The sequence below is a fragment of the Neopsephotus bourkii genome, unplaced genomic scaffold (assembly GCF_033783945.1).
Source record: "Neopsephotus bourkii isolate Nb327-2 ecotype Australia unplaced genomic scaffold, CSIRO-AGI_Nbou_v1 NB_1652, whole genome shotgun sequence".
NCBI lineage: Eukaryota > Metazoa > Chordata > Aves > Psittaciformes > Psittacidae > Neopsephotus > Neopsephotus bourkii.
The window spans coordinates 385,291-590,270 of NW_026902126.1; the positions used below are offsets into that span (position 1 = coordinate 385,291).

Consider the following 204,980-nt stretch of genomic DNA (forward strand, 5'->3'; position numbering starts at 1 on the left):
GGGGCAAGGGAGGCACAGGCAGCACCTGAGACCCTTTCTGCACACCAGGACCTGTTAAGACAACTAAATTACATTACCTCATCACTTCCTGACAGCACTCTGGCAGCCAGAGCCTTCCCTTCTGTAACCAAGGTTAATGGTTCCAAGTATCATGTCATGTCTTCTGATACACAAATGAGGAATGTGTCAGAGTAATCAATAATTATAGCAAATACCACTGTATCTAAATGCCTTGTTACTCTTAGACTGCCCCACAGGGCTGTGTTGTTACTACAACCTCCCTGTTCCTGGAGAAGGGATGACTGAAGCACTAGCACCTCTTACCTGTTCTCTTAAGACTGCAACTGTGTGACCCCAGCTTGGTTTGCTACAATTTAGATCAAGATGCTTACTTGCCTGTTTTGGACTTCTCTTAAGTGTTTCCATATACAACTTCTACTAAAGTGAGCTTTCTAAGCATATTGGGTTAAGATCTTTCTTTGGTATAATCAGTAAATGTATCTTGGTCCTGGCAGCGAGGTGCACACAACACTTGTGTATCTTCTTAAGAGCTGATTTATGTAAACAGGCAGTCCCACCACTGCAGTAAAAGCTGATGTCAACTAAAGACACCTCTGACTATAACATTATCCATATTCAGCACACAATGTGTCTCATCACAGTCATAGTTCCAGTGACAAGGAAGAAAGAACACTCTCCTGGAGAAAATATCTCACAGAGAGCCACAGGACACTTGCATCCAGCCCACAGGCCCAGAGCACTGCGCCAAGCAGAGCTTGCTCCCTGGCTCCCTCTGCTGAACCCCACTAACATTTAATGTTACCAAGAGGAAGATGGTGGAAGAGTGACCAGTGTTGAACACTTCTGTAGTCTGCACTGCCAGCCAGCATCACCTCTGAAGATGACTGTAGCCCCTTGGTGCAGAAATCCACTGAGCTCAGTATTCTGCAGGGATAGGAGATTCTTCAGCAGCTCTGGATCACTTCAGTTCTGGTTCCTCCTCTCCACCCAGTGTGGCTGGTTTATGACATCGAGACACCCACCTCAGCAAGGTTCTATTACTCCCTTTTCTTGAAGCTGGCATGAATTTGATGAAATCTTTACTCCCTGTCAAGTCTGACCCCACTGGCTACTTTCAGCTAAAAATTAATAGGAAGACAGATGGTGCCATTACATAAGCCTCGGTTCCTGTCTAAGTCTGGCTGAGGAAGAGCCTGAGTGTGCCAGGTTTGTTAGTCTGTACATCCTCAGTCCTTCTAAGAGAGAGCTACTGCTGCCCCAGTATCTGGTAACTGACCTCAACAGATAAGGAAACCAGACAGGACCTTCTCATCTCACTTTCTGCCAGGTTTTGAGGTAGAAAAATTGTTGAGACTCTGTAAACAGTTACCCAGGTAGGAAAATACCTTCACAGAAACAACTGCTGGAGTTTAACTCATTTCTGAACCTATGGAATAGGGAATGATGCTTTTACTTTTCAATCACAGCAGATAGTGTTTTTCCTGACTGTAAGTGCTACATCCCACATGGATAAAAAAAATAGGAAATAAAGATTGGATCTGGGAAGGGACATGCATCAATTTTGTTTTGGTTCTGGGGATAAGTTACTCTGCATGGAGTATTCCCAGTGTTTCCACTTTAAACTGCAAGGCCTAGCTCTAAGAAGTTGCTATATTTCCTGAGCTTTATGTAGTGATTGATGGATCAAAGCTGTTCCTCCCAACCCCGCTGTACACCCCCCTTTAGGATGCTCAGGAGTTACCACCTAGCAGTGGTTTGTTACAGAGATCTGGTTCTTCACAAGATACCCAAAGCACTGGTTTTGGCACAGAAAGGGTGCAGAGAAACCCACCAGCACAGACACTGGGCTAGATTTTATTCTACAATGGGATGGGGGTCAAACCAGTATTTATATCCACTATCCAAGACAAAATCTATTGTTTTTCCTTTGCCCATTTCTACCTTCCCAGTTCATTCAGTTTAGAAAGCTGAATTCCTGTTTCTACTAAATAGTTTTAAATAGCCCCAACAACTACAAACCAAAACCAACCAACCAAAACCTTCACCACTGCAAATTCTAGTATACTCCATCTAGCCCCTCAGAATTCTACACCACAAGCAGTTTTCCTACCCATTAAACATGCATTGCAGGACCTGTGCAACACATTCTATCACAGATTGCAATGAAGACAGCAGAGATCCTGGTTTTTCCTTCGAATTTAATGTGGTGCTTTCAGGACAGTTAGAACACCAATTTGTGAGGATAGACTCCATTGGAGAGACAGAATGTAGAACGCAGGTACCCACGGAGCTGAGGCACCTTCTTGATTCGCGCCAGGATCTGGGAATCCACCGCCTTCTGGTCCAACTTGCGCTGTTCTGTTATCTCGTATTTCTAGGAAGTACAAAGAACAAGGTTAAAATCCTGCAGACCCTTCCAAGGAAGGAGAAAATTCAGGGCAAATCCCCAGTTCTGGCATTTTCGAGGAACCTGGTCTCCATTTGTTCTAAATAAGGCAGTAGGAGACCGGAGGTGGCAGGGAGAACTGCAGCCACTCTCTGGCTCACACTGCTGATATTGGAGCCAACAACACACTGCTCACAAACAGTGAAGTTGTTTCTCAGTCAGGAAAGATCTTTACCTGGAGTTACCACTGCTGCTGGTCTGCTCAGGTACACGCAGGAAAGAATCTCCAAGTTTAAAAAGGGTTTACCTCAATGCTGCCAGATTAATTCATTTTAATGGCATTATCCCACTTACTGAGGGCCACATAAAACCCACTATGGGTTTAATGGGATTTTCCCCTTCCAGCCTGCCTTTATGTAACAAGGGTACTTGGAAAGAAAAAACAATCATGGTCCTTACTTCCTTCTCGGTGTCAAAGATCTCGCCTTCCTGGTGCTTGGGCTTCCGCAGCCTCTTCTTCTTGAAGTATGCATCAGTGAGATGCTTGGGAATTTTCACTCCAGAGATATCCACCTTTGTAGATGTAGCAATAACAAATTTCTGATGGGCCCTACGCAGAGGGACACGATTGACAACCAAGGGTCCTAAAGCAAAGGAACAACAGCAGAGAGACCAAGGTCAGCTTTCCTGGCAACAGCCACTGCTTCTATGCTGAATTTCATGACTGGTTTCTTCAGAGATGCCTACAGCTAGTATCAATCAACAAAGCCCATCCCCACAGCCTCTGGAGAAGTGGGAAAACTTCCTGATCTCTTCCAGAAGCTTCATTATCTGCTCTCCACCCCCTGGAAGGTCACAAAACATCATTCCACAGTTAAGCGAACACATGATAAGCCAGACAACCTGCATGCTACTGACGCAAGAGACAAACTGGAGCTTTTAACAACCTAACGCCCCAAAAACCCCAAATGCACAAAAGTCCCCCCAGAAAAACTCATCATCACACTCATATGTCTTTTTTTTACCTGTAACAAGCAAAAGGCCAGTATCAAGCTGCTTCAAGAAGACGACACGCTGCAAAGAGAAGAGATGCAACATCAGGCCCCAGCTCTGAAGTACTGCAGCCAAATGGGGACTGTGCCCACACCCGGCCCTGTCACTAGTACAAGCATCAACAGAGATGCAACCACTGCGCAGGCTGAGCTATCAACACTTCCCAGAGCACAGTGGTGCCACAGGTACTTCATCTACAACAGATCCTGACTCTTCACCATCTTCATCAGTCAATGCTGAGCAAAGCCAGTTACTTGGCCTACTCTGCAGGACACCAGACATCTCACAGCCCAATCCCTGGTACAAATTAAAAGCCAGGCACTAGGTAAAAGCCAGAAGGGCACCACAACATATACCATGGTCAGTGCCATCCCTCAGCTGCATTTTATTCTTTCTGGTCAAGTCTGCAATCTCCAAACAGCATTCTTTTCAGTAACAGGACATCAAAGCCAAAGAATTTCAGAAAATAAAGGATGCCAGTTTATGGTGCCATGAACCTGCATGCTTCTCTGCTGCAGCACAACTTCTGTCATTTGTCTAATCCACTGACTTAGCCTGTTTTACTTCTAGCTCTGTGTGGAACACCATCAGTTTAACAACAGTCTCCCCTAAAGGCAGGATGAGAAAAAGCATCTAGACAGAATTCATGACAGATCTGCAGGTCCGTATCTAGTGGCTGTGCAGCATCCCATGAAATCAGCTGGTGAATTCAGGATGCCTTTGCTCAGCCAGAACGGGTTCAGCACAGAAATGATGCTAAAGCCACTGAGCAGGATGAAGCTCCAGCTTACCTTGCCTCTGTGACGACCAGTCAGCAGGATCAGAACAGTCCCTGGAGTGATGGAGGCCCTCAGCCGCCTCTTGTGCTGGCTGAAGGGCTTCTTGCCATGACTCAAAAGCTTGCGAGGAACATCCTCAGTGGGATAGTACCTGGGCTGGGGAGAGGAACAAAGTGTTGTACCACCCTGCATGCCATAGGACAGAAAGTTTTTGGAGCAGTTTAGATTACTCCTAAGAGGCAGAATTCCTTTTGGAAAGGTTTTTTTCTGCTGTAGCTGGCAATTCAGGAACACACACTGAATATTTTCTGTACAATTACGCAACAGTGAAATGGAATCATATCATAGAATCACAGCATGCTTTAGGTTGGAAGTGACCTTAAAGCTCATCCAGTTCCAAACTCCTGCCACGGGCAGGGACACCTTCCATTGGAGCAGCTTGCTCCAAGCCCGTGTCCAACCAGGCCTTGAACACTGGGGCAGCCACAGCTTCTCTGGGCACCCTGTGCCAGCGCCTCAGCACCCTCACAGGGAAGAGCTTCTGCCTAAGAGCTCAGCTCAGTCTCCCCTCTGGCAGGTTAAAGCCATTCCCTTGGCCTGTCCCTACAGGCCCCTGTCCAAAGCCCCTCTCCGGGTTTCTTGTAGCCCCTTTAGGCACTGGAGCTGCTCTAAGGTCTCCCCTTAAGGAGCCTTCTCTTCTCCCGGCTGAACCAGCCCAGCTCTCTCAACTCTCTCCAGAGCAGAGCTGCTCCAGCCGTCACAGCATCTCTGTGGCCTCCCCAGACTCTGTACATGTGTCCAGTCCAGCACAGCAACACAAATGGCAAAGGACTCACTCCTGCCTACCAACCATCCTCCAAACTCCCCTACACTGTCCCAGCCCAGAGCTGCATCACACCAAAACCACACAGGACAGTGCTGTCCCAGGAGCTTTTCCTTACCAGTTTGCGGATTTTCACCACGCGGCTGCCTCCGTTCTTATCCCCCCCCACTGGCTTGGTGATGGTCGTGCGGGGCCTCTTTCTCTTTTTCCTTTCTATCTGTAGGTGAAGAAAAGGGAAAATGTGACATTTCAAACCAAAACCACCCTGAAGAACCTGACAGTTTACATACAGTGTTTATCGTCCTACCCTTGTTACTGGAGCAGTGTACTTGCGCTTGTACAGTGCTTTCCTGGCATACATAGCTGACCGGGAATACCTCCCGATGCCCCGGGCCAGGACAGGGTTCCGGCTGGCATGATGCTTCTTGACCTTCTTCTTCTTCTCTCCTCCTTCCTTCTGGATTGGTTTCTGCTCCAGTGGCTTCTTCTCACCCGGCTTCTTCTTGGCCGGCTTTTTCTCGCCTGGCTTTTTCTCAGCGGCCGCCTTCTCACCCGCCATCTGTGGATCCAAATCAAACCCAAACTGGGACTTGTCACAGGGTGTGCAGAAACAGAATAAACGAATTTAACTCAATCCTCTGCACGGCTCTGGCAGCCAGCAGCCACTCACAGCCGTGTTGGTCAGGACAAAACCCGTTCTGCTTGCATCCATAACGCAAAGCGCTCCTCCACACTAGTTACAGCGGATCCATGTTCACAGAATGCAACTCATTAAGGAGCCCGTGGAAGCATCCGCCGCGCTGGGGCACAACCACCCGGGGCTCAGGACCCCCGGCCGCGCTGGAGCTGCCGGGCCCCGCCGGCCTTCCCCGGGCAGGTAACTGCCGAGGGCCCCAGCTCCCAAGTCTCGCCTGGGCCCCGCCGACTCCCCAGACGGCTCCGGCCCAGCGCGGCCTCCGCTGCCACCGGCGGCTGGGCCTATCTGCAGTCGGCTTAAACTCCCGGTCCACCCCGACCCCATATCGGTCCCCGAGCTTCACTGCCGCCCTCCCGAGGGCGCCGGGCCGGGCCCGCGAGCCCTGTGCAGCCGCTCGAGAGCAGATGGCGACGGATAACACCCGCCGGGTCCCAACCCTGACCGCCGCAGCTCCGCCATCCTTACCTTCCGGGGAGGGAAAGGGGCCTATATCCGGGTACGAGTGGCCTAAAGAGAGCGCTGCGTCTGACGTCACCGCGCCGGCCGCGAAGCACTCTGGGACTTGTAGTTCCTGCAGGTGCTGGCAGCCGGGACAGCCCCGGTTCACCGGAGCCCCCGCCGCGCTCCGACGGGGCCGTGCAGCGGGACAGGGGCTTCAGGGCTGGCGGCCCTACTGCCTCTAGCTCCGGGCGAGGTCCAGATAAAGCTCCGCGTCAACCCCTGCCCTGCCCGGTTACACAGGTTACGCTACTCCTGTGGCCGGTACCGCCGAGACCCTCTCCAGCTCACCGGACCGGACCGCACCGGGCCGAGGGAGGGGCCCGGCACCTCCCGCCCCGCCCGTTTTGACGCGAGGGGCGGAGCGTGGTCGCAGACCGATGACGTTACGGGCGGGTGACGCAGGGCGGGCCGCGCCGCGCGCCTCCGGGGCCTGAGGCGGCCGTTGTTCACGTTCCCTGCAGGGCGCCCGTAGGCCGCGGCCCGCGCCGGGGACCGGAACCCCCATGTGAGAGGTGGCCGGTGAGGCGGGGGCGGCCGGGGGACCCGCCGCTGCCACCGGAGACAATGACATCGCGGAGGTGAGGCGGGAGCGAGCGGCGCCGGAACCGGCCGAGGGTAGGGGGGGGCGGGCAGGGGCTGACTGCCCCCGGGGTGTGTGGGGACCGGGCTCCTCCTCGCTCCCCCCCGAGGGGCCTCTGGGCCGGGCCTTTACCGCGCTGGGCCAGGCAGGGCCTCCCGCGCCCTGGGGCTGCGGTGCGGGGGCAGCCGCCACCTCGCTCCCCGTAACCGCGTCCCTGCCCCGCACCCGCGGCGCGGTGTCTCCGCTGCCTCCGCCCGGCTCAGCCCGGGGCCTGGCTCGCTCCGTTCCTGAGCAGCGCGGCTCGATGGAGGGTGCCTCGCCGGGGTGGTTGCGGGCCTGGCGGGGTAGGGGGACCGGATGGCTTTGGGCTCCGCCGACCCAATAACGTTGGTTCCTGGCGGGGTTCAGGCCGGGCTCATTGCGCCCGCGTGTGCGCTTGAACCGGAGCCCGGAGGTGAGTTTTATCCAGCGGCAGCCCACCCGGCTCGCAGCCCCCCCTCCGGAGCCGGGCCGAGGCGCTGTGCTCCCCCCAGCCCGGGTGACATGAAGCTAAACCGTGAGCAAGCTTTGCAGTGAGTGTTTGTGAGCTGACCTGAGCCAGGTGCTTGATTCAGCAGCAGCCTTTGGTCCAGCTCAAGAACCTTGTGGTGCTGCAAAGTCTGGGTGGTAAAGAGTTGAATCTGCTTCTTTGTTTTGGGTTCTCCTTGTCCTTAACACCTTCTGATTGTTTGTGTGGTGTCAGCAGTGCTTTTTGAGCTGAAAGGTTAAGGTAAATGTTAGGCTTAAGAGGAAATGGTGTCACAGAAAGGAAGAAAATGTTTATATTCTCATTTAACATACCAGTCAGAAACTTCATAGAACCATAGAATGGTTTGTATTGAAGGGACCTTAAAGCTCCTCCAGCTCCAACCCCTGCCACAGGCAGAGACCCCTTCCACTGGAGCAGCTTGCTCCAAGCCCCTGTGTCCAACCTGGCCTTGAGCACTGCCAGGGATGGGGCAGCCACGGCTTCTCTGGGCACCCTGTGCCAGCGCCTCAGCACCCACATTTGATGCATCTCTTTAATATGTATTCAAGCAGAACTTCTTTGACATTGGATTGTCCTTATTCTTGTTCTGCTTATGATGGTGATGCTGTCTGGGTTCGTTTTTAGTCTGTGGCCGTTTATAGTTTAGCTGAATTTGGGGTCTCCTGAAGCGTGTGGAGAATGTGTTGGATCTTCACATATGGGAGCAAGCTGGACATTACCTTTTGGAAACAGTCGTGACATCCTCGTTGTTGGGAGTTATCCTCATATTCTGCTCCAAGCTTTAGATTGTATCTTGTGAGGGAGGCTGCAAGAGATGAGAAATAGAAATTGATGAGCCTATAAATAGAGGTAATTAAACTACCAGTCACCGCCTCCCTTTATGCTATGGTTGTGACAGCTGAGACTCAGAACTGGTTTAATCTGAGGCTCAGAACTGATTTAATGTCTACTGCTCTTGAAAGGTGGTTAGGAAAGCCCAAGTGCAGCATGGAAAAATGTATTGATTTTGGCTTTTCTCTTTTTGGTTTGGGAAGAGAGAAATGCTGGCTATGTGTGACTTATAAACGCAGATCCTCATCTTTCCTGGTCTGTGCTACCCAAACAGAGGTCATTGTAGCACACCTCTGTTTCCTACCAGGTATTAACTTTCATCCAAAGGTTTCTTGCTTTGCTGATATCCGTTTCATTTTGTAAATGAGAGCCCTGCTATGTCGCTGCTTGCTTTTCTGCCAGCCTTTTCATCTTACCCTTCCAAGTCCCTGATTAGTTTACAGTAAGCTGCTGACCTCCCAAAACCAGAATATTCCTCACATAGTGAGGACAGTCAGTTGAATCAGAGCGTGGGCTTGTGTCTGCCTTGTGTTACTTTCTTCATTATCTTTATTGGCTGCGATGCCCTTTGCTTGGGACACCCTCTGCACCTGCTCACAACAGAGAGGGCAGAAGGAAAGGAGGAAAAAGAAGCCTAAAATGCATTCCATCCCTATAAAAGGAAGCAGAAGCAAAAGTCCTCCCTGGGGTTATGTTACGTGTGTCTGTGCCTGCAGTCCCTGTGCTCTGTGCTCCGGTTTTGGAAGAGATGGAGGCCCCGAGGTTCAAACGAGCACTTGTGGTGGCAGCACTTCAAATGGAGGGATGTTCATCACCAGGCCGGAACCATTTCACAGAGATCACCAACACCCCCATTTTTCTATTTGGGGTGCCTGACAAATGCATCTTCCTACTCAAAGCCAAAAATACAGAGATGAGAGAGCAGGAGTGCAAGTTACCGCCAGAACAGAAGTTACATAAAGCGCAGTGAACTCCATCAGTCTCCCAGGTGTAGCTTTGCTTTTGCTGCGCTTGCTTTCTGCCACCTTCAGAGGGAACGTTTTTAAACAACTTCTCACCTTTCTAATCTCTCCTTTAAGCACAAGTTATTTCTGGTCTCTTCTGTTCATTAAATTGGTATTTTTACACTTTAACAATTCATATACGGTTACATCTAGATGCATGAGGGTTTAGGGTAAGGTACAGAAGATATTGTATTAATTAAAGCTTCTGGAATGTCTCCATGTGATAAATCTGCAGAGCTGATTCCAATAACAACTTCTTTGTATGTTGATTTTAGGATCAAAACCATGTAAAGGTGTCTCTTGAATCCTGTGTGTGTTTAAAAAGCTTATAAACGGTTCAAAATGCTGCTGTGCTTTATGTTTGAGTGGGGTTTATTTTCTCCTTAGTGGAAGTGCAGTTTTAAGGGTGGAAGCGTGGTGAGTGTATTACCAGTTTCTGCAGACCAAGCTGCTGTGTTCTGAAATGCAGTATTTCATGTTCAGTTAATCCTGGGTACTGATGCTTGTGCAGTGTCTTTTGTGAGACTGCATCAAAACAGAACTTCTCTTGACCTTTGAATAGTCATTAAATAAATGTAGCATCTTTTACTAATCCATTTCCCATTTGCTCTAATAACTTGGAAGGGTATTTTTACTAGTTTTTTCCATGACCCATGCTGCCCAGGTTTGGTTGGTTTTTGTTGTTTTGCAGCTAAAGGTATGGTTGCACTCACTAGACTCTCTTGGTGTAAGCAAAATATCCTTAGCTAGGAAAAAAGCAAGATTAACCAGAAGAATTACTTACTTCTAGAATGGAATTGGTACAGAAGTAATCCTAATTCCCATTTGAATGACTTGCTGGAGGTTTGGATAGAGTCCCTCAAGCTCTCCAGAATGTTTCCAGGAGCATCTCTGTCTGAAGAGGACAGGTTGGATAAAGCCTTGCTGGGAGGATTGTCAGCTCCTCAGTACAGAAGGAATTGCTGAACAATCAAAGTGATGACCCTCAATTTAGACATGCACTTGCATATTTTGCTGATGTAGCAGTTTAGCATGAAGTGCAGAAGTGTTGGGAATGACCAGGAATGATATTCCTTTTCTCCTTTTTTCTTTTTTTAGCTATAGCACCCCTGTATCCACAATGAGTTGTGGAGTCTTTTGCCATAATGTTTTGCTTTACTTCAGAGAAACTAAGAACTTTGTGTACAGAGAGGAGCACCCTCTGTTCTTGCTGCAGATACAAATGTGCATTTCCACTTGTGTCCTGCACAATGTCTGATTTATGGCAACTTGGGAGAATAAAGATGTTCCTTTACTTGCCAGACACAAGTCTGACAAAGCCACTAAAGCGGTGTTTAGTTGCTGTGTTCACCTCTCTGTCCCTGGCTGGTGGTTTGGGTTTTGCTGGCTTTCTTGTCTCCTAATACCGTGCCTTATTAAAAGCTCCTTTCACCCAGAACACACAGATGTAGTTTAGCACTGCAAGAGTGCACTAAAAATCCTTGGTCACAGATAAGAGGAAACGCAGATGTGTCAACTGAATGGCTAAGAATAAGTCTCAAAAGTGAATGCCATAGGTGGGGACATGGAGCTTCTTGGCTATAGCCCATATAGAGCTCTCCCTTGGCAGGACACTATATTAGTCATTCTGAAGGCTCTTTGTGGGTGGTGAATATCAATATGAGATTCCTGGGTGCTTGTATTTAAGTGGGATATATTCAGACCAGAGAAATCGCCATGGTAGTTGAGAGGCGAAGTCTGGCAGTCACCAGCACCATGCTCTGCTGAGGAAGGTGGGAGAAGACTGGGCAGAGCTGAGCAGCTTGTCCCCAAGTGAAGTTCCTTCCTGACCACTCTCAGCTGGTGGTCACCCCGTGCCCTAAAACATGAGGTTTTGTTACCTTTTTAACCTTTAAAATGCTGTCAAGTGTCACTTTGGATGTCTTGTCTTATTTTTAAGTGTTTTGCCTGGTCGTCTTCCAGTTTCTTTGTGTGTCTTGTCTTCCTGGAGTAAGGAAAATGTAGGATTGTGGTCTCTACATTGTATACCTCTGATACCATTTTAATCCAAGCAGTCTGAGTATGTCTAGATATAGCTCTTACAAAGCATCTCTTACCAGTGCATCAGATTGCAATGCAATATGAAATTAATAATTTATACTTTCTTATTAATTTAGGAATAAAATTCAGTGCTTCCTGGTTTTGAAGCTGTTGGATCGTTCTGTTGAGTCTTGTCATGGAATTCGAACTCTGAGGACCAGAAGATCTCCTGTTTATTAACACTCCTTATTCTTAACCTCTAATAGATGGTTTCATCCAAACATTACTGGGGTGGAGGCAGAAAACCTGCTGTTAACAAGAGGCGTGGATGGCAGCTTTTTGGCCCGGCCCAGCAAAAGTAACCCAGGAGACTTCACACTCTCTGTTAGGTAAGTTTAAATGGGCTTTCTCCCCACATTGGGAAGGGTCTTTAATGCTGTTCTTTGGAAAAGAGTTGTAAGTGAACTGCTTGTAAGAGATGAAGGCATGCATGGATCACTTGTTAGTCCATTGTTCCCTTTTCTCCTCTTTTTCTCCCGTTTTCCCTGCAGAGGTGCTCAAATACTTTTACCCAACTTGGGTAGTCAGTTCCGAGTCTCCAGACAAGCAGAAAAGCAAAGGGGATTCATAGTAACATTCATAATAGCATTGCTTTTAGCCCTTTAAAAATCTATTTGATATCTGAAAGTAGCACATGCAAGGAAATGCTGTCCAAGGCTCTCTTCTTAAAATCAGCAGGGTTTTAAGGACAACTGCAGTGCTATTTCAGCTTCCAAAATAGGCCTCTTGGAACTCTTGTCCCCTGAGACTGTCTGTATAGTGATGGGGATGGCAAGAGGAAGTAGATAAAGCACAAGGGAAAAGTGGGATTGGTGATAAGAATGGTGCTGCTTGGATACCTCTGAGATAATGGGCCTGGTTGAACAGAAGGGGCTGTTCTTCATTAATATTAGACTGGGAGCAAATGACTTGCATCAGGCAAAGGCAAGTGCTTACTGAAGGAGAGATCTTAGTGTGGAGCTCTAGGGAAAGGAGCAAACAAGCCGTGATGGGTGTCAGAGAATGCTGAATTCTCCTTACCCCTCCACCCCATGTACCTGTGTGTGCAGCTCCTGGGGGCTGAGGGCTTTCTATTGGAGATGGTGAAGCTGTAGAGCTTACCCTGGCTTTGAGGAGCCCTTTGTTACAGAGTGTTTTCCCTGTTCTTCCCAACTGTTGGACAGGTGCTTCCCCTTCTTGCAAGCCACTGGAATGAGGCTGAAGCACCCTTCAGAAACGCATTAGTTTAGCTACTCTGCAATGTTTCAATTGGGAAGTGATGCAAATATAAGTATGGATTTCTGTAACTCGGACAACAGAACACTAAATACAAAGTGATTGATTGGAAATCAGCTGACTTGTGGGGGTGTTTTCCTCTGTTTCAAATATTAGACGAACTGGAGCTGTCACCCACATCAAGATCCAGAACACGGGAGACTACTATGACCTCTATGGAGGAGAGAAGTTTGCTACATTGGCTGAGTTAGTCCAGTATTACATGGAACATCATGGGCAGCTCAAGGAAAAGAATGGAGATGTGATAGAGCTGAAATACCCACTGAACTGTGCTGATCCTACATCTGAAAGGTCAGGGAAATGCTGGTGAAAACCTCAGTGCCCATTTACTTAACAAATGCATGTTTATCCCTGTTAATGCTACAGTCAGCTTCATTTGATGAAAGGGTGGCTTCTCTCTGCTGTCCTGTACTAAAAGTGGTCCCACTGATTTTATTGAGGTTACTTGCAAAGTAGCCTAATAAACATGACTAAAGGTAAAGCGATCTAAGCCTCAGAACATGTTTTCTTCAGGATTCTTCCTGGTGTGATACTAAAAGAAGAGGGCATAGTTCCCTTCATTCTTAATGGGAGAATATTTTCTTATGGGATTGATGTGATTATCCTGTCCACTTCCTGATGTGATGCATGGGTAAGGTCTCAAAGATGCTAAAGTCCCACAGGTTTATCAGGAAAGTGTGTCTTCATGAAGGAAGTTAGAGGAATTAATGCTCTGGTGGAGGAAAAGGTTGCAGAGTAAGCTCATGCTTATTGGACACCAGGGAATCATTTGGATTGTTGTAAAGGATCCAAATCAAAGCTTCATTTGAAGCTTGCGTGAAATGCAAATTTCAGTGCCTATGGAAGTGTTTGCTTTGAAGTGCTTCTGTAATCACTGGTGTGTATGTACATTTCTGAGGCTTATTTTACTTCTTATTTTTAGAAACTGAGGCTTTCTGCAGACCTGGCCACTGTTGTTCAGTGTACATAAGCATTTCCTTTAAATATGTAGAACAAGCAGATTCAGCCGTGGCTGGAATGACAAGTAGGGTACCTGTCTATATCTTTATTTAAAGGTGGTTTCATGGGCATCTCTCTGGAAGAGAAGCTGAAAAACTATTAACAGAAAAAGGAAAACATGGAAGCTTTCTTGTGCGTGAGAGTCAAAGCCACCCTGGGGACTTTGTTCTTTCTGTCCGGACAGGAGATGATAAAGGAGAGAGTAATGATGGGAAATCTAAAGTGACACATGTCATGATTCACTGCCAGGTATGATGAAGCACGAGCTTCTTGAACAGGGCTGCTTCCACGGGCAGTGGGTTTATTCTAAGAGGAGGGCCATGTTGCACTTCACCACAGAGAGCTCTGTACATCCCCCTTTCCCCGTGGTACCGTGTGTGTTCTGTATCATCTCTGTGATCAAATTGACTCATTTGATAGCATCAGAATTATATTAGTGTTTTATTTCTTCTGACGGCTTGTCTGGCTGAATCATGTCACAATATACTGTGCTGTCAAGTACCTTCTAATAGAGCTGGTTTTGATTGCATCAGTAGTCTGTCTAAAATCCTCTGCTGATGGAGCCTTTCATGTTTGTGGATCTTAAACAAGTTAAAGTCTACTGGATGAATTACAGGGAAATAGAAGTAATTGGACAAATAGAGATCCATCCAAATATACGTCTTTCTCCTGTCAGTTTTTATAGGCGCACCTGATGATGACAGACAAATTTTGAGTATGGGATCCAAGGAATGCTTTCCAACCTGTAAATCTTCAGTTTAATGGAGGGTAGCTCTTTGCTGAAGTATTATTAAATTATAGTATTTTGATGTTTTAATACATGCTCATGGGTTTAAAAGAATAATAAATCACAGATTTTGTCATTTTCTTTTTCTTCTGTTGTCCTAAAAGAGTGTGCAACTACTTCATTGATTAGAAACAACTAAAATGCAGTAGCAGAAATAGTTTGGGGGTAGAAATTGTCTCCCAGCACTGTAAGAGCTCACCTGCCAGAATATCTTATTTCCCCAGGAAACCTCTTTGGTTTGCAGTTAACTACAAGTAGCATGTATGACAATGAGGAAAATAACAGCATTGCTTCCTTGAAATAGGGATGGTGCCAATCAATAGCAGCCTTTCAGGACCCAAGGATAGGAATGTGAGTTGATATCCAAGGCTGTCTCCTGGATTCTAGTCGTGTAGCTCGGGGAGCCTGGTGGAGCTGAGTGAAGCTCGGGTCAGAAGGAATCATGTCTCCTGGAAAGGCAGATGAAATGATTGTCAGTTAGATGACAAAAAGGCTAATGTCCCCCCTAGTGCAATTGGGTTTCTTTTTAGTAAGGTTCTACCATCCCTCAGCAGAAGGATTTTACTAGGTTCTCCTTCAAAGATAATTTCTCATACATTGCATAGCCTGAAGGTGATGTTAGTGTAGATGTCCCTGTGGGAAGTGCATTTATTTTGATGAGCATCTCTTTTTCAAGGATCTAAAATACGATGTTGGTGGAGGGGAGAAATTTGACTCTCTGACAGATCTGGTGGAACATTACAAGAAGAACCCTATGGTAGAAACTTTGGGCACAGTGTTGCAACTCAAGCAGGTGAGTGAACCGAGAAGACACCACTCAACTTGTTACCTTCATAATGTACTGAAGTGCAGAGGTTTCCCCCTGTTCTGTGAGACATCATTTTGTTTCTTTCCTAACACAAAAATGAAGAACTAAACTTCATGAAACCGGATGACAAAGTCAGTCATTTAAATGGGGATAATTTCTTACCTTCCTCTGAAGGGATAGTCTTGTGTGTGTGGTGTATGCAGAGCTTGTCTTGGTTGCACTGTGGTCCACAGGGACAGCAGGATGAGTTCAGAAATGAGATGACTTAATGGACTGAAGAACAGCCATGAGACTGTCTAAAAGCAGTTGTTCCCTGCTCCCTTCCTCTCTACTCTCAACTGCCCTTCATTGAACTGTGATGTTCTGAAGTCCAAATAGATGCCTGCATCCCAGAATTGCCTATACAAAATACGCTTGGTGTAGGGGATTTGTGTTTTAACTGTTTTCTCCCAGTTGCCATTTGTCATACCTGTTTGTATCCCTCTCAGCCACTGAATACCACCCGTATTAACGCTGCAGAGATCGAGAGCAGAGTGCGAGAGCTAAGCAAGCTGGCAGAGACTACAGATAAAGTCAAGCAGGGCTTCTGGGAAGAATTTGAGGTACTGCACCACATTCCAAGTCTTATAATATTAAATCTTTATTGCTAATAAAAGTTGTGTTTGTTACTGTTTTCCTGGCACTTCCTCATCTTCCCCCGCATCCATTCAGATCCCTGTTCCTGCTTCTTTCCTGTGTCAGGTACAGTGTGTGTTAAAATTTTGCCAGTTCCACTTTTGTGGATTAAGTATTTGCCTTTTTTTCCTCATTCTGAGAGCTAATTGTGTTCTTCAGTGTACTTTGTTCTCTACCTTGCACAATCCCTCCTGAATATGTTCCCCATCATGAGGGAATCTTGTGTATATCTGTCCCACCAGGACAATTAGTCCTGAACATAAGTTCATTCCTGTGTTCCTGTTCTTCGTGTGGACAGGAGGAAGTCTGTATGCTGGATTAATGTTTCTGGAGGCAAAGGAGTAATTCTGAGCCTACTTTACTCTTGGTAACCCAGGTATCAGTACAGTAGCAGTGTCTATGCAGTTGGAATACGTTGGGTGTATTATGTCAGGTGCATATGAAGGGAATTGCACTGTGGTTTCTTTTGCATGTCTTGGTGCAGAGGACGTTTCTGTTTGCACTCTGTTCAGGAGGTTGAGTACCTGCTTTCAGGAAATTTCACTGTGATTTCTCAGTCAATATATGCTCTTGCCCTTGAGTTTGTGGCTTTTGGATAGCCATTTTGGGGGATCTTAACACTCTTGTGAAGGGGTAGCAAGCTCTGAGATGAAGCCCCACTGATTATATGTATTCCTTGGACTCCTGGAGATTAATTTATGTTTTGTTCTGGTGCTTCATTTCTGTCTGCAGCCAAAATTCCACTTCCCTCCCAGAAAGTCTCATTGCCTTTCCCTCTGCCTTATCCGTGCATCTCTCGTGTCTAACACAGCTGTGCTGGCCCAGCTCTCCCCTTCTTTGAAGTCCTAATGATTTCAGGGAGCTACTTATGTTTGAAAGAAAATACAGCTGAAATGGTTAGTTTCTTCAGTAGACCCAAGTTATGAGCATCAGCTGTCATATTCCAAACTACTTGAGTCTAGCCTGGGTCCCAACTCTCCTCTGACAACTGGAGTCCCTTTACAGCTGCTTTCACTTGATGGTCATAGCCAAAACCTTAGAATTGTCTTAATGGGCTGAGTTATACCTCATACACCTGAGAACAGCACCGTGGAGTCTGGAACTCCACCAGCAGATGGCAACAGGAAACTGGCAAGCCCTGATCTTTGTTAGAGAGGCTGGTTCTGCCTGGGGAATGCTATTTTGAGAAACTTCTTGAATAATGACAGATTTTCAAAGCAACCATTATTGAAGACACTCTCTTTATGATCAGACATACTCATTAGCTGAAGGCACTGTTCAGTCTGATCTGAGATTGTCAAGAGGAGAAACATAAACCCAGGAAAAGCAAAAGATTACCAAGGAGGTAATAACACATTTCACTAGGAATGTGGCTGGAATATAAGAAGGTAGGGTTGTGGTGGTGGGAAGATGATAGAATGGATTGAGGATTGAGCTTGCTCCTCTCTCTTCCCTGTGTCCAGTTGCGGGGTGGATAGTCCTCGAGTCAGGACTGTGGAATGGTCAGAATCCCACCTTGGAGGGGGAAGCAACCCAGCAGAGGCTGCTCAGGGCACTGCTGAGGACTTAGGGCTCTGTTTTACCCAGCAGCAGAGTGGTGGATCCCCTGGTGAGCAGTTCTCACCTATGGCGTGTGAATATCCCCTGGAGGTAAACTGCCCTCAGCCTTTGAATTGCTTCTCTTGCAGAGTTCAAACCAAGAACCATAAACCTACTGGTTTAAACTAAACATACAAGTTAGCCAAGCAGAGGTCTCTGGCTTCCCTGGAGTCTGTAAGCACACCATACTCTTATTCAGAGGGCACAAAAAGGGAAAGGGTGCCCTGTTGGCTTGTCCTTCTTGTCATTGGTGCTGCCTGACTGAATTCATGTTCGTGGTTGGTTTGGTTTTTATTTTTCCTTGAGGGAAGCACTCTGGTGTGGTGCACTTAGGAAGGGATTGTTGATTTGTCACAGGATGACAGGACTATTACTTGACATTTACAGCTTCTTTCCTGACCTCCGCTCTTTGTTGGATAAATTTGTCTTGTAATGGATTTATTGGTTGGTCTTTAGAAAGTGTTCTCCTGCCTTGTGACTTTCCTGAAGAACAGTATTTGCCAGCAAGCCAGAAGCCTTACAGGGAAAGTAATGTAAGGAATGAAAAGTTTTATCCATGAAACATTCTACTTCTCTTTCCTTTCGCTGCGGGCAGCACTAAACTTTCTTCTTTCCCACTGTGTTTCTGGAGATGAAGCAAACTCTGGCGGTTTGTGTCATGCTTTCCTTCAGGTAGGTGATAGCTGTCAGCCTTGGTGGCAGGAGGCAGGATCCAACATTCAGGTTGTCTGTGGACCTCCATCTATGCTGTTTGAGTTGGCAGTCCAGATGGTACTTGTCTTCAGGCATACTTAAGTACCTCTTGTCCCTTGAACCACTAGACAGAAATGCTGACAGCCCTTGTGAGGTTTTTGCTTCTGAAAACTGGCTGTTTGGTGAGCTTAAAACTTGGATGGTGGAGTGAAATCGAGGGCTGTGTTTCAGATTTATTGTTGCATTGTGTACATCTCTTCATGGGCTTGTTAGAAGTCGCTGCTGCTCATGGATCTCTCCTCAGGGATGCTCAAAGCAATAACAATTAACTGTATGAAGTGGTGATGTGTTTGAAGCTGTCTTTTCCACTCACTTCATTGTTTCCATGTTTCAACCTGCAGGCAAAGTTCAGCTTTTGGTTCTTTCTGTTGGTGTTTCACTTGCCCAAGACTCAAAAGTGTAATATTAGGTCAGGGTGCTCTGTGATAATAGCACTTAAAGACTCTTGCAGAGGGCAAGAGGTGAGCTTAGTGCAAAGTGTTGTTTCATCCATCACTAGTATGAGCAAGTAGTGCTTTATGGGGATATGTTTTCTGTCCTTTGCTTCACAGCTCTCCTATATTGCTTTTGTTCTTTGGTTTCCATGTCTTTAGGATGAGCCTGATTGTCCAAGGTCACTAAGTGGGGTGGTAACAACAACAGAGCCTGAAATAGAAGTGAGCAAATATGCCTGACATGCCCGAGCTTTAAAGTAAAAGCAATTTCTCTAAGAGTATTAAGGATGGTAACAAGAGGAGCAGCTTCCAAAGCCTGAGTGTTCCTTTTAGTCAAGCCAGTACTGCTTTGGGGATTAAAACTTGGAACAAAGACACAGATTCTGGTCCCTCCAGCTTCAATTACAAGGGGGGAGATTTGCTACTAAGCAGCATGGCTGTGAAGTGTGGAATTGCTGTTGTCCCTGTCACACTGATTGTGAACCAGACACTGAGGAATTAGCTCTCTGCCAACAAGAGCCATCCCCATATGGGTTTATTGTGTCTGCACTAGGCTGATTTGTGGATAACCCTGTTTGTAGTTACCTGCTGCTTACCCCTCTTTCCCCAATGGGGTAATATGAGAAAGTCTGCAGAGTTCTGTACTGGTTCAGTGAAATGGCTTTGTATTGGTGGGAGAGGATAATGAGAACAGTTAAAGCGGTACATGGCTGTGGTGATGGGCTGTACATTAGCATTTTACCTGTCTCAAAACACTATCGCATACCCATGTGGACTTTTGTTTGGGGGGAATAGACAACATCTTCCTAATATTCTCCTTCTAACTGCTGAAGGACTCTTCACTGTGCTTGGTATTTAAATGCAGTTCATTGTGTTGGTGTGCTTTGGGCTTTCTGTATGCTGCTTCCTCCTCTTGGCTGGCTGCAGTGTGTCTGGCTGCAGCTGGTGAGGATCTGCTCTTGTGGTGTTGATGTAATACAGCTTTTGAAATCTCAGGGACTTGTTTTGGGGGCTTCCTAGCAGTGTTACTGCAGACTTGCTGTAGCTGAAGGAGATGAAGAAGGCTGCTAAGGCCTAAAGGAATCCAGCACAGGTCAGATAGAGAAGCACTGGATCACAAAGTGCCTTACTCCCTTGGGATCTGGCCATATTTTGAATGTTTTAGGTTCTAAACTTTACTGTTACTGAGGCTAATGCCAGTTCAATGGAAATATTTTGCCTCCATACCTGGCTGATTCAGCAAAAAGGAGAAATGCAGTGGTACTCCTAACTTTTATGCTTGGTGAGGAAGACCTAGAGGTAAATATGTTGGACCTGCTCTGTAGAATGCTGCTTGTGTTGTCTGTTTTATCTGGAGTGCCTTGAAGATGGCCACAGCATCATGAGGACTTGCTGGTTATAGTTTGATTGAAAGCAGCTTTGAATTCGTAGGTGTTTGTAATTATTAGATGGAAAACAACTTCCTTGTCGCTCTCACTCCTTGTTTCTTATAAGCATTAGAAGCAATTGTGTACTAAGTCTGAAATGCAGCACCTTTCCCTCTTTCTCTGGCATTATAAGTCTCATCCTTTTTGTGCTAAAGCACTGCTGTAATGATGCTGAAACAGTCCCTACTGTTGTTATTAAACCCAGTTATTTGTGCTGTTTTCCTTTAGACCCTGCAGCAGCAAGAATGCAAACTTCTCTATAGTCGTAAAGAAGGTCAGCGCCAGGAGAACAAGAACAAAAATAGATACAAAAACATTTTACCCTGTAAGTATTGATTTCTTTGGTTCCCATGTACGCCTGCTCTGCTTCTATGCTTTATTTTCTTAGCTCATAAATACAGGGTTAATTAAACACTACTGTGCTTTTTCTTCTTGTCAGTGATAATTCCCCCTCTGATGTTGTCGGTATCAGCCCTTGCAGTTTGTGTTCAGACACTTGCACTTGTAGATATTGGCATTTCCCAAATATTATTCTTATCTTCAGCTTTCAGTTAAAAGCATCACATCCCTAAACTGTTTCTCAGCTAACTGGAATGCTTAAATCTAAGAGGATTAATTTATGGTGCAAAACTGCATGTTGCAAACCAGGGGCCATTTGCCTTGACTTAGTGCTTGACTGTCCATGGACTTGTGAGTTACCAGGGGGGATATACACCTATTTTGAGCTGTTATGGCCACTTGTATTAAGAAATGGCAAAGGAGGAAAGGTTGAATATTCCCGCCAGTAATGTACTGAGTTTGATAACTTAATAGTCTGTCTGTGGGATATTCGAAAGTAGCTGTGTATTCACAGCTGTAGGATGCAAGTCCTTAACGTTCACATATATTCTTCCAGTTGATCATACCAGAGTTGTTCTACATGATGGTGATCCGAATGAGCCTGTTTCAGACTATATCAATGCTAATATTATTATGGTAAGTATAATCCTATCTACAGGAGCCTTGTTGGCACAGCCCATGTCTACTCCTTAATGTATTCGCCTAAATCCAAGTTAGTTTTGTAACCATTTGTTAAATGATTCTTTTCCTTTAGCCTGAGTTTGAAACCAAGTGCAACAACTCGAAGCCAAAAAAAAGCTACATTGCTACTCAAGGTTGCCTACAGAATACAGTGAATGACTTCTGGAGGATGGTGTTCCAGGAGAATTCTCGAGTTATTGTTATGACAACAAAAGAAGTTGAAAGAGGAAAGGTAAAAGCTGACTCTCAAACTGGCCTTGGGTAAAGTCATGACATTTGAACACGGTAGGGACTAAACTGTCCTGGTTATATTGATATATTGCTGAAACCTGGTGTGCTGGGAAAGTGCTGAGCATCCCTTTTATTGGTGCCTGTGGGAACTGAGGGTATGCTCCTAGCAGATCATCAGACCTCCCTTCTGTAAGGGTTGACTGATTCAATTTTAGCTTTGTATATTTTAAAATCACTCAGGGAGGTGTCTGTGGTTTTCTACAAACCATATTGCTGCTCTGCCCCTTGGAAGAAGAGCAATAAATTACGGTGGTGTTTTAGAAGAGTTGACTTGAATAAACCTTATGTAGTTCTGTTTAATAGCCCACGGATGGCCTGTGCTCCTCTGCAGCCTCTCCATGCTTCTTTCCAAGTTTTGCAATGCCACTTGTTTGGGCTCTGCAGACATTTTGATGTCTGATTATGGGATCAGTGCTGCATGCACTGATTTGGTTTTCTCTTACTCTTTTTTGTTTTTTTGATGCTTATTTTGCTTCTTCAAGAATTGCAAATAAGAGTCCTGATATAAAACAAAAGCTTTTTTATCTTGAGCCAAGATGCTTTCAGATCTGCAGGAAGGGGACAAACCTCTGCATCAGAAATGACTTCAAGAGCACATTGCCTAAGGAAGTGAGGAACCATGAAAGCTGTCAGATCTGCAGAGAGTTCTGAATATGCCTTAAAATGCACTGTAGGAGCAGCAAATACTTACAAATGAAAATGGTGGTGTTCTGGATGCAGTCCATAGAGCCAATAATACACACATCCCTCCATCAGGCTAAAGCTTATTTTAACACTGTGTATTGCTGTTCAGACTTGCTTCTCCAGCTGCTCTTGTGTTCAGAGGTCTGTATTGAGACTGCAAGTTATGCTGGCATATGCCAAGATCAGCGTCTTTTTAGCTTCTACCCTTTGGGAGATGACAGGGAAAGAAGGGCAAAAGTAACAGAAGAGCATCTTGTTGCCTAAGCAGGCTGGAAAGCATGTGTTCAGTCATCTCTTGCTCTGTCTTGTGTTGGCAGAAGGAACTTGTTGCCGTGTTTTCTTATCAATATGCAGTAGTAGCTGCAAATAGGAAATGTTTCTCTGTAGTACTCGGTGTTTGGTCTGCATTTGCTGGAAGCTGCATCTGTGTATGCACTATAATACCTGATTTGATCCCGTGTAGACTGGTATTGCATTCACAGGCTAACAGGAGTTGTTCTTTCCTCAGCTGTCCCAGGAATCAAATCAAAGTAGCAATAGGTGAATCCATTCCTTGGTGGATAAAATCTATCCCTGTCCAAAGATAATCTTGACACCAAAAGCTCTACATTTCAGAAGCTACAGACTCATGAGGTTTCAGCCTCCTGCCACAGAGCGCAAGTCTTTGTTGCTTTGGTGATTGGTAATAGAATTAGAGAGCTATGTTAGCTCTTTCTGCTCTAAATGATGGAAAAGCAAGCATCCAAGTTTCATTTCTGCTAAAAAACGGCTTATATCTTTGACTTGAATTTATTTCACAGCCTGTTGGCTTTGGATTGTAGACTAGCCTGTAAAACTACAGCATTGCATTGGAAACTCAGTAGTTGAAACCTGTAGTTGGGTGGAGATACAAATAACAGGGTTTTAATCTCCAGGCTTTGAAACTGTCACGGCAAAGCAGGTATTTAAGATGATAAGAAAAGCTCTAAATGGGGACATTGCCTGTACCTGTTTGTCTGAAATCATCTGGTGTTTGTTTGTGGGGAAGAGAAACGTTCACCTAAAATGTACCTTGTCATCTAGCTGTCCAGCTGGTGCTAGGAACTGTCCTCTCTGCATTCAGAAATGAAAGCTTCTGGAATGTTCTGTGTTGTCCAGTTTATGAACCAGCCCTTCTTCTTACCAATTCCTTCTTTAATCTTGCAGAGTAAGTGCGTCAAGTACTGGCCTGATGAATATTCCCTAAAGGAGTACGGAGTTATGCGTGTCAGGAATGTTAAGGAGAGTGCAGCACACGATTACACGCTAAGAGAACTTAAGCTTTCTAAAGTTGGACAAGTAAGTATGTCAGTAACTCTGTCCTGTGAACTGAGGTTGAAGAGCACCAGAAAGATTGCAGAAACAGACTGCTTCTTTGGAATCAATAAAAGCACTGAGAGATTAATGAATTGACCCCTGTCTTTCTTTGAAGCTCCAGGTTTAGTTGTATCTCTTTGTCCTTGGGATAACTGAAGATTCTTAAACCTAAGCACTTCTTGGCAGAAGATGCATGGCTGCAGAGCTTTGAGGAAATCTGGAGAGAGAGAGACGGTGCTTTAAAGTAGTTGCATCTAAGTCTAGCTAAACATCTGCTGCCTTTCAAGGAGGTGATTGTGCTAGAAGAAGATGGTTCTGTGTGGGTCCAGTATGTAGAAAGAAGACTTAAGGAATACAAAAGATGAGGAAGGAGACAGTTAACTAGTGTGGAAATATCACTTCCTTGTTAAGGAACAGTTTGGTTCAGGGTGCAAAGCAAATTGTGTAGGAAGAAAATTAGCAGGATGTACTAGATTGGAGTGTCCATGGGATGGAGCTGAGTGTGGAGAAGTACGTAAGGTTGGTGTCACTAGGTATGAATGAGGAGTATGACAGATGAAGGTTCCTCACTGTTGGTCACCCTCAGACAGACCTTTATCGTGGCCTTTAAAGGTGAAGATGGAAATGTTCTTGGAAACAAGTGCATGAGAAGGAGGGAGCTCAGGAAGCAGGTGACGTGATTGACTTGTTAGGCCAGGAAGAACTCTGGCTTGTTCTCTCCTTTAAGACAGTTGTGATGCTGTGGATACCAAGCAGCAGGTTGGATATGCCACCATCTGATCAGGCTCAGCTTTGCCACAGAAATGCTTTTAGCTGGATTTTGATGTGAAGGGTTTTGTTTTCATGTGTTGGCATCTTCCTTCCAGGGGAACACAGAGAGAACAGTCTGGCAATATCACTTCAGGACTTGGCCTGATCATGGAGTCCCAAGTGACCCTGGTGGTGTACTAGACTTTCTAGAGGAGGTGCACCATAAGCAGGAGAGCATTTCTGATGCAGGACCAGTTGTGGTCCACTGCAGGTATGGTGATGCACTGTGCCTCTCCTACTACTACTCTCTACCTTGTGGAGCTGGATCCTTTTTTTCCCCCCCCTCTTTTCTTTCTGCTTCGTGTTTTGCAAAACACAAAGTCTGTATGAATAAGGATTTCTGATCTCGTATGAGAAGGTGGTTCCAGTCTTGGCTCCATACAGTTCAGGTGCAGGACTGTGGAAATATTCCATTATCCCATCCCACCTGCTGCGAGTGCTTTTTCCTTAGTCTTGGCTTATAAATTAAATACTTCTTACAAGGCAAGAAAATGTTAGATCTGACCCTGTAGGTTTTTTTCTGATTCAAGGATGTTAATAAAGGCTGAGGTACAGAAGTGCTCTCTCAGTCAAGTTGCTTAGGTCTCTAGTTACTTTTAGCTCTGTTGCTAAGTTTGATTCTGGCTATAATTCGGAAGTATAATGTCTATTAGTATTAGTCTCTGAGTTGCACTGGTGTTTTGTTGTCTGTTCAGAAAGAGCAAAACAGTTAACTTCTTTTCTTCCTTTTTCCAGTGCTGGGATTGGGCGAACAGGAACGTTCATTGTGATTGATATTCTTATTGATATAATCAGAGAAAAAGGTACGTTCTGCTGGAAGAGGAGACCAATCTCTCCTCCAAAGACAAAGTTTGTCTTGCTTTTCTTAACCTTATGGTGATTTTCCCTAGGTGTGGACTGTGATATTGATGTTCCAAAGACCATTCAGATGGTGAGATCACAGCGGTCAGGAATGGTTCAGACAGAAGCACAGTACAGGTTTATTTACATGGCAGTACAGCACTACATTGAAACGCTACAGCGCAGAATCGAGGAGGAGCAGGTACGTTTGTCCTGAGTCTAAAACATTCCATAGGAACATGTTAGCATTTGAACAGGGAGCAGAGTTGCTCATTTGCTGCCTGTGACTTTTGGAGGCATGACTGCTGTCTGTGGGTAACCAGTGCATCGTGACAAAGTTGGGCCTGTAACCTGTTAACCCTGTTCAGAGAAGTTAACCTTTATTTCAGTTCATTATGCCTAAGAATTACCTAAACTGTTAAGTGGAATTAGGAAACGATAAAATGAAACCAGTGTGTTTGGCAGAGGAAGAAAATCAGGACCTTCCATGAAAATGCTAGCATGTGTGGGATCCTGTCCTCCAGGCCGTTCACTCCAGCTCTCAGATTCCCTCAAGAACAACAAAAGATAAGGCTCTATTACTCAGTACAAAAGCTTGTGTTCTGTTGTGTTTTGAAGAGGTTTTGAATATTGCCTGTATTTCTAAAATATGATAATCAAATTCAGCTGCTAGACATTCTAATACCAATTTGAGTCTTCAAGCACATGTTTTTTTAGGAAGGCGTAAGTATATTGGACTGAAATGTTAAAGAATGAGCGTGGTGATCTTGCAGTAGTACAGTGTCCAACAAAAAGCAGAGGAGTGATTTGGTGTGGTAAGGTGAGAAAAGCTTTGCAATATGTGGTGACAGCCCCAAGCCCTTCGGGTCACTCTTCCTGTTTGAAGTACGTCACTGCACTCAAATCCTACAGTCTCACAGAAGTGACTTCATGTTGTAATAAAAACCTGGCATTCTGCTTGCTGTTGCTTTTCATTCTCTGGTCATCTGGGACTTTTATCTTTGTTTCACAATTTCAGTGTCTTTCCTTCTGCAGCTGGCTTGCTGCTTGGGAGATAAAGACGCACAACTGAAGAGGCAGATGTGGGGAGCTGCGTGGTTAGCACAGTGCCGGATGTGAGATACAGTCCCTCTTTAGAGATGGAGTGTGCCAGCTCGGGTTTGGCACTTTCCAAGAGAAGCCACTCTCTTGTGTGGCTTCTGCCTGCTTTGGAGTGTGGCAGAGCTGATTTGATATTTGCCTACATGATGTGGCTGCTCTGTTCAGCAGAGAGGATAGAGGCTTTATTCCTCTCCTCAGGACAGCTGTTGTGTGCTCTGATGGTGATTAGACACAAAGTGAAGAACAAGTAATCCCTCAGGTGTACTTTTTTTCCTGCCTTTGTTGTCTCCTTTTGCTCTAAGGAGCTGGCTCATATCTGTGTATAATGATGCAAGTATCCTCAGCTCGTTGAATAGGGTCTCTTTCTGCTGCTGCCATTTGCAGAGTAGATCTGGAACTCTTGATCATTGTAATAGGTTTTGAGTAGTATTTTGATACTAAGTGGAGCACTGTATTTCTCCTGTAGTGATGAGACTCAGTTGTGTTTCATCCTCTATTCCATTACTAGCTCAGAAGGCACAGGTATAAAAAGAAACTGGAAGTGGACTGTTGCTTTACTTCAGGAGGTCTTGACCTATAGCTGGGGCTAGTGGCAGCTGTAGGGATAAAACCGTATAGAACTTCTGAGGCAAAAGCAAAGCTCTGTGGTCACTATAGGAGCTAATGCCCTGAAAAAATCATGGTGAACTGGGGATGCTCCAAGGCATGTCTTAATAGAGCAGAAAAAACCCTGGCTGAGTGGTAGGATGCTTGAATTTCATCCCAGTAAGATGGTTTGGAAATGAAACGGTGTGTTTAGAGAAACTTTAACTTCTGGAACCTTCTCTATGCTTGCTTTAATTGCAGTTGCAAACGGGAAGTTGGGAATAAAAACTGGTGAAGTGATTAGGACCTTTATAGGAAACCATATGAGGTCATGTTCCTGTCTGCTCTTCTGTCTGGATGAACACAAGCCAACTCTGATAAGGAATTAGGTGGTCACATTAGCTAGCCCGTTGTCAGGCAGGACTTACAACCAGCTGGACTGAAGAAGTGGATTTGTGAGCAGCTGCATCTGTTCACATAGATCTGCCTGCTTCTTGTTTGTATTCAGGAGAAAAATGTCCCTCCTCTGCAAGCATTCCTTCCTGCTTTGCCATGCTGAGAGTGTCAGGGTTTCACAGTTAGGTGTTGTGTTAAATGCTGCCTGCCTTCTTACGAGTGGGGAAGAAAAGCAAAGTGAATTTGGTTTATTTATGACTTTTTCCTCCCCTGGAGAAATGTTATATTCTCTTGCATCTCAGAAACAAGTAGTTCTTACCACATTGCAGCGATTGAGTTAGAAAGGATCATTACAGGTGAATTAGAAGGAAGAAAAGCCAGATATCTACTTTTTCTTGGCTTGTTTTATCTGTTTAGATCAGCTTAAGTAATAGACCCAGATAGATCTTTTTAATTGTTTTTCCTGTACAGTACAGCTGTAACTTGAATTGCATTCAGCAGTTTAGTGTGGTGGATGGCAATCAAGCCCTAGTTTTGGGCTTCAGAATATAGGGGTTTGGTATGCCGTAACATTGGAATGCAGCAGAGTTTGAACCTTTCCATTTGCTTTAATCTTTCTTTTTAGCATTAACCTTCCAGGCAATTGATGTGTCCTGGCAGTAGGTAGAAAAGTGATTTGTCAGGAGTAAGCAGGAGCCTGAGAGGGGGGAAGTTCAGTAAGAGAACGGAACAAGCTGAGCAAGTTTTGAGCAATCTCAGAAGGGTGCCTTGGAAAAAAACATCAACCTACATTGCTGCATGGAGCATTCTTAGTGAAGCTGAGCAGCCAGGACTCCCCAGAGGCTCTGACAGCCTCTGCTGTGAGGTTGATCCAGGCCAGTTATTTAGTACTTGTTCAAGCATTTAAAAACCCAAACCAACCCCCCCAAACAACAAACTCCACAAGAAAACCCCTGAAATCCAATACCCTGTGAAACTTTAAAGTGAGGTTTTCATTTCCATGCAGGTTTCAATATCTGCATGTGCTGTGGATGTTTGTCTTGAAAAGGAACAAGCCATATCCCCTTCCTTTCCTAATGTAGCTTTGCTTGCTGGAGCCTCCAGTATCTTTAGCTGCATGCCAGCACGATTGGCTGCAGCTTGGAGCATATGCTGCAGAATACAAATAACAGCTTGGGTTCTTTTTATATCGAACCTAATGGGCTAAGATGTTATTTTATTAGAGATCTTGCAAACAATGTTGTTACTCATTTGGACACATCTCCAAGCTGGAAATAAGGTCAGCGGGAAGCCCACTGCCTGGTACTGTCTATTAAAGAATGAAGTGTGGTTTCTTCTGCCAAGTAAGATGAAGATTGCATATGAGTTCATAGGGTTGGTGTAAACTGCTGGAGATGGTGGAAAGCATAATAGTGAGAAATGAGGCTTTTCAGGTCTTGTAACCAATAGCTAAATCCAGCCCTTATGTCTTACCCATTTGTGTATGTTATCTACAGATCTGAGCTCTCTCATCCTCATAGACAAACCTTTCTTCTAAACCCATACATGTTTAGTTACACATGTAATTTCTGCACTGCTTTCATGACTGTTTTCTATCAGTAATCCAAAACCTGCCTTTTTGTTGTGTTTTGTTTCACAGAAGAGCAAGAGGAAAGGTCATGAATACACAAACATTAAATATTCTTTATCGGACCAGACAAGTGGGGATCAGAGCCCTCTTCTACCCTGTACCCCAACCCCAGCGTGTCCAGAGTAAGTTCACTTCTCTTGTTAGTACAGTTCAGAGCTTAGGCACTAATCATCTGGGACTTCAGATGTGAATGAGTCACCACAAAATCTTCCCTATTCAGTTGTCCTGTGCTTTGCTCTTAAATTGAGAGAGCCAAATTGTCACTGACTTAAATTGTGTGTCTAAATATGGTTTTCTCACACTAGATCCTTTGGACTGTAAATACTTATTTTGTTTCAGAATGAGAGAAGATAGTGCTAGAGTATATGAAAATGTGGGGCTGATGCAACAGCAGAAGAGTTTCAGATGAGAAGATGTACAGAGACTTCCATGCAAAGGCAGGTATGGGTGGATGTTCAGGAGCGAGTAGAATCCAGCCTGGGCTTGTGGTGCTTGGAGAAAATGTACCCAAAACCAAACTATGAGAACTATAGAAAGGACTCCCTAATTCCCAAAATGCATGTAATCCAATAGGGCATTTAAATCCCAGAAGCTCATTTTAATTGAGTTGCATCTATGTCTACCCTTTCAAAACAATGTGCAATTTGGCTTCTGTTCTTGTGTCTTGGCTCACCAGTGAAATGAGTTGGAAGTCTTTATTGTTCAGGAGACTGAAGTTCTGCACACTGGCAAAAGACGAGTAGCAACTACAGTCTGAAGTTTCCATATCTTTTAACAGTGATGTGTGTTTAAAGTGATCCAGAGAACACTTAATCTCATGCTCAGCCTCATAAAAGATGTGATGAGCAGTTACTGCTGTGCCTGTGTGGTGTGAGCATTTGCTCTAGTAGTGTTGTCATACTAGTAAAAATGAAATCCTTTTGCTGGGAGAGAAATCTAGATTCTCTTTATTACATTTTAAATATCTTGTATAATTTGGTTCTTGCAATTAGACAACGGAGTATTATGTGTAGGTTATTAGCTAATAAGTTTATCTGATACTTCAGTTAATGGGCTGTGAATACAGCGAAGGAAAACCTTTAAATTTAAAGAGGCTTTAGTAATTAATTTCATTTAGATTCTAATCTAAAGACTTTTTATCATCTTTTCCCTGTATTTTTAAAGCCTTATTTTCCCTTTTCCATTTGGTAACTGTGTGATTCACCCATTTAGTCCAGGGACCTTCTCCAAGTTTATACACAGCCTCATCTTCTACTGCCAAAGTATCGCACACTTCATAAGCACAGTTTGAGACTTTCAGCTGAGTTTAAGTTTGTCTTGAGCACTTCTGTGTCATGTCAAACTAAGAAATACCTGCTGGTTTCTTTTCCTAAATAATCCTTTTCTTCTCCCTTCCTTTCCCAGAAATGAATATGGTTTTTAAAAAGGTCAAGAAAGAGATGGAAGAAGCTTCACATGAACGGTGAACTCTGAGGGCTTGGTACCTTTTCATTTACGGTTTTAATCCTTCAACAGTAGGCAAAACTTCAGACCATCTAAAGATTGTTGATCTCTCTTCTCTCCAATACCTGATTTACAATTGCTCGTTTTCCAAATAAAAGGAAATCCTTCTACAATGTAGACACCTACTTTGTAGAGTCAGTTTTGAATCCCACAAACTGTTGGACTGGCATCCATTTGTTTTTTAACTAGTGTCTTTGTTTCACTGTATGGCTGTTAGTTGGGTTTTTTTCCTTATTTGAGCAGTTGTGGGATGTATTTTGATTTCTCTTCTGTTTTTTGGGGGGGTGGGGTGGTGGGAGAGCAGTGGTATGGATAAATCCGTTACAATAATGTAAAATACTGATGGGAACAATACTTGATTGTTTGAAAACAGTGGATCACCAGCATGACTAGAATCAGCTACATGATAAAATTAGTCCTAATACATTTCAAACTCAGACTGAGTTTCATGGGAGTGAGCAGTTACTGATATGAAGGTGCTTTTTGTGATGACTGATGGTTTCGATTGCGACTTAGCTGAGTGGCTGGATGGGCTGGTTTTGAGTAATGCAAGGTAGCCTTTACATCAAACAAGATTTCTTTTCCATGATCTCTATCCAAAGTAGACGTTGACTGTGTCTCTCAAAAGACACCGTGGCCTGGCAGTTTGGGAAGACACTGTCTGTGTTCATTTGTCTGTGTTCATCTGTTAAGCAAGAGATTGAACTTGTTGTTGATGCCTTCACAGCATATTTAAAACAGTGAAACAAGTAACCCACTGTGCAGGCTGTTACCTTAGTGTGAGGTAACCCTCTTCCCCTTCTTCTGGGGAGGTGAAAGCTCTTGAGCCTTCTGGTTTTTAGTAAGGCCTTATGCTTGTTTGAATGGCTCAATTAAAGCTGGGGCGGGGGGGGGAAGTATTGTATAGAAGCAAGGGACTCACTGAAATTGCCTTAGTTGGAAAGGGCAGCCCGGGCAGCAGGGCCAGCAGGCTTGTTCTGGATCCTTCCATCAGGCAGGAGTTGGTTACTGCTCTATCTGAAGTGCGTTTCAAAGCTGCATTGACTTTGCTGTCCCTATTTGGCTAAAACTCACATGCATCTGAAACCACTTCTGATTGTTGTCAGTGAGGCACAGTCCTCTTCTGGAGCCTCTAGAACTGGGAACTGCTGTTAAGCTGCCATTTAATTGGGTTCCTTTGTTTGCTCTGCCCAATTATCTGGACCAGAAGCTCCCCTCAAAGCCATGAGCAGCCACGTGTGTGTGTTAATGGCAGGATCGGTCCCTGGGAGCAGGTACCGGTGATGTCTTACCAACACCTCTTCCCCACGTTTCTGGGGAAGTTCTGTGACTTAAGTGGTGTTAAGCAATTATTGCCATTTTCATACAGCAGATGCAGATGGTGAACACTGCATTCAGCTGCTGTGTGCAGGGCCAATGGAACTGCGTGATTGGCCTTACTAATGAAATGATGCTGAAGCCTGGAATGTAATTCATGCAGCTTTGTGAAAGGTGAAGTGGGAGATTACATTGCCTGTTCCTGAAAGTGCTTTGCAAAATCAAATATTGGAACACTTTGAACTGAATGAAGGTGCTTCTTTAACGTTAAGCAGAATTTTGTTACTTTGCCTATTGTCCTTTTTGTCTTTGAGGCTTTGGGTTTTCTTTGGAACTCTTGTCACCAGCATACCATAATACGTGTTTTAATGCCATAGCCTTATACTCTAGCCATAAATACTTGAGCCCTTGCTAGATCTACAATTTCCAATCATGATGAGAGAGAAATCTGTTCATTAGGTAGTGAGATGCCTGTTGTACATCACCTGCTTTCTCTTCTGTCCCTCAGCATCCTCCTGCTGAACCAGCCATCAGTTGTAACTGTTGGTGTTTCTATAGAGCAATTGACAGCAACTAAGTATTTGTCTAAAACTTTGTGCAGGTAGACAAATGCTGCCCTTCATATGTTACAGCTAGGTGGAAGGGGTTCATGTTTGGAGGTGGTGTGCACCAAACTGAAGAGTCAGGGGGAAAGTCAAGAGAAATGAGAGAAGGATCTGGAATGAATCTGAACTGTTATGAACTCAGTTAATGTCATGTGTCTTAAAAGGTTGACCTGTAGAAGCAGCAATCACTTATCTGGCCAACATAAAGTTGCCTCTAAAAACCTCATTTCAGCTGTTTAGGACCTGCCTCTGTAGGGTTTTTGTTGTTTTCTTCTTTTCTTTTCTTGGAACCAGGGAATTCTTACTGCAGAATGTGTATTAATCCTGGGGTGCTTATGGTGGGAGAATGTCAATGAGGAGGGAACAGAATCTGAGAGCCTGTAAATAACTTCTCCTCTCCTAACTGGTGTGTTGGGCCCTGCTGCATACCAAAGGGGAGACCTTGCAAAATGGAACCTTTCGTGCACCAGCAGGAGAGGGGTGATTCTTAAAGTGTTTTTGTAAATTATTTTAAGCAGTGGTTGGGGTTTGTGGCAGATGAAGCAAGAGAGAGCAATGGCCTTTGGTTCAGGGGAGATGAGTGAATGTGGGTTTCGTGTATTTCTAGTGAGTTTTTAGGGAATACATTTTTAAGCATTGATTTCAAGCTTTTGCTGTGTCAGTGGAAAAGGGATGCAGTTCTGAAGTGTTCTGCTGGAGACTTTATACCACAAGGGAAACTTTAACCCAACTCCTACGGCACAATAATTTATGCCAGCATGAATTTGCTGCAGACTTCATTTACTGAATGTTTTATAGCATACACTTTAATTTCAGCTAACTGTTGTTCGGACTGATTGGTTCTCCTATTAATCCTGACCAAACTCTACTTTTTTCCTCTTAAGACCTGTGTTTGAAACACGATTAACTCGGCTACAGCTAACGAAGTTATAAAACCTGTCTCCTTTTTTGTTGTAGGGATGAGAGCAAAATCACAGCTGGTACTAGGATGTGTTGTCAGGTTTTGATTTCCTACCCATAACTTCATTATTTCAAATTAATTTTTTAATTTCTCCCTTTCAAATAGTGAAATCTAATGAATAATTTCCAGCCTCTTTATTTATGACATTATTGTGATTTTTGGTTTTATTACAGTACTAAAGACTAATGAAAAAGGATCCTCTTTTTAGGTGGAGTAGACCTTGCATTTATTTTTTTTCCTGCAGTGTATGAAGTATTGTACCAGAGTATTAAATGAAATGTAATATTTTATTGAGAAAATTTTTATCCTTTAAAAGGAATACGTTTAGGATGTCATCAATTTGATGTGAATCATGTAAATGTTGACGATGCGCTGTTTATTATACATCTAGTGTTTCAAAAGACTCACTTATTGCCTTTTGCCCACGTACATTCTGTAGACCATTTACAATTGTCAAAATGTGACATTAAAATAATAGTTCCTGTATAGAAATATTGGTGGTTGTCCATTGTTTTCTGTGCTGGTATTTATGGCTCTTGGCTCAGCTGCTCTGCTAGCTGCATTGTGATTTTTATTGCCGCGAAGCTCTCTTATCAGAAACAAAAGCATATCTGTAAACTTCAGAAAGACAAAAAGAAAAGGGAAAAAAAAAAGAATTAAAAAGGAAATAAAATGGTTTTCTTAAGATGGTTTGTCATTACTGTGTTCTCCAGCTCGCCCTCGGAGGAGATGGTGTTGAATCTCATCTTCCACTCTAGAGCAGAGTGTTTCCGTGCTGTTCTGCAGAGCCCCCCGTGGGATGCGATGCTGTTGGAGAGAGCAGCTGTCCTTCCTGAGAGCCAGTGGAGCAAAACTCCTACTAAATAGGATGTACACGAGCTTTTATCTCTGTGTTGCTACCATTTGCTGCCAGCTGGCTGCCCTGTGGGAGGTTCTCTGTCCTGTCCAGGTACTGCTTCTCTCTCAGTGGCCCTTGGCCTGGGAGCCCGGTGCCTGTGCTCCTGCAGTGCCCAGGTGTCCCGGCTGCCTCTGCTTTCTCTTCCCTACTCCACCTTCAGATAATTTACCTTCATTCTTTCCTTACTGATTTTCCAGCTTGGTGTGAAACATGCTCAAAACTGGCCTGGGGAGAATTAGCCTCTTTTTTTGCTATTAGTGTATAATCAGTCATTTTTAATTGGGGGAAAAAAAGGACAATCCTGTTCTGTCTCTGTCCACATCACACTTGGCTGCAACCCGCTCTTCTGGAGCGAGGGGTAAAGAAGCTGTTGCTCCTGCTGCTCCTTCCTTCCACATCTTTCATCTCTTGTGCCATTTGTCTTTGGGGCCCTGCTATTTCTTGAGATCCTCTTATGCCAGCACCACGCAGTGACTCAGAAGTGGGGCTGGTGCTTTGAAAGGAGCTGTATTGCACCCCAGGCTCCTTTCTGCCAGCTGCTGCCACCCTTCTTCAAAAGCTATTGAAATCTCTGGCTCTCTGTAGCATTTGGAACTAGACACTTCCAAAAATGAGATGTCCTACCTGTTCCGTAGCCTGGAGCACAGGAGATGTGTGCCCATCCATTTTGTGTATCAGTCTGATTTTTTTTTGGTCTACTAATACTGCTTTTTCTTCCTTAGAACTATTGGGAAGGTTCCCATTAGACACATCATCACTGTCACCCATTCCCAGAGCTGAGCCAGCCTGAGTGGCCTCACTAAAACATGAAGGGGTTTCAATTCAAGGGAAGGTTCCTCCAAGCATTAGCTCCCCTTTGATGCTGTTTGGACCTGAGGGGTAAAAATGCACCCGAGCCACCCTGGAACACACAAGGGGATAAGTGCTGTAGGTTGTAACACAGCCAGCTGAACGCAGAGCAAATACCAGCTGAATGTGTAGTAAAACAAGCTTAATCTCAAGGCAATGGCAAAGCACAGAGATAATCTTCTGAAATGCCAGGAAGGAGGCAAAGCCCCGTGGTTGAGGGCTCTGCGGCTCCGCATCCGAGCTGAATCCCAATGAGGGCAGGAGCTGTGTAGAGCGGCTCGGGGTTAAGGCGATTACCCTGCAGAGTATGCTCTTCCTGTTTATGAATGCGTTCACAGCCTGCATGTACCAGTGCTTTTATGATCCATTCCAGCGGTGGGAAGGGAGGGACTGGGCCAAACCAAGAACTTTGACACAGATTAAAGTGAGGTGGTGGCAGCTACAGCCCTTCCTGTTTCCTCCCAGGCTGCTGTGATGTGCATCTGCTTGCCCTGTGTAGGTGAGTATGATCAGGATTTGTTCTCACAGCACCCATTCAAACCTATTGCTCAAAGACACGTTTGGTATCTCCAGAACCCCTTGAAACCTCGCTTGGCTTTCATCAGGACGAACTCCTGAGGAGTTAGGTGAATTCTGAACGCCTTCTGTTACACTGGAAGGTGTGAATCTTGTAGGGCTCTTCTGATCCTGTAACAAGAAGAGCTGAATAGGTCAGAAAAAATGGAATAGTTTTCATGTTCAAGGTAGCAGCTCTTGTTTTGTGTCCCTGTGAATTACACCTGCTTGTGCTTTCTGGGCCTTCCCATGCTCATCCTTTCCCTTGGGATCATCCTTGAGCCCATCACTTGGCGCTTGTGCTTCAATCCTCTGAACTCTTCCTTTGCCTTGAACTGGGGCAGGAGGCTCAAATGTGCATCTATTCCCCTCCTCCTCCCCCTTTTCCTTCTGTAATGGTTGGGAAAGATACCTTCAAAGGATTCTAACTATGCTGATTCCTTCCCTTTTTCCCCATGGACTAAGACAGCAAAACAATTCATAGATCAAAACGTCTGATTTAAGAACCCAGCTCTTCCAACAAATGCCTCCGAGTGTCGGAGGAGCTGCTACATTTTTAGTGTGCATCATCTTTGACAGCTCCCTGTTTTTTCTTGCCTATTTGCAGGTTTGCTCCTGATGGAAGCAAGATCTTTGGATTCTCATGCCGACGCTTTTCTCAGGTTTCTTATTTATGTCACTTAGATGTGAAAAGGGAGGGGGAGGAACTCCCCAGTCTCTTGTGCTGGGAGATGCTGTGATTCCTCCTGGTCCCTTTATTTTACAGTCTGATGTCTGAGCTTAGTTTATGATTGTTTTTCCTGGCCCCAATCTTTAATTTTATAGGTCTGTGGAAGTCCTTTGTATATTTACAGCCGTGAGTGATCACTAAAGGGGTGTAAAGTGCTGCGTGAGAAATGGGAGAGAAAAATAACATGTAAGAGGTGCCTTCCTCAAACTGCTTGGTCTCACTTTATCTTGTGCACTGAAGGGTTTTGTGTTTGTGGAGCGGGTGAGTGTCCTCTTGAAGGAGGGGAATGGCTCTGTCCTTCCTGCTGTGGGTATGCAGAGCAGGTCGAAGGCTGGCGAGTTGACATCGATCACGCTTGCTGCTTCCGGTAAGTCTGACCTCAGCTCCTGCCCGACTGCAGCAATCCTGGTTTGCTCTGTATGTATTTGGCCACCCTGGTCTTCCCATGGGATTGGTGTCCCTTGGGAGCCTGTGCTTTGGGTACAGCCCCGCAAATGGACACGCTGCTGGCATCCTTTGACAGCAGCTGATTGTGCTTGTAGCACTGTCCTGATGCAGTGCAGCAGAAAGCTGCTGTAATTGGGGTATTTTGGGGTAGGTTTTTGTGCAACAGCAAACAGCCCTGGGACCTCCGAGACCTGCAAGCCCCGTGCTCCCCAACAGAAATGACCCGGGTTCTGATATCACCCATCTCAGCTGCAGTAGTCGGTGTGTTGTGTCGGTGTGTGACCCGCTGCCCTTCCTTCGGTCTCCTGGACTCCTCTTGCTCATCACAGATGCTTGCAGTGACTTGCATTATTGTAATTAATGGCCTTTCTACACGTTGCAGTCAATTCACATTCCTCATGGCTCATGAGCTCAGGGAAATGCAGCACTTCCAGAGCATCTACGCTGGATCGCTTCATGCTGCTGTCCCTGCCGGTGTCCTGTGCTAACCCCTGTGAAGCCTTCAGCTTCAGAGACTGCTGCTGAGATAAAGAAAGAGATTTAACTAAATACTGTGTGAAACCTGAAATCAATCCCTGAGGGTTCTCCCATAGGGAGTTGCCTGAAAGTTACCCATAGCAGCTCATAACTGTGCCACTCATCAGTGCTGTGCTCATTTCCCAGGCCTAGATCTGCATAGTAATATCAGCATCTGGACAATCTGCTCCTAAAATTCACCTGAATCAATCAAAAGGCTTTGAATGTGACTTCCATTGCAGAGATGCGTTCCTGCATAACAAGGAAGAGCAGTGGGCTATTCAAATTGCTCTTCCCAGGCATAGGTCACTGGATGGATTCGGTCAGGATCATGAGGCTTATATCAGAGACAGGAGAAAAATCTGGTGCTGCTCTCCCTAATATCCAGCGCCTGCCATCAATGAAAGTCAAAGGATGGAGCCAGCATGTTGCTGTCACCCTGAAGAACAAGTAAGTGTGTCCTTAGGGTGGTCAGCTGTGGCAGGCTGTGCCTCCATCCTTCCCAAAGGAGCACTTGGGGTCCCGCTCGCCCTTCAAGCATGAAGCTCTTCAGGATTACACAGTCTTAATGTTAACGCAGCTGGGAAGTGAAACTGGGGCTGGAGCCCTTGTCTTACCACTACCTGGGCTTGCTTCTTGTTTGCTGTCCTTCCTCCTGGCCATCACCACTGTGCCCTAAACTGTAGGACAGGAGGATCACAGGAAGGCTGGTGTTGGGAAAGGAGCCTTTTATCCCTGTGGTTTATGATGGGTGAAGGAAGAAGGGTCGTGGTGGCAGTGGGCTCCATCCTGCAAGGCTTGTCCCCTTGGTTGCTGTGTGTTCCTGAGGCTCTGGCATGGGATCAGAAACCAGGAGGAGGTTTTGTTCCAGCCTGTGCTGCAAAGGGGCCGATTGCTGGTGCGTAAGAGCCTGGAGGCTCTCGCGTGTGAGTGCTTGTCACTCAACTCAGCTGCGGAGCCGCTTTGTGCTTAACACGTTCAGCTCCTGTGTGCTCCAGGGCAGTGGCTGCGTTAAACAGTCCACGAGCTCCTTCTCTGCTTTGACTCTGGGAGATGTGGGGAATAACAAACAGACGGTGCTGAGCTGTCAGGTACAGCGTGAAAACAAGCGCTGGGCAGGTCTCAGGCCTCTCCAGTACTACCCCAGCAGGCACCAGAAGCACCAAGCATGAGGTGTTTATGCACGGTTCACCTGCCTGGATTGTTGACTCCACTCCCCTGGAAGTCCCTTGGCTGGGGTGAGGAGGTAATGCTGTCCTCTGGATCCGTGAGACCTGGCTGTGAGCCCCCAGCATCACAAAGCATACCTGCGCCACCACCGCAGCGCAGTCGTTGCATCACAAAGTCTCACTCTTCTCCTCTCTCCTGTTAATTGTTTGCACATTAAACGTGCAGGAGCACATTGTGAGTGTTTGCTTTCCATTCCTGAGCCTTGCTGACCCCTTCCTGCCTTCCCTTTCGCTGGAGGATGCGTTTTGCTCACGTTACCTTCATTGTTTAGCGGTGCACAGGCACAAAACACCCCCTGTGTCCCATCAGCCTGGGCCCAACACGCGCTGTAGCTGGTTTCTCTCTATTAATAGTGATTTCCTCACCGAGGGTTTTTTATGCTTCCGTGCACTTAGGGGAAGGTTGCTTTCCAATTCCCTTCCTATCACTCGCGCTAAACGGTGTGTCAGCTCCAGGAGAAACGGGCAGGATGGGGAAGGCGTTGCCATGGCGACGGAGGGATTTCAGTGATCGGTATCCATGGCGATTGTTGCTAAATTCTGAGAGATTTAAAAACTGCTTTTATTTCAAGCAGGACGAGCGGAGCGCGCTGCTGCCTCCGGGGCCAGCGCAACGGGGAGCGTGTGCGGGTGCACACGTGCATGCACGGGCACGCGCGCTGGCGGCGAAGCTTGGCCATGCATAGGGAAGGAGGGGGGGGGTTATTTTAAGGCCATTGGGATGCTGTGTCATGTGGCAGTGGGGACGGCGGCAGCGGGTCTGAGCAGAGCTGCCTGTGCAAGGGCCGGGATGCTCCCGTGTGGTGTCTGCGGGTGCCCCTGGCAGCCAGCCGGCCACTGAAAGGGGTGGATGCAAGTTTGGGAGGGTGTGAAATAGACCCAGGTCCATCTCTTCAGGGTCCTGGTGATGGGAGCAGCTCTGGGGGTAGCCAAAGGCTGTGGTACTGGGCTTGTCCAGCCTGGAGAAGAGAAGGATTCGGGGAGACCTTAGAGCAGCTCCTAGTGCTGAAAGGGGCTACAAGCAACCTGGAGAGGGGCTTTGGAAAAGGGCCTGTAGGGACAGGCCAAGGGAATGGCTTGAACCTGCCCGAGGGGAGACTGAGATGAGCTCTTAGGCAGAAGCTCTTCCCTGTGAGGGTGCTGAGGCGCTGGCACAGGGTGCCCAGAGAAGCTGTGGCTGCCCCATCCCTGGCAGTGCTCAAGGCCAGGTTGGACACAGGGGCTTGGAGCAAGCTGCTCCAGTGGAAGGGGTCCCTGCCCGTGGCAGGGGTTGGAGCTGGGTGAGCTTTAGGGTCCCTTCTAACACAAACCAGGCTGGGATTCTAAATCCTGCTGAGCAGACCTGTTTGTGCCATGTAGGTACCTGTTGGTGCAGGGTTTGTGAGCACAGCCCCCTTGCCCCTGTTTTGTCACTTTGCGTTTGCCTTCCCTAGGAGCAGTCCAGTGGAAGTCTCCCAGTGAGGCGGGAGGGATGCTCCCAGCCCCATCACATGGAGCTGCAGTGGGAATGGCAGCCTGTCACCATCTGGGCTCTGTTTCTGCTCCAGATGGATTGGGAGCAGACACCGTGGGCTCCAGCGGATGCGGCTTCACCATCCTCCGTGGGCTCAGAGAGGGAACTGCTGCTGTATTTGGGAACAGGCAGAGAAATCCCTTTGCCATAAGACCTGTGGCTGTATGGGAGCGGTGGGGAGCGGGGTCGGTGTCTGTGTGTGCCACTGAGCCCATGGCTTGGTGCTGCCTCTTGCAACCCTGTTGTTACTGCAGGTGGAGCAGGAGCAGCTGCTGCCGCTCCATTGACTGTCCCATGCTGGCAGGGGGCTGGCAAGCTACGGCAGCAAGTGCCAATTAAACACCTCTCCAACACGATCCCGCACCAGCCAGGAATTCTGTTCTATCTGCAGGGACAGAAAGAGCCGGATCTCAGGGACTCAATGCTCCTTTTGTACCTCCAGGATGCTCGCTTGGAAAAGGTCCATGTAACACAGGCTGGGGCCAGGTAAAGATCCCCCACAGGCAGGCAGAGCTCCTGGGTGCAGGTTTAATAGGTGGGATTCATGTTTCCCCTGTTGGTCCAAGCACTCTGAGCCAGAAAACCTCTTGTTTCTCACCCGTTTCTGTCGCAGAGAGGCAGGGCTGGGGTTCTGTTGATCCGCTTTGGTTTAGGCAGCAATTGCTCATGTAGATGCCTCCACTTTTGCTGGCAGAGATGCCACTGCCTCCTCCCTTTCTGCACTTGAGGCCACTGCCGTTGGGAGCATTCTGTAGGTCCTACAACGCAACCAGTTGATGTGATTACACTGCAAGCAGTGATCTTACAAACGCTTCCATGCCAGGATATTGATGCCAATGTGGGAAGCTCTCGACCTGCCTGAGATTTTCCCTTTGCTTTTCAGTGTGGTTGTGCAAGGGATTTAAAATAATGCTGATGCTTTGTTGGGTTTGGATGGTTCTTTTGCACCATGTTTTGTACATCAAACCTCACTATTAGGAGGGGGTTTGGGGGCATCCTGCATTGCATCAATACCTGGTGGCTGCATGGGCTTTCTGCTGCCATCTCCGGGGTCAGTCTCAGTGTGGTGGCTTCCCATCAGGCTGATGTCTCCTGCCACGGTCCTCCCAGCACGCTCTGCTTGCTGCTGAGCCACCGAGGGTAAACACCATGTTTAACACCGCACATTTGGGCTCCATAGATCGAATTAGAATCGCTTCAGCAGCCGCTGTGCTGACCCTCGCGCCTGGCTGAGCACCCCCCCGCATCGCATCGGCTGATGTGATGTGGGGAGCAGCGTCACCAAGGGCAGTGTGTCATACCTGGCTGAGGGATCCAATTACCCCCTGTTTCTGATGGAAATGAAACCTTGTTCTCGTGTCTCGCTGCCCGGAGCAAGCAGCGCTGGAGCGTGGACAGGTCCGTGGTGTGTTTGAGATGGATGGCTGCGCCCTGCCTGTGCTGCTGGGGGAAAGGGGAGATCTCAAGCACTGGAGTGGCTTTTTCTTGGAAATAGAATCCCAGAATCCCAGCCTGGTTTGCATTGAAGGGACCTTAAAGCCCATCCAGCCCCAACCCCTGCCATGGGCAGGGACCTCTTCCACTGGAGCAGCTTGCTCCAAGCCCCTGTGTCCAACCTGGCCTTGAGCACTGCCAGGGATGGGGCAGCCACAGCTTCTCTGGGCACCCTGTGCCAGCTTCTCAGCACCCTCACAGGGAAGAGCTTCTGCCTAAGAGCTCAGCTCAGTCTCCCCTCGGGCAGGTTAAAGCCATTCCCTTTGTCCTGTCCCTACAGGCCCTTGTCCCAAGCCCCTCTCCAGGTTTCTTGCAGGCATACACGCTGAGTGCCAGGGGTTCTTATGTTTGTCATTTGGGGCTGAAAAATGCAGTCTGTGCTGGTGATCATTACAGCGTCCACCGGGTTGCTTAAAGGATCTTTTTATGATCTGATTTGCACAACTCCCTTTCCAGGCTGCTGGGCATGATAAAATACTGCCGCCCGGGCTGTCACCGGCATAATTGGTTGGCATTATGAATCATAAAAGTATGTTTCCCCCTGGAATTTCATCCTGACGTTTGATTTAATTTTCCTTGACATCACATCCATTATATTGCATCGCTTTGCCCTCACGAGCCGCGTTTGCATGCTGGGAGTGAGGACCAACAGGTTACCTACAGAGCAGAGCTGCTGTTAGTGAGAGCATTTGCTCTCTGCGGAGGAACCCTTCCCAAATGAGCTCAGAGCTGTAAAAGAGCTGGTGAGGAAGCAGGATCCTCCCTTCTGCTTAAACCTGAGCCTTCCTGATGGGGATGTGATGGGGCTGTGTGAGCTGAGCTCGTAGGGAAGGAAGGAAAAGGGGTTGGGTTGTTTTGTCCAGCTTTGCTTGGTGTTCCTGTGCTTTCAGTGCTCTCAAAACAAGATGGGGTGACTCTGGTGCTGGCCACCAGACATGTAGAGTGAATGTGGTGCTCTCCATGCACCACGCTTTCCCCAGGACCCTCCTGGCACTGAATGAAACCCTTGGCATGGTCACAGTGTGCTCTGCACGGAGCCAGGGAGGGTTGTGCCGGGAGTGACCCTGGTGACAGCATCAGCTCCTATGGGGACATTCAGCAGTGCCACCACAAGCTGGAGGTTTAGCAAGCTTTATGCACCCTGGTGTAGCTCTGAAGGGAGGAGACCCCCTTAAACCCTGCAGCCACCCCTACCCCTTCCCTTTTGGCACATGGGAGCACCCTGCAGCATCCCCAGTGGAAGCTGGGATCTGCTGCTCCAGTGGATTCACAGGCTCCATCCCTTGCTCCTCCCTGGCGCAGCCGCCTCTGGCAGCCTGGCAATTAGTGCCAGTGCAGGGTCCTATTGATTGCAGCAATTGTAATGTTTGGATTTCTGGGTTAATTGGTAATATCTGGTGTAATGGTTCCCCTCTGGATGTGTCTGATCACAGCCATTCCCCTCCCCTGTGCAGGGGAGCATCGTTCATTGCTGCAGCCCACAGCAAGAGTCCGGGTGGGATCCCTCTGTACGGGTGCTGTGGTGGGCTCTGGGCTTTGGGATAGACACTCACTGCAGGGCATCCCCTCCATGCCCTTATCAGATGTACCCTTAGGAGAGCAGAGGCTGCTTTGCCTCTGACTTGGCAGCAATGAAGCTGCTGCCAACAGTGCGTGTTTTTAGGCTGGATCGTTCCAGCCGGCTTTGCTTCCTTATTGCTGCTGCAGTGACAAATGGGAAGTGGAGATGGGACCATGGGTGCCAAGCACAGCGACCTGATCACAGCACCCTTCCTCTTCCTGCTCCCCTCCTGCAGTCCTGGTGGTAAATGATGATGAATGGCTCTCTCTTGCTGTGGCCAGGACTGGAGATGGGGGAAGAATCAGGTTTGTAAAGGTCAGATGGTGTTCCAGCTCCCTATTGTGCTGTAATGGGATCTGCAAAGGTGGGTTTGCTCTTACCACGTTCTGCTGAGCCTTTCTGTGTGGGTGATGGCTCTGCAATGATGCTGGTTGGACTCTTGTAGGGCTGGCACTGGATGTGGGGTTTCATTCACAACCCTTTTTCTGCACAAATGGAGCTGGGTTGAGTCACATCTCATCTCACTCTTCTCCAGCTCGTGGTGTGAAGATGCTGCTGAGAGCAGCTTTGAGCTTTACCCGTCAGTCGTATACGAGGTTCCTATTGAGAATGGTCTTTAATGAGAAAGGTGGAAAGATGCTGTCAGCAGCGTGCTGTGGTTGGTGTCTATAACTGAGCACATCTGGAGGGCTTGGCAGTGACACATCCTAAGTAGTTAGCAACCTTTCAGGAATACCTGTTCTCTGATCCCATCTCCAGCCCTTATCCCTAAATTCATTCCTTCTCCCAAGCCTCAAGCAGCACAGTATCAGTGGCCAGAGAGCCAACTCTTTGGCCATCAGGTCTACCCGTCTGCTTTATCCTAATGGGTTTCGCCCATTGAGCACAAACCAGGAGCTGTAACCTCAGCAGGGGCATGGGCAAGCCAGGACACTGCCCTGGCAGCACGTGTGGCCCTGTCTGAGCAGGCAGCACAGCAAGGGGATAAAACCATCCCTTGGCATTCCTCGCGCTTTCAGCTCAAACCTGGGTAAAGGGTTGATTTTCAAAGGCATTGAACACTGCAGAGCTGCCTTGCTCTGGTTTCCAGCGTTCTGGGGTGGTGTCCTTTGAAACCCAGCTCATCCCAAGGCAAAGCACAGCTTCATTTCATTATTTTTAATAGGTGCTTTATTCATTTTCTATTTAAAACGGGAGGAAAAGTGAAATCCAAGGTGCAGCTGCCATGGGGTGGGCTGGGTGAGAAGGGGAGGCGAATGGAGAGCAGGTTTAGTGGGAATCCAGCACTTAGTTCTGCAGAGGATTATCCTCCGTAATTCCCTTTTAGAGTGATTTGGGTGAAAGCAATGCTGCTTTGGGATTCACTTGTTTGTTTAAAGCTTCCCCGTTCCTGGAAAACAGCAAAAGGTGCCCATCTTCCCTGGGCAGGTGATGTTAATTCATTGTCTTTAACGTCATCTGGAGAGCTTTTGGTGAGAGACTAAGTGTGAATATGAGGGAGATGGGTTTGATCTGTGGCTGCCATTGGGTTGTCTTTGGGTACTTGCCTGGATTTCAGATGAGCTTTGTCCTCTGTGGCTGGTCCTCCACCATGGCAGTGACCCATCCTGGGTGGTGAGTATGCCAGTTGCTTCTTTGCATGGATTTAGCAGCTTGGGGGAAACAGAAAAGGGAAGATGGGACCATCCTGGCACCCTGCACCCTCGGGTCCATCCCACTGGTGATGGGGAAATGGGATGAGTTCTGTGCTGCCACAAGGCTGTCTCCATGAAGAGCTGGAGGGCTTGAGTACAATGCATTTAGCTGGGGATGAAAGCTCCCACCGGTCACGGGTACCCAAGATCTCATCTGGTTGGGAAAGCAATTGCTCAGCACCCGAACAGCAGCAGTCTCCTGCAGGCACGTCAGGTCCCTCCCCTGCAGGAAAGACAAGGACAGAATGCCTTTTGTTCGGCTGGAGAACGCTCTCCCCTTGCTTTCGGTGGGGATAAGTGATGGGGAAGCAAAGTGGAAGCAATTCTCTGCTGTCCTCACGTTATTGACTTTGCAATGGTGCTGGGAGGACGATGGGGTTTTAGTTAGGGATGAGAGAGGTGTGATTAGAGCTGACTGCAGAGCCGTGTCTTCCAGGGACCTGTTTGCCAGCCTGTCTTTAATCATTCCCATCATTAGGGCTTTACTTGCTTTCCCGTTTCTCTTTCTCTTATTTACAAGAAATCTTCTCCCCCACCTTCACCTAGATTAAAATGAGGGTTCAACATTCATTGGCAAAGGCCTAATTGATTGCACAAGTTAACACAGGAGCCAGAGGAAGCTTTATGTATAGAAGACAACCTGGAATAACTTACATTGAAGGAGACTGTTGGTGGGAGTTCATTGTTGAGGGTCTGTTATAAACCTGCAACAGGAGAGAAGGGAATGGAGAGGTCACTGGGAAGAACTGGAAGTTCCCCAAATGGATCAGGGGGTGGAGATGTGGCTCAGCTGGTCTCTGCCTTGTGTCCCACCAGGGCTAAATCTGTAGGGATGAGGACTAATGGAAAGGATGCTCCTGCTTTGGGAATTGAGACCCTCCTCTTCTTGGGGTGGTCCAGCACTGAGTGCATCTCCTGTACTGCTGCTCCATCCCCTCGAGGAGCTGGTTTCAGGCCAGTCTCACTTGGTTTTCTGCTCCAGTGCCACATCCTCTGCTTGGACTCGCTGTATTGCAGCGTTCAGGTCAGCTTCTCCTCGGGAGCATCCCTCTGGTGAAAGCAGAGCACGTAAATGCAGCAGTGGTGGAGCATATTTATGGGTCACTGCAGCAAGAGCGCTTGGATGGAGACCTGCAATGTGCATCCTTCAGTGTCCTCCCTCGGCTCTGAGTCATCTCTGGAGGCCTCATCGGGTTCTTCTCACACCCTTGCTGTGGAGCCTCGGTGTCTCTGAGCATCAGACCGGTACCTGATGTGTTCGTGTTCCTCTCTCCTGTTCTTCCTTGTAGGAGGAGGAGAGGGAAGTGGGGGAGGACCATTGGTGGCTGCAGCCTGGAGATGAACCACAAGATCATGTCTGAGCGTTAAACTCTCCAAGGAGGTGTGATGAGAGCGTTTGGGTTCCACAGGCAGGCCGGCTGTGGCCGCAGCGGTTTGGGAGCACTGAGATGGAGTCATCAGCAGGTACCAGCCTCAGGCTGTCACTGGCAGGCTTGTTGATGGGCAGGAATCAACCCGCTTTGTGAGAGGCCCCTGGGACAGGAATCAGTGCCTGGTCAGACCCGAGGAGGGGTGATGAGAGGACAGGGATGCTGAGCGGTCCCCGCTGCTCCCCAGACCTTGCACAGCGCAGGGGGTGACGGATGCTCCAGGGCCCCGAAATCAAAGGCACCGGTTGAGCATCAGGATTAGCTCCTCCTCCTGCCACAGCTCCTTCCAGACAGGAGCCCAGCACAGCAGCCACCCCCTGTCCCCCCCTCCAAAGCGGTGCCATTCACAGCAGCGCCTGGCTCAGGCTCTCCCATTATCCCTGCCCAAAGGTGGGAGCGTGTGGGCTGGGGACAGAAGGGCTCATCAGCATCAGGAGAGTGTTTGCCTCTCCGCCTGCGCCTGGCCGGAGACGTGAGGGTTTTGCAGAGGAGCACAGGCTGGGGGGAAGGTGTCTCTGCATGCCCAGCAGCACGGACCCGATGGGGCTTTGCTCCCTGTGATGCTGCTCGCAAGGGTAAACGTGCAGCAGGGGCTGGCTGCTCAAGCGTGCCATTGCCTTAAGGGTAAAACCTTCCCCCTGGGTTGTATGAAGGCACCAGAACGGGCACTGGGGCTCAGGTGGGTGCTCACTCCTCTGCACTGACACTGGTGCTGCCTGAGTGCTCCCTGCAGCCCCTGTCCTTCCTTTGCCACCCCCAAGCCTCCCTGTCACCTTCATCCACCATGAAGCCAAGCAGGACAATGGCCTTTCTGTCCAGCTGCTGCCCCCAGGTCCTCCTGGCAACCCCTGCACATGGCTTGTGTGGCTGTTACCCTGCAGCTGATGTGAAAGCCTCCTGCTTCCCCCCCAGCTCTGGGGCTTTGGCTGTGCTTGTGTCCCTATCCTGCTGTTTTTCACCCCAAAAACATCCCCAGGGCAGCCCGACAGCCACCACACTCCTCCTGCTCCAAAGGCAGGGCAGCATCCAGAGCCTTTCATGCACTGACTGCACTGATCAGAGCAGTGACAGCCCCTCACCAGGGCTGGTGCTGGTGTGGAGTGGGGCTCTGTGCCTTTTCCAGGAGGGGAAAACACATTTGGACCAAAAGCAGCAGTGGCCAGATACAGGCAGAATGGCTCTGCTCCATCCTGCCTTGCTCCTGCTGCCGCAGGGTGAGGAATGCCCCATTCCCAATGTGTCCCAATGTCCAACCCCATGCGGTGACTACCAAAAAGAGCCCTAAAACCACCTGGGTCTGTTGGTAACCTCCTGCTTTGCTGCTGTACAGCCTCTGTTTCCTGCACCAGGAGGCCCTGGCAGCATCCCTGCCACCCCGTGTCCCTACTGCCCTCACTCATAGCCTTAGGTAGGTTTGGCTTTCAGAGCCCAGTTTCCAGGACTTCCCTTTCCTGATGGTCCTAAGAAGTGATTTTTCTGCTGTTGCCTGTTGCAGAGCTTGCTGCTGATTTCCCAGGAGAGGAATAAGAGCTGGGACACGAATCCAGCATGGAAAATAACCATCAGCGGGCATATTCACTGCGCTGAGGACGGAGCCCTGTTTGAAGCCGCAGCAGCGCAGTGACTGTGTGTGCACCCACATAGAGTGGGAGAGGAGAGAACCCCCCTGTGCTGTTTTAACCACGTTTCCCTGGGTATTAATGTTTTGTAAGGCCAGAAGGAACGTTTCAGCCCGAGCTTTGCTATCACCCCAGCCAGAAAACCGCTTTCCCTGCATTCATTTTTAGCCCTCATTATTTAGAGGCTTGTCAGCCAGCAGAGCATCCCTGTCAGTGGCAATCGCTTCCCTCGCCTGGCATTAGGGCAGCTGTATGTTAACCAGCTGCTGGGAGATTTAACACAGCCTCTGCTGTTGACTTTTGTCTTGTTCCAGCTTCTTCATCAAGGTGTCACCTGCTGGTGACTCAAAGACCCCATCGTGTTGGTAAACTTGCTCCGGAGCCTCACACGAACGCTCAGGTGTGTTTAATGGAATCTGCTCCTCATAAACGGGCCCCGATTGACTCTAATTAGATTTCACTTCTTCATTAAGCAGCTCCTGTTTCAGATCTTCCTTTGGTTTGCCCGGCTTCAATGTCAGCCCAGCGATTTGGAAGGTGATGTGGGTAGTTTTAACGTACGAGGGAATAAATAACACCACTGTGATTTAAAGAAGCCTTTTGAAAAGGACCTAAAAAGCATTAAAAAAAGGGAGACAAATCCAGAAATAACTCCTTGGCCAGCTCTGTAAAACCTCTTTGATTTTAATTGCTCCAGATCTCGCTGGTTTTTAATAAGTTTGGCATTAATAATCTCTGCTTATTGGTTTATTTTAGCTCGTGTTGCGATACAGAATGGCTCATCACGCTACGGCAGGAATGCATCATCTCATTCTTCCTCTTCCATATGAAACAAACCCAATTTCTCTGCATTACCATCAGCGTTTCCAGCCTGGCTGTTGATTACAGGGCTGACACCTCTGCTTGGCTCTCTCCATCCTTCACCTGATCAGGCTTGACAGGGCTGAGCGCGATTCCTCCTGAGCACTGCTTGCTCTCGTTACCTTCCCTCACTTTCCAGTTCAGCTGCGAGCAGGGATCTGGCTCTATGGATTGTATCCCTGTGGAAAAAAAAAACCCTCTTTTAAGGCCATTTGGAGCAAGGCTTTGATGCGCTTCTTTCTCTGCAGCTTTTAAGATAATGAAGTGATTGTCCCCAAGCAGTGGCCAAGCTCTCTCTTTTAAATGAGGTTCTTTCTCCTACCTGTCTGGGCTCACCAGCATCTGCAGCTCTGGGGTTATTGGCCCTTCTAAAGCAGAAAGAATTGGGGATGTGTGTGTGAGACTTTGCCACTTCAGACTCTATCGCACAGCTTGAAAAGCTGATGCACAAAGCAGCATCCTTTGAGTACCTGTCTGCTGCTTTATCTGCCCTGACTGGGAAAGCCAAGCGATTGTAACTTCATCTTAGAACACAAAGGATGCCTCTTTGCTGCTCCTCGAGTCTCTCTTTGCTTTCCTCAGTTTTAATCTGCTTTTGGCATCTATTTGGATTTCCATAGGGTGTGTTTGTGGGGAGATGTGGGGGCTCACAGTGCTGGACCGAGGGCTGGATCTTGTCCCTTTGGACCCTTTGGAAAGACACCGGGAGGGGGAACAGCACGAGAACCCAATCTCACATCCAGAGGTTTTGGGGGGTACCTGCATCTGCATCTCCATCCTGTACTCCTGGGGGTGGCTTCCCAAGTCACAGAGCAGAGTGTGAGCCCCCGGGGGTGCGGGCGCAGCAGGGGAGCTGTTGACAAATCCCTCCTCCAGACTCCTCCTCTGGCAAGTGGTTTTATGCCGTTGGATGATTCCCATGCGGTGCGTTTGGAAAGCCGTTAGAGGATCATTTTATGGGTGGAAAAAACCCATCTCCTTCGAGAGGACGCTTTAAACTGCGCCGCCAGAGCTGTAAGGGCAGTTCTGAAGTGATTTGCTCTGAAATACGCACTGGGTTTATTCCCCTCTTATTTTTGCTTTTAAGTGCTGCACCAGGATTTATTCCTCTCTGCCACCTCTCAGCATGGGGTGGTTGGTTCCCATCGCGGCACAAGAAGCGTGCCCATGCTGCTGTGTCCCTGTTCCTATCCCAGGACCCTGGGAGCATCCTGTTGAGCTCAGCTCCAAGCACAGCAGCTTGGCTGGCTGTAGGGAAGGTCCATCCCTGCTCCCACAGCTTCACCCCATAGCGCAGCGCTGCCCGAGGGATGCTCTAGCAGACAAGTGCCTTTAATAGGAACAGCCTCCACCCCTGCCAGCCTGGAGCTGTGGCTCTACCTCAATGGGAACACCAGGAAGAAGTGCAGGGATCCATGGCTCCTGGATCCATGTCTGTGCTGGCAGGAGGTGGCTGCCGATGCTGTCTGTAGCAGGGATCTCTGCATCACCCCGTCTTGATTTACTACATCCCTGCTCCCGCTGCACTGCAGAGCAGATGGAGCCATTCAGTCCTCCCGGCCTCGGGGCTTTGCAGAATTCCACAGACGTGCTGGGTTTAGGTTGTTTCTTTTGGATCTCAAATCCTTGTGAGCGAGGAAGCTTCAATGAATGTTAAATGAGCTCTCAAAGTTGTGCATTAAAAGCTACCGAGGCAGGGTATCAATTGTGCTGATGTAAATGAGGAGCAGCTCCAGGGAAGTCAGCGGTGGCTTTGGGTTGATGTTGGTGTCGAGATAGCAGGACCCAGCTGAGTGGTGGGGGCTGGATTAAACCCACTTCTTCTTCCAGCCATTGGCTGTTCAGAGGGAGCTTTAGCAGTTAAACCCTGGAGGTGAAAGGAGCGAGGATCTCAGAGTTCAGAGGAGGCTTCAAAGACCGAACGAGCTGGAGATGCAGGAGGTCTCTGGTCTCCTGGGCTGGGGAAGCTGAGGATGTCTCACACTGAGCATCATCCTGCTCTGGAGCACAGCAAAACCCCATCTGCTCAGGCCTTGGTTGCTCAGTCTTTGCTGGCACCTCTGTGCTCTCCAGCCACCTTCATCTGTGCCAGTCCCTCTAGCGAAGAGAACTGGATCTGACTGGGTCTCCATCCTGCAGGATAATGCACCACATCCTCCGTGCAAAGTCCCTGACCCCTCTGGCTCATCCCCATCAATGCTGATGGGGAAAAAAGAGCCACCAACGTCCCTTGCCAGAATCCTGCCTCTTGCCAGCTCGACGCAGGTTATTGATGTTATATTTGTCCTGGCCATTTAGGAATTGAAGAGCATTCAGCCCATCTAAATTCATCTTTACTGTTTGCACTTGAGCTCGATTTTCTCTCTTTTAACTGTAACAGCACTTGTTGTCTTCATTCCTGCAGCAATGAAACCTCTAAATGCAAACAGAGGTGCAGGTTGGGCAATAGCTACACCCAGCACCGCTGGCTCCAGTGTTTGCAGGCTCTGCCCCAAGCAAACCTCTGGTTTGGAGGTTGCTGGTCACTGCTTTAATGCATTTTTGATGGTTCATAAAGGGAAACCTCTTTCATGATCCAGCTTTGATAGCACAGAATGAAATCACTGCAAGAGATGGAGTCTGGGAGGGTGATGAGCTTGTGTATAACCTCTTGGCCCAGCACAGCCATCGTGGGGAGGGTTCCATGGGTCCAGAGGCAGCCTGGGGCTGCTGAACACCACGGGATGGTGCCAAGATCCCCCCGGTTCTTTTGTGCTTCTCAGTCCTCCTTTGGTGCCGGATCCCTCTGCGATGTGCGCAGGGTGTGAAGCAGGAGTCATCACCAGGAATGATGCTGATGTCTGGCAGGAGCGATGGCTCCGATCCCATCCCTGCTTTCTGCCGGGTTGAGGAGTGGAGCAGAGTGTCCCTGTCATGGGGAAAGCCCTTGGGAGCAGCTCTAGCACTTCCCAGCACTGCTTGCCCTGGTGCCATCACACTTTTAGCTTTACACTTGCTAAGAGGGCTGGAGGAGCATCCTTCAGAGCTGCCCTCAGGGGAGATGTCCCAGCAGGGCCCTGCCACTCTCTCCATGGGAATGCCAGGGATGGGGAGCCACGTGTGCCAACACCTTCCACCCAGGTCTTGCTGCACCCAGAGCCTGCAGTGTCATAGGCTGCATCCCACTGCAAATCTGGAAGTGAGGAAGCCACCCAGGCACATGAGCAGCATCAGCCAGGGAGAGCCCTCTGGGAATGAGCAGAGAGAACAAATCCCATGGAGAAAACTTGGGAGGAGGGGAGATGCTCTAAACCACAGTGTTCACCCTGAGGATGACAAACAGCATTAGAGAGGATCGGGCTGCACACAGGGAGGAGATGGGAGCTTCTATCTTCTCCATGTAACCTTCTCCTTCACTCTCAAAGGGGGAGCCCAGTCTGGTGAGGGCAGGACTGCATCTTGATGAAACCCTGAGGAACCCAGAAAAAACCCTTTTTCGATTGAAATCTGCTGCGTATTGGCATTGGGCAGATGGTGACTGTGCATCACCCTTGTCTGCTCCTCGGTGCGCAGGCTGGGAATGCTGCTGGGGAATGATGGCCAAAATATGTTGGCAATGGGCTGTGCCCCAGGGAGAGAGCTGGGTTGTGGTGGCAGTGAAAAGCAGGGCTGGGAGTCCTTGGGATGCTCCTGGGATAGTGGGATGTGGGTGAGCCAGCACTGCTTGCCATGGATGTAGTCTCTGGCTTCAGCTTCACTCCCATATCAGGGTGAGCTGATACCTGGAAACAGAAAGTGTGTCCCTTAGGGATTCCCTGTGGTCTGGCAGGGCTGGGGTTGGTTAACTTGAGCCATCAATGTCTGCAGCCCTGGTGTGGCATCACTATGGGAATAACCCCTGAGATGCTTATCCCTAATGAGCATCAGCCCTGAGCATCTGCAGAGCATCTTCCTTGAGCCTGCTCTCAGGGCTGGTGTGACAGCCCCCCTGCCTTGTCCCCATCCTCCAGCATGGTGCAAACTCCTGGGCCACTTGATAGAGCACACAATGGTTCAAAGGTGATTAAGCTCCTACAGGCTACAGATTAAGTTCCTTCCTTGCTTAAACAGCAAGAGATGTCTGCTGGAGAGAGGTCAGGGTAGGTGCTCAGCCTTTGTTAGACACTAGAGAATCTACTCGGGACCCCCCCCCCCCACAGTGGTCTCCCAGGGGAACCCCAAGTTTAGGAGGGCTGTGGGGGGCTCTGGCCTGTGTGAGAAGGAGGGAAGAAAAGCAAAATGTGCATTTAATGCATTACAGCTGAGGGATGCTGGAAGGAAGAATGAACCCAGGCAGGAGGAGCGGGATGGGGGTGGGAAAGGGCTGGTCTGCACCTCGGGGGTTAGAAATGTGCTGTTTCCAAAACCATCCCAAACATTTGTGCTTGTTAATTTAGGACCGACTCCGCGGCAGATAAATCCAGGGCAGGTTTGTTGGTGCTGCATTGCTGGCAGCCAACACACAAACACAACCTGAGCGGCTGCCAAACAGGGGGAACCAGGGAGAACAGCTCCATGTCAGGATTTACAGCCTGGAAAAGGCTGCAGCACCCGGCTCGGGCAGGCTGCAGCCCAGGGCAGAGAGTGGGAAGGGAGGAAGAGAAGCTCTTTTCAGGCTGCCTGAAGCACAGGAGGCTCCTAGGAAGGGATGTGGGCATCTTGGGGTCCCTGCGATGCTGCTGGTTCAGTGAAAGCCATGTTAGGAAGGTGAATGGGTCCTAAACGTGGAGCAATCCATCCATGGTGGCTCCCATCCCATCACTGCTGCTTCTGCCCGGCTTAAACGCATCCAGAGCCAGGGTTTCTTATGCTTGGAATCTGCCCTAAGGTCTCCCCTTAAGGAGCCTTCCCTTCTCCAGACCTGACCTGCACCTCGGGGGCAGCCAGGGCACAGGACCAGGCGCTGGGGATGCTATTGCCAAAGCCCCCCCAAAGCTCTGTGGGATGTGACTGTCCCCAAGTGGGTCACCTACTGCCCACGGCCAGGGATGTTCCAGAGCCAGGGCAGGATGTGGATGGGAATTTAGGCCACCCATCAGGATGCACCATCGGTGTCGGAGGTGTCCCTGAGATGTCATTGAGACACCGGGGCCATGTATTTACAGCAGCTCTGTTTGGCTGAAGGCAAATGATGGAGGATGTTTAACTCTCTTTGTTCCCTAAACAGGGAAGAGGGTGCTCAGCTCTTGCTCCAGTGCTTGCAGGTAAGAGGTGGCTGCATCCAGCCCTAACCAGGAATCCCATTCTTCCTTCTGCTAACACTTCCAGGCTCCCTGTGGGAACAAGCAGAGGGGAAGAAGGGGCTGCAGGGCAGTGGGATGTGGCTGTGCAGACCACGTGGATGGGAGCCCAGGAAATAGTGACTGGAGCCTGTTCAATGGGTGCAGGTGCATTTGAGCTCTCTTGGAAATGAGGTCACTTCAACTGTTCCTGGAGGAAACAATAGTCACACCGAGTGGTGCTGAGGTTGGCAGCTGTGAGGGCGTGCGGGGCAGGCAGAGGCAGCTCCTGGCTGGTGCCTGAGCGAGCTGCAGGTGTCAAAGGACCGTATTTCGGGTGGGCTGTGCAGGAGGATGGGGCAGGTGATGGAGAGCTTTGCAACGTGCTCATTTGCCTCTGCTGATGCGAGGAGAAGCCAGTCCTGACTGTCACTTCTCCAGTACCAGCATGGGAAGGAGCCTTGGAAATCATTCCTAGCTGTGGCAATGTCATCTTTTAATGGTGCCAACCTTTGGTGGCACTGAGGGTCTCAGTGGAAGTGCTGTTTGCTAAACCCCATCCAGCTCCTCAGGGCTGAATTCCTTCCTGCCATACCTCCCCCTTTGCAGGGATGGGGCAGCTTCTCAGCTGGAATTGTGACTCTCCACTGGCCTCTGTGATGCGCAGAGATTTACAGCCTGGGCTCTGGGCTGTCACTCATCCATCAGCACGGTGCTGGCACTAGCAGGGTGCTTCTCCCAGCTCCAGGGACCTGGTGCTGCTCCAGCCGAATCTCCCTGGCTGGGTGTGGGATGCAGCTACTGCTTCTCCTTAGTTACCTCTTGATCCCAATGGAATGCAGTTATTATATCTTGTGTTTTCCCAGTGCAGCAGTTGAAGGGGAGCATCTGTCTCTGACCTTGGCTGAGGCTGCTGAAGCAAAGATCAAACTCCTTGAAACACCCAGATCTGATCCTGGGAAAGAGCTGCTCATCGGGGTCAGGGTTTGCAGGTGTGTTTGTGGTCCTGTTGGAGCACAGGGTGGGAATGTGCTGCCCATGAACCCGTAGCTGACGGCCAGCCCAGCGCAGGTGGTGTTGTGCTGGAGCATCCTTTGGGGAGTGGGATCTGTCAAACCAAGCATTGACCTCATGGTGTTTGTGTCCCACATTCACTCCCTGGCCTGTGTTAGCACTGTTATAGCAGGAGCAGCCGCTCAGCTGAGTAGATACTGCCCAGAGCCAGGGCAAAGCCACACAAAGGGGTGGCTCTTGGGCAGCAACACAAAAGTGAATCACTTGCTGTTGTGTCCGGAGGGGACATTGGCTGAATGTGTCTGTCTGACCAGTGAGCACCCAGCAATGCATTTTAATACGTGGCTTCTACGCTGTGCTCCTTTCCTGGGTCACGAGTCCGGTAACAGCGTTTTCTGTTCAGCATGAAACCTCAGAGCCATAGATCTCAACCAACCCGGCTGCAGCTCGCCCAGCGATGGGGATCTTGTATTGATGGGTCTGATCTGGGTGACTTTCTCTGACCTTCTGCACGTTCCCTGCATGAGGAATGGTACCAGCACCCTCCTGGGAGGATGCTGAGGTTGAACCTGGGAGTTTCAGTAGGGCCTTCCTTATCCAGGTGAAGAGAACAGTGTGAATGCACATTAACTGCTGTTTTCTCTGAGTGTTTGTGTATTCAGGAACATCAAAGCTCCCAGAGGTTGTTTTTCCTTTAAGCAGCAGCAATAACTCTCCACAGCACTCAGGATCAAAGCAGTAGTACTGGCATATCTCAGGAACTCTTTTCTCCCTTCCCTGTGGATGAGATGCAGGTGTTGGTAAGAATATTCGTGCAATGATGCTCCAGGTTTAACCCTTCCCAGGTGATGGGGGACTTGTTAAGGGGCTGCTCACCCTCACTGGGTGAGTGGAGCATCTCAGCAAGCTCTTAGCATGGTTTTCTGTGTGTCTTGTGCATGGATGAGGGCTGTCTTCCCAAAGCAGGACCTGTGGGATGTGCGGGCAGCTCTAGATGCCCCATCCACACGTCCTGGGAGCTCCAAGCAGCCTGTTTTGAGGTCCCCGGTTAAAGCCTTGTGCTATGGGCTGAGCATCCTTCCTGCCTGCAGCCCCGTCTCTGCGCCGTGTAAGCAACTCTGCTGCTGCTGCTTTGATTTCTCAACGCAAGTCATTCCCTGAAGGAGCAGCCTGAGCCGCGATCGATATCCTGCAGCTTTGCTGGGAAATGAACCGCGCTGGAAACCAGCCCTTCGTGCAAGGCAAAGGGCTTCGGTCCCACGGGTGTGAGGGGATGCTGAGCTGCTGCTCCCCCACATCACAGCCCCTGGTCCCTCTGCCTCCCCTGGGGCTCCTCATCCGGGCTGGGTTTGCCCCTGGGATCATTGCTCTGTGCAGTCACTGCTCGCGCTGGCGGTTGGGTAGGACTTGACGACGGGATCGATCTCTGAGCTTGTTAAACAAGCTCGCTGCTGGAAAAGGTCCCCTCTCGCTCAGTCCCATGTGAGCAGAGCCTGTGCTGAGTTAACCTCTCGAGCAGAACAGAGATTTGGGGCTGTTCGAGCTTGTTAAGAGTTGTGAGTGGATTCACACGGGGAAAGGAGCAATGTACGGCATGGAGATGGGCCCCACAAACCTGCTGTCCCCCTGAGTGCCAGTGCTCATAAGGGAAAATCAAAGAGAAGAGAAATAATAACAAATGAACCCTAAAGAAGCCCCCAGTGTACCCTGCTTTGGACGTGGTCACCATGACTTGAAAAGACCAAGAACTGGTTTATTGCATTGATCCAGCTCAGGGACGGATGTGGTGCCTTGGTGAGCAGTGCCATTCCCATCGCCCCAGCAGCCTTTCTGCATCCCTGCTGCATGGGATTCTCCACCTGAAAAGGGATGTGGGAGCCACCGGCTGGGATCTGCTGGCGTGTTTTGGCAGAATGGGAAGGTATTCTTGGAATAGGGCTGGGGATCAAGCAGCCACCAGTGAGCGGCCTCTTGCTGCTGGGCTGGGCTTTTCTTTCCCAGTGTAGGACTTCCACTTGGAAGCTGCTGGGGAGTGAGGTAAGAGCAGGGTGATGGTTTTCTGCTTCAAAGTGGAGCAGCCCACCTCTCCATGGGAGAGTGTTTCAGGTTCCTGGGCATGGATGGGAATGTGGCCACCTGCCTGAGCATCGCTATTTGCTAGAAGTTAATTACTGAGGATAGAACAGAAATCACTGCTGGAGGCTGAGCTGGGGGCTGGTATCCATTATCCCTATACAAAGCCCAGCGTGGGGTGGTTATCCTTGTCATCAGCTGGGCACAGAGGTGAGACCCTGAACCACGGGGATGAGGGCAGCATCACCTCCAAGAGCGGGACTGGGTACCACATCCCTCTGGTTCCTTTTCAGGCTCCCCTGCTTTGGCGACGTCCCCATGGATGGGCACATCTTGTTACACCCACCCCAAATGCCCTTGGAGCTGCTTATTCTGTGGGTGCAGCATTGCCTCCCCAGTGTGGAGGAGTGAGAATGGGGCACACACAGACCCCGGGTTTGCAGCCACCCTCTCGCACCCCTTCCCCTTTGGCTGGCGGCTGTGACAGCCCCAGCATCCCAGCCTACGGCCGTGGGAAATGGGAAGTGGAGAGACTCTATTTTAATGCACCGCTGTGGGTTGGTGACCTAGAAAAGCAGCTCGGAGAGCAAGAGTGTGAAGTCCAACCTCCCCCGCCGCAAGCGAGGCTGCTGAGCACAGGGTGACCTATATAAAGCAATGGAAGAGGTGCTGGGGGGGTGCCGGTCCCCCAGCCCTGGGGATGGAGCTCAAGATCCTTCCATGGACACCCTGAGCATCATTGCCCTGGGCTTCAGAGAAGGTGAGAGATGGATGAATGAATAAACCCCGTTGTTTGGATAGGATGCAGGCACACAGGGATGCAGCAGTGGGATGCAGGCATCTCCTTCTTGAATGGAGCAGGTCCATCCCAGTGCTGGAGGGTGTCACCAGCAGTGACAACTGTTGTTGTTGAATACATATTGGTAATGGTGTACTACAGCCAGTGCTCCCCATTCAGGGGTGGAAGGGAAAACAAAACCCCTTCCTCCCCTCTTTTTAATGCGCCCTATTGGAAGTAATTTATATCATTTCAAGCTTACAGGTACCTGCTCTTTGCAGCCTCTCGACTGAAACGAAGCCTGGTTATTCTCAGCCCAAACCCGTGAGTTTCTGAAGCACTGCATTCAGCTGAGGAGGAGACATGCCGATTAATTAGATCAGTAAATAAGTTACACTAATCCCATTAACAGAAGAGGAGCTGGAGATTGAATCTTTTATGGCACTTACTGAAAAATTAATGCAGGCGGTCTTTTAGGAAATATATTCTTCCCCTCACCTCGCCAAGGATAATAGTGCAGTTATATAGGACAGAATGTTATCAGAAACGAGAAATGAATGTAAAACTAGCACATATCTTATTAAAGGAGTGTAATGAGCTGCCTACATGATTGAGCTTGGGGCTGTGCAGCGCTGCTGGGAGCATGGGCCGAGCCCTGGGGCTGGGCTGGGGGGCCTGGTCCTGTCTGTGCCACCATGGGGGATGTGGGGAGGGGAGATGGGGGTGCTGGTGAGGGATTTGGGGTCGCTGAGGGTGCCTCAGGATGTGATGGGGAAGGGGTGAGGTGGGAAATGGGATGGGGAGGGGGTGGGATGCTGAAGTCCCCTCTGACAGGGATGGGGCTGGTGAGGACTGATGCTATGGAAAGGGCTTTCCTTTTTAATGGCTTTATTTAGTCATTGTTATTCCAGCATTTACTGGAGGGGGTTAGTCAAGGAATTCTCCACCTTGTGCCTTGCTTGGTGTTTTCTGAGCGGGGCAGAGGGTGGGCTGGGGGGGGACAAGGTGTTCATTAAATAGTGTGAATCCGGCTGCATCCCACACAGGTCCCAAGGTGCGGGGGTGTTGGTTCTCCCATCCTGGTGTTTTCTCTTCTTGCAAAAGTAGGTGCAGACTCTGTGGTGCCCAAAGCTCTGAGCGCAACCCCCCTGGTTTGAGCTGCCTGGGCCTGTCCTGCTGCTCAGGGAGCTCAGCTTGGGGCCCATCACCCCCTTCTCCATCCTCCTCTCCCTCTTTTCACTTCCACCTCTTTCCCCCAAGCTGATTTTACCAGTGAGGAGCTGGTTATGGGCAGTGGGAGCTTTCCCATCTCTCCCACATCTCCAGCACTAAGTCATCACTAAAGCACTTGGGTTGAGTGGTGGATGGAGAGCATGTGAGGGTAAGCAGGCAGGAGTTATGCTGGTGCATGCTTCCTTCTGTCACATCCCTGGAGCTCCTCGGAGCATCCACTGGGATCTGTGGCCGATTGGGTTGGGGGGGGGATGACGACAGCTTTATTGATTTATAGAAGCAAAAAATGCTCTTTCTGGAGCCTGAGCTGCCATCAACCATATTAATTCAACTCATACAACAGCTTGGAGCTATGGCTGTGAGGAGAGGGCTTGGTGTCCTCCTGGTTTACCTTCCCCTGTATCAGAGCCACTGACAGCTCTGTTATTCAGAGCTTTGGTGTGCTCAAGCTCCAGGAGTTTATAGATTTCCACTGGAACACTCCTAATGAAAGGTATTGAAGGAAAAGCATTTTATAAAGCTCAGGTTCCATTGGACTGCTCCCACTCTGCAGGCACCAGAGGAACAACCCGGGCCTGGTGCTGGCTCATTGCTCCCAATCTCCTGTCCAGCACTTCAATTAGATGCGACTAATTGAGCTATAAAACAGAGGGAGAAGTTTCCTGTGGGAGCATCCAAGCAAGGGTGGCAAGAGCTGAGTCAGCAGCACGGCACGTGCCATGGTTTTGATGCTTTCATTTGCCGTTTCCAGCACCCTGCTCCATCCCTAGCTCCATCCCAGGCACTGACTGATGCCAAGGATGGGAGATGCCTGCAGATGAAGCAGAACCTGGCTCTGCTGCCTCCAGGTCTGGTTCTGGTGCTGATTTACTGCCTGGGGCTGTCTGTAGCGATGAACTTGGGTTTATTCCTCATTTATTCCTACAGAAATCGATGGGAATGTGCCAGGCTCTGTCTGATCCTCCGGGCAGGATGGCTTTGGGGTTGAACTGGGCATTTTGCTGTGTGCTGAGCCTGATCGCAAGGGGAAATATAAGAAATCCTTGAGAATTCGAGGGCTGGTGAATGTAAAAATAAACCTGGGAGGAAATAAATAACTGAGGCTCCCTTGCTTTGATCTGCTGCAGGAGATGCCAGACTGCCAACGTGTGTTGATCGTTCCACAAGAATCAAACCAGCTCTTTTCTCTCAGGAGATGGGTTAAAACAGGGGAGAGGGGAAGTGCTGGTACCCAGCATGGGGAACTGAAGGGGTTGCTTTTTTCCCTTTCTGGGCAGTGAGTTTTAGATCTGCTTTTCAAATTCCTGCCTCTTGTTGTGAATCTCCAAGGAAGGTGTCAAGATTCCAGCTTGAAAGGACTGTGCTTGTCTCTGCAGCTGCTTTGCATAAGGAAGGCATCCTTTCACTCAGCACAAACACATAGGTGAGCCTGGGAGAGGAGAAGATGCCCATCAAGCATCCAGAGGAATGCCAGTCAACATTCAAGCTGCAGCAGTGGCATGTTTTCCTTGCTGAAGGCAGGAACATGCTCCATCCTTCAGGGATTTCTGTCTCCTCAGGGATTTCTTCTTAAATCCAAAAGAAAAGAGCAGGATTTTCATGAAGGGTTTACTTGCAACTGGTGAAAAAGCATTTCTGTCAAAGTGGGGACATTCAGCTGTAGGAATGAGAAGCTTTTATTCCCCCCCGACTCAGGCATCACATCATTGGTGGTGGCTGAGTGTTGCTCAAAGCTTGTTGGTCTCTGCTTGCAGAGCAGCTCAGATCACATCTCCCCCCCATCATCTTGCACCATCCTTTATCAACTTCTATTCACTTTGTTAACTCAGCGGCTCCTGCTGAGCTGTCAGGCCAGCTCCATCCCATTCTTCTCACTTTGCTTCACCTGGTGAGAGATGGGGCTTGGAGCAAGCTGCTCTAGTGGAAGGTGTCCCTGCCCCTGGCAGGGGTTGGAACTGGATGGGCTTTAAGGTCCTTTCAAACCCAAACCACTCTGGCTCTACGTGGGAGCAACTGGCATGAGAGCTTCTGGAAAGCTGTGGAACCCCGAGGGTGCTGTGATTCCCCACTGGAATACCAAGAGCAGGTAAAATGAGGCTGCTGGAGGTCAGAGCCTCCTGGCTGGGAAGTGCAAGGTGGTGCCTGGGGTGTGTTCAGGCTGCTGCCTCTTTTGGGTTATGAAGCCATGGGGGCTTCAGCTCGGGGACTGGGTCCCAATCGCCTGTTTTCCCTGTTCCCTGCAGTAACCATCCTGCAGGCAGGATCAGTGTGCTCCTGGAGGGCTGAGAACTGCTAAAGTCACCGCAGAGCTTGGTCAACACTTGAGTGTGGGGCTCAGGCTGGTCTAGACTTAATCTGAGCAAGGGTCGCCAGGTTCTGGGGTCCCGTGTGCTGCTTAAACCCGAGTGCGGGTCCCCAGAGCCCAGCGGTGAGAGCCCGACTGGGCTCTCGGCTTGCGCCGCAGGCAGTGCAAGGGGATGGACCGGCCCCGCTTCGAGCCCCGATGTAGAGGAGAGATGAGGGGATGCAGGGCTGGGGAGATGCCCGAGGATGGGGAGGGATGGAACAGGGTGGGGAGGAGGGAGAACGGGAGGCACGGATGGATGGATGGATCCAGGGTGGACACGGATGGATGGATCGAGGGTGGATAAGGGAGAGGCGCCTCCGCCTCCCCCCCCCGCAGCTCGCTGCAGGAGCCGGGGGGGGTCCTCCCCGCCTTGCAAAGGGGCTGCTCCCGGGGCGGGCACGGAGCGGGGCCGCCCCGGCTCTGTCCCCTCCCCTCCCCGCGCCGCTCCTCTCCGCTCCGCTCCGCAGTGCTGCCGGCGGAGCCGCGCTGCGCCCAGCCCGGCCCGGGGCGAACCCGGCGGGACCCCGGCCCAGGTAAAGGGGGAGCAGGGAGGGGGTCCTGGTTCCGCGATGGAGCCGGGGTTGGGGTGCGGATGCGGGGATGCTCGGGCAGAGGCAGTCATCGCGGAGCCGCCGGCCGGGGCAGGGCGGGCGCTGTGTGAGCTCCCCACGGCCGCGGGTGCTGGAGCTCGGGTATGGGGCTGGCATCGCCCCCTCGGCGCGTCCTTGCAGGCGGAGGGATGATGTGGTCCCTGCTTTTGGACTTGGCTGTGCGCGGGCAACTTCAGAGCGTGTTGGACGTTTGGGGGTTTAAGCCCCTGATGCTCTTGTCCTTGGCCCTGGAGCGTGGGCAGTGCTGGGAGCTGAGCCCCTTCCCTCGGTACCTTGCAGGGATGGGATGCAGAGACCACCCCGGCCCGAGCTGTGAGGGCACATTGGGTTTTCTCCTCCCTATTTGGACTCTAAGAGAGCATCACCACCCCGCTCAGGGCCTTTAGCAGGTGCCTTCTCTGCTCCTTTCCCAGGGTGGACAACGTGATGCAAACAGCATTAAATCTTACTTGGAATCGTAGCCTGAAACCTCCCAGAGGCAAACCCAGCCACCTTGGAAAATAGGCTGAGGCTGCTCACTGCTGACAGGTTGTTTCAGGGAGGGGACCCCATTATCTCTCTTGCTGGTGTCTTTCTGTTAATTCTGGTTTCAGGTATAAAGTGGAGCAGCAATTTGTCTTTGAGCATTAACGCTCTTCATCTCACTGCTAAAAGGCTTTGAGTGAGGTGGCTGCCCTGACTGTGGCTCTGTTTTGGCCTTGGACCATGTTCCACCACTGCTGGGATATAAAAGTGTGTCTGGATCAGCCTGATCCCCTCCCCCCCCCCTCTTCCCTGGAGGCTGCAATAAAGAAAAGATAATACAGGGCTTCAAATCACGGACAGTTGGCCCCAGGGATGCAAAGATGATAACAGATGAACCATTTGCTTTAATTACTGGTATCAAAAGCCCAGGCTGCAGCTTAGCCTGAAAATAAATATTGTTAATGTTGTGATACTGGGCTTTATTTGATGATGCATCATTCATCTGGTAGGGCTTTAGCGAGCTGCCTGCTTCTGCTGTAGGGGTTGACTCAGGAGATCCTTGTGCATCCTTTCCATGGGGATCAGCCACATGGGGTACATGGAGCCAGGGGTCGGAGCCCCAGGTGCTGAATTGGGGGTTGCTGTAGCATCCTGTGGGCTCTTTGCTGGGCAGCCCCCAGCAGAGCAGCATTAGTGGGTGAGTCTGGTCCATGATGCTGGTCCGCAGCAGCCCCGCAAGGCTCTGCCGTACCGGGTGATGTGGTGGGAGCTGTTTGCCGTCTCCTGTGTGCCTCGTCCTGCAGGATGAGCTTCCAATACAGCCCCTCTGCATCAGACCCATTAAGAGCATCCCACCGGGGTGCAAAGAGCATCCCCTGCTTGGTGCTGGCTCCAGCCTGCTGGTCTGCTTTCTCCTCCTTGCCAGTCCTGCTTTTGCACTGGGGAGAGCCAAAAAAGCACCTTGAATACGGAGAAAGCATGGGTTTTGTGCGGACAACCCTTGCAGCGAGGGTGAAACCCAGGAGCCTGTTGCAGGCTCTGCTGTGCCCCTGTGTGTGTGCTGGTCTTAAATGTTCCCTAGGTTGGGAAAGGACAATGGGAGGAGAAGTGCCAAGAGGAGCAAGGACACTCACAGCTCCTGAGTCTCTTTTGGTGCTTAAGTTTTGAGGGACTTTCTATGGGACTCCGTCTATGGGATGGAGATGATCTGTGTGTGCTGCAGGCCCTGGGGGCTGTGCTGGCAGCGGTGACCCCCTGCAGCCAAGTGAGGGTGTCACTGCAGTCACTGCCAATTAGCGGTGATAGGTAATGAATCACCCCGGGTGTCCCAGCTGAGCACTCGGGGCTGGGCAGGGAGCAGTGCCCCCAGGGGCAGCCTGATTCATTCCCCCATCCTCGTTAAGCTGGAGGCTGAGGCTAATAATGGTTTATAGCGCTGGGAGATGCTCTGTCTCCATCGCTGTCTGTACCTGCACGGGTCCGAGCAGCACCACTCCCCTCCAGCACCAGGAGGTGGGTACGGGCTTTCCTGTTTGGGGCTGATATGTTGGTGATGGGGGGACAGGTCTGTGTGAAAGCAGGTACTTAACAAGTGTGTGGGGAGGGACAGGAGCTGCCTTTAGCTGGAAGTTGGGAGCCCAGCATCACCCAGGGTGGTGCAGATGCTGAGCTGGGTGGCTGCATGCTCCTCTCCGATGGTGGCTGGGCTCCTCATGGCTCTCAGGATGCAGTGCTGGGAGCACATTCTCTGCTCAGACCTGTCTTGGGGTGCCTGGCCTTGGTTGGGCACCCCTGTTACCCCCAGTGAGGGCAGGCTTGCACCACTGGGCATCCTTTACCCTGGTCTGGGGACACAGCATGTGCTCTTGTGTGATGCCGCGGTCCTCAACCACTGCTGGGGCATCCTGCAGGCACTGTCACTGCCTTTGGGAAATGACCCTGCAGCGAGCAGGAGCTGCCACCTCTGAGCACGCTTTGCTTCTTCAGGCTGGCAGCTACTTCCCAGCCTTTTCCCATCACCGAACTTACTCCTGCTGCTGCTGCTGTCATCGTGCGGGGGTCCCTGTGCCAGCATCCCTGATGGGGCTGGTGCATCCCGGCGGCTCCTGCCATGCACCCCATTCCTGGCAGTGCCCGAATGGAGGGCGTTGTGCCGGAGCCGTGTAGGGATCTGTTGCTAAGCAGCCTTTGGAGCAGCTCTGCCGCGGCGAAAGGAGTGATGGCAGAACCATCACCGCGTTTCATAGCACTGGGATGCACTTGGGCATCACCTGGATGGGGACCCCCAGCCCCAGGTAAGTCCCATAAACCCCAAAGTGATGTTTCCCCCCCCCACCATTGTCTTTCCTGCAGTTAAACAGCGGGAGTAAATCCTCCTGACAGCATCATAACAGTGTTTGGTTTGGGAAGGAGCTGCTGGAGGAAATGTCAACGTGCTGCTTAGATAAAACTGACTGTGCGCTACTGCTCAGCTGCCTTGGGATGGAGCTTTGTCTGGAGGATGACAGGGAGCTGGGAATTAAGGGGGAGGGAGGGAAAAAAAGCTTCTCTCAGCACCTTATGTGAATTTAAAGGCAGTGGAGGCATTGGCCAAACCGAAGGCGTTGGCATTTGGGAGGGCTCCCAGCTCTGTTGCTGGATTTAGCTGGAGGATAGCGGAGGCAGGAGCATCCCCGTGGGCTCCAGCGTGGGTGAATGCACTGTGCCATCAAGCAGCATGCCAGGTCCTGATGGTCCCATCCTGGTGTGCCGTGGGGATGGGTGGCTGTGGGATCAGGACCAGGATAATGGCCATGACTTGCATTGCTTTGCATTTCTTGCCTGTGGATCACCCTCATCTATGGCCTGTGGCCATCACCATCGTTACCTGCAGGGTCATGTTTGGTTTCCATTAACCAGCTGGTGCCAAGCTGTGGGGCCTCTGCTCCCTGCAAGGCTCTGGTGTGGGGCCGAAGGACACAGTGACCCCAGGTTTGCAGCCCTCTGCTGCTGGCTCTTTCCCAAAGGCTGGATTTCCAGGACCCCAGCCCTTGCTTTGCCGCAGTGCAGCCGGAGGGCTCCATTCCCTGAGATCTCATCCCACTTTATGCCATCTTTCACCAGAACAGCGTTGCTGGGTGGTTGGGACACATAGATCCCTTTGGAAGCATGGCTGAGGGCCATGGGGTGCTTTACCTGTCATAGGGTGACTGTCCTGCTGTCCTGTGCCCCAGTCCCATACCTGTCCACGTATTCCTCCAGGGATCCAGGCCAAGCAGCTTCAGTTCACCACTTCCCCGTGTTTGCTGGGGTCTGCCTCTCCTCTTGCTCTTTTATAAAGCCTCAAATGCATTTTCTTTTCCTGAAGCATCACCTATAAAGCAGCTTCCCCAGTTCCACCTGGACTTTCTAAACCAGCTTCCCTGTGGGATGAGGCAAAGTGTGAATGCTGGCTGCTTCGGGACCTTGGGATTTGAGAGAGTTCTGGTGCATGGGACAGGGCTGGGCTCCCCCCTCTGCTCTGCCGGTTACTTTGCAGCATTCCCTCTTTTGGGGCTGTTCACACCTTTTTTCCCCCTCCTCTGCATGTGAATCCATTAGTACCAAATCCTGCCTGACCCTGGAGGGGGCTGAGCAATGTGCTGTGTGCTCAGGCAGCTCTCTGTGGCCCCTATAGCCAGGCACGTGCTCCATAGGGAATGCTATGAGGTGTGTGTGGCTCCTGTGTCTTTCCTGGCAAAGGAAGAGCCCAGGCACTGAGAGATGCTCAGGACAGAGGCAGGCATGGTGCAAGGTGTCCGTACCAGGTCTCCGGTCAGGACTTGGGGTCCCCTATGGTTTGCATGGCTCTTTGGGGTGCCAGACACCAACCCTGGTGCTGGGGCATTGGGGAGGGCAGGATCAGACCCTGACGGACTTGTGAGATGGTGGTGAATGGGAGAGAGCTGCAGATAGAAAGGATGCTTGGGGATGCCTGTGCTGGGTGGCAGCGGGCACCGGTCCCATCCCAAGGCTCCTGGTGCATCCCAGCCTCTGCATCTACTGGAGGGTTCCCACTGGGTCACCCTAAAATACACCCCCCTTTCTGCCCCATCAGCAACTACATGCTCATAGCCTGCTTTTCCCTCCCTGTTCAGCTGGGGTGCATAAACCAGCTCCTATACCTCGGAGCTGGCGTGAAACCCCCATCAGCCTGACAGAGGATAGCGTTTGGGTCCATCCGAGTTCCAAACCTCTTGGTTGGATCCATCCGAGTTCCAAACCTCTTGTTTGGTGCTGACACACAGAAATAATCTCCCCTTGGCACCCGAGCAGCAGTTTGGGTTATCCGTTTGGGGGCTGGCTGCTGGTGTTGAATACCAAGCTGTCGCCAATGCTCTACCTCGCGAATGTGTTTGGGCCGGGTGAATGGACGGGCTCTGAACCTGCTCTTTCAAGCCAGATTAATGGCATTAGGCTTTGTCAATGCAAAAATTACCTCATCATTGGCACTGGCAGGTGGTGTGGAGCAGCAGACTTATTCAATATTTAAGAAAGCTGCATTGCAGAGCTGAGAAGGCTGAGAAATAGGTTGCCTGTGTCAGTGTCTTTGCTGGTGGAGACGATCTCTGCAGGCACCAAGTGCGAGATGTTGAGCTCACTGTAAAAACCTGATTGTTGCACTGGGAGGCTTCACTATAAGGAATGTTCTGTTTCCTATCCCACTGTGTTGTTTCCAGATGGTTAAAGCAGTGCTTTTGGGCAGCCTCTTTGCAGATGCCCGGCTGGTGAGGGCACCATGAGTGGCTTCAGGTCTTCCCTAGGGTACCAGCAGCTCCGTGTTCCTCCTGGTGCCCATAGGGCAGGATGGACTCGTGCCATGGGGCTCCTGCTGCCTTTCCCTGCCCACCCAGGGCTGCTGGAGGGCGGATGGGATCTGCTGGTTGCTGATGCTGCATCTGCTGGATTTTGGGTGCTGGGATGAGCCCGTGAATCGGCACCCCTTGGTTTGGAGCAAGCGGGGTGACTTGTGGCTCAGTGAGAGGCAGAGATTCATGGGAAGTGTTCAACCCCTTTTTATTAAGGCATGATCAAACTCACGGGCTCTGTCATACAGAAGTAATGGAGCAGTGTGATTAGAGTCATGTGCCTCTTCCTTAAGGCCAGAAATTAAGATCTTGCTTCTATTCCTGGCTCTGCCGCCTCACTCCTCCCAGCCTCTGCTGGGAATCGGGAATGAGTGGGCTCCTCACATCCCTGCTGATGGCAGACCTGGGGGAAGCAGGTCCCAGGACCCTCTGGGGACAGCCCAACCCTGGAAGGCCTGGGCATCCTTCTAGGATGGGATGGTTTCATTTCGTTAACTAAATGCTGCTGCATCCCATCGATCACAGCTTGGATGGCCACAGCCTTTTGTTTGTGAGCAAGGGCGGGGGAGAGCCACCGTAAGCTGTTATTTTGCTCTTTACAGTGCACTAAAAACGCAGAAGGAAGCATTCGGACAAGCAAGAGTAGTTGCTGGAAGTAATGCAAAGTAGAGCTGCGAAATCTATTATTTATAGGCGGAGGGAAAGGCTTGTGTATTCCTCCAGGAACTGTCCCCGGGCTCTTCTCCATGTGCAGCAAAGCGAAACACCCGCAGCCTCTCTGTTAGAAGCAGAAAGTTCTAGTTGGGGAAGGAGTTTTCCTGCCCACTGCTGGAGATCGCTCTACCCTTTCTGCTAGGCAAAACCAGGGATGTTCCCCTATTCCTTGCATCCTGCTCCACGTGACCTTGGGCAAGTCCTTTATCCACCTTCACCTCCCCACAAATGGATGCTGACGGCGCTGCCTTTCATCCCAGTGCACCCCGTTAAATCTGTGTCCAGCCCCATGGGGCTCAGCTCCTGGTGGTACCCCATAGGGGTTTGCTGCTGCAGTGCAGGTTGGGGAGGTGTTGGTGGGAGCTGATATGAACGATTTGCTTATTCAACTGATCTTGCCCATCGGAGCCTCCTGGTTTGGTGCAGGAACAGTGGCTGGATGAGACCAGGAGAGCACCGATCGCCCCACGTGCCTCAGTTCCATTCCTTTCTTATGTATCTATGTATTTTTGGAAGTTATCAGTGAAGCAAAGGTGAGCCTTAAATCTCTGCTGTCTCTTCAGGGAGTGATGGAGAAACCCTGCACCATTGTGGAGCAGGAAGGGGAGGCTGGGAGTTATATTTTTCCCCTTTCCAGGAATGTTATGTGTTATTCCCTGTCTTGGTGTTTGGGATTTCAGTGGGGCAGCTTTGCAAGAGCCCACGTAACACCTCCTCCTCGGGACAACCTCCCCGGTGATGCTGTTGGAGTTTTGCTGGGAGCTGCAGTTGCTTTGTGCCCTGGAAAGGTGCATTTCCTGCCTTTGGGCTGTGCTCTGGTCCTGCTGGGACCTGCTGGCAGTTCTGGGATGCTGCTTTGGTGCTGGGACAGAGGCAGCAGAGCCAGGGGGGAATCTGGGCCAGCATCTTCCCAAGGCAGCAAGCCTGGGAGGTTGAATGGCCCCTGGGCTCTGCAGAGGGGTTTGTGGGCTTGTTTCAGCTCTGCTGCAGGCAGGAAGAAGCAATTCAAATGCAGGTGCTGCAAGCAATGCAGGCGTGAGGCTGCTGCAGTAGGGGGGGATCCCAGCAGGAATCCCATCCCGGCTCTGTGGAGGTGATGGGAAGGGGGAAACCTGCAGGTGGGAAGCAGTTGAGCTTATAGGAACATCCCCCATCATCAGGAGGCCCTAACAAAGGGGTGGTTTGTATCCTCCTTGGTGCCTTGTGCTCTAGTCAGCACTGCAGCAAAGCCAAGCCCTTCATGGAGGGGCTGCCTTTTCTCTCTTATTTCCACCTTAAAGGGAAGCTCAACTGGAGCTTTTCCCTTTGCAAGTGATGTCTCATGGGTGATGCTGTCCATAGACCCCCAAGATGCGCCCTCTGCTCTTGGGGACCATCCTGAGGTGGTCCAGGTGTGGCAATGGCCCACAATGTGATGGCAGCATCCCGTTGGTATTCCATGGGCTGTGCACTGGGAGGGACCTTGTCCTCCCCTTGGCTAGGGAACTGCTCTGCGTGCAGTGTTCACCACTGTAAAACCACTGGTTACCCCTGAGATGATAGCACACATGGATCTATCCCTGTGCCATGGGTGATGCTGGTCAGCATCTACCTGGGCTTTGCCAGCCATTCCCCATCCCCATGTGGTGGGTGGAGGGGTAAAACATCCCCAGAAAATGGGGATAAACTGAATAAAGGTGTTTTTTAACAAAAGCTGTCAGTTTTTCTGAAAGGAGAAGGGTTTGAAGAGGTCCCTCTCTTGATGAATCTTTTGGAGATAAGTAGAATACCATGTTTGGGTCCTGTTATCACACGATGGTTGCCACATCCTCCTCCAGCGCCTCTCCCAGCTTCATTTTGCAAAGCTGAAAAAGAGGAGTTTTGGTCCAGAGGGGATGTGGTTTTGGGGGAGAAAGTTTTCTACTTCATAGGTTTTCCTATGAAACAGAAGCAGCCTCTTCCCTCCCAGCTCTGAAGCCTTGTAATTAATGTGAGGTCGGGTATCTCATTAATTACATGCACATGGAGTGTGACTGCATCGCCCTCCTGGGAGGGCTCTGCTTGTAGGCTCCTGCATCTCATGCACAGCATCCAGACAGTGACTGTAGCGACATTCCTGCTCCTTTCCCTGCTCTTCAATGCTAAAACCAAAGCCCGGTGTGATTTGATGTGGTTTGGTTTGGTTCTTTCCCCCCCAGCCTGCCTGGCAGCAGCAGGACACCTCCATCGGCATCGCTGCTGTCTGATCTCCGCGGTGCACCGAGGCTGACCAGTGCAGCACTGGGGCTCCTGCATCCCCTGGGCAGCCGGTGATGACCGACGCGGTGGTGGGAGGCAGCTCTGACCGGTGGATGTGCCCCAGCGACAGGACCATGTCTCTCAGGGCCAGGTAAGAGCAGGGACTGGGCACTGCAGGATGCTGCTGGGGCAGCAGGGAGGGAGGAAGGGAAGTCCCCAGGGGTGGGATGTGTTTGGGGTGCACCCAGCCTTGTTCTTCCTCTGGGAACACTGGCCTTGCATTCATTGGGTGGGGGCATTTTGCCATACTGCCTCCTAAGCCACAGTGAAAGGTGGTGGGGACAGACCCACGGGTGTGCAGCAGCCCCAGTGCCTCTGAGGAACCCTGTTTGTCCATCCTCATGCCCTCCAATGGGGCCACCATGCAGGGTGATGCTGCATCCTGCTGCAGCAGACCCTTGTTTTGTATGGGTGGGTGCTGGTTTTGGGTGCCTGGGCAATACAGGGGCTGGGAGAAGCTCATGTTTGGATCTCACTGCTCCACATTGCTTTGAGGGAGCAGCAGGGATCCATGGATTGTTGGGCATCATCACCCTGAGGTGGGGAGAGCTGTCCTCATCCTTTCTCTCACCTAATCCTTGTTCCCTCTTTTCTCCTGTGCCTCCCAGCAGCGAGAAGGAGCAGTAAGTATCTCGCTTGCTTTATTTGTCCTATTGCTCTTCACCTGATGCTCTGATGGTGTTGAGAGGAGAGGAAAAACCTTGCTCTGGATGCAAGGAAAAAGCAATTAATCTGGGGAAGCGTTGCACAGGGTTTTAATGAACCTAAGGCTTGAGACTGTGCTGGTGTGCTCAGCCCAGGGGGAAAACAGCCAGGGAAGGTCTTCAGATGAGCAGAAAGATGAGGGGAGGAGAGGTGTTTGCTTTCACATCCTTGGTTAACGTTTCCCCTCTGCCACTTGCTAATTTGCCAGGCTGAGTGGCAGATGGTCCCGTGCCACCAGGTTAAAGCTGCCTGACACCCCGGCTGCACTCGCTCTGCTAAAGGATCTTTGGAAATGATGTCAGGAGAGGAAAAGCTCCCGTGTTTGATAAAATGTACCCAAAACAACAGCCATTCCTGTGGCCATCACCCTGGCAGCTCGCTGGCAAACCTGCTGGGAGCAGGGGGCCAATTTAACTGTGTCAGTTAATGCTTAATATGGAAACAAGGGTATTTTTGCGAGGGAAGTTGTTTTTTCCATCGGAAATGAGTGTCTCCATATGAAACCCATCTCAAAATGGAAAGAAGAGCTCCCACCATGGGCTGGGGCCATTTGCTAGATGAAAGCTTAGAGGATGGGGATGTAGTGCTTGGGAATCAGTGCCTGGTTATCGCCCGTCTACACGTGTGTGTGCACACGCATGATGTGTGTATGAAGCCCTCTCCCCCCCTCTCTGCAGGGCCCCCGCTGGCTGGACCGCTCGGGGCGGCCAACCCGACCGGCAGCGCAAGAGTGTGGAGCTGACGGATGAGGAGAAGGAGATCATCAACAGAGTCATTGCCCGGGCCGAGAAGATGGAGGAGATGGAGCAGGAGCGCATCGGGTAAGGCCATGGCGGCACCACGGTGCTGGTGGGATGGGAAGGACCATGAATGGTGCTGGTGCTGGTGCTGGTGGGGGAGACAATCACTTGGCTGCTTTCCTGGCCAGCAGCTACTGCACTGCAGTGTTTCTCCTGCAAGGGAGCCTGCAGGGGATCTCTTGGAGCTGGCGTTGGTCCTTGGCCAGGAGGAACCTGTAAGCAGGGGAAGGAGCTGCTCCGTGTGCTGCTGTGCTCTGGACCAGGAATTCACCATTTCTACTTGGTCCAGAAGGGATCATTAACAGCAGCTCCTTTAGAGGAGATCTTTGTCCAGTTCTGAGCCCGAGCTGCTGTGAGCGTGAGCGAAGCCAGAACTCACCAAAATGTGTTTTGTCTTGATTTGGGAACACTGACGGATCCATTGCCCCCTCCCAGCCACGTGTCTCTGTGGTTAACCCCTCCTGCCACCCAGAAACATGCTGAATGCAAAGCTGAACACGTCTGAGTGATGCCTCAGGGCTGGCCATGTTTTGGGACCAGGGGTGCTGGTGCTGCCCCAACTGCATCCATAGCGAATCACCCAATATCAGTGGTGGGTGCTGGGGGTATCCATGGTGCTGATGCACTCAGCATAGAGCAGAGGACAAATAGTGCCCGTGTTTGCTTTTACCGCATTTCTACCCTGCTTGGGCGAAGGTGCCAGGTGAAGTAATGCTGATAATTAGGTATTGACTTGCTGTGCTGGGGATGGCTTCTGGAGGGGATCACAGTAATCCCGTTCGTCAGGCATCACGCCTCTCTTCATTACTGAACAGCGTTTTATTCTTGCTGAGATTAAGCATTGACTGCTGAGCTTTTTCCTTGCAGGGAAAATGCTCGGGTCCAGGCAGGCACCGAGCTCTCTGCTGCCTCAGAGAGTGTCAAAGCTCGGGGATGGCTTTCCCCAGCAAACAGGAGCATTGCTCTGCAGGGCAGCTGCTTGGTGAAGCACAGGGAAAGGGAATGGCTTGAACCTGCCAGAGGGGAGACTGAGCTGAGCTCTTAGGCAGAAGCTCTTCCCTGTGAGGGTGCTGAGGCGCTGGCACAGGGTGCCCAGAGAAGCTGTGGCTGCCCCATCCCTGGCAGTGCTCAAGGCCAGGTTGGACACAGGGGCTTGGAGCAAGCTGCTCCAGTGGAAGGGGTCCCTGCCCGTGGCAGGGGTTGGAGCTGGATGAGCTTTAAGGTCCCTTCCAACCCAAACCAGGCTGGGTTTCTATAACCTGCCTGCACTCAGAGAGCTTTCATCCATCACCCCAGCTGCTTGGTAACACTTCAATGTTGTGTGTTTGTGGTGCAGTCCCGGGATGCTCCGGCTGCACCCGCGGCCTCTGAAGTCCTGGATTTATTTACTTGTCTCTAGAATTACTTTGCTGGGAGCAGGTTTGTGAACAGCATACGAAGATTTTGCCTTGACACTGCCTGGGCTCAGTGTGTGCCCCATGGATGTGCTGCTCCCTGGGCTCAGGGCAGCACCCCAGCTTCACATTACAACATTCCCTGCTTTCCTCTCCTGGCTTTCTAGTATAGAGCAGGTGAAAGCAGCTATGAATGGTGGTGATTCATTCCCAGAAAGTGCTTACAACCAGCGTTTTCCCAGCTTTGCCCATTTACAAGATAAGAATCACTCTCCAATGTGATGATGCTCTTTGGCTTATGCTTACATCAACTTCAGCAGTGTGGGGGGAGAGAGCTGCTTCTGCATCGTGCACCCCTGCAGCTGTCTGCAAACGTGCAGGAACTCTCCCTTCTCCCCTCGTTATCCGAGCTGGAGGAGGTTCTCTCCTCCTCATTCATGAAAAAGCCGGTGGAGGACTTGGTGCCTGCTCGGAGTAGAGCAGGGGAGGGCTGGCGGATGTGCAGGCGCAGCTGATTCGCCTCCTGCACGTAGGCGAAGCAGGAGCTTTGCCAACTCCTTTGTGTTTGTTGGCTTGCACAACAGGAGCTGTCGGATGTGCAGCTACAGGAGCAGGGGACGGCGTCTGCATCAGTCTCGTACAGGGTCAGGAGCTGCTCGGACATTATCCGGGATAGCTCCTTACAGTGCAGAGTAACCTGGGTTTGCCAGGGTGGCCTCCAGCAGGATGCAGTGATTGAGAGGTCAGAGAGGCTGCCCTAGGGAGGTGCTCCCAGAAAGCCTCATTTTCTGGGATTTTCCATAGTGTGAGAGATAAAAGAAGGGAAGATCCATTAAAAACCTGGGTTTGGTTAATATAAGGAATAGCTTACATGAAATGAATGCACCTTCCAAAGGGGGAACATGTGGCAAATACTTGGAGTTGTCTTGTGAGTGGATGTGGGTTTGTGTGCATTTGAGCTTTATGTATAATACTTGAGCAATCATGAAGTCTCCAGCTGGCTGCAAATGAACCTCCTCATGCTTTAAAGTCCCCCCTGATTTAATGCCATCCATCTCCTGCCCTCTCATGTCCCCTCTCCTGTATCCGCCGTCCCACGAGTCCCTTACCTCCATCAGCCAGGGCAGGGTGAGAACAAATCGATGCTCCTTGTTGAGAAGATGTTTGTGGAATTGGTCTTTGCTCAAATGAATCTAGCAGAAGAGTATTTTTAGCGCTGGGGATGGATGGAGGCCCATGGGATACGTGGGCTGGATGCTGATGAGGTCTGTAGGACAGGGACACTTTGGTGTGTGTTTTTATTTTGGCTGGGTCATTGTCTCGTAGCGCAGAGAAGGATAACGGGAGCTGAAATCACCTTAAACAGTGACAGTGCAAGCTGATGAAGGACTTTACAACTCTCTGGGGATTAGGATAATCCTTTGGGCTACTTTAGGAGCACAAGAGCTGAAAGTTGGCTGGCAACAGGAGCAGAAGGCAAAGTGGACTTGGAGCAGGGATGGATCCACTCCCTTCCCTTCTCCCACCCTGCTTGGCCTGGGCTTGTGCTTGGGGGGGGTCCCTCTGTGCTGTCTCCTGCTGTGGTGGTGATGCTCCAGCTGTGGTCTATGAGGAGCCCATGCCTCGCAGCTGTTACAGGAGCATATGCAGGCACTAATTGGCTCCATTATATGCCTGTATCTATAACCCACCGAGGCTGCTCTGCCGCCTAATGAGGTTCCATCATGCTCTGGGCACCAAAGAAAATACCTTAAACCCCATCCAAAGTTAGGAATTGCCATTTCTGGAGAGCACCTCATGGCACGGAGCTGGTTCTCCCAGGGCTGATGCGACACATCGCTCTGGGGTGCGCTGTGCCCCTGCCTGGCCGCAGCGATTCCCTTCCCTCCGGTTGCCTCTCAAAGGGCGATGCTGTGACTGTTTCCCATGGGTCACAGCCTCTCACCTTTCCTCCAAGAGCACCAGCTCTCCAGCAGGGGTTTTAATTTGGCTACTTATTGCAGGGATGACACATGCATAAAGCTGGAGCAGATGGCTGGAGTCCCAGGGGATTAAGTCATTAACCCCGCTGGCCTGCATCAGAGATGCTCTCTGGGGACCACAGGCTGGTACCTTCTTCCTTTGTGTTCAGACAACACAAAAACAAACACAGGGGCTGGGAAGGGCAGGGGGGTTGCTGGAGGCAGACAGAAATGTCTCCTGAGATGCCAGCTTCTAGAAGAGATGAGGTTAATTCATGGCCAGGAGACAGCTCACAAGCTGCTTGCATTTCTGTGTTGGTTTCTCTCCCCCAAAAAACCTCTCCTCTCTTATTTCTCAGACTGGGATGAGTCTCCCTGTAACAGATCACAGGAGGCACAAGCCCCTGGGATGATGTGCTAGCATGGGATACTTTGAAATGCATGAATCCCCTGACCTCCTTGGGCATCTTCCCTCCATAGGGCTCTCAGTGGAGGATGAGCTTTGAAAGTCGAGCTGCAGAAGCCCAGCTGATGCTTTTACCTTTGGTTACATGTGTGCTTGTAAGGGCAGAAAATTGCTTCTAATTTTTCATCCTGGTTTTAATTACGTTTTATTTAATCTGCAGCTTGGCTCCTTTTCTTGCCTCTTTTATACCATTAAATTTAGCCTTAATTTAATATTCAGCCCTTTAAGGCACACGATTTCCCCACGGAGGCAAGTCAGTGCTTCGTTCTGGAGGCACTCCGTGTCCTCCTTTGTGTTTTACTTCAGTTCCTGTTTTGCCATGTAAGCGGTGGCTGGGCCCGTTCCCCAATGGGGCTCACCTGGCTCTTGATGCCCTGCATCAGGCTCTTCTCCCACCCCTTGCAGCAGCTCTTTCTCTGCTGCATTAAATGTCCTCGCCGACGCTATTTAAAAGCCATTAGGCACGTCTTTAGCCATTCGGTTCTGCAGAGTGGAAATGAATATTTAAACACAGCAAACTCTAACGTGCCTGCCCTGCTGTGAAGTCTTGTTTCCCCAGGTCATCAGCACTTAGTGCCAGGGACTCTCTGTCCCAATCCGGGTTGCTGGGACAATGTCAGTGCTGTAGCCCTGGGAGTTTCTATCCTATTTAGGATTCATCCCAGCCTGAAGTGGTCCCTCAGCCTGCAGCAGCCCTTGCTGCATCCCTGGGAGACCCTCTGCTGCCTGCAGTCATGGGATGTGTGGGCTCCTTGGTGCAGGCAGGAGGTGGTAGCAGGGGAGGTCTCCCACAGCCCTCGCCTTTCTCTTCCACCAAGCTGTATTTATGGGGCCAGGCAGACACTGTATTCCCAAGGGACTGGTTTATTGCTGTTATCTCAGGTGCATGTTAAGCGTTTCAGACGTAGCGTATTGCCCCGTTCTCATATCTTGCTTCCATCATTCCTAACTCGTATTTCTTTGGCAGATGACGGATGCTCTTGCTCTCTGCAGGGCTGTTTCCAGGAGCAGCGATGCTGGGCTTAGCCAGCTCCCTGCCACTGGCTTCAATTACTCCTCTTTTGGCTTTTTTCTCCCATGTTTTAACAATTTGAAGCGTTTTATCCTGCTCTTTGAAGTTAGAAAGGCCAGAGGGATGGGCACTTTGAAGTGCGTGTAATGGTAAGAAAGATGCTGCTATAGCGCTAGAGATGTGCAAGGGAGAGGAATGAACTGGATGGCTATTTATGTGCACTAAAAATGAAGGGGGAAAATGATATTTAGGGGAGAGAAAAGCCTTTGGGAGGATAGAAATCTTGCTCCTGGCTGTTACCTGGGCAGGAACAGGGCATCCCTTTGGCTAGCAGTAGGACAACAGCACAAGTGTGGGGCTCTGGCATGCATGTAGGGTGGTTCTGGATGGAATCAACACCAAACCTGGGCTTTTTGCTCCCAGTTTTCACTTTAATCAGGAGGTTCCTACCCCATGGGTCTCGGTGCAATCCCCCCTTTCCCAAGTCCTGCCCTCTTCTGCAGGCTTCACACCAGGACTTCAATCATAACCTTTTATCCAGTCCTCTCCTGGCAGGGTTTGAATGGGGGATAAAAAAGCCCATTTTTTCCATCTGGAGCAGGTGTTTGAATCAGGCAAAGGTGCTTGGTTTGAAACTGGTGCCACAGGTGTGTGTACTGACTGCTCAAGCTCTTCCAATAGTTAAAAAGCCTCTTAAGGAGCTGCTTCTGGTAAATGAGAGACTGCAAAAGAATTTGCAGCTAAATAATGAATCTCTTCAAATGCAAAAGCTTCCCCCCCCTGTTTGATTGTGCCGTTTGTTCCAGTTTCTATAATAAGTTTGTTTGGGCTTGCAGATTTCCAGTTGGAAGCTGCTGCTCTTGGAGCAGAGCTCTTGCAGCGCAGTGGGAGGGGTGGATTGCAGAAGATACGGGGCTTGTGCATGTGCTTTGTGCTGGGAAATGAAAGGTTTTGCCCCCAAAACGCGTCTCCTGTTGAGGTGGAAGCAAGGCGCAGCGACAGGAGCTGGATGCTGTGGTTATTTCCTGTCGGGGGCTCTTTGTGGGGACCCTGCGTTGCATGTGGGATGTTGGCTTTGAGCAACCGTGCTATGATTCACTTCATTTAAATAAGAACTGCTTGGGGAGCAGCCAGTTTCCAGGTTTTAATTGGAATACCGCTCCTTGCTGGCTGGGTGTCTGTGGGATGCTGCAGCTCTCTGGGTCCCCACGTTTGCAGTAGGATGTACTGGCTGCAGAGTTTGGGAAGGCACCAAGGGCAGATGGGGGCCCTAGAATTGACTTATTCCATAGGAAGAAATCAGCTATGAGCTTTAAGGTCCCTCCTCACCCAAACCTTCCTGTGATCCTGCGATCTGCAAAGCAGTGAGCAGATGCTGGAGGGCAGGAAGAGCGAGCTGCATCTCCCTGGAATAACGCCGGAGCAGGGAGTTAGGCTGGCAGATCCCTTCCCCATTAAGGCCAATGTGGAAAGGCACTGAAGCACCTTGCTTCAATGGTCTGAGGGTGTTATTTCTGAGCAAAAGGATGAGAACCGGAGCTGCTCTATTTAGAGAGCCCGTGGTCATGGTGCTGCTGAAACTTCAGGCTGTGAAGACTGAAGGAACTTGCAAGCTCACCCATCTGCTGTCTGGTGACACCGTAGCTGTGAAAACACCGATTCCTCCTGATGTCTGGCTCCACTGCATGCCCAGCCCAGCTTTCCTGCCTCCTCACTGGGAAGGGGCTGCAGGTTGGTTAAGAACTGTCAGGAGGCATCTCCTCATCATCAGCCCTTGAGCTTAGGGGGATCAGCACCTGCATAGGGAGGAATGGGGAATTCTCCAGTGGGTTTTAGCATGGTAGATACCTTCCACTTAATTGAGATGCTGTAATAATAGCACAGTTTTGGTCGGATAATGTATGCTAAATCATGGAGCTTGACTTGGTGGCTGATGAAGTGCTTCAAGGTGCTCCTGTTGACTGCAGTGAGCTTCCAACAAGGCATTTTATGACCTGTAACGGGCTGCACGTTCCATGATGCTTTATTTTTCCCTTCTTGCAGCTCTTCCTTCATCAAGCACCCCTGTACATCACCACCGTTGCTTTTCCATGTGCGGTCTAGGGCTATTGGCCATCCTGCGGGCAGCTGGAGACCAACCGCAGTAGCACCCGCTCTATGGGCAGCTCATTTATTGTTTATGAGCGACTCAGGGGTGGTGGCAGCTGAGCTGCCCTAAATCTGAAGCTGTCATCAGACACGTAGGGAGATGTCTTTTAAACATCGGGTGGTTTCTATGGCATGGCGTGTTAGCGGCTGTGTTGCATTCGGGTCAGGCTGCCGAGGGTGAGGGGGGCTGATGCTCTCTATGGTGGGCCTGGGTCTCCTCCTCTTCCCGTTCTTCATTCCTTCTTTTCCTCACTGAATGCCATAAATAATGCATCACTTTCCCCTTCTGGAGCTATTTTTAGGGCCAGGATTCTGGGTTAACTGAGCACGCAAGGCGCCGCCAGCTCTCGGATGCTCCACGGGCAGCTCGCTCCTGCTCTGGCTTTGCAAACTGCGTTTGCCATGGCAACAGAAGTTGTTTAACTGGGGGGTTTCCTTACCTTTGCAGGAGACAGATGTGTTTTTATAGCCTGCTCTCCAGTGGGCTTTTGGCATCTCACTCAAAGGGCGAAGAGTTACTGTCAAGTAAATTGTATGTAATATATTTACTTAGAAAATGAGAAAATGAATTGATTCATCCGGTCCTCCTGCCAAAGCCCTTCCAAGACCTCCTCTCCCACCTCTTCCACAGGCAGTTGCTGGGATTGGGTGGAAAAACTTCCATTTGGGAAAAAAAAGCTGTTTCACTGACACCAAACCTATGCAAAGGTGGATTTTACGCACGTGGGAGCTGGGTATCTGCTCTCTGGCAGTGAGTAGTCATGCTGTATGTAAAGCTACAGGGGACTCTAATACTTGGACATGTCCCCTGGGGTATGTCTTTTCCCTTGGTTGCATTCCCATAACTGTTCTGCCAGAAGCTGCCCCAGGAAAAGGAGCAGCAGGACCAAAGGCAGCAGGATCCCTGCATCCCGGCTGCACGCTGCCCTTCCCAACAGCCCTGTCCCCTTTCCTGCAGGCGCCTCATGACCCGGCTGGAGGACATGCGCCGCAGCGTGCTGGGGGACGGCGTGAACCGCTGCATCCTCTGCGGGGAGCAGCTGGGCTCACGGGGATCTGCCTGTGTGGTGTGCGAGGACTGCAAGAAGGTGAGAGCTCTCCCTGTGCCCCCGGACCCACACGGACAACCCCCAGTGCAAAACTGGGCACCTCGCTCTTCGGGTCCATTACCAGCATCCCACCGCTCACGGCACAAGGGGACATCCACCTGCAGTCACTGACTGGGGGACCTGCTGTTAAGCCGCTCTCATTAACCTGATGCTCCCGATGGGTTGGTGCTGGTGTGGTGGCACCTTTCGGTGGCATCCAGAAACCGTTTGGTTCCTCTGCAGAACGTCTGCACCAAGTGCGGGGTGGAGACCAACAGCCGGCCCCACGCTATCTGGCTCTGCAAGATCTGCTCCGAGCAGCGGGAGGTGAGTGCAGCATCCCTGGTGCTTCACCATGGTCCCTGCCCCTGGTTTCATCCTGTGCATGGCCCCAACACCAGCCTGCCAAGATGGGACCAGTTCCAGACTGGGGGATGCTCACAGGGACTTCCAGCCTCTCTCCCAGCACCTCTAAGCATTACCCAGCTGCTTGAGCCTGGTTCTTACGGGATGAGCTTGTTTTCTATATAGAATTCCATTATTTTTCTTTTGAAAACAAAGTCTTGGGGTTGAAGAGGCCTTTGTGGCCAGAGATCAGCTCCTTGCCATCTACAGGGTGCAAAAGATGAAGAGTTTATTCATTAGCAGGGTGACTGCAGAGCAGGGGGATATGGGAGCGCATCTGCTCCCTGTTCCCTCCTGGAGGGGGACCCCGGTGATGGAAGGGATGAAGACTGCCAGGTCTGTATGCAGCATCCCCCTGAGACATGTTCCATCCCATTGCTTCCCTCTCCAGGTATGGAAGCGCTCTGGCGCCTGGTTCTTCAAGGGTTTGCCCAAGCAAATGCTGCCCCAGCCGATGCCCATCAGCAAGAACAAGGGACCCCAAGCCCCAAGTGAACCCAGCCCATCAGAGCCACCCAGCCAGGACCAGAAACCCCCGTCCCGTGTGCCCACCAGAGGTAGGTGGCAGCAGATGCTGACTGTCATTGCAAGGGCCAGGGGTGTTGGGTCTCCTCCCACCATTATCAAGGACAAGCCCTAGCAAAAAGCATCCAGAGCAGCTGTGGAGCTGTTTTCTACAGGGTGCAGAAATGGCTCTGCTGCCCTCCCTGCCTTTTTGTTTGGGCTGTCCAAGTCAGGGTGGTCGGGTTTGCAGGGACATCCTTGTGCAAAGCAGCACTGGGTGGGTATGAGGAGCCTGGCTGGGGGTTCAGACAGTGCCTGGGTGTGAATGGTGATGCAGAAGCCTAGGAAGATCAGAATCAAAGAGGGAAGATGGGGAAAGAGCAGCAGCACGTCCGGGTTGGTGCTGGTGGGGCGGGCGGGCTGCAGCTTCACCACTTCTCGCTCTGTTTGTGCCCCCAAGGCCAGGCGGACGCCAGGCCCGCAGCCGAGCAGGACTCCGATGGTAAGCACCGGCATCCGCACCCTCCCCTGTGCCGCTGCCTCGGTGCTGAGCCCCCCCTTCTCCTTCCCTGCTGTCCCCGCGGTGTTTTCCCGCAGGGTTTCCCATGGGAGGCTGCAGCCGGGACCTCTCCTTGCTGCTGCCACCCATCGCCTGGGGACAGAGCTATTCTGGGGCTCCCCCACCTACTGCACACGCCTGGGCTGAAGCGCTGTGGTTGAAAGTGCTGAGCTGAATTGCCTCGTAGGTGGTGTTTCCTGCTGCTGATTGGAAGGTGTTTTATGGTTATTTAATGGCAGTCCTCAGGAAACCTCCCCTGGAAACTTTAGGAAGCTTGCAAGGGGCTCCATGTTAGCGAGGGATGGAGCAGCAGAGCTGGGGATGTTGGGTTTCCCCCACTGCAGCTCTTGATGCTGCTGCCCCTCACCAAGGCTTGTGCCATGCATGTGTAGCAGAGCAAGGTGAGGATGCAGCAATGGGGTTTTATGGATTAACTTTGCTCTCTCCAGCATTTGCAGCCCCCCAAGGGCACATCCAAGTGATGCTGACCGAGGGGGCTGTGTTAGGCAGCAGCAATCAGTGCCTTCTGCTTACCAGGGCAAAGCCATGTTCCTCATCTTTCTAACCTCTTGTGATGCTCCAGACCCGCATCCCGCAGACACTGCTGCCAGCCCTGGCAGGAGCCGGGTGTAGGGATGCTCCCAGACAGGCTCTGTGGCTGGGAGTTAATTCTGAGGAAGCCCTCATTTCCAGTTTGGCATCAGAGTGCCGAGGTGATGAGATTGCCTGATCCCCCTCCAACACCAGCTGCTCCTGGCTGGGAATAGCCCAGTGACTGCAATGCAAACCTTCCTCTTCCTCTCTCCTCCTTTGGCTGGAGGAGGCAGCGAGCGGCTGAGGACACAAACCCCTTCCAGAGCAATCCCCTCCATCCAACCCTTCCATTAAGCCAGGGCCACTTGTGACAGCAATACCCCCCTGTGGGATGGCTCTGGGGTGGAGGAGGTTTTAGTGGCTGGATCCCAGGGCTATGTTTGCTTTCCCAGGGGTGGCTGCAGGCAGGGCTGTGGGCAGAGCCTCGTGCTGATCCATGCTCCCTCCATCCTGCAGCACTGCTTGCAATGGGGATGTACCCTACACATCTGGGGAGTGCTGGTGTCAGGGTGAGCCCCAATTGGAGGTACCCAGGCTTGGTCACAGCTCAGAGTGCTGGTGGTGAGCTCCAGCTGAGCCCAGCCTGCTTGTGCCAAGTAATGATCTTCATCTTCCCATGCAGCAGCAGTTGGGGAAGCCACTTAATTAAGACTATTTAATCACGATGGTAACTGGTGCCCTTAAGCTTCCCCGCTCCGCAAAAGGCTGCTTTTATTAAGCCACCAGTCGGGGGGGGGGGGTGTCAGGTCTCTCCTGTCAGCATGCTCGTGACAGGCCCATGATTTTCCTAAAGCTCCCTTGGAAAATTACTTACGGCATCGCTATTTGTGCACCACGGGGCTCCTGGTGGTGGATGCTCGTTCCCCTCCTCCCTCCTCCTCAGCATCACAGCATCTCTACCCCTCTCCTCTCCCCCACCTCCAATCTGTTGTGTTTCACTTTCTCCTTGTGCCCGGTGACCCTGAGAGCCCAGGCAAGGATAAACATCCCATTTATGTCACAGCAAAGATTTATGCCTCCAATCTCCATCACAAGCCAGGTGAGCGCCGAGACCTTTCCCATCATACCTGTGGGTTGCAATTCATCACTGTGAAGCGGTCTCAGCACCCTGGAGTGTGTGGCTTGGATTTATCTGCTGGGATGGCCACTGCTGGTGGATGGAAGTGAAAGGCAAAGGCAGCTGTCACCATGGTCTCGCTAATAAATGGAAGATGATCAGCAAAGCAGAATAGCCCCCTGTCCTGGGGACCGGCAGCTGTGATGCATTAGGGGTTTGATGTGCGCTAAGGACCAGTTGATGGATGTTTCTGCTTTTTTTCCCCTGTGCCTCATGGTATCCCCATGGTTTGCTGTGTCCTTTCCCAAGCACTGTGCACAGGTTTGATGGTGCAGAGCTCTGCTGCTGCTGCATAGGTGCTGGATGGTGCTCTGGGGCGATGCTGCAGTGGCTGTACCCATCCTCCTCCTGACACCCCGGCTGGGCATCACCCAAGCGGCTGCTCCCAGGGCCGGTGCTGGGGCTGGGACATGAGCCTCACTGCGGCCTTCATCCTTCTCCCTGCAGGCAGCGATGGGACAGCGGCTGCCAGGGGGAGCTACGCGGCGGCCGGCCGCAAGGCAGCCGAGGGCCGGCAGGGCCCGTGCGGCAGCGAGAGCACCGGTGGGGACACGGAGAGCCGCGACTACGCTGCCGAGAGCGGGGTCAACAGGAGCCCTGGTGAGAGCCGCTCTGCTGCCTGCTGCTGTGTGCTTGGGAGGAGAGGGCTGGGGAGCACAAAGGCAGCGGCCCTGTGAGGGTGCAGCACTAAGGGATGCTGGGGAGCTCATGGTGCTGAACGCTGGTACCAAGGTTTTCCACTGCTCTGTGGAGTTTGGCGGTGGTGGAGTCAGGAGTGTTGGCAGGATCAGGGCGATCCCTGTCCCAGGGATCCTGCTGTGCTTTTCCTTTCAAAGGGGGCATCTCATGGCTCACACAAAGACATGAATTTGAAAAGCCCCATGCGTGATGTGAGAGCTCTAAGTGAAGAGAGGAGTGGGCTCAGTGCTTACCAGGCTAATTTTAAGCAGCGATGAAATGCAACTGAGTTGGGACGCCGAAGTAGAAGCATTTTGCACGCTGTGATGCCGCCCTGTCACTGCTGGGGTGGGCACGTGTCCCCTGAGGAGCTGCTGAAGGAGCAGACATGTGCCTGTGGGAGCTTGTGCTTTGCTGGCGGGGGCCTGGATGGGGATGTCGTTTCAGGAACGTTTGATTTGCTCCAAGCTATTGTACATGGCTGTGATAGGAACGGGCGGCTGACAGGGATCAGCAGTGCCCGCATCCTCTGCAGATGCCTCCAGAAGGGCAGAGGCACTTTCAGAGACCACTTTTCATCCAGGAGCTGAGCTTGCACATTTAGCTGATGCAGCTAAAAATGGCTGGAAAATGTCCAAATCCTCTTTAATTCCCTGAGAAAGAAAGGAATATTCAGTGGTAGGATAGTGGGATAATAGCTCCTGGGGGAGCTGGCGGTTCGATTCGTGTTTGGGCAGGTAACTCTTGTGCACCCATGTGCTGTTTCTGCCTTGGGATGTGCATGTGCCTTGGGGGATGTTGTGCAGGGGTCGTCCTGAGGCACCGCTGGTGTTTGGAGGACAGGGTGTGATGGGCATTGCAGTGATGATCATGGGTTTGTCACCCTCCAGCTCGGACCAGCGCCTGCCCGCAGCCATGTGCATCCTTCTTGTTCAGTGTCCACCCTCCTTCTTCCAGCTCTCCTGTGTCTCCCTCTTCTGCAGGCAGATCAGCACAGCATGGGGTCCCCTAATGAAGTGCTCCCTGGTCCAGCCCAGGCTGCACCCACTCCCTGCAGCACTGACCCCAAAAGCACTTGGGGCTGAGCTGTTATTGCAGTCACCTCCAACACTTCAGCCAAACCCCTCTCTTCTCTGCTGCCTTTCCCTGGCCAGTTCCAGCTCTAACCCCCTCCTCAACACAGGCAAAGCCCCCCGGGGCTGTTGCTGATTCTCCCCTCTCCTTGCAGGCGTGAAGAGAACCAATTCCATGCAAGCCCCACGACCACCCCCACCAGCCGCTGCCAGCCCCGCTCCCGGCCCTGGTCCAGCAGCGCCCTCAGGTAGGATGCGCTGGGGATGCAGCCAGGATGCTCATCCGCGGGGGTGGGAGGGGGCATCCATGGGCAGGGTCCCCCCTACTGGGGGCAGTGCTGGTGCTGGGTTGGACAGTGATGGAGGGACAGAGGTGAATGCTCTGATAACGCTGCATCTATCCCAGCACCGCCGGCAGCAGGAAGACCCGGTCCCGGTGCGGCAGGCCGGTTCCCAGAGAGACAAGGTAAATCCAGCTGCCTGCAAGGGGTTGGGGGGGCACAGAGTGTGCTGGGGGCTAATGGGGTCCCTCCTGCAGCGAGCCCACCACTGGGACCCCCGGAGATGGCCCGGGCTGCAGCGAGGGAGGAGCGGGCAGGGGGCTACACCGTGCCCCCCGCCAGGGAGGAGAGGCCGGCACGGCAGCCATCGGCCATCGCACCGGCAGCCAGCATCCCACCGGCATCCAGCATCCCACAGGCATCTGCCATCCAGCCAGTGTCTGCAGCCCCACAGCGGCAGCCGCCCCAGGAGGAAGAGGAGGAGGATGCCAACAGCTACGACTCTGATGAAGGCAGTACGTACCCAGAGCGGAGGGAGAGGATTCTTTGGGAAAACTGGGATTTTGAGGTGGTTGCTGCAGGATTGTGGCTCACACTGTAAGGTTGTGGGTCTCTGGCAGGGATTGTCCTCGGGGAATGCTGCTTGGAGCCAGGGTAGGGTCTCACAGGCTGTCCCTATTCAGTTCAGTGCTGCTTGTGGGATCTTCAGTAGGTTTTGCACCAAATCACTGAGCTGTGACACAGGGTTGTTTAGGCTCTGGTGAAGACAAGCATGAGCTGGTTTCCAATAAGTAAAATGGGGGCTAAACACCAAGCCCCAAGCCTTGGGAGAAGATGCTGGCCCCCGAGTCTGGGGTGGCATTGCCCTGAGAAGGATTTGATGGGTTACATCCTCCTTTGCATGGGGAATATTGAAGTCAAAAGCCCCAAACTGGGCCCTTCTACCACTGTAAAGCTTTGATGACCGGAGCTCTCTGGCCTGGCTGGATGTGTGTGTGCAGTTTGGCTGATGCCAGCACAGTCTCATGTGCACTAAATGGCTTTTACATTTGAACCACAAATCCTTCTAATCGTTACTAATCAGGGCTGATTACACACAGTTGTTGGCTGGGGTTGTAACAAGGTCCTGTTTCCACCTCCTCCTCTCTCTGTCCATCAGCTACGCTGGGAGCGCTGGAGTTCAGCCTGCTCTATGACCAGGAGAACAGCTCCCTGCACTGCACCCTCATCAAGGCCAAAGTAAGTGCCTCTCTTTCCCCTTCTTTCACCAGTTTAAGCCCATCTGGGTCCCAGGTCCCAGTGCAATGAGATGGAAGCAGTGTGGCTGCTGACAGATGCTGCTCTTTGCTCAGTTGCTTCATGAGTGGTGCTTTCTATTCCCTGGCTCTTCCTAAGGAGGATTCCTGCACCATTCTCTCCTTATTATCTCTTAGGGCTTAAAACCAATGGACTCAAATGGCCTGGCGGATCCCTACGTCAAACTGCACCTCTTGCCTGGAGCCAGCAAGGTGAGGCGTTACCTGGTTTGGTGTGTTTTGGGCTGGGGATGGAGCAGAGCTTTCTCAAAGCCTCCTCAGGTCCCTTCTCGCATCACTTTCTCCCCTTGTTTTCCTTGCATAGTCACTCACTACTGCTGTTTTACCTGGGGAGTATCTCTGGAAAGTGATGCTTGCAGATGCTCTCCCATACCCAAGGAACAGTTCATCCTGCGGGCAGGGATCTGCTTTAGGGGTGGAGGGGAGCTCCAGAGGATGTGGCACTGTCAGTGCATCACAAAACATCTGACAATAATTCTAGTTATTGCCAGAGTTGAAACCATCCATTTGCTTTGAAGCTGCAGCATATTCTGGATAGAGCTGTGACGAAATAACAGGGATTTGCTGAGAGGAACTAAATGTAAAAGAAGGGGGAAAACTGACAATAAAACCACAGAGAAGCTGTGGCTGCCCCATCCCTGGCAGTGCTCAAGGCCAGGTTGGACACAGGGGCTTGGAGCAAGCTGCTCCAGTGGAAGGGGTCCCTGCCCATGGCTGGATGAGCTTTAAGGTCCCTTGCAACCCAAACCAATCTGGCATTCTCTGACTCTCTGAATTGACATTTACAGGTTTACCTTATATGTGGGGACTTTCTGTTCTTGTGCAGAGTCAATCTCGGTGTCATGACCTTGGGAGATGCTTTGATTTCCACTGCTCTCTTGTTTGGTGATCTATCTTGGTGAACAAGCAGCAGAGCTCCTCATTTCCCAAGCTGCCATCTCCTTTAGACCACAAGAGCCCTTATCCAAGCCCCGCACTGTTACCCTGTGCAACTTTTCCTTGTACAAGTGTCCTTGAGGGATTAGATCCCAGGCAGTGAATAAAGCCGGGTGATGAAGCCTGCCCTGGTCACTGCAGGTGGCTGAGGTGCTTTATTATGTGCTTGTATAAAGGTCTACCCTGTCAGGTCAGTGATGCTCACCTGGAATTGATGGCTCACCGGCGCGACAGCCTCAGCAGGCAGCAGTGATGCCCTGCAGAGCCCAGTCAAACCATCTCTTGTGAGCCAGAAGTGATGGAGCATCTAATTTATACTCTGCCAGGAGCTGAAGTTTGGGTGGGGAGAAGATGAAGGCTGTGATTAAGCACTGGTTTGTTTTGGTGCTGTAGTCAAACAAGCTGAGGACGAAGACGCTGCGCAACACCCGTAACCCTGTGTGGAATGAGACCCTGGTGTACCACGGCATCACGGATGAGGACATGCAAAGGAAAACCCTCAGGCAAGCAGAGGAGCTGGGGTATCACACAGTGGGGTGGGATGAGGACCATGAGGCTCCTCGCATGGAGCATCATAAGTCAGCCTTCCTCAGGAGGGCACTGGCAGCAAAATGTGGGTGTTGATAGGAAATGCAGAGGTTTTAGTTAAAATCAACATGCTTCATGTGAACGTACTGGTTTTGATGGTCCTTTTAAAGAGAAAGCCATTTCAACCCTGTCATTTAATATGACATTATTAGCATCACTATTATTTTTGTTACCATAGAGATTTGTATAGTGTGTATATGAGTGGAGTTTTCTGACTGCTTTTGGTCAGAGGAGAGCCAGGTGGATGGAGGCTTTGAGCACTGCCAAGGCAGGAGTGGGTTTGTGCTCTGGAGCCAGGCACTGCTCCAGCCTGGTTGATGTTCACCTTTCCCCTTCCCATCAGGATCTCTGTGTGCGATGAAGACAAATTTGGCCACAATGAGTTTATTGGAGAAACTCGAGTTTCCTTGAAGAAAATCAAAGCCAATCAGAAAAAGAACTTCAACATCTGCCTGGAGAGAGTAATACCAGTGAGTTCCTGTGAGATCCCTTGCTGCCACCAGTAATGTTGAGGTTGATAACAAATGGCATGTGAGGGAGTTAGTGATGAGCTTGGAGCTGGAGCTAGCCCACAGCTGTAGGTGCCTGACTTCATTGGCATCTTCAGGACCTGGATTCTCACCCATGTGTGGGCTGATGTGATACATGAAGGCTGGGAGGTGAGAGGTTGGGAAGTGATTCTGGGACCTCCCTGGTCGCAGATCTGCTGATGTTGTTGGCCAATGCTGGTATATGTCAAACTGGAGAAGAGAGCTGGTTGCTGTGTCCATAAGCCTCCAATCCCCAGCACTGAGCCTGCTGGAGGCTGATGGAGCAGATGAACACATCTGAGCCCCTTCCACTCCTGTGTCCAGTGGAAGAGCTGGGCCAGGCTCCTGGGGTTGGTTTTGCCATAGCATGGTGCCTCTCCACGTGCATTCACTCATTGCAGTCTCTTTTTTACCCTTCCCCATTCAAGATGAAGCGTGCTGGAACAACCGGCTCATCCCGTGGGATGGCACTGTACGAAGAGGAGGTAAGAGTCCTTAGCAACATGCTCGTCCATCATCTCATGCATGAGCCCCCCTCATGGGGATACAAGGTTCCCTTCTATCCGTCTTGTCTCACCTACCCTGCAGTTGGCATTCTTCCTTGCTCAGCCCCCATGTCCCCACCTCTGGCTGCTTCCTCTTGCAGGTAGATCGTGGTGGGGATATAGAGGAGCGTGGCAAGATCCTCGTGTCCCTCATGTACAGCACCCAGCAGGGTGGTTTGATTGTCGGCATTGTCCGCTGCGTGCACCTGGCAGCGATGGATGCCAACGGATACTCAGACCCCTTCGTTAAGCTGTAAGTGGGAGCTGGGGATGGCCCCAGTGTGGTGATGGGAGGGCATGGGGCCCCCCAGGGTCCTTGGGGAGTAGCTGGAGGGCTGAGAGCTGCTTCCAAAGCCACTGGAGACAGGAGAGCGTTTCCCAAGCACCTCGAGACCTCACACAGGAGTGATGCTGTGCAAGGTGGTAATGCCCCACCATGGATGAAACTAAGTGAGGCTGACCCAGCCCTTGGCTCCATCCACTCCCCATAGGTTCCTTAACGCACATACCCAACAGCAATTGCAGAGCTGGAGGACAAGAGGACTTTCCCTCTAGCTCTGACCCACCCTGGCTGCAGGGCAGGGGTGTTTTGATGTCCCTCCATGTACAGCAAGGAGCCTGTGCCTCACTTGCAGCCCTACAAGCTCACACAGTGCTTCTAGGTGGGAGCCCAGGATTGTCCTGCTCTGCCTGTCCCTGTCCTGTGCCATGTCCCTGCTGCAAACGGATCACCCTAATGAACACAGGCAGTGGTACCCGCGTGGTTCATGCTGGTGTTGCCTTGTTGTGACATGGAGCAGGTCTCCTCAAGCAGTGGTGCTTGTCGGGTGCCTCCTGTGAACATGGGCAAATCAGATTGTTTTAACTCAAACCTCATAAGCTGTGACACGGAGAGGACCCTGCAGCCATTGCTGGTTGTGGGTTTCATTGCTGTTTTCTCTTTGCCTTCAGAACAAACCTCTGTTCTCCCTTAAAACTCACTCAATAACCCTCATGTTGAGCATTTTGCACATCTTTCTGCAGCACAGTGGAACCGAGCCATTCTCCTTCTCAGTCTCCCTCTGGTTTTCTTTACCTTTCCCATTGCCACAAGCAAAAGATGGTGCTTTCCTGTTTTAAAACCATCTTCCAGCATAGATCTAATTAATACCAAGCCTTCAACGTAGTTCTGGGGCCGCAGCCAGGCTGCAAAGCCCCTAATTCTTCCTGCATTCTGTAGGAGGGCCTGCCCCAGCTGAACACACCAGTCTGCCTGCTATTGTTAATGGGCTGGTTTTTCCATTTCTCTCCCCATTTCATGTTCTTGGCTGGGTTTTCCATTTGTTTTAGATAATATGAGAAGGTGCAGAGCCAGACTGGCCAATACCTTCATTAATACCTTCAGTTGCCTTTCCTAGCCCCAAACCTCCGGGGGTTTTTAGCTTCCACTGTTGTTGCGCTTGAGTTTTGAGCTGTTTTCTGTTGCTCCCAGTTGGCTGAAACCTGACATGGGCAAAAAGGCCAAGCACAAGACACAGATTAAGAAGAAAACGTTGAATCCTGAGTTTAATGAGGTAAGGAGGGATCTGTTTTATTTATATGATTAAATCAACTTAGCTAATTACTGTGTTGTGTTTACCATGGGAGATGTCACCAGTTCGGTGCTGGGCAGCACTGGGCACACTGAGGCCTTCCTGCTCCCAGCTCCGTGACACCCTGGCCAGGGGGTTCGTGGATGAGCATCCTTATCCTGTGGCTGGTGCTGCTTTCATAGGACACCAGCAAAGTGCTCGCTTATACACAAGGGGTGAGCTGAGCTTAGGGGCTTGTGATCCTGAGAGGAGAGGTGCCACAGGGAAGGAAAGTTTTCTGTGTGTCTTTTCCTGGGATTCTTGGTGTGATGCGGATGTTCCCCTTCTGCAGGAGTTCTTCTATGATATCAAACACAGCGATCTGGCCAAGAAATCACTGGACATTTCTGTCTGGGATTACGACATTGGAAAATCAAATGACTACATCGGTGAGCTGAAGTCTTTGTGCTTTGGGGTATGGTCCTGACACCCAGTACAGTGCTCCCTGTACCGGGGGGATGCGCAGGTCACCTGCCATGTGAGGAACCTTGAGGTGGGACCATACAAGTTGGTTGGGTGCTTGTATGAGGCTGTCACATAGAGTACACCCACTGTGCTCCCCATCTCCAGCATCCCATGGGGTCTTCTGTGGAGGTAGAGAATCTCTGGTTGTTCCCATGAGAATTTAAACCCAGGAGGTGGAAAGAAATGCTGCAAATATGGGATCTGCGCCTGTGGAAGTGATTTTTGGACCATCAGCACCATCTCTGAATACGATTATCTCCTCTTCTCCCTTTCTTCCAGGCGGCTGTCAGCTTGGCATCACGGCTAAGGGGGAGCGCTTGAAACACTGGTATGAATGCTTGAAGAACAAGGACAAGAAGATTGAGCGCTGGCACACCCTCCAGAACGAGAACCACGTTGCCAGTGATTAAAGGCAGCTGCTGCCCAAGCCTCCCCAAATGGCCCATCCTCTGCCAAGCCCCTGTAGATCTCTGATGTCCGTCTTCCAGCGCAGTCATGCCTTGCTACACACCTCCGGTCCCGGGGCAGCGCTGCTCTTCTGCCTCCTCAGAGCATCCCCTGTGCCCTGTCCTCACTTCCACCTGAAAACTAACCCAGATCTTTTATATATTCTATTCCTCCTTTATTTTCTGGGGGGGGGGAGGGAGGGGTGCCACCGAAATACCCCGTTGTGTAACTTTGTCAAGCAATAGTTACCCTCCGACTGTTCCTCTTCCTCACTAGTCTCACGCACGCCGTGGTAGCATCCCTGTTGTGTGTGTGTGTGATGCTCCGTGTTCCTCCAGCCCACCACCTCTGGCTCGTGGCTCCTCCATCTCCCAATGGGATACACTTGGTCACCCTTGGTGGGGTTGAGCACTCGTGTGGGAGCATCAGCCCATTCTGCTTGTTTGATATCGATACCTCAGTTGCAATAATGAAAAAGCTGTTTGGCTTTGGTGTGGGTCATAACCGTAGCCTGGTATCTGTGTTGTCGTGATTAGGCTAAAGCCTGCATCACTGATGTAATCCTGTGAGTCCTGCTTGAGCTTTAGTTCTGATTTGGCACACTTGAGCAATATCGTGGTACATCCTTTGCTGAGAAGATCCACTAATAACAATGAGAAACAGGGACCTGCTCTGTGCTCGCAGGGAAACAGAGATTCGGGCTGGTTTGTGTTCATTTCCAACCACCACGCATGGCTCCATTGCTACAGGAGCCCACCCCTCTTTCGAGCTTGTGACTACCTCCTCTTCACATCCTAGCACATAGTACTGAGCCCCTGGGCCTTCCTTGGACCACCCTCTCTGCTGCCCACTGTTTGCCCTACCAGATGCAGGAGGGAAGCCAAGGGAGATGATACTTCCCACAAGTAGCTGATGTGTGCAGGGATGCTTGCTTTGAAGTACCACAGATACTGAAGTTGGCTGGAACAGGGAGAGGTCTCCCAAACTTTGGGGTTTGGTTTTACTTTGCTTATTTTCCTTTCAAATCTGCACAAGCACCATTGTCTTCAATTGCCAGCCTTCAGTCTTTCATGATCTGAAACCTGCTTTCATGATCCTCTGGAGGTGTTTGATTGGTTCTCGACAGCAGGAGCATCGGGATGTGTTCAGACTGATGCTGATCAGGTTTGGTACCACTTGCTGTCTCTGGACAGCCTGAAGCCTAACCATGTTGATGGTAGCACAATAAGCACTACTGGGACATAGTGTTGGTCAGCTACACACTGTGCATGTTGTATGGAACCTGAGCCCCAGCGCTTTGGCTCGTGCTCCTCTCCCATGACTTCCATTGCAACCGCTGCTGTAGGCTACTGGCGTGTGGCCTGTTCTCAGTTCAGCTGTGCTGCAGAGCTGTTTCTTTTGAATCAGATGGGTTATTTTCCTATTCTTGATGTTATTTTCCCCCCTGCCTTTCCCCCAGCAGAACTTGCTGAGTGCTGACCTGCAATGAGCCTCTCTGCAGGGCTGGGATGCTGCAGCTGGTGGGGCTATGGGCAGAGCGATGCCAACATCACTGCCTGATGTTAACACTTGCATGCAAAGCATTGCTGCAGAGCAGCCCTACCCCAGCCCAGCTCCAGGCTTGCTCCTCTAAGGAAGTCTGCATCCCCCCCCCTAGCCCCAGCTCTCCATCCTCGGACCATGCATGGGGAAAACAAACCTCAACCAGCATGTGCATCCTCTGCTCCATTCAGACTGAGCTGGGATAAGCTCTTCCATCACCCTGGGCTCCATCCTGTGGCTGCTTGGGGCACGATGCACAGGGAAGTGCAATGGGAGAGGACACTGAAACTATTCCTGTTCCTTTTGGGCAGCTCTCCACTCCGCACCATAAGTGCAATGTCCCAGATTCCCTGAGTGGGAACTGCACTGGCCTCAGTGCAGGCTGTGTGGAGGATCCAGACGGAAACAACCCTGTTCTTTTGGATCGTTTCCCTCGGTGTCCCATGCAACTGTGCCCGAACCCTTGCTCCTGTGGGAAGTGATGGTTTAGCTGCAGGATGCTGCTGTTGTACCTTCCAGAATGGCCAAAACCTGCCTATGGCGCTCAGAGCAGCAGCAGGGCTCAAAGCTGCGCTGGGGCCATGTGGGCCTAGGGCTGAAATTACCTTCCAAAAGGGAACAAAGCCAAAATCCAAGCAATTCCTTGATTTATTCCAGACGCGGCCCAGCATCCTTTATATGTGTGGAGTGTTTAAGTTAAGGTTGCCTTTACCCATATCCTGTATTGCCATTCCCACTCAGCCTGTTTTCCCTTCAGACCAATGATACTTAAAGCATCTCTTTGCACCCACACAAATCAAGTGCATCTTGCCAATTCCCCCATTGGTACTGAGCAAACCCCAGTCCTCTGTCTCTGCCACCCTCTGCTCCGTTTTTCCGATGGGCATTCCTGCCCTGAATGAGTTATTTTTGTTGTAAATAAAGCATGCACCTAGGGATTGGGAATGGTGGAAACCAGAGCAAAAAGCCTCATCTGCTGTTTGCATTCAGACTTGCATGCAGTGATTTTACAGCAAACTCTCAGTTTACAACTATTAAGAGAAGAAGATGTTACACAGGAACTAGAACTGCTCCAGTCTTCCGCTGCATGCAGCACATCCTCTCTTGATGTGGTATCTAATAAAGTGAGACTATTGGAAAAGGAAAAAAACCAAACCAGCCCATGATGGTTTTTGTCTCCTTCACTCCCTGGGGAATATGAGCTCCATGGGCTGGGAGTGGTGGGCAGACCTCCTGCCTGTGGGAATTCATGGTGGGCTTGGGGGTGCTGGAAAGTTGGGTTGGGTTCAGGATGATGAAGGAGGAGGTTGGGGTGGTAGAGAAGGGTCTTAGTTCTGCAGAGCTGGGCTGTGATCTTCTGCACCCCTGGGAGCAATGGGGATGGTGCGAGTGTTGAAGAGTCTGGGTTTGCATCTTGGGGGCATCGATCCTTCGTGTGCAACCAAGGCATTTGTGCCGTGTGTGGTGCCAATGTGATGGGCACACACTGCTGGGAAGACCATAGCACACAGTGATGGTTGCTGCTTTGCTCAGGTGCTTTCTTTGCCTCAAGAGCCAACCCATCCCTTGAGTAGAGCAACCTCCTTGTTGCCCTTCTTCACACCCCCAGGCTGTCCCTCTTCTCGGTTTGGGAGAGAAGGAGCCATTCCCTTGCATAGCTGCAGCTCCTGTTGTAGAGAAATACCCCTCCAGGCACTGCACCACCCAAGCAATGTTTCTCTTTTTTTTGTTGTTGTTGTTTTCTATTTCTATTTTTTATTATTATGTTATTATTAATAATTTATTAATTTATTATGTTATTATTAGTGTTTAATTTTGGCAGGTTTAGGTCCTGTTTCCAGCAGATCACCAGGGGCTGGCCCAAGGGAAGGGCTCACCGGGATAGTGGGAGCCCCAGGAGGGGTTCAGGGAGGTAATGCCCCACGGGGACACCAACCTCGCCCGGTCACCACCACCCGCCAGTACCCGGGGACAGCGATACCCAGAGCCGCCATCAGATGGCACTGATGCTCCAGGTTTGGGACGGGAAGAAGGGAGGGCAGGAGGTGCTGGAAGGATGCTCCATGGATGGAGGCTGGAACAGCTCTGCTCTGGAGCCAGGCTGAGAGAGCTGGGCTGGGGCAGCCTGGAGAAGAGAAGGCTCCTGAAGAGGAGACCTTAGAGCAGCTCCAGTGCCTAAAGGGGCTGCAGGAAACCTGGAGAGGGGCTTGGGACAAGGGCCTGTAGGGACAGGCCAAGGGGAATGGCTTTAACCTGCCCGAGGGGAGACTGAGATGAGCTCTTCGGCAGAAGCTCTTCCCTGCATAGGACCAAGTGCATCCCCCTTTTTCTGCTGCTAAAGCTTGTTCTCTTCTAGACCTTTAGCAGCAAGAAATAGTCGGGTCTGTCCTCCTGAAAGTAACAGTTCCCAGGGATGTCTGGCAGCCTTAAACTCGAGCTTAACTTCCTCTTATTAGTGTTTTGCAGCAGGAGAGCTTCACATTGCTTCTTTCCTCTCTGCTGCTGCCTGGAGTTGGTGTGGCCAGTGACCAGCAGGGATCCCAATGAGAGTCCAACCAGCTCCATCCTCAGGATGCTGCCTTGTTTGATTGGGGATGAGGCAGCAACAGCTGTGGTTGGCTGTGAACTTCTGAATGGGAAGTGCTTCCAAAGAGAGAAAGAGGCATTTTGAGTGAACCCAAGGGGATAAGAGAGACTCCTTTGTTCCTCCCATTGATATTTCTGCTCCCATTTTCTCCCCAGCCTCTCTGTAAAGGAAGCCCTCCGACTGCAAACTGCGCTTGATCAGGGCAGTTATTTGCATGCTCTGCTCTTGTAGGTGGCTTTCCAGTTTTAATTACACCTCAGAACATCTGAATCCTTCTGCTGTTCCAAGCCGTTTCCTTGCGTGCTAATTAGATTTAGACCTTCAGTGCAATCAATAGATTCTCATCTCGGTGCTGGCCAAGCCAGCCATGACCAGTAATTTACAGCTCGAGTTGTTCTGAAATCAATACAGATTTGCTCTTCATTGAGAGGGCTGTAAAACACAACGGGCACGCTAAGCAGTTGACATGGAAGCAGGTCCCGTGCTGGGGGAGGCAAATGAGAGGCAAAGCAATAGGACCAGTGAGTGGAGCAGACCTCTCCTGGGCTGAAGGTGTTGATGAAGTTGGGCTCTTGCTCCTCTCATGGAGCGGGAGATGCAAAATGCAACCTATGGCCAAACAGCCCCTCTTACGGTGCTGCAGAAGGTCATGGCAGCACCAAGGACACAACTCATGTGAGCATCCTATAGCACTCTCTTCTAACCTTTGTTCTTGGGGTCTAATTCATAAAGAGAACATGTTAGGGAGCTCTCATAGCATGTCCTGCGTGAGAGAGCACTGAGCAGCAGAGACACCTTCCGCAGCTTGCCATCTTCTGGAGGGACACAAAAAGCCCATAAATAAAAGTAAACTCTCACAATTTAACATTTCACTTAAAAACCAGAGAAGCTCAACTAAAAAAATCCCTTTTCTATCCGCTTTCAAGCCTGGCTTTTCAAAAAGCCTGCAGCGAGAAATCTCTTTATCTGGTAGGGCACAGATAACAATGTAATTATGAGCTCAGATCAATGGCTTTCATCTCGTCGGTGCTCAGGCTAAAAATAAACTGTTATTCTTACTCTCAGATGCACAGAGCTGGGGTGAACATCTCCTCCAGGCTACCGGCTATGGCAGAGCCATTTACAGGCAGCTGTGGGGCTGGAGACAGGTTTTGGTGGGTCTGGAGAGCCCACAAAGCCTTTCCCTGGGAGAAACTGAGGTTTAGGGGTTGTATCTGGAGGGTGATGTTGGGTCCTGAGCAGAGAGGATGACCGAGTGATGTGCACCTCCTTCTGATCACCTTATGGAGCATCCTCGTCCATGGTGGCTGTGGTGATGCTGCCTGTGAAATACAGAGCCATGTTTTAGTGGTTGTGTGAGGTTTGGTGACTTCCTTGGGAAGGAAAATAGCCCAAGAATACATATCAGCCTCTTTTACTGCGTGCTGCATAACAGGAATGTAACTTATTGCCGTTGGAGAGCAGAGTGCTTGGCAGCTCCCATAAATCCCCAGTTCCAATAGACTCTGCTCGCACTTAAACAAAAGTAACAACGGAGAGTTGACAACAGTGAGTATAACTGGAATGGGGAATGGAGTATTTTGATTAATCATGGCTTGAATATTAACTATGCATAATGTTGCTTTGCTTGTATAAGCTGAAGCTGCCAGCCTTGGAATCAGGGATGTGCTAAATGCTGTGGGATTTCCATTGGTCTGGGATGGGGTGGTCTGGCACAACACTTGCATCTCCAGTGCATTGGAAGTGGATGGATGCCAGGCTCATCAAGCTGTGTACCTGTGTACCAGCCTGGCCAAGATCACTCAGCTGGGAGGGGAAAGTGATATTTAATAGAAACACTCATAGAGGTCTGACTTTTGCTGTATTCCCATGGTTTCATTTCCATGGCTTTGCTCTTTTCCAACCAACACCATTCAATCAGGGCTTGGTTGTCGCACTGAGCTCATCTCAGCTAGTGGGAGACACAGCTTTTCCTTGGAGACTGTGTTTCCAATGAGCAGCACTTTCTGTGTGCTCGCATGGGTGTTTGGGATGGATCACCTTCGGGTGGGAGGGATGGGTTGGAAGTGCTGGGTACCCATGTTAGGCTGTGACATCCCCATGGGAGATGCTGGTGATGGGGACGATGCTTTCAGCTCCTCTTCCCTTAAAGCAACAGTCTGCAAAGTCTGAGGTGGGCTGTCCTTACCTGGTCTTTGCCTTGGTGACACCTCAATCAATCAGTCCAGACTGGTGATGTTACAGCTCATCTTCAAAGACCCTACAAACCTGGACCAGATTTGGATTGAAATGTATGGTTAGGAGCGGGCCTGGCTTGGCAGAATGCAGGAGAACAGATAAGGGGAAATTCTGACTGAAAACCTCCTGCAAGACTGAAATTGATGCCCACGGACCCCAAGGGGGTGGGAAGGGGCTCAGCCCACCCCCTGGTCCCTGCTGTGCTGATACAGCCCCTTTGCATCGTGCTGCTGCACTGACTCAGAGGGGGGAAACTGCATCTTACTGTTATCCAGGTGGAGTTAATATTAGCTGGGAACAGCTTATTGCAGAACGTGGGCCTGGCAGGGGGAGTGATGGGAGCTGGGAAGCAGCGGGATGTGATGGAGGCTTTTCAGGGTGTCAGTGCTGCAGAGGGTGATGCAAACCCGGTTTTGCATCCTCACCTCACAACGTTGGCAGCACACGGAGGGAACCCTTTGGGGATGCTAGGAAATGAATCAGAGCCCCTCATTGAGGATTATGGGTAGAGCCATGGCTCTTTCTCTGCTGGCAGGGAACAGATCAGGCAGTGAGAGCCCAGCACCTTCCTTCAGAGCTGAATTAAGTAGCTGCAGTCAGATGGAAACTGCAGTTATCTGCTTTTAGAGAGCTGAGCAGGTCCTCTGAACCCATTAGCGCCGCAGAGATAACCGATTCCCCAGGTTTTCTGGCGGCAGGGTTTAAAAAGCCCTCAACAAACCAGCTCTTTCCAAAACCCGTCAAAAAAGGCTCATTTGATCAGGCCAAAGCTGGAAAAGAAAAGCTTTAGTGTTGGGTCAAAAGGGAAATTGCCATTGAGAAGCTTCCAAGGTGTTTGTAAGCAGAATGGGCTCGATTTGAGAGAGAAGGCGGCCAAGCACTCCATGGGTGTATCCATCACACCTCTTTGTTCGCAGGATGAGGGTCAGCTTTGTTAATGAAGGGCCGATAGGCGGAGCCGAGGAGCGGATCGTTATCACCCTGATAAGAGCCCTGCCATGGAAACCCTGCGGGCTGCAGCCAAGGTCCTCGGTAGACCAGGGGCTCATTCAACCCGCTAACAAAGGGCATTTTCCTTTCAATAGCCGACTCCAGCAGCGGTGCCTGGTTGCTGCTCAGCTGTGAAGGGCAGGTGGGATCTCCAGGGGCTGAATTCAGCTCAGTGCCTTATCGCCAAAGCTCTGCTCATCCCCAAGGACAAGGCGGTCATGAACGCCGAGCTCTGCCCTTCCCTTGCTGGAGCCGATGTGCTGGTATTGCCTTCATCCCCAGCCCTGCCCTGCTCTCGGGTGTATTTAACGGGCTGGCCGTGTGAGGTTGCTGCGATGGAGTAGATGGGAAGTTTTCAGGGAAACAAGCCTTTTGAGACAGGCAGGGAGGAAAGCCAGGCAGGAAAACGTGCCTAAGTGAAAGCTCTTCCGCCAGTCCAGAGGTAAGTAGGGCAAAACATGGTCTCTGTGTAATATATAGTACATAATACTTGTATGTGAGGTTCTAGCAGGAAGGGCATCCTCTCCTTTCACAGTGGGGAGAAGCTGGGACCCCCCCGAATTATGCCTTGCCTTGTCAGGAAACCTCCCCATAGCTGGATTCTTAGCCTTATTCTTCCCAAAGAGCAGGATTTTGCTCCAGGTTTGGCCTGTAGACAAGCTCTAAATGATTCTAGGTTGGATGGGGCTTGCAGCAAGCTGCTCTAGTGAAAGGTGTCCCTGCCCATGGCAGGGACTAGAGCTGGATGAGCTTTTAAGTCCTTCCTAACCCAAAGAGTCTGGGATTATGGGATTCTTCTCCTGTTCCCTTTGAGCTGCTTGGATGTGGGAACAGGAACACCAAGCCCCAGCTTGCTCTGTAGTGAAGGGCTTGAGCAGAACCGCCTGGAACAATGTCTGGGAAACAAAGGGATGACGTTTCCCATAACAGCAGCTTTTTAATGGTAGCGAAGAGCGAGCCAAGTGTGAATAATGCAGATAGAGACATGAGCTCAGTTTTCACATGCACTGGACATACAGTTCGGGGCGTATTGCTGTCTTTGCTCAAGGCAGCAAGAGGGTGCAATGAGAACCTCCAAACACCCAATGGGCTCCCCATCATTAATCATCTTGACCCATAGACTTCCCTGGGCTGCACCCAGCATAGCTGCAGCCTTCAGTAGCAACCAGAAGTGCAAAGCAAAGCACATTAACTGTCCTTTAAATGAGAAGGGAAAGCAAAGGGGAAAATAAACCCCACAAGGTGCCCAGTGCAGGGTGCTGAGCTGTCAGGCACAGGTAGAATGTCTCAGCGCACACGAGGATCATCCTGTGCCAGAGCAGCTCTCCTGGAGCTATGTTATTGATTGCTTTTGTTTTACAAGCAACGTTGAGGTGATGATATTTGGCAGTAACATTAACACTGAAACATGAGCGGCACTTAGGCCTTTTTACATGTAATTGTCTGAAAAATGGCAGGGGGTTGGCATTTGTGCCCTGCCAATCTGCATACCTGCCCTATAGTGGTGCTGGTGGTGTGGGGAGATGCTGACCAACAGGCTGGGGACCTGCACAGTGCCAGGGGAACAGCATCAGCAACCCCACACCCTCCTGGTCCCCAGCATCTCATGGTCCTACAGCAACCATGGGGTGACCAAAGGTCCCTGTGCTGGTGGAAGTGGGGCTTTGGCTGCTGTCCCTGGGGCAGAGCATGATGGGCGCTGCATGGGGAGGTGGGAACGGGGTGCATCAGGGCCACTCATCCGTAGGAACAGCCGCCAGCGTTGGTGTTGCAACCTTTGTTCCTCCCACTTTATCTGCTGTGTCTTCTTGTCCTAATTGACTTGAAACACTTGTTAGCATCCTACGCGTGGAGCTGGGGGAAAGGCAGCGCGGAGGGAGGTGGAGTGAGCTGCCTTCGGTTCAGACAGGCATTTAAGCTGAAACAGAGTTAAAAATCACTGTTCTGGTGGCAGTCAGCTGCAGCCAAGAGCATGGGAGAGCTGCAGTCAGGGGGGATGCTGGTCTGTCCCTGTGGTGCAGAGGGGATGTTTGCCCTGGGGGTATGGTACCTCCAGCCTGCAGAAAGGCATCTGGAAGCCTGTTGAGATAGGGATGGGGGAGTGAAATCTGGCATTGCCATTGTGATAGGGTCAAGCCAAAAGCTTAATAAGAAGCCTCACTTGTATCTCCAGCTCAGGGGGGGCTCCTCAATGGAGCATACCCAGGGGCTCATGCTGTCCTGCACTTGGCAGCACACCAGTGTGGGGCTGGCCATGGGCCAGTGCCTCTCGGTACCCAGCAGGACAGGGCTTTGATGGCTGCTGGCAGCAGGTCAGTTTAATCATCAAATTGCAGGGGAGAGGAGATGTGGCAGGTCACCTTGACCATTCGGTGCCTGTCACACATCCGGAACGGTCCTTCTTGTGCCATCTCTGCTTCGATGGGGTTCGGGAGCAACCAGGGTGCTAGGGATACACATACCCTGATGGGTGCTGCTGGCAGATAGGGCCGGGCTTGGCCACTGCCACCCCTTCCCTTCCCATGTTCTTTAATTGCATTAGTCCTATCAAATGACTTTAAAAGCTGCTCTTCCCCTCTGCAGCGCTTCCAGCTCCATCGGGCTGGAATGACGTGTGCCCAGCACTAAAGCAATTGGGTGAATCAGCGGCTCAGGCCGGATGCTGGCAGATGCTGGGATTGATTTTCAGCCCTTTTGTGCCTTCCATTATGGATATGTCCCAGTAAATCCCAGGGGACAGCTGAGGGTGTTTCTAGCAGCACTGGGGCTTGGCCACCTTGAGTGTTGTAGTTGCCACTTGAAACGTCACAGCGGTGGCAGGGAGCCAGTGCTGGTCCCTCTCCTCTGGATGCTACGATCCTGGGTTGGTGATGCTGCTGTTGGAAGCACTGGTGACAGACCCACACCTTGTCTGGGGGCTGGCACCTCTTAGACCCCCTTTTAGACAAGGGCAGAGGTTTTCTGGAGACCAAGGAACAATGGAAGGGGAAACCCATTGCTCTGCTTTAGCTCATGGAAAGGTCAGTCCTTGCTTGGTTGGGAATGTGGTGACCTAAAACTGTACCTCTTTAAATGCTGATGGATCTATGAAAGGAGGACAGGCATAAATCGGCACCGAGGGGACTTTTTAAGCATTAGTGTGGAAAAGGGGCACTTTTAGACACAGCAATTCATGTCTTTTATTTCTTCAGCATTAAAGGGATGTTTTTAACCATAGCTGTGTACTTTTAACCATAGGTGGACACCCCAGGGCAAGGTGAGCCTGGTGCCCTGGATCGATGGCTGCTGAGATCATGCCAGCAGCATCCAGCCAGCAGACACTGGGGTTTCTCCTGTGTCATGCCAATGCCACGCACCAGCTCCGAGGCCAGGGATGGGGATGCGTGGATGTGCGCCAGCCCCATGTGGCACCGGGAGGCAGGGCACTGCCCAGGGAACAGCTTCCTCACCCAGCCAAGCGCTCAGCCCCGAGGCCTCACTTGCTCCATCAGCAAACGGACCCTGCTTGAGCTGAATAATTCAGGCTCTGCAGCGCTCGTGGGTCCCACCGGGCGCTCAGCACCGCCGGAGAATGCCAATGAGGCCGATGCTGCAGAGCAGCAACAGCAGCCGCGTTCGGACCCCGAAAGCGGAATTGTTCCCGTTCCCTGGAGCCAAGCGGTGCAGTCCGGGATGCGGGGCTGGCACAGCAAAGCTGCTCCTGGCTGCCTGCTGGGAGGGATGGCACAAGGTGGTTTCAGCACCCAGAGGGCTGGTGGGCAAATTGACTCTGTCCCCTTGGCTTGAATGGAGACCGAGGACCTCAGGCTGCCTGCAGCCCTGGTGCTGACCCCACCATCTGCTTTCCATCCCCACTGATGGCTCTGTGTTGAATCACTGTCAGGGCTGGCTTTGGGAGCAGCCAACATCAGCGGTTCCCAACCTCATCCTGACGTGAGATGAGGAGCTGGGGATGATGAGCTCCATGGGGAGCTGGGGGAAACGGGATGGTTCCCCTCTGCTAAAAGCAGAGCTGGAACCTGGAATGGGAACTGTGGTGTTGGGACCCCGCCTCCAGTGCAATGGATACTGCGAGGAATCCGAACCGCTTCACACTGGGAATCAGCAGGAAGCTCTGGGGGGAATACTCCCATTTATGCACTGAAGCTGCGCCAGACAAGCAGGTTTTGACAAGAAGCTCTGAACAGGCAGAGGAAAGAGGAATGCCACCGGCTTTCATCTCTGTGCCTTCCTGCGATTTTTATGTCTGAATGGGAATTAACTTTGGAGCTGGAAAAGCACTAACCGCTGATAATTAAACCCAAAATGCATCAGTCTCAACGTTAGGTGTCACCCGCACACCCCCCTCCAGTCCCAGGCCCTATTATTCTAAATTGATGCAATTATTCACCTTGCAGAGTAATATACTTTCTGTTCTCTGGTGCCCACTAGACCTTAAAGCAGAACAAATGCTTTAATAACACCGAGCTGGTGCTTTCCTGGAAGCCTGAGCACCGGGTTATGAAGAACAGGAGCAGATTTGGGAATCTTCCATCAATTATTGCCTAGTATTTCTTTCTTGCGTTGTATCTGTATGCTTAGGAAGTGTTTGCTGTTCACTGATTAACTTGGTTTATTTCTCAGGTAGGTTTAGCACCGTCTGTCTCATGGTTATGAAATAATTGTTTGATTAATAAGCCTGAATTTACATTTTCATTAAGCACTCCAATCCTTCTGTACCAATTTGCCACACCGTAACATGCAGATCTGGGACATTAGAATGGCAATTTTAGCCCATTAAGTAATCACTGTTATATTGATTGGTGATAATGGAGCAGAGGCAGTAAATCCACATTCAGATGAGCTGCAGCATCCCAGCGCGGTGATGCTGGGGGGATGATGGCTGCAGCCCAGCAGCACCCACTGCTCCAGCTCCCTTTTGCTGCCAGTTGGTGGTTAAGTGGCTTTAGTTGATTCTTTCCATTTAGGAATGTTGGCTTTTGCCACCACAGTGCAGTTTTGGTTGATGGCTCCAGCCGGGATGGGTGATCCAGATGTGGTGTGCCAGGAGGAGAGTGCAGCCCCTGGAGCTGCTGCTCTCAATCAGATCGGGCTCTAAGTAATTGGTAAAGATGGTGAAATGGACGCTTCCCTTTCCATGGCAATGAGCTCTGTCTTGTGGGATGAGGATGGGATGGGAATGTGGAGCTGATGGGATGGGTTAGGGTGGGGATGGCATGGAGGTGAGGATGGGGAAAGGGATAAGGAAGGGGATGGAATGGATTGGGATAGGGATGAGATGGGATGGAATATAATGGGATGTGAATGGGATGAAAACAAGAACAGAACAAATGGGGATGGGATGGGTTGGGTTATGATAGGGATTGGGAAGTGAATGGGGCTGGAGAATGGGATGGGGACAAGGCCAGGAGAATAAATGGGGATGGGGACAGGAAGAAGGGGACACAGCCAAGGAGACCACTGGGCTGCTGACCATGAAGGATACGAGACAACTGCTTGGCTATGTCAGACAGAGCCAGGAACATGCATGGGGATGTTTTCTCACTGGCGAGGAGGAGAAGGTGAGGGTCAAACAAACCATTTCCCTCTTTCCTCAGGGACACGGCAGCCTGCGAGGCTGTGACCCTGGTGCGGCTCCACAGCTCGTAACACTCAGCAGTGTGACAGGGAGTTACTATATTTGCTCTCACCACAACCCTGCCTTTTCTGGCTCTTTTTAATGCTGGATTCTGCTCTCAAAAACTAGGACATGGCCATTACACGTGTCTGCTCTGAGCTACTGTAATCTCCTGCTGCCGGCTGGCGCTGGGATGCTGCGTGCCGGCAGCCCTCTGGCCTTGGAGCAGTGAGTGTGGGATAACCAGGCAACTGAGCACTCCATGGGATCGGGATACAGCACTGCCACAGCAACGGGAAGCTGGAGGGAACGGCCACCCCGAGGGATGCCCTTGGACCTCATCTTTATAGAGGACCCTGCAGTGATGCTGCCTGTGCTTGAGGACCACTGAGCGGCGATGGCCACATGTCCCTCCCTCCTGCCTGTGATGCTACAGCTCTGGCCATGGCCAGCCAGCTCTGCAGAGGGGCAGAAAGCTCAAAACCGGGGTTTATTCCTGAAAAGAGGTATGCAGGTAAGAAAATGAGGATATGGATGAGTCCACGGACACTTGTAGACACTGGGGAGTCACTGGGAGCCATTATTATGGAACTTCTCACATATATATGTATATGTATATATACATATAAAATATATATGCCTACTTACATGTAGGTGTTTCTTCCCCTTACAAGCCCTGTTTCCACCAGATGGGCACTGCTCTGCCTGGGAACTCCTTTCTCTTTTCCTTCCTTTTTCAAACCAGCAATTAATCCCCTCTTACTGGAGGGGAGAAGCGTGCCTGGATGCCAGCGTGTGCTCAGCTCATCCCTACCACACCAGCGAGGAAATGTGAACAGCAGAAAGCAGTGATAGCAGGGGGTGATGCAGGGAGGGGGAAGCTCGGGCTCTGATGGGCATCACCCCGAAGAAAGCCAAAATTCCCCATCCAGCAGCAAGCCAGACCTGGGGAGGACAAGGAGCATCCCCAGCTTCTGCTGCTCCACAGCAGTGCTCAGCATGGGGGAGCAGCCGGCTCATTTATCAGCTAGTGCTAAATGCAGATGCCAAAATCCTGTAGCAAAGCCACACAAAGGAATTGTGCCTCTGGATCCGCTTCTCCATTGAAGCATCAGGATGAATCCATGCACACAGATGGACCCTCTGTTCCTCCACTGGCAAAACCCCTCCGCTGCCTCCCCTTCAGTGCCCTCAGCCTGTTCAGGTTGGGGATGTCCCAACCCATTGGCCACCCTGGGGATGGATCAAAACCATCCCCAGTGCTCATGGAGGGGGAACAAACTGGTCCCCAGCAAATCTACAGCTCCATCCGTGATTGAGGAGCTGCAGAGCTGCCCTCTGCACAGGTCAGAGCATCGCCTGTGCCCTTGTCCCAGCCTTTCCCCACATCCATCACTGTCCCCCGAGGCATTTAATCACACATGACCCAGGACTTGCTGCATGGTTCAGTGGGGATGATCTATATCCCTGCCTCCCAGACGCTGGAATCCCTCTGTGCAGAGCAGGTCACCCAGAGGACCCCTGGCAGGGCCATGCAGGACATGACAATTCCCTCCTTCGACCACTTCTGCTCCAAAAGCCAGAAGTTTGCTGGACAAGAAGAAATCCTCACCATGAAGATGCTGCTCCATGAGAAAGGGTTGGGTGATGCCGGGTATCACAGCCCCATCAACTGCAAAAGGCTTGTTCTTGATGTATTCCTGCACCGCTTCTTGCCATGGATTTATTAGTAGGGCAATCTGATTTATGCCCTGCTCTTTCAGGACCCACTGACAGATGAGATGCTGTACTTCAGGAGTTTATCCTGGGGAGCAAACAGAGAAATGGAAACCTCACCAGCTCTTTAAAGAGCTCAGCAAAATCATTCCTTCCCCCCTTTTTCCAAAGGTAGAATGGCTGAAAGGGGATAGCTCTGAACTTGTTTTCCCTTCAGTTCCTTAATCCTCTTCCTTCCAGCTTTATTCCACATCATTGCCTCTTTCTTGGTTGGGGTTCTTTATTGTTAATTCCTCTCCACTCCAAACAACCTCAAAACACCAGAGGCCCATGTCCATGTGAGCATCCTCAGAAGCCTGTCTCAGCATTACAACATCCCCCTTCCTCTTTTTGTCTTCTCTTATCCTAAAATGACCCATTCTCTTTGCATCCATGAGGCATTTCTAGGGCTTGCAGGCAGCAGGGTTTGGGCAACCGTTGCTGCCTGCACCATAGAACAGGTCCCTCAGGGAGATTCCCATCCCTGGCATCCTAATGAGTTAATTAACTAAAATCAGGGCAAGTGAGGTGTGAGCTCTCAGGGGGTGAGTACTGGGAGATGCAATCTCCATGCTGGTCCCAGGGGACCGTGGCCATGAAGCTTCTTCCCATGGCACCAGGGATATGCTGGTGTTGGGAAGGATCCTTGAGCATCACATGGCTGCTGGAGGGGATCCTGGTTTATGGGCTCTTGTGCTGAAAAGGCAGCAGAGCTGCTTCACAATATCACAGTGCTCCCCCTTCTGTTGCCAAGGGTTGGCCAACGTGGAGACAAGCATGAGATTTGCTAATACTGACTTTTAATCAGCTGGTCCCTGATAACCCAGCCCAGACACTGAAACCTCTGGGAAAGCAGGGATTGCAGGCATGTTTTCCACACCCTGCATGCCCCTGCCTGGGTAACCCCCTGGCAACGTGTGCAAGCACCAGCCTCATCCTCAGGAGGAAGGCAGAGCCTTCAGACAGAGCCCCCCCATGCGGGGATGCTGCTGCAGCATCACTCACCTATGAAGACCTTGTGTTGGAGCATCCCTGCTCCTGCTGGTCCCCTCACACTGCTGCCATGGAGATGCTGGGGACCATGGGAAGGGAAAACCCTTTCAGCTGCACCCCCCACGTAGAAAACGTGCTGCTAAAAGAAGTTGACGGTTCAAATCACAAAAAGGACCAAAACTGCGGTTTCAAAACCAAACTTGTTTTTCTACGTCCCATCTCATTAGGGGCAAGAAGGCAACAAGCGACCCATTTAAATTGTAGATTCTGACCTTTATGCTTAAAATCTTTTCAGATATCCTGTTTACAGCTTTTTTTTTTCAGTGCTGGCACTTCATAATCCTCAAAATGAGGTTTTATACAGCCTTTTTTTTACTATTATAATGCACCGCATCCTCTCTTATCACCCCTGACCAGCCCTCCTGAGACCCGAGTCCTTGTGCAATGGAAGTCACCCCAGTGCCAGGGTATGGAGCGCCATGGGCTCTGCTCCTTTGGATAAGGCTCAAACCTCAGCAGTCACTTTTGGCTCAAATCCCAACATTCCTGACGTAGGGGTTTATTTGGTGACGTGGGGACAGCATCAAAAGTCCCCTGGCAATAACCTTGAGGAGTTTGGGGTGAAAAACACCCTTAAAGTCCTGTAGAACCGGGGCCTTCTGGTGCAGCATCACTGGGAGAAGCCCAGTTTGCTGAGTGCGACTTGGAGGCCTGGTCAATCAGGAAACCCCATTGGATGTTTCAGGAGGATCCCTGGCAAGCCCGGCCCAGAAAAAAGCAAACTAAAACAGTCTCCAAAAGTTATTTTTGCAAGTGCTATTCTAGACCAGAGACTAAATTTGCCCTCACACTTGTCAAAATGGCTGTTGAGCAGTGAATCTGCTGTGATTGGATCTAAGGCAGAAGCTCTTCCCTGTGAGGATGCTGCTGCACTGGCACAGGGTGCCCAGAGAAGCTGTGGCTGCCCCATCCCTGGCAGTGCTCAAGGCCAGGTTGGACACGGGCTTGGAGCAAGCTGCTCCAGTGGAAGGGGTCCCTGCCCGTGGCAGGGGTTGCAGCTGGATGGGCTTTAAGGTCCCTTCAACCCAAACCATGCTGGGATCCTGTGATTCTATGAAAATGGGCCCATTTGGAAACGGGAAAAGCCCTCAGGTCCCAGCATCTTCCTCCCTGGCATTCCTGCAGCCCTGGCTGGAGGGAGGAAGTGATGCTGGGGGTGGGTGTTGCATGGCCAAAGCCAAGGAACCGAGTACCGGGAGGATAAAAATAGTACAAACAGCTCCTCAGCCCCAGCCTGGAGCTGAGGCAGCACTCACCAGCCTGGTTTCCTATGGAAACAAGCCTCCTGGTCCATGCGCCCGCCTGTGCCTGCCCAGGGCAGTTTCGATGCCTCCCTCACGCATGGATGCTCTCGCATCCATCACGGACCGAGCTGAGGATGCACTGTCCCTCGGGGGAGACAGTAACAGGATCCATCCCTCCCCTCAGCTGCTGCTTTCCCAAAGCTCCCGGCCTCCCCATCACTGTCTCTAGGAACCGGAGCTGCCAGCAGGATATTGGGATACTGGAGTGCATGAACCCAAGGTATCACAGCCTCCTGACTGGGGTCCCCCTGCACCAGGCAAGCAAGGGGCCTAAATCCCCACCCCTAATGCTTAAAGTTGCCAGTGAAGTGGGAATAGGGAGATCCCCTCACATTAATCCCTTCACAATCATCATTTTTCCTATTCCCAGAACTGGGAAGTTTTCAAATTATTTTTTTCCATTTATCTGACACAAATATATATTTTATTTTGGTTTGGTTTAGTTTTTATCTGATTTTGGTTTACTATTTTTTAAATCTTGCTTTATTATTTGATATATTATTATTTATTATAGATATTTTGGAGAAGGAATTTTTGCAAGGGCATACAGTGATAGAACAAGGGCTTGAACCTGCCAGAGGGGAGACTGAGCTGAGCTCTTAGGCAGAAGCTCTTCCCTGTGAGGGTGCTGAGGCGCTGGCACAGGGTGCCCAGAGAAGCTGTGGCTGCCCCATCCCTGGCAGTGCTCAAGGCCAGGTTGGACACAGGGGCTTGGAGCAAGCTGCTCCAGTGGAAGGGGTCCCTGCCTGTGGCAGAGGTTGGAGCTGAGTGAGGTTTAAGGTCCCTTCCAACGCAAACCAGGCTGGGATTTTGTTTTCTTTTTATTTTATTTAATTTTATTATTTTATGTCAATTTATGTCATTTTATTTAATTTCATTTTATTTCTTTTCATTTTATTTCATTTATTATTTTTCCCAGACCTCTGCCTGGCCCCGAGTCCCGCGGCTCAATGGGGCTCTGTGTGTGAGTGTCTTGCGGGAACCACATCTCCCTCCGCACCCTCAGCATCCCTTGCCCTTGAGCGGGGCCGGGGCTGGCCGGGAGCCCGTTACCGGCCCCGACCTCATTCCTAAACACGCGTAAAAAGGGCAAGAAGGCGGAGAGTCGGGAGGGAGGGAAGGGAGGGGAGGAGAGGAGGGGGTTAAGCGGCGGCACCGGCAGCGCCGCAGGCCGGCGGATGGAGCCGACTCGCATCGGGGCTGGATGGAGCCGTTAAGTAACGGCGCCCGGGAGCGGCGGCAGCCGGGCCGGGTCCCTCCGCACCTTCCGCCGCCGGTATGAGCGGGGCCCGGTGGGGGCCGAGCCGCAGACAGCGACCGGCGGCCCCCCCGGTCTCAGCCCCGCTGCGCTCGGGGGCGGCCGGTGCATGGAGCGGCGGCGGCCGGTGCGGGTAAGGAGGAGGCGGCGGGGGGATAACGGGAGGGTACCGGGGGCTCCGCCGCTAACTTGGGCTGCGGGGAGGTAGGACCGGGGAGTAACGAGAGGGGAAACAGAGGGGGAAAGGTGAAAAGCGCAACACATGGAGGGGGGGAACCGGCCCCGGTGGGGGGGATGCGGGGGGGGGGGCTTTCCGGCGAGCCCGGGGTTAAGGATGCTGTGCGGGAGTTGTCCATGGATCTCGGCTTGGCAGAGATTGTTCGGTGTTGTGCGCGTTTCGGAGGGGTTTTTGCTTCGGAGGGGAGCGGGAGATGGGGAGGGAAGGAGAGAGCTCTGCTCTTCCCACTCCTCCTCCTCCTGCCGGGACTTTGTGCAGGAGCAGCTCGGCAAGGGAAGTAGGGAGAGGGGGTAATCCTTCCAAAACCACCTCCACGGCTTGCTTCCTTTCGGTATCCACGCTGAGAACTTAGTGGAATCTCTTAATCTGAAGTTAAATAAGCGTGTGCAGGGAAGCAGAGGCAGTGGGGAGCTGTGTGAAGGTTACCTTGAGCTCAGCCTTTGAAACCCTTTTTTCCATGAGGCAGGATTAAATAAAGTTTCCCAGCTATCTGGAGCTGGGAATCACAATCCGGCAGCAAGGACCAACCTTGGCCCTGATCCCCCGGCACATTCCCTCCCTGTGAGTGCTGTATCCTTCCAGGGACTTGTGCTGAGTTATCCCTTATAAAAGGGGCTGCCCCTGCTCTGGGCTTGGGAAATGCTCATCTTGAAGTGCTATCCTTGTGTTGGGCACTGTTAAGCACGAGGGGTTCCCTGCACTGGGGTTCATCAGCAGTTATCACTTAGTGTATGTGCCACTCATACACACGCTGCTGGGAGCAATGCGCAGCCAGGGGCGGATTCCCTATGGGGTCTTGCTCAGCCTTGGATGGTTTTCCCAAGCTCCATGGCCCAGGAGGTGAGTCCAACCTGCCGCAGCTGGGCTGCAGGCACTTGGGTCCAGCGCATCTCACTCCTGCCCTGATCTGCTCCTGGTTTTGGGGTCCCTGATCCATGCAGGAACCAAACCTCTGCCCATCACCGTGTCCTCCCGCAGCCCCATGCAGGGCTGGGTCCCCAGGAACACCCCTCAGCAGGCCTCAAGGCTCCCATGTTTTCCAGGGCTGAGGCAGGATCCCCCTCTCCCAGCTTTGCCCCATGGGGAGTGCAGCATTCCTGGGGCTTAGCATCCCCCTCAGCTCAATCCTGGCTGGCTGGCAGATCCCAGAAAAATCCTTGCTTCTTTTAAACCTCTCATTCCCCTTGGACTGCCAAGTCCTCAGTTGCCCCAAGCCATGCAGGAGCTGGCTCTGCTCTGGGATAAACCTCTGTGCTTGGGTACCTCCATTGCAGTGTGCTGGTCTTGTCTGGAGCCAGGAGCGCAGCCTGGGACAGGGGACAAGTGTGGGCCATGAGCGCTGTTCAGTGCTGCTTAGCGAGGAGTCAGATGTCCCCAAGCTGCAGGGTCCATCCATCCCCCTGTTGGGATGGAGATCTCCAGGGCCTGGGGGAGAAGCAGGGTCCCAGGCAATGTGGGGGGACCCAGAGGAATACACTAGAGGCCAGGCTGGGTTCAGGGTAACCCCGACCCTTCCTGGAGCCTGCAGTATTCCTGGGAAAGGCAGATCTCTTCCCAAACCAGGCCTCCATCTCCCTCATGCAGCAGGATGCGATGTGCAGGAGAAGAAAGAAATCCGCCCCCCCAGGAAAGGAGGCTGTAAATCAAGGGCTGCAAGAACTAATCTTCCTCACTCTATTAATTCAAATAGGCTGCAGAAGGCATTGTCTGCTGCTGCAGAACCTGGTTTCCTCATTGCCCCGGTGCTCTGTATGATCCCAGATTACCAGGAGCTGAGCGAAGCCTCCATGGCTGAGACCTGCAGGAGCTGATGTGGGCTTCAGAGGCACATTAGCACCTGGGGAGCCAGGAGGGGTTCATCATGGATTGAATGTGCTGGACCCTTCTTTAGGGCCCATGGAAGATGTTTCAGTGGGGCTGAGACACCACCATGGTCGCTGTGGACCCCATCAAGGTCCTTTAACGTGGTTTATGCTGCTCTATGTACAGTGAGTGCACACAGCACATACATAGGTGCTGCTGCTGGGGTGCATTTATGTTTCACCTCCCTTTGGCACATGGCAGCTGAGTCTCATCACCTCCATTTCCCCTGCATCCAGCTTTGCTGAGCCAGCGCCTGGCCAGGATCCAGCTGCGCTTCCCTAGGGAAAATCCCTGCCTTCCTCCCGCCCTCCTCCTCCCTGCCCAGCTCGGAGCAGCCTGGTATCCCCTCCGGTGCGTGTCTCGGCTCGCTAAGTCTTATTGAAAACCATAACTGGATTTTGCAGACTGGGCATAAAATACCTAGGACATAATACGTATTACAACTCATTAGGTTAAGCCCATTTACAGATACACAGCGTCCTCTGAATGAAGTTAAATCACCTTTTTCACAGGGCTTAAGTGTCAAAAGGTGCCACAGCAAGGATGGGGAGAAGGCAGAGAGGGAGCACATCCCTGGGAGCATCCCTTAGTGTCACTGAGACCTCCCTGGTGTGACTTCTCCCAAATACTGCCGTATGTCACCACTGACACATCCAAATGGAGCTCCTGCTCTGCCCTCCTAAGGAAAAATGTGGGTGTCATGGGGGAATAGAGGTTTTTCAGCATTGAGATTGGGGATGAGGCTGATGCCAGGGGCTGGCATCGGTGTGTTGGGTGAGGATTGTGCTGGTCGTTTGTTTCTATTGGTGAAAATAGTGTGGGATCCTGCCTGGTTCTCAGCGCCCACTCTCTGCATCTTGGAATGCCGTTAGCAATGGGAGCAAACGAGGGAGCTCCCTGCTCCTTCCACCAGCACAGCGCGGCCCTGCCAAAGGAAACCAGGGATAATGCTGGTGGAGAGTCAGGTAACACATGTGCTTGGGGTGGTGGCAGGTCAATCACTCATAATGGTGATGATGATGATGCTGTAACACAGGGTGCATTTGAGTAGCTGGGATGGGAGTACTGGGTACACTGACTGCAGCATCTCTGCTGTGCCAGCTCCTTTAAATCACCCACCCATTCCACACTATTCCCTGCCTGCCTAAATTTCCAACTACACAGCTATTTCCTTCCCTGCCTTTAGCATTGTGCTTTGTAAATGATTCATGGCTTAAAACATTATGTTTTTCATGAGCTGCTTTCACACTTGCAAGGGGAATTCATCCTACAGGAGCCTGGAATGGGCTTTGATGTAATTGCATGTGGAGGAGCAGAGCATGAAGCAAAAAAGCCTCCTCTTTGGCTCTACTTGGGCCATTGTAAAGCAAAATACATGGGGAAGCGCCAGCAGAGCCCTGCGGGCTTCTGTGTGCTGCAGAGGTGGGATTACCTGGAAACCAGTGGCCTGAAGGCAATGCAGTTCTTTGCTTTCAAGGGCTGGATGATCCATGCTGCACCCTAGCTTGGATTTGTTTTGGGAACCCCCTCATCTGCCTTATAGCAGATCCCTACCGCTGTGCTATAGGTGGCTGTGGGGATCAGAATCCCTTGGTTGGGTATCAGCATCACCTGGGTGAGGACCAGCATCTCTTGGGCAGCTCTCAGCATCCCTTGAGAGGGGGTCTGGGGTGTTTATGGGAATCTGCAACCTCAGGTAGCTCAACAGCAAATGCCATATCAAAAAATGGGGTTAAAGTTGCTTAAATCGGCTTGGTGAAATGAAACAGCCCTTATGGGACACGGTGCAGGCCCTGGGCTTTGCTGCAGGCAGTGGTTGGTCATTGGAGTAACCTGGGGCAGGATCCAGCACTTTGCTGAGTTATAAATAACGCAGCACCAGAACAGGGCTGGTGCACGCCCTCGGATGGGTTCTCATCCTCCAGGGAGGCTGTGCAATTAGCATGGCCCTGTTCCTGTGGATAGCGAGGCCTTTTAACGATGCTAATGAATTAATCCTAGGCAGACTGGTCCCTCTGGACGAAAGGATCTGTGATACTTCCTGAGCTCAGAGCCTTGTGCCTAAACTGGGCTTCAGGTTGTGCCTTCCCCTCGCCCTGGACTGTCAATACATCTTCTCCAGAATATTTAAAAATCACTTTTTTGCCCATAAATGTGAAATCCAGGCACTTAATCCCAGCCTAAACCCTTCCATCGATCCCCAGCAAGGAGGAAGATTTACAAACCCTGCAGCGCGCTTGGAAATCCTGCACAACAGCCCATCAGCAGATGGGCAGGTCCTGCTCTGGGTTTACAAATCAGGCCAATAAATGCCAAATAAGAGCTTCTATTCCTTTGCATATCTTGGTGGTTTGGCCTATGGAAAGGATTTAAAAGCTCCTCAGGGGGGGCCTGGGCAGGGATGGAGCAGCCACTGCTTGCTGCAGCACCCAAAAGCTGCCGAGTCAGCTGGTTTTGAGCACACCCCAAACTTTCCTCAGCACAGGGTGTGTTCAAACACGTTTCTCAGCAAAATGAAGTCAGGGAGTGGCTGAATAAATCAGCTTTGCTTCCACTGAAAGGCAGACGGACTGCTCAGCATGCAGGGCTCGCCCTGGTCCATGTGTGCTGGGTGCTCGAGGGGAGGCGCATCAGATGGTCCAGACATTCCCTGCTGCGATGGAAACCTCGATTCTCAGTGTCCCAGTTTAGCTCAGCTTTGTTCCCAGCAGTATTTAAACTCGGCCCGATGCAGCTCATTTGCTGCTTCAGTTTTAAGGAATGAGAAAGGGTGAAAATCCATTTGCATGGGGCTGAAGAAGATGATGGCAGCCTTAGCTGGGAGCTCAAATTGCCCATCTTCTGCTCAGGCAGCAGTGGCAAGCTCCCGCTGCAGTAGGATGGAAGCTGAAGGGTCAAGATATGCTAGCACCAAGGCTGCCCAGTGTCCCTGGGTGTGCATACTGGTGTCACTGGTTGGCGCAGGAGCTGCTTTGCAATGGCAGCAGCCACCCTGCAGTACCAAGGGTGAGATGGAAGGACATGGGGCTTTCTGTGGTCCCCGCACCAAAGTGGGCGGCTTTGAGTGACAGCTGGTCTAAGGAGCACACAGTACACTGGATATTGCATGCCATGCACTGGGTCCTGCACGCTGCTGCATTTCCAGGTCACCCAAAGGTGCTCAGCAGGGTATAGGGCCATTCACCCCCCATGCTGGGGCTGCCATGTGGGACCTAGGTTAGTGCGAGCACGGTGGAGCAGGGGCCCCTGAGCTTGTGGTCATTAGACTCCATCTCATCCCTGTGTATTTTAAAGCCCTATTCTTTCCTTGTCCCTCCGATAAGGAATGCTAATGATGTGATGAAATCAGATAGTTCCGTCGCCTTCTCCTTCTAATGGAACTCTTGTGTTCGTTAATTTGCTGTTTTTAATGGGCTGATTGTTCTCCTGTGCTGGGGGAGCCACGTGAGCCCTTCAGTGTGTTTTGCCGTGGTCAGATGTGAGGTGGTGCTTGAAGGCAGCTGAACCTTGGTGCTCAATAATTGCAGAGCAATTTGGAGACAAGACCCAGATGTATAATTTATCTGTGCTTCGTTCAGCCTGGTCACAAGCGGTCACAGAGATGCTCGTGGAGTCCCCTTGGGACCTCTGCCCACCTCCCCATGCACTGGGGAGGGAGAAAAACCTTACATTAATGAGGATTTCTATGGCCTGCAGGGCAAGTAATTGCAGAGGGCTGATGAGCTCACCTGCCTCACTACTGCTGCCTCTGCAGAGGGAGGTGGGGTGCTGAAGGATGCTCAGCATCCTGCTTTTGGGATGCTTCGGCTCTTGGCAGGAGCGTGGCCATGGAGGTAGATGAGGATCAGCCCTCCCTATTCCCCAGTCCCAGCTGGACCCGCTGCCTGCTTGTATTGGTGTGAAGTGCCTGGGAAAGCCCCGTGCTTGGCTCTGCCCTGCTTTGGCTCTGGGTGCCAAAGGGTTCCAGGGGAGCAGGGAGGGATGCCTGGAGCAGAGCCCAGCTGACAGCCTGGAATGACTGGGTAAGTGGGTAGTAACCAGGTGAGGGCTGGGGAATAAATCCCCTCCATGCCCTGGCTGTCCCAGCAAAAGGCAGTGGATGTGGCTCCTGCCTGCAGTGGTTTTCCTACAGCAGCCTTTGTACGCGGCCTCCTGCAGCAGCCCATGAAAGCCCGGTCTTACCATGCTGCCCACTGCACCGTGATTTAATGTCACCATTATTAATCACTGCTCAGGCTGATTAATGTCACCATTAGCTTCGTTAAAGTGTGTCACTGCTGTCTCCTGCCGTGCTGCAGGCATGGGGAGCTGCGGGAGGCAGAGCCTCATCAGAGGGGGGGAGCAGGATGGGGTGAGGATGGGGACCAGCAGCATCTGCCCTGCTGCTCCTTCCACCCCAAAGCTGCTGCACCAAGGGGCGATGGATCCGTCCTGAGGGATGGGGCTGGTGGGGTGCACAGAGCAGCGTTGTGGGGCGCTGCTGGCATTCCCCATCCCTGGATGGCCATCAGCAGAGTGAGCCCCCCCTCAATTAGCCTCCCAATATCCCAAGCCTCTGCCTGTTTGGGGAGTGTTGGTGCTGGCTCTGTTTGCTGTTTGGAAGCCATAGCCAGCGAGGGAGCTGTAAGCAGAGCGCATTATCTCCTCCAGACAATTAGCAGAAGCATTAATGGAATATATGCAAATGTGCAGTAATTGACCTGCGACTCCGCAGTTCATGATGGAGAAGGATGAGCTCCAGATGGCTTAATGATAGTAATTTAAGCCCCTTCTTTATATGCTGTGTTTCCTTGCCACAGTGTGGCAGGACCAAGCCCAGGCAGGGAGGAGGGTGGGTGACAGCAGGGATGCTGGGGACCAGGGACAGCCCTGGGGATACCCCATTTACATCCCAAACCACTCTATATCCATTGCCCATATAAAGTCCCAGGAAGGGTAGGTTGAAGCATAGAACAGGATGGGAAGCTCTAAGTTCCCACGGAGCATCCCATTCCCCACTGGCTGCTGGCCAAGGAGCATGGGAGAGCAGCCAAACACCAACAGCTCCATGGGATCCTGGGGCTGGGGGATGTTCACCCATAGCAGAGGGGGCTGGACCTGCACCCATAGAGGTGCTTGTAGATGCAAGAGCCTGAATAGCAACCGGTCTCCTGGCTCGGCTGCTGCTCTGAGCTTACTCAGCCTTTACTCAGCCCAAGGGGTTGTTACCCCACAGTGATGTGCTCCATGCAGCCTGTCTTCAGCTCCACAGGAGCTCACCTGGCGGAGCCAGAGGTGCTTGGATACCCGCTGCGGGAGCTCAGATTAAAATATTTATGTATAATTCATGCCATATGTTCCACCAATATTTTTTATTTAATCAACTGAAGACAGATGGCAGGAACATGGAGGCCATTAAACGAATGGCACTTTGTCTTCCCATTTATTTTCCTCTCCTTTCCTAAAATAAGATGAGTCCGTGACAGGCAGCACATCCCAGGCACGGGGCTGGCCCTGTCCCCACTGAGGTGCCAGAGTGGCATCTCCCACTGTGAAGCCAACCCCACCATGTAACCTGGGGTGGTGGTGTCCTCAATAGCTGGAGGCTTTGGAGGAGAAGAATCCACCTGAGGGAGAAATCCTGGTCCATGGGAGAGCCATGCTGGGGATGGCATGGGGACAATGTGCTTCTGTGGGGTCTCCAGCCCTATGTGTGTGTGCACATCACAGAATCCCAGCCTGGTTTGGGTTCGAAGGGACCTTAAAGCCCATCCAGCTCATCCAGGGACCCCTTCCACTGGAGCAGCTTGCTCCAAGCCCCTGTATCCAACCTGGCCTTGAGCACTGCCAGGGATGGGGCAGCCACAGCTTCTCTGGGCACCCTGTGCCAGCGCCTCAGCACCCTCACAGGGAAGAGCTTCTGCCTAAGAGCTCAGCTCAGTCTCCCCTCTGGCAGGTTAAAGCCGTTCCCATTGTCCTGTCCCTACAGGCCCTTCCTCACCCCATGGAGGGATGGGCACTGCGATCCTGCGGCGCTTTCCTAAGCGTGCCTTTCCCTTTGCCTTGCAGGTGGAGGTTTCTTGCCCTGGGCGTGAAATGAATGGGGCGTCCTCAGACAAAGGGTCCCAGTCAGCCTCTCAGGCCCCGAGACGCGTCCAGGGACTTTCCATTCTTCGTCTCAAAGGGCGCCGGTGCCGTTTCCATTAGGGAGATGCTCGCTGGAGCCGGTGCTGCAGAGCGGAACGGCGAGCGGGCGAGGAGCTGCGGCAGCTGATCGGCTTTCAAACCGCCTTCAAACCCTCCATTCCCTTAACATGATCCCTCCATCAGCCACGGCCCAGGGGCACAGCCGGGGGGCTTTGCCTGGAGGAGAATAAACCTAGGACAACGCTGAAGAACCAACCCCTCTGTGCGCTGCAAGAGGGGACGGGAAATCCACCCTCACTGCCTTCCCCAGCCCGTGTAGGGCTGGGCAATAACTCACCCTGCAACCAACGCTTTCGGGGCAACCAAGGAGCCAACCCCAACCCAAGGAGGGTCAAACCCCTCCTTTGGAGCATCCCTGTGGCCGGAGAGCAGCTCCCCACGGGAGGGATGAAGACGCTATGGCCAAGTTCCTGGTAAAACTCCAGCGGTACTTTCGGCGGAAGCCCGTGCGGTTCTTCACGCTGCTGGCTCTCTATTTGGCAGCCGGGAGCTTGGTTTTCCTGCATTCAGGCTTTGCCGGGGAGTCCACGGTGACAGGGAACCAGCGCGGCACTGGGACCGGCGAGGGGCCAGGGCTGCCCTACCTGGGGGTGATGCAGCTCAGCCGCGGCTTCAAGGCGGCGGCGACGGTGCCGGAGCGGGGACGGAGGCACGGCCCCTGGTTCAAAAGCACCTCCAAGGAGCCGGTGGAGAGGAGCAAAGGTGGAGACTACAGCAGTGCCCGGAGCCGTGCCATCAGGAGCAGGAGCGGCCGCGAGAAGGAGGAGGACAGAGGTACGGGCTGGGGATGCGCTGTGAGGGGCTCACGGTCATAGAGCCATGGAATGGTTTGGGTTGGAAGGGACCTTAAAGCTCATCCAGTCCCAACCCCTGCCATGGGCAGGGACGCTTTCCACTAGAGCAGGCTCCATCCAACCTGGTCTTGAGGTGCCTGGTCCCTCCTGGCCTCTCCCAGGGAAAGCCTCATGCACTGGGGCCGTGGTCTCCAGTTGGTTTGGTTCTGCACCCCTAGGAATGAATTTCTGAGCAGGTACCCCCATAAATGTGTTTGTATTACTTATGCACTATATGCACGTGCTACTCGAGCACTGAGATTTTCTTCCCGCATCCCATGGACTGCCCTGCACATCCCCTGGGGTGCAGCACCCCACTTTGGAGACCACTGGTCCAGAGGATGCTCCCAGGAAGATCTTTTTCTGTCTCCTTCCCCTCCTTCCTCCTTTCCCAAATGCCAGTAATCCACCTTCACTTTTCTTTCCCACTTGTGTCCCTGCCCATGACAGGGGGGTTGTAACTGGGTGATCTTAAGGTTCTTTCCAACCCTATTCTATGATCCTATGATCAAGCTCTGAGGTGCACGTTGCTGGGACAGGCACTTTTGGGGGTGCCAGTTGGGAAGACCCTGTCTTCATTCCATCCTTTCGCAGTGCCATAGGCCAAACTGCGGTTGAATTCAGTTGGCCCCAGTGACCGCTAACCCTAGATCTGGGGCCTCTTTGCTTTGTGGGGTGGTCAGGCAGGGACTGGCTGCGGTTGCTTTGTGGGCAGCGATGTGCAGGCAGGGCTGGGCTTTGGCTTTTCAAGCCAGGAGATCCCTGCCTTGATGCTGGAGCAGGGCTGTTATTAATGAGCAAGGATGAGCAAACGTGGGAGTTCTCATTGATTTCTAAGGTGACATTTATTTATCCTGAAGGCAGCAGAATTCGGGTGGCTCGGAGCTGCCCATCAGGGCTTCTACATCCCAGTGGGTATTCATCACCTCCCTCACTGGTACCCACAAGCACCCAGTGCCAGCAAACCTCACCCAGACGCACCCTGCATCCCCTCTGTGCTGGCTCAGGAAGGAACTGGGAGCAGGAGCTGATGGAAAGGTGTTGGGATGCTGCCAGGCTCTTCATTGCCTGTCTCTGCTCATTCCCCTCTCCTGAGCCTGAGGGGGGGTGAAGTGTCTGGTGGGAGGATGCTGTCTCCTGGGGAACCCTGGTGTCCATTGCTCTGGAGCTTCCCCATGAGGCTTGGCACAGGCAATTCCCTGAGCATCCCAGTCCGGGAGCTGCAGTTCCCTGGACCCTTGATGGAGCAGGGGGTGTATGGCTCAGGGAGAAGGAGGAGCCCCCCAATCCTGTGGCAAATTGGGGGTTCCATGGGGGTCACTGTGCTGAGCCAGGCTTGGTCCCAGGGCACCGGGGGCTCATCCTCAACCACCAGCCCCATGACAGGTCAGTGCTGATGTTCCCCCTAGGCAAGATGCATGGTCCGGGCTTGGAAGCAGGAGGAAGACTGGTTTGTGGTGCTTAAGGGACTTTCTCATGCTAAAACGAGATGAAAGAGGGTTTCCCGCTGTGCCCCCATGCAGAGGTGTCCCTGGGAGCATTTCTGAGGCTGCTTTGCTCCATTAATACAAATTGATGTTTAGTGACTCCTCACCAGCTGGTTCATGAGCCCGAGCTGTCAGTCACCATGAGAACCCCAAGCAGTGCTCCTATCCCCAGCCATATGTGACGTGTCCACCATGATTAACCACCGGCACCACCGCCTCTGTATGCCCAGCCACAGTGCGAGCTGTAAGGGATGGGGAAGGGCTGCTGGGCTCGGGCATCACTGGCTCATAGTTTGTCTGGGAACATCATCTTTGTCCCTGCTGAATCCTGCTGGGAAGGCTCAGTGTGGGCAGCGGGTGATGGGAGCCAGCGCAGAGCTGGCAGCTGCAGGGGATGCGGTGCCACCATGTGAGCATCTCGTCAGCTCCCAGGCAGATGGTGCAGAGGAATTCCCTAAGGAATTCCCTCGAGCTCCATGTACCCGCCGTGCCCATGGGGCTGGCAGGGCCTCAGGGATGGGTGCTGAGCCCTGCTCCCCTCCGAAGTGCCCCCTGCTTCCCTGGGCAGTCATGCAGGAGCAGGCAGGTTTTAATGATGGTGGTAATTAAGCAGGGGCCGGATTAACAGGGCGGCTGTGGAGGCTTTGCCACGTGAAATCAATTCCACAGGGAATACTGCTTCTAAACTCAGCTCTGCTTTAGTGTGATGGGCGGCTCTGGCTTCACAGGGTGATGTGCCTCCCTCCTCATCCTCCTCCTCCTCCTGGCTGCACTGGTGGAGGCCCAGGGTCAGGCTAAGGCACAGTCAAGGGCAGCCCTATCTGCCAGGGAATGGCTTCAGCTCCTCTACATCCCCATGCAAAGGTGCATCTCCTGCCTCCGATCAGGGGTCATTTTGGATGGTGAACCCTGGGGAGCAAGAACCATCCCCTGGCAATGCCCAGCATCGCTTCCTCTCTGCCACATCCATCTCTGGTCCTTTACTGGATATCTCCTCTCACTGCTCAGCACCCTGCTGCAAGCTGTGCCTAACCCAACCCAGCAGCTCCCCCTCCTCACTCCTCCTTCACTTCTGTCCTCCCATCTCCCTAATTATTCCAGTTGCCTTCCCAATACGTCGCAGCACGCATATGTCAAGAGCAGTGGGCTGAAGGTAATGCGCATCAGTCACCAGCCCTGTGCAAATAACTGGAGTGATCCCGCAGTGGTTGGATCTGTCAGGGCCGAGATGAGCTGACCTGCACAAACCTGCTCAGCGCGGCGGAAATGCCACGTTATGCTGAGAGTAATTGAGAGCAATGAGCTGTGACTGTGGTGCTTCAAGTTCCTCTCAAGCCTCCTCCTCCCCCTGCCCCCAGGCTGGCTTAGGGGTGGTGGTTTGCAGTGCTGGTGGTGGGGAGTGTGTGTGGGGCACACCATCGATGGGGTGTACACATGGAGTTGGTTCAGGGACCCCCCCCAGATGCAAAATGCCAGCAGGAGGTGAGAGGTTTTACCCCATAGTGTGGTTTGGTATTGAAGGGACACATGGGGAGATGCTCTACTGTTACGATTTGGTGTGTGATGGAGACATGGAGATGGAAGGAGAGGCACGGGGTAGTCTCCGTGCTTGCCTAGAGCCATTGCTTCACTCTTGAGCAGAGCAGGGCAGCCCTCATCTCTGCTCCTACCCCATCTGTATGTACTTCTCCATCCTGTGTTGCTGGCATGGCAGAGTGGAGGGGGTGAGTTATTTTACCCTGTAACTTACCTCTTTTTGGAGCCACTTTGCTCAGTGTCGAAGCTGGTGGGAAGGAAGATGGACAGAGAGGAGAAGCACTGGCGCAGATCCACAGCATCCTTTCTGTCCATAGTGGGTGTCTCTGCCTTTAGAGGGGCCTGTTGTACCCAGAGCTCGTGTTTCTAAAGCAAACCAAGCTGTGCATCCCTATTAGGGAAGAATCAGAAGAGGAGGGTGGGGATTAGGGGGCTCATTCCTGGCTGGCTCTTACCCCCTTCTCCTCTCCTCTGTCCCCAGCAAGATACATTGGCTGCTACGTGGACAACACTCGCCGGCGAACGCTGCGCGGCATGTCCTTCTTCGACTACAAGAAGATGACAGTCTTCCGTTGCCAGGACAACTGTGCCGAGCGGTAGGACAGGCACCACGTCTCCATCGATCCCCCCCCACATGAGCAGGGCACTGTAAGGGCTCCGGTGTGGTGCTGGGGCATCCTTGAGCACTTCCATCCACCAAAGCGATGGCCCCCACCAACACAACCTCCCCTGCTGGCACAGGGAGTCCATGAGCACTTGGGTAGACACACAGATTCCTTGCTGCAGGAGCTTTCTCCTTTCCCCAGTGTTAGATGCAGGATGTGAGCTTACCATGGTCTGTGCCAGCAGAATAGGATAGGACAGAACAGAATAGGATGGGATTAGAATAGGATGGGATAGAATAGGATAGAAAAGAATATTTCCAGTAGGAATGGACCAGAAATGATCATCTAGTCCAACAAAGCATCCTTGGGATTCAATGCTGTTTCCAGATCAAAGTGTGAGCCTGCTGCAGCAGGGATGCTCCTGCAAGACCCCATGGCTCCAGGGGGTTGCCTGGGGATGCGCTGAGCACCCCTCATCTCCCTCTTCCCAGGGGATACCTCTATGCAGGGCTGGAATTCGGTGCTGAGTGCTACTGCGGGCACAAGATCCAGGCGTCCAACACCAGTGAGTCCGAGTGCAACATGGAATGCAAGGGGGAGAGGAGCAACACGTGCGGTGGGGTCAATCGCCTCTCCATCTATCGCCTGGAGCTGGCCCAGGAGTCTGCCCGGAGATGTAAGTTGGAGCCATGGATGCAGCTCCCTGCACAGCCCTGGGGTCTGTGCTGTGGGAGCCAGGTTGTGGCTGGAGAGATGTGGTTTGAAGGTGGTTTTCAGGGCGTCTGGGGGGACTTTGGATGGAGACCACTTCCCGGATGGACCATCACTGTGTTCAGTGGGTGCTGCCGGCAGAGCTGGCTGTGGGATGAAGGATGCGTGGGAGTGCCGGAGGGAGCTGAGGGTGCTCCCCATCAGTAGCACTCATTTGGCTCCCAATTAGGCAGCATTATAATTACCCACGTTTGCTGCTTTTCTTCCCTCACTCCCAAGCAATGGGAAGGAGTTCAGAGCTCCCACCACCAGGCATGCAGTGAAGTAGTAGAGCAGAGGGGCTGAGGATGCCTGGGTAAATGCAGTGATGGGTGAGGATTCAGGATGGGAACCCTCAGGGCACCAGTGCCAGGTGGATGAGGCCAGACCCTGTTGGCTCCATCCCTCCTGCAGCCTGGGATCACCGAGGTGATAAAAATAGGGAAGAATGAATAAACCCGACTTTGCTGCCGGGGCTTTCTCTCTGGTTTTGCACTGTAAGCAGCCAGGCGAGCTTGTTAGCAAGTGTTGAGTCACAGCCAGAGGGTGATGAGAACTGGAGGGAAGCAGCGCTGTGCTGATGGAGGGGATGTGCAGGATGATTGAGAGGATGGGGATGGGGACACTGGGGCGCACAGGGTGGCAGCAGCATCGCTTTTGTGGTGCAGCCTTGTGGCTGGACCAGCATCGCTCTCAGTGGTGCTGTGGTCCTTCTCCCTTGCAGATGGCAGTGCGATATTTCGGGGGTGCTTCCGCCAGCCAGACAACGTCTCCATCGCCCTGCCCGTCAGCCAGCTCATGCTGAACATGTCAGTGGACAAGTGCGTGGACTTCTGCACTGAGAAGGTACCAGGAGTGCAGGTCAAAAGCTTAATCATCTAAATTGTCATCCGGAAGGGCCACAGTGGGTGAACTGTAATCTGATTTAGTGCCATAATTATGTGTATGCTGATTACAGCGGATCAGATTGCTGGTCTGTGTCCCTGCCATGGGGAGGGACTGGACTGAAGGTCCCTGCAGGGGCAGCACCCGCTGCCTGCCCTGCCTGCTCCCCATGGCTCTGCCCCTCAGCAGTCAGGAGCATCACGGGGTCCTGCTCTGGTCCAGGGATGCTGCAGCGCGCTTTGCTCCTGCAGTGTGATGCCATAAGCAGGGAGGGGAAAGGCTGCCAGTGGTTATTGCTGGAGTGTTTATTAACTAGAATTAGCTAAATTATCAGGTGAAGGATGTTCGTGTCCTCCCTTTGCTGCCTCTTTGATGGAATTTTTGCCTATTGATGGAATAAACCATCACAGCGGTTAAACACAAGTGACTGCTCCATCACTGGCTCCACTTTCCCATCACTGCTGGGAGAGCTCAGCACAGAGAGGTGTAAATAACCAGAGCCCCTAAATTAACCTGGCATTGCCAGTGGTAAATCACTTGCCAGCTGCCAAATGGGCTTGGAAACATCAATGAGGCTTCCATGGGGCTGTCTGATGGCTCTTAGTAACCTCAGTGTGAGTGGGAAACTCGTAGATGAGGTGCCTCCATTCTGCTGGGAGCACCAGTGCCTTGGGGAAGCTGGGGCTCAGGTGTTTTTGGGGGTCTGCAATGAGCTGCTTGTGCTGCAATCATCTTGAAGGATGCTGCAATGAGCTTGAAAGACACGGCAACCAGTTCAAAGGATCCAGCAACCAGTTCAAGGGATGCAGCAACCAGTTCAAAAGATGCAGCAACCAGTTCAAGGGATGCAGCAAACCACCCCGCGCTCTGGGGCAGCGCAGATAGGGGCAGAGGAAGGGTGTGCTGCAGGGGATGAGGATGCTTCTGGCTGCCCTCCCTCTGCCCATCCCTGCAGGAATACCCACTGTCAGCACTGGCCGGGACCTTGTGCCGCTGCGGCTTCCCCACCACGCTCTTCACACTGCACGAGCGCGAGGACGAGCAGCTCTGCGCCCAGAGATGCGCTGGGGAGGAGTTCGAGAGCTGCGGCACCTCCGAGTACCTCCTCGTGTACCAGACCCAAGTGCAAGGTGAGGTGATGCCGGGCTCACCCGCCCTGCAGGGATCACTCCGGCGTGGGGACCGGCACCGGTTTCCCATCCCCTTTCCCGGGAATGCCGACAGAAAGCGAGCGTGAGCTTGCGGCATCCGTTTGGCTTTCATTAAGAATTAGCATTTCTTTTAATTTCCTGGGAAATCAATCCTCCCCTGAACAAACAGCTTTAATTACTGCCTGACTCAGCTGCAGGGTACCGCACTTTGCCATCTGCCTCCGGCAGCATCCCTCCTTGCCGGTGCTTGTCCCTCCTTGTCGCTGGTGGTACCCAGCATGCCGGAGCCTGCAGCCGGTGCTGAGCCCACTGGGGCTTTGCTGGACAAAGGGGACAAGCTCCATGGAACAACATGGGGGGAAAAAAGCCATGACCAGGCTGAAAGGCCTTGGGAAGCTGTGTGGAATGGGCTTCTATGGATAGGAATACATAGCTGTGTAGAATGGGTACTACCCTGCAGGCAGTGGGACCAGTAGGAACAGGGAAGCACAGAGCAAGGGGAAACCTGTTGCTGGGAGAGGAAAGGAGCCAGTGAGGACCCAAATTCAGGTGGTTTTGCTTCAGAGCATCTCAGTCTCAACACAATCCCTGCTTTGGCATCCGAGGCTGTGCTGGAAACACTTGTGCATTCGTTGATATAAAAAGCAGGAATATTGCTTGGCAAACGCACCCGTGTTACTCACTCTTCCCTGCAAGCAGCTGGTAATGGCAGAGCACCTCCTGCTCTCTTCTTTAGGACTTTTTGGGGTGCTTAAGGCTTTTTGGGGTCTTCAGGAGTGCCCCACATGCTTTAGGCAGGGTGCCTTTCCCTATAGCTTCCACCTGCTCCCATCCTACCCCAGCATCTTCCCAGGAGGCAGGAACCATAAGGAAGTGGGATATCTCTGTGGGATAAGCACATTGCTTACCCATGATGTTTATCCACCCCTGACGTGCCTGTCCCCACTGCAGACAACCGTTGCATGGACAGGAGGTTTCTCCCGACCCGTGCCAAGCAGTTGGTGGCCCTGGCCAGCTTCCCTGGCGCCGGCAACACTTGGGCACGGCACCTCATCGAGCTGGCCACCGGCTTCTACACCGGCAGCTACTACTTCGATGGCTCTCTCTACAACAAAGGTGAGGGGGATGTTGCTGCCGGGGGTGCACCGGTCCCACCTCCGCTGGGAGAAGATCCTGGTGCCATCCCTTGGGTCCACCTGGAGCCGGGTACCACTGATGCTGCTCCATGGGATGGTTTGGGCTCTGTGTGTCCTGGTTCAAAGGGTATCAGAGGGGCCTGACATCATGTGTGCATTGTCCATAACCTCCCTGTGATGCCCACTAACCTTGGCAGGGGCCGGTTTGGGGTTTCTTCATGATGCTGGTGGTTTGTAACCCACTGTGGGGGTTGGAATTTTCTAGAAGAGGGACTGGGGTGACCCTGATCCAGGCAAATGAGGCAATTCTTATGGTTTTTACCCCAAGAAAAGGGTGATGGGACCAAGCATAAAGAATGAGTTTAAAGCTGAAAACAAAGCTCAAGGCAGGCATGAAGCTTTTCAAGGCAGAAATTGGCTCCTCCTAATAACCCACCATACTGCAAGGGGGAGGGAAAACACCAGTTTCCCATTTTATAGCCATTCACAATAGTTTTACTGTAGACATTGAAGGTTTCTTCTGCTTTTCATTCTCCTTTTGCAGCTCTAAGAGGAAATCCTCCTTGGCTGGGATCTGTACCTGAGATGCCCCCGTAGCTGGTGGGGTCTGTACCCAGGATATCCCCAAAGCCCTGTTGGTCTAACACCATAGGCAACACATCTCTAGTTGCTGTAATACAGCCACTTCCAGCTTATCTCCCCCTTGGCTCTGTCAGCACACCATTCCCGGCTAGCCTGGGAGGTTATGCTTTGCCAGGAGTATAAAGGGAATGGGAATGATGCTGAGCTCAGCCCTGATACAGGGGATGCGGTCCCCTCTGTGGACCTCCCCATGGCATCACCACAGCCCTGTGCTCATCTGCAGCCCCATGAGCATGAGGGTTTTCCCCCTTTCCCTCTATACTCTGTCTGGGAGAGGGATGCAAATTCTACCTGAAGCCCCACCTGCTTTTATCCGTCTGTATTTTACAGCCTGGAATTCCTCCATCATTCCCTTTCCCTGTTCCCTTTCCCTGGTTTTCATCCACATCAGCACTGGCCACGTCTCACTCGCTCTGTCCTGGCAGGGTTCAAGGGCGAGAGGGACCACTGGCGAAGCGGGAGGACGATCTGCATCAAAACCCATGAGAGTGGGCAGAAGGAGATCGAATCCTTCGACTCGGCCATCCTGCTCATCCGAAACCCCTACAAGGCGCTGATGGCCGAGTTCAACCGCAAATATGGGGGGCACATCGGCTTCGCTGCCCATGCCCACTGGAAGGGCAAAGGTAGGGCTTGGCTCCCATGGGAACCTTTTTGGGGTGTCCCTGTTGTAGGACCATAGAATCGCAGACTGGTTTGGGTTGAAGGGAACTTAAAGCTTTGGGCAACCCATTCCAGCACCTCAGCACCCTCACAGGGAAGAGCTTCTGCCTAAGAGCTCATCTCAGTCTCCCCTCTGGCAGGTTCAAGCCATTCCCCTCGTCCTGTCCCTACAGGCCCTTGTCCCAAGCCCCTCTCCAGGTTTCCTGCAGCCCCTTTAGGCACTGGAGCTGCTCTAAGGTCTCCCCTTCAGGAGCCTTCTCTTCTCCAGGCTGAACCAGCCCAGCTCTCTCAGCCTGGCTCCAGAGCAGAGCTACTCCAGCCCTCGCAGCATCCCCATGGCCTCCTCTGGACTCCCTTCAGCAGCTCCACATCCTTCTTATGTTGGTGGCCCCAGGTCCATCTTGTAGCACCACCTCAGCATCACCTGGCACGGCTGAGGTGTGATAGGATGGGATGGGGAATTGGAGATGCTTGGCTGGTCAGTGCTGTGTTAGGCCACAAGAGCAGCAGCAAGGAGGAGGCAATGCCCAGGGACATGAGTCTGTGACAGCATCCTGGTGCCAATGGGGAGGGAATTGATGGGCAGGAGCCCAAGGACCCAAACTGCCCCTTCTTTGAAGCAGCTCTTCAAGGCCACCCCTTGGCTGGGCAGGTTAGAAGCAGAACAGGCTCCATGACCAGCCCATCCCTATGGACAAGGGGGTGTCGGGGTGTTATCTCTGTGTACCAGCTGCTCCAGAGGCGCTACCTTTCCCATACACAGGCGTACGATGGAGGCTTGTTAATTACAGCAATTTACAAATTGCTGTTGTGGAATTGGCTTCATTGGAAAGAGTTAAAATATTTAGCTTGATTGAACATCTGCTACCCTTAATTCCGAGTTTATTTAAGGGGAGCTTTTGCTGTTGTTGCTGTTATGTGCCTGGATTTCGTTATCGGCATGCGCTTGCAGCGCCGGAGACGACCCAATTCCACTCTGCCCATCATCCTATCCCTTAAAACCAGGGAAGGGACATGTCCCACTGCTTCCTTAGTGGGTTTTATCCCATGGCAGGTCCCTGGATTGGCATTGCCCCTGTTGTGGTTGATCATGAGCTTTTAGCTGGACTTTATCCCCATCTGCTGCATCCCAAAGCACAACTGCAAATTGCAAAGGGGGAATCAGGAGGATCCCTCACTGGAGCCCCAGCATCCTGGGAACTTCCTGAGCTTCCAATCCCCCCCATGCCTGCTCCGTGCCTCATACCCCTGAGGGAAGGCGTGGGCCAGACAGAGGGGCCCCTTCCCTTCACCCTGCATGATCCAATTTGGATACACATCAAAATACATGACCGGATTCTTTCCAGAGGCTGTACAGTGTAATTAGCTGATGGGTTAATTGTCAGGTTAATTCGCCATTGGAACAGCTTGCCCAGGAAGATGAAGCTTTTCCATCGCTTGAGGGTTTTATCAAGCTGGGAGGGATGCTGAGAGCTGCGGTTTGGTATCAAGAAGGTGTCAAAGAAAGACCCCCATTTCACTGACTTTATGTGGGGCTCATCCCCTGGAGGACCCTGAACATGGAACTGGGTGTCCCTTGGGGACCATCAGCACCCATCCTGCCCTCCTGCCAGTGTGGGAAGTGAACACTCAGTGGGGGCAGTTCCTTTGTGTCAGGTTTGCAATTAGTGTCAGGTGAGATGTTAAACGCATCATCCAGAGGGCAAAAAGAGATTAAATGTAGGTAATGGAGATGGGGCATGGGGCTGCTGTCCCCATCCTGCCCTGCAGACAGCCCCTTGCTCCCTGAAACCCCAACCTCCACACCATTTCCTTCTCCCAGGAGCTAACTGGGGATGAATTTAGGGACAAATCCTTGTCCTCTCCTCATCCTCACTCACAGCTGCTGGTGCTGGGGGATTTTCCTTCCCCCCCGCCCCATTCCCAGCCCCATGTGGAGCCCACAGGCACCGTGAAGCCCTGTTTGGTTCCGTGACATTAACTTTACGCTGTTGCTGGAGCGGTTCCAAAGCAAAGTTTTATGTGCTATGATTACACAAGGTGAATTGTCCTGTGTGTGTTTAATGAAACAGATACTGTGTTTAATGATTCTGCGGGGAGTTAGGTACAGTCAGGCTATTAATCAGGCATCACTTGTGTGGGGAGGACAAGAGGAAGAGGCAGATACGCAGAGCTTTTATGAACCACGAGATAGATGCGAGCGGCGCTTCCATGGAGAGTTGTGGTTTATTATTGATGTTTCGTTATCCCTTTTACCACCCAATTGCTATGGGAGGGTCGATCAGTGAGGAGGATAACTGGAAGGGCTCAGCCCTGGGCTGCGGGAGGCCATGGGGACACCCCATTGCTTTTAACCCTGTCCTTCCAGAATGGCCGGAGTTCGTGGCTAATTACGCACCGTGGTGGGCAACCCACACGCTGGACTGGCTGCGTTATGGCAAGAAGGTGCTGGTGGTGCACTTCGAGGACCTGAAGCGGGACCTGTTTGTGCAGCTGCAGCGGATGGTGGGGCTCCTGGGCATCGCTGCCTGCGAGGACCGGCTGCTCTGCGTCGAGGGGCAGAAGGATGGCAACTTCAAGCGCTCCGGCTTGAGGAAGCTGGAGTACGACCCTTACACCCCCGAGATGAGGAAGGTGATCAGTGGCTACATCCGGACGGTGGACACGGCTCTGAAGCTCCGCAACCTCTCGGGGGTCCCCGATGATTACTATCCCAGATGATGCTGACAGCGGCGGGGGGACCTGACCCTGCGTGGCAAGGAAAGGCTCGGTCTTACTGGCCTCTGCCTATTCCACCCAGTGGGTGGCTTCTCTTTTAATGCTCCATTTGCTGCTATTAGCTGTCGATCAACTCCCTGCATGAGCGACAAATGGTCACAAACCATCGCTGAGCTTGCTTGGCCGACGCCGATGTGGACCCAAGGGGATGCGGGTGCTTTCCTTGCTGCGGCGTTCCCACTCCTTCCCACTCCTGCTGCAGCCCTCCTTGGCAATGCAAAGGGTGATTTGTCCCCTTGGGCTGGCTGGTGGGGATGCTGCATTGCTCGGGCAGTGCCTGATGCATCCTATGGCAGTGGGCATCCCCAAACTCCTCTCACTCATTGGCCAGCCCTGGAAGGATGCAGCTCATCCCTGCATGGATCCCATTGGAAGGAGAGACCAGGGGGTTGGTACCATGTGGGTGATGCTCCGTGGATCTGATCAGAGGTTATGGAAATGGGGAAGGCTGTGCTGGGGAGGTGGCTGTGTCCTACCTGCACAGTCCCTTGGCTCCATGGGCACCCTGGGGATGGGAATCCCTGGGATGAGGTTGGTGTTCCAGACAGTGCTGCTGCTCCAGCCCCAGTGTCCAGAGGGAGCCCGTGACCCTCCGCTTGTGGGGTGGCAGCCACCCCTATGCATGTGGGTGATGCTCAAGAGGGAGACATTGGCCCTGGACAGAAGAGCTTATGGGACCACAAGTCCTCATTTCAGAAGCTCACAAGCCAGAAGCAGTTTTGGGGGCTCCAAGTGGGGTCTGTGCTGCAGCTCAGCTGCTTCAAACCCTGCACATCCTGGGGATGGGCTTTTAGGTGTCCCTCCAGCCAAACCCCATCCCAAAACGGGTCCCTGCTGCCGAGCAGGAGAAACCAAAGGATCCCCATGGGCATCGGGAAGATGCCGTGTGCCAGGCTGGCTTTGTGCAGTGCTGCATGTGGTCCCCAGCCATGTCCCCTCCCTATGCCACCCTCCCAGCCCATCCCTGCCCTGGCTTTGCCCCTGTCTCCTTCCAGCCTGCAAGTCCCCTTTGGATGTAGGTGCAAAAGCCATATATTGTACACAGCCTTTTCTAGAGTTAGGTATTGAACGATTGGCTTTTAACTCTTGATCTTGATAGAAATCCACGCACAGGCGGAAATCCCAGAGCCACCCCCAGTCCATATTCCAAGAGAGGAGAAAAATTCATGAAGAAAAAAGGAGGATTTAAATAAGATATATTTTTCTAATGCACGAATGGGGCAGCGAGGGCAGGGCCGGGGCGCTCCCGTCCCCATCCCTCGGTGTGGAGGTGGGAGAATGGGTTTGTAGGGAGCATCTGCCCTGTTTTTAACTCTTCCCTTGACAAACGGCTGGAGGTTTTCCAGGAGAGGCAGGGAGCCCCATCCCGGCAGTGGGAATCGAGCCCCGGGGCTGCCTACCTCGGTCAGAACAAATCCTCAGGTCAATCCAGCTATTAAAGGAGAGTTCTTGTTGCTATTCTGCCTTCCTGTGTGTTTGTGGGGCCAGCCCGATGCTCCCCATCCGTCCCAGACCCCTGGGATGCAGGAGCAGCTCCTCTCCCCCTGCCTTGCATCACATTGATGCTCTCCCTGCATGCGAACCACTGACAACGCAACCAAGTTGGGAGTTTGATTCCCTTTATAGTGGCCTTAAAGACAGGTTTATGGGGGTGCATGGTGGGAGCGGGGAGATTTACGGCTGGCTTTGCTCCCATTGCCTCCCATCCTTCCTGAGCGCCAGAGCAAGAGCAGGCTCGGTGCTGTTAATTCCTTTTCTCTTGGCTGATCTTTTCCTATGTGGAATTGGAGAAATCCCTGGGGTTTTTATAGCCCTGGGTTTGCAGCAATCAAGATGCTTGCTGGGAGTGATTTGTTCTGATGGGCATCAGCTGAGGAAGGGGCAGTGTTCCCGTCTGCCCCTGCAGGAATGAAACCCCCAAAGCCAATTAATCTCTATCATCTCTAATCTCTGCCAGTTAAGCTCTCTGGCACCTGTATAGACCCCCTTCAGATGCTCAGGCTATGGCTTTGGAAGGGGAGATGTGTTGGGGGGTGCACCCCACATCTGCACAGCCCAAGAGCATCACCTCCACAAACCCCTTCAGAGTGGGGAGCAAAAGGGCCGAGGCAGCTCCCTGAGCACCAGCACCATCACCTCACCTCTCGTGTTTATCCCCTCACTGTGGCTTTAAGGCTTCCTGAACCCTAATGCCTTTATTTCTCCACAAGTCTTTATTCTGGTTTTAATTTGCAATGACACGGACGGGTTGGAAATCGTTCCCTCCCTCTAAGTGTGTGCTGCACATCTGGCTGCACACACAGACACATGCACCCCACATGGGGAGGGTACCGTGTCTCTGCCTCCATCCCTGCTAATGCAGTGGCTGCTGCAAGCAGGAGCTGAAGGGTGATGGTTTATCTTCTATTTACTTACTACATTCCAGGCTATATTTTTACCACATGGGACTGGCATGCAGTAATAAAACTGATCTCCCACCCCAGTAAGAGAAGCCAACCATCCTTTCCACATCATTTTCACATGCAGAGCTCTTGACATTTAATAGCCTGCCTCTGTAATGCCATTAGCCTGGCTCATCGGAAGCACTGCCATGTGCAGGCAGGGCAGGCAGCACCCAGTGAGTCCATCATGGGTTCTAAAAGCAGCGAATCTTAATGCTTGTCTCAGCCCCAGCAAGGCCTGAGCATCCCTGGGTCATGCAGGAAGCTCACACAGCCTCAGCATGGAGCTGGGGGTGACCCTGATCCCGCTTCCCATCTTCCTGCACTCAGACCCATCTATTTTCTGCAGTGTCTCATCCCGGGGAATGTTTTCCTCCCTCCCTGGTCCTGCATCGGCAGAGACTGCATCATCCAGCATCCTCCCTCCTGGGCTGGATGGGTTTCCCTGCGTTGCCGTAGCAACAGCGTCTGCACCAAAATTCCCTGCTTTTCCCCCAATTCCATGTGGTTTTGTGCTCAGCGGGCCCTGGTGGAGATGATGCTGGAGGAGATGATGCTAAAGAGCAGCTCAGGCTAGCAAAAGGCAATGAATGCCCCTTTGGGCTGGATTCAGGGGGTTTGGATCAATGACCCTAGCGATGCAAATGATGCTGGGGCTCAGGTCAGAGGCATGGGGCTCCCTTCCTCCTGAATTAAACCCCACACAACGCTCTTGCTGCTGTTTAAATGAGCAGGAAGTACCCACCTCAGCGGCACAATGGAAGAAGCTGCGCCAGCACTTCCACAAAGGCTCTGTAACAGAGGGGAGATGCGAGTTATAAATCTGAGCAGCAGCAATATTCATGCCTGACGAAAGAGGCATGTTTATTTATCAGCTTTCCTATTTCCCATCAAATTTGCAGTTGACAATCTGCCTGAATGGAATGGAGATAATTTAACCACGGCTCCAACCCGCCTGGCACCCGGGAAAGGGGAAGAGCAACGTGTTTATCCCTTTTATTTCTAATTCCAATCCCAAATAAAGGCAGTGATTTATCGGGGAAGGGAAGCACAGCTTTATCTCAGGGCTGTGACAGCTAATAGAAAAAGAGCAGTCATTAAGGACAGTAATGTGTTCCACAGAGATGGGTTTGGTGTATTCGGGAGTCATTTCCACAACTGCATGTGTGAAATGAGACCCAGCCCCAGGTTCTGGGGCCCTGGAAGTGGTGGGGAATTACAGGGAGGCAGGAGTGGGATGCAGTTCTAGGGATGGAGATGGGGGTCCTGGGATGGAATTTGAGGTCCTGGGATAAGATTTGGAGCTCTAGATGTGGGTGTTTGGCATTGGGGTCAGTGTCCCAGCTCTGAAACCTGCTCTTCTTTCCCCTCCATCCCTGCCCTACCCTCAAATCATGACCCCTTAACCGCAGGTCTCACGCAGATGGCTCCGCATCCCACTCACCTCTTGAGCCTTAGATGCTAAACCCAGTTACCCACTTCTCCATCTCCTGGCCCAAAAGGAGCTGCAGATCAGGGGGGGATTGGTTGCTGCTGTGCTGGCATGGAGCAAGCCTGGTTTGTGCCACCCGGCCCTGGACCCACAGCCCCAACTGAGCCCCTTCCCTGGATGCTAATTACAGCTTTTGCCCATCACCCTGGAGTCATTGACCCTCCACCAGCATTAATCAAGGGGACGGCATTAATTCATAGCTAAGGACATCACCCAGCTGAATGCATCCGTGCCTGCAAGACCAGGGGGATGGCGAATCAGCGGGACACCTCCAAGGACTCATCATTTGATATCCCAGAGCTTCCCATCGCCATAGGGGACTGCAGCCGATGTTCCCTCCCCTAAAGGAACAAAATAGCTGCCACTGGTGAATCTTCACCATCCCCACGCGATGCCGGGGCTGTGGCAGCGGCTCTGGCACTGTTTAGGCAATATCAAAGGCATTGGGGCAATATCGAGCTGCATTTCTTTGCCTCTATGCCAAAGGGAAAGCCAAACCTGTCTGAGGAGGCCCATGTGCACTGCGAGGCTCTGCTGGAGCTGGGTGATGAGTATTTCTGTCCTGTTTCTGCTTTGTATCCCTGCATTTTTAATGCTCCCTGTTTGATCTGTTCTGCCTGCCTTGATGGGTGACACGGGAACAGGAATCAGTGACATCCCCCGGGGGGGGGCTCGCTCAGTGCTTGGCAGGTTACGAGGTTCAACACCTAAACTTGGGGGGGTTCTCCCTTCTCTTCCCCATCCTCATCCCTCATGCTGGGATGGGGCGAACCAGCAGTGGAAGGGATGGAGCAGCAACGTGCTGCTTGTACCAGCGTGTTTGGATGCATATTGGGGTGGGGGTGAAGGATTTGACCCCCTCCTGCTGCCCCATTGAACAAGGGGAAAGTATAAGTACAAGAGTACAGAGTGGGTCTATGGGGGGGTTATGGATTGCAGGAGGTGATGGGGAGATGAAGGCAGGTCCCAAGCACATTTTCCCCACCCTGAAGAGCCATTTGACCTCTTTAGGGACAACTTACAGGGGGAAACCCACAAGGAGCATCTTTAGATCTTCCATAGGAGAGGCTTAGAGCATCACACTCCCATCTCAGCTGTAAAGCCTCAGCCACGCATCCCTGTGCCCTTCTCCTCCTGCCTGCCTTCCTGCAATCCCAAATTCAGCGCCAGGGATCAGGAATATACACTAGGAAGCGAATGCTTACTGAAAAGCCCTGGGATCCTTCCTGCTCCATGCAATGAGCTTGAGAGCATACGGGTGTATTTGTATGTAAAACAGGGGTTTTATTAAATAGGCAAACAGCTACAAAGGCAAACTCAAATATTAGGTCTCCCAAGCTGTCAGTGTAATGATGATTTAACCCAAGGTTATACAGCGAGCCGTCACTCTCTTGTTTGAAAGCTGTTTGCAGCAATAATAGATGGGCTTGCCAATTCCAGCCATGGAAGTTAGTGAGGAGCATCCCAAACCAGGACCAAAGGGCAATAGAATGACACTGCATCCTCGAGGGACATGGGCTGCCTGGTGAGGAGAACCTCTTCCCACCATCAGCTCCTTCTTCCCCTGTGGCCTCCTCGGTCACAGCATCTTCCAAGGGTAGGGATCGGGCACAGGTTTTGTGGGAAAACCTGGATGGTCCCTGCAGGCAGCTCAGCACTGTGGTGTAGCCCAGGGATTGGGCATTGCTCCCTGGGGAAGCAGCAACACTGCTCATCCCAATAGTCCCCAGCCCTAGGAGACATGGAAATGCCTGCAGGTGGGTGCCCTGCAGCTGTGCCATGTTATAGACAGCAGCACTCAAGAGGCAGCATCACCAATCTGCCATTCATTTCCCTTATAATCCCCATCCCCTGCTGTATTCCCTTCCTGGGCTCAAGCTGGACAGCCTTTGTTTTCAGGATAAACCCCTCCACCCCTCCTGCACCCCACTTCTCAGCACCCTCCATCACTGAGGACAAACACGTCCGAGCACACACCATCAGCAGCACCAAAACTGCAGCCGAACATGGTGGGTCCATCATATCCCTGTCCCAGGGATGCTGCAGTGTAATGGGAGAGGAGCAACAGCTTCATGTGGTGCAGGTGCTCCCCTCTCCCCATCACATTGATGCTAATGAGGTGATGCAGATCAAGGCAGATGCATGAGGCAGTGCAGGGGGTGGATGGGATGCCTGATAATCTGCCTCAAATCCAGCTCCTGCTGCAGCATCCACTATTATCCACGGCATTCCCGCAGCTCAGGGCTGCAGCTCAATTACTGGGGCTTTGTGATTGGGTTTGTACCAGCGTCTGGCATGAGCTGCTGATGGGAGCCTGCAAATAGCTCAGTGCCTTTTGCTTCTTCGCTTCAATTTGTATTTCCAAATAGCTTTCAAAAAGCTGTTTTCTACAGCTTTTAAATAAGCCATCAATAAATAGCTCAGCATTTGTGACCAGCTCTCAACTGCCCCCGTGCCAGCCCCTGCACAAAGCATCGCTTGGGCTGGGACACTCAGGAACACCCTGAGATGTCCCTGGTGCCAAACCTGGCTCCAGGGATGGGCTCTGCTCCTGCACCCAACGCAGGGGGAGCACTCGGTCATTCCTTGCTTTCCTGGGAATGAAGGGCTGTGGGTGACACAGAGAAACCAGCACATCAATAAGCGTGACACCGGTGTCATGGTCAAGAAGGCCAAATGGTGCAGGAGCTCCCAAGCTAACTGTGCATGAAATTGGATGGAGACAGTGGCTCGGTCCATTCCTCACCACAGAGGTCTGTGTGCAGCAGCAGAGATGGGCTTGCTGCCTGGTCGGAAGGACAAACTCATCCCATAGGACTGACTGATCACACCAGGGAGCAGCCAGCAGTGGAGCCAGGCCTGCGGTCTGCATCACTTAGAAGACATGGAGGATTTCCTGGTTGGGATATTCAAATCCCTCCTCTGAAGGCACTTCCCAGGGTCTCTCTGGGTACGAAGTGCTCACAACACAGCTAAAACCACTGTGATAGTACCAATATACTTTAGGGCTTCAACGTAAGTAGTTATATGCATACATAGGACATAGGGAGAGTGTCACATTTTGCCATAACAAATATCATCCATGGTGGGTTCCCACCCAGCCGCCACATCCTCTGCCCAATCTCCCATTAGGAATGTCTCTGGAAGTGGCAGGAATGCCTTTGCCAGGCCAGGCAATGCATAGATTAGGCAGGAATGCCCTGAAATGTTCTCTTAGTAGTTTGGTGCAATGATCTTTGCAATTGCCATGGAAGATGAAGGGCAGTTGTATCTGCCCCATGTACATAAAGGGGCAGTTCCGACCCCTGCCAGCCCCCGGGCAGCAAGACCAGTCAAAGAATACACTACAGGACAGCGCTGGACCGTGCTTGTCCCAAACAAGGGGCCATTGCAAGGGGGGCCACCATCACAGTGATGAGCATGGGCAACAGCAGAGGTTGAGTTTAGAGGACTGTTGTTTCTTTCTCAGTCATTGAGGACATCTTGGAGAAGCTCCTGTGCACGATGCTGGAGTGTCCTGTCTCCTCGCTGAGGGCATTCACCAGCCTGGAAAGGATGGTGACCTTAAACTTCTTGAAGTCCTGGCCCATGAAGACATAGAGGACGGGATTCATGCAGCTATTGGAGGCAGCGAGCGCTGTGGTTATGGGGATGCTGATCTCGAACACGGAGCGCGGGACCACGTCGGGCTCTGTTTCCAGGAGGTTCAGGAGGTGGTAGGGGCTCCAGCAAAGGAAGAAGGTGACTATAATGGTGATGATGATCTTGAAGGGCTTTTTGGACTTGGCGAGGCGGTTCCGGCGCAGGTTGAAGGCGATGGCAATGTAGCAGAACGTGATGATGGTGATGGGGAGGATGTACCCGGCGAGGAACCTGGTGATGTTCACGGTTCGGTGCCTCATCAGGGCCAGGGCTTGGTAAGACTTATTCCTGGAGAGGGAAAAGTTGCTGAAACAGATCACGGAGTTCCGGGCTTGTGCAGTGTCTCGGAAGACAAGAGATGGGCAGCTCATAATGATGCCGATGGTCCAGATGATCAAGCAAACTAAATAGGCTAAGTTGGTCGACCGATGGTTTTGAGACCAGACAGGAAAAACCACTGACACGTAGCGATCGAAGCTGATGGTGGTGAGCAGAAGGACACTGGTGTACATGTTGAGGATGAGGAGGAAGGAGTTCAGCTTGCACATGACTGTCCCGAAGATCCAGTTGTACCTCATGGCGGTGTAAGCAATGTTTATGGGCAGGAAGATGTTGAAGAGGAAGTCGGCAACAGCCAGGTTGAGGAACCAGATGGCATTGACCGACTTCTTCATCTTCAGAGTTATGATGGCAATGACAAGGCCGTTCCCCAGGATGCCCAACACGCAGGACACGCTGTAGATGATGACAGAGAGGATCCTTGCAATGTCCTTTGGGTCGTGGGATGGGTCTGTCCACACACTGTTGGTCGTCTCCTCATAGGTGTAATCTGGGTAATCACTGTAGTTATCAACATCATCCAAGTAGTTGGACAGATTGGAAAGGGCCATTATCAGGACACAAATCACAGCCTGCTCAGTCCTGGCGATGCTCCTCTGTGTTTCTGCTGAGCAAACACATGGTGTTAATCACAGCAAGCACAGTCACAGGATAGGTGCTGGAGACAGGGAATGGAGCATGCATGTACAGGGAATCCCATGGGAACCCTGTCTCTGGCCATGGAAGAAGATGCTGCTGTGGCTCTTCACTGGGTTTCCACCTATCAACCAAGAGCCATCAGCGCCCTGAGCTGCAGGACGTGATTCAGCCCCTTGTGTCCTCCAGGATGTGGCTGTAGCCTCATCCTGCAGAAAACGCCTCTTACCCGCCTACTTCCAGGGTTAAAACGAGGATGCTACCGATTAACAGCCCATTAACAGCTCTGAGCCCTTCCAGTCCGCAAAGGATTATGGCTCTGCTCTTCCTTTCTCCTGAGCACCCCAGACTGGACTGAAAACCCATCAGGCAGCTCCCCACTGATGCCACCATGGAACTGGGGTCACATCCTCTCACCTCTCCTCTCCAGTGCAGCAGATTCCTGGTGGGATCTGGGGATAGGCAGTGTCCCACAGCAGGCTGGCAGCTCCCTCCACGCAGGTTTAGGGACCGAGCCGTAACATTAAAGCTGAGATTAAATAAAAGGCCATTCGCCCTGGGATGTGGGGTTAAGGGAGGAAACGGACTTTGCCACTCTGTGATTTAACCCTGTGCAGCCTCCTTGGGATAACCCAGCACAGCAATCCTGTACCGTGCACTCAGCACCAACATCCAATGCAAACCAGCATCAGGACGCACATGCAAAGAACCCTGCAATCAAGCCCATGGTAATGTTATAACAAATAATGAAAGCCATAAATAGGAGTGAGGTGCCCGGGCTCTCCCACTGTTATTTCCCTGATTAAATCAGTTCCCAGCCTGCTTTAAAATGTTAATTGCAACAACCAGCAGTGTCGTTTGCCATGGTCTGGATCCAGCCTCCACCAGGCACTTAGAGCCCTGCGTTAAATGGGTTCAACCACTCCCCTGTGAACAGTGACAGTGGGTTAATGCCAAGAGCCACCAAAGCCAAATAGCAAAGCCCCAGCACAGGGCATCGCACCCAATCTAGTCCTTGCAGGGGGGAACATGGCTCTGCCCATCCAGGCTGGACCCTCCTGCTTTCAGGACTCAAAGGTCCCCCCGAGCATCACCCTCCCCACAGCCCTGCTCCGAGCTCCCCATGGTGATTGCTGGAACCTATTGTTTTCTCCCTGGGCTTTTCCTCCTGTTCCTTCCTGCCATTGCTGCTGCTCCCACCGCTCCCTCCAGCCAGGGGCTTAAATCACAGCCCCACGGCCTCCCCCTTTCCTGTGCTCCCAGAGAGAAGTGGCCAGGATAAATAAGGTTTTAGTGCAAAGCCTATGGATGAGCCCGAGCTGGGAGTAGGCCCTGACCCAGCAAGACCTTGCTTGTCAAAGGGATGAATTAAAGTTGATGATCCGGTGAAGTATCAGCAGAACTGGCTCCTACAGCGCTGACTGTTCCTGTTCCTGGGTAATGAGCCATTCCCACCACTGCCCTCATGGACCAGCAGGTTTCTTGTCATCACCTTTTTCAAAGGCAAAGTTGCAGGTGGGGAGCCCAGAGCCCTCCGTGCATCCCACCCTGTAGCATCCCACCCCACCACCCTTATCCAGAGACAGGGATGTTCCTCTGTGTGGGTTTGCTCTTCCTAAGGGAAGAAGCTCCCAAGGAATGCCACCACCCTGTCATTGCCCCCATGGGTGAGCAAGGGACCTGGGGGATGGACCCCTGCCCCTCGCCACCATGCAGCCAGACAGACCCCATGTTTGCTGCACTTCTTAAGGCAGACAGACAGGGTAAGTGGGGTAAAAGGAACCCCCCCAACCCCTACCAAGGTTGGCGCTGGTCCCCACTCAGGACGAGGATGCCAGATTGAACAGCAGCACCAGGGCTCTGTTTCCCCCTGGGGTTTGGCAGATTATGGGTCGGTTTCCAGGGCTCATGTGGAGCCACCACAATCCCCACGGCAGCAGGCAGAGAGCTGCCAAACCCACCATGAACCTCCCAGGATGTCTCTGGGCACCAGGATCTGAAGCCCAGACCCATTGGAAAATCATCCAGCAAATCCCCACCTGCCTCCCTAACCCCTCCCAAACCCCAAGCGGGATGACTGCGTGAAACCTCCCATTTCTCACTGCAGAAAAATCCCAGAGTCTGGCATCAAAGCCAAAGCCACACTCGTCAGAGTGTTCCAATGCTCCGCTCTGGGTTGCAAATACCCGGCTCGAGCCAAAACCACTTGCTCTCCATTGGGCCCATTCATCTCTGTCCTCCTACCTCAGCAAACACGAGCACAGGATCTACCCAAAATAGCCTCTGGTGCAGCCGGCCCCGCCATCCCCGCAGCTGTATTTGTCTTGGTACCCAGGGAAGGCTGAGCCCGGGCCGTGGGCGCCGGGGTGGGATTCCCGACGGGCGGCTCGCGCATCGCCAGCATCACCGGGGGAGGATGAGGTCAGGAATTGTTGTTCTTGGGAAGGCAACAGGAAACGGAGAGAACAGCAGAAAATGTTCAAATCCAGCTTTTCTGGGCGAAAGCTCTTCCGTGGCCAGCACAGACGGGCGGGGGGACGGATGTGACCGGGGCTGCAGGGAAACGGCCGGATCCGCACAGCGGGATGCGGCTGCGTCCGAGGAGGACAGGAGATGCTCAGCACCCGGGCAGTGGGTGCTGCCTGCACCAAGCACAAGCAGGCTTCCTGCCTTCTGCCTCCCCTGTGCCTGCGGGCAATGCTTTTATTGAAGCACTGATACAGGTTGCAGGGGAGGGAAGTAATCCAATGAAATCAAATCAAATGAGCAGACCTGCTTTTGAGCACTCAAGATCCTGCCTGAGCTGTCCAAGTGCATCATGCTTGTAGCCATATGATGCTCTGCAATTGGGCTGGGACCAGCCTATGCTTGTGCACAGGGCCCCACCAGCACTCCTCCTGCACTGGGGAAACCAGGGGTACCCTTGGGTTAGTGTTTATCCCACCTCGGAGCACCCACAGGGTGCCAAGGATGTGCAGAGCCAGGACATACCCCTGGGGAGCAGGCGGATGGACAGGGTGGGCTCTGCAATCCCTGCCAGCCCCTGCAGCTGCTCTGCCTTTGTCCCAGTGGAGCGTTCCCCCTCCTTCCCAGCAGCAGTTCGAGGTCCCAAACCCCAAACCCGCTTCCTCCGGCACACGTGGGAGCAGCCGGGCTGCCCACGCAGCCCCGATCCCGGAGATGGGAATTGCAGGCAGATGTTTGGGGGAAACATGTGGTTGCTTATCTGGGGAGCTTTGGGAAGGGCACGGGGAGAAGCAGCATCTCGATGTCCCCCTGGACCTGCAGCACCGGTCCCCTCTGAGCTCTGCACCCCTGGATTCCCCCCACAGCAGACACTGGGCCCAGTCCCATGGGAACTTGGTGCTCTGGTCAAGCTTGAGTCCAACCCTGTGGGATGGATCCTGAGCACAGCAGCTCCCATTGCCGTCAGTGGGAGCATGCCCCATCCATCCCTCTGGCACCCCATTTTTCCACCATAGGGTTGCACTGGAGGGACATCCCCACCAGGATCCAGCATCCAGCCCTGCAGTGGCAGCTTCCAGTCCTGCATGAGGGATTGATTGCCAGCACTCAGGGGAGCAAGAAAACAAGGGAACAGGAAAGCATCTCTGGGTACCCAGTTCCAATTCACCCTTATTTTAAACAGCAGTTGCCATGGCAACAGCTCCCGCAGGGAGAGATGCTGCGCAGCATCCCTACAAGGATGCCCAGGGGATGGAGCCCCAGCCCTTGGTGTGAATCAGCCACCAGCCGCATGCCCATCACAAGAGAGCTCAGACCACACCACAGCAAACCCCAGACCCCTGGCCTGCCCAAAACCTGCTTCCCAGACACATTCCCAGCCCTGCCACCCATCCCTGGACCCCTGTCCAGTTCCAGCTGGATACAAAGGGGACAGGGATGTGGGATGCAAAGGGAGAGGCAGCAGCAGCATGCTGAGCATCCACATCAACCTAACACCGAGCACATGGGCTCCTGACAACAAGGATTCAGGCTGGCATCTCCTAAGTCACCAGCAGCAGGGGACCCCCACGGCAAAGGGAAGGAGCAAAGCCAGTTCCCATAGGGGAAACTGAGGCAGGGTGCTGGGGAAACCCAAGCCCTACCTGTTTCCATGGCATTCAGATGCATCCCAGCTTCACTTCCATGGAGCAGCACTCAGCTCCTTGCTCTTTCAAGACCCCCATTCCCATCCACTTTCGGCACCACTGGCTGCTCCCTGCATACCAGCTAAGGCTCCGTTCCCAGCCCATGTGAACGGGGGGGGGAATGGGAATAGCTGGAAAAGGCAGCTTTAAAAACTCTGGCTGTGCCCAGGGTGGGACAGAATAACAGCATGAGTCAGTGTTTGTCTGGGCAGAGCCTGCCAGGCTGCGCAGGGCAGGATGGGTCGGGATGGGATGGGATGGGATGGGATGGGATGGGAGGGAATGGGATGGGATGGGATGGGTCTTCACACACTGTTCCCTAGTTTGGGGTCACCCTGATGGAGACAACACTCAAATCCAGCCAGAACCTGGTGTTCAGCCCCAAAGCACAGGGCATGCAAGGCTTTTCCCCGGGTGAAGGAGCCTGCCTTTCCCTGACACAAATTGCCTGGGGTGCTAAGAGCAACCCCATTGGTAAAATCCTGGCCCTTTACTCCCGTCCTTCCTGTTCCTGGGAAGGCCTGAGGAGTAAAGAGGAAAGTCACAGAACCATGGAATGGGTTGGAAGGGACCTTAAAGCCCATCCAGCTCATCCAGGGGCACCTTCCACTGGAGCAGCTTGCTCCAAGCCCCTGTGTCCAACCTGGCCTTGAGCACTGCCAGGGATGGGGCAGCCACAGCATCCCCATTCAACCCATTCCAGTATCCCATCACCCTCACAGGGAAGAGCTTCTGCCTAAGAGCTCATCTCAGTCTCCCCTCTGGCAGGTTAAAGCTGTTCCCTTGTCCTGTCCCTACAGGCCCTTGTCCAAAGCCCCTTTCCAGGTTTCCTGTAGCCCCTTAAGACACTGGAGCTGCTCTAAGGTCTCCCTGGATCCTTCTCTTTTCCAGGCAGTATTGGACATTTTGGGCAATATTGGACATTTTCACCTACACAAGCAAAGATTCCCTTTAAAAAGGAGCAGTTTGTGTTTTGGTGCTGCTTAAAATGACCCAAGCTGCATCTGAAATAATGAAAGTTCTTTCATATCCTCTTCTTGTCTTCTTTTTATATATATTTTTATAGCTGGGTTGTTATTAATCCCAGGCTCTGCTGGCACTTTGCAGGCAATAAAAAGCCCAATAAAACTCCCTATTCCAGAGCATTCTCCCCATTCCGTCACACCAGCCCTGTGAGGACATCCCTAAATATGACCTGGGATTTACCACAGCTTAGGGCCAAAGCCAGCACAAGAGAGAGATGCAGAATGTCCCACCTGCGGGGCTGCCCTCAACCAGCTCCGGATTCTGAGGATACAAAAGAGGAAGGAAACCATGGAAAAAGGAAATAGTTCTTTGCCTTCTGCTGCCAAGGATGGGGGACAAGCAAATCTCAGCCCCTCAATCATGTGAGAAAGCCACCCTGCATCCTTAGGAGCATCCTCCACTCGCAGCTGCGTGCTGCTCGCCCAGCTGCATGCTGATCAGCACAGCAAAGAAAAGCCCCCCTGTTCTCCTTGTCCCTAACTAAGGGGATGCTATGAGGGCATTCACCACCACCCCCCTTTCAAATTCACACCCGGTTCCTTTCCCACATGGAAAAACACTGGGGGAGATCCCATTAGCGAGGGCTGCAAAGCTCATCCCTGGAAGAGATGGGGGTTGGATGGAAAATAGGTGAAAACAGGGATTTGGGGTGAGGATGAGGGGGGGCTATTGGCGCGCATTGGGACCCTGGAGGCCACCACCCCCCCTTGTGCCAAACCCAAACCCACTTTATAACAACAGGGCAGCAAAAACCCTCAAGTGATTGCAAATCCTTTGGGAAAAGCAGTGATTTCCATCCTGCAGCCAAATCCCCCCTCCCAAACACATAAAACTCCATAAATTCATGTATAGACCTAAACATCTAAAGGTATTTACCTGAGCTTGGGATTTGGAGCACATCTCTGCTTCTTCTATCACCTCCTTAGGGCTAGAACACAAACAACCCCAGGGTTACACAGCTGCAGCATCCCAATGGAAGCTCCTTGGGATGTTGCTGAGCTTTCCCATCCCGAGAAGGACACAACACACGTATTGCTGACGGGAGGATGAGGCATAAACCAACACAAGCAGCTGGTTTATGGGCTCAGCACAGAGATGGGCAGCGCTCGGGAAGGGGAAGCGATGCTCTGTGGCAGGATGTGGGGACATGGGGAAAGGAGCCTTTTTGCATGGTTCAGCTGGACACAGAAAGGGGATGAGGCAACCGGCTGCCTCTGTGCTGCGTCCCATCCACCACGGCCCCTGCACCGGCCCAGGAGTCCCATGGGATCTCACAAGCAGGGTTGGAGCATCCCTTGGTCTCATTGACAAAGGGTGCTCTGTGATATGGGATGGGGCATCTCCACCCCAGGCTGCCCCGCATCCCTGCCCCATCACTTGGGCTGCTCCTAGATCAAACACACAGGAAGAAGGGTAACCCAAAGCCACCCCTGGGGTGCATGGCAGAAGGGGATGCTCTCCCCTTCGTCACATTGGCCTGATCCTGCCTGTTCCCAGCTATTCATCCAGCCAGGCCCTATGAACTAAGGTGGATCTGGATCCAGAAGCAGGTTTCCACATGAATCAGCCCATCTTGGTTTGCATAGGGACAGCACCAAGCACCAGCCTGGCCTCAGTGCTGTGCCTGCAAGTAGTGGTTGCCTGCAGTGTGCATGGTGCCTATGGTGATCCAGCAAGGACTGAGCCTGGATGGCCACAAACCTCTGTTCTGAGCCAGAGAAACCCATCCAAAGGGAGACAGACAATAAAAATACAGGTACGTGCAGTGACCGGACCCAAATCCATCACCATGCACCTGCACCAGGAGCATCACATTCAATCCGAGCCCCATCACCATCAGTGTGTTCTGTGCCTCCCAGCTTCACCCACAAGGGAGAAATCCCTATTCCCTCAGAGCTGGTGGCTGCAACCAGGAGGCTGCCACCAAAGTGGGGACCGTGGCAATACCCATTGAGGAACGATACCCATTGAGGAGGGATGCCCATTGAGGAGCGATGCCATCTGCAGCCACCACCATGCCCGGTGCAGGTGGGGACCTCAACCCCGGTTGCATGTGGCCGAGCTCCCACAGGAGCTGAAAGAGGAATTGCTGCTCTTTGCACAACTCCGGGTTGCGACATCTCCCATGGCTGAATCAGGAGGAAATGTGCTGATGCTCGACGGGTCCAGCGCGGGGAAAGGAGAACAGACACCAAAAGCACAGACGTCTGCACCGCTCTGGGATGTGCCAATGCGGGAGGCTCGTGACCAGCACGGTGACATCCCACTCCCAGGACCCTGGGATGGAGCAGGAGCCAGTGATGCAGTGTGTCATGCTGGTGGCACACAGCGGGTCCCCAGTGGGATGCACTTTGCACCCCAATGTGCTGCGGGCAAAGCGTCCCCCCATTGGTAATAAATGCAGTTCACCCCCAAAACCCATGAGAAACACGGTCCTGGTGGGCTGGGACCCATCCCATCCTCTCCCGCACCAGCACACCCCAATCCCCCCGGTACCTTGAGCATCCCAGTGACCTTTCCCAATACCTCGTGCAGTGCCACGCTCCGTGTCGGGGTGGATGGTGCCAGGGTCACCCTGCGGCTGGTGAGGAAGAGGAGCTGAAGGCTGAAGGCTCCGTCTGGCCCCTGCTGCAGGCGCAGCACCGCTCGCTCCCCGCCGGCTTTAAGGGCTCGGGGAGGGGAAGGAGTCACGGAGCATCCATCGCTGTCTTGGCAGCACGATGCTCCGGCAGCAACAGCTGGGAGAGGGTGTGACACTGGGAGCTGGGAACGCTGGCCACGGCCCAGCGAGAGGAAGCTGCTTCCCAAGGGGCCTCCTTTCCTGTCCCGTTCCCCCCCTCCAAGCCAGGAGCTCAGCACCCGAGCGAGGGATACGGGAGCACCGAGGGCTGCGGAGCGATGCCGGTCCCAGCCAGGGAGCCCCAACGGGGGGCAGGTGGCTGCCACCACCCCGCTGGGCTGTCCCCACCGCGGGTCAAGCCTTGTCCTCCGCTGCTCCCCCACCACCACCGCCGCCCCCAACTCCTTCCAAGCCGTTGAGTCACTTCCCTTCGTCAGATCTGGCTCCCAAACGCCGCCGCCGCCGCTGCTGCTGCTGCTCGGGGCCGCTTTTCCCGGTGGCTTTCATTAGCACCAGGATGCAGCAGCTGCTTCCAGCGGCACCCCCGGCCCGCACAGCAGCGCCAGCACCCCCTGATCCCATCCGCACACGGTAATAAAGCCTCTGGGGAGGGGGATCGGGGGGGTGAGAGAGGCACCAGGTTCCCTGTGTAGGATGATGGGGGTCAGGGGGAACCTGGCCCCAAACAGGGAGGAGACCCGGACCAGGAGCCCACATGGAGCAGGAGGTTTGGATAACCCCATGCTTGATGTGGCATTGAGAAAACCCCCTCCCTCCCTGCACAACCTCCACACTCCTCAGCCACAACAGCCCCGGCCCATGTTTAACCCAGCTGGGGTAAGAGCCAGCACAGGGATGGGGGTGAAGGCATCGCCTGTGAAGCACTAAAGAAGTTTTGGGGTGATGCTGCCTGGGGAAGGAGCAGGATTTGCCCCATCAGGACACCCCAGCACTGCTTCAAGCAGCACCGGTGCTGCCCTGGGTTTGCCACCAGCCAGTTCATCCCATCTCCCCTGCAGAAGGATGTGCCAACATCAAGGGTAATTAATTAGGATTAATTGATTATCCTCGAGGGGCCGTAAATGCAGCCACAAAGCATCCTGCAGGCCCAGCCAGCAAGGGGAGGGGAATAACCATGAATTAATGCTATCGCCCTTACTGTGCTGGGATACAAACAGTGCGTCTGCAGCCCAGCTCCTGAATGAGGCCTCAAGAGATGCACAGCCCAGGCAGCACCACTGCCTGCATCCCATGGATGGTAGAGGCAGTGAGCTGGGAGTCAGCCCCCCCCAAGCCACCCCATGGTGTGTGGGAAGTGGGGATGCTCAGTCATGGATGCTCCTTGCCAAGGGCTGGCCTTGGGGCGCAATCACAGCGATGCTCTGCTGCGGTGACAGATAGCACCAAGGGGCAGGATCAGTCCATCACACATTGCCCCACACCAAGTCCTTTCCCAGGCACCTGCCACCACTCCCCCAGGCCAGGCAGGACGCAGGATCCTGCCCACAGGCGTTATCCCATTAAAACCACGCTGACTCGGGATAAAGCAGCGCATCCCTGCGCTGCGGCTTGGGGTTTCCCTCTGAGGGGCTCAGCATCGCCCACACACAGCAGTGGCTCCAGGAGGACAAACACCCCCTTTCCCAGGCATAAACACTGCAGCAGCACCCGTTGGGATCAGCTCCGTGCATGGGGCTGGCAGGACCAGCAGAGCTGCAGCATCCATCGCATCCCTGACAGGCACGGAGCCACCCACACCGAGCACAGCAATTAGAGCTCTAAACTCAGCTGTAACAGAAACTGGGTGATTGAGGCTTATTGTAACCCCCAACCACCTCCCTGCAGAGCCAGGGTGGAAGGACCAAGCCCAGCAGGCCTGGGTTCTCGCCCTGCTCTCCTGTATGGGTGGTGGGAACCCGCCTGAGTCATCCCGAAGCAGATGTCACACTTAATGTGGAAGGAATTGCATGAAGCTTTTCCCTCTCCAGGGGAGTTCTCTCCGTCATCCAGCAGCGCTTTCCCTCGCCCTGGGCAGGGCTGCGGGGGAAAAACCACATGGAATGGCTGGAAAAGGAGCTGGGCTCAGCTGTGAGGACATAGCGCATCCCAGCCCCAAACCCGGCCCTGCTTCAGGGCTAGCTTTGTCTCCCCATGTAACCATGGGGTTATGTTTCCCACGGGCAGGCTGTGGGGAGCTAATCCCTCCTGCTCTTGGCTTCACTGCTGTAACCAGCTCCATATCCCATCTCTGCCTCATGATCCGAGTGGAAACGAGAACTCATGGCCCAAATGGGAAGCCCACATACAGGATGTTGGATAGACTGCTCACTGGTTTGATACAATCACAATGAAAACAGTCCCAGCCTTGTGCAACGCAGGGCTTATAAATAGCAGCAGGGCACAAGAACCCAGCAGGGCTCCACACAGCCCTGCCTGAGCTGGGAGGATGCTGCTGACAGCCACTGTGGTCCCAGGGCTCAAGTGATGCTGCTGGTTGATGGAGGCACCATATCCCACTGCATCCCACCACTGGGACAGGCAGGACAGGGCCAGGGCATCCCTAAATCAGTGGCAGGCAGCAAGGCTCGCACACAGAGCATCCCTCCTGGTACCACTGCCCACAGCATTCCCAGCACATTCCCCACCTCCATTTGACTCCAGCGCTGCAGCATTTTTAACGCAGGCTGTGCTCCCTCTGCAGAGCACTGTCAGGTTCTCAGAAACACAAGTAGGACATGGAGGAGAGCATCACCCACCCATGGGCTGGGATACGGCTCCAGCATCCCCCCTTCTCACCCTGTAGCACCTGGAAAACACCCTTTGCACAGCAGGGATTATGAAAGTGGTTGCCAACGCTCCATCCACAGGGCAGGGCGATAGCTCAAGCCTGGGAAGTGATGGACATGCCCAAGCTGGGTGATTTAGTGATGGTTTCAATCAGTGCAGGAGCTGTCACAGGCCCCTGACAGCTCCAGGAGGGGGGATGAGGGACTGCTGGGCACCAACACTTTGTTTTATGGGAAACCCCAGCCCAGGACATCCTCATCAAGTCACTTGCTCCTTGTCTTGGAGCCCTTCCACAGGTGACAGAGAGGGTGTCACCCACTGGGGATCTATGACAGGGGTGGCTCTTGGCATCCAATCCCAGCTGAGCCCTTGGGGGGTCCCTTTGGGGCACAGGGAGCACTGGTGCTTGGATCCAGTGGCACTCCAGGGCCTGCCTCCCCTCAGCAGGAACCACTTTTGGTCCCCAAGGCAGCAAGGACAGCTTGGGATGAGCAGATGCTGCTTATCCAGCAGGAACCATCCACCCGCTTCACGCCTTTCCCATGGGAGGCCCTGCCTCTGCCCAGAGCCACATGGGAGGGGGTGAGAGCAAGAGTTTCCTACAGCTTTCCACCAGAAAAGATAGCATCTGGAGCAGTAAAACCCATGGGGAATAACAATTCCCACTGCAAAAGGGAAGGCGAGGAACAGCACCAGGCTCCTGCATGCAGAGCTTCATCACTAGGGGCTCGGAGCACTCAATAAGCTTCAGTGGGAGCTAAAGGACACTGCAGCTGAGATGAGAAGCAGGAGATGGCATTCCCTATAACCTGCTTTTGCCCCATCCCTGCAGCATTGCTATTCCAATGCTCCAAAACCAGCCCCCATCACAAGCAGTGCCAAGGCCCTTTGGAGAGGAGCTGGAAAACAAACTTGGACCCTGAGGATGATACCTGGGGACCATCCCATTATTCCCGGCTCAAATGTGCAACAGTTTCCCTGATCTCTGCAGTCCCCTCCCAGTACAGGGATCCCACATACCTGGAAGGCAGGTCCATGATAAGGAACCACCAGCAGCATCTGCCCCAGTAAAGCTCCTGTGGTCACAGCCTCAAGGATGCTGAGGGCCCTCACAGTAGCTCCATAAAGCTCAGGGCCAAAACCTTCAACCCAGCTCCATTACCCCTTTGCTCCATGAAGGGCATTTCAGGAAGGGTCTCTCCTACCGGGAGTCCAATTGAGCATCTCCAAACGGCATCCAGCCCCCAAACCTGTGAGGAACAGCAGTGGCCACAGCCCCAGCACAACCAGTGTGAGCCCTCACCAGAGCATCCCTGGTGATGTCCCAGCTGAGCACCAGCCTCCAGCCAAACTCCATCACAGCGACCAAACAGCACTGGAGAGAGCCCCTCCCCTTCTTATAGGGTGCTGCAGGGTTAATCAGCACAGGCTGGGGTTTTCCAGGGATCAATTCCCGAGGGTACCAGAGGCTCAATTGCTCCCTAATGGCTGCAGCTGAGCTGGGGAGGGGGGATTTGCCTTCAACCAGCCCCTGGTTGGGGAGGACAAACCCATCCGGTTCATGTGAAATGTGCACTGCCAGGGATGGGGCAGTCACAGCGGTTCCTTTAATTCCCTCTCCAGATTCCTTTATTTCTATGGCATGAGGGAAATTAAGCAGCTCCGTGATTTAAATCCCTCCCAGCAAAAGAAAATCCCTGAGCCAGGAACGGGCCCGGTTCTGGATGGAGTTTACTAATAAAGGGGAAAATGAGGTTATTTCCCTTCCCACCAAGGAAAGAGCAGTGCCAGCAGGTCCTGCGAGCCCTTCATCCCATCCTCCAGCTGTATGGATGTGGTGAGGACCATGGAATGAGGCAGAGGAAGGGATTAAAGCAACATCTGAGCGAGTTACGTCTCCGCTCCTACCGCCTCCACCGATTCATCTGAATTCCCGCAGGATCCTCTCCATGTGTTCTGCTGCACAAGATTAATGGTGGATTTAAAATCACATTTTTCACCTTGGGACGTGCCCATAAATCTGGGGAAAAGCACCGAGGAGCTCTTTGCCAGGGATATTCAGCGACGGAGCCGAATCCGTTGGGATTCGCACTCACAAATGGGTTTCCCCAGGGCTCTTCGCACAGCAAACTCCTTGCTTTTCCCTTCCTGGAGGTGGTTTGGGAATGTGAGAGCGAGAAGGCTGGATTCCCAAGTAGGCTGCACCTTCATTTCATGCTATTTATGTGATTTGAAGGGGTTTTATCCCCCAGCTGTCAGCAGAGGCAGGAGGCAAAGGCTTGCTATGGGCAAAGCAAGCTGGTACACGGCAGGATGCTCTGCATCCTTAAACTGGGCTTGTGGCCCTACCGCTTCTGCTGTCAGCGCAGTTCCTCCCCACCCTGCACCCCATGTACCCCCAGATTGTTCCCAAATCATTCATTTTGCCAGAACCGAGGGTTTTCCACAGGGATCACGTCCCCCTGTGGGAAATGTGCCCTCTGTTTCCTTGTCTCCCACTTAAAGTGGGGTTTGTTACCGGGACATCTCCTGTGGGAAACCACTGCAGGTCAGGACTGCTTGTGTCTGCATCTCAACCAGGAAAACACCCAACCACAGAGCTCTGGGTCTGGAAAACAGGAAGACTCCGGCACTTGTGATGGTGCAGAGCTCGGCTGCCTCCTCTGGACACCAGCAAGAGCTCGGTGTCAGCATCACTGCCTGCTCCTGAGCTCCTCAATCACTGCATTTAGGGGCTCAGTGGCCACCAGCCCCTGGTCCTAAAGGAATTTAGGATGGAGAGGGGTTAAATGCAGCCTGCCAGGGCTCTGGGTGGGGATGCTGAGCATCCCACCATGAAGATGGATGATGCTGACAGGTCTTTAATGGCTTGTGTTAGCTATGAAACAGCATAAGTTTAATTAGGGCTCATCTTTTGTGCTACACTTCAGCATCACCCTAAAAACTCCTCAGGTTGTACCTACATAATGTCCCACATGCAGGATATAGGATACAGGCAGAGGTGAGTATTCCTGTGATCTCACACCAAATAGAACCCTCAGTGTGGCTGATGAACCCCTTGGGATATACCCAATTCCCTAAGTAACCACCTGGGTTTGTCTTCACAACAGCAATGGGCTTCAACTTCCCAAACACCACTAAGAAATCCTGCTTTTCTCTTGATGATCTTAATAAACAAAACCAGCTTTCCTTGCAATTCCCTGTTGGGGAACACAATAAGGGATTCATGGAGCAAGGCTTTGCAGGGACAAGTGTTTTGGCTGGTGCTCACAGACCTCCCCAGTGCCCACCAGCAGCAGCTGGTGATGGGTACCATGCTGGGAAGCAGCAGGGCCGCTGCTTCCATGCGGGAAGGCTCAGCATCCCTGCCAGGTCCCTCCAGCTCCAAGCAACCAATGCCATTTTCGGCCTCATTTTGGCCAGGGGGTAGTGGCCTCAGTGCAGGTCCCCAGGGCTCTGCTTCCCCCCCTGTTAAAAATAACATCAAAATATGCTTTATTCCTGAGCCCATGCCAGCCATGGGGCTATTTCTGGAGCAATGAGAGAGCCACTCAATGAGCCTGTGGGGTACCTGTGCCCTCGACGGGGTCCACTACATCTTACTCCCGCAGCCAGATGTGGCTCGAGCATCCTGATGTCCAAATCTCAGCCCTGGGCTGGATGCAGTCCTGCGCCGGAACCAGTGCAATGCACAGATCCCTGATCCCCAAATGCACCCGTTATGATGGGAATTATAGATGAGGATTATTTAAAAGGAAGAATAAAGGTTAGGAGCTATCAAAAGGAATTCATTAGCGGTGTTGGTGGAAGCCAGAGCTGGAATTTGCCTTGGAAAGAAAACAAATGAGAGCCCAGGAGGGAATCCAGGGAGGGGAAGCCGCAGCGCGGAGCTGCACGCAAATGTTCTGTGTCACATTATACAGAATTAATGCTCCGGCTTGTCTGCGCAGATGAGAAGGATTTAACCTAAAGAATCAATTACGTTTCCTCACAGACGGCCTAATCTAACCCGGGTGGGAGTTGGGGGGAGCAGAGCCCCTTGCCTGTAAATCCCTGACTTGCCCAGCTCGGAGCTTCAAAGCACCGGGAGCCGTTTGCCGGTGCGGAGTCAACTCCATCCAGATGAAACCATGGCCTAGAAGTAGATCCATCATCTATTACTAAGGAGAGTTAAGGTGAGGAAGAGGCAACGTGGCCACTGTTACCTTTGGTGGCTCTGGCTGTCAGTGTCTTCTGACTGGAGCACTTCAGCATCACCCATCCATCTTGTCCCTCTGTTGAGACATCTCCAACATCATTTGTCCCTCTGGACCACTCTGAACCCCGTTAGAATCACCCTTCTGGCCACGAACCCAGCATTGCCTATCCATCTATCTATCTATCTATCTATCTATCTATCTATCTATCTATCTATCTATCTATCTATCTATCTATTAATCATCTATCAACCTATTATCATCTATCTATCTATATCTATATTTATCTATCTATCATATATCTATCTACCTATCTATCATCTATCTATCTATCTATCTATCTACCCATTCTGACAGCTTCAAGCCTGACCCAACACCACCCATCCAATCCATGTGTCTGCAGCAGGCAGCACAGAGCAGCACAAGCAGTTCCAGAACCACCTTCCCTGCATCCCACATGCCCATTTACACCACTCTGGCTCAGGGTGATGATTTGAAACACCACCAGCACAGCTCCCTGCCCATGCTGTGCCATGGAGAGCGTGTGCTGCTGCCAGGCTGAATACACATCCATGTGCTGTGCTGACAAGGGGCTGTCACACGAAACACTCAATAAATTAATGGCTTGCTCAGATACTGGCGAGTTTATCAATGAGCTAACGGATGGACCAGTTCCCAGCCACACTGGTGACACTCTGGGCTCACAGTCCCTCGCTGGAAAGAGCTCAGCATCATTCCCTCCAGCCCCACGAGCGGTTCCTCTCCATGTAAGAGACTGATCCGAAGGCAAACGCATGCAGTTTTGACTTTAATAGAAGCAAAAAAATCCCTCTGCTAATTTTCTGTCTGTGGCAGGCTATTATTAACGTGTCATTATTCTTCAGAAAAATTTGATCCTGCCTGGCCCAAGACACATAAAGTCTCTATAAACTGCAGCGGGTGATTTATGACTTGGCATCTGGGGACCTGAGGGAAGTAATTCAGCCCTGTCACTTTTTGTTCCTATTTAAGAGTGTGCTGCAATTAATGTTTGCCCGCCGGGAGTCCTGCAGTCAAAGTGGCATCAAAGTCACCGCTTCCGTTTGACAGAGATGAATTCATCATAAAGCATCCCCCTTGAGCGGGAATACCCCTGGCACAGGCAGTCCAGCAGCGATGCCGAAGGGATGAGCAGCTCCAGCAGCACCTCCTGCAGCCCCTGCCATAGGGAAGTGCCGTTTCCTAGGCTTTTCACCCCAATTTCTTCCTGCATCGGGCGCCAGCAGCACCAAAGTGCAGGTGCAGGGGGGTGATGTTGGGATTGCTGCTGCCTTCTCGCTATTGCCTGCAAGTTAAAGCAGCCACCGGGATAAATTGCTGGGGTTTGGGATCCCCCCATCCTCCCCTGTCTCTTTTTGAGCTCTTAGGCAGAAGCTCTTCCCTGTAAGGCGCTGGCACAGGGTGCCCAGAGAAGCTGTGGCTGCCCCATCCCTGGCAGTGCTCAAGGCCAGGTTGGACACAGGGGCTTGGAGCAAGCTGCTCCAGTGGAAGGGGTCCCTGGATGAGCTGGATGAGCTTTAAGGTCCCTTCCAACCCAAACCAGGCTGGGATTCTGTGGTTCTATTACATACCTATAAATGAAAAAGCCATTGCAGGCAATGCAGAACCCAGCACAGCTCCTCCCACAGAGAAAAGAGTTCAGAAACCAAACACCCACCTGGGATCCAGCGCTGGGTGCCCTCAGGACCGACTCTGGCCACGCAGCATTACCACACCAGTGCCAGTCCCACCAGTGCCCTTGGGCACCTCACCAAGACACCACTGCCTACAGAGCACAGGGCTTATCAGCCGCTCACCCCACGCAGTAACACCCTCAGCACAGGCTGGGACTATCTCCCAGTGGTTCTCCTTGCAAAGCTGCTCTTTATTTCTTATGGGTGATGGGAGAAATATTCCCCATCCCAAAAGCACCCTCTCTGCAGCACCAAGTGAAGGAGGGCCTCAAACTTCAGCTGGAGCAGGTGAATTTGGGGTGGCTTCATCCTCATCTCCTGGCATCATGGGCAGGGGTGAGGGTACCAGCCCCACAGCATCACTATCAGCCACAGGGTATAAGTGCCTGGAACAATTATGGAGAAACAAGGGATGTGGGGATGAGCAAGTGGTTGTGCTAATGAGCTCCAGGCCTGGGGATGGTGGCCCAGGGATGTCTGTTCTGGCTCTCAAATGGCTGCTGGGGTTTTAGAAAGAGGCCACATCAAAGCACCACAAAGGTACTTGGAAATAACAGGCCCTGGGATGGGGGAAGCAGAGTCAGCAGCAGCGATGCTGCAGAGCAGGAGCTGGGCTGGGGACCGTCCCCCTGCCACATCCACAGTGATGGAAGAAACCACCTCTGCTGAGCAGGCAGGAACTTTGGTATTTGCAGCCTGGGGCTTTCTCAGATTCTCCTTTGATAGCCCCAGAACCATCCTGTCCTGCCCTGTCCTTATGGAGGTGATGGTTTCCCTCTCCCATGGATGGACCCTAACAAATAAACCCACCATGAGCATCACTTCCCTCCCTCCCGGCTTCCCTGCAGCCAGGGCAGGGGCTGAGCCGGGCTCCTTCCCTATAGATCCAAGCAGCTTTGGTGGGAAAAGAGCTGAGCTAAGTGATTCGGATGCCTTGCAAAGCTGGAGGGATCAATCACCTTCCCCAGGCCCTGCTGGAGGGAGCAGCATCATAATCCTCACTGTTTTAATTAGGTTTGCCTCTGCTTTATGTCCCGTGACATAGAGACATAATGAAACTTCTTAAATGCTGTAATTTTACACTAAAAGGTTATTAATGCTCCAGTGCTTGCTAGGAAGAGGAAGTGAAATGATCAGGTGTGGATGCTCTGGTTTTGGGGGGATTTCAGAGCCTTTTGGGGCTGGCAGCTCCCATCCAAGAGGCAGGAGGCAGCAGGGACAGCCTGTTCCCAGCAATGAGGGAAGGTCACTTCTTGACCATGTATTGTTTTGATCCCTCAGAGTCACCCAACCATGCCCACACAGTAAAAGAACAGAAGAAAATGTAATAAGATTTCAGATTGCTTCTCCCAAATTCAAATTGTTTCATCTATTCCTTCCATAACTCCCACACTTCCCATTTTCCTCCGGTCTTTTCCTCACCGAGGACAAGTTTTTGTGCTAATGGATTCCTGAATTGTATTTATGAACTGCTGCAGAGGAAATGCCCATTACTGGTGCTGCGGTGGGGCTGGAGCGGCTGCTGAAGGTCCCCAGCCCGATGGAGTATGAAGCTCACGTAGAGCTGCTCCACACACTGCTGCTGAGAAGGGTTCAGTAATTGAAAAGACCTTATAAATCAATAGAGCTCAATTGAAGACTCAGGCAGGGCTCCACATAACAGCCCCCTCTCCTTTTAATTTGGGAAGGGGTGGAAATAAAGGTTGGTAAATGGGAAGCTGGGGTACCCCAGCTTGATGCTGCTGGGAAGATGCTGTGGGAGGAATCAACCCCATGGGGTCGTGATCATGTCCATGTCGGACATTCAGATTTATCTCACCTCTGATTTATCCCCTGGTCCTTCACAGAGAGGAGGAAATCCTGGCCAGGGAGCTGAGGGACCGCAGTGAGCAGCTTTTATTGCTGCCACAGAGCACAGAGCGGCGCGGGTACATTGGAGCTGCCTTCAAGGAGGAATGATGGGGCTGTAATTCCCAAGGGAGAAGTAAAGCATTTCCAAGCGCATCCCATCCCTGAGCGCTTTATCCATATGCAGGGCACCCCAACCCCAACCCCAGCAAACCCCCTAATCCTGCTCACTAATCTTCCAGCCATGGAAAACGGTCAGCTGATGGGATTTATGGGAACAAGTGGGAAGAGTCCTCAGCCCCAGTGAGCAGATGGGTGAGCCAAGCCCTGGCAGAGCCTGGTGGTCCTCCAGCCCTGGTGATGCGGGAGGGCACAGCACAGGCACCAACCAGCAGCCCCTGCCCTGGTGCTGCTCACTCATCCCCATCACTTGTAGAAACTCCCACCACGCACAGTGTAAATGAGTCGTGTATCAGTGGAATGGGCAATTCCGCCAGGCAAATTAAAAGCTGTCCTCGTGGTTAATTATAGGGCAGCTTTATATGCGACAAATTAGGGAGAGTCCTGATGAGGTAATTTGTTAATTATGGAAGCCTGGAGGCTTTTGCTTCATTAGATGCTGGCAAATCCTTTAATCTGAAGCACTGCTTCTCCTTCAGCACCCCCACATCCCCCTGACCCCAACAGTGACACTCACCATGGGATAGCTCCTGGCACGGCCCTGGGACTTACAGCAGCAGCTCAGCATCAGTGTAGTTCTGCTTCCCCTTCCCTCAGGAATGTTCACTGTGGAGGAAGAGTGTGAGATGCCCACAGCCCGGCTGCTGCTGCCCCCGAACAAAGTCCAAACCTGCCTGCAGGAAGGGAAGAGGGGATAGAAAAGAGGGAAAGCAAGCTTCTCAGGTCAGGGTTAATGAATTAATTGACTTTAATAATTGGGTTATGGTGCAGGGGGGCTGTGCTGCAGACAGTGGGATGTAAATCAGCGATGTGGATGGAGATGCTGTGCTGCACTGGGGGGACTTGGCTTGCGCCAGCCTGGAGCAGAGCTCAGCCATCGGCACCCAAATCACTCCCACAGGAGCCTTTAGGGCAAAGAAACCCTCCAGGAACAGCCAAGCTCCTCAATCAGCCCTTTCCCTGATCCAGGGCAGCGATGGGCACAGCCACCCCCAGCAATCCCATCCCACTGCTTCCAGTACAAACCAATACTGAGTGCTGCTGACCTGCTCCAAGCAATGCTACAGCAAGAGGGATCGCACTGAACCTGGGGCAGGGAACCCCAAACAAGAACCTCACCAAGAACAGGACCAGTAACACCAGTAAGAGCTGCACGGTGAGACACACCACGTGCCAAATCGCTCTCCATTTACACATCACAGTCCTGCAAATCCTGCTTTACATTAACAGCAGCATCATTTCCAGAGCCTGCACCATGGACCATTTCCCCCCCAAACCAGATTAAACCAGAGCCCCAAGGAACAGCTCCCTCACTTATTTTTAGCCATGTGTGCCTGCTGCGCCAGCCATCACGTTATCAAGTAACTATGGGGAGCCAGATGACTGCCAGCAGAGAGGCACCCAGAGCCTCTGTTATCTCGGGGTTTAATGGACTGGCAGCTCCAGGGATGTATTTGCTTTCAGCCTTTAAAAAGGAACAGCAGCTTTGCTTTGTGCCACACAAGTCTGCCAAGTTTCCAGCTTTCCCTGATACTGATTCCAGTGCCCAGCAGGCAGAGAGCACCTCAAAAGAGGGCACAGCCTGCTCAGCCTGAGAAAGCAGCGAGGAAAGAGAACATCACATGGAACAGCAAATGCCTGTTATGGTTTCCACAAGTACTTGGCAAGAAGAAAACGTTGCTGCTCAAACTGACCTTGTTTGGGTGACTTCTGCACGAGGGCACTGATGGGTTGCACTCTGGTTCGCCACCACGTGCGCCTGCTTGCTGCTGTGGTCAGTAAGGACGGGCTCAAGCTGGGTAAAAGCATGCTTGTATTGGAGTTCTTTCTGTTAATCATAGATTGAGGTCGGAAGGGACCTTGGAGACCATCTGGCCCAAGCACCAGCTCAAAGCTGGGCTCAGCCTCCCTGAGCCAGGCTCAGGGCCTTCTCCAGGTGAGCTCTGTGAGCATCTCCAAGGACGGAGATCCCACCACCGCTCCTGTCCCCATCCCAGGGGTGATCCCTCTGGACTGCAAAGGGATATTTCCTTACACCCAGTGGAGCATCCCCTCCTGCCATCTGCTTTTTGCCTTTCCCTTCACACCTTCAAGAAGAAGGTGGCTCCATCTTCTCCACCACTCCTGTTGGACAGCAGCATCTTCAGGAGGGAGATTTATCACTGTGTGATGGAGCATCCCATAGCATCCTTCTCATCACCTGCCTGCCAAAGCCAAGGAAGCCCCTTTTGCTTTTCCACCTGTCCCATGGGTTCACAGTTCTATCCCTCCAGGAAGCTCAATGAGCTCCTCAAACCAGAAGGGTCACTGGAAAACTGCTGCTGATCCCCTTGTTTCTTCACTAGAAGAGCAGCCTGTGTTTGGGGATCAAGTGCCATCAGCCATTTTTCCTCCTCTGTTTTCCAACACTCCAGCCTCAGATCAATAAATTAATTCAAAATCATTTAATGAACACTTCAGCTTCTAATTCGTTTTCCATTAAGCATAAATCCGATTCCTTCCGAACGCTGAGCCTTTGGGAAAATGAGGAACTATTCAAGACACTTCCCTGATGTTACTTAGGCAGAAAACGACATTAGACTGCAAATACTGATAATGCCAATCTCTTTGTAAAGATGGCTTTCAGAGCCCCAAAACATGTTCCATTGGAGTTCATCCTCTGCTTTCTCTCCTCACTGATGTGCCCTGGGGCCCATCCCCGAGCACTTCACTTCAGCCTTTAATAACCACTGTAAAATGAGTTCTTGCCAAAGGCCTGCAGCTGATGTGGTTTTTATTGGGATCCAAACTAGCGCTTATCAGGGGAACAGCTCCTGCATTACCTGTCATGGGCCTGTAAAACACACCTGGACTTCAACCCAGGCCTTGTAACAGCTTTTCGTGCCTGTTTGCATCATGGTGACTCTCCCTTTGGTCTGGAACATGAAGCAGACGCCAGGAAACACGAAGAGCCTATTCCAGGCTATTTTAAGTTTAAAAACAAGAAATACCACAGCTTCCCCAGCGACTCCAGGAGCCAAGATCTGCCCAAATGCACAGCTTTGTTGGGAACATCAAAATCCCTCCCGTCCTTGTGAAGTCATTTTAATCAGAAGCCACAGTCCTGAATTGCTTTTCTCCAGCCCCAAAGCCGCATCCATCCCTGGTCCTGCCTGCGTACCCAGCGAGCATCCCCTTGTGCTAACAGGGAGGGTGCATCTCCCCCTCTCTACCATGCTTTCCAACACATCTCACGCTCCAGCTGCGTGGTCCTTCAGGGAACCTGCAATCCCAGCACCCTGAAGTGTGTCCCTCTGTCCCCAAACAAGAGGTACCTTTCAGAGCTGTGTCTTTGTTCCATTTAAGCAGCAGCTTGTGCTGGGAGCAGGAGAGAGGGAAACAGATGCTTTTACCTCGTGGCTTGCATAATGCATTTCTCCTTCCATTTACTGTCTAACGTGGTGTGCTTGGCCTAAAAAGAGCAAACAACCTTGCAGTAATATTTACAAGCTAATTAGGCAGAGCATTGACTCGAACATCACTGGAATACCAGAAAAGAGCCGGTTGGGTTGGGAGGGCTTTAGCTGATTTTCCTTGGAAATTAGAACTGGAACAGACTGCTGGAAGCACTCGGATCCTCTCCAATGTACAGAATGGCTGCTGAGAGAGGCAGGGAAACAGCATCTTCCTTCTCCACAAAAGCACAGGATTTGCATTTCTGTGCCATGGGATTAGAGGAAAAATTAAAGCTATGCTTGAAAGCAATAACAATTGCCTTTCATTTCTATTTAGCAGCGCTCCTGTGTACAAGCCCCAGCCAAAACATCGTCTCCAGTAACAACACATTTTCCAGTACATAAAACTCTGTGCACCAAGAGGGGGAAAACACAACATGGAATCGCTTGCTCCTGCCACGCATCACTTCCTAGCATTGCTGTTCCCTGCCTTGCCAGTGCTCAGCTCTGCACCCCTGAGCCTCAGCACACCATGACCTGTCCCAGGAATGAGGGATGGAGGCACCTCTGCATCCCTGAGATCTCTCCTATTTCCATAGCATCATCCCTGTTGCCATCAAGGATATCCATCACCCAGCAGCTTGTTTTTGGAGTGCTGGTCCCCCGTCACTCAGGAATTATAGATCAAGCCGGCAAAGTCACAGGGAAATAGTCTGTTTGCTGCTCCGAAATTCAAGGAGAAAATGGGATTTCACTCACTTTAGATCATGGGGCTTGCTTATTCCAAACCTCCTCTCCTCCCATTCAGCTGCCAAACAAGAGCAGGGAGCCATCAGCAGCATCACAACCATCACCCCATGGCCTGCATAGCACCGGGAAGTGCTTTGAGGATCCCAAGGAGAGGATTTCAGCCCCACTTCAGACCAGCACTCAGATGGTGCCCACAGAGAAGTGGCTTTCAAAGCCTCACAACTCCAACCATGGATTTAAACAGTGCCTGGCCACGAAGCACGCTCCAGACAAACAGAGATACTCCAGGGGATGCTCTCACTCCCATTAACCCAGGAGCTGCTCGTGTGTTTGTGTTCAATCCTCACGGAGCAGGGAACGCCGCTGCAGCAGCAGCCCTGTGCAGAAGGCAGCAGGGAAGCTGCATTCAAACACAGCTGCCACCAACCTGTCTGCTTCTGCTGCAAATGAACTACCTTCAGCAAAACAGTGCTTCTTTGGGATGAAACAAGGAGAGCGTGGAAGGGCAGGCTGCTCAGGCCACTGGTCCCTGGGTCACAGCAGTACCTGTGGTGGGGGCACGCATGGCTCTGTGCAAAATACAGCAGCAGTTTATGGCTCTCTTGCCTGGAATTCCTGCCCTGCCAACCTCCTCTCCTCCCCAGGATGAGCAGGATCAAGGCAAAGGAAGGAGCTGGGAAAAGGTTTGGATTTCAGAGAAAGAGGGAATACAGAAAGCATGGGGGCAGCTCCAGAAAGCAGGGTTTACAACCCCCTGCCACAACACCCGTATTGCACCTCACCCATGGTGAGGTGCATACTTCATGGTATTGATTTCTTTCAACAGGCAACTGCCCGAGCCAAGAGCCTGATTCCCATCAGGATCTTCCCAGCAGCAGCACTAACAAACACCAGCAAAGAGAAGGTATGCATGAGCCCACTGCATGCGGGGTGAGATGAAGGCACAGCTCATCCCTGCTAGAACTTGCTCTTCCTCCAAAGCCAACATTTACCAGCCTGGGATTTCGCTGGTGCCAACGTGCAGCTCCCCCACCACATCCCTTTGGTCCTACTCAGGAGCTATGCAGATGCCAGGGTTCAGACTCCACATTGTTTGGGAGCATTGAGTGATGGAGGCTCTTTAGACCCAGCTCTGGCTCCAAGCTGGGTCCTTGGTCGCATCCGGCAAGGCTTAAGCACAGCAGGGACAGGACAGAGCTCCCCATGGACCCTGCTGACACTGGAGAGCAGCAGGAGCCTCTCCTGCCCATGCTGCAGAGGCTGCTCAGCAGCATCACAGCCTTCGCAAATGGCTTCTGTGCACAAGCTGCAGGCCTGCTGCTTTTCCTGCCCCTGCCTCATTCCTTATCCAGGCTCTAGATGTCTTGTCTGCAAAATAAAAGACACATTAAAGCACGAAAAAATCCAACCCCAAATTCCATTCCAGATGGTCTGGAGGAAAACTCACATAATCTGCCAAAAAAGCCAGGATTTTGCTTTCTCAGTCCTGAATTTCAAGCTCAGAAAGGTCAGACCTCCCATCGAGACAACAGCAGCGCACTCGTTTCCCATCGCTGGATTCACAGGGTTTGTAATTCCAGCTCATTACAGAAACCCAAGACTCCTGTGCTCTTGTCAAATCCACCCCTGCTCCTGCTTTCTGCCACTTCACAAGCAGAGACCACATACACAAGGCAGGCAGGGAGGCTGGGGATGCACAGGGCACTCCACAATAGCTGGGTTCTGCCCCAGCTTCATGGCTGCACCATCAGAGCCTGTCCTTTCACCGCCCCAGGCTTCCCTTGCCCCACCTGAAGAAGCAGACGCATCCCAAGGAGCTGCATAGCTGATGTCTAAGTGATGCCAAGATCTTTGGTGCAGAACAAGTCATGTGCTCTCTTGAACTTCAGTTACTGAATCATGCTTGTGGTGGACGGAGCCCCTTGGGACATATCTTGGCCAGCTCAGCCCAGTCCCACCCGTCTGCTTCCAGCATCACTGCCCCAGCACCCCCCTTGTCTGCTGTCTGGATCTGAAGTTCCCTTTGGCACATGAACAAACCTGAGCCATCCTGGTCTGTGTAAGGGTAACCGCCTGGGGACACAGCTAGATGGATGGATGCCTTCTCACACTCCCTTTGTGAGATTCAGAGTATCCTTCACATCTCTCCCAACTGGAAATACTCAATTTCAGGTGGTCCATCTGCATCCCTGGATCCTCCAAACACTTCTGGCATGGAGACCTGAATCAGAAATGACACCTCACAAGCACCAAACACTCCTTTCGTCATCATCTCCCAAAGCTGGAAGGCCAGGCCCCAGCTCGTGTACATTGTAGGGAACAGCTCCTACAAGGTGTTTACAACATCCCTGTTAGACATGAGACTAGTTACTGGTCCAGCTTCAGCAGCCACTGTGTTATTTTGACCTCCTGTACATCACTTACCTGCTGCCTCCTCCCTGAGCCCCAGAACAGCCCTAACAGGGCACAGCCTGGTCTCAGCAACTGGGAGATGGGAATTCTATGAGCACCTGCTATGTGAGGAACTGTGTCTGTATTCCCTGAGCATACCACACACTGGGCACTGGTCGTTTCCTTCTTAACTCTTCTTCACACGAGAGGTGAACAAGAAAAGACCAAAGAGAAGCTGAAATGAATAGCACAGCCCAGTTCTGAAGCCAGCTTCATGCTTTGAGGGCAAGCAAAGGCTTAGAAGTGACTTCTGCACACTGGAGGGAAGCAGATCAAAGGGGTGCTGGCTGGAAGGAGCCCCTTTAGAGCTGGTGTGGTGTAATCCCAGAGCACACTGCCCAACATGCTGCGGCAGCAAGGGCTGAGCAGCTCCTTGTGGCAGATCCTTCAGGAAGACAGGCTGGAAACAAGGGATGCTCTTCACTGGCCCTGCAGAACACATCCTGCGCACCCCAGAGGATCCTGATCTCTGGTGTTAAAGCACTCATAAAGATTGCAAAGCTCTGCTCTAATTGTTTATCCTGGTGAAATACAGGGAAAATGAACTTCTAGGAATCAAAGGCTAATGCGTGAAGCAGATGTGCAGCACTGATAAGGCAAAGCAAGGCTTTCAGAAACCAAATTTCAGCTTTGCACAGATTAGACATTAAAATTAACTCAATTTCATGCCCTGTGCAAATCTTTACCAGCTGTCAGCTCCGTAGTCACTAAAGACTAAATGCAATAACTAAACAAGAACAAAATCACAGCGAAGATTGGGTTCTGCAGGAGCCTGCTTGTTACCAGGGCTGTGCTCTGGGATGCTGGGGAGCCTGCCCAGGCACAAACCCCAGGTGTCACCAGAAGCATCACCCGAACGTCTGCAAGTAAAGTAACTAGAGAAGAGGCTAATTTCCTATGAGGCTGCTGCTTACTCCTGACCTCCAGGGAGCTGCTGGTGTCTGTGCTGTCTCTGATTCAGTAGCTGGACCTAGGAGTGATGCAGCCATCCCGCAGCAGAGGCCAAGTGATCATGCAGCAAAGGGCCACCTCCACCCTTAAGCTCTTCTCCGCCATGCTCACCCTGGATGTAGGACACAGATCATCAGCCATAATGCGGACCAAGGAGAAACATTCCTGCTTCCTTCTAGAGTAAAAAGCCCCTGAATGCTGATCCCCACCAAAGTAGAGAGCATCATCCGGGCTTGTGCTGCATCCACTGAGCAGCACCAGGGCCTGAGCTATGGCTCCATCCCCAGAGGAGCTGCATTGAATGATGCCCCAGCACTGGCCATTTACCAAGACATTCAGCTCCACTGCAGGAGCTCCACAGGGCTCTTAGCTCTTGTCTGAAGCAATTTGCCATGTCTGGGAGAAATGGCAGTCTTATAATTGCTGCCAGAATGGACAGAGCTCTGAGAAAAGGGAGGCACACGTGCATGCCCTACTTGCATTGGATTCCTGGGGATAGGGACAAGGGGAACGGCTTTAACCTGCCAGAGGGGAGACTGAGATGAGCTCTTAGGCAGAAGCTCTTCCCTGTGAGGGTGCTGAGGCACTGGCACAGGGTGCCCAGGGAAGCTGTGGCTGCCCCATCCCTGGCAGTGCTCAAGGACACAGAGGCTTGGAGCAAGCTGCTCCAGTGGAAGGGGTCCTTTAGGTTTTCCAGGCCCAGCATCACCCCTTTTGGGAGCAGGCAGCCAGCAGACAGGGCTCAGGGCAAGGCCAAAGCAGTGCCCAGTGTCTGCAGGGAAGAGCTGTGTGAGCATGGCACAAGTGAGGAGCTCCCATGCGATGCCGAGCGCTTGCGAAAGCTGCTGCCCTACATACAGCACAGAGAGATTTACACAGAGCTCCTGTTCCAGCCCTGCCTCTTCCTGTTGAAATCCATAAAGCCCAGTGAAGGAGATTTAACATTCCATTTCTGAAGTAATTAAATCCAGGCATATAAAGTGAAATGTTTAACAACTCTGAGCCTTGCAGAGCGCTGGAGGAACCTGAGAGAGCTGGAGATATGCTGCTGGTAGTAAATAGGAGCTGTGCTCTGCACTGTTAATGGCAGGGGGGAAAGGGGAGCCTGGGTTTTGATTTGGAGGAACTTCAGAGAACACATCTTATTTAGCAACATGCTGGAAAATGAATAGAGATCCATGGGAAGGTGGGAACTGCACATGTTCTTTCTCCGTGTTTCCAGAGGGACCCTCAGGCCAGCATCTGAACTCTGCTGAGAGCAGCACAGGGTGCTTACCACATCCATTTCTCCCAACCACTGCCTTAGTTCTGAGTGTAGGTGCTGAGACTGCACAGGGCTCCCAAGGCCAGGTCTCCACACCCCTGTCACCAACCACAGAGCTGCTTTATCACTTACAAAGGCTCATCCACCTGCTTTGGTTTGTGCTTTTAACAACACAAACAGAGCCATTTGAATACCCCAACTGTGGAGCCTCATGTTCCTGCGGGATGCACCACCTTCAGCCCAGTCTGTCCCACCACTGCATTGGCAAGAAGGGCCAAGCTGCAGCTTCACCCTCCCAGATCTCTGTGGAACAACCGATAGCTGTCAGTACGTTAGCAGGGGCGAGCCGAGACTCTTCCAGGGTAAAATAGCTCCTTTTGTAATCTGCTCCTACAACACACCTACCCCTCTTGCCTGTTTTAGCCCTCCTCATCCTACATTACAAGCCCTGGAGACAGCAGGCGTGCAGAGCTGGAGCTATTAAATGCTGCATCTCTCAAACGTGCCCCCAGGAACGTGCCTGGGGGAGGAGAGGGCTCTGCTGCAGCACAGGCACTTCCCCATCCCACACTCATCCCATGGCTCCCCATGTACCTGGAAAGCACCAGGAGGATGTTTGCATCCCTGGGCCATGTCCTGAGCAGGTTTCTGTGCTCCCTAGGGTTTGGTCAGCGGGCAGGGAAGCTGCGTGCAGTGTGCCATGAGGATGGGCAGCAGGAGCATGCGCCTACAGAGGTTTTGACACTAAATCTCTCTTACCGAGCATCACTTTTGTTGCATTTTTTGCTGACTTCCCCCTTCACTCAGCCAGAGGCGCAGGGAGATAACAGCAAGAGATTAAGTGAGCATCTTGCCCCAGAAGCCCTCATTATCCCAGGAGGTCTCCAGTGCCTCCTGGAATCAATTAAATGGGCTGCGGTTGGGGATACCTGGCACTCCACAGGATCACAACCCAGAGAGGAGACTGTGGCAGGCAATTTCCCTTCTCTTATTGACATGCAAATCATCGCCGCGGCAGCTCCCGGGTTTAATATATCTCCAGATTGCCTGGCGTGGAGTCACATTAGTCAAGTGTATGTGGCAGTTAGTCCAGAGCGACTGGGTAATAAAAGAGTCAGCATTTGCACCTCTGCTTCAAGGACGGGCTGGAGAGGAGCCTGCAGCCACTCCTCAGCTCTCTCTCAGGTCCCCTCTGAGGCACGGAGCTTGGGGACCGCAAGTAGATGTCCCTAAGTGAGGTTTGGTGTTAGAAACAGACCGAAGGAGTGTCCTTTGGGAACATATACATCTACACCCCTCAGCTTCCATAGAGCTGATGTTATTTACTCCAACATCCAGCAAGAATAGGACCTGCCATAAGAAACTATGCCCTCTCCCATAAAATATATTCCCAAGATTTCTCAGGTTTGCTCCCCATTCCCCTTAGCTACCATCACCATGGCTGAAAACTCACCATGAATACTAGAAGGAGGTGTTCCAAGTGCTGCTATTTCCACCTCTGCCCCTGCCTAGGGTCAGAACCAGCCCTGTAGCATTCCCTGCTCCCTTTGGATGGGTGTTTCTGTGCCCCCCTGCCTCCCAGACCTTCACACAGCTGATTGGAAAACCATGCTGACCACAAGTGCAACCATGAAAGAGCTTTTCTTCCACACAGATGGAACTCTTTATTGCCTTCTTCCCTCTAAATTGCCTTCCTCATTATACCCAGACACGACAGAGTGGCTTTGCTTGGGACCTGCTGGTTGAAACAGGCTCACTGGTCTGATGCTACAAAGCTCTGTCCCGCTCAGCTGCAGCATTGCTTTGAAAGTCCTCCTTTTGTCCATTTATTCCCAGTGCCACAAACCAATCTGTCTGAGACGCTCATCCCTCATTATTTGCTAAGAGGGCCAACAAAGCCCTCTGTTCTGCACCATCTTGGTGCTTTGTTTTCAGCTTTCTATTCAGTCCTTGTTTGTGCTTCTCAATGTCTGTACTAAGAGCTTTAAACCGTTCCCTTAGCCTTGAACCCCCTGCTCAGAGCCTCTGCAGCTAGCAGGAGTAATCACCACGGTGCAATCCAGCTCTTGCTTTTTGCTTACCCTTCTGTTTTCCCTTTAATTAAAAATCCCTTTGGTCTTGCACTTGGATCCGGGACGTGGTTTCCATTTGCCTTGCAAAGAGCCCAGCCAAGAATGTCAAACCCATTTGTCACAACCACCTTGCTTTGACCTGGGTGGCAGCTTTACCAGCAGGCGTTTGAGCTCTTCCTTGCCCATCTGTTCATCCATTCAAATCCCCACACTTCAACGGGCAATTCTGCCTCTGCAGCCAGTGGCTTCTCCTGACAACCAGACCCTCGTACAGACAGGGAGCCTTTCCCATGTCCTCAAGCAGAGCAGTGCCACCTCATTGCCTCAGTTTAACCCAGCTACGCAAGGGCAACCAGTTGCCAGCAAGCCCTGATGGCACTGCCCAAGAGCATGGGAAATAGATGGTACACGGGTAGGAGGGGGGACAAAAAAGACCCCCAGCACAGCAAGGTTCATGGAGACAAAGTGCTCCCTCTCTGCAGCACAACCAGACCAGAGGCTGGAAGGGGAAGGCAGACAAGTCCTCCCTTTTGCTTAACACATGGCCCAGGAAAGCCAGAGAGAAAGGACCATAATATTGCTGCCTTATCACATCTCCTCAGGTAAGATGATCACAGCATCAGCCCAGCAGCAGACACAGGCTCCAGGGAGACGCGAGGGCTGTGCCGCAGCCACAGCTACACCTCATCAGTGTCACATCCCCCGAGCCTCCGCAGCGCACTGACAGGCGATTTGTATCCCGGTACAAACAGTTCCAAAAGGAAGCCAGAGCCTTACTCAACCTCGAAATATGTTCTCCGTGACGGCTGCCTCTAAAGGCAGAAGGTGTAAAAGGTCCAGGGGGGAGGCTGCAGCGCACTGGAGGCTTCCATGGAGCAGTGAAATGAATCAGTGCCATCTACCGGCTGCGGGGACCTGGTCGCTTCCCATTCCCTGGATTCGGCCTCAGAACTGAAGGGATAAAAACCAGCCTCTTACACATTGTCTCCTATGGCACAGCTATAATGCTTCCAGCATCCCTCTGCCATTCCATAGCCAACAGCACCATTCAAATTCCCCTTAGAGGTTAAGGGTCCAGACAGGAGCCCATTGGCACAACCATGGACCAAGCCATGTCCAACCATGCCGAGGGAGCACCAACCTGAGGCTACACCTTCAGCCTTTCCAGCCTTACTCTTTCCTACTATCTATATCAGAATCTCCCTTTGCTGCCCCCGACAAAATCATAACTGTGATGTATGATGCACTGGCAATGGCAACCCTTGAGCTGGCCCAGATCTGTGCTGAGGAAGAGCTGTGGCAGTGCCAAATAGCAGCAGCACTGCCAGCATTCCCAAGGGATGGCATGGCATCCTCAGCTTCCAACAAAGAACTGCTCCAAGGCTACCACAAGGCATCAAAGCCAGGAGGAGATGCCAGGTATTCCCAGCTATCCCTGTTGTTCCCCTCTGCTGGATCATAGTTAATTGGGGAACAGACTGTCAATGTGCTTGTCACCATTAATAAAAGGCAAATGCATCATTGCTCTATAATTCTCCCATAATTGGGCTGAGATGCCAGATCACTGAAGAAAAGAGGCACTTTTGGACACTTCCTCCTGGAGGGCAGTTAAATCTGCTCATCCTCCAATGCTGTTTATCCTCCAAACTCACCTCTCAGCATTCCCAGGCTCTGGGAGGCTCCACATGGCTGGAGGATGTGGCAATGTTGCACTGCAGGGATTGCCCTGGGCTCCGTTGGCTGAGGTGCTGCCAGGCTCTTTCTGGGGACGCTGGTTGAGCTGAGCTCACCAAGCTGCTTGTGTCAACCCCAGTCAAATCAACGGACATCTGCGAGAGCTGCCTTTGCCATTGGAAACAAGCAAGTCTGACCCTGGAAACCTCCTTGTAATGCAGCACCTTTTGGGAAGGAAGCAGTTCAGTGTAGGAGCAGCACAAAGCTGACCTGGGTCAGGATGCTGTGCACAGGCAGCATCGATCCTGTGGGGCAGCATGCCCCATGCTATGCTCTTACCAGTAGTGTGTTCCTTGATTGTTGGGCACAAAGGCAGCTCCCGTCAACACTGCCCCATGGCCCCTTCTCCACTGTCAGCAGCTACAAAGGATGGTTTGAGTTGCCAGGACCTATTCCTAACAAACCAGGTTGTTTTACCTGCAGTGATGATTTGCTGTGGAAGCATCCAGTAGAAAACTGTTGTATCTTCTCGCTAGATACTGAAATCTGAAAGAGCTGCCTTCATTTCCCTAAATCTTCTCTTTTCCTTAAGCTTTTTTTCTCTCACCATTCTATTCCTGGTCTCCAGGGGAGCTCCAGGCTGCAGAGCACCAGCATCCATTACTTACTGACACATTCTGCTCCCTTACACCAGGGAAAGAGAGGATTTTACCAAAGGCCACAGATACACGCAGTAAGAACACTATTCCCACACGGAAAAGGTGCTTTTACCACGCGAACAAACAAGCTGCGAGCACCGAGAAGGGTTTGCTGCTCCCCCCAACAGCCCTGCCAGTATTAGCTCCCGGCCATCCCCAACCTTTCGATAGGGAAGGCTGCAACAACCGAGGAGCTGCGACCTCCCGGCCCCGCTCCCTCAAGCGGCCCAGCCCGCCTGGGCCCCCCGGACCCGGCCCAAGCCCCGGGACCCCTGCCCCGGCTTGAGAGGAGCCCAGCGGAGCGCTCCGTTGCACCGCAACCGTCACCTAGCAACCGGCAGGCGGACGCCCAGCCCTAATATAGCGCGTGTGCCCGCCCTCTAGCCATATGATTGGTTGTTCTCATGTGATTGATGTGTCCGCTCGCCAATTGTCATCCTCCACGAGCCTCTCCCACGCTGGGGGCGTGGCGTTACGCGGAAGACGCTGCAGGAAGTGGAGGGCAGGAAGAAGGGAGGAACGTAGAAGAGTGTCAGCTACGAGGACCAATAGAAGAGGACCAGAGGGGCGGTGCAGCCAATGGTAGGGTGCGGAGGGCGGGGCTTGGGTGGGTGGGGCTACTTTAGCCGCCGGTGGAGGTGATGGGGGACCCGGCCTGAGGTGAGACGAAGCATGGGGCCGGAGGATGAGGGGGACCGGAGGATGGGGTCATGGGGAGAGACCCCAGCACCGGGAAGGGGTTCGGGTCCCACGGAGGAGGGTGAAAAGGGCCGCTGTGCAGGATAGAGCCCCTTCCTTCTTCAGAGCCCGGTGCCCACCCTGCTTGTGGGTGTCAGCATCGCCTCATGCTGCTGCGGTAAAGCGTAGATCCCGTAAGGATCTGTGTTATGGTGGATACTGCCCTGCCTTGCTTGGAGGTGCAGGGAGAGGGGGATAACCCCAACGGCTGTGACACAGCCCCAGGGGTACATGGTCAAGTCCGACATCTCCCGGCCCATGATAGCTCCGGCTAAAGCTGTTTCTGTCCCCAGGTGGGAGCGGAGGGGAAGGAGATGCTCCTCAGGTCTGCGCTGGAAGCAGGATGAACCTGGTGTCTATGGCAACAGATCCCAAGCTGCAATGGGTAACGCTATGGGCCCGTATCAGGTGGGCAGCAGTGCTCGGGCTGCTCCTGGGCTTGCTTGTGCTGCTGCTGCTGCCGGCTGTGGAGGACCAGTGCGACGCAGTGCTCCAGGGGCTCTCCTTCCTGAAGGGTAAACTGGGCGCTGGCTCCTCGGGGCTCACCCGGTACACGGGGCACACCACAGAGCTCAGCGTGGCCTCCAACGGGCTGGAGCTGCTGGTGCTGAAAGGCAAAGCCTCCCCAGGTAAGAGCATCCCAGGGGATAGAGCTGCTCTATAGGGACAACCACTATAGATCCACCCCCACACCCTGTAATGGTAACAAATGCTCAGTGCCCAACTGTGAATTAACATTGGCTGTGAACAGCCCAGAGGCCAGCACTGGCCTTCTCTTGGTGCTGCTTTGCCTCTCCAAAGGTTTTCCTCATGCTTTTAGTACTATTAAGTTCTATGAAGGTAATTGGGACACCTGGTTATTGGTTTAATACACAGTTACCTGGGATATAGAGCCTTAATCCTGACATCCTGGTAGTCATAGAAGAGCTTTTCTAGCAATGATAGGCTATGGTTGTTGTCTTCATTGCCTGGGATACTAATCTGGGGAACATTCAGAGCAATAATAACGATTCCAACACTGTATCTCTGCCCACATTAAAGCTGGGAAGATGTTTGATAGTCAGTGAAGAAGCAGAAGCGCTGTCAGCAGCTGTGGGCTGTGCTTCTAGCAGGAAAATGGGCATTAATTATCACCAGGAGTGTATTTGAGGCTCTGTGTCCTCCCATACACAGCAGCCTGGTGGCCAAAGCGAGTTCTGCTGGGATGCAACAGGCCTGTGGTGCTGACAGATCCTGCCACGCTTCCTGCTGGGAACAGCTCGGCTGCCACGCTGTGGCATAAATAAGCCTATGTGCTTGTAGCCTAGCAAAGGCTGCAGTGCAAGTTCTCCTTTGGACTGGTTGAGTTTCCAGTACCCTCACTACCCTGTTATCTGGCTGCTCTTGTTGCATTGCAGAGGTGAAGTTGGAAGCTAGAGCAGCTCTGAACCAAGCCCTGGAAATGAAGCGCCAAGGCAAGCGGGAGAAAGCCCACAAACTCTTTATGTATGCCCTCAAAATGGACCCTGATTACGTGGATGCCCTGACTGAGTTTGGGGTCTTTTCTGAAGAGGAAAAAGACATTATTCAAGCCGATTACTTGTACTCCAAAGCACTCACCATTTCCCCCTTCAACGAGAAGGCTTTGATCCATCGGGACCGGACGCTGCCTTTGGTGGAAGAGATTGACCAGAGGTATTTCAGCATTATTGACAGCAAGGTGAAGAAGGTGATGGCAATTCCCAAAGGCAATTCCGCCCTGCGCAGGGTGATGGAGGAGTCCTACTACCACCACATCTACCACACGGTTGCTATTGAAGGCAACACTCTGACACTGGCCGAAATACGGCACATCATTGAGACCAGATACGCCGTTCCTGGGAAGAGCTTAGTGGAGCAGAACGAGGTGATCGGGATGCATGCAGCTCTCAAGTATGTCAACACCACCCTGGTATCCCGGATCGGCTCAGTCACCACCAGTGACATCCTGGAGATCCACCGGAGGGTGCTGGGCTATGCTGACCCGCTGGAGGCAGGGCGCTTCAGGACTACTCATGTGTTTGTAGGGCATCACATCCCACCACATCCCCGGGATGTTGAGAAGCAGATGGAGGAGTTCGTGCAGTGGCTGAACTCAGAAGATGCCATGAGCTTGCACCCTGTGGAATTCGCTGCTTTAGCCCACTACAAGTTGGTTTATATCCATCCATTTACAGATGGCAACGGGAGGACCTCACGCCTGCTGATGAACCTCATCCTCATGCAGGCGGGTTACCCCCCCATCACCATCCGCAAGGAGCAACGGGCTGAGTATTATCACGTCCTGGAAGTGGCCAACGAGGGCGATGTGAGGCCTTTCATACGCTTCATTGCAAAGTGTACTGAGACAACCCTGGACATGCTGCTCATTGCCACCACAGAGTACTCTGTGGGCTTACCCGAGGCAGATGGCAGCACTGCTGGATGCAAACAAACCATCCCCATCAAGACTTGAGGGTTGTGGACATTGCGGAGCCGCTGAACACCAAGGCACTCGGTATTCCTGCTGGGAAATAACTGGACAGGAGGTGCCACTCTTTAGCATTTTGTTTATTTGAAGTGTCTTACATTGGGTTAAATTAATATAATTTATTTATATACATTATGCCAAGCTGAATTATGAACTGTTGATGGTGACTGTGTACTAGAACTTGCTTGTGCTACTGGAAGGAGGTGGGGAGAGGGATTTGAGGGGCTCCACAAGCTGAAGTGTAATTTACTTTCTCCTTAAGTTTAAGCTTTGAGCAGCTGCTCCAGTCACAGCCCTTCACCTGGGTTACCTGCAGTTGCCTTTGTACAAGTGGGAAGCATTTGGTTTAGGATTACAGATGACGTGGCTGGCCCAAGAGAAGAAATGCTGACTTACATCACTGAGCTGCGAGGTGCTCCAAGGCCTTGCCTCAGCCCCACGTCACCCAGCAGGATCCCTGGGGACTGCAGGGATCTGTATCCTTACACGTTTCACTTCAGGGCTTGGAAAGAGCTTCTACAAAGCTGCAGGCAGAAGTTGTTCTACACAACCTCTGTCAGTGGTACTGATCTGGTGAGAACGGCCATAGGAAAGTTGCCAAAAACCTGAAGTTCCTTCAATCTGCACAATTAGTTACTAGTAATAACGCTACCTATGACAAACGCATCAAGAACACACGAGGCCTCCCTGTGCTGCAGTGGCAGTTCATGCAGGTCCTGGAAGCTGCTGTGCAGAACCAAGAAGTGCACTTTAAGGTGAAAGCACCCAGAGCCTGACCCAGAACAGCTCCTTCCACCCCTGCCTGCCAGTGCTGCAGCAGCACACCTGATCCCAACACCCTTAAGTTCAGAACCCTTGGGATTCAATCCAGTTTAGAGAGCAGCTAAGCTCAACCCCTTCACCAAACAGCATAAGACTGTCCCTGGCCAGTGTTAGGCTTCATCCCTTCTCGCTTCCTTCCCTGCAAGGTAGCCAGGATGCATCTTTTACAAGCAGACAAGAGACTGGGAGTTACCTGTCTGCTACAGCACCGCTCCATGCTTATGTACCAGCTACTGCTGCCAGGGAAAGCAAACAATAAATGAATGAGGAAGGCTGCTCTGTCCTTACAAAGTATGCTTATTTTTGTAGTGTAAGTATGCTTATTTTTGAGTACAAACAGAATCTGCACTTTAGAGCTCTGGGGGGGGGGAGGAAATGCAATGTTATTTTAGTAACAGATTATTAAACTATTTTAATATTAAAGTCTTTTGTTTGGAACAGGCTCAAGGTGCTTTTCTGCTGCTCTGAACTAAGGAGAGGGCACAGCTCAGCTTGTGGAGTAGCAACTGAGAGGGTGCATACATCCTGGCTCCACAGCCACATACACCTGTGGCTTGGGGTGTAACAGAGGGCTCTGAAGCATGAAGTCCAGCCCCAGCAGCTAAAGGAAACTGAATTCCTCACTAAGGTTATGTACATACCTGCCCTGAGGGCAAGGCCAGCCTTAGCATCCCCACCCAAAGCTTTGTACCAAAGTGTTATTAAGCCTGTCTAAGCTGTATCAGCAGTCCAGAGCTGGCTGGCAGGCCCAAGCTGCTCTGTCACCACCACTGCCACCCTTCCCTGGCTCCAAGCTACAAAGCAGACTCATCGATCCAAAGTAAAGCCAAGTTAAAGCAGCACAGAACATAAGCACTGAAAATAAGTGTTTATTTGCAGCAGTGCTCATGTCGTACAAGTGAACTTGGCGCTGAGGCCCCCCTCACATTCAACCCCTGCCTGTGCTGACTTCCAGAGCCAGCAGCCGGTTCAGTTGCCAAGCAGCAATATTTCTACCCAAGCTCATGTACCAGACTGAAGTGGTTTCAGGATATTCATATGAGATGGAGCGAGCTATTTAGGGTAAAGTAAGTGACACTGTGTCTCTCAGTGCACCTAAGGCGAGGTACATCAGCATTACCCACCTGCCAGAGGATAAGTGCAATTCCAACACACCCACATTTAAACAAAAGCAACAGTATTTATAGAAAACCTTTGAGAACTTGAGTTTAATAAACCAGGATAGGTCAGCTTGCACTTCACATTTGTACAAAACCATACAGAAACCACCTGCAAAAGACTTGATGAACTAGCTAGCAAAAACAACCCCAAAGAAAGAAAATGGTCCTTAGCAACAGCACATACAGCTTATGGGAAACAAAAGTTACCAGCTCTAAGGATTACCTCCTGACACTTCAAATCATGAATCTGAATCTCTTTTACAAATACACAATATAAAAAACAGGGCAACTGGAACAGAACATTAACTGAAGACAGAGAGATGTGTATTGGTGTATATACATATACACACATGTATAGAAACTCTCTCAATACTAAAATAGGCCATTGTGGTGAAGTTACGAGCGTCTGCATCTCACGCTTAATGGAAGGAGATGAATGTCCCTGCGAGTGTGTGTTTGGGTGGCAAATGGGTTTGTTGGGGCAGAGAGAATGACTGCAATCACAATCGGAGCTGACCAGTGGAGCCTGACAAGGTTAGCACTAAGCTTTCATATTGCATCTCGTTCCTTAACGAAAGAGACATCCGTAAAGCATGCCTGAAACTCGACGTGGCATCCGACCGGTACAGGAAACACTTCCCCCCTCGTTACCCTCAATATGAGGAATCATATAATGCCATTTTACCAGAACATAGCATAAACTCTTTGCTCTTACAAACAGAGGAAAAAAACCCTGGATTTGTACCATCCTACACTGGTCTCGATGAATGCAGGAGTCCAGAACAGTATTTACAAGTGATTGTGACTGGCGTTCTCTCCTTGCTAGCGTAAGGACACAACATGGCTTCCATAAAGGCATTTCACATTTTACCAGACCCGCTGATTGCAGACTGTTTGCTCACTTTTTCAGTAGCAACTTGGCAAAGTCAGCATTGGACATCTTCTTCGGCTCCTCGGGGGGGGCGGAGGAAGCTGCTGGTGAGTTCTGGACCATCCCGTTCTCAGCCTTAGCCACAGGATTACTCTGGCGCTGCAATGCACGAGGCACCATGGAAAGCTGTGTCCTTCCCTTCCCTCGCCTGCAGAGCAAAAACGGACATTTAAAGGAATCCCAGTGCTCTTGGAAGGTACTGGTTTAACTTGGGGAAACAAAAAGGACTTTGTTCGCTATGAGGAACACTCTTCAATACTACTCCCGTCTATGGTTTCAGTAACAAGTAGTGCAAAGCTTTCAATGGGTGCACTTTGAAACAGGATACCCAAGTTCTGGCATAAAACAACAGCCCAGCAGTCCCCAGAAACTGAATGCAACACAACACTAAGCAATGGGAGTGCTCTGGAAGATGGAAGAGCAACCAGAATGCTCACTGTGAGCAATGGCTGGTTTTCCAGGACAAGAGGACGTGGAGGTCAGTAGTACTAAGGCACAAACATGTCCAACGCTTGATACTCTCGGTCACAACAGACCTGTTTCTATTGATAAGGAATAAAAATCCACTTTCCCCCATCAATCCAGTTTTTGATGGTTCAGCACCTTTTAAATGTTCTTCCCTATTCCAGATTAAATGCCTGTATTCTAGCATGTAAAGACACCCAGTGTTCCCCTTCCCAGCATTGCCAAGAAGCATCCCCTATACTTACGCCCCATAGACTTGGCGCGGCACCGCAAACTGGGAGGCTCTGCCTGCCTCAGCCTTGTCCGGCAGCTTTCGGAGGGGGGGGTTACTGATCATCACCTTGATGACGTGCTCCTTGACTGTCAGGCCATCCATTTTCAGCACAGCCTGCGAGGCCTGAGCTTCGTTTTCATATTCCACATAGGCCAGGCCCTAAATAAAAGAAGTGCCCTACATTAGGTTTAGTGCTGCTTTCTCTGCATTTGGTCAAGCACACCTAAACGTGGCTGAAAGCCCAGTGCTCTTTAGCTAAAAGAATTCTTACCTACAACCTACACTTACTGACTCTCATTCATGAGTTTCACAGGAAATGAATCCGATTATAACATCCAAAGCACTTTTATTTGTGGTCTAGACAGAATCCCAACTCAAACTAAGCTCAGAATGTGGCCTGCAAGGCTCAGGGTACACACGGGAGCACTTGTGACAAGGTGTGCACACAACAGGAACTGTACTCGAGATATTGCCAAGAGCTAGAAAACACCTGAAAGAATACATGCACACTGTCACCAGCACAGCACCCACTAGAAGTGCCCAACACAGACATGGCTGAGGTGGAGTTTTGGCAGAGCAGTCACTGGGTTAGAGTCTCTTATTTCACAAGGACTCATTTATCCCTGTCAGAGAGACATGGCTCATTTCTCACTGGCAAATCTATTGCTGTAGCAGATGGTATGGACAATAGCCTCAAGGCACTGAAGGAGGAAGGAGGGGAATCAGTCACACCACGTGAATCTAGCCAGTTACTTAAAAACAAGTTCTTTGCAGGCTTACAAATAACTTAGTAATGACTAAAGACTTCACAACAAGATTCTTTCTGAAGGATTTATTGCATTAGGAAAGCATTAAGGAAGCCTACCTTGGGTTTGCCTGCTCGGTTGGTGACCAGTCGAATGTCTTTGACATTCCCATGGGCTTTACATACATCTTCCAGCTCTTCCTTAGTGCAGGAAAATGGCAAACCAGATATAAACAGTTTGTGTTTCTCCAGGGTAGTGCTGTACCTGAACACCTGAGGAAAGGAGGCGGCTGTTAGTTTGCAAACCAAAGACTCCAATGATTTCAATCACACCGCCAAGAAGTAATGCCAATCCTGATTTATGGCAAAGTAACATAAGAACCAAGAACTCCCAGGAAATAGTTTTACTGCCAAATTATCACATTACTATTCCCAACCAGGACAACATGAGTTCATCACACACAACAGTCCCACTGTTTAACCTATTACTTGAAAGAACAGGAGTCTACCTTGAAGTCTGGATGCTTGTTCTTGTCAACACACGGAGAAACAAACATGGGTCTCCCCTCCACAGCTTGACGATCCAAGGCAAGGGCCTGGAGAGCAGATTTCTCCTCCTTGAATTCCACATAGCAATAGCCTCGGAACGTCCCCTTGTTGCTGAACACAGGACGGATTTCTGCCACCTCCCCACAGCTCTCAAAGAGCTCTTTGAGCTTCACCTCCGGCTCTGCCATGTTGTAGGAGAGGTTGCTGACAAAGACAGTTACTTTATCCTTACTGCTGTCATGTAAGACCTTGGGGATGTCCTTTCGACTGGTGGTTGCCTTTTCCTTCTGGTTTGCTGGGCGATCTGGCTTCTCAGGTCCGCTTCTCCCAAACAGTCCCATTTCTACTTCCATGTCTTCTTCAAGTAAACCATCACCCTTGTGTCTCTTGCTGGGCTGCTCTGCTGATGAATAACATTGAAAGCCTTACTAATAAGAATTACACCATTTCATTCACCATTGCAATTAAGCTGTCCTCTGTTACCACTGTGGAGTCTGAAAATGGCATAAAATACAGTCACAGGTCTCACAGACACAGAGACCTCCCTCAGGTTTTTAGTAATGAGTAACAAGAGGTTATTTGACCATTAGATGAAAGCAAAAAGAATACTTTCCTTTTCTCTGTCAGTTGCAACTACTGACTCACAACATTCCACTTCATCTAATGGGGTTACTGTTATTTAAGTAAGAAGAAAACCTAAAATGAAGAAGTCCCGGGGCAGTAACCTCTTAAAATCTTCTGTTACCACCTTCCAAGAGGCTGCTCCAATACTGAATAATCCAATTTAGACACATGCCTCGGCAGCGTATGAGTCAGGAAAATGACTTTAAGGTACAGTATTTCTCTGAAATAATAAAACCTAAACCTCTGTAAGTCCTTATAAACATGTACTTCTGTTGCTCAGAAACCATTTAGCCTTGCTGTCATTTCATTCCCACAACAAAGACCTCCCAGGGGAAAGAGACCCTGAACAGACAGCAGCTCTGTGAAGATACCAGCGATGCTACTTCCTCAGCTGCCTCTAACAGAAGCAGGACAGCCAATAACCCCGTTGCCAAAGGTCTGAAGTTTGAATTTATCTTTGTTACCTTCTTCCTCTTGTCCCCATTCACCCTCGTCGTCATCATCTGCTTTGCGTTTGTCCCCAGTCCTGGCTTTTTTAGCCTTTTTGGACGCTTTCTTTTCTGCCCGAGCCTGCTTTCGCTGTTCAGCTTTCTCCTCCTCCAGCTTTGCCAGAGCAGCTTCTTTCTCAGCAGCCTACAAACACACAAGACATTGTTTTTTCCAGTGACTGCAAAGCATTTTCCAGAGTACTCAACCTGGAGGGTTTCTCCTCAGCTCCATTAAACACAGCACTAACAGCATCAACATTTAAAGCACATCAACTGTTTGCTCTCAGAGCTTCCCTGAAGCGCACGTTGCTCTTGTAGCTATCCAAGGGTCAAAAGGTGAAAGACTAAAAAGCATCACAAGAGGTGAACCATAGTTTTTAAACTACAACCAATAGCTCTGAGGCTTTAAGACAGTTCAGGTCTATCCATGGGAACCAGCATTAGAGATCTGATATTCAGACAAGCATGATCTTAATACAGGTATTCCCTATAAATTGCTCAGGTAGCTCAGAAAGTTCTGACCTTTGCTCTTTGTTCATTGACTCGAGCTAGTCTGTTCTCTGTTTTCTGAACAGCTGCATCCCAGTCTTCCAGAGTTCCTAATGGATAGGGGAAAAAAAAGGCCTTGTATTTAGCTTTCCCTTAATTTGAAAATACAGTTCTGGGAAAATAAGAGTCAATGAGTTCATGGAATTTGTTCTTAATATTAACCATCACATAAGAAAATTCTAACCATAATGAGGAGCCTTCAAAGAAAAGAAAACCCAAGCAGAGCAGAAATCTCTCATGTATAATCTGAGACTCCCAGAAGGCATGGAAAAACCCAGCAGGCTGCAAGTCAGGCCAGAAAAGAAGAAAAAGAAAGAGGAGAGCCGCTTGTGTATACTACAGTAGTGAAAAGAAAGGAAGCCTTCACCAGAACAAAGCACTGGATCAAAATGCACTCTCATTGTACAGAAACCAGATGATGCACAGTTACAGTTACCTTCTATTCTCTCCAGTGTGAGCAACACCTCACAGACGTGCTCTGGATAGTCACTGGTGCATTGCACAGCTCGATGCAAGGCCTTCCTGCAGTGCTGAGTATCGCCGTGAGCTCTGCAGGAGGAAAACACCACAGCAATCGTCCACATGCAGATCACAAGACAGGACAGTTAACTACTCTACACAAGTGTTTTCCTCCCTTCTATGCATTACTGCTGTAATAGGTATAAAATATACTGCAGAGCTGCTGCAAGAAACATAAAAGCATATATAAACCCATGTGAAGTATCCAAGTCTTGTCTTACACAGATGAGCAAACTCAAATGCTAATGAACTCCCCCAGCCAGCCAAGCTCTTACCTTTCTAGGTTATAATACTCCAGCCACATGTTAGCGTATTTGGCATTTCCTTTAGTCATAATGTTGTCCCAGAGTTCTCTGGCTTTCTGCATGTTGTTACACAAGCGAGCCTGAAACACAACATCCAAAGCATTCAGTATGACTGCAGATTATTTATTCAGCACCATTTCCCCCCTGCCTTCCCTCCACCCCCAGGGCAAGAAAACACTACAGATAGAAGGGGAAAGTCATTCATTCAGATCCAGACACGCACTGTCCAGGAGGATTGCAATGCTTGAGACTTTGCAATCCACCCCATGTGTTATGTCCCAAGGCGTTCCAGCACAAAGGTAACAGGACTTATCCTGATCTGTATGGGTCTGTGGCAAAACAAGGAAATAAAACATCCACTCACAGGCAGCGATTGCACCAGCACATTGATATCTGTACTAGTTTGAATCTAGTTGGTGTAGACAGCAGTAAATTAGGCAGGATTCCAGGCAGCTTACAGCCTCAGTGCTCAGTTCCAAGCCAGTGTGGCCAGCCCGCTAACCAAGGTACTCACACACTTCTGTATCACACTGCAGTCACAGCAGCATCAACACACTAACAGTCCTGACAACCTTCTCAAAGAGAATGCCATTTCCTTCCTGGGATATTGCTCTTCAAGCGTGAAACTACACTATGTGCTTGATCAGTCCAGACACAGGAGTGGAAGAAGAGAGATTTAGTCACTGAAGTAACCCGACAAAATGCCAAAGTACAAGAGGATTGCATTCTGTGGTTGGAACCTTAAAAGGACCCATTTCCTCTAGCCTAGCAATTTAAATAGAGCAAATGGAAACCTCACCTCAATTCTTGCCCAGTTCTGCATGATGGTGCAGGATGGATCACCGCTTTCACTGAATCCTGGGAATAAAACCAAGAACTGTTTGTGAAGGGCTCGTGGAAATAAGAGTGTTTATTAAACAACTTCTACATTGTACACGAGATGTGTATCTGCAGCCTTCTTAAAGGGTTTGAGACACTTGAGGACAAGTTAAACATCATGGGAAGAACTGGTCTTATTAAAATTATCCTTGAACAAGAGAAAACAATGTATTGGATGATTTTACTTACTCTCCTCTACTTCTTGTTTCAAATACTCCACAGCACGGGCAAATGCGGACCGCAGCTCTTCCAGTTCCTTACTTGAGTCTTTAGAAAGAAAGAAAATCCAATTATTTTAAGGCAATTCTTTCATCTCCCACCACTAAAACCTCTTCCTTATCACCCACAATGATTTTAAAGGGGAACCTACATGTTAGCACTTCAGTAAAACTCACTAAATGCATAATAAAAAGACATCAAGCACCTAAAACATAAGGGAGGGCATTTTTGCAGCAGCACAATCTATTCTGTCAGCGAGAGCTGCTTTAAACTCACTGAGTTCATATATTTTAGAGACACTGACTGGCCAGAAAACAGGTTTTGTGAAAGATGTTAAACTACCAAAATGCTGTTACACTCTTTAACAATACCAGGGAGATACCCAGGAAAGAGATTAAACATTTATTCACACCTATAGCATAGGTACCTTGTGTAAAATCCACCCTTCTTCTCAGGTAATCAAGATACGCCTGCCAGATTTCTACGTAGTCCGTTGCCTGAATAAAACCTGCATTCAGAGCTTTTTCAAACATTTCTGAAAGAAAATGAGGGAAAAAAACATACAAACACATTTATTTTCCAGATATTGACAAAATTAGCAAGCTACAGTATATAGCAAAGAAGTCCATACACCTTGTGTATCTGGAGACAGGAAAATACAGTAACTCCTGCATATGGTAAATGGGGTTTAGGAAGGAGATTTACAAGCCAGTTTGCATGAACATTACTGAAGTTGTTCATTGCTTGCTCAGAAGTGAAGCTGCTCAACAGCAGCAGCTCTGCCCTGGGAACATGATGCTGCACATTTCATCAGCTTTAAGACTGCTGCAGCAGGATGAAAACAAATCCTACAGTGTTCTGCAAGCCACCATCTGTCAGGCGTTATTCAGGGTGCAGAAAGCAGTTCTGTACTGGAGAGAAGGTTTGCTGAGATGGCCTTTCTTTACCAGAAATAATGCTGTGATCAACTCTGTGCCTCTCCATCGCCAGAAGATACCTAATCCACAGCCCCACCGTCCAGGGACAGTTCCTAACAGCGCGGTCATGAGCGGACAAGACCAATTCCTTCACCTTCAGCTGCCGGTCCTGGAATAAGCATACAACAAAGTTTTATGTTCCTGTTAGCCAGAGAGACCATCCATGGCAAAATAACAGCTTATGAAGAGCAACACCTTAAAAAAGTACTTTTACATTTGAAAAGCTAAGACAGGGTGGGTATTTTAAAGTCTGTACTCCTACAATCTCAGTGAAGACCTTCAAATCAGAAAGGATATGGTCAGGAACAACGCAACCAACAACTCTATGCCACGTCAGTCTGCAATACCTAACCATCTGCTTTAACCAAGCCAGTTAGGTGTTTTCTGCCAATGAGATAAATATAACAAAGGCACCGAGTAAATTTCCAACTGCTCTTCATACATTAAGAGGAGAGGAAAGGATACAAAACAAGGAGGGTGTACACATAGCCTGCTTCAGCCACCCACAACCTGCTGTCTCAAGCTGGTAAGATAGAGACAACAGGGCAACTCAGCCTAGATAAGCCTCCTGTAGCAAGTTACACTGATCTCCTAACAGCCCAACCTTCTGTCCATATGTAAAGCCCTGCCTCTCAAGTTCAGCATGATTCTCAAACTGCATTAGCCAGCTCACATGTAAGTAAGACTGAACATCTGGGTTTGCTTCAGCTTCTTGGTAAATTAGGTTTTGTTCTTCACCATAAACCATTCACGAGCACTGGCATCCCTCAAACAAGCACTGTCATTAATTTAACTGGGCCACCCCAGTGACCCAGACAGCACTGAACTGCTTTGCCTACACGAGCTGGAAGAAAAGGAGGGACATCCTCAGAAGCAATGCCTCTGGATGAGGAGCTACCAAAGACAATGCCAGGGCTCACAGTAAAGCTGGCGGCACTCAGTCAACTCTGCCATATAGCACAAACCTCGATGCAAACAACCAGTTTAATTATGCACAGCTAAAGGAGAAAGAGCAAATGCTCAGTCGAGCAATAAACACACCACTGGAAACAGGAAGAAACCAAAGGCAAGGTGAAAACCAGTCTTTAACTCCTTCAGGAACTAAGGGACAGCTATTAAGATTAAAATAAAACCAAACCCCACACACAGGGAAATGAAACTGGAAACATCTGGGGTTTTGTTCCTTACCAAATACTGATTGTAACGTGCCCAGAGGTCTGGCACAAGGCAGTTCTCAGCCAAAGCCCTCTCGTAGATCAACTGAATGCGAGCTGGATCACCTGCTTTCATTTCAAAATCAATGTAAGCTTGATATTCTGCCAGCTTCGGTGTTTCAGCACCCAGCTAGAAAACAAAGAGGGAATCAAAAAATTAAACTCTAAACCAAAGCACAATTCAAGCAACTCAATTGTTACTCAGAGTAGGGTGCTCCTGGGCACCTTAGGGTGGCCTGACACAAGCAATAGCTTCAACAGTTTCCAGTCTACCCAGTTGTGAGGCTTCTTGTCTCACACTGCTCACAGCTGAAAGCCGCCTGGCAACATGCAGCTGCTCTGTGACTAGAACAATACAATTCAGGGAATAAAGGGAATCATCCCCATGCAATTAAGTCTTTGCTTTTAAAGATAAGTGCAAGTAAAACATTACCAGTGCCTCTTCGTAGGGTTTGCACTTCTCCAGTTGTTGGAGAGCCTTCTTGTAGTTCTTTATTGTTGTTTCTGGGATTGGATCTTCTGACCACTCCTCATACTCAGCATAAGAAGTCTCCATATCTATAGAACAGGCATGAAAACCCATCAACAATGCACTTATTGGAGTAAATAATCAGATTTCAACCTATGTTTGACGCATATTTGTATTTTTATTTATGCTTTCAATCTTGACTGTCACACTACTGAACACTTACAGGGTTCAGGTAGCTCACCTTACACAGTGCACCACAACCAGAACCGCAGGGCAAGATATATTAAAGCTATGGATTTGGATTTAGAAAATCAAAGTGGCAAGATTCTCCCAAGGCTGTAAAGAAAGCAACCCAAATTCTTTCAATGTGCAAATGAAGAAGTACTTAACTTTCTCCTACAAGCAAATCAGCAAGAGACTTAAGGAGTTTAAAGTATGAATTAGAGAGGGCACGATACCAACAATCCAGCTGCCAGTGTGTACTGCTCCCAACAGAGGTTCTTGTGTAGTGATTACCACAGCTGAATTCCTCGTTCCTATGTTTTATACTCACTGCTCATACTTTAAACAGCCCCAAATAACATACTGAAGAAACACAGAAGCTGTTTCAATGCGTAAGGGTATTTCTGAACAAAAGGGATCTGTGCATCATTCCAGAGGCCCTAAAGACAGGCCAATGCCATTGATTAAAGAATATACAAGCCTTACAGCCGGAGTCTGTGTGGCTCTACCGAAAGAACAAGCAGGACTAAAGCCTGGATGAGTGTAACAGCTTCTCCACCCCACCTCAGCAGCTCTTACCCAACAGTGGGATCCCCAGCTGGCGCCTGAACAGCGTGTGGATCTTCTCAAGCTGGCTGCAGAGCATCTGCTGCTGCTCAGGAGATGGAACACTGCCAGGAGCTGGCTACAAACAAAAGGACTGAAGTTTAATCAGTTCTCTCAAGCTGGAGCTGGTGAATATTATGGGGTATTGGTTATGAGTTGGGGGATCAGGGCTCTAAATGACTTGATTCTTGAAGAACACACACAGCCACCCTATTGTGGGCAAGGACATCTTTTAACTTCCCTCTCTTACATGGTGAAGTACAAACCCATAAATTTCACATTCTGGTCATCTTGAAAAGGCACCTTTTACAGAGAGAGCAGAACCAAACATTCCAGGGATAACACACTATCAGTCAAAGGTCCCAAACAGCGTGAAATAAGGAACAAGTTAAAAGCTGAAGGAGGACAGAGTCTGGAAGCATAAACATGGCCATGTGCAGAAATACTGACTGGCAGCAACACTGTTTAATAATGAAGCTGCTCAGTTCAGAGTGCTTCCTGCCAGTTCAAGCCAAAGCAGCCGAGTGGCACTTTGCTTCTGGATATGAGATTTTATGATCTTATTTAAACACAAATCCGTTACTCAACTAAACAACACTCTTCCCAGACCAAAAGGTCAGTTTCCACAAGCTGAAGAGAAACCGACTGTGTGCCATGACAGCCTCTTTTCTCAGTGGAGACTGATGAGGGGGCTCAAGCCCGCTTCAGACACCACAGCACAGCTTGTTTCTTGCAGGAGCCTGGCCTTACCTGTGCTGTTTCCAGGATGGCATTCTCAAACTCCCGGTATGCTTCCCACAGCGCCGTGCCCTTCGTCACATGCAGCCCCACCGCAGTCAGTGCCCTCTCAAAGATGGAGCGAACTCTCTCGATTCCTCCTTCCTGGCCAATGCCACCAATTGAATACTGGGCATATTCCAACCAAATTTCAGGACCTCAACAAAGTCAGGAGAAACAAAACAAGAGTTTTCTTCTGAAGAAGGTCATTCTTGCAGTTGCTACCAACACCTACTGACTCCCATATGCCACGTCTGGTGCACAAGCTGCATCAGGGAGAGATGAATCAAAATCCCCCCAACAGCAACTTCGCTCTTCTTGAGCACATTGTGCAGAGCTGGGACTAACAACTCAGATTAAAGTAGGCCCTTATTCTGTTTCCAGACTTCAGCACTCACCTGTTCAGCAACTGCTTTAGCTGCATAACCATGAAGGTGAGAGGGAGGTGCTACAACAGCATCAGCTGTCTGGCACCTCTCCTGCCTATGCAGTCCTTGGGTAAACCAGGTTCAGGTACTCCCAAGTAGAGACCATCCAACCAAGAGACATTGGGATTGCACATCTCAGGCTCCAGAAGAGGACCTTCCAACCCTGAAGGGCAATCCATAGAGCAGAGCCAGAGGATATCACCTGTCAGCTCTTCATTCCTTCTCCCTGAAGGATCACCAACATTCTGTGAGGCCAGCTCTGTGAGTGCTCTGATGTGACATTTTGTCTGCAATGGCTTTACCTGGATGGTACCAAGCCCCCTCTGTTTATTCAGGCTTCATGTTTTCACCACAATCCCCAAAGAGCACACAGTTACTCAGTGCTTTAAGGTGCATGTTTTAAGCTCCTGAAAAAGGGATGAGACACCACAAACTCCCCTGGCTTTTGCCAGGGATGATCAGAGCTGGTCCCACAGCATGGCTTCAAGAACACTGGCTCCCAGAGGGTAATTACAAGCTGCTCTGAAAGAGCTGTCACGTAGTGGAAGTGGCAGTAAAGACCCTGCCAACCAACACAGAGACAGGAGTAGAAATGAACCTTTTGAAAGCATTCACTTTCCTCAAAGAAAGAGCTAAAGAATTCCTAATGGGTAGCAGAGAAAGCATTGCTCGAGTGAGAGTAACACCTGCAGCTTTGAGAGATGAGAGGAGTGCAGAATATGCATTTAAAGCCTTTTACAGCAATGGCTCAGAAGACTTTAAGGACTGCAGTGGCACTTAAAGCATTGCCCTTGACTGGCCTTAACTCCGACGCTTCATAAAAGCTGAGCATCACGTCACACTGGTTTTGATCCAATTTCTGCATTATAACAGAAGGAAAAAGCTTTCCTAGGAAAAGGAAGCCCTAACCTGAAGGCAACGGGTACATTTGATAGCATCTCATCAACTTACAGATGTAGTCTTTCACAGCTCTCTCAAAGAGTTCGTAAACCTTCTCTCGCTCCGAGCTTTCAGAAGCCATTTTTATCTCATCCTTCAACCAGTCCAGCCAGATCTCTGAAAGGAAGAAGTTCAGGATCCATCACCAGCGGTCGGAAAGAACAGCTTCAATCCATTTGTTGAGGTTTTTCTTACAAGAGTTTAGAGTAACAGAGTTAAAAATGAAGAGACAGCCGAGGCAGAGCACAACTTCAGCCTTCACAACTCCTCACGATCCATCTAAAAGGGGAGTTTGGTAGAGACCTTTTCAAATTGGCACTCAACAAGCACACTCCCATTTGAAGAGGGCAGAAGTTGCAAGCAGCAACTTATCAGCATTTGGGCTGCGTAGCAGCAACCCGAGAGGCAGCCAGAGACACAACTTTGACAAGAAACAGTCAATGGCTTCAGAGGCTGCGAGCTTCCACCTGCACAGAAGGAAACCTTCCCTTGCCAAGGCTAAAAGCACCGGGGCAGAGCAGCCTCTGCAATATTTACCCTGTCTCATATAGGAGTAAAGAAACACCCACTTCAAGGCCCACCCACCACCACTGTGTTCTCTTTGCTGCTTGACTGCAATCTCACTTGCGGCAGGAGTCTGTCTGGGCTCGAGTCACACTGAGTGAGGGGAGCTGGGTCAGTGCTGCCATCCCACTGGGTGCTACCCCTTCAGCAGAGGCAGCACAGGCAGATGTCCGCCTGTCCCCGGGCTACAGCAGGTCCCATCCTGGCAGGAGCACCCAGCAAACAGGCAGAGCAGAGGCTGGAGTAGATGGGCACAAACACCCTCCCTCCAGTCCCACACCACTGCAGCAGCTTCTGGCAGGGGACAGGGCAGGCGCAGGTGGCAAAAGCTCAGATCCCTGCAATAGACCCATTACCATTCATCTGCCAGAGGCCCAGCTCAATGCTGGTCATTAACACCATCCAAAGAGTCCTAAATCTGCTCTTTTAGGTTTCTCCGGGCTGAAACAACGTTGTTGAAGCCTGACACTAACATACACGATCTCAGTACTGAAACAGCATTGTACACAGACAATGCTAAAGCTGCATCGGGTGCAACATGAGCAGAAAGCGCTCTGTACCTTCAGTAAGTGGGAAGAGCTCACTCATCTTCTGCCGAGCTCTTCGGAGCTTCACCAGCTCTCCCTCCTGGCGGAGCAGCTTTATCAGGTCCAAGTGACAGTTATAGTCAAAGGCATTGATGGAGAGCTTTGGGACAAGAGGAAATACAACGTTAAAAGCACTGCTGAGTGATGGCTGCGGCAAATAAACCTGGAAACGCTCAGAACAGAACCTCACACTCTCTTTTGGGGAGCACAGACCTCATCATGGCTGTGTAACACCTCCCTACACAGAGCTGCACCAAACTCCGCTGCTGCTTGCAGGATGCTTTCAGGTCGCAAGCAGGCATTTATAACAAGCCCTTCCCACTTTAACAGAGCTTTAAAGTTAACCTTGAGCTCAGCTTATGGCGCTAAGCTCTAAAGGTTAGTGCTCAGCAGCGCAAATGCCAGCACCTGGAGCAGCTTCCAGCAGCAGAAACAAACCCATGAGTGGAAAACTTCAAAAAGCATCTTCCAACAGTGCTAAATGTGCGTTAGTTTCTTTAAGGATGATAAAGCAAACAAAAGGCAGCTAGCTAAGGGGCTCTCAATGAGCACAAGCTGCCCACGCGGGCTCTCCTCTCCGGCTTCCCTTTAGAAACAGCCCCAAAGCGCTCAGATTCTACTTCCAACTCCTTGCGAATCCCCAGCACCAATCCACAGCAGCAGCCGCGGGTTCACCCCCGTTACGGCCGCACTGCCCCAGCGGGCAGCCACAAAGAGAAGCCCCCGCAGGGTCCCCAGGAGGGGAGGCCGAGAACCGAGCCCTCCCCACAGCGCCCGGACGGACGCGTCTCTCGTAGCAACGCGGGCGGGTGAGGAGCGCCGGGCCCGGCCCAGCGCCGCTTTCCCCGGGGTGAGGGCTGGGCCCGGGCGGAGGCCGCGCTGCTGCCGCCGCCCCCTCCCCACGCCGCCGCCGGCCCCACCTGCTCCTCCAGTCGCTGGATCTCGGCCTCGTTCTCCTTCTCCTCGTCTTCGCCATCTCCGGACGAGTCCGAGTCTCCCTCATCCTCCGAGTCCCCGCCCGACTCGGGGTCACCCTCCGGCAGCCGCTTCTCCTCCTCCTCTTCAGCCACCACCGCCTCAGCTCCCGCCGCCGCCATCTTATGCAGCTCGCTCCGCAGCCAGCCGCGCTCCGCCGTGCGACGGGGCTGTCTTCGCCGCGCCTGCCCCGCCGCCGCGCTCCGCCACCTGGCGAGCGCTACGAGAAGAGGTCCGAACCTCCTCCCGCACCATCCTGAGCTCGGCTGCGCACCGGGGCCGCGCTGCAGCGAGCACCGAGGGGGCCGGATCCCTAATCTTCCCGGCTGGGGCGCAGGCAGCGCTGAGGCATCTCAGGGCCTGGCCGTCAAGGGGCCTCCGTGAAGGTCTGAAGCGTGCGCGGCGCCGCTCTTCCGCCATATTGAGCGTGGCCGCCGCGGATGGACCACATGGACCGGATGTTGCGATAGAAACAGTGTCGCGATAACAAACGGTGTCGCGACTGCAAACTGAGTTTATCGCTCGCTTTAGCGGCAGCGTAAAGCTCTGTCCGTTGTTAGGAGGTTTTTAGCATTCGGCTCCTTTTCACCGCGCTAGGGGCGAAGCTGCGGCAGCGCTAGGCCTGAGCCCGCAGCGGGGAGTGGGAGGCGTGGCCACAGCGCGGGGGGCGTGGCCTCCGCGTGCGAGGCTATATAAGGGAGCGGCGGGGCCCCGCCCCTTCCAGGTGCAAGATGGCGGCGCTGAGGGCGGCGGGGGTGGCGCTGCTGCGGCCGGGCCGCGGGGCGGAGGCGGCTTCCAGGCTGGGCTACCACAAGAAGGTGAGGGCCGAGGGGCCAGGAGAGCCCCGGGGGGGATGTACGGGGACCCAGGGATAGGCCGTTGGCTGACGCGGTGTCCCCGCAGGTGGTGGATCACTACGAGAACCCGCGCAATGTCGGCTCCCTCGACCGCAACGCCAAGAACGTGGGCACCGGCCTGGTGGGCGCCCCGGCGTGTGGAGATGTCATGAAGCTGCAGGTTGGCACCGGGGACGGGGGTACCAAGGGCTGGTGTGAGGTCCAGATCCCTGCCCTATCCCCTTAGGGGTGCAGCGAGACCTTTCCTTCCTCTCCCCTCCCTGCCCTCAAACGTCCCCTGGGGCCCTGCAGGCCCCGTCCGGCTCCCGAGGGCGCTGGGTCAGTGAGGGGCGCTCTGGGGTGCCCAGTGGTGCTGAGCCAGATGCTGAGGTACCATCAACTCTCTCACAGGTGGAAGTGGATGAGAACGGGAGGATCGTGGACGCCCGTTTCAAAACCTTCGGTTGTGGCTCAGCGATTGCATCGAGTTCACTGGCAACGGAGTGGGTCAAAGGGAAAACGGTGAGGAAGTGCCTGCTGGAGGCAGGGGTGACAGCAGGGAAAGCCTTTGGAGCTGCCTATGTTGGGACTGTAGGAAACAGCAGCTGGGAATCCCAGTACTGACTGCATGCAGTAGCTTAGGAAGCAGGGCCTGGTGACCCTGTCAGTGCTCTGACTTCTAGGGCAATGGTTGCCTTTTCCAAGAATATCCATTAATCTGCAGGGAAGTCAGTTGTGTCTTACGCAACAAGAGAAAACACACTGATTGCAGGCTCTGGGAGAAAGTGTAATTACGGATCATCTTTAGAGCTCCCTTTCTGCCAGACAAGAAATTCACTTCCCTGTTATGATAGAAGATAAAGAGACTTAAAGCTGCCCATCTGGCACCAGTCTGACACTGGTGTGCTTTGGTTCATTCCCACCACTGGGATGTCCCTTGATTCCAGCATACTTACTGGTACTTGAGATCTTTTCAAGGCCAGGTTGAACGAAGGCTTGGGTGAGATGGTTTAGTGTGAGGTGCCATGGGCAGGGGGTTAGAACTGGGTGATCTTAAGGTCCTTTCCAAGCCTAACTATTCTGTGATTCTATAATCTTCCCTGTGGATTCTGTTGCCTTTGAGGTGGTAAAGCATTAAAGCACCCTAAGCAAATGCCTTTGAAGCTGGTGGTGTAGCTCACATGGCCACTGACCACTCACTAATTGCATTTCAGGTTGATGAAGCATTGAAAATCAAGAACACGGATATTGCTAAAGAGCTCTGCCTTCCTCCTGTCAAACTGCACTGCTCCAGTAAGTAAAGGCCCAACTGGTGAGGGTTCAAACACCAGCTTGAGTTTGACAGGGAGACTGTGGGAATAGAACAAAGGCTTCTGAATGTGGCCATGAGGGAAACTTGTGTTGTGGTTTTGTGTCTGGTGGAGTCTGCAGCTCAGCAGACTGATAGGGAATGTTCACATTCGAACTGGTGCTGCCTGCAGTGCTGTTCTTACAGCATGTTTTGTTTGAAATGCCTTTCTCTTGTCCTTGAAATACTTGTTTTGGTTTTAGTGCTGGCTGAAGACGCCATCAGGGCTGCCTTGGCCGACTACAAGTTGAAGCAGGATTCGAGCGAAGTGTCAGAGAAGAAAGCAAACAACACCTAAACTGACTGTGAAGCTTGTTCTCGTTCCACTTCCTTTTGCAGTGCAATTACTTTAGATTAGTAGGATCCTGCTCACTACTAAAGCAAGCTGTAAGATACGCACAACTTACGCACAACGTGTCGCTCGAGGTGTGTGGATGGCCACTCATGCTCCCACGATGGAGGTGGGTGGTTCAGCAGCCTCTCTCCTGTCACGACTCCCTCTAGGGGAGTGAAGAAGGCTGCTCACCGGTGGCTTCACCCTGGAGGGAGCTTCCTCCTGTTCTGGTACTCGAAGGGCTGCACTTTTTCCTTTGGAAGATGTAGAGTTTTGCCTAATATTTCACTGGAGTTAATGGGAAACGTTGCCTTGGTCTTATTCTTTCTGTAAGAAGTGGAGGTCTGTATGTACAAACACGGGGTTGTTCACCTGCCACAGGCTACAGCGGTGTCTGAGTTTCATTTCACAATCTCAGTGCAAATTCCTCTTCTCTGGGCTGGCAGGGTCGGTCTGTGCCCTCTGGGAATGCCTTTACAATCCCTGCTGAGCTGTCCCCCTGCGAGCACACAGCGTTTCAAAGGTAAAGGTTTTGTGGGTTAAACCCTGCTCTGCAGCTCCGTGTGCTCAGCTCTGCCTTCTGGTGGTGGCTGCTCCTGTTCCAGAGGAGCATTCCCAAAACAAACAGAAAACACATTTCAGAACTTTACCTGCTCTGGAGGTTTTAAACCACCCAAAAACCAGTGGCTTAAGGCCAGGTTGGACACAGGGGGTGGAGCAAGCTCCTCTAATGGAAGGTGTCCCCCCCCATAGCAGGGGATAGAGCTGGATGAGCTTCAAGGTCCCTTCAACCCAAACCAGGCTGGAATTCGATGAAATCTCAGTTAAAAACATGAAAAACCACATTTAATAACGAGCAGCTCATTCTGCTGTCTCTGTCCACAGCTTTGTTTCAATGCAGCACAGGCCAGGGGCTGTTGCTGCTGTGCTTTGTCTCTCACAAACCTGTCCTTACCTCAGTTCAGCACCATCCCATGCGCCGGCCACTGGCCTTGTCTCCTGCAGCAGGAATGTGCCTCATTCCCTGGGAACGGTCCTGTGGTTTTCCAGTTCAAAACCAAAAAAATTAGGGAAACTTCAGCCACCCACATCCACTTTGGGGCAGAATGAGCTCATTGTGCCTGCGAGAGCCCTGTGACAAAACACAGCCTTCCAAAGGGTTTGTTCTGATGCTGGGACATCGGAGCCATCCCAAACTGCCCTGTGGGATACAGGGACACAGGGATGCTTTGGAAGCAGAAGCCCCTCCACCCCACATTGCCCTCCCTGCTGCAGCCCTGTCCCAGTGCCAAGCACCACAGCTCCCCCACCCTTGGCTGTGGGGCAGGAGATAAGAGTTTCCTGGAATCAGCACGTCAGGGTGCAGATACCATGGGTGATAAGAGCTCATCCCTGGCTCCCAGGGCTTCACCTCACAGCACTGGTGGTGCCTTCCAGGCTCTGGGGGGGCACACATGGACCACAACCGGCTGCATCCCAACACCAGCACGATCCAGGGGGAGCCCTGATGGAGCAGAGGCAGGGACTGCGCCTTGGCCGTGCTGCACAAACACACAGGGGAGGAGAATCTGCGTAGGAAATGTCTTTATTATTAGCTGAAGGGGTTAAGGAGGCAAAGATCCAGCTGGGCTCTGGGCTGTCACAGCGCAGGGGCACTGAAATCGAAGGATGGGTCCTTACCACTAAATCCTCTCCCTTTAGGTGGGCAAGGATGGCCAAGGTCGCCACAGCCACCAGCAAAGCCAGCCCATGGTGAGTCCCTGCCCTGATGTGTGGGGATACAGGGGGAGGTGCACAGAACCTGCCCCCCCCCAGCCATGGTCCTGGCACCTCCATCCGGAGGGATCAGCTCAGGATGCTTCTAAGTAGTAAAATAACATTTAGGAGAGAGCTCAAAGGGGGGAACGAGCTGGAGCTGGTGGGGAGGGGGGAAGCCCCATGGGCAGCCGGAGCAATGGGGCTGAGGGGGAAGCACCAGAGACCCCCAGGGATTTGCCAAGGGGTCAGGCAGGGAGCGGGGGCTTCATCGGGGCTTCCTTGAGCCACCACGTACACACAGAGCAGCAAAGCACCACCATGTCCATCATGTATCCACAGGGATCCAACGAGCGGGCGGCTCCTCGGGATCACCAAGGACTGGGTCCCTGCCCTACTTGCCAGCAGGGGCTGTGGGACCATCCTGGGGTGCATCAGGGGCTCCATCCGTTGCATCCTCAACACACGGGGTTTGGGAAGGGGGCTGCTCATCCCTCATCTTCTTGCCTCCTTCCTCTTCCTCGTTATGGGGTGGGCTCTTCTCCCCCTGGCCCCCATTGGCCAGCGATGCCTTCGGGGGGGATTTGAGGCTCTGGGCTGCAGCGAGGATGTCTGCCTGCAGCTGCTGCCCGCAGTCGAGCTGCTCCTCAGCCCCGGGGGCTTTATCAGGCACCTCACTGAAGGCGCGGGGTCCCCCCACCTTGTCCCGCTCATCCACGTACTTCTTCTTGGGGAAGGAGGAGGGGTAGTACGCAGATGCCTTGTGCTTCTGCCGGACGATGACGGCGGCGCAGATGATGAAGAGGAGGACGAAGGCCAGCGAGCCCACCACCACCACCAGCAGCAGGTACTCCTTGAAGAAGGCCACCAGCCCGTCCAGCATGCCGCGCGGCGTGGAGCTGTTGGTCACCGTGGTCCCCACCACGTCCCCCGCTGTCGGGCCGGTCCCCGGTGTCACATAGAGGGTGGGTGGCACAGCCGAGACCTCCTCACCGTCCCCGCTGCCCCCGGCATCGGGCAGCACCGCGATGTGCCGGGGTGCTGCTGAGTGTGCCGGGGCTGCCACCACCACCACCAGCAGCAGCATCAGCCACGCACCCATTGCCATGTCCCTGGTGCTCCTGCAGTGTCCTGCGGGATGCAGAGGGGAGGGCGACACGTTAACACCCCGATGGAGCAGGGCTCATGGAGCACTCATCCCAAGGGACAAGCATCCAAGCCCCAGCTCCGTTGTTCACCCACCCGGATTCCCTTAGGGAAAGCAGCCCTCCATCCCACCCTGCCTCCGAGCAAGGGGCTGCATTTGTTTTGCAACAGAGCACTACAAAAATAGATGGAAAGCAGCTGAGTTGCATTGCTCAAGCCTGGGGGACGCTGCCAACAGCCGGCTTCAGACGGCGGCCGATTACAGAACTCCTGACACATGGAGGTTTCCAGTGGAAACTCTGACACAGGCGGCGCTGCAGAGGGTGCAAGAGGCATTTCCCAACGGCTCATCCCAACACGGACCGTTACAAACGATTCCCAGATTGAGCGTGGCTAAAAATAGGCTGGTGGCAGTTTGATCCCAGTGATGGGATGGGGCTTGGGATCCTCCAGAGCCGTTGCAAAGGGGCAGATCTGGAGCTGGGGTGCAGTGAGCAGAGGGGGTCCCCTGGCCTGAGGGTCAGGGTGCAGGACAGTTCCATCCCCTCACCATGATGAGGCTGGCTCTGCTCTGTGCACATTGTAGGACATGGGATAAGCGTTTCCCATCCCCACACACAGCCCAAAACAGAGCTGGGCTGAGCCCCCAGCTGGTCTCTGCATCCCGTCGGGGTTTGGAAGTGGGGTACAACCATCCCATGGCCACCATGGCATATTCCCGAGGGACAGCAGTGCGTTCCGGCTGTGCCACGCCACGTAATGCCATTGAGCCATTCCCAAAGCTCCCCCCCTGCTCAGCCCCACAACCCGGTTCCCCAGGACAATGTCCCCAGCCTCAGGCCCCCTAAATCCCAACCACCTCCCGTTTCCCCCCAAACCAACCCCACCAGGAAGGATCCCAGCAATGGGAATCAGCTCCCGGGCTCCTTCCTGGCTGCAGGGTCTGGTTTGCATTAAACCAGAGCAGACGAGCGGCAGCAGTGGCAGGAGGAGCCCCCGGACCCCCCCCGGCTCACCACAGGCTCTGGACTCACTGCAGTTACAGCAGCAGCACCAAGGGATTTGAGGGGCCAGGATGAGCCCCTTCATCCTCCCCCATTGCAGAGAGGGGCCCCTCAGCTGCAAGGGGGTCCCGGGAAGGTGAAGGCAGTAACTTGCCATTAGCAAGATGTTAACAGCCACAGAGCGGCTGCCTAAAGCCCAAATCAGTGCCAAGCACAGGGCCTGTTGCACCCCTCCATCCCCATCCCGTCCTCACGCACCCCCAGCCCCACAGCACATCCCTGCGTTCAGTTTGGCCAGGCACAGGCAATTCCCGCTTCCCTCTGCTCCCAAACCACTCAGGAAATCCACACTTCTCCCATCGCCCAGATACAGAACCCCCCGAACCGAGCCTGAGTGCGCACAGCTCCATCCCGCATCCCGCATCCCAGCGCGGGGACCATGCCCAGCCCTCACCCAGCTCCCAAAGCACGGAGCATCCCGCACCCTCCATCGGAGCCACCCCACGGCTCGGGACGGGGCTGGTGCTGCCGGTGGGATCTCACCTCGTCCGCAGGGAGCCGAGAGGACGGGGTCTGTCCCGCTCACCTCGCACCCCTCCGGCTGCCTCCGGGATGGAGCCGCCTCCTTCTCCTCCTCCTCCCCTTCCTGTGCTGCCCGGGCCCAGCTTGTTCTCATTAGGGCTGGTTTGGGGAGGGAATGTGGGAGGCCGGGGAGGGGCAGCGGCCCCCGGCCCCCTCCCAGATGAGACCCAGCTGGGGCTGGGGGGGGGCCTCATGGGCTCTTGCCTTGCGAGTAACGGGGGGAGCCCCAGTGCCCCCCATCATCCCCACGGCACCGCTGGAAGGGGTCACTTTTAGGGTGCAAGTGGGGATGGGGGTCACAGCCATGGGGGGGGGGGTTGCAAAGGTGTTTTTGTCCATGGGGGTGAAGATAAAGCCCCATTCCGTGGCCACATGGCTGAGCCTCTATGGCAGCACATAGACCCAGTGGTGCTGGCACCCCCAAAATGCCGTTGCTCCCAGTGATGCCATGCTATGCCACTCATCACCCCAGCACAGAGCTGGATCCATCCCTGCACCCTCAAACCCTGCCTGGGCACGCAGCACCCGAGGTCTGGAGGGGGGGGGCGCAGTTCAGGCTTGGTGCCTTGCTGTTATCGAAGGCTGTCAGTGTGAAGGGGGGCAAACAGGGCTTGGACACCCCCCCCCCCCTCGATTCCAGACCCTTTCCTAAACATCCCAGCCTGGAAATGCCCCGGAACAACCCCCTCGGGGTGCGGGGGATGTGCAGAAACCCCCCCCATGGGATGGTTCCATGGTCCCCTCTCTGCGCCCCCCACCGTGTCCTCAGGGCTGAAGTTGCTCAAGAGCCTGCAGCCGCGGCGTGACCTCATCCTCCTGCTATTCGCCTCTGTGCGTCCTTGGGGACCGGGGCCGGATCCCCCCCATAGCGCCAGCACCCCGGGACCGCGGGCACGGCGGGGCCGGTCCCCATGGCCGCTGGCACCGGGACCCGGCGCCAAAGGGAATCGCGGCTCCCAGAAATAACGGCTCCCAACCGCCAGGGCTGGAACCTCGCAGGGAAGGGGGGAAGGAGAGCGGCGGCCGAGGAGAGGCGGCGGGAGCGGCGCCAGCGGCAGCCGGATGCTCTCCTGCAGCCCGGATGGGAATGGGGCCGTGATTCCCCTTCTGTGTGTCCAGCGGTGCTGGTGCTGGTGCTGGTGCTGGTGCTGGTGCTGGTGCTGGTGCTGGTGCTGGGCTGAGCCTCCTTGCCCAGGGTCTCTACTCCCCCATGTCCACAGAACCCATCCCACCTTGAACAGGGTCCCCATCCCACGTCATCCACAGTCCCTATCCCTCCATGTCCAGGGTCCTCATCCCACCTCATCCAGGCTTCCCGTCTTTCCTCCTCCAGGATTACTATTCCTTTACTCCCAGAGTTGCCATCCCTCCTTACTCAGGGTCCCTATTCCTCTGTGCCCAGGGTCCTTATTCCTCCGTGTCCAAGGTCCCCATCCCACCTCATCCAGTGTTCCCATCTTCCCATGCCGAGGGTCCCCATCCCTCTTTACCCACGGTTTCCATCCCACCCTGCCCAGGCTCCCCATCCCTCCTCCTCCATGGTCCCCACCGTCCCCATCCCGGCTCCCGGTCCCTGCCAGCGCACCCCGACCATTAACGCTGCCGTTTTAGCCTGCGGCGGGCGGGGGCTCTGCCCGTGGCGCTGGGCAGGGCTCGGCCCCGCTCTGTAATTTGGGGCCGCTGGAACGTGGGTCCCGCAGGGCCCGGCCCCGAAACCTGCAATTTGGGATGTCCCAGCCCTGCTCTGCTTCTAATTTGCTTCGCCGGGATGCGCCGCGCCAGGGGGACACCTACAGGGACTGATCCTGCTCCATGCCCAGCCCCGGGTGCCCAGGGACCCGCTGTGACACGGAGGTGGCAGCCGATGGGACCTGAGGACTGTGCCCAACGGGGCGATGCCCGGCTCCAGGCAGCGGCTCCGGTGCTGGAGGGAAGTTTATCCTGGCTGGGCTCCTGCTCCAGAGCAGCAGGAACGGGGCTGGGTGAGTGCGGAGCAACGCGCACCCATCCTCATCATCGGGATCCAGCAGCCTCATCCTCACCTTGGACCGGGGCTGGATGAGTGCAGAGCAATCCCTTTGACACGCACCCATCCGCATCATCGGGATCCAGCAGCCTCATCCTCACCTTGGAGCAGGGCTGGATGAGTGCAGAGCAATCCCTTTGACACGCACCCATTCGCATCACTGGGATCCAGCAGCCTCATCCTCACCTTGGAGCGGGGCTGGATGAGTGCAGAGCAATCCCTTTGACACGCACCCATCCGCATCATCGGGATCCAGCAGCCTCATCCTCACCTTGGACCGGGGCTGGATGAGTGCATAGCAATCCCTTTGACATGCACCCATCCGCATCATCGGGATCCAGCAGCCTCATCCTCACCTTGGACCGGGGCTGGATGAGTGCAGAGCAATCCCTTTGACACGCACCCATCCGCATCATCGGGATCCAGCAGCCTCATCCTCACCTTGGACCAGGGCTGGATGAGTGCAGAGCAATCCCTTTGACACGCACCCATCCGCATCATCGGGATCCAGCAGCCTCATCCTCACCTTGGACCGGGGCTGGATGAGCCCCTGTGGGGGTGAAGCTGCATGATGGGAGCATCCCTTCACCCCTGCATGACAGTGGTCCCTGTGGGCTCCCATTCCTCAGCCTGCTCTATGTGCATGGAGGTTTAAGCCACATAAACCTTTGTGCCCGTTAGAGGTGATCCATTAACTCCTACAGCAGCTTTTGGCACGGCACTGGCACCCACATGGGGACAGGGGGGTCAGAGCAGGGAGGCATCACAGGGAGCCCATGGTCAGGGTGTCCCATCCGGTACCGGCCGCCAGCTGCGGATCCCCCCACCCGCAATGGCTCACCATAAACATTTACATCTGCAGCAGGGTGCGGGGCCGCTCACCCCCACATGGATCAAATCCCAGGACAACAGGAATGTAAACAGGGAATGGGGCCGGAGGGGGGTGGGATGACCACCACTGAACACGGCTTCAGGGGCAGCTGCGCACCCAGGGCTCAGCTTGGGGACACAGCGGGACCTGGAGAGCATGCAAAGGGTCCTCACTGCTCTGTGTGAGCTGTGAGCATCGAGGGTGGAGGGGAGTGCTGGGGTGGGGATGGGGATGTGGGGATGGGGATGCGGGGATGGGGATGCGGGGATGGGGATGCTGAACCTGGGAGGGCAGGGTGAGGATACTGAGCCTGGCCACAGCGTGGATGGGATGCAGGGTTGGGGATGTAGGGTTGGGGATGCAGGGATGGGGATGCTGAGCCAGAATGGGGATGCAGGGTTGGGGGTGTAGGGTTGGGGATGCAGAGATGGGTATGTTGAGCCAGAATGGGGATGCAGGGATGGGGATGCAGGGATGGGATGCAAGGTTGAGGATGCTGAGCCAGGATGGGGATGCACGGCTGGGGATGCTGAGCCAGGATGGGGATGCAGGGCTGAGGATGCAGAGATGGGGATGCATCCCCTACCAGGATGGGGTAGGGATGGGGACACGGGGACACTGAGCCTGGCAACACAGGGACAGTCCTGGGCGATTCCTCCTCCCTTGGATGGCTCCCCCAGCACCAAGCACAAGGAAAGGATCAGGTTGGTGGCTCAAGGGGTGATCAACACAGCAGGGGGAGGTGGGATCCAAGCCCCACAGCCCCCAGGTACCAGCAAGGCAGAGGGACCCTTGGTGGCCACTTTGGCTTCACTCTCCCCATCCCTCCCAGCCAGAGTCACAGCCAGGCAGGGACAGCCCTGGCCAACACCTCCCTGTGAGGCTGAGAGCCTGTGACCACCGCTTGCTCATGGGGACGAGCAGCGCACGGGGCCACCGATGAGCAGTGACAGCACCGGAGGCGTCCCCTCACCCCGCTGCAGGCGACCGCAGCGCAGGAACACGTTACACCACGACCCCCCCATCCCCACCCCGTCCTCCCCCCATGCATTTCCGCCCTGCACCTCCACCCTTTCCGCTCCCACACGGAGGCACGAGGCCGAGCCCCACACTGGGTCCCCAGGGCCGTGGTCCCCAAGCCCTGGGTCTGGTCCCTGCATGGGGGGGATGTGGGTTTCACTTCTGCTCCCTGGGGCTGCTGCCGGGGAGAAGGATGGAGAAGTGGGATTCCAGCAGGGATGTTGGCAGGATGGGGGCTGTTCCCACCAGGAATAGACCATCAAGTCCAGGTAACGCTTTAATGGGGTCGGCCTCAAGGGCTGGGCTCACCCTGGGGACAGCAGCTCCCCACCACACTGGTCCGTGTTAAAACAAACCCAAGGGGATGGGGATCCATGGCTCCACACATGTGGCAGCACCAGGATGGGTACCACAGTGCAGACACAGCTGAGGATGCTCTGGGATGCAGGACCTGGTCCCGCAGCTGAGGATGCTCTGGGATGCAGGACCCGGTCCCACGGTTCAGGATGCTCTGGGATGCAGGACCCGGTCCCACAGCTGAGGATGCTCTGGGATGCAGGACCCGGTCCCACAGCTGAGGATGCTCTGGGATGCAGGACCCGGTCCCACAGCTGAGGATGCTCTGGGATGCAGGACCCGGTCCTGCAGCTGAGGATGCTCTGGGATGCAGGACCCGGTCCCGCAGCTGAGGATGCTCTGGGATGCAGGACCCGGTCCCGCAGCTGAGGATGCTCTGGGATGCAGGACCCGGTCCCGCAGCTCAGGCGTGCTCGGGCAGGAAGCTGCTCAGAGTCAGGTTGTCACCATCGGCCTCGGGGCCACCATCGAGCAGCATCCTCGGGGGCCGGACCAGGGCGGGCCGGGGGCCGTTGGTGGCTCCGTCGCCGTCGGGCATCAGCGAGGGGATGCAGAGCATCTCGGTGCGGCTGAGCCGGCGCCGCGCCGTGCGCGTCCGGCGCCACAGCAGGGCCCCCAGCACCGCCGTGCACGCCATGAAGGTGGCGGCCACCAGCGCCAGCAGCAGGATGCTCAGCAGGCACTTGCCCATCACCCCGCTGGGGTCCCAGGGCACCGGCTCCGCCGTCCCCCATGGCTGCGAGCCCCGATGGGTGGGTACAGGGCGGGCTCCGGCTCCCTTGTAGCCGGTGGTGGTGGCACCGAGGGCTGGGGGTGTCGCTGAGCGCGGCCCCATGGAGGAGCTGCTGTTTGTGCCGATGGGCACCGTCCCCTCCTCACTGGGTGACACGAGGTGGATGGGGATGGTGGTGATGCCCTGCTTGGGTGCTGCCTGTGTGCCCGGCTCTGCTGGCGGCAGCGTGTTGGGCTCCGGGGTTTCGGTCTCATCCAAGGGATTGGCTGTGGTTGGCACCACCAGTGCCCAGTGCAGGCCGGCGCTGGTGCTGGGTGCTGCTGGTGGTGCAGAGCTCAGCAATGGGTCGGGTTTGGGGTTATCGGTGTCATCCAGGGGATCGGCTGTGGTTGGCACTGCTGGTGCCTGGTGCAGGCTGGCGTTGGTGCTGGGTGCTGCTGGTGGTGGTGCGGAGCTCTGCAATGAGTCAGGCTCAGGGGAATCGGTCTCATCCAAGGGATCAGCCGTGGTTGGCATCACCAGTGCCCGGTGCAGGCTGGCACTGGTGCCGGGTGCTGCTGGTGCTGGTTCAGAGCCCATAAACGGGTTGGGCTCAAGGGAATCGGTCTCGTTGCTGCTGGGCATCGCGGTGGCACCGTGGCCATGTCCTGGTGCGGGGGCACTGAGCTGCTTCCCGACATCGTCCCTCTTCCCACGGGTGAGCAGCGGGGCCTCATCCCGCACCCCCCAGACCCATTGCACACCCTGGTGCTGAGGTGCGGCCCCGCACACCCGCAGGGTGCTCAGCACCAGCAGCACCAACACGGCCCAGCCCGGCGCCATGGGACCTGCGGGGAAGAGATAGGGAGGTGAAACTGGGTCCTGCTCAGCGAGAGGATGCTGAGCAGGATTCAGGTTGGAAATGGCCTCAAGGAGGGATTGCATTGCCCTTCAGCCTCCTCCTCCCCTCCTGGAGAGGGGACCGTGGGTCTGGGGGGGCCGGATGAACCCCAGCCTCCTGCAGGGCTCAGCCCTGGCCCCGTGCTTGGTAAGAAAGCCTTGAGAAGGAAGTGGAGTGTCTGGAAATGGGAAACGAGCCGCGATGGAGGCGCCTGCTGCGGGATGGGGCAGTTGCAGGATGACGCCCGTGCAGAAATGAAACCACGGGGGGGGTCACACAGGTTTTGGGGGGCTCCATTGTCCCCTTCCACCGCCCGGGCCGGTGCTGGGACCCGAGGGTGAGGCCACCATGAACCTGCGCATCTGCACCGGGGTCTGAGGGCAGCAAACCCACCCCAACCCCAAACCCCCCCTTACATCCATCAGTCACCAATACCCCCCCTGACAGCAGCATCCCTGCGGTCCTGCACCAACCGCATCCAAACATGGATCAACGTTCCCCTGGTGTGGAGCATCCCTGTTAGGCTCCCACATCCCAAAACACCCTCCCCCCCCCCAAAACCCCACTGACCATCACTGCACGGAGCACGGCACCCTTGGGACCCACACATACGCTAAGGGGTACCCTGAGCCCCTCTGCACCCGCAGCATCCCCACCCCAGCACCTCCCCATTGGTGCTCACCTCTGCCGGGGGCCGCGGTGGGACCCGGAGCTGTGGCTCCGGTGGGAATCACCAGCACCGGAGCGGGTCCAGCCCCAGGTTGGGCGATGCCGAGAGCCGAGGGGCACCGCGGGCACCTCTGCCTGTGCAGGGAGGGGAAGGGAAGGGAAGGGGAGGCAGCACGGAAGAGCTGCTGTGGTTTCAGAGCCCTGCGTGGGGAGGACGTCACTCGGGAGCGGGGCCACAAGGACCGGGCCATGTGCAGGCTCCAAGGTGCCCTCTGAGCCCCCAAGGGCTGGGCAGGGCGGTGGGGATGGGGGTGCCCCCCAAAAGGGGTGCTTCACCCCTGCCTTGTGTCCCGGTGCCCAGTGGGAGTTCCATGGATGGCTCAGCCCCACTGGTGGCTTTGGTTGAGCCGGGTGTCGAAAGCAGAAGTGATGCAAACCTGGTGCCAAGGGCTGGCAGCCACCAAGGGCATGGTGTGGGCATGGCCATGGTGGGTTCAGGTCGTGGTGCACCAAGGGGTGACAGAGAGGGACCCCAACACTGGGAAACAGCCTCCACATTAAGAGGAGGAGGAGGCTGAGGACCTGGCTCGATGCCTTTGTGCTGGGGTCCTCCTCCAAGCACCAGTGATGCTGAGGAGCTCTCGGGGGGCTGCAGGGACCCGGCTGTGGCTGTGGCAGGGGCACGTTGTGCTGCACCGGGTGGAACAGCCACCCTGACCGCAGGCACCGGGGCTGCGGCTGCAGGAAGGATGCTGCAAGAGCACATCCGCTGCTGCAGGGGCCATAAACAACACAGGGCCCTCGCCTCCCCCAGCACGGCTCACCTGCGGGAAAGCCCCTGGCCAAGGGGATGGAAGGGGATGGAAGACGCATGGGAAATAGGGATCAGGTCTGTGGGAGCGGCTGTGGTAGGGCAGAGGGGTGAGCAGCAGCCCTGGGGTGGGTGCAGGGTGTGCATGGGTAGCCAGGGAGCATCTCACCTACAGCATCCCTGTCCCATCCCTGGGCAGCTGTGAAACACTGCAGCCCCCAGGGTAAGGCTCCAACCTGGATGGGGACTGAGTGATTCCATCCCCAACTGGGGCTGTTGGTGCTGCTGCTGCACTTCCTGTGCCCTTGACGCAGGTTTCAGCT

At 52.2% G+C, this 204,980-nt stretch overlaps 11 protein-coding genes and 1 long non-coding RNA gene across 21 annotated transcripts; 5 read left to right on the forward strand and 7 right to left on the reverse strand.

Moving 5' to 3' along the window:
* Positions 1–2,199: 2,199 nt before the first annotated feature.
* Positions 2,200–6,349, reverse strand: RPL6 (ribosomal protein L6). Its single transcript, XM_061374677.1, has 7 exons — positions 6,225–6,349; positions 5,370–5,621; positions 5,181–5,279; positions 4,252–4,395; positions 3,433–3,481; positions 2,867–3,051; positions 2,200–2,395 (listed from the first exon to the last, which is right to left on the reverse strand). The coding sequence occupies exons 2-7, from the start codon at positions 5,619–5,621 to the stop codon at positions 2,243–2,245; spliced, it is 882 nt and encodes a 293-aa protein (XP_061230661.1). The 5' UTR covers positions 6,225–6,349; the 3' UTR covers positions 2,200–2,242.
* Positions 6,350–6,634: 285 nt separating this feature from the next.
* PTPN11 (protein tyrosine phosphatase non-receptor type 11) lies at positions 6,635–30,356 on the forward strand. Of its 3 annotated transcripts, none has more exons than XM_061374767.1 (16): positions 6,637–6,838; positions 11,490–11,612; positions 12,655–12,849; positions 13,614–13,806; positions 15,021–15,137; positions 15,641–15,754; positions 20,269–20,365; positions 20,936–21,015; positions 21,134–21,292; positions 23,221–23,352; positions 24,237–24,391; positions 24,916–24,983; positions 25,071–25,222; positions 28,742–28,854; positions 29,072–29,173; positions 30,137–30,356. In XM_061374767.1, the coding sequence occupies exons 1-15, from the start codon at positions 6,825–6,827 to the stop codon at positions 29,139–29,141; spliced, it is 1,782 nt and encodes a 593-aa protein (XP_061230751.1). In that variant the 5' UTR covers positions 6,637–6,824; the 3' UTR covers positions 29,142–29,173; positions 30,137–30,356. The 3 variants fall into 3 exon arrangements, with proteins under 3 accessions (XP_061230753.1, XP_061230751.1, XP_061230752.1); XM_061374768.1 differs by having other exon boundaries at positions 29,072–29,169; XM_061374769.1 differs by lacking the exon at positions 23,221–23,352 and having other exon boundaries at positions 6,635–6,838.
* Positions 30,357–70,039: 39,683 nt separating this feature from the next.
* RPH3A (rabphilin 3A) lies at positions 70,040–91,820 on the forward strand. The gene is made up of 20 exons (XM_061374776.1): positions 70,040–70,180; positions 70,698–70,712; positions 71,472–71,615; positions 79,534–79,663; positions 79,907–79,990; positions 80,460–80,625; positions 81,033–81,074; positions 83,290–83,442; positions 84,749–84,841; positions 85,000–85,059; positions 85,132–85,389; positions 86,034–86,113; positions 86,308–86,382; positions 87,520–87,629; positions 88,058–88,184; positions 88,673–88,729; positions 88,891–89,042; positions 90,261–90,342; positions 90,692–90,788; positions 91,144–91,820. The coding sequence occupies exons 1-20, from the start codon at positions 70,104–70,106 to the stop codon at positions 91,272–91,274; spliced, it is 2,133 nt and encodes a 710-aa protein (XP_061230760.1). The 5' UTR covers positions 70,040–70,103; the 3' UTR covers positions 91,275–91,820.
* Positions 91,821–109,544: 17,724 nt separating this feature from the next.
* On the forward strand, positions 109,545–131,866 carry WSCD2 (WSC domain containing 2). Its single transcript, XM_061374678.1, has 9 exons — positions 109,545–109,788; positions 117,805–118,716; positions 122,280–122,394; positions 122,895–123,079; positions 123,878–123,999; positions 124,994–125,168; positions 126,141–126,305; positions 127,393–127,593; positions 129,999–131,866. Exons 2-9 carry the CDS (start codon positions 118,341–118,343, stop codon positions 130,349–130,351), a joined length of 1,692 nt encoding a protein of 563 aa, XP_061230662.1. The 5' UTR covers positions 109,545–109,788; positions 117,805–118,340; the 3' UTR covers positions 130,352–131,866.
* A 3,428-nt stretch (positions 131,867–135,294) lies between these two features.
* On the reverse strand, positions 135,295–137,213 carry LOC133223727 (uncharacterized). The gene is made up of 2 exons (XM_061374681.1): positions 136,868–137,213; positions 135,295–136,073 (listed from the first exon to the last, which is right to left on the reverse strand). Exons 1-2 carry the CDS (start codon positions 137,211–137,213, stop codon positions 135,502–135,504), a joined length of 918 nt encoding a protein of 305 aa, XP_061230665.1. The 3' UTR covers positions 135,295–135,501.
* Positions 137,214–137,320: 107 nt separating this feature from the next.
* Positions 137,321–138,925, reverse strand: CMKLR1 (chemerin chemokine-like receptor 1). The gene has a single exon (XM_061374680.1). It carries the CDS (start codon positions 138,871–138,873, stop codon positions 137,785–137,787), a length of 1,089 nt encoding a protein of 362 aa, XP_061230664.1. The 5' UTR covers positions 138,874–138,925; the 3' UTR covers positions 137,321–137,784.
* A 23,272-nt stretch (positions 138,926–162,197) lies between these two features.
* On the reverse strand, positions 162,198–170,549 carry LOC133223730 (uncharacterized). Of its 2 annotated transcripts, XR_009728669.1 has the most exons (4): positions 169,183–170,549; positions 165,028–165,176; positions 163,703–163,883; positions 162,198–163,030 (listed from the first exon to the last, which is right to left on the reverse strand). It is a non-coding gene; the product is annotated as an uncharacterized LOC133223730 (long non-coding RNA). The 2 variants fall into 2 exon arrangements; XR_009728668.1 differs by lacking the exon at positions 169,183–170,549 and having other exon boundaries at positions 165,028–165,703.
* A 623-nt stretch (positions 170,550–171,172) lies between these two features.
* Positions 171,173–174,139, forward strand: FICD (FIC domain protein adenylyltransferase). Of its 2 annotated transcripts, none has more exons than XM_061374705.1 (3): positions 171,173–171,354; positions 171,804–172,139; positions 172,908–174,139. In XM_061374705.1, exons 1-3 carry the CDS (start codon positions 171,186–171,188, stop codon positions 173,981–173,983), a joined length of 1,581 nt encoding a protein of 526 aa, XP_061230689.1. In that variant the 5' UTR covers positions 171,173–171,185; the 3' UTR covers positions 173,984–174,139. The 2 variants fall into 2 exon arrangements, with proteins under 2 accessions (XP_061230689.1, XP_061230692.1); XM_061374708.1 differs by lacking the exon at positions 171,173–171,354 and adding an exon at positions 171,381–171,432.
* SART3 (spliceosome associated factor 3, U4/U6 recycling protein) lies at positions 173,545–190,646 on the reverse strand. Of its 6 annotated transcripts, none has more exons than XM_061374702.1 (20): positions 190,231–190,644; positions 189,284–189,410; positions 188,172–188,276; positions 186,766–186,950; positions 185,989–186,094; positions 185,152–185,276; positions 184,693–184,848; positions 183,475–183,613; positions 182,955–183,062; positions 182,498–182,575; positions 182,229–182,287; positions 181,400–181,509; positions 181,042–181,154; positions 180,579–180,655; positions 180,033–180,201; positions 178,905–179,347; positions 178,516–178,668; positions 177,622–177,809; positions 176,883–177,059; positions 173,545–173,648 (listed from the first exon to the last, which is right to left on the reverse strand). In XM_061374702.1, the coding sequence occupies exons 1-20, from the start codon at positions 190,405–190,407 to the stop codon at positions 173,624–173,626; spliced, it is 2,820 nt and encodes a 939-aa protein (XP_061230686.1). In that variant the 5' UTR covers positions 190,408–190,644; the 3' UTR covers positions 173,545–173,623. The 6 variants fall into 6 exon arrangements, with proteins under 6 accessions (XP_061230686.1, XP_061230684.1, XP_061230683.1 ...); XM_061374700.1 differs by lacking the exon at positions 173,545–173,648 and adding an exon at positions 173,943–174,045 and having other exon boundaries at positions 178,905–179,344; positions 190,231–190,646; XM_061374699.1 differs by lacking the exon at positions 173,545–173,648 and adding an exon at positions 173,943–174,045 and having other exon boundaries at positions 190,231–190,645.
* Positions 190,647–190,945: 299 nt separating this feature from the next.
* Positions 190,946–193,188, forward strand: ISCU (iron-sulfur cluster assembly enzyme). The gene is made up of 5 exons (XM_061374774.1): positions 190,946–191,103; positions 191,189–191,302; positions 191,533–191,643; positions 192,336–192,414; positions 192,673–193,188. The coding sequence occupies exons 1-5, from the start codon at positions 191,017–191,019 to the stop codon at positions 192,765–192,767; spliced, it is 486 nt and encodes a 161-aa protein (XP_061230758.1). The 5' UTR covers positions 190,946–191,016; the 3' UTR covers positions 192,768–193,188.
* Positions 193,189–194,651: 1,463 nt separating this feature from the next.
* On the reverse strand, positions 194,652–197,384 carry TMEM119 (transmembrane protein 119). Its single transcript, XM_061374698.1, has 2 exons — positions 197,252–197,384; positions 194,652–195,689 (listed from the first exon to the last, which is right to left on the reverse strand). The coding sequence occupies exons 1-2, from the start codon at positions 197,382–197,384 to the stop codon at positions 194,953–194,955; spliced, it is 870 nt and encodes a 289-aa protein (XP_061230682.1). The 3' UTR covers positions 194,652–194,952.
* Positions 197,385–201,584: 4,200 nt separating this feature from the next.
* Positions 201,585–204,346, reverse strand: SELPLG (selectin P ligand). The gene is made up of 2 exons (XM_061374772.1): positions 203,860–204,346; positions 201,585–203,124 (listed from the first exon to the last, which is right to left on the reverse strand). Exons 1-2 carry the CDS (start codon positions 204,095–204,097, stop codon positions 201,968–201,970), a joined length of 1,395 nt encoding a protein of 464 aa, XP_061230756.1. The 5' UTR covers positions 204,098–204,346; the 3' UTR covers positions 201,585–201,967.
* Between the last annotated feature and the right edge of the window lie 634 nt (positions 204,347–204,980).

Bases quoted from the DNA above. Each gene is read 5' to 3' on its own strand.
- RPL6 (XM_061374677.1), bottom strand. From the start codon at position 5,621: ATGGCGGGTGAGAAGGCGGCCGCTGAGAAAAAGCCAGGCGAGAAAAAG. The intron at 3,482-4,251 runs GTAAGCTGGAGC...TTCTCTTTGCAG, and splicing joins CTGGTCGTCACAGAGGCAAG to CGTGTCGTCTTCTTGAAGCA. The intron at 2,396-2,866 runs GTAAGGACCATG...TGTACTTCCTAG, and splicing joins TCTTTGACACCGAGAAGGAA to AAATACGAGATAACAGAACA.
- PTPN11 (XM_061374767.1), top strand. The intron at 12,850-13,613 runs GTCAGGGAAATG...CTTTATTTAAAG, and splicing joins GCTGATCCTACATCTGAAAG to GTGGTTTCATGGGCATCTCT. The intron at 21,016-21,133 runs GTAAGTATAATC...CTTTTCCTTTAG, and splicing joins TCAATGCTAATATTATTATG to CCTGAGTTTGAAACCAAGTG.
- RPH3A (XM_061374776.1), top strand. From the start codon at position 70,104: ATGACCGACGCGGTGGTGGGAGGCAGCTCTGACCGGTGGATGTGCCCC. The intron at 71,616-79,533 runs GTAAGGCCATGG...CCTTTCCTGCAG, and splicing joins ATGGAGCAGGAGCGCATCGG to GCGCCTCATGACCCGGCTGG. The intron at 85,060-85,131 runs GTAAATCCAGCT...TCCCTCCTGCAG, and splicing joins CCGGTTCCCAGAGAGACAAG to CGAGCCCACCACTGGGACCC.
- WSCD2 (XM_061374678.1), top strand. From the start codon at position 118,341: ATGGCCAAGTTCCTGGTAAAACTCCAGCGGTACTTTCGGCGGAAGCCC. The intron at 125,169-126,140 runs GTGAGGTGATGC...TCCCCACTGCAG, and splicing joins GTACCAGACCCAAGTGCAAG to ACAACCGTTGCATGGACAGG. The intron at 126,306-127,392 runs GTGAGGGGGATG...CTGTCCTGGCAG, and splicing joins TGGCTCTCTCTACAACAAAG to GGTTCAAGGGCGAGAGGGAC.
- LOC133223727 (XM_061374681.1), bottom strand. From the start codon at position 137,213: ATGCAGACCGCAGGCCTGGCTCCACTGCTGGCTGCTCCCTGGTGTGAT. The intron at 136,074-136,867 runs GTTTGGCACCAG...CATGTCTCCTAG, and splicing joins GAGCCCATCCCTGGAGCCAG to GGCTGGGGACTATTGGGATG.
- CMKLR1 (XM_061374680.1), bottom strand. From the start codon at position 138,873: ATGGCCCTTTCCAATCTGTCCAACTACTTGGATGATGTTGATAACTAC.
- FICD (XM_061374705.1), top strand. From the start codon at position 171,186: ATGTGTCCGCTCGCCAATTGTCATCCTCCACGAGCCTCTCCCACGCTG. The intron at 171,355-171,803 runs GTAGGGTGCGGA...TTCTGTCCCCAG, and splicing joins GAGGGGCGGTGCAGCCAATG to GTGGGAGCGGAGGGGAAGGA. The intron at 172,140-172,907 runs GTAAGAGCATCC...GTTGCATTGCAG, and splicing joins GAAAGGCAAAGCCTCCCCAG to AGGTGAAGTTGGAAGCTAGA.
- SART3 (XM_061374699.1), bottom strand. From the start codon at position 190,407: ATGGCGGCGGCGGGAGCTGAGGCGGTGGTGGCTGAAGAGGAGGAGGAG. The intron at 186,095-186,765 runs GTAAGGCCAGGC...TTTTGTTTGTAG, and splicing joins CCATCCTGGAAACAGCACAG to CCAGCTCCTGGCAGTGTTCC. The intron at 177,810-178,515 runs GTAGGCTTCCTT...TCTTTTATTTAG, and splicing joins ACCGAGCAGGCAAACCCAAG to GGCCTGGCCTATGTGGAATA.
- ISCU (XM_061374774.1), top strand. From the start codon at position 191,017: ATGGCGGCGCTGAGGGCGGCGGGGGTGGCGCTGCTGCGGCCGGGCCGC. The intron at 191,104-191,188 runs GTGAGGGCCGAG...GTGTCCCCGCAG, and splicing joins GGCTGGGCTACCACAAGAAG to GTGGTGGATCACTACGAGAA. The intron at 191,644-192,335 runs GTGAGGAAGTGC...ATTGCATTTCAG, and splicing joins AGTGGGTCAAAGGGAAAACG to GTTGATGAAGCATTGAAAAT.
- TMEM119 (XM_061374698.1), bottom strand. From the start codon at position 197,384: ATGAGAACAAGCTGGGCCCGGGCAGCACAGGAAGGGGAGGAGGAGGAG. The intron at 195,690-197,251 runs GTGAGATCCCAC...TGCATCCCGCAG, and splicing joins CTCGGCTCCCTGCGGACGAG to GACACTGCAGGAGCACCAGG.
- SELPLG (XM_061374772.1), bottom strand. From the start codon at position 204,097: ATGGCCCGGTCCTTGTGGCCCCGCTCCCGAGTGACGTCCTCCCCACGC. The intron at 203,125-203,859 runs GTGAGCACCAAT...TCTTCCCCGCAG, and splicing joins CACCGCGGCCCCCGGCAGAG to GTCCCATGGCGCCGGGCTGG.